General features: G+C 45.1%; 2 protein-coding genes across 2 annotated transcripts; both read left to right on the plus strand.

Moving 5' to 3' along the window:
* The first annotated feature begins 18,600 nt into the window (after positions 1 to 18,600).
* Positions 18,601 to 225,393, plus strand: OSBPL3 (oxysterol binding protein like 3). The gene is made up of 24 exons (XM_055143981.1): positions 18,601 to 18,905; positions 52,987 to 53,086; positions 114,689 to 114,924; positions 141,399 to 141,515; positions 141,721 to 141,774; positions 143,042 to 143,155; positions 147,761 to 147,928; positions 149,247 to 149,367; positions 151,515 to 151,618; positions 151,821 to 151,913; positions 153,659 to 153,815; positions 165,322 to 165,452; positions 170,029 to 170,136; positions 176,301 to 176,435; positions 177,741 to 177,834; positions 181,894 to 182,144; positions 186,131 to 186,268; positions 201,826 to 201,889; positions 206,470 to 206,548; positions 208,634 to 208,778; positions 214,979 to 215,123; positions 219,233 to 219,359; positions 220,512 to 220,634; positions 223,853 to 225,393. The coding sequence occupies exons 3-24, from the start codon at positions 114,832 to 114,834 to the stop codon at positions 223,947 to 223,949; spliced, it is 2,658 nt and encodes an 885-aa protein (XP_054999956.1). The 5' UTR covers positions 18,601 to 18,905; positions 52,987 to 53,086; positions 114,689 to 114,831; the 3' UTR covers positions 223,950 to 225,393.
* An 8,473-nt stretch (positions 225,394 to 233,866) lies between these two features.
* On the plus strand, positions 233,867 to 234,343 carry LOC101543369 (ATP synthase subunit O, mitochondrial-like). The gene has a single exon (XM_012931724.2). It carries the CDS (start codon positions 233,867 to 233,869, stop codon positions 234,341 to 234,343), a length of 477 nt encoding a protein of 158 aa, XP_012787178.2.
* Positions 234,344 to 264,032: the final 29,689 nt, after the last annotated feature.

Genomic DNA, 264,032 nt, shown 5'->3' on the forward strand with positions numbered 1-264,032 from the left:
GCTGTTAACATAGTTGCTAACATATACAATAATTGTACAACCAGTGATACAATTTGCTTTAAGTTCCATGAAGACATTTACTAATTGTTTCTGTGACCCAGTTCTCATTCCAGCAACCTGATCAGATTTGCTCCCTTGCTCTTCTCTTGTACATTTGTATGATGTATGACTCATTCATCTTTGCTGGGCTCTGGATGGGTCATTCAGAGGTCCTGCCTTTAGTTTTCCCTCTTCGTATCCACTGCCAAGAGTAGCCCCTGAACATGCTGGGTATGACTGAAAAACAGAAACAAGAGAACAAAAAACAATAATATTCTATTACTTTGCCAACTGAGTTTACATGCTCACTTTTTTTTTTTTTTTGCTTTTTGGGTCACACCCAGCAATACACAGGGGTCATTCCTGGCTCATGAACTCAGGAATTACCCCTGGCGGTGCTCAGGGGACCATATGGGATGCTGGGATTCGAACCTGGGTCGGCCTTGTGCAAGGCAAACGCCCTACCCACTGTGCTATCACTCCAGCCCCACATGCTCGCTTTTTGTGGCTGGAGAGATAGTATCACAGGTAAGGTGTTGGATCTCCACTGGCACTGCTTCTGAGCCAAATGGGCGAGGTCATCCTGTTGGTTAACATCTGGGGATTCTCCCTGAGGCGAAAGAGCTTCAGAGCCATCACCCCAGAAATGGCAAAGGGCAATACCAAAAGGGGTGTCTCCCCATAATTTATAATCATTGCTCATCTTTTATGAGCAGTTCTTCAGCGTGACTCTAGGGCTATTTATTTCTCTTTGCTAGGAGGTTATGGTTGAGTTACCTGCCACCCTTCTGCTTCCCCATTGCAGTGCCTCTGTGAAACTTGGACTCCTCAGGGATACTCACAATTCCTGTGCTTGTGTTAAACTTCTCCTTTGGGCTGCATCCCCCACCCCCCAGCACTGTTTCCCAGTCTCTCACTGTCCCCAGTTCGTAGTGGTTTCTCTTCCTTATAGTAAGTCTGTTTAATTGGGAATAAAGTTTGTTAATTATTGTCTGGTGATCTGTCCACAACCCGTTCCGCATTAATCAGCTGGAGATAGTCTCTTGGCTCTGAACACACCACAGGACCCCATCACCACGGGACAGACAGAAGGTTCTTGCCTTGCAGGATTTAACCCCCAGAACCATATATGGTTCCCTGAGCCCTGCCAGGAGTGATCCCTGAGTGCTAAGACAGTAGTAAAGCCTCAACTACCCATCCTGCAATAGCCTTGTATGTTTTGAGACTACATCTGACAGTGCTCTGGAGTATTTTTGGCTCTGTGCTCAGGAGTTGCTCCATGCCGTGCTTGGGGGATTGTGCAGTGCTGGCTTTGACTTGCTCTAGCATGCAAAGCTGGACTATTTCTCCAGCGCCTATGTTAAAGTTTTACAAATCTAAAATTTTTGTATATTTGTTTTTGGTCACACAAATGGAGGGAGGGAGTGATAGAGTGGGAAACAATGCAGGAAAGTGTAGCCCAAAGGGGAAGTTTCACACAATGTAATCAGGCTTGCACCTGGCTCAGGGACCATATATGGTGCTGGGATCAAACCCGGAGTCAACTGCATGCAAGACAAGTGCCCCCTAATGGGTATATTATCTCCCCAGCACCCCCCGTAATCTGAGGAAAATATATTTATGCATTTGTCCAATAATTAACAAACAGGATGTCTTTTATGCACAGAACAAGGGAAAGAGAACATTTGGGAAGAGAAGAAAACATGTAGCAAGGAATACAAGATGGACACCCAATTAAATGTAACAGTTTCTTAAGTCACTTAAGCTAAAAACAACACAATGCTAAGCAGTGGAGCCTTTTATACTAGCTACGAAGCTGATGTAGCTGATGTTATACGGTATATAAGTTCTTCTAAGATCCCACCCTGCCATCTTCAGGATCCCTCAGCCCATATAGTGGCAGGTGCCCACTCAACTGAAAATTGTTCCTGGTAAGGGCAGATCCCAACCCTGGAGGCCAGATGGAGTCAGGGAGCATATGGAACAGACCTTTAAAGTCAGGGGCTGCGGAGATTCTTAATGGCTAAGTGCAGCTTTGCACGTAGGAGGCCCAAGTATGAGCCCCTGCACCAAAGGCTTCCTTGAGCACCAGTGGGAGTGACCCCTGGGCACAAGTAGGAGCACAGGGTCTCTCCCAGCACTGCTGGGTGTGGCCCTCAAACTAAAATAATGAAGTTATTAATATCACTGTGTCACTGTATCATTGTCATCCCATTGTTCATCGATTTGCTCGAGTGGGCACCAGTAATGTCTTCATTGTGAGACTTGTTGTTACTGTTTTTGGCATGTCAAATACGCCATGGGTAGCTTGCCAGGCTCTGCCGTGCGGGCGGGATACTCTCGGTAGCTTGCTGGACTCTCCGAAAGGGAGGGAGGAATTGGACCTGGGTTGGCTGCATGCAAAGCAAATGCCCTACCCGCTATGCTTTTTCTCCAGTCCTTATTAAATATAAATAAAAGTAAAGAAGAGATCATTGGGGTAGGTAGCATCCCACTCAGAGAGGGATGTAAACTTCCGAACGTCCTGGTATTGGCTCCTTTAAGCCACACTTGTTTGAAGTTAAACATACTCCAGCCATAAGCAGGTGGACACGGAGCATTGGTCAGTGAAGGAGTACAGGCCCCTGCAGTACCCCGGCTTCCTAGGATTTTTCTCTTTATCTTTTTTTTTTTTATTAGTGTGTGTGTGTGTGTGTGTGTGTGTGTGTGTGTGTGTGCGTGCGCGCGCCACACCCAGTGGTGCTCAGAGGTTATACTTGGCTCTGCATTCAGGAATCACTTCTTTTTTATTTTTTTAATGCATCTTTATTTAAAAACGAATCTAGTCAAGTATTTTTCTCATTTTTATTGAGATTTTTGCTTTTTGTCCTTAATTCTAAAAATTCTTTTTTTTTTCTTGTATAGCGATATATCTTTTTTAAAAAATTAAGAACATGGCGCATATGCTGCCTGAGCCCATGTGTTGCTTGCTACTATCTGGCTGAGCACATGTGTCGCCCGCATCTCCCCTCTTGAGATGTGTATGTTCATGCATTCATGTCTAGTGCTAGGATGTATATAAGGGCTCTCTCCACCCTTGGAGAAGCCCGCATTCTCTCTTGAGCGTGTTACTCTTACTATTCTCTCTTCCACTTATCCCTTCCTCCTTCCCTCAAAAAGCCTCTAAATAAAATCTGTTTACTTAAAAAAAATTAAGAACATTTGTTTATTGGATCACTGTGTCATAGACCATTACAAAGCTACTCATGATTGCACCAGAGTATATTTCCCAGCACCAGTGTCCCCAGTTTCCCTCCCATCACTCCCCATACCCCACCCTCCAGCCGCCACTATAGCAGGTGCTTTTCTTCTTCTTCTTTTCTCTCTCTCTCTCTCTCTCTCTCTCTCTCTCTCTCTCTCTCTCTCCTTTTGGGTATTGTGGTTTACAATATAGATACTGAAAGCTATCAGGGTTATCCCTTTACCTACTTTTAACACTCAGTTCTATGATCATTCCTAGCTATTATTGTACTACTGGTCCCTTTTCTGTCTTACCTACACTCTGCCCCACACACACTTATGATTGATTCCAACCATTGACCAGTCCTACTAGCCCCTGTTTTCCCTGCTGTGGATATTAGTCATATATATGTATAATTTTAATATACATATTCTCTGTGCCTTTTCAATTTTAAATTAATTTATTATTTAATTGACTAGGAGGACTGGTCAATGGTTGGAAGCTTGTCACAAGAGTACATGGGGGTTAGGATAGGGAAGGGACCAATAGGACAATAATCATTGGAAATGAACATTTTGGACAGGAACTGTGTGTTGAAAGTAGGTAAAGGGATATACTTGATAACCTTTCAGAAGGCCCAAATGGAGAGAGAGAGAAGAGAGAGAGAGAGAGAGAGAGAGAGAGAGAGAGAGAGATGGAAAGTGCCTTCCATAGAGGCAGTGACAGGGGTAGGAGGGAAACTAGGGACACTGGTGGTGGGAAATGTACACTTGGTGAAGGGATGGATCTTGAAACATTATATGACTAAAACCCAGTCATGAACAAATTTGTTACTGTGTTTCTCACTGTGATTTTTTTTGTGTGTGTGTGTTTTTGCTTTTTGGTTCACAACTGGCGATGCACAGGGGTCACTCTTGGTTCTGCACTCAGGAATCACCCATGGCGGTGCTCAGAATTGAACCCGGGTCTGTCGGGTGCAAGGCAAATGCCCTACCCACTGTGCTATCGCTCCAGACCCTGTGGTTCAGTTTTTTAAAAAGTAATTAATTTTAAAAAAGGAATCACCTCTGGAGGGGACCTTATGGGGTGCTGGGTCAAATCTAGATGGATAGCATGCAAGGGCATGTGCCATACTAGCTGTACTATCTCTCTAGCTCCTTTCTGTTTATTCTTATTTTGAATAAAGTTGCCCAGGGACTGTCCTCACCAATGAGGAAGGGTCAGCTTACAGGATAAACAAATACGTTTTCCAATTATTTTCTGTTCAGTGTATGCTTATCACACCAATCAGTAACTTCTAAGAATTATCTATTTGCCCTAGAGATGCACATCTTGGACCAGAGTGATAGTACAGCAGAGAAGGCACTTGCTTTACACACAACCCTCCTGGGTTTGATCCCTGGCACTCCTAGGCTCCCCCAAGTCCCACCAGAGCCAGGAGTAAACCCTGAAATAGCTGGGTGTGGCTTGGAAAATAATAAAAGTAAATAATAATAGTAATAATAAGAAATGCAACTCCCTTGGGGGGCCAGGAATGTAACTCAGTAGTAGAGTACTTGACCTGCACGTATGAGACCCTGAGTTTCATTCCCAGCATGAGAGAGAGGGAGAGAGAAAGAGAGAGAGAGTGTGAGAGGGAGAGAGGGAGGGAGGAGGGAGAGGAAGAGGGAGAGAAAGCGAGAGAGAGGGAGAGAAAAGAAAAGAACAGAGACAGGAAAGGAGGCAAGAAGGGAAGGAAAGATGGGGAGGGAGGAAGGTGGCTCTTACAGGAAGCAAGTGGGTCGCTGGCGCAGGCTGTAGTGCTGCTAAGGCACCATCAGCCCATGTGGGCTTGCACAGGCGTGGCACAGCTGGGCACTGCTCAGCTCCTGCTCTCCAGGAACCTCAATCCGGATATTTCTCTAAGTAGTAACTGGCAGACTAAGGGATGCTTCATTGGGACGTGATAGAAATAGAGATCGAATTACATTTTTTTAGTGGGGAAGGGGGACTTATTAATAGGAAATTACTCCCCCAAATCTTGTAGAAATTGCTTCCTTTTCCTGGGAGCCTGTCTCAGCTGGGCATATCATCACTTTCCATCTGTATAATGAAGCAGTTATTATGAGCTTCATTCAAAAACTGAAGAAGCAAAAATTTAGAAAGGTTAACTTATTTGCCCTAGATGAAAGAACTGCTAAATGGAAAAGGTAGTATTTAAACCAGCTCTTTGTAATTCAAAATTCAATTACTTTGGTGATGGTACAGGTTTAATTGATATCACACATCATTTTCAGTCTTTAATTCACTTAATGAGTGCATAATATTATGCTAATAATTATGAAGCCGCAGTTATAAAAACATAATATTGGGTAAAAAGTGTAGTTTAAAGTTGTATTTACCCTAAAAGTTAAACAACATGAAAAAATATCACCGAGTGACATTCCTGAGTATATTAGTAGAAAAAAATTGATGAATAACAATGCACAGGTTTTTGGTTTTTGTTTTATATGGAGATTATAGACAATTGGGGGGGATCATGCTCAGTGGTGCTGAGGACTTACTCCTGGTTCTGTGCTGAGAGATCACTCCTGGCGGTATTCGAGGGACCATATGTGGTGCCAGGGATCGAATCCAGGTTGGCAGTGTGCAAGGCAAATGCCCTAATAATATACTATCTATCGTTCTGACCCCAATAAACATAACTTAATTTTATCATAAAATCATTCTGCTAGAAATAATGATGTAAAGCAAGCGCCAAAACTCATTTTCTCAAAATCCAATTTTCTTCCCATCTTGTTCTCCATTTCACAGACTCAGACCCATAGTTCCAAGCTGTCCTTATTCTGTAGGAAAACCCAGAGTCTGAATGTTAACAAGCCTGATTCTTAGTGCACCCACAGGCATGTCTATTTCCCCTTTCAGTTCTTTACTCACTTACAGTTTTATTGAGGGGAGGGTTTGTTTCTGTGCTTCTGGCTCACTCCTGGCAGTGGTGGGTGGGGGGGGGGGCCTGCCAGGGATAGATTTGGGATCAGCTGCAAGTAAGGCAAGGACCCTAACCTCTGTACAGTCTCTCCAGTACTTTAATGTTCTTTATATATGTGTGTAAACACACACACACACACACACACACACACACACACACACACACCCCTTTTCCCCCCTTTCTCCCCCTTTGCTGTTGCTGGTGTGATCGGGTGTTGGGCACACACGGTGGCAGTGTTGGCTGGGGGTTGCACTCCTGCTGCAGAGCTTGTACACTTTAGTAGCAGTGCTTGTGGCACAGTCGTGGCGGGGACAAACCTTACTGAGGCACTGGCATCACAGATGTGGGAAGTGGTGTCTGGGCAGAAATTATGCAAGGTGGACACTACCTCTGAGTTTGCAGGAGCCCGAGCAAGGAGGTTGCAGTTTCTTCCCTGAATTGCTGATTTTATCTGTGCCACTGTGGATCAATAGGGAATCACGGGCAGGTTATAAGAATCAGCCAACAGGGCACTTTCTTCTGATGAAAACCGCAGGATCCAATGACTGTGAGAAATGGAATGCTTACCCGCAAGGTGAAACCCATTTGAAGAGAAGGTGAACACACATATGCCGACGCAGGAGTCGAAGTTTTCATTTCAAGTGGGAAGTGGACCTGGGTGTGGTGAAGCAGCCAAGCCTAGCCAGCCTCTGGTATTTCTTTTTTTTTTTTTTTTAATTTTTTATTAGTGAATCACTGTGAGGTACAGTTATAAACTTACAAACTTTCAGTGTTTGCATTTCAGTCATACAATGATCATTTAGCCTCTGACATTTCTTTTGTGCTGTTTGGTAGAATTGATGTAGGCTTTTTAAGGAACAAGGAAAACTATTAAAAGTGAGGAAAAGATAAGCTAAAAATTAGTGAACCAGGGCTCAGGAGATAGTATACTCTAAGGGGCTTGCCTTGCATGTGGCAAATCCTGATTCAATCCCAGCATTGTATACAGTCCCCTGAGCACCTCCAGGAGTGATTTGTGAGCACAGAGCCAAGAGTAAGCCCTGATTACCACTGGGTGCCCCAAAGCAAAACAAACAACAACAACAACAACAACAACAACAACAACAGCAATACAGTGAACGTATGATACTGTAAAACAATAACTTTAGGGCTGTAGCTATAGAACAGCTGTTTTGCATATCATCAACCCAAATTCTCTCCTTGGTGTGATATGGTACTCTGAGCCTTGCCAAGACAAATTTCTAAGTGCAGAAACAGGTTATCCCTGAGCATGGCCAAGTGTGGCCCCCTCAAACACACACACACACACACACACACACACACACACAACCCTCCAATAATTGTTGAAGGAAATGGCATCATCTTTAAAGGGAGGTTGTCTTCTCCTAAGCAGTGTGGAGCCTGGGAATCACTCCTGGCAATTCCTGACAACTAGGCAGGCGATTCTACAAAAAGACCCAATAATGTGATGCTGCTCAGGTCCTTCAATATCAGGGGTCTCCAGGGCCACACACAACCCCCCACATCTTGGCGCTTAAAGGCTATCAGGATCACCCCCATCCAGGAGAGTGTTTAGGTTTTCTACAGTGGTGCATGGTTTGACACCAAGTTATAAGATCATCTGTATGAGCTGAGCAACAGTCGGCTAGGAACCCATGGCAGCTTTCAACATGAATGTTTCTTCTTCTCCATAAACTTTTCTTCTTCTCTGTATTCATTTAACAAATAGAAGCAGGCCCAATAGCTGCTAGGAGTTGAGATGGAGTTGGGAGGTTAAGATCCTATATGGTGGGGCTGGAGCAATAGTACAGCAGGTAGCACACTTGCCTTGCACATGGCTGACCTGGGTTTGATTCCTATCACCACAGATGGTCCCAAACACCCATTACCAGAAGTGATCCCTGACTGCAGAGCCAGGAGGAAGCCCAGAGCAAAGCTGGATATTGTCCCCAAGTCAAACCAAAGCAAACCTTTACATGGTATAGGTGCTAACACACACACACACACACACACACACACACACACACACACACACACAAAGACCATGACGCAGAGCAAGTTGACCTAGAGGTGAAAGGTGAACTCACACGAAGAATGCAGAATGAGCTGGCAGGAACAGCTAAATAGCAGGGACTCCACATTCCAGGCTGGGAGCACCATATCAGGAGGGAGCAAGGGTGAGAGGGTGGGGCCACGTGGCATGAGATCAAGCAGGACACTGAAAAGCATGTAAGCACTTTAGTCCTTATCCTGGGCAGGAAGGAAGCTATAGAGGGGCTTTATGGTCAGATTACAGTTGTTTTATGAAATTTCAAAAAAAAATCCTTAGGCTCTGTGATTTACAATACTGTTGCTGGTAGGGTTTTAATCGTACAATGTTCCAACACCTTACCCTTCATTAGAGTTACCCCCGCCCCCCGGCTCCCTACCGCCCAGCAACTGCTCCCCACCATGGGTTAGGGTTTTTAAATCACTCTAAGCTGGGCTTATTGGCTTTTTAAATTTTTTTTTGTTTATTTGTTGGGGTGGGGGTTGGGGAGGGGAGTTGGTTCTGTACTCAGCAAAGAGATCAAGGGTCTTAAAGTGTAGAAGTTGGGTTTTAGGGGCAGTAGTCTTGGTGATTGAGTTTGGCAGTGCCCAGCACATAAATGCTTAATTCTTGTGGGCTGTTCTATTACATTTAGTATTTACAGCAACTAACACCATGCAATGGCCAGTGCCACAGAGACAGAACCTAAATGAGGAGGGAATGCTCGAGGTCAGCCTCTGAGGGGGTACAAAGGAGCTTCTGAAGCATGCATTGGCGCATGGTTTACAGTCCAGATGGCGCTCCTCGTCTCCTGTTATGCTCCGCGATCAAAGCAGCCCCTACTCCTGCAGTTTAATGTGCTGAGGACCCCAAACAAGCTGGCAAACAGACTGGTTCTGTCAGATGTGTAGGAGAAAGCTAGCCTGTTAGCAGAAATGTGCACTATCTTCTTCTAGAACATCCAAGAACTTTAAAATATCTGTTGAGAAAAGGGATAATTTGGGCTTAGAGTAAACTGTGACTTAGTGCAACCACCCTAACTCAGGGAAACTGTGTCAAAGCCAGGAAGCTGGGCAAAGCTGCTGCTCCCTCTGCAAGGTGATTGCAACATGTGCTTTTTTTTTTTTAAATCAAAAAGTTTAAAATGTCGCTTTCCACTGCTGCACGAGCATGATCCCGGAGGCCAACTTAACTACTTTGGACACTAGCAGCTCGCAGAGATGCCTCTGGACTGTGAACTGAGCTGCTGCCTCATGCGGTGCCAGCGGGGAAGGGTTTCTCTCTCCAGGCTTTTCCATCTTATGAGCACCACAAAAGGGGAGTAAAAGCTTGCAGTGATGCAATTTCTGGCAGAATTTTCCCTGGACTTTATACAGAAATCCCAAACCGCGCGGCCTAATATCTCTTAATTGTCAGCAATGTGAAACGGTTCCTTTTTAGCAGGTCTGGCTTTGGGGGGAAACTCCAAACAATAACAGTTATTTTTTTGTTGAAATATTGAAGGTAATCAAAGTAGCAGTCATTTCTCTAGACTGTGAACTAAGCCATAGCCCCACGCCGGTCGAGGAGAGGAAATATCCCTCTTTCCCGGTTGTTTCCTATTTTCAGGGAGAAATGAGGCGTGGTGTCCACCATATTATGAAGTCCATTAAGCAGGTACGAACTGGGCGGCTCGGGAACGGGGAGGAAAAAAAAAGAGTTATGTACTTGGAGCAGCGGGACTTCATATCTCTTCATTCTCAGCAATGGAAAACTAATTATCAAATGCTTCCTTGGCAGTAGTGCTGTCTTTTTTGGGGGAAACTCCAACAACAGTAGTGAGTTTTGTGTTGAAATACGGAATGTAATCAAGGTAAAGAGGAAATGAAGTGAAATTCATCAGTTATGCAGGTGGGGGTGGGGGGGCGGGGGTGGGAGGTATACTGGGGTTTTTGGAGGTGGAATATGGGCACTGGTGAAGGGATGGGTGTTTGAGTATTGTATAACTGAGACATAAGCCTGAGAACTTTGTAACTTTCCACATGGTGATTCAATAAAATAAAACACAGACACATACACACAAAAAGTTTAAAATGTCAATAAAGACATGCAGGAAGTGACTCTGACATCCAAATAATTTCTTCCTTCTGAACACATTTTTGGAATCTCTCTTAGGACACTTCCCACTTTATAGCTCGTATGAAATTTATTTATGTCCATGGTTGATTGGCCCAATTTACAGGGACTGCAAAAACATTTAGGGCAGGAACCCCACCAGAGCCATCCTTGGAGCGCTCTCTCTCTCTCTCTCTCTCTCTCTCTCTCTTTCTCTCTCTCTAGCTTACTGTCTCCCAGGGCCTCACTCATGCAGTCTACTGCAGAACTTCATGCCTGTTGCCCGGCTCTTTGGAGCTCTTCCAGTGCCCACCATGAATGGCCCTGTCTAAAGGAGGCAGGTAGCCTGTGTTTATTGAAAGAAATGGGCATTCTTTTTTTTTTAATTTATTATTTTTTTATTGAATCACCATGTTGAAAGTTACAAAGCTTTCAGGCTTAAGTCTCAGTTACATAATGCTCGAACACCCATCCCTCCACCAGTGCATGTATTCCACCACCAAGAACCACAGTAAACCTCCCACCCCCCACCCGCCCCCAGTCCCCCACCCCGCCTGTGTAGTTGGTAAATTTTACTTTACTTTCTCTTTACTTTGATTACATACAAACAAAAAAACTCACTATTATTGTTTGGGGTTTCCCCCCCAGAGTCTGACCTGCTGGAAAAGAAGCATTTGATAATTTGTTTTCTATTGCTGCGAATGAGGAGATATGAGGTCGTGTGGCCACAGTAGCGGCTGTGAGGTTCTAGATTTCTGTATTTTAGTATTTTAGTGACTAAGTCCAGAGGGCTTTCTGCCAGAGGTTGCAGAGAGGTACGAGCTAGCAATGAAGAAATGGGCATTCTTGTGCAGTTCTTAGTCATGAACTCACTAATACTTTTCAGGGAATGCTTACAAGGTGTTCCTACTCAACCAAATATTTTTATTCATTTTTCAGATAAAAGTGAAGGAGAAAGAAAATTGCTAAGCATTTGGGGAGTGCATGCCTACAGCTCCCAAGTGTTTTCTTTTCTTATTTTTCCCCCCTATCATCCACAGAAGGCAGAAGTGGGGGAAAGAGTGCATTGGAGAGAGTTGACTGCTCCTTGTTCTCCATCATGGTGCAGAATAAGAATGAAAAGGACAATCACATGTGAGAACTTGGCACCTGCCATCTCTGCCTCATCACCTGTGTGGGTCAGATGGAGAAAGACTGAGCAGCTGAGTAATGAAGTGGCTCATTGCTCACTTTAAGTTCTTTAAGGTTAAATGTCAGGAGAAACAGGAAGATTGCTGTTTATTGCAGCGCATGGAGCCAAGGCTGAAGGAAGCCTAGAGAGAGCTCTGAAAGCGTAAGATGAGTTATTCTTACCCCCAAACAAATAACTTCTCAGATACTGAGCACAATTTTATGACCAAGAACACATGGGTCTAGAGGTCCGATTTGGACTAAGCATTGGACCAGGTCTACTGCTTGGTCTTCTGTGAGGAGTTGGGTAGATCAGGTTTCTGTATCACAGACAAAAATGTAGACCTGGGTCCAGGAATATGCCTCAGCCACAAAGCAAATGTCTGGCATCCAGGATGTTTGGATTTGATCTCTGCCACCCCAAATAAAACAAACAACACACAAACAAGCCAACAAACCTGTGCAAAATAGATTGTATTGGGGTCAAAAAGCATCAGCAAACAGGTCCCCATTTGCTGATTTTAACAAAAGTACAATGGGATTATCCTTCCAGGCCATTTCCCCTTTTCATCTGAAAGACCAATTCTGGGAATCTACACCAAGAATACAAAACATTAATCTGAAAAAACATATGTACACCTATGTTCATTGTAGCATTATCTACAACAGCCCAAATCTGGAAACAACTCAAGTTCCCCACAACAGATGAATGAATAAACAGAGTGTGGAATAGATACACAGCAGAATACCATTTAGCTATGGGGAAAGAGGAAATTTCTGCAGTTTTCTGCAACTAGATTGGAATTGGAGGATGTCAGCTCAGCAAAGTGAGTCATAAAGCAAAAGATAAATTAAATAGCAGAAGATCTCACTCACATAAGGAACATAAAGAAAGAAAGAAAGCAAGAAGGAAAGTAAGCAAGCAAGAAAGAAAGAAGGAAGGAAAGAAAGAAAGAGAAAGAGAGAAAGAAAGAAAGAAAGAAAGAAAGAAAGAAGGAAGGAAAGAAAGAGAGAAAGAAAGAAAGAAAGAAAGAAAGAAAGAAAGAAAGAAAGAAAGAAAGAAAGAAAGAAAGAAAGAAAGAAAGAAAGAAAGAAAGAAAGAAAGAAGCTAGACAATCCTCAGAGGAAACAAATCCTGAGGCTGAATCAATAGAACTGGGAACGGAGTGGGTGGAGATGGCGCAAAAGGTGTCTGGGATTTAGAAATACTGGTGGAAGGATCGGTGTAGTGCCCGGCAAAATAAAACATCTGTGTTAATACTATTGTAAACTAAGATATTGCACTTAAAACAAGTTATTCAGTGAAATGTTAAAACAAAAAAGAAGAGGATGTTACTCAAAGGCTGAACAGTTGGGGCTGGAGAGATATACCTGGGCTCAATTCCCAAACCCCATATGGTTCCTTGAGCCCTGCCAGGAGTAATTCCTGAGTACAGAACCAGGAGTAAGTCCTGAACACTACAAAAAAAAAAAAATCTGAACACCTCTCCAAACAAAAAACCCACCCCACCCAAACCAAAAGAAAAGCTGTACAGTTATAGTCACGATGCTAGAACTCTTGGCACCCGCTCAGAGAAGGGAGTGGTGAGGTGATAGACATTTGTCTCATAGTCATCATCCTAGAATACTGAAGCTCTAATCTTCTGATGACTCAACATCTTTTTCAAAGCACATGTTTTCATTTAGGCACTGTGATTTACAATAGTGTTAATAATAATACAATTTCAGGTCCACACCCACCATGGGCATGACTTAAGATCTTAGTCTAAAACCGACTTCAAGGTCATGATGTCCCAGCATGGTGATTCAGCATCATCTCACTGACCCTGACCTATGGGTAGCAGCTTCCCGAGGCTGAGAATTCTGAGGCCCTTAGATGGACTCAGGAGGAGAAAATGCAGTGGTGTTTAATGTCCTAGTGGTGTCTTGCTTGAGGAAGGGTGAGAAGTAACATCAAATAAGCCAAGAAATATCATCATTGATCCAGTCCAATGCCTTCACTTCGCAGGAAGGGAAGGGGAAATGCTTGCTCGTTTTGTTTGTTTATCACACGCCAGGCACATTGCTTTCATTTATTTTATTTAGTGGTGCTGGGGATTGAACCTAGTGCCTTACATGTTCAAGGCATACTCTCTACCACTAGCTATGTTAAAAGTAAGCAAATTACTTTTACATGCAAGTATTAAAAAAATTAATCCACAAGGCCAGGGAGAAGGCTCAGAGGATTGAAGCACATGGTATTTTCATGTATGAATCCCCAGTTCAATCTCTGGTGCCACATATGCTGAGTGTACCCTCCCCTGCCTTGCTAAATCATTCGGCAGTTTCTACAAATTCACGTTATTATTATTATTCCCACTTTGAGTGGGGTGACGGTGCTCAGGGCTTCCTATGTCTCTGGGCTTAGGGATCACTCCTGGCAGTGCTGCATGGAACAATCAAAGTGGAGTGGTCCCGCCATAGCCATGCTGCTGGACCCAGTGCCAGGCTGTTTCATTTGGGGCACCTTGGAGGGGAGTGGGTGAGACCCCTCCCACTCAAGAGACCCAGTCCAGGCAGCTGAAAACCTCCAGAACTCAACTGCTGCTATGCTCATGGCCGCTCTCCACACACCCACGAGTGAACATACTCCTGAACCACGCAGCCATGTCTCATACCTCACACAACTTATATTCCAAGAGTACTGCTCCACATTTGACGAGGTTTAAAGTAGAAGGCAACCGACCTTAGAGGGAAGTATATGTGTGTGTATAAGCATACACGTTCAACCTTTAACAGCATGTTAGTGGTCTCTTAAAGAAGGGCTTAATGGGCCCTGGATGAAATACAGCAATCTTCATACACTTTCCTCTAAGGAAAGTTTTTTGCAGCGTTTTCAGTGTTTTTTTCATAACAAACACCACAAAGTAAATTATTTCGGTTCTGCTTTGGGGCAGGAGTTGGAGTTCGTGGAAACATTTGAATTATGGTGGTGGGATTGGTGTTTGAATATTAAATGCAACCAAATATTGTGAATTGTCACTGTCACTGTCATCTCGTTGCTCATCGATTTGCTCGAGTGGGCACCAGTAACATCTCCATTGTGAGACTAACAGTGTTGTTACTGTTTTTGGCATATCCAATATGCCACGGGTAGCTTGCCAGGCTCTGCCGTGTGGGCTGGATACTCTCGGTAGCTTTCTGGGCTCTCCGAGAGGGACAGAGGAATCAAACCCAGGTCAGCTGCATGCGAGTTAAATGCACTACCCGCTGTGCTATGAACTACTTTATAAAAATAATATAAAAAAAACCCGGGGTGGTTCATGTGTAAGTGTTTAGCCCCATTCTCATTGCCATTTTACAGATGAGAATTAGGGAAGCAACCTTGCCTGAGGCTCCCGTTCTAGAAATCCACATCTTTAAGTACCACCTCCGAAGCCGAGGGAGGTTGCTTTGACTGGGTTAGAACCTTCCACCAGCAGCAACGTCTGAAGACTTTCTGGTGGTAGGAAGAAGAGGGTGTTTCTGATTCTTGTAAGGAGAGGCCCTGATTATGGCTTAGGGTTCCAGACAGAACCTGCATCCATGGAGGAATGGGAGCTGACCCCGCAATGACAGACCAAGTAAGAGCCGCTCCAGCTGTCCCCACTTTACACACAAGGGAAGGCATTTGTCCTGGCGCACTCCACTCTGCAACGCCCACATCCCATCTTGGGGTGTGTCTTTCCTTTCACTTGATGGGGGCTCTCTCCTCTTGCTAGAGAAGACTGCAGTCTCTCCCGAAGTTTCTTTGCACGCTGTCCTTTTAATACAATGCCCATGGGGGTCTGAAGAGACAGTACAGCGGCTAAGGCCTTTGCCTTGTGCCCTGCAGACCCTGGGTGGATACCTGGCATCCCATATGCCCAGTGCCCACCAGGAAGGATCCCTACAGAACAGAGCCAGGGGGGTAAACCCTGAGCACCGTTGGGTGTGGTCTCCAAACAAGCAACAACAAACTTTGTCTTTGAGGCCAGAGAGTACAGCAGCCTTGAATGCCACTGACCAAGATTTGAACCCTGGTACCCTACAGGGTCCCGAAAGCAACTCCAGGAGTGATCCCTGAGCACAGAGCCAGGAGTAAGACATGAGCAGAGTCTCCTGTGCCTCCCCCACCCCACCCCTATCCCCCAAAAGGTCTGCTTTTAAAGGAAACAGTGTTCTCAGAATCAGAAAGTGGCTACCACCAGACAAAAACCCAGATAAAGAGGCCAGAGAGTCCCTCCTTTCATCACCAGCTTCTTTACTATCAAAACATGCAAACTCCAGAGACACCTGCTTACCTATTTTGAGTTTCAGAAGCTAAACTCATTCAGCCTACAGACAAATTCCTATCTGCGGGTGTGTCTAAAGATAACATGCTCCCTGGATCAAAGAGAAAGGGCTCTAGAAACTTACTAGGGAATCATTGATGTTCTCAGGAGACACGCAGAGCCTTGCTTTAAAAATAAAACCGAAGAGAAAGTTAATTTTAGGACATTAACACGCTTTTTCAAGAAAAAATCTGCGTGGGTTTCATCTTAAATTTTTTTTTCCTTTTAGGAGCTGGTGAGCCTGAAATTTATTTAGAAGAGGAAATGAGACACTGAAAAGTCACAGTAGGATTTCTCTTTTTCTGAGAGGCGAGGCACAATACGAATATGAATAATTCTCTTATCCTGACCAATTAATTGTCTCAAATAGGACTGCAAAAAAAAAAATCCTAGCTAATACACATGGGTACTTGGAGGAAACTAGTGGGAAAGCTGAGGACTGGATACTAGTTTTGACAAGAAAGTCTTATGCAAGTAACTTTGAATTTAAGGTTCTTCAAGGCAGGATACACAATGGGAATGAAAAAGGGTGTGTGTGGGAGGGGAAGAGAAGAAATGGAAAAAGAGAGACGGAGGGGAAAAAAATTAAAAGGCCGGAAGGAGGAGAGGGAAGGAAACAGCAGTGGTTTCTTTGTCCCAGCAGGGAGAAGGACTGGACCCCCTGTGAACTGCTCCTGCGGGCAGCCGGGCTGAGCGCGCATGCGCTGGTTGGAATTCAGACTCACTGGTCTAAGCATCGGCGAGACTGGACCGAGCCGCCCAGCGTTAGGTGGACACTGGGGGTGGGTTGGGGTGAGCAGGTTATCAGGAGGAAGGACAGCGTGACTTAACCTCCGAGGCTTTTGATTAAAAACAGTTCTTCTTTGGGGGCTGGAGCAATAACACAGCGGGTAGGGCGTCTGCCATGCACGCGGCCGACCGGGTTCGATTCCCAGCATCGTATATGGTCCCTTGAGCACTGCCAGGGGTAATTCCTGAGTGCAGAGCCAGGAGTAATCCCTGTGCTTCGCCGGGTGTGACGCAAAAAATAAATAATAAAGTTTTCTTTCTTTTTTTTGTTTTTTGAGAAAGTTGGTGACCACACCCTGCTATGCTTAGGGATCACTCCTGTGGTATTCCCGGGGGGACTGATGGGTTCCCAGGGATAGAACTCGCGTCGGCCGCGTGCAAGACAAACGCCTCCACCGCAGTTATACAGCTCTGCCCCCTCGACTTTATTTATTTTTTCCCCCATCTAAATTCCCGACGTGCCAGATCCAAAGCAGACCGTTCTTGGCCATCCACTACGGAGATGATTCCACACAGTGGGGAGTGGTTAATGACATGAGTGGCCGAGGATTAAAACTGCAGAAACCTTAGTGGGGACTCAGCTGAGGGATTGGAAGTGAGCTGGGGGTGTCGGGGTGGGGTGGGGGTAGCCGGAATTGAATATCCCGAGCCCCTACTGGGTTGCGGAGGACGAACCCAAGAGCTGTTACTCTCTATCTAGCCTCGAGGGCTGGGTCAGCGTTAAATCCCACGCCTTTGCCATTATTTTGCAAACTCAGCGTCCTCCGCACACAGCGGGGGGCGGGGGGAGTGGCAGGTAATACAGGTATTTCTCAGGTTCCGGCACCTGCGGAAGCCACCTCAGCCGAGAGGCCCTCGGGGCCGCGCAGTTTCTCGCCGCACGCTCCCTTGGACGTTTCTGCCGAGCTCTTGCAATTCGCTGGCACTTTCCTCGTTTGTATTCGCACGTGTTATTTCATGTCTGTCTTCCCACCTGGAACCCGACGATCGTGTCACAGTCCCCGCCCGTCCCGGCGCCGGGCTCCTAGCGAGGCGCCCAGGGAAGGTTCATTCCCGAGCATTCCCGGCCCCCGCGGCACCTCACACTTTGGCAGTCTCCAAACAGCTCCGAGGGATCCGGGGGTGCTTGAGCTTTTTCACTAGGATCCAAAGGGACCGAAGGACCCCGGAGAGAGCGCCTAGGCTTTACAAGCAGGAGACCGAGGTCCCAGCACTGCCTGGTCCCCGAGCGCCTCCAGCAGCGAGCTCCGAGTACCGCAGTGTGACCCCACCCCGAAACAAAACCAAACACCCCTTCTCCAGAAAGTCAAAGGAGGAGCCACTGAACAGTCTGGCTGGGGGGTCTTCCTGTGGGGTAGGGGCTGCATTTTAATAGCTTCTTACACTTCGAGGCTTTCCTCCCTTTGTACACGAATCACACACCCCAACAACCACTTCCCTCCCTCTGCTGGGATCCCGAATGCCAGGGTCCCAGAGTCCGGCCCCGGTCCATGCCATTTGTGTCCCTTGTCATCCAGAACCAGAGATTCTCTGTCTACCACGGGTTTTTTCCTCCTCAGACCACCTGGCCTGGGTCTGACCTTCCTGCCCAGTCCCAGACACGTGCCTCCAGAAACCTCCTCGTCCAGCCCGCCCTGCCCGCTCTTCTCCCTCTGTCCAGCACGGTAACGCCGCCCCACGCACCTTCTTCGGTGCTGCCAGTTCCCCCGCCCCGCCGCACCTTTCGCCTCCCTCTCTGCCTTGCACACCTGTCGCCAACCCCAAGTCCCCACTGCCGCGGCCGCCTCTCCGCACGGCCCCGCGACTTCCCAGCACAGCACCCCGCCCCCTTCCCGGATCCGACTCCTGATTGGTGGGGGTGGGGCTCACTCTGCCGCCCCTCCCGCCCTCGCCTCGAGGCCCCGCCCCCGCGCTCGCGCCTCCCGCTCCCCGCCTCCTGCTAATCCCCGGGCCGCGCGCACCGAGAAGTTCTGGGCAAAGTACTGGGAACTGGCGGCGCGATCGGCGCGCGGGCGAGTCCTGTCCGGCCCGGAGAGCAAAGCGCGGCTGCGGGGCGCCCCTGGGTTCGGACCCGCCTGGCTGCCTGTCCGTGGCCGTCCCCGCCCCCGTCTTGTGTGGCTGGTGCGGGAACTGTCAGCTGCGTGTGCCGGTTGCGGGGTGGGGGGTGGGGGGAGACCGGAGAAGCTGGCTGGGCGTCTTTCGGGTTTGGACACGAACCTCGGAGCCAGACAGTGGGGAACGGGCGCCCGGCTGCAGAGCGCGCAGGTAAGCTCCGGGACGTCGGCCCCGACTGGTGCTGGGTGTGGTTGGGAGCCGGGGGCAGCGCGGGCTCGGGGGCGCCAAGGGGAGAGCGGGCCGGGGCGCCAGCTCCGAGCCGAGGAGGGGGGATCGTCTCTAGGGTGGAGGGCTGGAGGCCGGTGCGGTGCTTACCGCACCCTCGGGCCCGGTCCCTTGGGGGACGGTTCGGCTGGGGGTGGCGGGGCCCTGGGTGCAGCCGCCCGAGGATGCAGGGCAGCGGGGAGGCGCGGCGCCGCGGGGACAGGCACAGGAAATCTGTTTAATTGGGCCGAGCGCTAGGTTTCACCACATCCGCGGGATGGGGCGCTTCGCGGGGACCGGGGGACGCGCATCTCCTTGCAGGCGCCCCCTTTCGCCCGGCCTGCTCGGCTGCTCGGTGTCCGGGCTGCGAGCCGAGCGCACGCGCCCCTTCGGGCTTCCCAACGCTCTGGGGAGCTTGTGCAGCCCCTGGAGTCTCACTGGTCTGCACCGTCGTCTGGTTCGGCTATTTCCTCGGGCCCCGGGCGCGCCGCCCTCGTAATGCAACTTGTCGGTCACCTCATCTGTACATTTGTGTTCTCCGTTTCTCGGTCTTACAAATTACTATTCTTTGTCGGAACTCGGTACCGCGGGGCCGTGGAAACGGTTGCTTTCGTTGTGTCGGGGAATTGTACTGAGATTTTTTAACACCTCGCCCTCCCTCCCCAATGTCGCTCTGACCGTGGGAGTTTATTTGTTTGGGGATCACACCCAGTAGTGGCCAGGGCTTACTCGGGGCTCTGCGCTCAGGAATCACTCTTGGGGCCCTCGTGGGGGCCATATGGGATGCCGCGGATCGAACCTAGGTCTGTCGTGTGCAAGTCTTACTATCGCTCCGGCCCCAAGACCCTGGGGGTTTGACTATTGGGATGGAGGTATTTAGGAATATTTTAAGGTGCCGCTGTAAGAGATCCTTTCATTGACAGGTAAACATGTAGGCTTGGCATCTGGATTCCCACCATCCACTCTAAAAGCAGCGAACCGGGTGAGATGCTTTTCCGTCCCCCCTGAAGGGAGAGACCACTCAGGTGGCCTGGGCCGCTAGCATGGGATGCACCCGAGTTTAGTGGACCATCCCGTGCTAGCACACCGCCCTGGTGGGTGCTCCTCATGCCCTCATCTCTCTGAAATGGTCTCCTTGGATGGTTCACAGCTGCCTCCTGCCACTAGGGCGGAGGTTCCGGGAAAGCGCAGGCCTTGCCCGTGTTGCTCAGTCCTCTCCTCGCTACTAGAAGTATTCATGGAGTTAATGAATGGGAACCTCTCTGTAGAGTAGGAAGTAACGGGTGACGTCACGGCTAGCTTTTCATTTCGCTTGTCTTATTTCTTGCTACTGGGAAAATGAATAAATCGTAAGAACTACTGTGGATTATACATCTAGTAAGAACCAGATAATGTCCTGGGAACTGTGAGAATCACCTCAGTGAACAGTGCAGTCATTTTATTAACTGGCTATTTATAACCAGATTAACTAATTTTCCCAAGATTATCCTGGCAGAACCAGAATTTCAGCTCATTTTCTCTTTGTGGTGTTGGGCTATATCCAAGTAACTAAAGTGTTTTCATTGAACCACTTACAGCCATGGGCATTTAGCTATATCTGCAACAGAGTGATTCCTTAGCCATCAATAAAAGATTTGTTTTATAATTGAGATAGTTTCCACAGTAGCTTATAGTTATGTTGTAGGCCAGAGAGTTTCTGACTCCGTTAGCTTTATTATCTCATTTAATCTTCATCTTGGTAAGACTGGGTTTTGAGCTTTTCTCCATTTTTGAACCCGTATCACTGAAGCCTCCACTCAGAAACTTTCCAAGGGTCAATAATAAATTGTTAAGCTAGATGTTCTTATTAGTCTTTCTTACTCAGAGTAGCCACTACCATTTTAAACTATCTCCTATTCCCTTTATTAATTTTGTTTTTTGGACCTATCTGGAGGTGCTCATAGGTGACTCCTGACTTAGTGCTTGGGGGTCAGTCCTGGAGATGCTGGGGCCAAGCAGGGGACTGTGTACCTGGGGTAGAACCTAGGCCTCTTTCTGCAAAGTATGTACTTACAGTCCTTTGAGTCTTTGCTCCCTCCCCCTGCTCCCTCTATTTAAAGAGATGTTAACTGATTATGATTGAGTCTAATGATACAGCATATTAAAAGCAGCCAGGGTTGGGCTATAAGCCTTTAACTTTTTTTTTGGGGGGGGCTATACCCATCTGTGCTCAGGGCTTCAGTGTTGAGGGTCACTCCTGGCATGGTTCTGGGGGCCAGGTGAGGTGCCAGTGAACCTGGGTCGGCTGTGTGCAAAGCAGGAGGCCTACTCGCTTTCTCTCCAGCTCCAGTCTATAAACTTTCTGCTGCCAGTATGAGTGTCACACTAGTTGATATCTAGAACTGTCTGTTGAACTGGTGAGCCTCTTAGTGTCATTGATTTTTTTGTGGTTTTGTTTATGGTTTGTGGTGCTTGTAGATAGGGGACTTTTAATATAGGAGGAAGGGAAATTCTCCTTTCTCCTGCACTTACATTTGCATCTCACCTGTATCTAAAGAGAAATGCAATTCACAGTAGTCAATGAACTCTGAATACATTTAAGACTTTGTTTATGCCTCTTAAGGAAAGCCCTGGAAAGCTAGATAGTTCCTCTGTTCCCATACATTAGATGGAGAATAAGAAACCACTATGCATTAGTTAAATAACTACCTTTCAGTGCTTCCTTGTACTCTTGCATCGCAAGTATGGCCCAGGAGAAGTTGGAGAAAAGGGACAATGGGAAGGAATTAAAGATTCTTTTTTTCTCATGTTGCCATTCCAGTTTTTGGGGGGTAGCAGAATGTTCACCCCTGTCTGAGAGTCTGAATCATCTGCAGTCTTATTTATAACGTGCTTCTTGGCAATGGTATAGTTTTCAAATTGCTAATTCCACTTCAGGAGTGTTCTAGGGAGAAAGGGAAAACCCTTCAGCCAAGATGCCCTCGGCAGTGATTCGGGTGTTGCTTACCCAGAAAGGAGGAAGCTGTAGGAGAAAGTACCTTCCATGCATAATTGAGAACTGTTTGTAATTCCCTGCCTGTATATATGCTTACTTTACCCCACATGCTTTTCTTACTCATCAACGCCCTGGCACTGTCCTCTGAAAACTTTCTTCTAGACTTCTCAATTACTGCTCTTCAGACCAGGTTTATACTTATTCCAAGTTTTTGTTTATTCGTTTTTTTGGATCACACCTTTTGGTGCTCAGGGCTTACTCTTGCTCGGTGCTCAGGGAGCATTTGTGGTGGTTCTTAGAGGACCATAAAGGAGTGCTGGGGATTGGACCCGGGTCAGCTACATACAAAGCAAGCGCCCTGCCTGCTTTACTGTCTTTCCATCCCCTTCACTCCAACTCTTACTCCTCTTGCCCTTTCATATCATTCTCCTATTGCCCTAGCACCATCTTCATTCAGGGGATTTTTTCCCCCTTATTTTTCTTTAATATCATAGTTAGGAAATATGGGGCTGGAGCAATAGCACAGCGGATAGGGCGTTTGCCTTGCATGAGGCCGACCCAGGTTCGATTCCTAGCATCCCATATGGTCCCCTGAGCACCGGCAGGGGTAATTCCTGAGTGCAGAACCAGGAGTAACCCCTGTGCATCGCAAAAAAAAAAAAAAAAAAAAAGAATATCATAGTTAGGAAACAATTTCAGATTCTGCGCTCTGTTGCTACACATTTCTAGGAGGCTTTTATAGTCAAAACTATAATACTATAATTATAATACTTTAAAAATAATTATAATACTGTTAAGTAGTGATTACTGAACCATTTTGTGTCCGAGTAGAAGGATAGGCTATGTGGAAAGCTGCTGCAAGAAGCAAGTAGGGCAGCTGGAGAGATACTACAGCCCGTAAGGCACCTGCCCTGAACACAGCGGCCCTGGCTTGATTTCCTTGCACCCTCTGTGGCCCCTTAAGCACGGCCAGAAGTGACTACTGGGCATCACTGCTGTGCTCTCCCCTCCTCCCCCTCCAAAAGCTAAAGAGACCAACCCTGACAACAACACAAAAGAGAGACAAGCAGAACTGAGGCTGAGTGACACTACAGCAGGTAGAGAGGGATTTCCTTGTATGTGTCTGACCCGGATTCAATCCCCAATACCCCAGGTGGTCCCCTGAGCACTGCCAGGAATGATCTCTGAGCTCAGAGCTATGAGTAAGCTCAGAGCAGAGCCGCATGTGGCCTAAAAACAAGTAGGATTACCTCTATCTGAAGAACAAGAAGAATGTCCTGGAAGGTACCAATCCTGATAAAAAGAAGATATGGAAACCAGTGCCAGCCAGTGACTGGAGTAGGCCCAGAGAACAGAACCCTGGTCAATTTCAGTTTTTCCCTCATGAAACCCAAAATGCATGCTAACTTACATCCTTCTCAAACAAAGCGTAACGAAGTAAAGCAAAAATCCTCTGCCCCATGGGGCCAGAAAGATGGCTCAAAGGACTAAGCCCATACTGTGCATGTGAGAGCCCTGGGTTCGATTCCCAGCACTGAGGATCCTCTGAGGCTCCCAGGAGCAGCTTCTGAGTGCAGAGCTGGACATACTATACCTGAGCGCCGCTGGGCATGGACGGAGAGTCAGTTAGAGTGTTCTGTGAAAAATGTAGCTGGGGCGTGACATTTGGTTTTCTGTTTTTTCACAATACTTGAATGTTTTTGTTTGTTTGTTTGTTTCGGCCTGGAGCTATAGCGCAGAGGGTTGAGCATTTGGCTTGTGGCTGACCCGGGTTTGATTCCTCCGCCCCTTTCGGAGAGCCCTGCAAGCTACCAAGAGTATCTCACCTACACGGCAGAGCTTGGCAAGCTACCCGTGGCATATTCAATATGCCAAAAACAGTAACAACAACTCTCACAATGGAGACGTTACTGGTGCCCACTCGAGCAAATCGATGAGCAAAGGGATGACAGTGACTTGAATGTCATCATCATTTAGGATGAAATAATAGAAATCCTAATTATTTTAAATCAGAGAGTACCATTCTGGCTGTTCTCACAGTCAGAACAAGGAAATATTGCATGAGGATCTCAAATCCATATACAATGCATTGTAGAATAAATGCCTTGCATCATATGGGTATTAATTTCTCAGAGATGTGTTCATGCTGTTGTCATTAAAATATACCAAACCTGTAGGGCACTTAAACTGTTTTTAGAGGTGGTCCTCAGTGGCTTTGGGGCCCATCAGGGCTGTACCCTGTGGTGCTCAGGAGGCCACGTGGCACCTGGGTTGAACCGGGACCCAGTGCCTGCCTGGCATATGCCCAGCCTGTGAGCTGTCATCTCCCCAGCCTTAAACTAAATTTTTGTTAGTATTTTATTGACTGAGGAATCTGTCACATTAAAAAAATTTGGGGCCAGGGGAGGAGGTATGCTGGGAGCCACACCTGACTCTGAACTCAGGGTTCACCCAGTGGGGGGACCATGTGTGGTGCCAGGGATCAAACCCTGATCAGCTGTAAACACCCTATCCTCTGTACTCTCTCTCCGGCCCAGGGATATATTTGGGCTTAGTTTGCAGTGAAATGTGAACTCTACTTTGACTGAATAAACAACACTGGCATTTTAAACATAGAAACAGTACTGATAGTTCATTGGTTGCATACCAGTTTGAACTATTAAAATATTATGAGTTGGGGCCAAAACAGAACAGAGGGTGGGGTGCTTGCCCTGGCACCCTCAGACAGTCCCCCAAGCACTGCCAGGAGTGATCCCTGAGCACAGAATTAGAAATAAGCCCTAAGCACCACCAGATATGGGCTTCATTCCGCCTCCCACAAAAAAAGGAAAAACAAAGACTCAACCCAACACTGAGTTAATCAAGGACATTTGCACATGAATGAAATGCTCTGATTCTTCCACCTGCTTCAAACTAGTCCAGGTGGACAGGAAGTGCTGAGGCTGCCTGTGAGTTAATCATACCTGAAGGGATGATGAGGTCATGGCGTTGTTAAAGCTCTTTTTCCATATGGTGTCCATGTGGCAGCCGTTGTCACTCACATGTGGCCATTGAGTGGCTCTGACAGTGTGGCTAGGCTGTACTGAGATGTACTCTAAGAGTTGGATACTCACTGACTTTTATTTTTATTTATTTTTTGTTTGTTTTTGGGCTACATCCTGCTGTGCTCAGGGTTTACTTTTTGGGGGGCAGGTGGGGGTGCGTTGCACACCCGGTGATTCTCAGGGATAACTCTGGCTCTGCATTTATGAATTAACTCCCGGTGGTCATCTGGGGACTGACTTATGGGATGCTGGAGATGGAACCTGGGTCAACCAGATGCAAGACAAACACCCTTCCCACTCAGTTATTGCTGTGGCCCATCAGGATTTATTCTTGGCTCTGTGTGAATTTTTTTTTTTTTCAATTTGTTTTTTGGGCCACACACTATGGTGCTCAGGGCTTAGTTCTGGCTCAGTGTTCACCCCTGGGGACACTTTGGGGACCATATAGTATGCTGAGGATCAAATCTGGGTTGGTCACTTGCAAGGCAAGCATATTACTTGCTGGATGCACTCATTTTAAAAGTTTGAAGTAAAGTCATTTCTATTATTTTTTAGGGGGAGATGTCATACCTGACAATGCTTGGGGGTTCCTTTTGGCTCTGCGCTCAGGAATCACTTCTGGAAGGCTCGGGGGACCATAAGGGAAACTGGGGATCACACCCGGGTCAGTGACAACCAAGGCAAGCACCCTACCCACTCTACTATTTCTGGCTCCAGAAGTGTTCTCCATAAGGGATTGTGCCTATATAAAAGGGACTATATATAAGGATAAGGGACTGTGCCTATATAAACAGATATGGAAATATTGATTTGTACTAAAATGTTTGTAGAAGATTGTAGCATGTTGTCTGTGGTCTTTTGGTGTGATTCCTTGGTTTGTTTCATTCATGTGAGAGTGTTATATACAAATAAAAAGTATTATAGCATAAGGAAGTAGAAAACTGCTCTCTTATTTATCTAATTCTTTTATTTTAAAGTTGACAAACTATTTCCTTCATCTTTGAAAAATTACAGAAAGCACAGTGATTATTTTCTTTTTCTTAGTCACCTTGTTTATATTGTGAAATTGAATTTTTCTTAGACTTGCTTTGAAATTGCTTTGTTGGGGGATGGGGGGGTGGAGCGATAGTACAGCGGGTAGGGCATTTGCCTTGCACATGCCGACATGAGTTTGGTTCCCCACATTCCATATGGTCCCCCGAGCACCACCAAGAGTAGTTACTGAGTACATGAGCCAGGAGTAATCTCTGTGCATCACTGGGTGTGACCCTAAAAGCAAAAAAAATATTGCTTTGTTTATATCTATTTGGGAGTCAGAATATTATTGGTCCCAAGACCCCTGAAATATGAATGGAAAAGAATTCTTTGAGGATAGTAATATTATAGACATGGAAGGGCCTGGCAAGCTCCTCGTGACGTATTTGATATGCCAAATACAGTAACAATAGCAGGTCTCATTCCCTTGACCCTGAAAAGAGCCTCCAGTTGTTGGGAAAAATGAGTAAGGAGAGGTTGCTAAAATCTCAGGGCTGGGACGAATGGAGATGTTACTGGCGCCTGCTTGAGTAAACCGATGAACAACAGGATGGCAGTGATACAGTGATACTAATAAGTATATTTACAACAAAGAACCAAGTGACTTTTATATAAGAACTTTTTTCTCCCTCCCTCCCTCCCTCCCTCCCTCCCTCCCTGCTCAGGGGTGACTCTTGACTTCACTCAGGGATGGCTCCTGGCGATGCTTGAGGGATCATATGTGGTGCCAGAATTGAATCCTGGCTGGCCATGTGCAGTGCAAACGCCTATCTGCTGCACTATCTCTTTGACCCTATAAAATTTTCTTTACATGAAAGTTATGCTGCTGTCTTTACTCAAAAAATGAGAGCTGAAGTGATAAACTCAGTTCTCTGCAGGGCCTGGACCAGACAGTTGACCCTGGAGGATTGACTTTCTGTGATTTCTGACATTGTGTGAGATAGGACCGGAATTGAAAAATAGATTGAATGTAAGAACAGGACAGAACCATTTTTCAAGGATCTGCTCAAAAAGGGATCATCAGGGAATTATGCCTGTTAGTTTAAAATCAAATTCGTTACTTTGTTTACTCTTTAGGGTTAAAAGATTAAACTGTGTTTCTAGTGGGTCACCTATTTTTCAATGTATTTCCCTATTTATGTATGCAAACACAGTATTATTAAAGAGTACTATTAAAAATAAGTCATGCTTATTTTCTGCCTTGATGTAATATTTACAAGAAAGTTAGTTATAATTTATTATTTTATTTTATTATTTTATTAAGCTACAATTTTAGTCTTATAAAATAAACCTCTAAATCATTTGTGGTGAGCTGTGATTTTGAAATATTTAGAGATGAAATCTTTTTAATCTCCTAAGCGTATTAAACATGAAGTGCCTCCCTTGAATGAAGATTGTGTAGATTTTTGTTCATTATTTAATTAGTATAATGTAAGTGTCTCTGTGACTGTCACTGTCACTGTCATCCCGTTGCTCATCGATTTGTTCGAGTGGGCACCAGTAACGTCTCTCATTGAGGGACTTATTGTTACTGTTTTTGGCATATCGAATACACCACGGGTAGCTTGCCAGGCTCTGCCGTGCCAGCGAGATACGCTTGGTAGCTTGCTGGGCTCTCCGAGAGGGGCGGAGGAATCGAACATGGGTCATCCGCTGTGCAAACGCCCTACCGCTGTGCTATCATACATATATATATTTTTGTTTGTTTGTGGGCCACAATTGATGGTGTTCAGAGCTTACTCCTGCCTCTATTATCATGAATCACTCTTTTTTTTTTAAATTTTTAAAATTTTATTGAATCACCGTGAGATAGTTACAAGCTTTCATGTTTGGGTTACCATCTCACAATGATCAAACACCCATCCCTCCACCAGTGCACATTCCCCACCACCAATATCCCAAATATACCCCCCTTTCCCACACCCTCCCCCTGCCTCCATGGCAGATAATATTCCCCATACTCTCTCTCTACTTTTGGGCATTATAGCTTGCAACACAGACACTGAGAGGTCATTATGTTTGGTATAAATCACTCTTATAAGTGTTCAGGGAACCATATTTGGTGCTCAGGGCTTATTCCTAGCTCTGCACTCAGGGATCACTCTTGAGTGTGCTCAGGGAGACAGTATGGGATGCTGGGGATCAGGCCTGGGTTGGCTGCATGCAAGACAAGTGCCTTGCCGGCTATATTATTGCTCTGACCCCAAGGGAATCATATTTTGTGCCAGGGAGCAAAGCAAGGGTCTGCCTTGTGCAAGGCAAGTGCCCTGCCCCCTGTATCTCTCTGGTCCTTCATTAGCAATTACTGAGCTTGGGCTCTGCCACATACTAGCTGGGTATTGTAAAAGGGCTTTAGACGGTGTGATCCGACCGACCCTGCCTTCAAGTCGCTTACTGTTTAGCTAGTGATAGAGATGTTAATAGTCACTGAGAATTCATTGATCACAGTGGGAATTTGTGGCTCAAAGGGAGAGTGTCTGGATTTTAATTGGGACCCTGGAGAGATAAGTTCCATTTTCCTGCAGGCTCTGTTTCACCTGCTGATGGGCTGAAGCAGGAGGAAGAACAAGGTTGGGGAATTCAGAGAAGGAAGTGGAGGGATGCCTTGCAGGGTGGAGTAGGAGGATTTTCTGGTCTTTCTTTCTTTCTTTCTTTCTTTCTTTCTTTCTTTCTTTCTTTCTTTCTTTCTTTCTTTCTTTCTTTCTTTCTTTCTTTCTTCCTTCCTTCCTTCCTTCCTTCCTTCCTTCCTTCCTTCCTTCCTTTCTTTCTTTCTTTCTTTCTTCTAAATGGGGACCTTAGAGCTCGACTCAGTGGTGTTTGGGGGACCCCCAGGCCTGCCCTCAGCTATGCCAGGATGGAGCCCCTGGAGGAAGGGTTTTACCACATGCCCCAGCTCTGTAATTGCTTTCCATGATACTACACATCGGTTTGTATATTTGTTAAGGAATGCAATATAAAGATGAGTTTCTCCCATCTTCGTAACTGGGATTGGATGAGAACTGACAGCGTGTGCACCAGCAAAGTCACCAGCTGGGGAAAAACATTGCCACCTCCAAGTCCCTTACCAGTCCAGAAGTGTCACATCTGAGGGACCCTGTGTGAGGGCTCTTGGATGGTCTGGAAGAGAGAGGAAACCCACTGGGCTTTCCCGAATGCTCAGAGTTGCTTCAAGCCCATTGATTCCTGCTGCCTCGGAGTGGGGAAGCCCCCCTGCTCTTTCTTGGCACTGGTGCTGCAGTCTGTGTTAGTGAAGCCACAAATATGACACTGGCAGCACATCCTCTGTGCCCGGCTAAGGGACTTTCATGACTCAGCGGTTACTCCTGTCTCTGCACTCAGGAATCCCTCCTGGGGGTCTCAAGGGATCATGAGGATATCAGAGATGGAACTTGGGTCAGCTGCAAGGAAGACAGACATCCTACCCGCTGCAGTGGCTCCGGCCCCATGGGGAGCAACTTCTTGTCTTTGTATATAGTGTGCTGCTGTGCCCGCCCTGGGTGGCCCGGTCCCTGTGTGCCAGGCAGGTCAGAGGCCTCCTGATGGACTCCGAGAGGCCAAAGGTCACAGAGATGCTGTGGGTGCCCTGGGTGTGTCTGGACCAGATCATTCCTGCCCTTCCTCCCGTGACAGAGCCTGGCTGTCCATTGTGGGTTATACCCCTCCAGCCTCTCCTGGGTTCCTGGAACTGACCTTTTCTCAGTATCCAGTTCCCCTCACATTCGGTGACCTAGGAGAATGACAGAACTCGGGGCAAGGGGCACCTTCTGTCCCCACTGGCAACCCTTGAGCAGAGAACACCTCTGCTTGGAGCGGGCTATCTCGGGAATCCGAGGATTCCTTCCAGCTGCCTTTTTCCGGTGAAGATTTATGGACCCCATGAAGATGCACATCTGAAAGGCACCCAGCTCCAGGGGTGATTTTCCTCTGTGAGATTTTTGGATGTCGTTTGCCCCCACGGGTTCTAGAGACTTTCAATTCCAGGTTTGAGGTCTAGCCTCAGGCCCCGGTTTCCAGTGTGGTTCTGGAAAGAGCCAGATTAGCACATCAGCAAATTCTCAGGCCACACCCTGGGTTTATTGAATGAGTAGCTGCAAGGGCTGGTCCCTGTTTTCACACGCCCGTTTGATAATTCTGAGGTACATCAAAGCTTGAGAACCCAGGGGCCAAGGCATTTTTGCCTTTTTCAAACCACCTTATTAGGTATTAGACGTTACACAGAAACAGGAAGCTGTAAAATGTCACCAGCCCCAACTCCTGCTCAGGAGGATTCTTTCCAGTCAGGGAGAGATGATCAAAAGCAATTGGGAGGGGGCTGGATCAATAACATAGTGGGTAGGGCTTTGCCTTGCATGAGGCTGACCCAGGGTTCGGTTCCCAGCATCCTATATGGTCCCCTGAGCACCACCAGGAATAATTCCTGAGTGCAGAGCCAGGAGTAACCCCTGTGCATCTCTGGGTGTGACCCAAAAAGAAAAAAACAAAACAAAACCCCCAAAACCCCAAAAAACACAAGTGTGAGAGCTCAGGGTGTGGTGCTGGCTGTACAAGAGGGGGCGAAGGGTTCTCTGAGCCCAGCATAGCATGGAAGATGCTTTTGTTGACAGGCGTGAATTTGAGTCAAGTCTTGAAGGACACAGGCTGGAGAAAGAAGGAAGGGGATGGAGGGCAACAGAGGAAGTTCCGGGCAGGGGGCTCATGGTGAGCTATCAATTGTGATGGAATGATGGACAGTGAGTTAGGAAAAGTGATGGGGGCTGGGAATAGCAAAAAAAGATTGGGATCCCTTCCGGTGGCTCCTAAAGTTTGTAATAGAATGTTTTGCTGTTAGTTTTTGGGCCTCTGTAGTCAGGGGGCATTCCTGGCCTTTCTGCAGCGATGATAAGTCATGCTTGGGATCAACCAGCGTGACTGTGTGCAAAGCAAGTGCTTTAACCCCTGTACAATCTCTCTGGCCCTGATCAGAACCTTTTTTTTTTTTTTTTAATGCTCAGTGAACAGGGAGGTGACTAGGTGGGAGTTTGCTTACAGAGAGTGGTAAGCACCAGAGGAGGCTGGGGGTATAGGCACAATGACACGAGCCCTGATCTCGGCTGGTCACCATAGGAGAGGAAAGGAAAGACAAAACAGTATCAGCTCCTAGGAACTAGGATCTGTGGAGGGAGAAATTGCAGGATTCCCGGGGAGAAAGTACATAGCATTGGTTCTGTCAGATGAGAAGGTAAAGCCAGAACCTTAAGTCACTCTGGCCACCAAATTAATTCCACAACCAACTCAGGTTCAACCCTAGTGCCCCGTATGGCCCTCTGAGTACTCCCAGCAGTGATCCCTGAGAGCAGACAGAGTAAGCCCTGTGCACAGCCTAGTGTGGTCCCCAAACAAAGAAGCAAAGAGAATAAAACAATGAGGAGGGGTCCGGGGAGTGGCACTGAGGCAACAGACAACTAACTGCCCTGCAAGCGCGAGGCTGTCAGTTCAATCCCCCATACTGCTCCCGTGCACTGATTGCGCTCCCAGTAGCTTGCTTGTCTGGGGCCTGTGATGCCTCAACAGATGTGTGCTCGCCAGGATTCTGCCACACGTGTTCAGACTTTGTAACTGAAGCATGGGATCCTTCGCCAGCACTTCTGTGAGCATGAAGGCCAGGTGTGCAGTCCTTTGATGCATATGTGTGAGCACTGCATCACACTTCGATAAATACCTCCCCCAGCAAGTAGTGCTCAAACAGCAAGAATGGATGCATCCTGCACATAGCAGTGGGTGTGTGAGCCTGGTGGCCAGCACCATGGTAAAGCATGTTTGTGCTCTCCACCCCTGACCCCTGGCAACAGTGACAGCAGCAAGGGGAAGGGGGGAAAATAGAACAATGAGGACAAACGTAAAGCATATCGCTGTTCATGGCAATGGAAAATTCTCTCAAGATAGGCCACCAAATTAAGAAGCTTTAAAATAAAAGATTGATTCATTTGACTGCAATAATTTTTGCAAGACCAACATTTCTCCAATGATGTCAAAAGGAAATCAATCAGTTTAGAAAACCAGTTGCAATCCGTGTTATAACAATGTAATTTCATCCATATATAAAGAACGCCAATAAATCAATAACAGAAAGGCTGGGGCTAGGGAGGAAAGTCATCTTTCTTTTTTTTTTTTTCAAAATTATACATTTTATGATGAAAGTCCTGATTCAGAAAAATCGTATAATTTGTAGTAATATTTTTAAAATGTACCTGATCTTCTTTTTTTTTTATAATTTATTTATTTTTAATTAGAGAATCACTGTGAGGGTACAGTTACAGATTTATACACTTTTGTGCTTATACTTCCCTCATACAAAGTTCGGGAACCCATCCCTTCACCAGTGCCCATTCTCCACCACCAGTAAACCCAGCGTCCCTCCCACCCTCCCCAATCCCATCTCCCCCCCACCCCACCCTGCCACTGTGGCAGGGCATTCCCTTCTGTTCTCTCTCTCTAATTAGCTGTTGTGGTTTGCAATAAAGGTGTTGAGTGGCCGCTGTGCTCAGTCTCTAACCCTCATTCAGCCCGCAACTCCCTTCCCCCACATGGCCTTCGAAAAGTCATCTTTCTTTACCCTTTGATTTGATGTCCCTGTTACTGGGAAATAATGAGATTTGCAGGTGACTGATTTAAAGAGGAAAACATTTAATTTTTTGCTCGGGGAAGTGCCACTTTGAACATGAGACCCAGGGAACAACCCAGACCCAGGAATAACAATCAAAATTTCTACAAAACTTTCCAACAAGCAATAAAGCTGTGAAGAACCAATAAGGTGAAGACATTGTTGAAAGTTGTGACTTGGGGCGGAGTGATAGTACAGCAGGTAGGGTGTTTGCCTTCCATGCAGCTGACCTGGCTTCGGTCCCTGGCATCCCAAATGGTGGTCCCCCAGCACTTCCAGGAGAGTAATTCCTGAGTGCAGAGCCAGGAGTAACCCCTGAATTGCTGGGTGTGACTCCTCTGCCAAAAAACAAACAAACAGAAAACTGTGGCTTGGACAACTAGCATAGCGAGAAGATACGGGACTCTGAAAATTTTGTAGGGATACTAATTTTTTTTCTCTCCTGCCATAGAAAAGTGTTTGTCATAAAGATTAATTTCTTGCTTTCTCAGGGGGGACAGGCAGAGAAAAAGTCAGAGAAAATTTCTTCTTCTAGGACAAAAGGAGGTTTGAGGTATCATTCACTCATCAGTTGTTTAATTAAAATTAATTTGTTGCCACTTGGCTGCACCTTGATGCAGCCCGACCTGCACCCGATGCCAGATACTCCAGAGGCAGAGCATCCCGACACTGAGCTTACAGTACCGCACACAGAGGGGTCTCAGCGTGGGGAAACTTGAAGCTCACTCACAAAAAGAGAAACACAAACGAAAACTTTAGTAAGATGCTGCGCCTCACCTACCAGATTGGCATTTAATACAACATGTGAAATTCTGTTGGCAGAGACTTGTGGAGAGCCAGTGTTCATGTTTATCAGAATCGCTAATATGTGCACTCTTTGTTTTGAGGGATCCTCCCAGCAGTGCTCAAGGGGCCCTGGGGGCTACTGCACTCCACTTGGTAGTGTGGGCACAATAGTTCAGTGCTTGGGCCTGGCTAGGTGGTGCTGCTCGGATTCAGCAGTGCTGGGGCCACTAAGGGGACCATCGGCGATGTTCACAGGAGGCATATGGTACTCGGGGCTTTGGGCGTGCCAGGCATTCAAGCGCTCCAATAGTCTGAGCTATCACTATGTCTTGCTTACTCTGAAACAAGGTGAGCAATTCTATTAATTTTTATAGATAGGCAAATGCACACAATAATGTACATATTTACATTTATTTTACAATACATGTAAAACGTTTATCACTGTATCACTGTCACGGTCATCCCGTTGCTCATCGATTTGCTCGAGTGGGCACCAGTAACGTCTCCATTATGAGACTTGTTACTGTTTTTGGCATATTGAATATGCCACAGGTAGCTTGCCAGGCTCGCCGTGTGGGCAAGATACTCTCAGTAGCTTGCCGGGCTCTCAGAGAGGAGCAGAGGAATCAAACCTGGGTCGGCCACGTGCAAGGGAAATGCCCTATCTGCTGTGCTATCACTCCAACCCAGTTTAACATAATAAGAAACCATAATTTTCTATAATCATAACATTTTTACTTATACTATTCTGAACCTTACTCATTTTAAATTCTTCCCTCCAAATATATTGCTAAGTGGAAATTTAATTTTTTATTTATTGCTGTTTAAAACCATTTATTTAGGAACTGTGATTTAGAATGCTGTTCCTGATAGTGTTCTGCGCACACAGTGTCCCAACACCACACCCTCCACCAGTGTCTGCTACCCTTTGCCACTGTCTTAGGCTCCCTTCCTCAGCCGCTGCCCTCTGCAATCGGTAAGCTCAGTTCTGTAGACCAGTTTTTGGTTCTGTTGCCTTTGTTATTTGCTCTTCCCTCACTGTTTCTTTACGTTCTCACCTGAGAGAGATCATTTTGTATCTGCCCGTTCCATCTGACTGACTTCACTTAGTGTGCTGCACGCTAGTTCCATCCTTGTGGCAGCAAATCACATGACTTCATATTTTTTCTTATGGCTGAGTAGTATTCCATTGTGTATATGTTTATCTAGTCATTTGTTCTTGGGCATTTGGGTTGTTTTCAGGTTTTAGCTACTGTGAATAGTGCTGCAGTGAACATAGGAATTACTGCAATTGAAACAAATATTTTTGTTTCAATAAACAGAATATTTCAAATCTAATTGTCCATCAATAGGGCCTGCTTAGTAAATAAAGGAGCAATTCAAAATGAGGTAGCAGGGCTGGAATGATATAATACAGTGGGTCGGATGTTTGCCTTGCATGTGGCCAACCCGGGTTTGTTCCCTGGCATCCCATATGGTCCCTTGAGCCTCCCAATGAGTGATTCCTGATCACAGAGCCATGAGTCAGCACTGAGCACTGCTGGGTGTGCTCCTCCAGCCCCAAATGAAACAAGCAAAAAGCAGAAGCAGACCTAGGCATATGCTGAGAGAGAAACGTTGTTTCTCAGGAATAAATCATTGGTCGAAGGTTGTGTCAGCTCTCCATTCACCTCCCTGCCCCCTCTCCTACCATCCTCTGATCAAAGAGGCGTCTGGCCCCCAGTGTACTGACAAACCCTACACTCACACACTGAGTTCCGCCGAGTCCAGACACCCATGAAGGAGCATTCAGGCCACCAGCTCCCTTGCGTGCACACGCTGGACCCGTCTCTGATTGACCTCAGGAGGGTTGGGTGTTTGATTATTGTATGGCTGAGACTCAAACAGGAAAGCTTTGAAACTGTATCTCACGGTGATTCAATTAAAAAAGAAAAGAAAAGAAAAGAAAAAGTCCAGCTCATTTTCCCTCCCTGTTAAGGAACACATGATAAATCCTCCATGAAAACAATTCATTTTTGTAGCTGATATCCAGGCCAAGTGATGCAGCCTTGTTCTCTGGCATGGAAAGTTGGTGGGGGTGGGGTGGGGGGGCGTGGTGGCCAGAGAGGCCCTGCTGTGCCTTCCCATTCCCACGATCTGTCCTCTCCCTCAGCAGACAGAACTCTGCATCCCTCCGTGCTCATGCTTTTTCCATTCTGGCCCCAGGGGCCGGAAAGATAGCACAGGGGTTAGGGCTCTTGCCTTGCCTACCCCAGTTTGGAACACCACGGGCAACACCACAGTTACTGTCAGGCCCTCATATCCAACCCCCAGCCCAGTAGACAGAGATTCTCTGGGCATGGCTCTTGGGTTCTCTGAGCACTGCTGGGGAGACCCCAAAGACAATAATCAAATTAAAATCTTTGCCCCATGTGAAGGTCCTACTGCATTGAACTTGGTTGTCTGCATGCAAGGCGAATGCCCTGCCTGCTGTGCTATTGTTCTGGCCCTGCCTCTGCTCCTTGGATACTCCTAGAGCAGCTCATTTACCTTGTTAAGTATCTGTGTATACAGACTTGAGTGTGAAGTTTCACCCTAATTAGGTTTTCAACTGGGTCTTTCTCTAGCATTGTCTGAAGTCTGTAGTATTTGTGTTGCTAAGAGAAAGACCAATAATGAGGTGTCAAAAGTAAAAGTCGGGGCAGCCCCTGGGAGAAAGCTTAAAGGGCGGGAGGGCATATTTGGCAGCTGTGATCGCCCACACCTCCTGGTCTCGGCATGGCCTGGTGTAGCTCTGGCACTGAGCAGCTCCTGGACTGAGCAGCAACACCAGGACTGGCCCTCAGGCTCCCTGAGCACTGCCTGCGAGGCCCCAGCACCGGCAAAAAAGGAACATTCTCATCACAGTGGTTCAGAGAAAGGGCTGTGTGGACCCCTTCAGACCATCCTGTACTTCATCCCGCCAGCTGGCACTTCCTGTTTTCCCAGACAGGGATCCCAGGGGCCAACATAACATTTCAGTTTGATTGTCACTTTCAGTTCTGCATCCTTTGTTTTTCGATGAATGGACTGGAAGTCTCTTTGGTTCTCTGTCCTGGGATCTGGAGAGAGACCCCATATTTCATGAGCACATGCAGATTCGTGTTAGTTTAGGAAACCTGCCCTTTTCTCACCCACATTGTCCTCTGACAGGCGCTAGGTTGTTGGAATGTACGTGCTTGTAAAATGTGCAGTATGTGGGCCCAAGAGGAATCCTGATGTTCCTTCATTGCCAGGAGCTTCAAGGATTCCTTGGCAAAATCATCGTGTTGGAGGCAGGGAAGCCAGCCGCATGGGTCTTGCTCTGGCTGGCTCTCTCCTGCCGAGACCTGGCACTGCTTGAACTTTCCTACCACCCAGAGGCTAGTCCCGCCTGTTTTCTCTGTCCCCTTCTCTGAGTCATGGTGTGAATGCTCCAGTTAATGGGGGTTCTGGAGGAAATGAGAGCCAGGTGATTAGCTAGCCAGGCAGGCGGCCAGCTGGAGAATGTGGTCCTTGCAGATGGGATTTGGTTATCTGTCAATATCCCTGGGGCTGTGGTTGTGAAGGGCAGCTTCGGAATGATCCTGGGTGCTTGTTCAAGCACACGTTGCTGATGCCAGGGAGAGTTTGCATGCAGGAGGACCAGCACTCTATGATCTCCCCATGGGAGTGAGCCCCAATCTCACACTTGGGAGGGGCCCTTGAACACCCTTGTTGAGTGTGACCTTCCCTTCCAAAAAAAAAAAAAGTAAATAAAACACAGGTTGCTGGGCCAGCACCCCAGAGTTCTGACATAGTAGTCCTCTACTGTGAAACTTAGATTTTGTTCTATCTAGCACATTCCCAGGCGCTATTGATGCAGGGACTTCTTTAAAAATACAAGCATTGGTTGAGTAGGCAAAAGACTGAGTCACGGGGTAGAGACAGGATAGTAGGGAAAGTGCTTGTTCTGCACACAGAGGACCTCGTTTGATCCCCAGAACCCCATAGAGTTCTCTGAGCACAGAACCAGGACAAAGCCCTGACCACTGCTAGATGTGGTCCCTCCCAACACAAAAAATACTACTAATATTGGAAATAGAATAATAATCATTGTTAGTAAAATCCCGGCAAGCTACCGAGAGTATCCCACCTGCATGGCAGAGCGTGGCAAACTCCCCGTGATGTATTCGATATGCCAAAAACAGTAACAAGTCTCACAATGGAGACATTACTGGTGTTCACTCGAGCAAATCGATGAGCAACGGGACTACAGTGATACAGTGCAGTGCTACAGTTAGTAAAATAATATTGCACCTAGTGGTGTGCAAGGGCCAGGGATGGGCCAAATACAAGGCAAACGTTTTTGTTCATTTGTTTGGTTTTGGCCACACTCGGTGGTGCTCAGGAATCATCTTGGAAATGCTGGGCAGAAAGGGGGCGGGACCTGCATATTTAGTTCTGGGGGACCAAACTTGTACGCCAGCTGCCTGTGAGGCTAGTAGCTTCACTCCATACTATAGAATAATTAAAAAAAAAAGTTGATCTGTTCTACTAAATTCATTTCACCATCTACTTGAGTCATCACCCTGAGTGAAAAACACCAGTTCACTTCAGCTCTTGAAAGATGGAGTGGCTTTGCCATTGTCAAATGTCATTGTGGCAAAGCTGGGGCCAGTGCCAGATTCTTTAGACTTCTAGCTCTGTCCTTTCGTTTCATGCTGTCAGACTCTGCTGTTCAGATCCTGGGTCAACAGCTTCCTCCTCATGCCATCCTGTGAGCAGACTGTGAGATGTGAGTTCAGTGTGTATATATGTGTGTGTATGTAGGCAGGATTGTGTGTCCAGAGCTAAAGGAGGCAAAGAACTGTCCAGAAATTCCTGTGTTCATTGCCATATCACGTCTGTGTTTTCCTGTCAGAGGGAGATTTCATGTGTAGAAGTTAAAAACCCGCAGAATGGATGCGAATGCTGACGTCACCCCTTTGTACCAGTGTTTGACCACTTATCTGGCCTGTGTTTCATGGAGAAAAGGGGGCGAAAGAGAAGCTTGTAGAATACAAACACTCTTGTTTTCTGTGTTTTCCTCCTTTCCATTGTTGAGGAGAAAGGAACTATTTCAAGCAACAAAACTCAAATTTCACTTCATCCTGTAATTTCCTGGGATCCACAAAGCAGAGCTGAACAGACAGAGTTTTGGTGTTCTAAAGCCTCAGACAACCCGTATTAGAATCCGGTATAAATAATCATTTACACCAGGAAGCTTCTTTTCCTTTGTGGAAGGAAATAATGTAGTCATCAAAAGACTTAAGATTCAGGGAACAATAAAGGAGAAACTTAATTCATCTCCATCTCTCAGAATGTTCCATTTCAAAAGACTCTTTAAATTTTTTCTTAATAATTGAGAATGCTCAAGGTAAAGAGAAAAGGAAGTGAAATTATCACTCACGCACGGGGTGGGGGGTTGGGGGGTGAGGTGTGGGATGTATACTGTTTTTTTGTTTGTTTGTTTGTTTTTTGTTTGTTTTTATTGGTGGTGGAATATGGGCACTGGTGAAGGGATGGGTGTTTGAGCATTGTATAACTGAGATATAAGCCTGAGAACTTTGTAACTTTCCACTTGGTGACTCAATAAAATAAATTAAAAAAAATAATTGAGAATGCTGAAGGATAATTTCTGTAAAGGGGTTTAAAGGAATAAGGCAGTAATGATATATTTGAATATTTCATTTTCAAATAATGAAAACCCACCCAGCTTAAAAGAAAAATTATAGTTCTGTGTTGTTAAACAATTCAATATTATTCCAACTTCAGTCATCATTGCACCTAAGTGCTCAAACCATGTCGTTTGGTTGGGGTGCTGTTTCCTGTCATCGTCTATCCTGTTTTCATCAGGCTTCATTCTCAGGAGGGCTTTTCCTTATGAATTCTCTTGTTTGTGATTGTCTGTGCCTTTGGTCATCCTCTAGCCTTGCATCAGTAGCTGGGAGCCAGAGTAAGTAGGACTATTGCTGACTGGATGCTTCAAGTGTTTCCTATGAAGATAAGTTTCCACAGGAGATTGAGGTGGTAGTACCAGGATGACATTTGCTGGACAGACAAGAATAATGGATGCTTATCCATCAGTTACTGTTGAGTGAATGTGGCTAAGTGCTTGGTGAATGAGTAAATGTCCAGCTCTAAAGCTGCTGCAAACTTTGCGTAGTCAGTTCCCTCCCAGGCTACTTATATATTTTGTGGATTCATGATTTTTTAGAGAGAGATATTCTAACCATTCTTTGATTTATGTACCAACCTGTTTGCCAGAACTTGGTATGCCTTATTTTGGTTAGATCACAGTGAGTTGTTGAGCTTAGTTAACCAAGTCACTGTTAGACAAGTTTTGATTTGCTTCGTCTATATGGTCAGCATAGTTATTGTGAATAAATCTACTTTGCTACTAGGGAAAGGAGATAAATAGCCTTGATTCCACTTCTAGCTCAGCCCATTCATTAGTGGTTCATTCATTCATTCATTCATTCATTCATTCATTCATTCATTCATTCATTTTGTTTTGTTTTGGGGGCCACACCTGACAGAGCGTGAGGAAGCATGCAGTGCCAGGGGTTGAATCTGGGGCTCCTGCATGCAAAGCCTGTCCCTCCAGTCCTTTGAGCTAAGACCTCAACCCTGATGGTTAATGCTAATCCTTCCTTTTTGTAAGAGGAGAACTTTTTTCTTTAACAGCAAATGAACCAAGAATGATTTGTTAAGAGATTTAAATGTTTGATTATTCAGCTCTCTCACTTGTTTTCTGCATGGCTACCTGTTTTTGCCTCACACGAGATAAGATCAGATCAAGGGATTTCATTAACCCTGTGGCAGCAGCCCATCTTTTGTGGGGAAGCTATCTCTTTGGCAATGATTTTATGCAATATACTTTTTGTACATTGACTTAACATGAACTGTGTGGTTTTTTTTTTGGTTACTTTTGGAGTCACACCCAACAATGCTCAGGGATTACTCTTGGCTCTGCACTCAGGAATTACTCCTGGTCGTGCTCAGCGGACCATATGGGATGCCTGGGATTGAACCCGGGTCGGCCTCGTGCAAGGCAAACTACCCACTGTACTATTGCTCTGGCCCAACTGTGGTGGATTATGTGTGAATTTCACCTCATATTCTTTGTGGCATCTCCTTTTGAACAGGAAGCTAAAAACATGGCTTCAAAGTCACCGGTCTCTGGTGGTTGTCTAGACTTCAGATCATTTGCCTTCCTCTGGGGGCCCATGAAGATCAAGTTAAAAAAAATGAGTTAATGCCAAGCTTAGATGAGGACAAGTGTTCGGGTCTGTTCATTAGTTTTGGAATGTCTGTTGTTTGTGTATTTTGTAGCCACAGAGCCAAGATTTTTAAAACATCTGTCTCCATTAGTATGGATAATTGAGTTTACTATATTGATTTTATTTTCTCCCTTTCGTATGTTTTCTGCAAGCTTTGCTTGACTTGTTCAGAGTGGTCACTCCACCCACGCCTTCAATGCTAAAATACTTGCATTAGGGCTATGGTCAAGAATCACAGAAACCATTTTGATTAGATTTCCCATTCATTTTTATACTACACAAGCAGGGCATGTCTTTGTATTGTGAGAATATTTTTAGAAGACTAATGAGGTGGAAGGATTTGTGTTTCATTTCCCTTGGTTTCCCTCTATTCTGACACCTGCTTTTGCCTCTAATTACTATTCCCATGGTAGTCTCTTTCTTTGTTTGCAGTGTTTTAAAATAATATCAGGAGGGAAGATGGGTGCTGAGACAAGTATCTGCATTGGAATAAATAGTTGTTTTTTTTCCCTTAGTTCAACAGAGGCTCATTTAAGAGTAGTTGCTATTTTTGGTATTATTTTAAGAAGGTTTTTTCCCCCTTTCTTTTTCATTTTTTTTTTTTTAACCCTGCGATCTTTGTCTCTTCCCTATATCTGATTGCCTCTGGCCACCTTGGTTTTAATTTTCTTCTTAAGAAAAAAATTGTAAAAGCCATTTATGTCTCCTGCATTGTTTCTGAAATAGAAAATTGTTTTCTTTGGAAACTCTTTTTAGTAATAGGCCTTTGGGTCAAACCAGTGCAAGTCAGTTGGATTTGCAAGTGGCTGATAATCACCAGGGCATTAAAAAAAAAAAAACCCCATTTATTCATGAGAGCTTTTGTTTCATTTAGTTTGTGGTGTTTCCTTTGATAATTGAACCCAAGGTTTCACAAGTGCAAGGTAGGTACTCTACTTCTGAGCCACACCTCCACCCAATGAGAGGAATGTTATTATTTTGGTCGGGGGGTGGGGGAGGGCTGATCTTCCAAGTGTGGCTCCGAGGGCCCCTGGCATTCATTCTCCCTAGGATTCGTGGCCAACCAGAGTTGGTGGTTCAGTGCAAGGGCCTGAGAATGCAACACTGCTCAGGACCTGTAATGCCAAGGATGACCTGGGCTAGCCCAGTGGCACTATGGACACCCAGGGCTGCCCCATGGGACTCAGGAGACCATGGCTGAGGATTGAGCCCAAGTCGGCCACATGCAAGGCAGGTGCCTTAATGGAACTATCTTTCCAGCTCCATGAGAGGCATTTTTTAATTGATTTTTTAAATTAAAAACACTGTGATATACAAAGGTTGTCATTGTATAGTTGTTTCAAGCATTTAGTGCTCCAACACCACCATGAGACCTTCCCTCCACCAATATCCCCAGTTTCCCTCCTAAATGCAACCTGCCCTTCTGTCACATAACAAATATACTTTATATGGCTTATTCCAACAAAACTCTAAGAACTGGCAAATAGAATGATCAGAAAATAAATCAGTATATGATTACTATATGATTTTGACCTATGTAGCACTGTTGTCCAGTTGTTCATCGATTTGCTCGAGCAGGCACCAGTACCGTCTCCATTGTGAGACTTGTTGTTACTGTTTTTGGCATATTGAATACCTCACGAGTATCTTGCCAGGCTCTGTCATGTGGGCGGGATACTCTCAGTAGCTTGCCAGACTCTCCAAGAAGGACAAAGGAATCGAACCCGGGTCAGCCACATGGAAGGCAAACGTCCAACCCACTGTGCTATCATTCTTCTCATTTACATTCATACATTTCCAAGTCTGGAATCTAAAGTATATTACATCAACTTTTATTTTATACTTGGATCTCGGGCTCTGTGCCAGGCTGTTTTCACTCTAAGCACCCCAGAGGGGGGTGGGTGAAAACCCTCCCTGCCCCAAGGGACCCACCCCTGGCAGCCGACCTCCACTACCCAACCGGGGCCACGCTCCAGGCTGCTTTCCAGACACATTATAAGACACTTCCTACCCATTTTCCATAATTACCACACCATATTTGATGGAGTTCAGACAGTAAGCAACAAATCATAGAGTTATTTATATGTATATATATACACACATGTATATATGTGTGTATATATGTATATATGTATCTATAACATATATACATACAAATATGTTATATATGTTATATATATAACTCTTGGAGAGCCCGGAAAGCTACTGAGAGTATCCCGCCTGCAGAAGCAGAGCCTGGCAAGCTACCCGTGGTATACTCGATATGCCAAAAACAGTAATGATAGGTCTCATTCCCCTGGCCCTGAAAGAGCCTCCAATCGTTGGGAAAGACGAGTAAGGAGAGGCTGCTAAAATCTCAGGGCTGGGAGGAATAGAGATGTTACTGGTGTTTGCTGGAGTAAATCAACGAACAATGGAATGACAGTGATACAGTGATACTGGGATCTCATTATTGTAATAATCATGTCTCACTGCCATTAGTAACACTTTTAAGGTAATTCTGTACTAATATATTTTAGAGCTTTCTCGGAACAGGTAAGGCCTACCTATGTAAATTTCCCCCTCACACATTATATAAGCACTGCGGTGTACAAAGTTGTTCATGTTGATTTGTTACAGCATTCAATATTCCAACACCAATCCCACCACCACTACACCTTCCCTCTTCCACTGTCTTCAATTTTCCCACCCCCTCCTTAAGCCTGCCCCCATAGCAGGCCCTCACTAGTTTGTTTTGTATTTCTTGCTGTCCCATGAGAGACATTTCAAAAGGAGTGTTTGTCTACTGGAGGTTGGCCCATGCTTTTGTTTGGTTGTCTTTTTTGGTCTCCCTCTGAGTTGCTTGGCTTGGCGCTATTGCTGAGGGGTTGCTCCCTGTGGTGCTCAGCCCTATACAGAGCACAGTGCTCAGAGGCTACTTCTGGTGAGATGCTCAGATTGTTATTCCGGCAGTGCTGGTGGATCATTTGGTGTCAGGTTGGAAATAAGGCCGCCTCCGGCATGCCAACTAGCTCTTTGAACTATCTCCCTGGCCCTTAGGCACACATTTTTCCTTTTAAATATATATATATTTTTTTGGTGTGGGGAGAAGGTGTGCAGGGAGTAGTGGGGTGAGTCCAGAGACTGAGTAGCTCCCTGGCCCTTCCTTTTCAGAAACTCTGTATGGAAGTGTAGCATGTATGCAGAAAAGCACACAAAGCAGAAATGCAGCATCTAACACATTTTCATAAGACGAGTGCATCTGTGTGTAGATCAAGAAACAGTGTTTGCAACTTGGTAGAAATCCCCTAAAACAGCCCCTGTCCTTATACTCACCCTGGAGAGAGTCCTAATTGCAAGACTACCAGATTACCGTTTTTACTGTCTTTGCATCAGTAGGATCATGCCCACTACTTGGGTCTCTGAAATCCACCTGTACTTTGCTTATAAGTTGTAGTGTAGTCATCCTGGTTGCTGTTAGAATACCAGCGTATGGATCTACCTGAATTTATTCATTTGTTCAAGTTCTGAGTGGATAGTGTTTTGGGTAGGGTGCTTTCCTTGCATGCCGTTGATCTGGGTTTTATTCCCAGCATCCCATATACAATACTCCTAACCCCCCCAGCACCACCAGGAGTAATTCCTGAATGCAGAGTACTGCATTACCTTGTGTCCCCGCCACCCCCGATCTTGATAAGCAGGTGAATCTCTCTCTCTCTCTGGGCCACACCTGGCAATGCTTATGGACTTTTCCTGGCTCTGCACTCAGGGATTTCTTCTGGCGGTGCTTGAGGGTCATATGGGGTACCAGGGGTTAGACCTGGGTTGGCCATATGCAAGGCAAATAAATGCTCTACCTGTGGTATTATTGTTCTGCCCCCTATTTTCTCATTTTAGGGTGCTACGATCAGTGCTTTTGTCTGTGTTGCACAACCATGGCTTTTGGTGAACATTGTGTATATTTTTGTCAAGTATACACACCCGACTAGATTTTCTGGGTCATGGGGCTAGTGTATGTGTAACTTTAGTTGGTTTCCCCAGTTTTCAAGAAATGGTTTTTCCATTTTATCAAGAAGTATATGAGCACTGTAGTTGATCTACATTCATGGTTGACATTTTCTGTCTCTTTCATTTGAACCAATCTATTAGATAGTGATGTCTGAAGATTTTTAAATTACTTTCCCTAAAGAAGTAAATGTCACCTTTTGGGGGGATGTTAGTATATTGCTTGAAAAACAAACTTTGATTTTAGTTTTGTTCTTTAGCCTCGATTTCAGTGTTAGATAAAAAACAACGTAAAAATTTTAGAGGGTTGGGGCTGGAGCGATAGCACAATGGGTAGGGCGTTTGCCTTGCACGTGGTCGACCTGGGTTCGATTCCCAGCATCCCCTATGGTCCCCCGAGCACTGCCAGGAGTGATTCCTCAGTGCATGAGCCAGAAATAACCCCTGTGCAATGCTGATGTGACCCAAAAAGAAAAAAAAATTTTAGAGGGTTTCATAAGTATGTATTGTTTGGATATTAACTTGTCTGTCAGAGTTTCCCAAATTTATACCGTCTACTACCCCCATTCAGAAAAACCTAGTAACTCAAAGCAAATTTGCTATGAAGTTCCATTTAAAACTAAGGTTACTACTGTACCTCCCTTAAGCCCAAAGCCGGGAAAGGCCCTACCCCAACACATCTGAGACTAATACTGCCCCCTGATCTCTCCAGCACCCACTTCCCCAGGGGGATGGCGTTGCGCCATCTTAGGTAATAGTGTTCTAGGCTAAATAGCAAGACTTCAGAGCTTCACTTTACTTTCTTATCCTCATTATTAGATTTACAATGTTGCTTTGGCAATTACAGTTTATGTATTTGTTATATTTGGGAGTTATATATTGCACCGATGCAATTATAATTCACAGTATTTATCATTCAGTTTTCTTTGCCACATACACTAAGTGAATATGTTGGATGCTAAGATAGAAAATTTGGTGTCAAACTTTAAGAAATTCATGCAGACAGATATTATGAAGCTCTAAAAATGTGCCTGGGGCATCCTGAGGAAGGAGAAATTTAGTCCTATGAAAGAAGCACAGGAATTGCGGAGACATTGAAATGCCTTTGAACTTCACTGTCAGACATTTCTGTGATTGGAGGTGAAAGGATGAGGCATTACCTCAACTGTGGCCCATTTGGGAAATAGTAAATAGCTCTGAATGAGTAACTAGGTCACAGGATGTACAGAGTGAGATTGAGGGAAAAAAGCAAAGCAAAATATTTCTTTGTAATAACCAAAGGCCACCAATTAATAAAAGACCAGAAAACCTCATTAGAGAAAGCAAATTAGGCTGGGGTGCGCTCAGGAGTAGAATACCTGGCTTGCATGCATGTGACCCTGATCCCAGGGATGGTAAAAATAAAATAAATGGGAAGAAAAATTAAAAAGCAGATAGGAACACAAGGAGATATCACTTTTATGATTGTATTGTCTGATACATAACTGGATCAAGGGGACTGTCACACTGAGGATCAAGCCTCCCAGGGTCTCACACATACAAGGCACGTGCCCTACCTCTTTGAACTATGCAACAAGTATTTGATAAGAGATTATATTGACAAGTACGTGGAGAAGTCTCTGGCAGTGAGGAGAAAAACTTGCAGTCAACCTCCATAGAGCATTAATTTGTCGATTAATTCCCCCCCACCCCCACCCCCCGCCATTACATTTGATGCAACAATTCTCTTAGAAATGTACCTTAAAACTGTGCTTACACATTAACAATGGATATAAAAGTAAAAGGTGGAAAATAAAGCAAATGTGGGACACAATGGAATGAATATTGGTCTTTCCATTCAGTAGTTTTCCCATGCAGCCATGAAGAGTTGGGAAGGTCCCTCCCTTTCAATAGCCATATTTATCTCTGTGAAGTAATCCTAGAAGATTCAGTGTCAAATTAGAAACAAAAAAGATCAAGGCAGTGAACTGTATGGTGATGCCTATATAAAAATTAGGGAGAGGCATCAGAAACAAATTAATTAATTAATTAGTATAAAGTTGATCACATTAGTTTCTCCCTGAGTATAAATTAGGGAAAATTTTGCAACTTTTGAATGTTGAACATTGCTTATTGAGAATAAAAGAAATTACCCTCCAAAAATAAATGAAAACCCCTCAGAACAAGAAATGAAGTCCTAAAGAACTTTTGAGTTGCAGCCTAATGTTTGTCTGTCAGGTTTATAAATACTAGGTTTACAAATATATCCAAGTACATTCCCTTATTTTAATCTTCACAACCAACTGAAGAAGCAGGTTTCTGTTTTGTAAATGAGAAATCAGAAACGTAGGTATTAAAGTAATTGCGCAACATCTTTCAGAGACTTATATTACATTTGAGAGCACCAAGCATATTGTTTAAGAAATAAGTTTATTTACTGGAATTTTGTGAAAAGGACAAAAGGCAAAGCCATAGTTTATTTTTAGGCTAAATGAATGTATATCAAATAATGGTCATTAAAATAGTGTTGTGAAAAGTATTTAAGACAACTTTAATCTAGATATTTGTTTGTGTACTGTGTTAACCATTCTGACCAAGTCTTACCTTTTTAATCTTGATTAGTACTTGGTTTCAAGTTCTATCCCTGGGCAGAAAAGTCAAAATTCATTAAGAAAAAGTCAGTTGCAAGCTTGATGATTTTTTACTTAACGAAATGTGTGAATTTGCTGTCTGGATCGTTGTCTTCTGTTTTTAAAAAATCAATTAATGAAAAATTCGTCTCTCACAAGCCTTAGTTGAAGTTGGTAATTTTTGTTTTCCTTTTTGTGTCTGTCCTGCCTGTATCTCAGCAAAGAGCACATGTGTGGATTTTGTTGCTTCAGTGACATTGGACCCCCTTGTGTCTCACTATTCAGGTCCTTTTTTATCTGTCCCGAATAGAAACATGTTCAAAGCCAGTGAATGGAGCTTCCTAGATGGGTATGAGTCACAGTCCTGGCCACTTGGTCTTCTTTGCCCTTCACAGCACTGGATGAGGTCTACAGGACCCAGTTATCCAATGAGCAGGTAGAACTGGATGTGCAAGGATATGCCCACATCTCACTACTTCAGTGGATGGAATCGTCCAGGACCTGGATGCAGCAGACCACAGGGAACCTAGGAATCTAGTTTCTCTTATTCGTCTCCCTCCTCCTTCTCTTCTTCTGTACTTAGGGCCTGCTGCTGACTTGGAACTTGGGGGACCAGACGGTTCCAGGAATGGAAGTATGTTCTCCAGCCTGCTGAGGGCTCTCTCTGGTCTTGTGTCTTCACTTATTTTATTTTATTTTTGATTTTTGGGTTATACCTGCAAAGCTCGGGGGTTACTCCTGGCTCTGCACACAGGAATTACTCCTGGTGGTGCTCGGGGGACCATATGGGATACTGGGAATCGAACCCGGGTTGGCCTCGTGCAAGGCAAACGCTCTACCTGCTGTGCTATCGCTCCAGCCTCCTGTGTCTTCACTTATTAGGATGAATTCTCTTCCTCTCCCCTTTCCTTCTCTCCCTTTCCCACATCCTCATCCTTAGGTAACCTTAGTTTTATTACCACTTTTATTACCAAACAGGGCTGGGGAGACAGTTCAAGGGACTGGAGTGTGTCTTTCTGCTTTTAAAACTAATTACTCTAGTTTAGGTCTCATATTTACAATAGTGTCAACATTTATGGGTTTGACGTACACAGTTACCCACTGTAAAGCACCAAAGTGCCCAAGGCCCTCTACCACTGTCCTTAAGTCACTTCTGATCCACTTCATTATTCCACTCCATACACTCCCCACATTCCACACCTTGCTTGGAGTGTCCTATACTATCTCTCTAGCCTGACTGACTCTTTAGTTTTTTCTAAGAACAAATACATGGAATGTGCAAGGTAGGAGAGACGGTTGAGTAGAGAAGAGGGATGTGAGATTATGTCTTGATCAGACAGACTCTCATGCAAGTAGCCTGGTGCTTTGCCCTGGCACAGGGGCAGCTGTGGAAATATCTCCGAAGAACGACAAGGAATCATTAACTGGAGACCCAGTTGGCACCCGGGAGGCTGGTCCAGGATCACCCTAGAACAGGTCTTGCTGTGATACAGCCCCACAGCAGTTTGATCACAACCTTTGTGTGACGAAGTGTGTCCTGGATGGGGACTGTTAGCACTGAGTTTGCTTTCAGGAGCTGGCTGTGGTGCACTGTCTCCTTGGGAGGCGTCAGCAGGTGTCTCGACGGAGATTGGTGCAGGGTCTGGAAGAAATGGACCCGCTCCTTGTTTTCTTTGTGCTTTGGAATATGAAGTAGGAGCCATACTCAGAGTTTGCAGATGGCGTCACCAGCTGCTCCATTGAAGGTAGTTAGGAAATAGCCCGACTCACAGCAATGCAGGCTTTTCTCAGAGCCTGTAGAGTGAAAAAGATCTCTGAGGCCACAAAGACCAAGCTACACAGCAATGAGCTTCATGGCTGTTTTCAAGAATATTTATTTTCTACATATTTCCCCCCTTTTTTTGGTGTGTGTGTGTGTGTGTGTGTGTGCGCGCGCGCGCGCGCTCACTCATTTGGCTGTGCCCAGGGCTTATTTCTGGTTCTGTGCTCAAGCATTATTCCTGGCAGTGCTCAGGGGACCATATGGGGTGCCAGGGATCAAACTGGGGGAGGCAGCGTGCAAGGCAAGCGCCTTAACCCACTTACTAGCTCTTTGGATTCTGTTTTCTACATCCTCATTGAATGTTTACTAATACTCCAGGCCTCTAGTGGGTGTTGGGAATATAGCAGTGACCCGAGATCTGCCTTCATGGAATGTAATAAATAGCTAAACATATACCGGGTGGCATGACGTGGTGACTGTTAAAGCAAGGCTTAGGGGTCAGGGAGTACAAGAAACTGAGGCTTGTTACTTGCTCTCAAGTAAAATGAGCGAAGGCCTCAGTGCTAAGGTGCCATGTAAGTAGGGAGGACGGAGCAGAAGGAGAGAACATGCCATAGAGCTGGGAAAGATCGATCTTGAGAGAGGAAAAGGCAAAGGCCCAGGAGCGGCATGAGGGGGATTGAGTGTTTGAAGACGACAAGGGTGGGCATGGGCACCGCAGTGGAGGAGAGGGGCAGAGGTGATCAAAGGGTGGGGGTAAGTAATGCAGATTTTCAGTGTGTGTATCTTGCAGCGGAGAAGGAGGCCGAGGAGAGAGAGAGACTTAGGTGGGAGAAGACAGTGGCAGGGGAAACAGAATGGTCGTCAGGTAATGGGGGGAGGAAGAGCCAGAGAAGGATGGCATCTACCAGGAAGACTCTGGTCCATGTGACAGAGAGGGTACATGCCTAGGAGCATCTTTAAGCCACGGGATGGGTGGGATACCCATGGACAGTGCAGCATGGGTGCCTGAGGCAGGAGCATTTGGAGGTATGGAGAGAAGTAGGAAGTGGGGGGGAGGCGCTTGTGGAGTGCCCCCAGCTGCCCCAGATACCCCGGTAGCTGGCCTTAGGCAGAGCAGAGGGACAGCTTGTGTGCCTGCAGGCTGGTCCCCTGCAGATTAAGAAAGTCAAACACAGGTTTTGAGTCAGTACTTGCCATAGATCTGAGAATTATATGACTACAAATGCTTCTCAGAAAAACAGAATGCATAATTATATTATACAATATGAACACAGTGATAAAAAGGACATTTTTTTCAGGGAGGTGAGCAGGAAGCTTTTGGGGATAAAAAGGCACCGAAACTTATTTCTTTTTCTTTTTGGTCACAGCTGGTAACACTCAGGTGTTCTCACTCTGCACTCAGAAATTATGCCTGGCAGTGCTCCAGGGGCCCTATGGGATGCCAGGAATTGAACCCAGGTCAGCTTTGTGCAAGGCAAACGCCCTACCCATTGTATTATTGCTTTAGCTCCAAAATGCACCAAAAGTTTGCAATAGTTATGACTATTGTGAGAATTATAGGTCAGAGTCTGGAAGGCTGTACAATGGATAAGGAGCTTGCCTTGCACCCAGCTTTGAGCACAGCTTGTTGTGACCCAACAACCACAACAAAAATATAGGTCACAATGACATGTGCTTGAAAACACCTGTCTGTGTTTTCAAAAAACTTTAAACAAAATGGATATGCATTACATATGCTTATCAGGAAAAACAATCAATTTAGAGGTCAGGGAGATGGGATGCAGAACACTGGCTTTGACCTCTGGCACTGCATGGTCCCTTGGCACCACTGAGTGTGGTCCCCAAACCAAAAGCCTTTTGAGTCTGTTCTAGGGCAGCTGGATGATCCCTAGGGCTCTGGGTGATGTTTTGGCTTGAGTGATTATCTATATGAACATTGTAGCTCCTTCTTAGCTCACACAAAAACTCGAGTTCTTTTTTGGAGTCATGCCTGGCAGTGCTCAGTGTTTACTCCTGGTTTTACACTCAAAAATCACTCCTTGCAGTGCTCAGGGAGCCATATGGGATTCCAGGGATCGAACCTGGGCTAGGCAAAGGCCCTTCCTGCCTCACTATCACTCTGTCCTTGAAAATTCTAGTTCTTGGAGAAGTTTGGAGTGTGAACTGCCATGAAAGAGGAAGCAAGGTATTGGATGGAATAAAGCCTTGGGGTCTATCTGGGGCTGCCTCCTCTGGTGCTACTCAGAAGAGGCTGCTCTGATGATGCTCTGAGCTCCATCCATGGACTAAACAGGTCCTTGAGAGTATATTTCACCATTACATTGATGAGCACAAAAATGATTTCCCTCACTAGCTGTTCTAACTAACATTTTGTAGCATGGGATAGATGTGCTACCTGGGATGTCATGGAAGACATGCTGTTTTTCTACCTCATGCCATTCAGTTTTAGTAGCATGACAGAAGGCACTGACTATTTATTGAATGGAGTTAGGTCTAAAGTGATTTGAAGTTTTACGTTCATTCATTCAGTTTTTTGTTTTGCTTTATTTTGTATTGTGTTTCTATTTTTTGGGTCATACATACCCAGCAGAGCTTAGCACACCTGGCTCTGAATTCAGGAGTCATTTCTGGCAGGCTTGGGGGACCATATGGGGTGTTGGGGATCAAACCTGGTCAGCTGCATGCAAGGTCAGTGCCCTCCCCATCACCGTACTATTTTTCTGGTCTCAGAGTGTGTGTGTGTGTGTGTGTGTGTGTGTGTGGAGAGAAAGAGAGAGAGAGAGAGAGAGAGAGAGAGAGAGAGAGACTGATCTAGACCTTGAAATAGGTAGAGTACAGATCTGTACTCTCTATTTAATGCAACTTTTCCGCCTGACTCCAAACTGCTTAATCAATGAATCTGCTTTGTAATGTGCCTAATCCTATTTTTGATCATTGACTTGACTTTCATTCTGAAGATGAGAACAAGTGCTCAATTAATAAGCTCCTTTTTATGAAGAAGACTGAAAATCCGGTCATAACTCAGCAGCTTTGCAATATTGTGATAAGAGACATTTAAGCCCAAACTTTGAGCAGCTTTTCCTGCAGTGAAAGGAAATTAGAACCTGCTGGTATAATTTTTCCCTAAAAGCACCCTCAGGGAAGCGTTCTTGGTCTGGAAAGACTCAGGTGAACTCCCTGGCAGAGCTGACAATTGGCTGGATATGGAGAATTCATGGGTGAAATGTGCCTACACTGGGCCAACAATCTAATTAGAGAGATCAAGCACAACTGTTCACTTTGAGGCGGTTGTCTTTTAAGGGAGCATTAGTTTTGTTTTTTCTTTTTTCATTTGGTTATTTTCTTTCTCTCATTGAGGCCATGTTGGCGTACAAAACTATGTTTTAGCTATATAATTTCCCACCTTCAGAATATATGTTATCATACCATTCCTATCCCCAAGATACAAGCATTCTTCACCATATCCCATTGGACCTCCCTCTACCTTTGGTCAAAGACCACAGCCTTGCTTGTTTAATTTGGCTTGGCCTGTTTCCTTGCCCTATATATTTCTATGCTGCATAAGAATGCAATCATTCAGTACTTGCTCTTCTTCTTCTGACTTACTTCATTTAGACCCCCTCTATTTTCATTCATGGTGTTGTAAAGGGCAAGATTTCATCTTTTCTTATAACTGAGTAATATTCCATCCTCTCCGTTCATCTGTTGTTGGACATTTGGCATTTCTAGACCTTGGCTCTTGTGGAAAATGCTGCAGTAAACTAGAGTTACACCTATCTTTGTAATTTAGAGCTTTTGTGTTCTTGGGATGGATACCCAAGAATGGAATGGGAGGATATTATAGGTATGTGGGCAACACTTTGAGAAATCTCCCAATTGTTTTCTACAGAGGCTGGACTAAGTTACATTCCTGCCTACAGTGAACGACGGTTCCTTACACCCAACCTCCACCTGTGCTCCTATACTTTTGATGTAGATCATTTTCACAGGTAAGAGGTGACATTTTATTGTTATTTTGATTTTGCATTTCTCTGATGTTAAGTGATAATGAATATTAATCATGTGTCTGTTGACCATCTGTACCTCATTTTTTAAAAAAAAATATTTTGTTATTTATTTTGCTTTTTGGGTCATACCTGGCGATGCCCAGGGGTTACTTCTGGCTCCACACTCAGGAATTATTCCTGGTGGTGCTCAGGGTTCAATGCCAACCATAGCGAACCTGGGTTGGCTATGTGCAAGACAGATGCCTTACCCGCTGTACTGTCACTCTTGCCTCACCTCTTTTTTTAACTATTTATTTATTGATGAAGTCTGTCCAGCTCTTGTACATATTATGTTGAAAAGCCTAGCTCTTTTAGGTGGAGTGGCTGGAAGAGAATTGATGGGGGAAATGTTATGAGTCTGGGAGCTTGTTGGAACTTTGTTTATAGATTTACATATTGTTGGGGCAGTGTATCCTAGAAATTACCCAGTGATAATTTCCTTAGGACTGATTTAACACCAAGTTAGGATGGTGTAGGATTTTGCCAATGAATATACATATGCCCAGTGTAAGTTATATTGAACTAGGTAGAAATTTCAAGTAGCTTGTCTCCTGAGATATTTCATATAAAATATTCTTTACTGGTAGAACAACACCCAATATTTCATCCTATTTTATGTTTAAAGGTGTTAAAATTATTTTTTCAGACATAAAAGATAGGATCATACCTCCCATGGTTTCTGAAATTTCACTGTATTGATTGTCAGGGCAGATAACCAGGCAACAGATTAGTAGATAACTGGGCTTATGGTTGATGGTCACAAGACACTGGGCAGAACTTGGGCCTTTGGGCCTCAGTTTCCCCATCCCGAGAATAAACGTTTGAGCTACTTATGTTTTGCTTCTTAAATTTTTTTCCTTAAATCTGCTTAGATTGCTCTCCTAATCCAAATCACATATTGGTCTTAGTGAATAGAATTATGTCTCATTTCAGGGGTAGTTCAAGTGTCCCTTGATTATTGCCATCTAAAAATTGAATGTCTGAGCTCTTTTTTAAAGCATAAAAGAAGGACCAAGTGACACTCCCGCTTCTTTTCAATTATTTGCTGTGATAATCTAGTTAATAATATCTCTAAGAAGTGTTGCTATCAACAATGCAAAAGCTCTCAGAAGTTTCATTCATGCCTAAATAAAATGATTCCCCCTTTATGTTAAAAAACAAAATAAATGAAAACATCTGAGGTCTTGCTGGAAGTGTTTGTTCGTTCAAGTTCCAAGATGTGCCGTGGGTATTCTCTCTGGTTTCCGAGAACCTTTGCAGCCAGCTGTGTCTAGAGTGTTTTGTCTCTGTTTATGTGTGTTTGTTTAGACTGACATTAATAAAGAGCTTTTCTTGCAAACCAGGAGAATAATGAGTGCAGGTTTTCCACCCTGGGGTGCTTTTCGTGAGTCCTTGCATGGAAGATAAAAAGGGAAAGGCTTTTTTACTTCAGACTCACATCTTACACTTTACCATAAAATTAAGGAATTTGGGAAGAAAGAAAATGAACATTTTGGGGCCAGAGAGATAGTACAGAAGGTAGGGTACTTGCCCTGCATGTGGGCAACCAAGGGTTCAATTCTGGGCATCCCATATGGCCCCTTGAGCACTACCAGGAGTAATTCCTGAGTACAGAATCAGGAGTAACCCCTAAACATTACTGGGTATGACCCAAAAATAAAAAAGCAAAGGAAAAAAAAAGAACATTTGCATTGTATGAGAAAGAGAAATAATAAATAATAAATCATCTTAGGTCAAACCATTAATATGCCTTTTCTTGATAAGATTTCTTTCCCAGCTCTAAAAGTGCTTTATGTCTTATGTGCTCAATTGTTCTTATTGTGATCCTATTATGTATTTACTATTATTCAGGGATTTTTTTCGTTTGCATTTAGTTTTGATTTTCTCCCTTTTTTGACCAGAAAAGGTCACTGTCACTGTCATCCCGTTGCTCATCGATTTCTTCGAGCGGGCACCAGTAACGTCTCTCATTGAGAGACTTATTGTTACGGTTTTTGGCATATCCAATACGCATGGGTAGCTTGCCAGGCTCTGCCCCGAGAGCTCGGTACTCTCAGTAGCTTGCCGGGCTCTCCGAGAGGGGCAGAGGAATCGAACTTGGGTCGGACGCGTGAAAGGCGAACGCCCAACTGCTGTGCTTTATCACTCCAGCCCCAGAAAGGGTATGAAGTTAAATGTAAATCCTCTATGCACAGTTGAAGACGTAATTATTGTTTCCTTTGCATTTAGGGAGTTGCATTTGATTTGGCGGCCATACCTGGCAGTGCTCAGGGCTAACTCCTGGCTCTTTGCTCTGGGATCACTCCTGACACAAACCTTAACCCCCATACTATCTTTTTGGCCCTTCTTTTCTCTTTTTAATGGGAATGAGTGACAGTTGATGACTGTTTAAGTATTAAATAATAAGTGAACAATTATTGCACAACTTTGCATAAATCCAGTCTTTAATCTATTAATTGAAACTGTGTTTTTATTTCACTGAGCCCTATCTTTGGCCCAAGGCTCATCGTTATATAAAGATTTTTTTTGTCCCCCAACTCAGGTGTATGGTGTCATGTGATTTTGTAACTTGGCTTGTAGCTATTGGGCTTTGGCATTCAATAGTCCTTTGTGATGATTTGCGTTTCAAGTTACATAACCACTCTGTTCTAAGGAAACTTATTTTAAATGACTTCTTTCCTTTTATTCTTATGATCAGAAATTTTACACTGAACTACATTGAAGTAAATCGTTTCTATTTTCTCCTTTGAGATTCTTTATGAATTAAATATGTGGGTTGTGTGTGTGTGTGTGTGTGTGTGTGTGTGTCTGTCTGTCTGTCTGTCTTGATTTTAAGATGAGTCTAATGACTTAAGATACAGGCATACCAAGTCTTGGGAAATTCCCTTACACCTGAATGTGTGTTCTTGTATATTTGGAGTAGGTAAATATTTGTTTCTGGACTCTTGCTTCCCTTGCTAAATATTTTCATTGGTAAAGCAATGCACTGTGATTCTTATGTGTTTTTGTAGGAACTTTGGTGCTGTTGCTTAGTCCTGTTATAGAATAGTTTTATTTTATTTTTCTGCTTTCTGGGAGGTATCCTTGCAGTGTGCATGGGCTACTCCAGATGGTGCTCCAGGGGACTTGTGTGGTCCTGGGGATTAAATATGGGTCTCCTGCATGTAAATCCTGCACTGAATCCGACCTATCAGGAGCTTCTTGCCTTGGCTGAAATCAGAGGTGGGCAGAGGGAGAATGACGAAGAACACCCAGTAGAAGAAGCAAAAGTGTAGGAGCCCAAAGGGCTGGAGCATGCACTTTCCCTGCAGGAGGCCCATGTTTGAGCTGCAGCCCCACTTGGTTCCTGAGCTCCTTCCGGTTGGGATTCCCCGGGCACTGCCCAGGTGTGGGGATACTGTTCTTGAGTTTAAGTAATGTCAAGTAGCATATACCTCGAGGGCCGATTCTTTGTGTAAAGGACTGAATTATATAACTTGAAGGGCTTTATTCAGTTTCATAGGTGTCTCTTATTTTATTTATTTATTTATTTTTGCTTTTTGGGTCACACCCCGCGATGCACAGGGGTTACTCCTGGCTCTGCACTCAGGAATTACCCCTAGCGGTGCTCACTGGACCATAAGGGATGCTGGGAATCCAACATGGATTGGCTGCGTACAAGGCAAACGCCCTACCCGCTGTGCTATTGCTCCAGCCCCTCTTATTCTATTTAAATATAGCTTTAGAAGACTAATAGTGAATGGTAACATTTCACACATTTACAGAATTTTAATTTTGCTTTAAAAGAAACCTCTTTGTAAAAAATAGAATTCTATTTCTATAGACTTCTGGAAGTCTTACTTATTAAGAGATCCTGGAACCTTTAAGTTCAGCTTCCTTCTGATATTTCCATCCTTTGCAGACACTATGCACAGCCATCACTTGTGATGGGAAACGCCCTTCTTTGTTTTAAACAGCTCTGGGCCTTCCCAGCCCTCAGCAGATCACCTTCCAATGACACATGTTGTTTTCTTTATATTACTAATTCACAAGTATGAATAGGACAAAAATGATGATCATAGGTCAAACACTGGGTGCTGTGGGAAAAAAGATACTCTTTGTTTTGTCTTTTGGCCACACCCTGGGGTACACAGGGCTTGCTCCTGGCTCTGTGCTCAGCCATTCCCCTTAGCTGTGCTGTGGGACCATATGTGGTGCCAGGGATCAAACCAGGGTTGGCTTTGTGCAAGTCACTTTACCTTCTTTTCTGTCTCTCCAGCTCAAGAAGATCTTTAAGGCTAGTGATATTAATGGAGTCAGTTTCTCTTCTGCCCCTATCATTTTGGGACACTTATTTGAGTCTGTGCTGACCCGGGGTAGTGAACTAGACAAAGGAGGGAAGGAGGGACGTGTCAACGCCCCTGAAGGTAGGCCTGGTGGGCATGCAGCCTGCGCTGGAGAGAAGGGCAGGAATCCCAGCTCTGTGTTGTTGCTTAAGAATACCAAGAGTCCAAAAGCTGTTCTCTCACCCTCTGGTTAAACTAATCAATTGGTTCAGCTTAGATTAACTGACAAAGGACAATATTTGCATGGAGTAAAATAACAGAAAATATTTTCCTCATCATGACTCATCTGGAATGCAGCAGTCTACCTGACCAAGTGGTTTGTTTGTTTTGTTTTATTAGGCTTTTTGTTCGTTTTTGTTTTGGCATCACACCTGGCAGTGTTTAGGGGTTACTCCTGGCTCTGCACTCAGGAATTACTCCTAGCAGTGCTCGAGGGATTATATGGGATGCCAGGGATTGAGCCCGAGTTGGCCATATGCAGGGCAAGTGATCACATGGTTGGAATAATTGAAATCCTTTTCAAAATTGCCATCAGGGGCAGGAGCTAGGCAAATCAGAGGCTGGAGCTAGGAGCTAGCTGCAGCAGGTAGGACACTTGTCTTGCACACACAGCCGACCCTGGTTTGATTCTAGCATGCAGCTTGGTACCCTCTTGATCACCAGAGTGATTCCTGAGCACAGAGCTAGGAGAAAGTTCTGAGTACCACTGGGTATGACCTGCCTCTCCCCCCACCCACTCCCCAACAAAAAAGAAAAAAAAAGAAAAAATCGCAATCACTTTCTTTTTAAAGGACCAAGAAAAAATCCTCACTTCAATAGTTGGGGTGTGGGGTGGGGGTGGGGCGTCTGTGCACCTTCTGGGTAGGCCCCACCCTCTGCCCTTTGACAGAATGGCCCTGGGTTACTTCCAGCCTGGGTCAGAGAAGGTCTTGCAACTTTTATTTGTTTAGTTATTTATGGGGTTTTTTGTTTTGGTGGGGGGTTCACACCCAATAGCTTTCAGGGCTTATTCCTGGCTCTGTGCCCAGGGATCACTCCTGGCATGCTCAGGAGACCATGTGGGGTGCCAGGGATCAAATCCAGGTTGGCCACATGCAAGGCAATCTGCCTACTTGCTATATAGTCATTCCGGTGCAAGGTCTAGCAAGTGCCTGCTTTTTTCGCACCTCTGATGCTTGGATACTAACTCATATAGACACCTACCTGCTCTGAGATTTCCACTGGGGCTAAGCCACATGTACACACCCCTGCTATGGGCCAGCTTTGTAAGGGAACCATTTACACACCCATCCAGTGAAGCCTTCAGATGACTCCAGTTCCTGCTAACATGTGACTACACATGAGTGTCTAACTGAGCCTATCCTAAGTTCTAACTTGGGGTGTGGTCGGACACACACAGTGGTGCTTGGGGGAGGGGGGCATGTAGTGGCGGGGTGAAGCCTGGGGCTCCCACATGCAAAGCATGTTTTCCAGCTCTTTGAGGTATTCATCCCTCAGGCCCTTCCCTAAATTCCTGTCCCCCAGCATAAGTGCCAAATGTCCTAGCTGTTTAAAGCTGCTAGATGTGAGGGTAAGTGTCTTATCTACATTTTTGAACAGAATATAGTCAGAATTTGGGCTACCGTGATAGGATGGTGAGTAGGGTGCTTGCATTGCACGGGGCTGATCTGGGTTTGATCCCTGGTACCCCATCTGGTTCTCTGAGCCCTGCTATGAGTGATCCCTGAGCACAGAGCCAGAAGTCCTGAACACCAGGTATGGCCAAAAAAAAAAAAAAAGAATATAGTCATAAACTGGGCCTCTTAAAAACAATGAGCATCTTCTGTCATACGCTGTGACTAATTATTAAGAAGTTACGTCCTAGAGCTATGCAGTAAATGGCAAAGAAGCTCTAGACATGTTTTTTTCTCCCTCAATGCTTGTAATAATTTTGTCACAGCTGAGTGTGCCACTTTCAACACATGAAGCCACCTTTGTTTGTTTGTTTTATTTTTGGGTCACACCCAGCGATGCACAGGGGTTACTCCTGGCTCTGCACTCAGGAATTACTCCTGGCGGTGCTCAGGGGACCATATGGGATGCTGGGAATCGAACCTGGGTTGGCTGCGTGCAAGGCAAACGCCCTACCTGCTGTGCTATCACTCCAGCCCCTGAAGCCACCTTTGGAATCATCATCTTCAAATCCGCGTTCATTTTGTGAGCAATGTTTTAAGAAAATAGTAAGTGTTGATTTTTGTGTTGTTCTAGATGCAGGGTGGAATTCCATGCTCTGACAAGCATGACTTGTCCCCAGTTCTCACATCATTCCTCGTGCCCACAGTACCTTTGTTGGGGATTGGACATGGGAAACTGGGTAGGGTGGCCAGAGCGAGTGTCCATATGGAGCTTGTCCTAAGGGAGACGATGAGGATGGAGAATGGTGGGAGCTGTGTTGTGGGTGAATGTTTGAACGAAGCAGAGATATGTACCCCGCAAGAGGAATTCTCGAAGGAATCAGATATTGTCATATGGGAGGAAATGGTGCTGGATTTGAGATAAAGGTGACTTTCATTTGTCTCTTATTTATTCATTCTCCCAGTATTTATTTGTTTAGAATAATAATAATAAACATTATTTTCTTTATTTATTTGGGGGGGACTGGAGCGATAGCACAGCGGGTAGGGTGTTTGCCTTGCATGTGGATGACCCAGGTTCAATTCCTCCATCCCTCTTGGAGAGTCCGGCAAGCTACCGACAGTATCCCGCCCACATGGCAGAGCCTGGCAAGCTCCCCGAGGATATTCAATATGCCCAAAACAGTAACAACAAGTCTCACGATGGAGACATTACTGGTGCCCGCTTGAGTGAATCGCTGAACAACGGGATGACAGTGCTAATGTGCAGTGCAACCCCTAGAGATTTATTTGGAGGATAGGGTTTTGGGGGAACCACACCTAGCGGTGCTCAGACTCACTCCTGGCTCAGTGCTCAGGGATTACTCCTAAGGGACTTGGGATCATATGGGGTGCCGGGGCACATGGGATGCCAGGAATTGAACCTGAGTTAGCCTCATATAGGGCAAACTCCCTACCTGATATACTGTGTCTCTAGTTCTTTTTGTCTCTTTTAAAAATATTTCCTTAGTTATCAAAAGCCTTGGCAGTGGCTGCTCTGGCTTAAGCAAGTGACAGGGGGACAGGGGGCAATAGCTGGAAGGGCTGCAGTTGTGTGCTTTGTGTGAGGTCCTGGTTTCTGTCCCTAACCCCTAAAGTACCACTGGTGTGTCCCTGGTGACCCCCACATGACTGAGCCAAGTAGTGCCACATTGCCAACCTAAGCCTGCGATACTTATATCTGCAACTAGCTACTTGGTCAAATACAGGGTGGGGAAAGGCCTTCTGATTATGAAATTAATTATTCTTTATGTTTTGGAATGGGAGAGAGAGATCAGGCTGGTTGAGACATCATTTGAACACCTGGGGTTTCTTATTCCATGTCAGCCCTGTAGTTTCAGTAATTAGGTCAGAAGAGTTTATTGCAAAAAACAAAAGCAAAACAGAAACAAAAACAACTGAAAACAAATTCTTCCTCTAAGTTTCATAAGTTTTAGGAGGCAGGGCACTATCTTTTGCAATTTGAACGTCACCTTTCAGATGACACAGAATTTGGTGACCCGCACTTTAACTTATTTTTTTGTCCCATTAAATTTGGTTTCTTAATTGTTGGTGTCAGATGGATAATTTCTTTCATTTATTTTTCTCTCTTTTTTGCATATTAAAGGAAGTTGTTGACAACTTATGGTCTCTTATCTCTGCCAGGAAGACTGATTGAGTAAAGGAATTTTCATTTATCTATTATTTCCCCTTCTAGTTTGTGTTTAACCTGAAACACAAAATAAAACTTCATAAGCTGGGGGCTGGAGCGATAGCACAGCGGGGAGGGTGTTTGCCTTGCACATGGCTGACCTGGGTTGGATCCCCAGTATCCCATATGGTGCCCTGAGCACTGCCAGGAGTAATTCTTGAGTGCATGAGCCAGGAGTAACTCCTGTACATCACTGGGTGTGACCCAAAAAGCAACCCCCCCCCAAAAAAAAAACTAATAAACAAACAAAAAAAACTTCATAAGCTGATTTCCCTGAAGACAGTGACAAGCACCAAGGAAGAGTGAGACTAGTCCTGGCCAAGTCCTCATAGCGGGTGCTGTTCGCTCTGGGCCGTGGCATGTTCCCAGCTCTTCCCAATTCCATTGTGTCACTGCGAGGCCGTCACTGCAGCATTGGGGGGCCTGAAGGCTCTTCCTTGAGCCACATTTCCATTTTATTCAATTCTACTTGCCTGATTGGTTTCTGAATTGAATCTATTTCTTACCCTGGCTCCATCTTAGCTGGGTTTCCTTGGAGATATGCATAGATCAAGATTTAGTGGTAGCTCCAATCTAACGTAGCTTAATAGGGCTTCTTGGAAAACTAAGTTGTTTCTTAGGTCATTAAACTATTCCATAGGTGCAAGTATCAAAGCTATGGAGATAAGATTGGAGATGATACATTTCTTTGTGTTTTTTTTGGGGGGGGGCAGGGGGGGTGCGGGGAAGCACATATAGCTGTGCTCAGGGCTTACTCCTGGCTCTGTGCTTAGGGATCACTCTTAGTGGGGTTTGGGGGACCGTATGTATTGATGAGGATTGAAACTTAGTCTGCTGAGTGCAAGGCAAATGCCCTCTTCTCTGTGCTATCTCTCCAGCACAGAGGGAGGTGAAACATTTCCCACTGGGAATTTGGTGCTCTGTTTCAGAGGTGATGTTGGAGGTAGGACAGGAAGGTGGGGAAACACTGGCATTGTTAGTTATTGTCACAGACAGGCCTTCCCAAAAGAAGAGGCTGTGTAGATCAGAGTATTGGCTGATCCCAGGTCCAATCTCAGCAATTTAGGGTCATTCTTAGGACTGTAAAAGGGCTGGTGCATATAGCTGACATGTTCTATTTATTGGTAAGAGGGAACAAAATTCTACTTCCTTGCTTGTAAAACTTTTGAAAAAGTACCCATGGAGGCTGGGAAGGAATCGATAATATCAATTCTGAGAAAATCAACTCTGAGAAAAATAATTTTTGAAACATGTACATTGGCTTGTGTTTTCTCCTGTGAGGCCAAGTACAGGTGTGTCTTGTTATTCTAAAACCTAATCTGTAGAAATGCAAACTGACATCATAAATAATGGGACAAAATAACAAACAATTATTTTCACAGCTTGTGGCTGTTTTCTTTGGCCAGGCATTTCCACCCCTGTGTGCTCCGACCACTTTCTTTGCTCCTCTGGAATGTTGATACTCACTTTTATTTCTTTCAGGCCAGCTGTTGCCCTCTTTCCATGTTTTTTGGGGGCAAGGGTTGGACCCCACCCAGCAGTGCTTAGGGCTTACTCCTGGCTCTGCCCTCAGGGATCAGTTACTCCTGGTGGGGTTCTCGGGACTATATGTGGTACCAGGGACCCAAGCCCGGCCAGCCGTGTGTAAAGCAAGCCTCTTCTCACTGCACTGTCACACCGGTGCCTTTGTCTAACTTTATGATGAAGGGCTTGCTAGTGGCTAAACACCAGCACCCCCCACCCCGAAATGGGGGCGGGAGGTATCCTGGAATCGTCTGGAGTGGGTCTCTCTTCCCACTCTGCTTCAGAATCCTTGGTGAAGAAATCAGTGTAGAAGCTAACTGGCCTTCTGGGTTAAAAACTTGATTTCGGAATGAAGTGACCGAATTGCTTCCTAACCTATACGCCGAGATGCAGATTTTTGCCTTTGCTGGATGTGGTCCAGAGCATGGTGCAGCCGATTCTTGGGTGCTCACACACCCGTGACGCACCTTCTGGAACACTGTACGCTGCCCGTGTGCCAGCAGCCACGGAAGGAGCCTGTGTTAGTCAGCCCAGGAAAGCTGGGCAGCCCAAGGCTAACAAACCTGAGCGAAGAATTCTCGACATATCAGGCACCTCAGATCACCAACATGTTGAGGAAATTGGATGAACCGGAGCTGGGGATATCTTCAAAACTTTCTTCCAGCCCTGCACTGGGTTCATTCTGGGGCCCGGCAGCGGGTGGCTTTTGCACGTACCGCATGGCCCACTTTAGATCAGCTAGAAGCAATAATAGCAACAGTTGTTTCTCAGGCTCCAGCAGGGCCTGGTTACTTATAATTCAGTCTCTTCCCACAGTTGTGAAATCAGCAACAGATTCAGTGTGGTGTGGTTTGGGACTCATCTGACAGCAAAGTCTGGCCTGTGCTCTTGATGTTGGTCTTTATTCTGGCTAATAGCAATATTCATGTATTTTGTGGCCAGACCTTCTGAGATGCTCACCGTTCACCAACCAAGTGTACTTTTCCCGCCCCCCCCAAGTGTACTGTTGAAATGATCCTGAAATCTCTCTCTCTCTCTCTCTGGTGCATTCGTGCTGCGCCCCCTCCCCACCCCACCCTAAGCACCTCAGTCAAGTGAGTGAAAATGCAGACTTTGTAACAACAAAGGACAAGGGGAAGGATGCAATTGAAAAAGACAAAAAGTTCAGTTTAAAATATCTCTGGCCTCAGAGACTTGCTCTTAAGAGGAAGAGAGATGTTTGTCACATAGAAAGAAACATTTTTTGTCTTTGGTGTAATTTCACATTTTACTAACTCTGAATTCTCTGCTGTTGTGTGGATGAGAACTGGGGCCAGAACCGTCCTTTCTGATGCACATCAGCCTAGAATATAGTGATTCTTATGTAAAGGGTCAGTTTCTCTCCAGATTCAGATTTCTTTGTCTGTGGCTTTAAGTGCAGGGACTGTATCACTCTAACTCTGTGTTCTAGATCAGTGTTCCCTCGTGTCTGATACCCTGGGGGTGGGCACTAGAACAGTGGGTTTGTGGGGAGGGGTCAGTGGTAATCTCCAATTTTTGTTTGTGCTGTTTGCACACTCAGATAAAGTAGATTTTCAGGATAACATTGAACCTTTCTTTTTTTTTTTTAAATGGAACTGTAGGTCATAGAAACTTGAGGACCTCTGTTCTAAAGTTATATAATTTTATGTATTAGTTATCTACAGATGATTATATTAATTGTTCATAAGTATGTCTATATTTGATTGACTCCTTAGCAAATTTGTGGTAGTAAATTCCATATTGTGTGAATTTTTTTTTTTAATTTTAGTTAGACTCAGCAGTGTTCAGGAGTTATTTTAGCTCAGAATTAAGAGGTCATGCCTGGTGGTGCTCAGGGGATCATATAGAGATGCTGGGGGTGGAACCTGGGCTGTCCGCATGTAAGGCAAGTGCCCCACTTGCTGTATTATCTCTCCAGCCCCAATGAGTTTTCTGTTTTTCTCAAGCAGTCTATTATATTTTAAAATAAAGATTGAAGTGAGAACAACCCCTTGAGATTTCATTCAGGGAAGCTTCCTGGTGGGTTCGGGATCGTGAAGCAGATGATCAGAGGCCTCGTTCTTCCCTGCACTGTGCTAGGGCAAGAGATGCTAAGAGCTGCAGTCCTCTATGCTTAGAGAGTCAGGCCTGGAGACCAGTGACCCTGAGGCCAGGCCACTGGCTTTGCATCTGGACAAGTGGACTCAAGTGTGAGGGAGAAAGTTGGAAAGGAAGGTTGGGTTGGAACTGGGGAGGCCCTTCATTTACCACCCCACAATTGGACAGCATTCATTTATTTAGGCTTCAGGGCTATACTTGGTGGTGCTCAGGCTTACTACTAGCTCTGTGCTCAGGGACAACTTCTGAGGGGCTCAGGGGACCATATGTGGTGCCAGGGATAGAACCGGTAGTCAAGGCAAGTGCCCTACCCACTGTACTATCTCTTTGGTCATTTTGTATGCCATTTGTTTTTTGCTTCTTTTGCTTTTTTGGTTTTGGGACACACCTGGTGGTGTTTGGGGTTACTCTTGGCTCTGCACTCAGGAGTGATGCTGGGAGGACCATACAGGATGCTGGGATCAAATCTAGGTTGGTTATATGCAAGGCAAGGGCCCTAGTGGCTATACTATCACTGGCTCCAGATTTTGTATGTCATTTGTTCAGAGGTTTTGCTTGTAGAGTAATCCCTGTCATCCGATGGTTTATATGCTAAATAATCAAGTGTGAAATACAAACTGTACCTGTTAGTTTAAATGCCTCTTCCAAGAGATGCTAGCATGACCAAATAATGAGGGTGCCCAATTGTAGGAAGCAGGAGAAAGTGTGCCTCAAAATGGGGTGTGTGTGCTTTACATCTGCACCCTCCACCCCACCCCCTCCTGCACTATGGGAACGGATTGCAGTATTTCTTTTCATGATGGCAACATCTCAGCCCATCTCACGGGATGAGGAGCTCGGGGTTCTGCTCAGACTGCAGGGACTACTCAAGAGAGGTGCTCTAGGGCAGAGGTAGGGAATGTCCCCTTCAGCCCTATGAGGTCCATGAAGTCATGTGACCTGGCTCCAGTGCATGATGGGACAGACCCACATGCTTCTTGTGTTCCGTGTTTCCGGCCTCTCTGAATTGTGTAGCCCACACATGTTGATACAAATATCCAGGCAGCCCTGGGCAGGAAAAAGGTTCTGTGTCCTTGATCTAGAAGGTCTGTTTGGTAACAGTGTGGAATGGTCACAGTGGGGAGCTCCCAGAGGGGCGCAGACTAGAAGCTGTGACCTCGTGGAGTCAATGTTGTTCTAGAAGTTCTAGAACCTGGAGGTCATTGTGGTAGAAAAAGAAAAGAAAATGATGGAAACAGATACTTTCAGAAATATCTTAATTCTTCAAGTGGCATATCTGAATTGGTAAGCAGGAAAGACCCAATTAGAGCTCTGTTTGATTACACACTGGGTTTTCTAGCATTTCCTCGAAGCTCAGGACCACATTGAGCGTGTGTAATGGGTGTTGTATGTAATTTATACTCTTACAAATAATGTAACATATGTATGTATATGGTATAGAAGAATGTCAACCCAGGCAGTAGAATCAGGGAGATAAGCTTTTAACACAGTGAAATAGAAACTATTGTGTAGGTGATAGGGATCTTTTCAAACGCTCTAAGATTGAGCAAGTTTGGGTAAAGAAACAGTCATTCAGAATGGTGTGGGTTTGGCAGCTTTCAGCCCCTGGGCATCTCCTGGTTTTTCTCTGAGCTCTCAGTTCTGGGGGCACATTCACTGTATCTGTGCCTCATGCACTGAACCTGTATTTTATCCTCATCTCTTTCTCTTCACGAAAACCACAATTTACTTCTGTTCTCTACTTTGTAACTCTGCTGACTCCCTATGGATTTATCTTTTACAGTGAAAGTTGTTTAGCCATTGGGGCCAGAGAGATAGTACAGCAGTAGGGTATCCACCTTGCACTCAGCCGACCCGGCTTTGATCCCTGGCATCCCATATGGTCCCCTGACCCCCACCAGAAGTGATCCCTGAGTGCAGAGCCCAGAGTAAGATCAGAGCGTTGTGGGGTGTGGCCCCCAAGTAAAATAAACAGAAAAAAAGGTTTAAGCCTTGATTTCCTTGAAAATCACTTTGTTGATCCAGAGTTCACACTCTTCCCCATTTTCTGTAGCAATTCTTCCAAAGTTTTAGTATTATCTTCCACTGTACAACTTGCTCCCATAACTTTGTTCTCTACATTGAACTTGTCCTAATGTTTTCTAGAAGCATCAGTTTTTAGGAAGTCATTCTGCCAACTTTATATCCAGATCCAGAGTTCATATGTTATCCTTTCTTAGTGTTGGAAGTGCTGTTACAGTCTGTTTGTGTATTTATGAATTTAAGTTTTTGTTTTTTTGAGTCAAACCTGGTAATGCTCTGGGCTAGCACTGGCTCGGTGCTCAAAGATTGCTCCCCTGAGGGATGCCCAGGGTACCATGTGGTGCTGGGAGACCTCACATGGTGAGGTCTCCCTCATGCAAAATTTGTGTTCCAGTCCTTGGAACTCTTCTTGCCCTGCCTTTTTGTTTCCTAAGACCTCATCATGCTACCTTGGCCTGGCCATAACTTGTATCTACTGGGGTCATTTGGGCTGCAAACACAGAGAAACCCAAATCGGAGAGGCTTAAAGCAGAGGCTCCATGAAAGAAACCTGTAAAAGGTTGGGTTCCAGGGTTGATGAATTGAAGGACTGATGGTGTCACCAAGGGCCAGGCTTTAAGACTTTCCACCCTCCCGGTCACAGCAGCTCAACTTTTGATTCTCCCCAATAAGGTGTTGGCCAGATCTGTGTCACATTCCTCCCGTTGCAGGAATGGGTTACCTGGGAGAGTGATAACCGTCAAAACTTAGAATTTAGGGTTGCTCCCTGCAAACAAATGACATTCTAGGATCTGAGCAAGATTGGAGTTCAGCTGGTAGTGAAGAAGAACAGGAGGCTGGCTCTCGAGGAGACCATTCAGACCTTAGCTTCTGCAACCACTCCTTAGGGCTGAAAGACTGGGCTCCCTTAGGGTGGGACCAGAGTTTTGCTTCCTTCTCCACATGTTAGCTTTCTTCATCGACTTGGCCTGTCTTTTCCTCCTTCATTGTGGCTTTCCTGGCACCCGCACGCAGCTCACCAGCTCTTATAGATCTCCGGTGCTCTCTCTAATATTCTTACTCATGCCTGTCATCTCATTAGAGAGCGCAGTGTGGATGAGTCATGAAACTTTGTCCCTACACTCACCTCTCCAGCCCCATTTCCCTTCTATTTTTTTGTTTCCTTTCTTTTTGGAGGGCCATACTCTTAAAGTGCTCAGAACTTATTCCTGACTGCACTCAGCGACCACTCTTGGCAGGGCTTGGGGGACCATCTGGGGTGCCAGGGGTCAAACTCAGGTTGACTATGTGCCAGGCAAGCACCCTACTCACTGTACTATGGTTGTTCATCAGTTCTGTGTTCTGTACCTTGTTGGATCAAGTCTGTGTTGAAGAATGGTACTTTACCCCTTGGTTTCAGACATATCTTGAAAAGTGACATAACATGATTTTCATGCTTAACAGTAGTACGAATATTGATGTTTTAGGCATGCATTATTATAGCACCACACCAGCCACCATCATCTCGTCATGCTTCCACCACTGTTCTCGGGGCTCTTGGAAACTCCTTGCACCCCTGCTTTCCCCCCTCTAGCCCTTACCCCTCCACCCCATACCCGGGTGTGTTTTCACTGGCCATTGGCTGTTCTCTTCCTTTGTCTCTTCAAACTCCACAACCATACCTTGCACCTGCCTTTGTTACACCTAGGTATGGCTGTATGACCAAGTTTTGGCCAGTGAGTGTTAGGAGTATCACGAGGGACTTTCAGGAGGATTAACAAAAGAAATCCACTGAGTGCTGGAAAGAGAGTACAGGGAGTAAGGTGCTTGCCTTGCCCGCAGCCAACCTGGGATCAATCCCAGACATGGAGCACCTCCAGGAATGACCCCTCACTGCCCTCCCCACACCTCCCTAAGAAAACTCTTTAATTGGGAGCTATCCTCTTTATGGCCATATTTCTGCCCTTCTGGATTTTATTTGTTGGGAGCACTCCAAGCAGTGCTCAAGGATCTGTAGGGCAATGCCTTACAATACTTGAACAGCGGTGCTTGGGGAATCCGCAGTGATAAATATCAAACTCAGGGCTTTGTGCACGAAAGGCCCCTGAGCTATTTCCCTGACCCTTCTGCCCTGAAATGTGAATAATGACTAGAGTTTCACAAGTTCGTCTTGGGCCCTATGGTGATCTTGAAGAGGGAATCCAGGATGTAAGGATATCAATTCTTTGATTATAGAGTCGCTAGTCATTTTCACAATGCCTTCCTCTGGACTTAAAAATATAGAATTTATTAAGGTATATATTTTGCAGGGCTGGAGCAATAGCACAATGAGTAGGGCATTTGCCTTGCATGTGGCCAACCCAGGTTCGATTCCTCTGCCCCTCTTGGAGAGCCCAGCAAGCTACTGAGAGTATCTCACCTGTACGACAGAGCCTGGCAAGCTACCTGGCATATTTGATATGCCCAAAACAGTAACAACAAGACTCACAATGGAGACGTTACTGGAGCCTGCTCAAGCAAATGGGATGACAGTGATACAGTAATATATTTTGCAATACTATCAAAGTCATGATTTTATAGTCGCAGAGCAGTCACCCCCACCACCGTCAGCATGTCAGGATCCCTCCACCATTACCACATGGATCTTTCTCCTGCCCCTCCCCAGCTTCTTCAGTTCCGGTTCTGTTGATCCTGACTCAGGGTTTGTTTGCACTGATGATTCTCTAATCCTCTGGACTGCTCCATGGCAAGTCAGTCCTTGTCTATTTAGGCCACAATTGGGGGCGGTAGTGGTGATGTTTCTATTAACTGCTGCTAAATGTAGATCCTAACAGATATTTCAACTCTGTTACCCACACAGCATACTCCGTAGTTTTCTTCTTTATTTCTCACTACCCACATCTTAATTCAGGGTTACTCCGAAGATTTCTCCAGATCTCAAAATGTGGTATCAAACCAGGGTAAAAATATTCATTTTGCATTTACAATTTTTTTCTTTATTGAATCACCATGAATTACAGAGTTATAAAAGTTATTCAACATTAAGTTTCAGGTGTGCAGTGTTCTAATACCAATCAATACACTTGCAGTTTTGTTCCAACAAAACTTTTTTTGTGTGTGGGGAAGGGCACGTCAAATGAAAACTCATATTTTGTTGGTGTGAATATCATTTGGAACAATCACTTCGAAAGTGATTAGATTCATATTGTCCAAACCTATGTTCCCTAAACCAACGGTTCTCTTTCCAGACATATGAAAGTTTCTCTCTCTCTCTCTCTCTCTCTCTCTCTCTCTCTCTCTCTCTCTCTCTCTCTCTCTGCTTTTTTTGGGTCACATTCAGTGATGCTCAGAGTTAGTCCTTGCTTTGCATTCAGGAATTACTCCCGGTGGTACTCAGGAGACCATATGGAATGATCAACTCAGGGTCAAACCCGGGTCAGCTGCGTGCCAGGCAAACACCCTCCCTGTTGTACTACTGCTCAGGCCCCACATGTAAAAGTCTTAATACACATGTATTGGGATGTCTACATATTCTGTTTACTGCTCTATTTTTCGTTAGCACAAACATTGGAAGCAACTACAATCTATGAAATATATAGATGAATAAGCATAGTGTATACAGCCAAACTCTATAGGCTCTTTTTTTGGGGGGGTTACACCCGGCATTGCACAGGCTCATGGTTCATGCACTGAGAAATTACTCCTGGTGGTGCTCGGTGGACCATATGTGATGCTGGGAATTGAACTTGGGTCAACTGTGTGTAAGGAAAACGCCCTACCTGCTGTGCTATCACTCCAGTCCCCAAAGTCTATAGACTCTTTAAGCAGAAAGATTTAGAGGGTCAGAATGATTGAACAATGGGTAGGATACTTGCCTTGCATCTGGTCAAACCAGGTTTATTCCCTGGCACTCCCAGCTTTCATTCTAGGAGTGATTCCTGAGCATGGAGACAGGAGTAAGCCCTGAGTACCTCCTAGTGTGCCCCCTTCTCTTACCCTCCCTCCAAAAAAAAAAATTAGAACTGGGGCAGCAGAAAGAATTAGTATATTATTTTGGGTAAATCTCTGAAAAAATGTTGAGCAAAAAGTAAGATTAGTAAGATTGTGGATTACATGCAATATGTCATTTATATAGTTAAAAATAAAGATATAGGAAGAAGTTCTAACAAAGTATTATTGTAAAAATAATCTTTCCTTTAGTGTAGAGACTTAAGTGAAAAATTAATTGGATAGTACAAAAGTAATAGAATTAATTCTACTTAGAAATATATGTGTCTGTATGTAATGAGTCTGGAGATGTCAAAAGTATGAAGGTCAAAAAAATGATAGTCTACTTAAGGATGATGGAGTCAAGGGGACAATATTTAAAATTGGATTATAACTCATTCTTCATCAATACTCATGTAAAATTAAGTATTTTTGGTCACCAAAAAATTAGCTTAAAAATGTACTCCTGAGCTAATTGATGACTATGCCACATATAAATCCATGGAACACATTAAAATTTATATGCAATTATTTAATTTTTAAAAAGGTGCAAAATGATATATTTGGTCTTATTTTTTGTTGTTGTTTTTTGTTTTTGGGGGCCCATACCTGGCAGTGCTCAGGGTTTACTCCTGACTCTGCACTCAGGAATCACTTCTGGCAGGCTCAGGGGACCATATGGGACATTGGGGAGGGAACCCAGGTCAGCCATGTGCAAGGTAAGCACCCTCCCTACTGTACTATTGCTCCAGCCCCAAGGGTGTTGCTATTTTCAAAAAAATTTGGCAGAGTTTGTCCTTTCCCACTCTGTCCATTCCAACTCACTTTTGACACTGACACCAGGCAAGTCTTCTTTGAAAATTCCTTGGGTCTCCATTTGCACATAGGGTAGTGCATTTGAAATGTTAATCATGATTTTCAAGGTTGTATCTAGAATCCTTTTCTTTTTTTTTTTAATTTTAAATTTTTTATTAATGAATCACCATGGGGGTACAGATACCGGTTTACATATTCTCATGCTTGTGTTTCAGTCATATACAGCTTGCTCCACCAGTGCCCGTTCTCCACTGATGACCCCATCATCCCTCCCAACCCCTCCCATCCCATTCCCCTCCCCACCCCGCCTCTTTGGCAGAGCATTCCCCTCTGTTCCCTCTCTCCCTTTGGGCGTTGTGGATAGTAATGGAGGTCTTGGGTGGCCAATGTGTTTGATCTATAGTCTGCTCTGTGCATGCCTCTCCCATCCTGAACGGGTCCTCCCACCACATTTTTGCTTGGTATTCCCTTCTCTATCTGAGCTGCCCTTTCCCCCAGCATGTGAGGCTGGTCTCCAAGCCATGGAGCAAATCTGGTACTTATTTCTGTTATTCTTGGGTGTTAGGCCTCCATTCTGTTGTTTTATATTCCTCAGATGAGTGCAATTCTTCTATGTCTGTCCCTCTCTTTCTGATTCATTTCACTTAGCATGATACTTTCCATGTGGATCCACTTGTATGCAAAGTTCATGACTTCATCTTTTCTGACAGCTGCATAGTATTCCATTGTGTAGATGTACCAAAGTTTCTTTAGCCAGTCATCTGATCTTGGGCATTCGGGTTTTTTCCCAGATTTTGGCTATCGTAAATAGTGCTGCAATGTACATACATGTGCAGATGTCATTTTGGCTATATCTTTTTGCCTCTCCAGGGTATATTCCCAGAAGTGGTATTGCTGGGTCAAATGGGTGCTCGATTTCTAATTTTTTGAGGAGTGACCATATTGTTTTTCAGAAGGGTTGAATCAGTCGGCATTCCCACCAGCAGTGTAGGAGGGTCCCTTTCTCCCCACATCCCCTCCAACAGCGGTTGCTTTTGTTCTTTTGGATGTGTTCCAGTCTCTGTGGTGTTAGGTGGTATCTTATAGTTGTTTTGATCTGCATCTCCCTGATGATTAGTGATGATGAGCATTTTTTCATGTGCCTTTTGGCCATTCGTATTTCTTCCTTGAGAAAGTTTCTGTTTTAATCCCCTTTATCCTGTACATACCAGCAGATCTTCAAAGTTCCTGTCCCAGCAGATTGTGCCTGTTGACTCAAATGACTCTATTCTCTATACACAATTAAGGGCTTGGGGACTACTCTATTAGGCCATGTAAAGCACATTAAATAAACTTAGGGGCTGGATCGATAGCACAGCGGGGAGGGCGTTTGTCTTGCACTCGGCCAACCCGGGTTTGATCCCTAGCATCCCATATGTCCCACGAGCACCGCCAGGAGTAGTAATTCCTGACTGCAGAGCCAGGAGTAACCCCTGTGCATCACTGGGTGTGACCCAAAAAGCAAAAAATATTTAAAAAATTTTCTAAAAACTTAATTTAAATGCATAATGCTGTTGTTCCAGGCATTTAGTGTTCTAACACCAGTCCTGTCACCAGTCTGACCTCCCCCCAACATTGTCCTCAGATTCCCACTCACCCACCAAGCCTGCCCTACTGGCAGGCATAAAATTATTTTTTTGTTTGTGTTTTGGGTCACATTTGGCGGTTCTCAGAGTGCACAGCTCTGCACTCCAGAATTATTCCTGGTGGTGCTGCAGGGACCATATGGGATGCTGGGGATCAAACCCGGGTCAGCAAAATTCAAAGCAAATACCTTACCCACTGTACCATCGCTCTGACCTGGCATGAAATAATTTGTTTTATATTGCTTGTTATCACAAAATGTAAGTGCAATTATAAAAAAATAGTTCAGTTAAAGAAAATTAGTGAAAGTTGTTTCATATTGTATGTTATTATATGTCATATTTGTTATATATAACAGTTATTAATATCATTGAGGATTTACTGAGCTAATTTTTTGCTAGTTTATTCTTCTGTGTTAATGGTCTTTGTTTACTGAGCTTAGAGTTGGCTTCTGTGTATTTTCTTATCTAATTTGCCAGGCTCTTTTCTAGGTTGTATGTATCATGGAATTTGGAGGTGTCACATATGTGGCCAGAATTCAGGATCTATAGAATTAGGATGATTCTCAGCCTACCTCCTGGGGGCTCCCTGGAGTTTTCAACCCAAAGACCACTGTGCCTATGAGTTTCATCAGCCTGGGGTCTCTTCAAAGAAGCTGGTCATTTACATGGTGGGCAGTTGTGGGCTGTGAGTGTAACTGTTGGGGCATTAAGCAGTTAATGCATCTTTTAAATAAGGATTGTCTTTTATCTGGGCTTTGTAGTTATCTCCTACTTTAATTGTAAGGAAGGCATTTGTTGTTGCTGTTTGTTGGGTCACATCTTGAAACGCTTGGGGCTGTTCACAAGGATGCTTAGGAAACTGGTGTGGTGTCAGGGGTCGAACTGGCATTGATCACATGCACGGCTAGTGCCTCTGCTCTGTACAATCTCCCCGGCTCCCTGCTGGTGCTAGTTTTGGATAGTAGTTTTTCTTTAATTTGTATTCTGTTGAAGGTTTTATCTTTGATCCAAGGAACTGGGTTATTTATCACTGAAGTGTCTAACTTAATACATGAGAGGAATAGAATGAAAAGATTATTGCTTCTTAGACATCCAGCAAAGAAAATGTGTATTTGCCAATAAGATCAGTATGGAGCCTGCTGTGTTTATCTGTGTAAGACTTGAACAAAAATTTGTGGAAGTAATTGAATTGATGTTTTCCAAATGAGACCTGTATTGAAGTGGTGAGATTTAGCTTTTTACACCTAAAGAAACCTTCTCTCACATGACCTTGTTTTCCATCACTTCTAAACTTCTACTCTTGATTCCAGCTGAGAAAATTGACTTTCTCTTGGATTTCCATTTTCAAGCAATTACACGTATGGTCTGCCCTCTGTCATCTGTTCCATCACATTCTGCCCCTTCCTTCTTTTAAACTTTGCTTTTCTCATTTTATTCATGCAACTGTGTAGAGACTGTAACGTAATGCTAATGATCATTAGAATTTGTTGTTTCACCATTTCCACTTAATATATATCTTTGTATAGGTACATTGGATTGTTTTGGGTTAACTTCCAAATATTGATAGTCAAAAATAGTTATTAATTTTATGAATTACCCATCTGTTTGTTTTCTTCCCAACTATGTAAACATCGACTTCTAATAATAACTGAGAGCATATGCAACTGTTTGCTTCAGTTACAATTTAAAATGAATTCTAGAAAGGCACACTTTCTTTTGTGTAATATGCTTAAAATTTTGCTCAACTTTTAATTTTCTCCAGAAATGGAACTATAATAAGAAAACTCATTGGTAACCTAAGTAGTTCTGTATTACGGGATTAATATAGTTGGGTTTGGATTTTTAGATGGGTTACATTTTGTCCATATCTTTATAATTTGCGGGTGTTTTCTTTGTATGTTTTTCATATTATAAACCCATGTAATAATTCAATAAGTGTGAGAACTAAATCAGGGCAAGGGACAGAGAAAACACCCAGAAGGGCCTGTGTGTTTGCATCGTTGGTCTTTACCTTCACGGGTCTATTGTTTCTTCACTCTAGGATGATGCTAATAAGCCAGTGAGCTGAAATGCCTCCTATTTGCCTCCCTTTGCGGGAGCTTGCAGATACTTCTCTCGATCACCTCGTGGACATGTGCAATAATGTCTCTCTATTCTCCAGTTTAACCTTGAGCCATGAAACCCCCTCCCAGCTGGGCCCCATTCTGCAGGCGTCTGTCTGCTTGGCCTGTGATTACTCCATGAATCATTACTGGCCTTATTAAACTATTTTGGGCAGCAGCCTTTCCACTCTCCTCCTGTGAACCGTGAAGGCCAGGGTTGCTGCAAGCAGCAGAGGCCCAGTGTGGAATCAGAAGACAGGCAGGGGCTCTGGTTTGTGACATTGCCTTCTGCCTCCCGAACTCATAGGACAGTAGGTATCTGCCCGTGAGGTTGCTTTGGGGCTTGGAACTTCCTTCTGTCTCCAAGAGTAGACTCAGAAAAGTTCCTAAAGATGCTAAGTATTAGGCAGTGTTTGGTTTTTCTGCACACATTAAACACACACACACACACACATTTTGGCATATCGAATATGCCATGGGTAGCTTGCCAAATTCTGCCGTATGGGCGAGATACTGTTGGTAGCTTGCCGAGAACAGTAACAATAAGTCTCACTTGGAGACATTACTGGTGCTCACTCGAGCAAATCGATGAGCAACGGGATGACAGTGATACGGTGATGAAGGTCAGAATCTAGAGCCAAGGCTCATGGGCCTAGATCCCTTCTGCAGGCTTTTGTGGAGAATTTACGTCTTTGTTTTCTCTGGCTTTTCTGGGCTACCTGTGTTTGTTGGCTCTCAACCTCACAAAATGTCCCTTTTCCTCTCCCAGTTTGTATTAAGACATTCTCATTTCATTGCCTTCTGCTGACTTCCTGTCTCCTGATAAGGTCCTTTCAGGTTATTTTGAACTCACCAGGATAATCTCTTCTCTCCACCTCTGGTTCCAGGACATAGGATGTAGATATTTAGGGGGAAGAGCTCCTCCTCCTCCCCTTCCTCCCCCTCCCCCGTCCCTCCCTCCCCCTCCTCCCCCCTCCCCCTCCTTCTTCTCCCCTTCCTCCCCCTCCTTCTCCTCTTCCTCATATGGGGAGCCCAGGATTTAACCCAGGTCAGTCACATATAAGGCAAGTGCCCTGCCTAGTGTACTGTCTCTCTGGCCCTCCTGTCTTCATTTTTTCACCCTGTAATTCAGAATGCTTCCAAATCAAATCAAATTTATCAGTTTTCTCACTTACACTTCAGCTAGCCATTTACTTTCTTGCTTCTGTTTCATAATGAATTTCTCCTTTTAGAATGAGCCCATTCTAGAATTGGATGGGGCTGACACCACCCCCTGAGTGCCTCTTCGCTCCTGGGTTTACGCTGGTGTTGCCGAGGCAGTGGTGGGAGGGGCTGTCTGGGCGCGTTCCCGCAGCTCACTTGCTTGGCTCCCAACATGGACTTCCTGTGAGAACGTTTCGTAATTGTCAGAATTAGAAAAGTCGTCTTCTCATTTTACCATGTGTGTATTGGGGTTTGGATTTAGGAGCTGTTTGCTTTCCTCTTTGGGCTCTTGTCAGCAGAAATCTTGATAAAAAGTTCTTCATCTTAAAAACTCGGGGTCCTCCAATTCTTAAAGATGCCTGTGGAGGCCTTTGGAGAGCTGCACCTGTTAGGGCTCTGTAAAGCTAATAATGGTGATTTTTCTGGAGGTGTGGGGGTGGGGGGTGGGGGAAGAGACCATGATTTTCATTGTATTTTTGAGAGGTTAGTGACCCAGGAAATGTTAATAATCAATTGAATTGAGGGTATGTGTATGTGTGTGTAATTTTCCATTTCCTCAATCTTTTAAACCGAAAGATCCCTGGAAACAGACTGTACATTTTAAAATAAAAAAAAAAATACGAGTGGGATCTTATTTTAGCTGCAACTCAACTTCCCCCATTCATATTGAAATTGACCTCCCACTGAAGCCGTCCGCAAGAAAAGGTTTATTCTGTTTCTGTAGGCATATTTGGAGATATCTTTAGAACATGATAGGGAAACCTTTGTTATGTGTAATCCGAGTCTTGGATAGGCAATATATAATTTGTTTGTTTGGAAGGAAATTGAGAATAAAAAGTGTTGGTTTGTTTTATCCCCACTCGTCCCCAGAGCACCAGATGTTTTACTTGAGATTTTTATTTTCTTCTCATACATACTCCTTTGGAACTGAAATCTCATTTTGTCTCTTACATTTCTCCTTCATCTTGGATCAATTTTTTTTTTTTCTAGTTTACACCTGGCGATGCACAGGGGTTACTCTTGGGTCATGCACTCAGGAATTAACTCCTGGCGGTGCTCAGGGGACCATATGGGATGCTGGGAATCGAACCGGAGTTGGCTGAGTCAAGGCAAACACCCTACCCGCTGTGCTATTGCTCCAGCCCCTTGGATCACTATTTACCACTTCTTTTTTCCGTAGGTTTCCCAGGTGGTGTTAGGAAGCCTGGGGAGGAGTGTGATAGGCTGGGAGCAGGAGGGGGGAATCTCTGGAGGGGTGTGAGGATGCACTGCTGCTCCTTGAGGTGCCGTGTGCTGCAGATTATCCAGGCCACCCCAGCGGGGGCTCAGGATCTCCAGGGCTGCACTACAAGTTCCAGGGATCAAACCTGGGCGGGCCATTTGCAATCATGTATCGTAACCCCGTTATTGTCTTTCTAACCCTTTATCCTGACTTCTTACGTTTCCTCATAAAGAATGCATGTTTTCCTACCTTGGCCATTAATTTTGTTTTTTTGCCTTTCATTTCCCTTTATCTTACCTTATCGGAACCCAAAGAGACAAAAACTGATATTTGAGAATTTTTTGGTCTCCAAACATGAATCTATGAAGCTTAGCAATGGTGAAGAAATGTCTTGTGTTCATAAACACACCAGCAAATAAAATCCAAAGATTTGCTCACTGAGTCACTCCATGTGACTTAAAGCTTGGCGAGCAAAATACATATGACCACAAGTTATTATTTGTGGTTTTTGAATCAGAGGTTAAAAAAATAAAAACAAGCAGGGATAATTTAGAATTAAGCTAGATGACTCTGCAAACAGGATTTATCAAGGTTCAATGATTTGGCTAAGTAACTTGACTGTCCAGGGAGAGAGGGTGTCTTTCAGAAACCAAGGCCAGGATAAGTGGTCTTTGTAGCATCATGCAACTGTGTAGTGACCAGTTCAAGAATAGACACCTTGATCGAAGTGCTCTCTCATTATACTACAATGTGGTGTGCCACAGCAATGACTGATGTTGAAGGAAGTGGTTAGAGGAGTCCTTGTGTATCCTTGGTTAGGTCACAGTGACATGCTTAAGTACTCACCAGCAGGTCAGTCACTTGAGACTGACAGTATTGTTCATTGGTAGGCTTTGTAGCGTTGAAGCTATTAAGTGTGACTGGTTGGGTATCAAAAGGTAAAACCACTTTGGAGAGTAGTTTGACACATTTTTTTTTTTACCCACTGTGCTGGGGATCAAACATGGGGTGTCATTAAGACCAGGGTTATGCTATCACTAAGCCCTATTGCTGGTCCCCCTGGCACTTTCTAATGTTAACGACACTGTCCACATAGCAGTTCTGCTAACAGTTCTGCTCCCATGAATTTACTCCAGAGAAAATCATATATCAGAAGTTCTTGATAACAGCGGAAAAGTCTATGTTCATCAACTGGTGAACAGCGGTGTGCATTGCATAGAAACAATGGAATACTATTTACAACCCAAACAAGGCAGGGTCTGCTCTTACATGGGTAGAGTACAGAAATATTATGTTCAGAGAGAGAAGCAGACACAGAAGGGACATATTCTGCCTATCCCCATGCATTTGGAGTCCTGGATGGAACAGACAAGAGTAATGGGTAATGTTGAAATCAGACTGATAAATGTGAGAGTTGGCTGGCAAAGGGCATGAGGAAGGGACATTTTGAGTGAGAGAAATGCTGTATCTCTGTGCTTACATAGTCATCTCCATTTGTCCAAACCCGTCAAACTATACTTAAAGGGGTGTATTTCACTTTCTGTATATATATCTCAGTAAATTTGATTAAGAATAAAGAGAGGGGATAGCGATAAGCCAAGGGACTGAGCAATAAAGCAAAGTTGGTATAATACACAAAATATGTTTACCATGACAATGAATTTTCTCTGTTTCCATTCACTGTCTTAAAATTATGGTTCTCCTATTATAGTCCCATTGCCCTTTGTCTGAAAATTCAGCTATAATTACAACTGCTCTACCATTGTGAAAAAAGGATCAATCTGCCCATGCACAGTTCCATGAACAAAATTCTTCTGTGCTTGAGGATATTTTGCCAACTTTAGCAGTAATCATGGAAATTATTTAGCGCTCCAGTTACTAATTCTTCTTTACCAAAATTTTGCCAGCATAACTATATATGCAAATAAAATAATGCCCAGATAAATGCCAAGTGTCTTTCTGTTATCTAGGAGGAAGTTTAGAGGATTTGTAGACTGAGTAGGTTGAATTTATAGTCATATTCTCTGCTAAAAAATCTAAAAATAAAGATATTGGCTTCACTGTTTGTGTTCTGAGTCATATTTTAAGCCCCCTAAGCCTGTAGATTAGCAAAATGCTATTCAGAAAACTCAAAATTGCGTTTACAATATATTTTCATCTTTCCAGCTTGCCTGCCAGCTTCCTTCAGAGATTTCTTTCAGTAATGTCTAAAACTCAAATTGAAGTCTTATGACTCAATTGAAATAACTTCGATGAAATAAGTTTTTCTTGAAATAACTTCTAGATATAAGACAAAAGAAGCAGTGTTTCTAAGTGAGTCAAAGATTCATTCCCCAAAGCTTTCTCTTACGAGGTGCTAAGGATTTTTAAAGAACTCTAAGCACATTATAGAGAATCTAATTGAATAAAAATGTGAAATTGTATTTTTTCACATTTTCTTTTGTCAAACTAAAACAAAACAGAGCCTCTAATATTCTGTATTTACAATTCTGAATTATTTACTGTTTTGGCTGTGTGAGTTTCTTGTATACATATTTATTCATTCACAGAAATTTTATTGAGTATTATCATATTACTGGTATTTTGCAAAGTAGATGGGAATAAAGATAAAGTGTCATTCTCCAGGAGCTTGTTATTTGGTAAGAATATAGATTTGCAAACAAACATTTATTGTGGAAAATACAATTAGTTGCTTGGGTGAGGTATGAGCTAAGATAGTTTGCTGTGTGCCACCTGGGACTGAGTCTGTCTGGTCTAATGTGTTAAACTAGTGTCTCCTTATTGATTTTCTGTCTGTAGGATCTGTCGTCCATGAAGGTTCCCGGATATTATTTATTTCTCTCCATTTCTCTCTGTTGTTGTTAGGTCTGTTGATATTTGCATCATTATATTTAAGTGCCCCCTATGTTCGGTACATAAACACTTATACAGATGTTATAACCTCCTGTTGAATTGGTACTGTTATGTTGCATAATGACACGCTTACTCTCTTATTCCAATCTCTGTTTTAAAGTTTGTTGTGTGTGATATGAGTATACTTATCTCAGCCTTCTTTGGATTTCCAGTCGCCTGAAATAATCTTTTTCTACTCCTTCACTTTCAGTCTGTTTGTGTTCTTATTTGAAGTGAATATCTTTTAGGCAGGTTTTGTTTTTATCGATACAACCGCTGTGTCTTTGATGGGAAATCTAGTACATTTACATGTAATGGAATGATTGATAGGTATGTACTTGCTGCCAATTTTGAAAACTGCTTTCTGGCTCTTTTGTAATCCCTTTCTTTTCTTTCTCTTTTTTTGTGACTTGACGACTTCCTGTAGAAATTACTGTGCTTACAGATATACTGAGGATAGAGGTGTGCTCAGATGCTTCTCTTTTTCTTTCTGGTTTTTGGGTTACACACAGTGGTGCTCAGTGCTTACTCCTGGATCTGCACTCAGATACCATTCCTGGTGGGGCTCAGAGGAACTTGAGGATTGAACCTGATTTAGCCATGTGTAAGGCAAGTGCCCTGCTTGCTGTATTATTTCTCCAGTCCTAGATTACAATTTCTTTATCTTTTGTGTACTTGGGAATAATAAGGGGTGGGGGGGGGGAGTGACTGAGAACCAGAAACCTCTTTTGATAACCAAACGCTGTACTCTGCTCACCAGTGGAGTGTGGTTGACTGCTCCAAAGTCCAAGAGCCGATTTGTGGGAACTGCACGTGGACTAGTGTTGTTGAAAGTAAAGTGTGAGGTAGATAATTATGGAATTGAAGCGTGTGTGTAGTATAGAAAACAAAAAACTTCATAAGGTGGCAATCCTCAATCCTGTGTATTTTAATCAACTAGAAAGCTTTAGAAATGTTTATATGTAGATTCCAAGATATTGAATTTGACCTGACTTTTGTACATGGTGTTAGGTAGAGATCTGAGCCCATTTTTTTGCATGTAGCTGTCCTGTTTGGCCAGCACAATTTGTTAACGAGGCTTTCCTTGCTCCACTTCACATTTCTTGCTTCCTTATCAAAGATTAGATGATCATATATTTGGCGGGGGGTGGGGGGAGAGGGAGATTGTCAGTATATTTAACCCTATTCCATTGGTCTGTGGCACTGCCTTTGTTCCAGTACCATGCTGCAAGATATAGAATTTGAATCTGCAGAATGAGGACCTGAGCATATATGTATGGCATGAATGAGTTGTTTGACAGTCAGAACAGCTGTTCTATGCAACCTTTCTGTATCACAAGTATGGGTAAAATTCTGGCTAGGGAATTGGATGTGTCACATCAGCCAGCTCTTTGAGATACAGCATTAAAGTAAAAGGAGAAAATCTGCTTTAACCGTGCTGTTAGTAGAACCCGCCTCTGTCTTCATATCTACTCTTTATATGACCCAATGATGCTATTTGTTATAGTGATGAAGAAAGAAATCAGTGGAACATTCCAATCAGAATTGGAATTGCTGACTGCATATTAGTCCCAAGAAGCCAGACAATTCTCTAGCAGGGAAGTATTTTCTCCAGAGGAGTTAAATTGGAAGGAAACTCATTGAGATACATCAGTACTTCTCATATCACTTAGGCCTGCTAACGAGCTGCTCGGGAGGAGCAAATACATTATTAATTGAGAGGCCCAGCGTAGAGGGATGTGCAAACTATAGAGTGTATAGGTTATGTATTGTATGTCCCCATCTTCCATCTATACATGCTTCTGGGATTTAAGTTGAAAGATGTTATAGAGTGAAGTTTGTTGTTATTGTACAGTGAAAGGTTACCAGAATAACTGTGTAATAATTGTGTAATTATTCAACTGTTTTCTTTTTTCTTTCTTTCTTCTTTTTTTTTTTTTGTTGGGGGGAGGAGAGGTATTCAAAGGGGACCCAAGAGACGCTGTTAGTGATTCTTAGCCTACATGGAAGAAGTTCAATGTGAGGGCGTGATGGGTGTAGTGCTACTTGGGTCCCTTGGTGTCCAGGACCACCAGCCCTAGCATCGTTATTTTTTGGGGGGGGAGAGAGAGGAATGCAGGATGTATCTGGCAGTGTTTTGAAACCATGTGGCGCTGAGAATGGTACATGGTTCCATGCATACAAGGCATTCTGTACTATTTCTCTGGCCTGTTTGACTCTTTTTGTCAGATGCTGTGCTCATATATATGACACTTAAAACATCAAATTCTGTGATCATGCCATTCAGCAATTTTAATTATTTATTTCATTTTGGGACCATACCTGGCAGTGCTCAGGGATCATTCCTGGAAGTGCTTGGGATTGGTTATGTGCAAGGCAAGTCCCTCCTCGCTGTACTACTGCTCCAGCCCCAACATTTAAAGCTCTTATGTTCGGAAAATGTGAAGACATAGATGAAGAGGATAAATTGCTCTGTCTCCTCCTTTGTCCTCTACTCTATATGTATGCACATAAAAACATGAAAAAGTGGGCAATAATCACAGCTCTAGATGCTTGATTTGTGTTATTCCTGAAAAAGGGAAACCGGTATCCAGGCCAGGGCACATTATTGGCAGAATCTTGAACAGCACAGCTATAGATCTAAATGAACCCCAGGGCAAAGTGATCTTCACTGGATTTGGAGCAGACTTTGTAGGTGACTGTCAAGTAAGTGACGGTTCAGACAGGAATGGCGGCAGGGAGTAAGTTAGATATATCACATTATCAGTACAATGAAGAAAGGACTTATTGACTGGAGATGTGCTCAAGTGTAGAGCCCTGGGTTCGATCCCTGCCATTGCATAGCCCCCCCCCCCCCCAAAATCCTGTACCAGCCATAGGGACTAGGCGGTGACTCCACAACAACATGGGAAAAAAGGATTGCTGCTTCAGAAAATGTTGTTTCCTGCAGTTCACCTCGAACAATGGGGATTAGGAATGCTTACCTCAAGCCAAGCCCCTAACCCTGCCCAGTTGAAAAACCAAGCATAGCTTTATTCTCCAGAAACCTGATTACATAGAAGAGCCGGCTTTGGGCTGGAAACCTGACCAATAGTATAAACATAGCTTTTGTGTATATTACAGTATTCTTATAAGAAAGCGAGGTGAAGAAAAGATAATATCAGGAAGACAGAAGCAAGAGAAAGTATATTTATATGCACTGTGCTGTTTTTATCAGTTCTGTAAGTGTGCAGGAAGTTCCACATATACGTGGGCCTGTGGTGTTCAAACACACTTTGTTCAGGGATGCGCTGTAACAGGAAAGTCACCACTGGATCAGAACAAGTACAAACAACTACAGGAGAGAGGCTGTCTTACTCTTTGTCTCCCTCTTTTACTTCGAGTAAAGATACCATTTGGAGTATGTTGTCATCAGTACAATGTTGGAATAGTCAAGCTGAATTTGCTGAATTTATCCCCTTCTGTGGGGCTGTGGGCTGTCTGGACCTTTTCCCTGTCTCCAACACTGAATCTGAGGAGAGGAAGATCTGATTGGTAGTCCAGTGGGGTCACTGTCATCCCGTTGCTCATCGATTTGTTCGAGCGGGCACCAGTAACGTCTCTCATTGTGAGACTTATTGTTACTGTTTTTGGCATATCCAATATGCACGGGTAGCTTGCCAGGCTCTGCCGTGCGGGCTTGATACTCTCGGTAGCTTGCTGGGCTCTCCGAGAGGGGCGGAGGAATCGAACTCGGGTCGGCCGCATGAAAGGTGAACACCTAACCGCTGTGCTATCTATTGCTCCAGCCCCTGATTGGTAACAGTTGCTAAATAAGCTTCCAACTGTTTTTACTCATTTATACCACTCTCAGCAATCTAGTCCAAACTTGCCTGTTATAGTTCTCTTTGGGTATTGAGGAATCGAACTCGGGTCTGCCGCGTGAAAGGCGAAAGCCCAACCGCTCCAGCCCCGACAAGGTGCTTTTGAACAAATCACTCCAGTTAGTTGACTAAGATATAAGGTCAGTGATGTATGGTTGTTGCACCCACTGGCTTTAATGTGAAAAATGTCTTCAGTAATAACCTCATGCAGAATCATTAGCGCAGTGTACAGGGTCCCAGGTGCAAGGTCATCCATGCTGGAGCCTGGCTGTTGTAAGAGGGAGCAGGTGGGCGGAATCCCAGTGCCAGAAGCACACACCTGGATTTGGGGAATTGGAGCTGACATCAGATGGGGAAACTCCCTGGCCTAGTGGCTGGGAGAAGTGTGCAGAGTCCTGGACAAAAGACATTCCATGCCAGAGATGGCTGAGATAAGGGAGCCTTGGCATTTCTCTGTGTTTGCCTCGCCTTCAGTCCCTCTATCAGCCGGTCTTGCCAGTTCATTCTCTCGGCTTCTTGTTGTTTGCAGGTGGTTAAAAATAGCTCTTCCCACAACCCCATTTGTCTTCTAGGTTCAGTGATCACAGAGTCGGCCTTGACCTCTGTCTACCTTCCAGACTCTAAACAAAAACAATCTGCTATCCGGCTCTGTCAGTGCTGTGGCTGCAGTTGATTTGGCCTTGCAGGAGTGAGGAAGAGGTTAGTTCTCAGGGAAAAGTGGGGCCAGGGAGAAGGGGAGCCGAGGAGAACAGCCTGTCTCAGGGGTTCCTGCAATCAAAGACTTCCTCACGGTGAGCCCCAACCTTGCAGAGATAGATCAGCAAGTGTGTCATGATGTTTTTCGGGGGCCTGGCAAAATAAGAGGGGAGGCCCAGCTCAATGCACTGGAGCAGTTATTTTCCACGTGGAAGGATGGGGTTTGATTCCAGCACCTCATGACCCCCCAAGCACTGCCTGAGCATTGAGCTAGGAATAGCCCCTGAGTACCCCTAGGTGTGGCCCAAAAACAACAAAGAAGGAAGACATGAGATTAATGAAGACTCACCCACTTTTGCTGGGTAATCGGTCATAATTGATGGAAACTATCCTCTATGGGTTAGGTTTGCTGTCCCTCAAGTAAAAAAAGAATTTGCTTAATTGATTTTCTTTGTTATACTTTTATACCCTGCTTGCGCCCCGTCCCCCCTCCCCCACTCCTGCTATAACCCTAAGTTCATAAACTTTCTTTCATATCCCCAAATCACTCTGAGCTTTCTCTAAGGAGAATGATCCTTTGCATTTGCCCAAGAAGCGGAAGTCAGTGGGGATGTGGAGGGTAGTTGTAAGTCCTCTGGGGTGCTGTGGGGGTCAGATCCTGCTTAGACACCAATCTGTGTCTCAGAATCTGCTAATCAGGTCTGGCTGAGTGGTGGGGACACAGGCAGTGACTTAGCAGAGAGTCAGGAGAAGGAACAAGGAGCTAGAAGGTGGTGGTGGAGTCTTGGAGAATGGCCTAAACTGTTCCACTTTCTACAATGCTGGTTTCAGGGCTTATGGCAATGCCAAAGTCCTTAACGTGTTCTATTGTTTTGTTAAGTGGGCAATAAATCTGGATTTGTGAGGGGCTGGAGCAATAGCACAGCGGGTAGGGCCTTTGCCTTGCATGGGGCTGACCAGGATTTGATTCCCAGCATCCCATGTGGGATTTATGAAACCTCACTCCTTGGGCCCTCAGGGTATCCACTGAAAACTTAGTTTCCCTTATAGCCCAGCCATCTGGCCAACCAATTCCTTGCATAAGAACAGTTCCCTGGTTGAGAAAATCAAGGTAGAAAGAGGGTGTTTGCTGCAGATCTTGCTGTGGCACAGCTGGCCTGGCTGTGCATTCCCTGAGTTGGTGCCCGGGCTCTGCTCTGTGTGCTGAAACTTTGTAACACGGTCTGTATGCCGCAATGTCTGTGCACATTGAGCATTTATCAACCACCTATTTCCTGTTTCCCTTTTTGTTTCTGTTTTAGTTTTGGATGGGAAATGCTCAGAAGCTACTCCTGGCTCAGTGCTTAGGGATCATTCTTGGGTGTGTTTGAAGGACCATGCATACAGAGTCAGGGATCGAACCCGGGCCTCCTTTCTGCATGTGTGCTCAGTCCTTTGAGCTCTCTCTGATCTTATTTTCTGTTTTCTTTCTGAGGTCAGGTCAATCCAGTAAGGCCCTGTCCCAGTAAGCATGAATTATTTTTTGTATTTAAAAAAAAAAAAGACAAGGAATGGGGCTCAGTGGCAAAGTACAGGCCTTGAGTGTGGGAGGTCCTTAGTTCAACCAATAAAAAGTAAAAATAAATTGTACCCTTAATACAAAGCACAGAGATTCTACCCAGGTCTTTTGTGTTGTCTGCTGTATACAGCACGTAGGACATGACGATGATGAGAAGCAGACTCTATCCGGACGGCAGGTGACATGAAAAAGTGCTCGAAGTTACTGCTCTCCACGATCGTCCCTTTCAGCCATTTGATTTCCTGTAGGAAAGTCATGCAAAAATAACAAAAAGTTTGTCATACAAAAAAATAACAAAACGTTTTTCAAAGCTCTCAAAATGTGACCTCTTTTGCTGGCCTTTGTTTCCTGAGAATCAGGCGTTTCTGCACAGCAGAATGCTGGAGGAGTCTCCGCCCTGCCCCACCGCGGGGAGTTCTGTGAAGGCTTCGAATGGGGATTCTTGCTGGGGCTCATGGTCTGCATTTGCCCTCCATGTTATGATACCTGGGGAAGTAATGGGGCCAGAGAGTGTGTACCCAGTTCCCCGGGGCTGTGCAGTGATGCTGGCTTTGGGGGGCTTGGTATTTGCCCCCTAAGTGAAGCTATTAGGACTCTGCTGAATAGTGCTGCAAGACAGCACCCCATTCTCCACTCAGGCGGAGCCACGGCTGATGGATCACTATCTTGCTTTTTTGATAGCTGACACTGAAGTTCAGCTTTCCATGACTTTATGTTGTTCTTTGGACTCTTGCTGGGTTCGATTTATGTGAATATGTATCTGTTCTCGCCTCTAAGGTGTGATTTATGAGAATTAGAGGCATAGGTGTGTGTGTGTGTGTGTGTGTGTGTGTGTGTGTGTGTGTGTGCGCGCGCGCACGCGCGCGTGCCTGCAAGCGCGTGCCTGAGTCATTGCTCACTGCAGAGCAAACATTGATGGATCAAAGATCAGTTTTGGAGCTTGAAGGTCACTTTAACGTCACATCCAGATTTGGCTTTTAGTCATTCAGTGAGGGTTTTAATTAGTTCCCTGATTGCTTGTAAATAGGCCTCAGTATTTAAACTGGCATTGCCAACAAGAATGGAAAACAGTCTTTGAGGTCTTGAAGGACCTCGTGTTCATTTCTAGACTTGGTTCTCAACAGCCTCATGAGTGAGAAGCCTCTGTGGTCTATTTGTGGCTTTGGGGATGACTAATGAAGCCATGGGTGGATGAGCCTTGAGTCTTGTCCTAATTTGTATCTCTCTTGGTTTCCACGTGTAGAAGTTGACTTTGACCTCTGACTTTGGCCATTACATTCTTTCCTTTCTATGAGTCTACTCTGCATATAGATTCAGAAGGCTTTATGTAGACTTCCTTGAAATGATAAGTCCCCATGGAGATATTATTTTGCTCTTTGCTCATCTGATTTCAATTGAGAATGCTAACTTTAAACCCATCATGGCAGAGTTCTAAAAACTCTTGGACTTTATTAATTTCATTGAGAGCACAGATTTTTTTTTTCAAGACTATTTCCTTGTGTCTCATATCTGATTGAGCAAAGGTAGGTTCACATTAAAGCCAGTGGTGTTTGTGGGGGGAAAATGAATAACTGCATATCTTCTATTTTATTAATAAACTTTTTGGTGGGTGGAGTGATAGTCAAGTGGTTAGGGCATTTACTTTATACGTGTCTGACCCTCATTCGATCCCTGGCACTTTATATTGTCCCTTGAGCACAAAATCAAGAATATATAAGTCCTGAGTATCTCTGGTGTCACCCCAGAACCAAATATATATATGCATATGTATCTATATTTGGGGGGTTACTATTTATATAGGCACTTTATCCTCTAAGAGTCTGTAAGTCAGTGATTTATTTTTTAGTACAGTCACAAAATTATGTAACTACCACCACTAATTCCAGAATGTTTCCACCATTGCAAGAAGAATTCCCATAATTCCCCATTCCTCCCACCTCTAAGACCTGGAAAACACTAATATACTTTGTTTCTATAGCGACACATTTCATATTCACATTTCTGCACATTGTATATAAATGGAATCATACAATATGTTGCCTTTTCCCCCCTGACTTCCTTCACTTAGCATAAATGCTGTTTTTAAAGTTCACCCATGTTGAGGTATGACTCAATGTTTCTTTTTATTTTATAGCTGAATAATATCGTATAGTGTCTTAGTCTGGGTTCCTATGACAAGTTACCATAGGCAGAATGGCTTAAACAACAAACATTTATTTCTTGCAATTTTGAAGGCTGGGGAGTCCAAGAACCAAGTGCCAGCAAGCTCATTGTCTTTGGTTTGTAGGTGACTGTCTTCTTTTATCCTGAGAGCAGAGAGAGGAGCAGCTTTCTTTTCATAAGGCCACTAATCTCTTCGAGAGGACATCACCCTCATGATTTGATACCCTCCTGGCGTTCCCATCTCCAAGTACCATCGCTGAGATTAGCCTTCGGTATAGGATTTTCAAGGATGACACACATATTCAATCCTGAGTTAATAGATCATCCACTTTTCGTGGATGTATTCATCCGCTGATAGTTATTGGATTTCCTCACTTTGGGGGCTGTGATAAGTCATATTGCTGTGAACATTCCTGTGCGATTTTTTTTTTTGTGGGTGTTTATTTTCAAGTATTTTGTGTGGCTTTATACCCAAGGACGGAATTGCTGCCTTCTGTGACATTTTGACATTTTGAAGAGCTACCATACTGAAAAATAATGTATATTTTTATAAATAATGTATACAAATATACATTATTTTATCTAGCTTACTCCTGGCTCTGTGTTCAGGGATAATTCCTGGAGGAGTTCAGGGGACCAGATGTAGTATCAGAGATTGAACTTGGGTAGACCACATACAAGGCAAGTGCCTTACCTGCTGTATTATTGCTCTGGCCCCTGAAGTGTATTGTTTGTGCTTCATTTATGGCTTTATCTCTAGGATCAGGAACTGTGTCGGAAAAGTTTAATGCTCAGTATACTTTGAATGCATTTTCTTATTTACTTGAGTAAATAGAGTGCTTGGTGATGTGTGTAAGCCTGTACCTCAGTTGCAGTGGTTTTCAACTTCTGAGATATTTTCCAGAGTGTTGAGGGGAGCAGTTTGTCCTTTCAATTTAGCGTTGTATCCCTGGGCACTTTTTCCTTCTAAATGATGTCATTCTCCCCATTAGGCATTTCTCCTGCTGGATTATCTCATAGTGCAATAAAAAGGATTAAGACCGAGCAGTTAGTTTTAGGAAAACAAGGTGAAAAAGACGGGGAAGATTGGATCTGGGAGGTGAGAGGCCACCATGATATGCTAGGAAGTGACTTTTCAGGGGAGCTTGGTCATCTAGGGAAGCACACTTCCTGTCTCTGGACCTGGCTGCTTATGGTTCACTGTGATGGTCATGTTTTCTCGTGCCTCCCTGGACCTCTCTAGTCTAGACATGAAACTAGAAGCGAAGAATAGCCAAGTGTTATTACTGGCTGCGGAGAATCTGATTCATGGCCAAGAAGTGGTGCCTGCACATGTAAAGCTATTATCTCTACAGTAGATTCAAATCCCTTCGCGGGCAGTGGAATGATGGCATTTGAAATCTAGCCGGGATGCTCAGCCTTAAGGAATGTTGGTAAGTGTTAACTCAAAGACAAGCTCCTGTGACCAAAATCTTTTGGAATGAGCTCAGTAAAGTCAACAGTTGACATTTCTTGTTTGTTTGTTTGTTTTAACTGAATGGCCTTTCAGAGCCATTACTGTGCTGCTGTTTCGAGAGGGAATGTAGTGGCAGAACTCCCCAAGGTCTTTGGGAACTTACCTCACAGAGAACCCCATGGAACTGGTATTTTTTCTCTGCAGCATTTAATGTCTATAGTCCAGGTTATTATCTTTATTCTCAGACAATGTTGATTTCCTAGCCCCTTTGAGTTGCAGTTGCTGGAATGGGTCATGTGTGCTGGCACATCACAGAAAAATGAGCTTGTGTCCCTTGTCCTTTTATTAAGACAGTGGTCAAAAAAGTCAAACCATAGCACTGGGTAGATGGCTCAGAGGGCTAGGTGATATGCTTTGCATGCAGGAACCCTGGGGTGGATCTCAGGGTTTGATCTCTGACACTGCATGATTGGTTCCCTGTGTAGCTAGTCAGGACTATCCTGTATCCCAGCACCACCCCATGTGGCCTTCAAATCTTAAATCACTTTATCACTGTATCACTGTCATCCCGTTGCGCATCGATTTGCTCGAGCGGGCACCAGTAATATCTCCATGTGAGACTTGTTACTGTTTTTGGCATAGTGAATATGCCACGGGTAGCTTGCCAGGCTCAAGCATCAAATCATAAATAAATAAATTAATTAACTAAATGGGCTGGAGCGATAGTACAGCAATTGGGCGTTTCCCTTTCACGCTGCCGACCCATGTTTGATTCCTTTGCCCCTCTCGGAGAGCCCAGCAAGCTACCGAGAGTATTAAGCCCGCACGGCAGAGTCTGGAAAGCTACCTGTGCGTATTGGATATGCCAAAAACAGTAACAATAAGTCTCACAATGAGAGACGTTACTGGTGCCCACTTGAACAAATCGATGAACAATGGAGTGAAATCAAATTAACTAAACACATTTGGCTGTGCTCAATGCTTACTTCTTTCTCTAGTGCTCAGGGATCACTCCTGGTGGTGCTTGGGGAACCATATGTGGTGCCAGGGATCAGCCTACTCTTCTGGCCTTTTTGCCTTTCTGTTTTATTTATTTTATTTGTTTAGGGGCTACACTCTGTGGTGGTCAGGGTTTCCTCCTGGCTCTGTGATCAGGGACCACTCCTGCAGAGGTCAGGGGACCGTGTGTGGTGCCAGGGATGGAATTTGGATTATTAATCTTCAAGGCAAGAGCCCTACTCACTATACTGGCTCTCTGGTTCTGCCATCATGTTTGAAAAACAACTTTTATCATCAAACTGTCTATTAAACGTGTTGCATAACCTACATTCTACTAGCAGTGAGTATGCCTATCTCAAATAGGGAACATTTTTAGAACTCCTGTTTGCCTGTAATGGTAAAATTGGGCAATGGCTAAAATAAGTTCAAGTTGGTAAATCAGGTGTCAGGTTATGGAATCACTTGGATGTTGGGCAGTCAACTGCTGGGGTGATAATTTCTCACTTCCATTCAGAATGGACTTTCCTGCAGGTTACTTTGTAGGTTCTGGGCAATTTAGTGGGGCTGAATCTGGGGCTGAATTTGACTTATAAAATTCAAATTTGATAAAATTTGAGTTAACCTTCTTAATAGGGTTCTCTCCCTCCCCTCTCTTTTCTAGAAAATCACAGAAAACCCAAACTGAAGCAGCACTGTGGGACTCAGGGTGGATTTTTGTTGCCACCTGGGACTGGCCAAAAGTGCTGTTTCCCTTTGACCACGAGATGATTGATTGACCAGAATCCCCTTGTCTCTTGCCTGTATCACAGACTGTTGTTTAAAGCTTAACAGCCACCACCCACATTCCTAAGGGGCCATGCCCTCTGCCTATTGTCCTGACACAGTCCAAATGGCTGGGGATGGGAACTGTGTGTTGCAGGGTCTGATCCTTTCAGGGTTTCTGATCTCTGGACTGGCACAGACAGAATCACTGGTCAGTTGATGTTGGATGCATTTGGAAACATTCCTGCTGACCGCCCGGAGAACGCCGACTGCCCACTTCACTATTCCATTCTCGGTCTTCAGACAGTGGAGTTCGAAAGAAAAGTTCCTCGATGTGACGTCCTGCATTGACGTCCTGCATTGAAGTTTGGGTCACAGTATCTGAGGCTGACTCCTCAGTGAGGTAGCCGCTGAGTTCTCCCAAGGGGTCTGGGAGGAAGCTTCCGAGGGTGCCCGGAGGCACACCTGGAAGGCTCAGCTGGTGGAAGTGTTCCCAGGTATTCTCTCTTCATGCTGAGTGAAGGGCAGGAGGGAGCAAAGGGGTGGTTTAGAATAATGTGATCTGGGGACTGGAGCGATAGCACTGCGGGTAAGGCGTTTGCCTAGCATGCTGCTGACCTAGGTTCAATTCCCAGCATCCCATATGGTCCCCCGAGTACCACCAGGAGTAATTCCTGAGTGCTTAAGCCAGGAGTAACCCCTGTGTATTACTGGGTGTGATCCGAAAGGAAAAAAAAGAAGAATGCGATCTGAAGCTGGGCTGAGCCACGGGTCATGGCTATTACACGTCAATTCTTGGAAGATGAACAGAAGGTAAAACTCACTTTCTTCGCAGCACTGACTGCACTTCAAGTGCTTCATAGGCACACATGGGGTGAGGGTGCAGTGCCTGATGGATAGTGGATAGCTCTGGTTCCTGTTCTTGACTTCATTTTGTCACTGCCCAGGGTGCACGGCAGAGCGGAGGGTGAGGATCCAGGCTCCTTTCTCCCTTCCTCTGCTTCCCTCCTGTGCTCCACCTCCCAGACCTCACTGCTATCCTGCATGTGCTTCAAAGACCAGATCTTTGCCTTGTGGAATCTATCTGACAAATCTGGCCAAGACCCAAACTTTCCTGTTCTTATCGAAGGATTAAAAGGTACTTGGGAGTTTGGCTCTTCAGTTTGACCATCCATTGCTCTTTAGAAATACTTAAATGGGGCTGGAGCGATAGCACGGCAGGTAAGGGCATTTGCCTTGCACGCAGTCGACCCAGGTTCGATTCCCAGCATCCCATATGGTCCCCTGAGCACTGCCAGGAGTGATTCCTGAGTGCAAAGCCAGGAGTAACCCCTGAGCATTGCTGGGTGTGACCCAAAAAGCAAAACAAACAAGCAAACAAACAAACAAACAAACTGCTTAAACATTTATGCTTTGAAGTTTCACCCCAGTTCCCTTTTCCGCTTCAAGATGAGCATGTGTTCCCTGCCTCCCGAACCCATAGCAAGGGGTCTCATGCTTTAGTTTTTTGTATCATTTTTTAAAATTGTTATCATTTTTTAAAATTGTTTAAAATTGTTTAAAAATGTTTAACATTTTTAAAAATTGTTTAAAATTGTTTAAAATTGTTTTTTGTATCATTTTTTAAAATTGTTTAACTGTGTATCACCATGAGATACACAGTTACAAATTTGTTCATGATTGCGTTGCAGTTATATAATGTTTGAACACCCGTCTCTTCACCAGTGTACATTTTCCACATCAATGACTCAATGTCCCCAGTTTCCCTACTGTCACCACCTCCATCCCCCCATCCTAGCCTGTCTCTATGGCAGGCACTTTCTCTCTCTCTCTCTCTCTCTCTCTCTCTCTCTCTCTCTCTCTCTCTCTCTCTCTCTCTCTCTCTCTCTCTCTCTCTCTCTCTCTCCCTCCTCCCCACCCCTTCTGGACACAGTTTGCAATACAGGTACTGACAGATCATCATGTATATCCCTTTACCTACTCTCAAACTCAGTTCTTGTCATTTCTGACTATCATTGTCCCTTCTCTATCCTAACTGCCCCCTCTACTTGTGGCAAGCTTCCAATAATGGACCAGTCCTCCTGGCTTTTGTGCCCATGTTTCTACTGGCCTTAGGTACTAGTGTCATACTGGTTTTTCTTTCTCTTTTTTTATACCCCACAAATGAGTGCAATCACTCTATCGCATACTTTAGTAGGGTGCTTGGTGGGGGTCACACACTGTTCAGTTGCAGAGATCACACATACTTGGTTGAAGTGTTCCAGAAGTGATTGTACCACATTATGATGGTACCATCCACGACCACAAGAGTGTCATCAGGATCTTATTCAGCATGAGAAGTGGGCCCAGGGACCAGACCTGAGGCCTGCAAGGCAGGGCAGTACCACTGAGCTGTCCCTGGGCCCCTGGGTGTATGTCCTCAAAGGTGTCTGTCTTAAGTCTCTCTACTGACCGCCCCTCTGACCTTGGGAGCATCATTTCTGGAGCTCACTTCCGGCCACCATTCACATTCACATGAGGATAACTGATAGTGAAGAATTTTAAGTTCTGTTTTAAAATATATATTTAAAGATATATAAAACATTGATCTTGTCTTTGGTCAGAGACTGAGAATTCTAGTGCCTATTTGTGGTCTGTGGCTAACAGACACATACGCTTCGTGATCAGCTGGTTGATAGGTGTTCTGCTGTGTGCGTCATGAACTGATCTCCCTCCCTCCTTCCCTCCCTCCCTCCCTCCCTCCTTCCTTCCTTCCTTCCTTCCTTCCTTCCTTCCTTCCTTCCTTCCTTCCTTCCTTCCTTCCTTCCTTCCTTCCTTCCCTCCCTCCCTCCCTCCCTCCCTCCCTCCCTCCCTCCCTCCCTCCCTCCCTCCCTCCCTCCCTCCCTCCCTCCTTCCTTCCTTCCTTCCTTCCTTCCTTCCTTCCTTCCTTCCTTCCTTCCTTCCTTCCTTCCTTCCTTCCTTCCTTCCCTCCCTCCCTCCCTCCCTCCCTCTGTCCTTCCTATCATCTCAGGCCCTTGAACTTGCAAGTCACTGAGCCACATCCCCAATGCTGTACTTTTCTTTTCCTTTGTCCTTTGTGTGTGGTGCTGGGGATCAAACACAGGGCCATACACATGCCGGCATGAGTTTTACCGTTGAACCGTATCTCTGATACTCTGCTTTTTATTTCTTAGTAGGCGCCATGCCCAGAAGAGCTTGAAAAAGAGCCATGTGGTGCTGGGATCAAATATGGGTCCTTACTGACCCCTGATCTAGGTTTCCTTATTTGTGATTTCTTTTCTTTTCTTGGGGGGACGGGCATACCTGACAGTGCTCATGGGTTACTCCTGGTTCTGCACTCAGGAATCACTCCTGGTGGTGCTCAGGGGACATAGGGGATTCTGGGGATTGAACCCGGGTTGACTGTGTGCAAGGCAAACACCCTCCCTGCTGTACTATCTCTCTGGCTCCCTCTTATTTGTGATTTCTTTTACTATTTACTCTTTGATAACATTCTCATTAGAAACAAACTCCTAGATAATTTGGGTTTACATTTCCCAAAACTCTTTAGAATATGACTTATTTCTGAGACAAAAATTAGTTTGGGTGAAAATCCGGTTTCCTGGTTTCCCCACTCCCTTCTCTGTGTTGCTGTGATGTCTGTGGCTTTCACCATGGCTGGTGTCTGTGGTGCCTGATCCCGTTCTGGTCATGGTGCTCATGAGGGGGTCAGTAATGCTCACACACATGCTTGCTGGGGGCTGCTCTCCTGCCCATGATCCATGCATGTTCCTGGTTGCTCACAGGGTACCACACTTCAGTTGTGCTCACACACACCTACCTGTGAGCCAGAGATGAAACACTGTCAGGGCAGCAGGAGTCCCAGATGACAGAGCCACAGGGCACCTGTCACATGTGGGCAGCACTGGAGATCGAACTCATACCCTCACGCTTGTGAAGGTGCCATGTTTCATCATGGAGTCACTCCCTGGGGCCCAAGTGAAAGCAGGTTTATAGTATAAGGGGGAGTGTAAGTGAACAAATCAGCCTTTGCCAACTCTGGTGCCATTTGCTAGAAATGAACCCCCCCTCTTTGGCTTCCTCCCCTAAAGAAGAATAAGACACAGGCTTTAAATGGCTCCCATTTACATTCTTTTCTTTTTTGCATTTTGGGTCACACCTGACGATGCATAGGGGTTACTCCTGGCTCTGCACTCAGGACTTACTCCTGGCGGTACTCAGGGGACCATATAGGATGCTGAGAATCGAACCCAGGTTGGCCATGTGCAAGGCAAATGCCCTATCCGCTGTACTATCACTCCAGCCCCACCCATCTACATTTTTTTCCAGTGGGGGGGAGGGAATAACCATTGTGTTTGTTAGCCTCAGCAACAGGAGCACTTTGCATTTTTCTTGGCTTTTTTAGCTTTGCCTGCCAGAACAACCCAATTTTTCAACCTGTTCTCCCCAACTTCTCCCTGTTTCTCCTATACCTGTTTTCAGCCTGTGCTGCTGTGAAAGTATCCTGTATCCCCCTTCTTCCAGCAGTCCTTCTTCTGGGAACTGAGTGACATCTCCCGTCACCCCTTTTTCTTTCCCACTTTTACTCGGGAACCATCTAATGCCTTCTTTTGAGCCTCTTAGAACTCTGAGGAGATATCCCCAAATTTATGCCAGGAAATAATTTTTTTGCCTTTTGTTCTATGGGTCATACCTGGTGTGCTCAGGGCTTACTCCTGGCTCTGTGCTCAGGGGTTTCTCTTGGCAGTGCTTGGGGGACTGTATGTGCATCTCCCAAGTGGGTTGAAATTGAAGTGGGTTGACTATATATAAGGCAAGTGCCTTAGCTACTGTTGTATTATGTCTCCAGCCCCAGAAAATTAATTTTATAGAATTTACTTCTCTTCCTCTGAGGGTCACTATCTGTGGGTGGACATGAATCCATATGATACGTTCCTCACCCAGATATTTCACTTGTCATTTCAGAGTGTTCAGTTCAGTTTATTGTTAGTTTCATGTCTACATTTTGGATCGGATGATGAGTAGATTTCTTAAGGTGAGAGCAAAAGGTTTTGGAATTCACATTCACATTTCGGAGTGACTCAGCCTTTAAAGTAATGAAATGTTGTCTGTGGTTGCCAGTTGTCAAAAAACGCTACCCTATTTCCGCCAGAACTTGTTGGTGAAGGGAAGGTAATGACACCCACTGATAAAACTTAAACCCTCTGATGTTATTTTAAGTTCTTCGGTGGTGCTAACGCTCATTACCCTTTAAATTGCCAAGTCATATACTGCTTTGCATTTTAATGTCCTGTAAATTAGATGCAATAGAGGTGGATCTGATAGTCGACACTAAAATGAAATCAAAGACCAAAATAAAAAGTTCTGTGGAGTAAATTGGATTTTGGAGAAGGAGCGTTTTGTAAGGTCAGGGGATACTCCTGGTTCAGTGCTCAGGGGTTGCTCTTGGCAGTGCTTGAGGGACCCTGAGCGCTGGCATGGAACTAGGGCCTCCCCTGCACTTAGCCTGTCATGCTCTCTCTCCAGGTCCATGGAGTGACTTTTCCTCTCATTTATGGATTTTCAATTTGGGCTGTGGTTCTTTACCCTCACTCTACATCATGGTCACCTCAGGAACTTGTCAGGTGCCCTCGCCGAGGCCCCATCCCAGAGCAACCGGCTTTCATGTTTTGTAGATTCCCCCGGGCTGACTCAGCCATGCAGCCAGGCTGGAGCAGCACCGTGTGAGGTGTCCTGGGCCAGCACATTCCTTTCTACCATCTCAGCTCACACCCACGTCATGAAGCCCGGCCAACTGCCTCTTTCTAGCTTTTGTTCACAGTTCCAGCCCCATGGAGAAATTTGGTGTGAGGGCTGACAAGTCTGTCCCAGATCCTTCCATTGACATCGCTCTCGCTTTGCTGTTGCAATGGCCGGGGATTGCACACTCTTTGGAGTGGTTGCGGGGACATGGTGAGCACCCTGTGTGGTGGCATCTGGGCTCCCAAAAAGCAGATGCCCCAGGGCTCATGATACGGCCCTGTGGGCAGCACAGGGATCAGACTCATCACCCCACACGTGCAAATCACTTGCCCTCCCAGACCTTTCTGCTCTGTAGGTCTTGTTTTCTCAGAGTGGGCTACATTTTCCCCCCTCAGTTCTATCACTGAGGGGCAAATATGGCTATCAACACTTGGTAGAATATTTTCTAGACACAGACTGAGCTGAATTTTCCTCAGTAAATCTTTTTTTTTAAAATTTAATAGTTTATTTTTAATTAGTGAGTCAACGTGAGGGTACAGTTACAGACTTATACATTTTTGTGCTCATGTTTCTCCCTTACAAAGTTTGATAACCCATCCCTTCACCAGTGCCCATTCTCCACCACCAGTAAACCCAACATCCCTCCCCCCCTCCCCAGTCCTGTCTCCCCCCACCCCACACTGCCACATGGCAGGGTATTCCCTTTTGTTCTCTCTTTCTGATTAGGTGTTGTGGTTTGCAATAAAGGTGTTGAGTGGCCATTGTGTTCAGCATGGAAAGTATTATGCTAAGTGAAATGAGTCAGAAAGAGAGAGACAGACATAGGAAGATTGCACTCATCTGTGGACTATAGAATAATAGACTATAAGACTAACACCCAAGAACATCCTCAGTAAATCTTTTCTCTCTTAACCTCTAGTCTTGTAACTGCAGCTTCCTTGTGTGTGAGTTGGGCAGGATGGGGGTGGGGATAGAGTATCACACCCAGTGGTGCTGATGGACTACGGCTCTGTACTCAGGGATCACTCCTGGCAATGCTGGAGTGAACCTGACTCAGCTGCTTGCAGGGCAAACGCTCCAACTCGTGCCCTGCCTCTGCAGACCCAGTTTCTTTTATTCACCCACTTTTGCCCGTCAGTATGGGACGTGGAAGGACAGTCAGCGTCAGGGCTTACTACTGGTTCTACACTCAGGGATCACTCCTGGTGGGACTCAGGGGACCATGTGTGGTGCTGGGGGTTGAACACACATCTGCCGGGTGCCAGGCAAGTGCCCTGAACTAATGCTCCAGCCCTGAGTCACTAAACTTTGCCTTGGAGTGAGGAGGTCTGAAGGAGAGGGAAGCTCAGCTCCTCCCTGATTTCTCTAGCTGAGAGTGCGGGGGAAGGGATTGTTCTGTGACCTGGAACTCCTCCCTCTCCCATCAGAGCAGGCAGTCCTCGGCTTCTAGACAGGCTCTTAGGACTGCATGGGTGACAGATGCCATCCAGAGGGGCCTGGTGGGGGAGGGGGTTCCGCTGGAGGTGACACAATGTGAGGAATGTGTCTCTCCCAGAAAGCCTGTTGAAGAGCTTGGGATGTTTTGAGGATGATAACATACTCCTGACCTCTGTGCTTTGTCAAGCCAAGGATTTTCACTGCCAGCATCTCAAGGGCTCTTGTTTCTGGTCCAGGATACCAACCAGAGAAGAGGTCATGGGCAACTTTTGTTGAGGGGATAGATTCCTCAACCTTTGGGGAGGGGTTACAGAGCTGTGGGCTTCTGAGGACTCAGCAGGGTGAACACAGAACTTGACATTGCTGGGATCATCTGATCTGTCTCACCAAGAAGGTCAGGGTGGGCTTAGTGACTAAAATGAGACCAGAAGGGAATAATTTATGTTGTAGATCCAGGCTGGAAAGGTGTTTCATTGAGTCCAGGAGGAGCAGGAAGCCACAACGGGGGTGTTTGTAGACCAAGTGTGTTATCCTGCTCATTGCAGAAACAGCAACGCAACCACACAGGGAAGGGGAGAGGAAAAGCACTTTGCTATAGCAGGATCAATATTATAGATTGCCAGGCAGAGAGGATGAGTGTGGTTTCCTTTGCAGACCTCAACTCCAGAATGGATGTGAATTGTGTTGTTAAAACCCAGTGAAGATCTGTTACCTTCTGTTAACTCTTTCTGTTGTGTCAGGGCAGTGCGGCTGTCGGGTCACACCTGGTGAAGCTCATAGCTTACTCTTGTCGCTGTGTTTAAGGATAGCTCCAAGGGCGACCATGAGCAATGCTGAGGATCCAACTGGTATCAGCCTCATACAAACCGAGTATCTTACCCTTCTCTCTGGCTCAACTTCTGATATTGCTTGACTGGTTTTGTTAATCATTTCATTCTTAAGAAGATGGAGATGATGGTGCAAGGAATGACATCTCTAGGTTTCTGACTGACCCAGCAAAGTTACGTAAAGTGACAGAAACCAGGAAATGAAACCTCAAAACATACTTTGGTCAGCGCTATCTACTTTGGAAATATTTCAAGCAGTCCAGAGAAAAGAAAGATGTGATTTCTCTTAAGGCCAAAGTTTTCAAAATAAGGAGAACTCAAAAGGAAGGGCTCGTGGAAATGTTTTGAAGCACAGATATGGCTCCAATGATTCAGTGAAGAGGAAAGAGGAAGGTTCTTGGGTAAGAAAAATCAGTGTACTCAGAGAACTTTTCCTCCTTCACTCAGATTAGTGAAAGCTGCCTGACTTAACAAATTACTGCCACTTCACTCAGATTAGTGAAAGCTGTCTGACTTAACAAATTACTGCCACTAAGGCCAGAGAGATAGTATAGAGTTTAAGTCACTTGTCTTGCGTGTGCCCAACCCCAGTTCAGCCACCACATGTGGTCCCTTGAACATTGACTGACCCTTTAGCACTGGGTCAGGAGTAAGCCTTGAGCACATCTGTGGGTGTTTTGTTGCAAACCTGTCCACACACACACACACACACACACACACACACACACACACACACACACACAATTGCTCCTGATACTTGTAAGTTTCTTTGTCACAGAATGTAAATATGAGTAAAATGCAGTCCTTGGAGGGGACATAGATCTAACCTTTAGTGGTCAGACTATGACAAATGGAGCAAAATGCAGAAAACATGACTTCCTCTCTGAGAGAACAAAAATGTGGAGGCTTCAAAAGAGGGGCGCTACCAGAAGGCTTTAGAAAAGGTTTCACGGAGAAAGTGAGACTTGAAATGCTCTTTGGAGGTTGGAGGAACTTTCCAAGGTGGAGGCAAGAACAAAGGTGGGTGGAACCTTGACCTTTGGTTGAGATCAGTGTGGCATCATCTCACTATAATGTTGTTACCTTGAAAATTATGACAGTAGAAGCCAGTGATGCTTCGATGATTCTTTTTCACTTTAATTTGAAAAAAAAAATTTTTTTTTTTAGATTTGGGGCCACACTTGGTGGTGCTCAGGGCCTATTCCTGGCTCTGCAAGGGAGTTGCTCCAAGGGCCATGTGGTGCTGATATTAAACCCAGGCAATTTATTTGAAGCACTACACTCTCTTAGCCATTCTTTCCTCATCTTGTTCCCTTTCTTCACTAACAGGTATCTTTGAGGGGCTAGACAGACAGTATGGCGGGTAGGGTGCTTGCTTGCATGAAGCTGACCCCGGGTTCACTCTCCGGTATTTTATATGGCCCTCCAAGCACTACCAGGAGTGATCCCTCAGCCCTACTGGATGTGACCTTAATCCCCAATAAGCTAACAAAACAAAACAAAAACAAACAAAACAAAACAGTTACAGTAATTCTGCCTGTCAATAGAATAGTTCACTTATTATTTATTATTATTTTTTTTTGCTTTTTGGGTCACACCCAGCGATGAACAGGGGTTATTCCTGGCTCTGCACTCAGGAATTACCCTTGGTGGTGCTCAAGGGACCCTTTGGGATGCTGGGAATCGAACCCAGGTCCCCTGCGTGCAAGGCAAACGCCCTCCCCGCTGTGCTATCACTCCAGCCCCAAGGATAGTTCACTTATTTAGAAAATCATTCTAAGGAGCACTCAGTATTTTTAGGGAAATGCAAACTAAAACCACCATGTATTGACATCATCTCATAGCTTTGAGAATGATTGTATGGGAAATACAGGAAATAACAAGTCTCCACAAGCTTGTGGATTAAGAGGAACCCTGGGGCCTCTTGGTGCGAATGTAAGTTGATATAGCCACTGAGGAAAACATCAAAGAGTTTCTTCGAAAATTTAAAAACCGAGCTGCCACACAATCTATAAATTTTACTTCTGGGTGTGTACCCAAAGGAAATAAAACTTGAAAGATATGTGTTTCCCCATGCTTATTGCAACATTATTTACAATTACCAAGATGTGGAAGCAACCTCAGTACTCATCCAGGGATAAACAAACAAAAGAATATGTACTGTATGTGTATGTATGCATGCATGTGTGTATGGAATGTTTAGCTACTCATAAAAAGAAGGAAATTTGCTAACATGGAGGGTCTTTTAGGACCTTGAGTTAAATGAAATAAGTGAGACAAAAAAAGAAATACAGTGTGATCTCACTTATATAGAATACTTTTTAATCAAATGCATATTCATAGGTACAGATTGGTGCTTGCCAAAGGTTTGTGTGTGAAAATGGGCAAAGGTGGCACAAACTTGTGGTTATCACATGAACTATAGTATTATTACAGTATTATCTATCTGAAAGTTGTCAAGAGAATAGATCTTTAGAAATCTGCTTGAGAAGTTGAAGAAAAGCTTGCAGGTCTTTATGGCTATGGATTTCACTAGACTTCTTTTGGTGATCATTTTGCCTTTTGGACTAATATTGATTCATTCTGTGGTGCCCCTAATTCAGTTATGCCTTAACTGAGAAGGAAATCCTGGCACAGCCATGCAAGGATCAAATCTGACAGCAGCGTTAGAACAGCAAAGGATCGAAAACAGCCCCAGGGAAGGAAAATTGAACAAGGCACAGTTTGACTGTGGAACTATGTTAAAAAAATGAGCCAGTATGTATGTGTTGTGTGCAATAACTTTGAGTAAAAATAATCGTGCTGCAGAAAGAAATGTACAGTATGGTATTATTTATTTCACAAATTTCTTTTTGTTTATTAATTTTATTTTATTTTTATAAAGTTGTTCACAGTAGTTCTTTACATTTAATATTCAAACACCTTGGGGCTGGAGCCATAGTACAGCGGGTAGGGCATTTGCCTTGCACGCGGCCGACCTGGGTTCGATTCCCAGCATCCCATATGGGCCTCTGAGCACCTCCAGGGGTAATTCCTGAGTGCAGAGCCAGGAGTAACTCCTGTGTATTGCCAGGTGTGACCCAAAAAGAAAAAAAAGTAGTAAACAAGCATCAGTCCCACCACCATGCACCTTCCCACCACCATAAGAGGAAATTGTGTGAAGGTTGTTGTATTTCATCCTGGAGCCTTTTAAGCCCTTGTATAAGAGATTACAAGCATGTATGTTAAACCCAAACAAATGTGTGCTACTTTTGATACAGTGCTGGGCTAGAGCATAAGAGGTCCAGGACATTCTATGGTGCTCTCTTCCTGGAGCTTTATTTCAGAGTCTCTGGATCTTGTCTGTTGATGAGATTATATGGTGCTTGGGGCAGTTTGTGGGAGTGACTGGAAAACTAGGGAGCTGTGGGGAAGAGGCCCTGTCCCACTCTGAGCGAGCTTGGAGATCTCAGTTCTGGGTCCCGCATTCCCAGGTTTTTCTGCAGGTTCCCTCGTGGGTGAGGCTCATCTGAGTGTGTGGAGAACGGCCTTGAACATGGTGGAGGTTGGGTTCTGGATGTCTTTGGCTGCTGGGATTCTGCTTGGGTCAGGGAGGGAAACTCAACCCGCCCCCCTCCGAGTTGCCCCAGTGAAGACAGCCTGACTCAGGATCAGGATGTCTATAGCGCTCTCTTCTGGGAGCTTTATTTCAGGGTCTCTGGAACAAACATCTTTAAAAGCAAGAAAGACAGTGGCTGTGTCAGTGGTGTAAGTCAGGGTGTTGGTTTGGGATGATGGGAATATGGACTTCAGCTCTTTTTATTTTCTGCTTGAGAGAGAAAAGCAGCTTTTTGGATGTTGTACACCTACTCCGACAACTACGTTTTGCATCAGCAACAAGGGACTGCCTGCTCCCTGCCATATGCTTTTATGTGGATCAGTCCATCTAATCATGATAATGCCTCCTTCCTGGACACCCTACGGTTATTTCCACACGTTAAATGGAGTCCAGGGAATTAGAACACCTGACAGCTTGCCTTTTGAGCCATGCATTTTGTTGTCCTTTGTTCAGATACCCAGTAAGTGTTCAGAGCTTATTCTTGGTCCCATGCTCAAGGATTACTCCTGGAAGTGCTTGGGAGACCATATGCTGTGCCAGGGACCAAACTAGGGTCAGCTGCATGTAAGGCTAAACCATCTTAGCATCTATACCATCTCTCCTGCCTCTATTTGAATCAGAGGTTGTAGTCTTAATTATTATAATACTCTATAAAATTTACCAATATTAAGGAGTGGGTTGGTTGATTATTGTAGCACTGTAGCATTGTTGTACTGTTGTTCATCGATTTGCTCGAGCGGGCACCAGTAACGCCTCCGTTGTGAGACTTGTTGTTACTGTTTTTGGCATATCAAATATGCCACGGGTAGCTTGCCAGGCTCTGCCATGCGGGTGGGATACTGTCGATAGCTTGCTGGGCTCTCTGAGATGGACGGAGGAATTGAACCCGGGTTGGCTGTGTGCAAAGCAAATACCCTACCTGCTGTGCTATCGCTCCAGTCCAGTTGATTATTGTGTGTATACATTTTTTTTCTTTGTATACCTTGGACACGACTCAGAAGACAGTGCCAAAGAAAGAAGAAAATAGAGAAAAAAAATCAACCTCCATGAAGATAAGAATAATGCAGACCCACAACTCAGCCACCTGAGTTGGTCAGCTCAGACGGCCAGCTGAGCTGCTCTAGCTGCAGTGAGGGGCTTTGTACTAGGAATCATTCCTGGTGGACTTGGGGGACCATATGGGATGCGGGGATGGAACCCAGATCAGCTACATGCAAAGCAAGCACCTTACCTGCAGTACTATCTCTCCAGCCCTAATTGGGCCACATTTGGTGGTGCTCAGGGTTACTCCTGGCTCCCTGCTGGGAGATTGCTCCCAGCCATGCTGGAGATCGAACTGGCACCTGCCACAGGAAAGGCATGCGCTCAGCTCTCTCTCTCTCTCTCTCTCTCACCCAGCAGTTAGTGTCTTAGGAAATTCAGATTCCTAGTGAGGAGGGGAGAATGCTAGACTTCTGCCCACCCTCCACGTCCACGGGGACCTTAGCAGGATTGCACATGGCTGTGCAGCTCTTTCCAGTTTCTGGTCAACCGTCTGAGAACCTCTGAGAATGTTTGCCAGAAGAGGAAACAAGGGAGGAGAAAGCACATGTTGCCATCGCAGACTTCAAGGAGCAGCTAAGCAGCAAGACAGTTTTCCTTGGAAAAGACTTCAGGGTCACAGATTTTCAGTGACAGATAAGTGTATAAAGAGTTGTGGTATATACACAATGGAATACTATGCAGCTGTAAGAAAAGATGATATCAAAAAAAGGAAAAAAAAAAGGATAAAATCTTGAACTGGAGAGAAAGTGCCTTGAACACACTTGACTGGGCTTTGATCACCAGCGCAATGAACACACGGCCCCTTGAACCCTACCAGAAGTCAGCCCTGAGCACAGAGCTAGGAGTCAGTCCTGAGCACAGAGCCAGGAGTCAGCCCTGAGCAGTGCCAGATGTGTTCCCCAAGCCACCCAAAATAAAAACCTTTAAAAGTGTTCAGGAACACTTCCAATCCCCTGATTCTGAACGATCTCTCTCTCTCTCTCTCTCTCTCTCTCTCTCTCTCTCTCTCTTCTCTCTCTCTGTCTCTCTCTGTCTCTGTCTCTGTCTCTCTCTCCCTCTCTCTCTCTCTCTCTCTCTCTCTCTCTCTCTCTCTCTCTCTCTCTCTCTCTCTCAAGAGGCCTCAAAATTCTGTGCCATGGGCAAAATATTAGCCATGGTAATGGTTCTTGAACTTGTGCATCAGAATTGCCTCAAGGGGGTTTCAAGATGTGACTCAATGGCCTTGCAGCCATGAAACCTGGGTTTCATTCCCAGCACTGCAAACGATAGAAAACAAAACATCAAATGAAGTTAAAGACTTAATTTGTTTGGGGATGGAGCAGCGAGAAAGCTTAATGGATTGAGCACATGCTTTGCATGGGAGAAGCCTGGGTTTGATGCCTGGTACCTCATAGTCTCCTGATCACCACCGGGAACAAAAACCAGAGAACAGAGCTGTGAATAGCCCTGCAGCACTGCTGGGTGTGGTCCAAGCCTCCCTCCTCCTCTGACCCCCCAAAATCCTCTGAAGAACTTGTTCAAATAAGGGGCTGGAGCAATAGTATGGCAGGTAGGGTGCTTACCTTGCATGTGACCAACCCAGGTTTAACCCCAGTATCCCATGTGGTCCATCGAGCACCACCAGGGAGTGGTTTCTGAGTTAGCAGAATGACAAGGGTGGCCCCCCAACAAAACAAAACACAAGCAAATAAAGAACTTTTAAAATCAGATTTCTGGATCCCACCCTCAGTTCAGTAACTGAGGCCCCAAGTGGGCCTGTGGTAGGGCCTGAGGATTTGTATTTCTAACAAGTTCTGGTATGATGCTAAATTTGCTGGTTTGCTCTTTGAAATCTACCAGCCTCAGATAATAAAAGATTGATTCCTTTAGCTTTCTACTATCTCTGCTCATCACAGTTACACAGATAGAAGGATTGGTTGTGTGTGGGTAAGATAAGAAGGATTGGAAACGACTGATGTGGATGGCTTTTCAAACATACCTTGGGTAGGTCACCCCTGGCAGTGCTCCAGGGACCATGTAGTGCTAGGGATCAAGCCTCATTCAGGAAAGAAAGTCGAGCCAAGTCCCAGTATTTTCAAATCTGCATTTTGGGGGCCTTGGGGGTTTACCTGGCAGTGTTCCGGCTTACTCCTGGTTTGGGCTCAGGGACCACTCCTGGTGGGCTTGGAGGACCATATGTAGTGCCAGGGATGGAACCCAGGTCAGCTTTGTGCAAGGCAATTCTTTACCTTCAGTACTATCACTTCAGCCTAAATCTGCTTTCATATGAGGGCCCAGGAGACTTTGAAGAAGGTGGAATGGGTATTTAGAGGACGGGACTGACTGCACCACTCGAGGAATTCACAATGAGTTGGCAAATTTGGATCCAGAAATGCTAATTAGCAAGCAAGTGAACATCAAGCGATGGTGAAGATTTCTGGTCCTTGATGTTTTTCTCCTTAGGAAATCTCCAAGCATGATTTACTTCTGTGAAGACAGAATTCACATGTCCAGTGAACTCGGTTGGCATCAGAGAATGATGGCCAGACTCAGAAGTATCTTTTCACAGTCTGGACTCATGTGTCAAATTATTGTGAGAAGATTTAATAACAGCAACAGCAAAAGAAAATGAGAAATTTTAGAGCTGAATTCCGTTTAAAGGCATAGGAGTCCTGTTCAAAGAGAGGGAGGTCCAGCTTCGTTGGTTTTTATGGGCAGTGCTCCAGGCTTACTCCTGGCTCTGCACTCAGGGATCACTCCTGGAGGAGCTTGGGGGACCACATGTGGTGCCAGGGATTAAACCTGGGTCATCTATGGGCAAGGTAAGCTTCTTCACCGTTCCTCAATATCAGAGTCCAAGAGAACTGTTAGGGTCTGGAAAGACTGAGTGCCCCTAAAGCAAAGAGAATTGAAAAAATAGAAGCAGCGTCCCGTTTCTGTCATGGGAAGTCATAAAACTGGGGGATCTAGCCATGCTATAGAAGGGATTCTTGCTTTGGGTAAGAAGATGGGTTAGAATTCCCTCTTCAGTCTCATGATTCTTTATAGTGACTGGCTAGTATTTTGTTTTGGCTTGGCTTTTAAATTTTTGGTGGGGGGCCACACCTGGCAATGCTCAGGGCTGACTTTTGGCTCTGTGCTCAGTGATCACTACTGGTGGGGTTTGGGGGATCATATGGAGTGCTGGGAGTTGACCTCATGCAAGGCAAATGCTCTACCTGCTGTACTATTGCTCTGGCCCCATTGGCCAAAATTTTTGTTTTTCTCAGTCTGTTTCCTCAGTGGGAGGCAGCACATGGTTCAAGCACCCATTTAGAGCCTGATGCTGTTGTCATGCCTCTTTTCTTTTTCTTTTTGTGTGGTCTCATAGGAGCTGCCACATTTCAGATCTGTGCCATGAGCCTGTCATCTGTGGTTGGATTGGTCTTAGCAGTGACAGATTCTGCCCTGAATGTGGGAATTGAGAAGGGCAGTTGGATGCCTTGGCATGTGGTGTGAATCGTGCTGGGGTAGGAAAGCCTGTTCTGTGAGATGAGGCCTCTGGCTCTCTAGACTTCTTCACCCTGTCTTCCCAGAATCCAGGAAAAAGAGGCAGGGCTTGCCCCTTAGGAAGGGAGATGGGGTTGAGCATCTTTGATCCTGGCTTCAGTTCTCAGAGTCCTCGGATGAGGCCAGTGGTGTGAAAGTGAAGGAAGGCCACCAGCGTGTCACAGTGACTTTGGTCAGCTGCCCACGCACCGGGATTGCAACCCACTTTCAGAATTTTCTGGTCACCTGTGGGGACAAGAGCCAAATAACTAAAACTCTGATTTTGGCAAAGTAACATTTTGGAAATCAGGCAATTCAGAGGGTATTTATTATTACTATTATTATTATTATTATTATTTTGCTTTTTGGGTCACACCCAGTGATTCTCAGGTGTTACTTCTGACTCTGCACTCAGAAACTACTTCCGGTGGTGCTTGGGGGACCATCTGATATGCCAGGGATCGAACCCAGGTCGGCCACATGCAAGGCAAATGCCCTACCTGCTGTACTACCACTCCAGCCACCTATTTTATTTTATTTTTTAAATTTTATTTTAATGAATCACCTGAGATACATTTGCAGACTTACAAACATTCATGATTGCGTTTTAATCAAACAATGTTCAAGTACCCATCCCTCCACCAGTTCCCATTCTCCACCACCAATGTTCCCAGTATCCCCCCACCCTCACCTCTACCTGTTCCCACCTCCTGCCTCTGTGGCAGGCTCATTCCCTCTTACTCTCTCTGTCTTTTGGGGTGTTATGGTTTGCAATACAGGTAACAAGCGGCCATTGTGTTTGGTCCATAGTCTACTTTCAGCAAGCATCTACTATCCCGAGCGATCCCTCCAAACCATCGTGTACTTAATGCTCCTCTCTCCATCCCAGCTACCTTTTCCCCCAGTGCATGAGATCAGCTTCCAAGCTGTGGGGTAGTCCTCCTGACCCTCATTTCAACTGTCCCTTAGGTGTTAGTCTTAGAGGATATTTTAAAAACAATATCAAAAACGTATTCGGGACTTAACCTTTTTCTTTTCTATTTACTGGTGGTGATGGGGTTTGGGGCCACCTCTGGCGATACTCAGGGGTCCAGGATCAAACCAGGTTCGGGGCATGGAAAGCAAGCGCCTTTAACCCTGTTCCAGCTCTCCGGCTGCGTGAATACTTTTACCAAGGAATATAGAAGACCAGAAAATGGGTATTCCACTATAATTTTAATTTTGGTGTTAATTCAGGACACAGCTTTTCTTCACATTTTATTGGAAATTGGAAATGAGTTGGAACTCAATGCCCTCTGGTTTGCCTGAAACTTGTGTCCAAGGATGGAAGCAAAACCTGTTTCTCAAGCAAGACACAGCCAAGTGTGTGGGAGCAGCCCCCAGGCCGCATGGATTAATAAATAGCCGTGTTCTACGATACTGTTTCCAATCCACTAGTTAATATTAAATTGTCCTCTAAAAAAGGGGGTGGATGACTAGCCAGTGATGGTGAATAATGCGATTTTTCTCGTTTTGCCTGTGTCTTGCTCCCAAGTAAGCACAATGCTTAAAAATCTGTTCACACTGGTGTTACATATTTAGGGAAATGTTAAACGTTGAAAGACAAAAATGTTTTAAAACTCCCTAGAGTCATTTGTTTTCGGTTGCAGGAGGAGTAGAGGATCTTATCTCCTGCTGCCTATGCTGCTTTTGGGGAAGCTGGGGGAGAGGGAAAGGCGCTAACAGCTGTTGGATGTCTATTCTAGTCCAGTTCAAAACTTTGTCTTCTTTTCCTCCTTTAGTCCTCATGACCCACCATTTCTTTTGTTTGAAAAAAAAAAAGGTCCTGAAGATCAGGGTGTTCATACTTTTTTTTTTTTTTTTTTTTTTTTTTGCTTTTTAGGTCACACCCAGTGATGCTCAGGGCTTATTCCTGGCTCTGCACTCAGGAATTACTTCTGGCGGTGTTTGGGGGACCATATGGGATGCCGGGGATCAAACCCAGGTCGGCCGTGTGCAAGGCAAACGCCCTACCCATTGTGCTATTGCTCCGGCCCCTGTTCATACATTTTTAAGGGGCATAGAATGTGTATTAAGTGGTCTGGAGCGATAGTACAGTGGGTAGGGTGTTTGCCTTTGTGGTCAACCTGGGTTTGATTCCTCCGACCCTCTCAGAGAGTCCGGCAAGGTACCGAGAATATCCCGCCTGCACAGCAGAGCCTGGCAAGCTACCTGTGGCAAATTTGATATGCCAAAAACAGTAACAAGTCTCACAATGGAGACGTTACTGGTGTCCGTTCGAGCAAATCAATGAGCAACAGGATGACAGTGATACAGTGATACTTTAGGATTGTATGCTGCCAACCCAGGTTTGATCCTTGGCATCCCATTTGGTCCCCTGTACATGTCACACCAGGAGTAATGAGTAATTCCTGAGTGGTTAGTTAGGAGTAATCCCTGAGCATGGTTGGTGTGGCTCAGAAAACAAAACAAGAGAGAGAGGGAGAGAGAGAGAGAGAGAGAGAGAGAGAGAGAGAGAGAGAGAGAGAGAGAGAGAGAGAGAATGTACCATTTTATGTTGAGATCAGGAACTCATGAGATGATGCTGCGTATGGTCCCCCAGAGCAGCACCAGAAACCAGAAGTGATCCCTGAGCACTGACAGAGCCAGAAGTCAGCCCTGAGTACCACTGATGTGGCCCTCAAAACCAAACCAAACACACATACTGAGGTCCAACTCTAAGTCTACTTCATTCTGTGCATGTGTGTGTGTCTTTGCATGTTTCGACAAACTTGTATTCTTTTATAACTCAGGTTTGCTGAAATAGATCTTGTTTTGTTTTCTTTTTGGGTCACACCCGGCAATGCACAGGGGTTACTCCTGGCTCTGCACTCAGGAATTACTCCTAGCGGTGGTCAGGGGACTATATGGGATGCTGGGATTCGAACCCGGGTCGGCTGCGTGCAAGGCAAACACCCTACCTGCTGTGCTATCTCTCCAGCCCCAGCTGAAATAGATCTTAAGGCCAGCCTTCGTTGCCACCAGGGTTGGCTTTATTCTCCCCCATTCTTGACAGAACTTGCACTTCTTTTTTCCCCTGAGATGGGAATGGGTTCCTGTGTCTTGTGTTCTTTAGACTTTCAGCTGACCAATCAGTTTTTCACCTTTGCAACCCAAGTGACAGCAGACCTGGTTTATCTCAGAGGCACAAGTGGTGCATATCTGAATGGATCTGAATGCTTGTGCAGAAGCTGAGGTCTGGCTGAGAACACGGGCAGAGGGGATGTTGCTGGACCCTCAGCTTCTGCACAGGATTCGCTCCTGCCAGTCAGAGCAGTGGCGGCAGGTGCTGGAATCTTCCCTGGAGCTGCCAGTGCTAAGGTGAAATTTCATACAACTGTCTCTAGGTTTTAAGATTTGTTCATTTTATGATGTGAGGCTCTCTCTTTCTTTCTGTCTCTCTCTCGCTCTCTCTCTCTCCACTGCCCCTGGTTTTTGGGCCAAACCCCTGGTGATTGCTTAGCGGTTATGCCTAGCTATACACTCAGTGGTCGGGGACCATATGAGTTGCTAGAGATGGAACGTGGGTGGACTTCGTGCAACACCCCCTATACTACCCTTCGCTGTACTATCTCTAGCCCAGTGTGACTTCGGTTTCATAAGAAATAAGGGAGAGATACAAGGGGGAAAAAAAATGAAGGGTGAGATAATTGGATGCTGTAAGCCTTGAGCACCACCAGGTGTGGTCCAAGCTCTCCCCACACCCAGCCCCACCCAAATAAATGAAGTAACTGGAGAGCAAGGACTTGGCCCCCAGCCCTGCCCTTGGTTGCTTCCGACTGAAACTGAGCAGGATGGCCGATAAAGGAGCCCTTTCCCAGGGCCTCTGGACAAGGCTCTGAGTGTGGCAGTTTCGGAGTTCATGGGACTCTATTGTTTTCCTTTAATGTAGCTTTGTTTTTGCCTCTCCTTTCTTCACTCTTGACACTCTGCCCCTCCTACCTCCCCTTCCCCAGGATCTCAGCCTTTGACCCATTAACGTTTCTCACCATTAAATAATGCACTGTAGCTCTTAGCACTGTCGTCCTATTGTTCATCGATTCGCTCAGGCGGGGACCAGTAATGTTTCCATTGTGAGCCTTTACTCACAACAGAGTAATGAACAATAAGTAATTTATTGTTCAATAATGAACAATAAGTAATTTAATTTTCAATGTGGTAGCACTGTCGTCCTGTTACTCATCAATTTGCTCGAGCAGGCACCAGTAATGTCTCCATTGTGAGACTTGTTACTGTTTTTGGCATATCGAATTCGCCAACACACAGGGAGCTTGCCAGGCTTTGCCGTGTGGGTGGGATACCCTCGGTAGCTTGCCAGACTCTCTAAGAGGGTCAGAGGAAACGAACCTGGGTCGACTGCGTGCAAGGCAAATGCCCTACCCACTGTGCTTTCGCTCCAGTAATTTAATTTTCAACTATATAGCAGTTTTTTCTTTTCTTTTTACCAACCCAGTTCAAAAACCTGTTATACATATTTGGCAGTACAGTCTGCCCATCCAAGTGTGGCACATCCAAGTGTGAGCCACTGGGGGTCAGCACCAGGGTCAACGGTCAGGACCACTTTTGGTGCACAAACAGCCACCCTAGCTGCCATGAGACCCCCACGGCGGGGGTCCGTCATCATGCTCACAGCAACCCCTCTTCATCATCTGATGTTTCTTTTTATTTCCTCACATATAGCAACAGCCAACACGGCTGTTGAACGGTTACTATAAGAAAGACTCTTTGGTTCGGGGACCATACCCAGCAGTGCTCAGCACTAACTCCTGAGTCTGAGCTCAAGGGCCTTTCCTTGTGGAGCTCAGGGGGCACCTTACGGGGTACGGGAGATCGCCCTAGGTTGGCAGCATACAAGGCGAGTACTTGCCCACTGTACCATCTCTCCAGCCCTACGATTATTATCTTGGAATGCTGCCTGGTGTTTTGTTTGTATTGGGGCCTCACCTGACAGTGCTCAGGGCTTATTCCTGGCTCTGCACTCAGGGATCACTGCTGCAGGGCTCAGGGATGCTGTGGCATTCTGACGATGGAACTTGGGTGAGCCACATGCAAAGCAAACACTTTACCTGCTGTACTATCTCTCATACCTCTGGATCATACAATAATTTTATGCTTGACTTGACGAGAATCTGCCTAACTAAAGTGCATGAAAGAAATGACCTCCCAACCTTTCCAGCATTTGTTATATTCTGTTTATTTTGAGTTGCTGATTTCTTTGTAGCTATCCTAGGGGGAATGAAGTGGTATCTCACTGTGACTTGGGATGGGTTTTCAAGTTGTGATTATTAATGTGTATATATGAGTCTGGACCCAAAATTAATAAATCTTTCTTTTTCCTTCTTTTTTTCTTTCCCTCCCTCCCTCCCTCCCTCCCTCCCTCCCTCCCTCCCTCCCTCCTTCCTTCCTTCCTTCCTTCCTTCCTTCCTTCCTTCCTTCCTTCCTTCCTTCCTTCCTTCCTTCCTTCCTTCCTTCCTTCCTTTGTTGTTGTTTCATTTTGGGGGCCACACCTGGCTATTCTTAGGATTTAATCTTGATTCTGCACTTAGGGTTCACTCCTGGTGTTGCTCAGGGAATGGGATGGGGTGCTTGGGATCAAACCTGTGTGGGCTGTGTGCCAGGCAAGCACCCTACTTACTGTATTACCACTCTGGCCTCTGGACTCAAATTTTCTTAGTGATGTTCATGTGCCTGTCAGACTGCAGAGCTATAGGCAAACCCCCATCATTTCCAGTCAGAGAGAGGAGAAAGTGTCTTTTCCTTCATTACTTATCACTGCGGCCCTGTCATTTGTATTGTGAATAAATTATTTATTACATTTTAATTGTTGCACTGTAGCACTGTAGCACTGTCATCCCGTTGTTCATCGATTTGTTCGAGCGGCCACCAGTAACGTCTCCATTATGAGACTTCTTGTTACTGTTTATGGCATATCAAATACGCCACGGGTAACTTGCCAGGCTCTGTCATGTGGGCAGGATACACTCGGTAGTTTCAAAGTTTTTCTTGAGTTTCAGGCATACAACGTTTCCAACATCAATCTCTTCACCGGTGTCCACTACGCTCCATCAGTGCCCCCAGTCTCCCTCCTACCCCCACAGCCTGCTTCTAAGGGCAGGCATTTTTGCCTCCTTTCAGGCAGATTGTTAGAGAAGATGTCTCTGGCTTTCCTGCTAATTCTTCGTTTGTTGGTATTTAGGAATTTCCTCCAGCTCATCTAAAATGCTTTGAACGTGGATTCAATATAAGCCGAGCTCCAGCCCGTGTGGACCGTCCATATTCTGCGCTACTCCCTTCTGATGGCCTTTGACTGTGTGGAGGCCCAGTGACCACCAGCTCACGATGAGTGATGAGAAGAGCCTCGGGGTGTCCCAAAAGTTGGTCTCGCCTTCCCGGAGCACCAGCAGCTGCTCCTCGAAGCAGGGAAGTCGGCAGGTAAAGTTGTGCAAATTTCCACCCCCCCAGAATTTTGCACATTTGAAATGCATGGATCTGTGGGAGACCCTCGCGCTCGGCTTCAGAGCGTTTGCCCACCATCAGTGCAGCGTTCTGTGAGAAGAGTAAATTTCAGATGCTAGGTAATGCTGCTTGGGCACCTTACCCAAGTTGGGAAGGGTGGATTGAGCTCTCTGCATTATTTTATTCGATTCTTGCCACTCTGCTCCAACACAGATGTTAATGCCCCCGTTTTCACTGTGAGGAAGGTGAGTCAGACCCAGGGAGCTGCTTGCCCAAGGACACACAGTAGTAAGAGCAGAGTAAGAAGTCAAGAAATCAGTGCTCCGCCCGACTGCAAACCCACACCTTTCCTTGACGCCTGCTAACCGAAACAGAACAATCACGTTTCCAGTAATTATAACCCACTGCCCCCCCTCCGCCCGTCTTTTCCTTCCTTTCACCGAACGTCGATGACAGCCTTCCCTCTTAGAAATCTTACCTGCCTCTTTCCCCTAGACCATAAGGGCATAGTGAACAGAGGAACGGTCCAAGGACTGAAGCAGGAAGAAACCCAAAAAACAGGACCATCAACTCTGAAATAACTGTCAACTAATTATATGTTGCTTCATGGTTTCTTTGCTAATAAATCTGTTGGCAGAATTTGCTAGGTTTTAGATCGGTGGCAGCAAGACACAATAATTATACTTCTTCCACTTTCAGTTAAGTGGGGAGAGAGAGAGAGAGAGAGAGAGAGAGAGAGAGAGCTGTCACAGAGCCCAGGGTTTTGCAACCTGTCCAGCCTCGGAGCCCTCGAAGGCCCTGCTGGCTGTGTGGGCATTGCCCTGCCCCAGGGGTCGCCTGTGCCTGACTATTGCCCAGACTCCTTTGTTCCAAATTTGGAAGCAACAATTAAGCAACCTCCCGCCTCAGACATGTTCCCGCATTTCTGACACATCATACCGGTCTCTCCACTTAAACACAGCAGGGGCAGGAAGCTGGCCACCTCTCAGTCCTGCTTCCTGTTGCCCAGATCTGTTCTTTTTTGACAAATGATTTTTTTTTGCCACAGTCTGTTAATCGCGTTGTCGCAGTTTCCCTTTGCCAGCAAAGAGAGACGACACCGGTTGAGGGTCCTTCTGCAGCAGTTTATTGGAGATCTCCACACTTACACAAATGGGGGAGGAAGGCCCCGACCCTCAGAGCGATACCCTTTTTATAGAGAAGACCCCTCACTTCTGACGTGTTGCTCGCCAGTTGGCTGCCTTCCAATCACCCCATGGGGGGCGATGCCGGGGGCCCGCGCTCTGGAGGTTATTTATTACCTAGGGCAGCCGGAGTCGGCGCCATCTTTGCTCCACGTGCTCTGGCTCCCTACAACTCCCCCTTATCTCTTTACTAAGGAGCCGGTCTCTGCGAGAAAGGGGGCGACGGACACCACTGCCTGTAAAAATATCAGGGACTGAGGTGGCCTCAACGGGTCCCTCTTCAGGATCCCATGAGGCTCCTCCTGTCCCGCCGTCCGCTTTTCCAGGCAGGGCAAAATTTCGACGGCGGCCCTATGCAAGCGGCTCGTCGCCCTGGGTCAGGGAGGAGAGAGACCCAGTGCAGTACCATCTAGTCTGACACCCTTCCCTGAGACCATTGCCGGTGCACCCAGACTCGTGCAATGGATTCACAGATCCCGAGTGTGCAGGGGCTACACTCAGCATAAAAAAAGCACTGAGCAGCTTGATTTAAAGCAGCGATGCCTCCGGCGGGGGGACAGACCACCTAGGCTGAGCAACCATTGGGACTAAACGATCTAAAAAGACTAGGCATCATCACCTACGCCAGCTTACACTCTGCCAAGATTCAGTCAAAAACAAGGCACGGTCTTATACGCAATCAAAAAACAAGGCACGGTATTATACGCAATCAAAAACAAGGCACAGTATTATGCAGGATAGGCTATTGTACAAAATTCATGCAAACTCTTCTTCTGGATAGGCTTGTACCAGTCGGTGATAGTACACTTCCACCTTGCGTGAGGTCACGGCATTCACCTGATCTTTAATAAACTGAGTTAGGCGTTGGAATGCCCAAGGACCAAAAGAGATTCCGGGTCTTTTGTTTTCTTGAATCTGCACATCTTAAGAGCCTCCTTCCCAGAGACTCTGTTAAATCTCAATTTTCATTGCCAAGGGCCTTTTCCTATCTACCTGTCTACATCATATTCCCCCCTAGAGATTTCACCACCTTAAATCTTTAAGGGGAAAATGGTCGGTGATCCATCTTCTGAAGCTGCTTCATGCTGACAGATGGGCGCAGACTCTGCCTATGTAAGGGGTGAAACCTCATGCTACCTTAGTTTTAGTGGGCCCCAGGCAATGAACTGGTTGGGATCCTGAAGTTATCTGAAAGAAAAGATCAGATCAATTAGACTGAGGGATGGCACTTTGAAATGATTAGACCCTGGAGATGTGGAAGGTCCTTTCTGACCTAGTAAGGACAAAATAGTTTGCTGTCTTAGAAAACATAAGAGTTAAAGCAACAGAAATCAAAGCAACGTAATGCCATACCCATTTCTATTATAAATACAATGAAAAAGGAATAACTGCTTCACCCATGGTTGATAGAAAATGACTTCTCATGTCCAGATTTTTCTAGTGGCATAGAAACACCAAGCTACTTCTCAGACTGGAAAAGCTATCCATCCACTAAAGCTATCAATTGGAAGCAGTAGATGTTCGTATCTTGAATATATGAGCGTTTGATCATTTGCATGTCAATCTGCCAATCCTTTCCTCGGCAAGTTCCTTGAAGTTACAAGTGTTAGGAAAGGAGGCCCACAATTCATTAATGAAACAGAAAGCACAGTTCTGAGTTCCTTCCCATGAAAGATGGCTTTCACTTGTGTTGGAAGCTTAGTGTAACCCTTTATCAATTTCCTTTTGAAAACCTTGTTCCAATGCCTATTGTTCCTCTTTTGCAGAGTATCTTAGATGAGTATTCTCTGGATGGGGTATTAATCCCATGATGGAACGAGAATTAAGAGCTGTTAAAATTCTAGTTCTCTCCAAATGACTGTGTTCATAGAACTAAAAGTGAATACTTAGAACCAGTTTAAATGTCCACACTTGGCACTGTAGCCAATTGACAGGTTGGGGGAAAGCATTAATTCTGCACTTTGAGCTGAGGTTCCCCCCACTAAAGCTCTGGCTTCCAATACCCTGGTCAGACTAGTGACAGCATGTTCAACATTGGGTCCCAAAGACTAGGCTGCTTACTTTACAGTCAGCAAAACACATTATACCTGAATTACCCAAAAGGGATACCTTTTAGATCCAGATTAGAATACATTTACTAGATTACTCTGTAGAATTTGAATCTGATTCTTTAAAAAGCAAGTTACAGAAACATGGTTTTCTCTCCACCTTCATTTTAAAATTTGCCTGATGGCTTAACAAATCTGACTTGTTCTTTTGCATAAATACAGCAAGATTGGAGAACTCTCCATTTGGGGTACCCCATTATTTACTGAGAAGTCCTGGGGGTTGGCTAAAGACAGGAGGCATACCAATAACGGCATTAATCTTATGTGGCACGTCAGAGTTACCCAGGCCTGGCCATAAATGTCCCACGATGAACTGGATGGCTTCAGGTCTTCAGGTTGAACTGGAGGTGACCTTGAGCCTCATTTGCCATAGAGGCATCCTGGCAGAAAGGAGTCCCTCCCCTCCCTTCTTCAGGGCTGGGAGAGATCCTAGTTTCCAGGGTTTTTCTTGATGCTGAGAGTAGGCCAGGCCATGTCAGTCACATAGATTTCCGGATTCCTCATTCTCCATAGCAGTGATGATTTCCATTCTTTCCTTGAGCCGGCCTGCCTCTAGGGTCTCCCTGAGGTTTGTAGGGTACTTGAAACAGTACCTGTTAAATACATGCTCCTGTCATTTAAACCAATCCCTTGCTGTTTCCCTGGAAGAGGGTTTTGGGGCCCCATAACTGATTTTCCTGTCTGCATGAGGGGTGGACCCTATTACAGAGAGGAAAGACTTTTATCTGGATTTATGCAAACCAACATAGTGCCATGAAGCATCAAAACATACTGAAGGTACAAAAGAAGAGAAAAGCAAACATTTCACTTTACTCACAGTGAGATGCAACACACCCATTTGTTGTGGGTCCTAGTCAAAGAAGCTAAAATCTGTAGAGGAAAAGTGTACAATTTACATCATGTTTAACCCATTCAATTCCATGTTGAAAACCTTGACTTCCCATTAATAAGAGCACTGTACTGGGAGTCCAGTGTACAATTAAACATGTCTAATTCATTTAATCCCATTAAAAAAAAAACACTTGATTTTCCACAACTTTTGAAGAATTCAATAATCTAAGAGCACTGTAACAGGAGTTCCAGACAATCCATCCAATATCTTTTCCATAGATCCTACCAAAAACATACTAGAACAATTCTGCATGTGATTTAAAGAGTTTCTTAAAACAGTGATCAGTTTCTTTCCTTTTTCCAACTGATGATATCTGCATCCATTATCTTTCTGACTTAAGACATACATCTATATTCTTTATAGTCCCACAAGTCTAAACTCTTATTTTTACTGAACTTAGTACAACATGATCTTCCAAGTTTGGGCACAAATTACCAATCATTTCATTTAACATGACAAAACTACTTTCAGTGTTATTTCAAAAGCATTAGGTCAGTTCTATAGATATTCAACAAATTTAAAGATGCTCACAACTAAAGTTCTTACAACATATTCATTGGGCAAAGGTTCACTCCACATAGAAATTAACCAGGAGACATCTTAGAATTCTGATTTCTAGGAAAACACAAATATAAAGATTAAAACACTCATAGATTACCGTAAAACATTAAGGATCTCACACTTGCATACAAAGTTCTCTCGGTTCAGGATAAGGTTGGTACCGTAAAACCCAGACTAAACCCTCAGGCCAATTCGGCCTGTTCTTTCTTCCTCAGATTTCCTTGTGACTTCCAGCTGAGGTCTGTTTGAGGTGGTTTGGGGTCTTTATCAGGAAAATGAAGTTTACTCCAGATGAAGCCAAGCCATAGCAGGACCCAGAGTACATAGTAGGTGTTATCTGTTAAAATATAAGCATAGACTTTTCCTCCTACAAGGGGTTTCACACTATTTCTTTTTTTTGTGTGTTTGTCAGATTTTAATGCGAACATAAGAATCAATTGTTTTCCCAGACCCTTTCTCATTCACAAAGTTGCAAGAACCAGATACCTGGAAGAGTTAAGAAACCCGATTAGCAAGTCTTATTTGCTGGGCAAACCTGTAATTAGAATTCATTGTTGAGGGAGGGTCTGCATATCCAGTCCGACTGAGGCAGAGCCTGCTGAGCTGGAAAAGCAGGGGGATGGGTAGACCCAGGGAAAATCTTAAAAAAAAATCTCTCAAACTGACATCTAAGATTAACCCTTCATTACCCTGAGCTAAGTAGCTTTAAAAAGTTTTGTTACCGGAAATCTCAGAGATCTAATAAAACACAGGTACGATAAGTTTTTCAACCAATATTGCAACTCTAGAAAATAATATTTTAAACCTAAGCATTACTCTTTGAGCCTGTTTTCATATATCAGTTATTTCGTGGTCGCCACATTCTGATTAGAAATCTTTCTTTAAACCTGATCTAACAAGTTCCAAAGATACCTAAATCTTTTAAATTGCTGGACTACATATCACTCTGACTCCCTTGATTTTGTTTGCTCAGTTCTAAGAATTAATGACTTCAAACTAGCTCTAACACTCGAGTGTTCCACAGACAGACAGACAGACAGACGGACAGTCAGACAGACAGACAGACAATGAACTGACTAAAAAACACCACTACACATGCACACATTTGCAGTTGATCGATCGATCTGACCCTTCAAAAACGGCAGGGAGAAAAACTGATAGACAGAGAAAGGAAAGAGCAGTCCCCAGGGCAAATTGAGCCCTGTCGGCCGATTGGGAACATTGCTCCCCGTTTCTCTGTCTGACCAGCCAGTTTCCTGCTTGTTAAAAACGGGTCAAGAAAGCGCTTTTGTTGATATAAGCCGGCAAAACAATCCATGACAAAGTTGTTGAAACCTAAGTTGTCAGATGTTACAATTTTAAGATCAAGACTACTTCTGAGGTGGATAGACCACCTTAGTGACACTCTTTTTCATTCCTGATATTATTAAACACTCAACCACATGATCTTGCATTTTCCTGACTTCTCTGCTGATAATAATAAGCATAACTAAAAGAAATATAATGAAACAAATATACACACACACTAAAGGCACTCGCGCAAATCACACTCTTGCACTCATTCGGACCGGTCCTCTTTCATTTCGGTGCGCACCCAACGCAGTACATTCACACAGAAATTCTTAAACCTGCCCTACGGGAGTCCACATTACCTTTGGTCTTGTCCCCCTGACAATGGGGTTGCTACAATGTACATCCGGCTCTTTCTAATAAGAAGCTAGCAATCTAGAGGCAAAAGGGGGGGGGGGTCATCCTATCCCGGGCCAGTCTTTCAAGTAGGGAAATGGTATAATTGGCATTTGCCCCATATTTTCTGACCGCTTCTGCCAACTCTTTAATCTGATTGAATTCTACCTGAGCATGAACTCTTCCATTCCCATCTCCCTCAAAGACAGGAAAGGCTAGTCTCATCTGCCTATGTAGGTCAGCAGAAAGTAACGATGTTTGGGATGCATGGGCTCCTTCCGTTCCCCGTGCGTACGGCGGGGGCGGGGGAGCCGAGGGTACGGGGCGCGGTAAGTGCGCTCTGCTGCTTCGGTTTCGATTACAGAGGTCAGGGGGGCGATAGCGTGCCGCTTCGTAGCGGTGTGCCGCTTTGTAGCGTGCCGCTTCCTGGTCTAGAATTTGCTCTTCTTCAGAGCTCGAAAGGGAGTCTTCTGAAGAGCTCTCTTTGGGTTTCAGGCTGGCTGCAGCCATATCCCCCCAGGGATAGATTTTCCTCGGCCCACCCGGCCTAGAGCAAGTTGTGTAAACTGTGGGGGGAGGTGTGGCCTCCTCCTCTCCCGCCTCATTCTCGCCCCCTCCGGGCGGTCCTTTTTCCTTGGTTGCGAGTGGGTGAGAACTCTCCCCTCCCCCTTCCCTCGCCCTTGCCTCCATCGGGCAATCTTTTTTTTTTTTTTTTTTTTTTTTTTTTTTTTTTAATCCCGGGTACCCTTTCATGCGCGCTTAATCTTTCCGACCGCTCGGTTTCTGACAGACTTTTAGTCTGCCTCTCCGAGTCACCCCTCGGTTTCTGACAGACTTGTAGTCTGCCTCTCCGAGTCACCCCTCGGTTTCTGACAGACTTATAGTCTGCCTCTCCGAGTCACCCCTCGGTTTCTGACAGACTTGTAGTCTGCCTCTCCGAGTCACCCCTCGGTTTCTGACAGACTTATAGTCTGCCTCTCCGAGGCATCCCGTGCTGCAGTTCTGAACCCTCCCTTCTGAACGAAGGGGCCTTCCCCAAGGTGCGAATGAAACTTACCCGGCGTCCCGGGTTTCGGCACCAGTTGTTAATCGCGTTGTCGCAGTTTCCCTTTGCCAGCAAAGAGAGACGACACCGGTTGAGGGTCCTTCTGCAGCAGTTTATTGGAGATCTCCACACTTACACAAATGGGGGAGGAAGGCCCCGACCCTCAGAGCGATACCCTTTTTATAGAGAAGACCCCTCACTTCTGACGTGTTGCTCGCCAGTTGGCTGCCTTCCAATCACCCCATGGGGGGCGATGCCGGGGGCCCGCGCTCTGGAGGTTATTTATTACCTAGGGCAGCCGGAGTCGGCGCCATCTTTGCTCCACGTGCTCTGGCTCCCTACAACAGTCCTGACATTTTGAGATTGCAGGTCATCTCAAGGGGATAGGTCATGAAGGTGCACGACCCTCTCCTCCTCTTTCAGGGATTAGGATAAAAAACATCTTTCATATTGTTATGATTTAAAATAAGTAATAAAGTTATTTATTTTATTAAATTAAAATCCTCTGGGATTTAAAAATATATATCGGGCCTGAGCTATAGTGCATCGGGTAGGGTATTTGCCTTGCACTCGGCCGACCTGGATTCAGTCCCTGGCATCCCATGTGGTCTCCCCAACACCGCCAGGAGTAATTCCTGAGCACAGTGCCAGGAGTAACTCCTGAGCATCACTGGGTGTGACCCAAAAAGCAAAAATAAATAAAATTTAAAAATGTATATGACTAGGGGAAAATGACTGTGTCAAGGGTTGGGCACATGTTTTGTTTGTAGGAGCCCCGGGCTCCATCCCCAACACTGCATCGTCCCCTGAGCCCTCAACAAAAACAAAATACAGTAAGACTAAAATAAGTTCCAGTCTAATGCATTTGGCTCCCTGGGAGTTCCAGTTTATGAGGGCCGCTACGCGTACACACTGTCACCTCCCATGGGGATATTTCCCTGCTTAGGCCAAAATTCTGGCTGGGATTAGAGTGGAATGTGCTTGCCCTACACTCCTTTTCACCTAGTGTTCCTATTGCTGTGTCCACAGATTCATTCCAGTAGCATGTGTGGATCTGAGCTGCGTGAGTGCATTCTCAGACTGATTACACAGGACCTTTTTTGTGCTGTGCAATACTATTGACTTGGTTTCCACAGGCATGTTTTGTGGCTACATTGTAGGGAGATTGCGGTGAATGCTTGATGCCTCAACATTTTTTCCTGCTTCAGCTAGTGACTCCATCATATAAGGGTCGCCTTTTATATTTAGGGCCATCGTCTACTTTTTTGTGAACTTATTAGAGGCTGGAGAGATAGTACAGCAGGGAGGGTATTTGCCTTGCATGCAGCCAACCCAGATTTCATCTCCAACATCCCATATCATCCCCCGAGCACTGCGAGGAGTAATTCCTGAGTGCCGAGACAAGAGTAACCCCTGAACATCATTGAGTGTGACCTCCCCCCAAAACAAAACAAAACAAAACAAAACACACACACACACACACACACACACACACACACACACACATAAAGAACTTACTGTTGCTTTAAAACTGTGTTAGAGAGGATGGAGAGTTGAATGCATTTTCTCCCCCAATTTTAGCCAGAATTGACGTTTTACAAAACTAGTGTTAAAGTTTCAGGACATGTTTTCTTATTCTGCCTGCTTTCCCCACCATCAAAGAGAGATTTTTGGGTTTCAGATTGATGTGGCTTATCTCTCTTTTTGTTTTGGTGCTGGAGGTGGTGGTGTGAGGGGAGCTCTCAAGCAGCGCTCAGGGGGCCCTTCCTGGCAATACTTGTCCACCAGGCCTGAGATTCAGCACGAGGATCCGAGTGTACGGTGCTGCTCTGCCCTGCAGTGCCAGGCATTACCCGGCCCCCCATGGGGCTCTGGGGCTGCACCAGGGGGCCATGTGGTACTCGAGTGTGAAGTCTGTCCCAGTGCACGCAGGGCTGTGCCCCTGACCTCCTTGCCCCTGGCAGAGCTTTTCTGTCTGTGTGGTTCACCTTGGGAGTCCGTGCCTTTTCTGCCATCACAGACAGTCCCAAGATTGTGTCTTATGGCCATAGAGGAGCTGGGACCTGGGCTACTGTGGGTTCTGGTTTAGGGAAGGCAGCTCCAGCCAGGAGTCTTGGGTGCTCAATACAATGATGATGCCATGGTGCTCAGCAATCACTCTGGCAGCGCTAGAGGATAAGATGTGGTGCCAGGGATTGAACTTGGGTCAGCTGTGTACAAGCAGTGCCTTAACTCTTGCTCTGGCCATTTCATTTTAAGTGTTTTTTTCTTTTCTTTTCTTTTCTTTTCTTTTCTTTTCTTTTCTTTTCTTTTCTTTTCTTTTCTTTTCTTTTCTTTTCTTTTCTTTTCTTTTCTTTTTCTTTCTGGGTCACACTCAGTGATGTGAGGGGCTACTCCTGGCTCTGTGCTCAGGAATTACTCCTGGCAGTGCTGGGGAGACCACATGGGATGCTGGGGATTGAACTAGGGTCGGCCACGTGCAAGGCAAATGCTCTACCTGCTGTACCCGCTCTGGCCCCCGCTTTAATTTTGTAATCCATGACCAAGTTTTTCATTGTATTTACTTTTACAGTGAAGGACTTTTGTCCCACAACAGTGAAAAAGTATCCAGGACACACCCTGGTTGTGCAGTGCATGGCCCATGGCCCCATGGCGAGGCTGTGTGGGCCTCCTGCAGCCTCTCTGGGCAAGTGCATGATTAAAGGCCCCATCACTGTGACATGGGCTGGAGTGATAGCACAGCGGGTAGGACATTCACCTTGCACGTGGTCGACCCAGTTCGATTCGTCCGTCCCTCTGGGAGAGCCCAGCAAGAGAGTATCTCACCCATATGGCAGAGCCTGGCAAGCTACCCATGGTGTATTCGATATGCCAAAAACAGTAACAAGTCTCACAATGGAGACATTACTGGTGCCCACTGGAGCAAATCGATGCGCAACATCGATATATTGATACAGTGATCACTGTGACATGGTTTTCCCCCATGTGCTCTGATTTCTAATAATGGGCCTTGTTCAGGCCTCAGCATTTTGGGGTGACAGTTTCCGTCCCATTTGCTCACAGAAGCAGAACCCCTAGGTTCCTCTGTTTACCATAGGTTTGCATTTCTGTATGTGTCTGTACCATGGAGATATGTAATCTTGCTTTTATTGCGCAGACCAGACCCTCTCCACGCCCCCCCCCCAACAAAAAACAGACATATGACAGCTTTCCCAAACTCTATAGCTTCAGGGGCTGGAGAGATAGCACAGTGGGTGGGGCGTTTGCCTTGCACGCGGCCGACCCGGGTTCAAATCCCAGCATCCCATATGGTCCCCTGAGCACGGCCAGGGGTAATTCCTGAGTGCAGAGCCAGGAGTAGCCCCTGTGCATCGCCAGGTGTGACCCAAAAAAGAAAAAAAAAACCCCAAACTCTATAGCTTCATAACATTGTGTGTTTTACATGGGGCATAAGTAGTGGTAGGGAATGACCGTGAATCAACAAGCGTGGCAGAAAGACGTGGTTTCCTTTAGTAATTTTCACTTAAACACCCATCCAACATTGTGTGTGACTTGGAGAGTCTTTTGTGCTCCAGCCCCGCTGGCTCTCTTCCAATATTGAATGCTGAATTTGCCTTTGTCCCCTGTTCCTTGAACTGAACTTGAACTTGCCCTTCCTAGCCCTCACCCGACTCATGTGTAATCTCCGAGATCTGTGTGTTTGTGTGTATTTGCTCCCCTAGCTGTGGATCTATGCTAAAGGTGTTTCTTCCTTGAAGGAAAAAATAATTATGACCTGTGTAATAAGTGTGGTCTATTTTCACTTTTATATCTGACCTAAAACAGAGTTACAATGAAGGGCTGGAACACCCAGGAAGGAGGCTCTGTCCTCTTTTAACTGACGTTCTGGGGCTTTGGGGATCTTAAAACTGACCTGCCTCACCATGCCAGCTTGGAAGCAGTGTAGACCTTTATCAAGATTGTTTTGGGAAGAAGCTATGAGTAGCGATTAGAACCTGAATTCTCCAACTTTGCCTCTGGCCATTTCTTATTTCTGTGAACTTAAATTCTCAGCTCTTAGGAGTAAATACTGGGATGTTAATATATTATTTTCTCACAGGATTATTGTGAGGATTAAATGGAAAGTACTTGGGGCCAGGGAGGTGACTCAGAGAACTGGATCTCATGATTTGCAGTGGGAACCCTGGGTTAGATTCCCGGAACCCTGGATTAGAGTCTCTGACACCATGAGGTCTGCCAAGCACTGCCAGGAGTGACCCTTGAATGCCTAATAGTTTGGTCTCAAAACAAAAATAAAAAACCGAAAACTTAGGGCATCAAATCTGAGGCTAGATTTATAGTAGGCACTTAGTAAATATTAGCATTCATTTTTATTATCATGGTTTACATTAACTTGTGCTTCGGCCTTATTTGTTAAGAACTAAGTATTCCCAGTGAATAGTTCTTTGTATCCCCATTAGCTTTCTTTTTTTTTCTTTTTCTTTTTTTCTCTTTTATTTCCGTGTCTGTGTGTGTGTGTGTGTGTGTGTGTGTGTGTGTGTGTGTGTGTGTGTGTGTGTGTTTGTGTTTTGGGTCACACCTGGTATTGCTCAGGGGTTGCTTCTGTCTCTGCACTAGGAATTACTCCTGGTGGTGCTCTGGGGATTATATAGGATTCTGGGGATCAAACCCAGGTCAGCCTCATGCAAAGAAAACACCCCCCTTCCTGTCCTATCACTCCAGCCCCTCCCCATTAACTTTTGCAGGCAACCTGTCTGCCCTCCCCAGCACTTTGTTCATGTTGGGTAAAGTCTAGCAAAGTACACAATGCCTACTTGAATACATACTTTGAAATGTTTAAAAATCCCCTACTCTTTACACATTACAAAATTTTCTTAGGGAAGAATGGAAAATGAAACAGAATGCATCATAGTTGGAGGAACTCTGATATCTCCACCACTGGGCATGAGGCATAATCTGTTCCCCAAAATGTGAAACAAGTAGGCAGGCTCTTACCGTATCCTAGTCCACTGGTTCTTGGACTTGGATGAGTGAGTTGTTACCCTTTCCCCCACCCCAACCTCCTCATCTGTACCTGTGTAGGTGTGAATTTGGTCATCATTGTGTGGAGCATTGTGTTGAGAATTCTGCTCCAGGTATGAATGAGTTAAGTGAACGAGGACAAGTGCCTTATTTTTAGGTCTGGCGTGTGGGCACTAGAGCATGAGAGGCAGCTTGGGTTCCACACTCATCACCCCTTGGTGTCCATAGAAAACTGAATTCAAGAGAATCTCTGCTGCTATCTTTATGTTCTGGTATAGGAGGAACTTCACGCAGATGCAATTGGTCTCATTATTCCATCTGTGCAATTGAGACAAAACTTCATCAAGTCCTGCTTTTTTTGCAGGGATGTTGTGAGAGAACATGGAGTGTCTGCACGGGCTCAGAGATCCTAAAATCCTAAAACTGTTTGGAGAAAGGTCCTCTGGAAGCACAGGGAGAGTCAGCTCCCTTTCCTCTAGCTACTACCAGACCATAACCAGATGGCTGGTTTCAGAAGCCCTGTGCAGAGAACCAGTTTTCTCTGCAACACGTTGTTCTTCAGATGCAGGGGCTGGTTGGCCACCTTCCCCTTAGCTTAATTCTCTGAAAGGCAGACATTCCTGTTTGGTATAGCTTGATAGGTGATATTTTTGCATCTGGGCATGCTCAAAATATTCCATGAAGGTTCATGATAATAGCCTTTCTAGGTCCCCTTTTGGATAATGGCAGGATGGGGGTGGGGCAATCTTTTAGGGCATAGCAATAGTACAGTGTGTAGGGCATTTGCCTTGCATGCGGCCGACCTGGGTTTGATTCCTCTGCTCCTCTCTCAGAGCCTGGCAAGCTACCAAGAGTATCTCACCCACACGGCAGAGCCTGGCAAGCTACCCATGGCGTATTTGCTATCCGAAAAACAGTAATAACAAGTCTCATAATAGAGATGTTACTGGTGCCCGCTTGAGCAAATCGATGAACAACGGGATGACAATGCTACAGTGCTATTCTCCTTGCAGAAAATTTACAGCTAATGGTAATAAAACAGAGACTATTTGCGATGCTTAGGGGTTACTCCTGTATCTGCACTTAGTAACTGCTCCTGGTGGTGCTCGGGGAAGCATACGGGATGCCAGTGATTGAACCTGGGTTGAGCATGTATAAGGCAAGCGCTGTACCCATTGTACTATCTCACCAGCCCCTCTTTTGGCTGTCTTAAGCCTACCCCAGCATTTAAGTGCTCAAAGCCCACCTTTGTTTTATTGTGAGAACCTTCACTTAAATTTCACTAACACTTTGTAATGATTTGTAGGCGCATATGCTGTCTGAGCCCGTGTGCTGCTTGCCCACAGGTGGCCGAGCACATGTGTCGCCCGCATCTCCCCTCTTGAGATGTGAACTTTCATGTTTCCATATCTAATGCTGGGAAGTGTTAGGAGCTCTCTGCATCTCTAGAGAAGCCTGTGGATGCTCTCTCATGTTCTGTTCTTCCTTCCCCTTCCTAAAAACCTCCAAATAAAATCTGGTTTTACTTAAAAAAATATTTATATAGAAATAATATGTGAGCTGTAGAGCATTTCCAAGGCATATGCAGCAAATGACTTGCAGCCCTTTCATTTTCTTGGGTAGGGCAGCAGATGGGGGAGTTCAAGTTCATGACACTGGTTGCACAAGGTCATTGTGACATTGGGTGATGGGAATGGCAGGTGAGAGTCAGTTTATGAGGGAGGCGGAGCAGAGGAAGAGGGATCCCCAGTTTCCCACATCCCCAGACAGGGCTTGGGAGCAGCCTCCACAGATGCTCTGGGAATTGTGAGTTTGTCTGTCATCACGTGTTCCACTGCCTTCCTCTCCCTGGCACGACTAACTCTCACCTTGTGATTGGAAGGGTATATGCTCCTCTACCATGTCCTGTTCAACTAACCTTTTAGCTCTCCCGATGACTAGCAATGGGCTTTGCACATGGCTGATGCGGCCTATGGGACTGAGTTCATGAAAGCCCAGAGCAGATTTTCCTCCATCGGGACAAGCAAGTGTGTTTGCTCTGAAACACCTGGGCAGTGGGAGCTCAAAGCTTACAAATCCCTCATCTCTCTCAGATGAGGGATTTCTGAACATCTTAAGTGATAAACAAAGCCTCCCTATTGGGCATTTGTTGGAGAATGATGAAAAGTTTCAAAGACTTTCTAGACTTTGGGTTTCTGCACCTTTTGCTCTATTGGAAAATTGGGCCAGAACTAAAGACTCTCTTTGATACACCAACCCTTCCCTTCCTGTTGGGTGATCTTGCCATGTTCGTTAAAACCTCTGTGGTCTAGCTGTGAAACTTGGGTAATTATACTTCTGAGAATGAACTGAGATAATAACCATGAAGTTCTTAGGCCAGCACATGGCAATGCAACTAAGTGTAGGTTAAAGGAATGAATAAACAAGCCTGCAGTGTAAGGTAGGTAGAAAGATTTTTGTGCACAAAATTCTGGCTGTATTTGATAGGCTAAAGGATAACATCTCTTCCAAGTGGGAGAGAGAATTACTATTTCAAAACTTGGCAAGTGTAAGTAATGCATTGTCTCTTATCTTTTCCCCGCTGCCTCCTGATGTTTCTTGCCTAGGGTTTTCTTTGATGGGGGGTAGAGGAGTGTCAGGGGCTTGGGAAAGGTATCTCAGGTATGCTAGGAATTACTCCTAGTTCTCTGTTCAAGGGTTACATTGGTGGTGCTCAGGGCACCCTGTGATGCTAGGGAATCACATCTAGACACCCCACATGAAAAGCAGGGCCCTAATCTGTTGAGCTCTCTCTACATTTCAGAAGCCAAACTGAGCTAGATGCAGATAAATGGGTAGGTTTTGTCTTTATTGAAAGGGAATGGTTCTTTCTTTCTTTCTTTCTTTCTTTCTTTCTTTCTTTCTTTCTTTCTTTCTTTCTTTCTTTCTTTCTTTCTTTCTTTCTTTCTTTCTTTCTTTCTTTCTTTCTTCGTCACATCTGGCTATGCACAGGGGTTACTCCTGGCTCTGCACTCAGGAATTACTCCTGGAAGTGCTCAGGGGACCATATGGAATGCTGGGAATTGAACCCGGGTTGGCTACGTGCAAGGCAAACACCTACCTGCTGTGCTATTGCTCCATCTTGAGAATGTTTTCTGAGTTTTTTCTTCCACCAGCATATAATGAGGACATATTATTCAAAGTGTCTGGGGCAGGGATAGATATGACACTATAAAGATAGACAGAGGCATAGGGCAAAACTGTCAGCGATTTTAGAGACAGACTATGGGTTGAGAAAGAGAAAGACCTCTATGCTGTGTAGGCATGTGAGCATGCGTGAGTGTGTGTGTGTGTGTGTGTGTGTGTGTGTGTGTGTGTGTGTGTAAATATCACAATGATTTCCCTTATTCTGTTACGTCACCCAAGAGGAGAAGCCATGAACATGGACTCAGATGGCTTGGGTTTAGCTCTGTGGCCATTTCTAAGTGCGTGTGTGTGTGTGTGTGTGTGTGTGTGTGTTTATTTTGCCAGCATTTTTTCCCTGTAAAGCCGGAGCCAGAAAGTGGATGCTGCTGAAATAGCTGACAAATGCTCACCTTACAATTGTAGGGGACTGACTCGTAGGGAAGACATCTGTTGCTGGGTGGTCTTATATGCATCTGCAATTTGTTCCTGTCACCCTCCTAGGTGGCCTTGAGCTCTCCCAGGGTCACTTGATGAGAGTTCATTTGTGCAGGCTGCACTTCTGGGAGCCAGGCTGTCTGGGCCCCATGCCAGAATCCAGAACGCATGGTAGTTGAATGGGGAAGAAGTTGCCAAGAGATAAAAAGAAAATTAAAGTGTTAATACTCAGGTGTCCAGACAACCTGGTATTGAAAAATGCTTGGTCCTATTTACATCTTTTAATTCTCATGCCTTCAGAGATGTAGAGAGTTGCTGGCTGCCTTTAGTAAGTGTTGGCTACATAAACGGCCCATGAAAGATCGGTTGAGGGATCCGAAAGATAGTAAAGCAGGTCAGGCACTTGCCTTGCTCACTGCAGAACCTGGTCCCATCCCCAGCACTGTAAGTGATCCTCTGAAACCCTCTAGGATGACCCCTGAGCACAGAGTCAGGAAAGAGTCCTGAACATCTCTGGCTGTGGCACAGAAACAAAACAACCTTCCCCGCTAGACCCAAGAAAAGTGGTTCGGAGAGAAGTTTTTTACAAGATATTCACAAGTTTGTAAATATCACAATGATTTCCCTTATTCTGTTACGTCACCCAAGAGGAGAAGCCATGAACATGGACTCAGACGGCCTGGGTTTAGCTCTGTGGCCATTTCTAAATGGCTTGACTTGGGGCAAGTTTCTTAGCTCCTCTGCCATGATTTTTTCCTTTGTTTTTTTTTTAGCCTTTATTTAGTTTGTTTTAGTTTTGGGGCCATATCTGGTGATGTTCAGGGGTTACTCCTGGGTCTGCATTCAGGAATCACTCCTGGCAGGCTCAGGGGACAAAGGGGAAGCCAGGGCTAAAACCTGGGTCAGCTATACGCAAGGAAAGGGCCTTCCCTTCCCCGCCATCACCCCAGCACCTGTGCCTTGACTCTAAAGAGGTTGCAAATCCCTGCACCGAGTAAGTGCTGTGTTTCACCCATGAAGCATTCCCCTTCCAGAAGGAGCAGGTTCTTCCGAATTTCATTGTTTTGACTGCAGACTTGGTGGCACAAGCAGACGTCAGCCATCTTGGCTTCTCTCTAAGCTGCTCTGAGGGTAAGAGGCACAGGGGACATTGGAAGTTAACATCAGTCCCATAACATCTTCATAGCACGCAGCAGCCTTCCCCTTGGCCTTTGGAAGCTCAGGCACCTCCGAGCCCTGCTTTCATCTGCCTCACTGACTCAGATGCTTGGCTGGTCTGTGACTGGGAGCAGGCAGCCATCTACTGGGAAAATACAGAGATTTTTATTTTGGGGGGCCACAGCTGGCAGTGCTCAGGGGTTACTCCTGGCTCTGTGCTGAGGGATCACTCCAGGAAGAGCTCGGGGGACCATCGGGGTCCCATGCAAGGCAAGGGACCCTCAAAGGACCCACTGCTCCAGTGTTCTCTAGACATTCACTCCACTTCTAGAACCAACAGCCCTATTGAAGCCAAGACAGGGATCTCGTGGGTGAGGTAAGTAGCCTGTAGGGTCCTTCCAGTGCCTTTATCTGGAGTTAAATAGTTTTTTTTTTATTGTTGTTGTTTGGGTCACACCCAGCAATGTTCAGGGCTTACTCCTGGCTCTGCACTCAGGAATTATTCCTGGAGGTGCTGGGGGGGACCATATGGGATGCTGGGAATCAAACCTGGGTCAGCTGCGTGCAAGGCAAATACCCTTTTAGTGCTATTGCTCCAGCCCCTGGAGTTAAGTGGTTTTAATGAGTTCAAGAGAGAAAAATAATAAGCAAGCAATTTCTTCTTGTTCCAGATCCTCATTTCTTAGACCTTTTATTTCTTACTGGGTATCTTTTGGTCACACCAATAGTTGCGACATTATATACTAAAAGTAGGAAGAGCCAAGATGTAAGACTTAGTTTCCCCCTTACCCTACCCCTACTTAATTTTATTGTTGTTTAAGTAACATGGTTTGATAATAGTGTTAATGTTTATGCTTTTGGCCTATAAAGTTAACCAAAGACTTCTACTTTGGTTCAATTGGGAATTTCCTTCCTTCCTCCCTCCCATCCTCCCTCCCATCCTCCCTCCCTCCCACCCTCCCTCCCTCCCTCCCTTCTTTCCTCCCTTCCTTCCTTCCTTCCTTCCTTCCTTCCTTCCTTCCTTCCTTCCTTCCTTCCTTCCTTCCTTCCTTCCTTCCTTCCTTCCTTCCTATATTTTTATTATTATAGTTTAAGGAACATGGTTACTATAGTGTTATATTTATAGCATTGTTGTACAAAATTACTGCACCCCCACCACTGCCAAAGTGTCCCTAGATTATGTCATCCACCTCTAGTCTGCCTTTTCATATTCTATCCCCCAACTGTCTTCCCACTGCTTGATGTGCAAATTGCTGAGTCTTGTAATACAAGGTCAAGGGGTTATTATTGTTTGATAGTTTCTTTCCTTGTTTTGACAAGGCTCAGTTCTTAATATGTTTCCACTCTGAGTAAGTCTTTTTTGAAAAACAACAGCAACAACAAATCAACAAACGCTTGCTATAGGAGTGAAAAGTTCCATTCAAATGACATATTGAGTTGGCAGGGCCTCTTTGTTACTTTCCTGGTCCACAAATGATGAACTGTCAGCTCCTTTCCACAGAAGAACAGAAGGAGCTAAACTCTTCGAACACTTCTGGAAGTTGCTGAACTGTCTGTACTGTTCTATAATTCCAGAATAACGAGCATCGAGATCTGTATTTTCTTTTTTTTTTTTTGAAGTAAATAGATTTTATTTAGAGGCTTTTGAGGCTAGGAGGAAGGGCTAAGAAAGGGAGCAAGAGGGAAGAGTAACGCGCTGAAGAGAGAACGCGGGCTTCTCCAAGGGTGGAGGAAGCCCCTACACATAACCGAGCTTTAGACACAAAAGTATGAAAGCATGAAAGTACACATCTCAAGAGGGGAGATGCGGGCGACACATGTGCTCGGCCACGTGGGCGCAAGCAGCACATGGGCCTGTATTTTCTTTTTCTTTTGGTGGGTTTCAGAAATGCTGCTTGATAGTCACTTAATTCTTCTTGTCTCAATGAATTAATACCTGGTTTGACACGGCTATAGTGCAGGAAACGGAAACAGGACCAACATTTTGTTTGTTTGTTTGTTTGTTTGTTTGTTTGTTTGTTTGTTTGGGGTTCTTACCGCACCGTGCTCAGGAGTAACTACTGACTCTGTGCTCAGGAATTGCTTTTGGTGATGCTTGGAGGACCTTTGGGGATGGTGGAGATCAACCTGGGTTGATCAAGCTCAAGTGACGCACTGCACTGTCACTCTAGGTGCAACACGACATGTTTTTGTCATGAGCAGTTACTGCAATGTTCCTTAGAAGCTTTAGCTGAAAGTATGAATGGAGCCGAGTTGCTGGCTTTTTCATAGAGAAGTCAAGTCCAGCTCTACTTCGGACACAGAATAACATTAATTTCAGTCAAGAAATGGCCAAGCTGGACAAGAGCAAGTCAAGAGCCTTCTAGAGAGACCTACACACCAGGACCCTCTCAGCCAGCCCTCTGCACCTGTCACAAGCCACATCAGCACTTCTCTGTTCTCTGCCCAGTTGAGTCACGTTCCTGTCACCTCTGTCCCTGCAGTCCCTGTTCCCTTGTTTACTAGGCTGGCTGGGTCCTTTGTTCAGAAAGATACCCATCACAGAATGTCCCCATGTGTAGGAAAACGATCTTTGCAGATGTATTAATAAGATCTTGAGATGTGAAGAAGATCGTTGGCTATCCAGGGTTACAATAAATTCAGTGACCAGAAGTCCTGGAGAAGAAGGTAGTGTGACGGTGGAGGCAGAGGGAGGAGCCACATCACTGACAGGCCCAGGAAGGCCACCCAGTGACAGAAGAGGCAAGGAGCTGAATGGCAGAGTCCTCCACACTTGTAGGTGTGATGTGTTCAGAGGCAGGACTGGGGCCAGTGCTTGGGGAGGCCCGGACACGCAGGCAGCTGTCAATGGGCCCATAGTCTGGTTCTCCCCAGCAATGGAATTTCCCAGCACCCCAGTGAAGCACTTCCTGCCTCAGCCCAGGCTGTGGTCTGTTGCCCCACAGCACAAGCTAAGATCAACACTTCATCCCCGGATACCCCACAGGTCCTCTGACACCATGAAACTAGGTAGTGCTTAGGAAGGGGGAGAGGAGAGGGCGCTGACTAAGGTAGAAAGGTTTGGGTCTTAGTCTTCATTCATTTTCTTCAATTTTGGGGTCCTATGCTAATCGTTTGTAGCTAAGAGGTCTCATCTCCGATGAAAGAGTTGGGAGATGTCGCTGCATTCTCTTTCAAATGCTGAGATGGGAAAAATAAGTGTTCCGTGATGCTGTTGAAGGAAAGAAATCATTCTACTATACCCTGAAAGGAAGACCAGAGGGGCAGTTGAGTTCCTCGGGGACAGAATGACCTTGTTACCCTGAACAGCCCCTGGAATCTGAGTGGCCTCTGGTCTCTCGGCCTCTTCTTTCTAGAACCTTCACATTTAGACCACCAGGCCAGGGACTGTTCCAAGGATACAGGGGTGAAGTTAATGCTACTTGTTTTTGCTTGCGTGTTTTTAGAAGACCATACCAGCTGATATTTTATTTTGTTTTAATTATTATTGTTGGGTGAGGGTGCTTCAGGGCTACTCCCTCTCAGGGTTCAGGGGACCATGATTGGATGAGGATCAAATGTAAGCCTCGTACATGCGAAGATAGCGTCGGCCTTTTGAGCTGTCTTCCAGCACATATTCATTCACCCAGCCTAAGCGAAACTCTATATCCATTGGAAGATACTCTGATGCTCATTTATTCTGACTTCATTCTTAGTCTAGTCTTCCCGTCCCCTGCAGCTCTCCTGGTCTCTGATGGAGCCCTCCTGTGACCAGGGAACTTGGGAACTGTCTCTTTCCTCAAGAACCCCAGGGATTTCTCAGAGCTCTGATTACTAACTAGACATGCCATCATTTGTACAGCGCTGGGATCCAAAGCCTTGGAGCTCCCCCCATTAGTCCTGCCTTCACCCTCAGATCAATGCAATCAAGCCCCCAGTTCTTCAAGACAGTCTGGTCTGGACTGGTGTCTGGGCATGTGAGTCCCCAGTGGACCTCTCGGTGTAGTGGGTGCAGATGCTTGGGTCTCATCCCAGACCTTCCGAGTTGAAACCTGCATTTTCTCAAGACCGTCAGTGATCACTGTGTACAAATTTAGTTTAAGCAGCGCTGTAGTGGACCACAATATATGCCTCCCCCTATTTTTTCCCATTCTCTTTGCTCTCACTTTTAAAGCATGCACTGTGTCCCTTGAAGCTATTCCCCCAACCTTAGTTTGTTCTTTTGTTGTTTGTTTGGGGGCCACATCTGGTGGTGCTCAGAACTCTGTGCTCACAGATCACTCCTGGTAGTACCTTGGAGACCCTATGTGGTGCTGAGGATGGAACAGGGATAGGCTGTGTGCAAGGCAGGTGTTTTAACCTTTGTCCTATCTCTCCAACCCCTAGTTTGTTCTTTTAATTGCTATTGCTGTTAGATCTGCTGGTGTTCACAAAAGCTGGTTTGAGGAAGGAACTGTGACAAGGAGCAACAGCTCCAACTCTCCGTGATTGAAACATCAGCTGTTAAAACTGTCATTGTCATCACAGGAATTTTCTGGACTCAGATTTCCATGTGTTCATCATATTTCCATAAAGGATGAGATTGCTGATCTGGAGGCCATTAAAATGAACAAAACCTTTTTTGGTTTTGTGTTTTGTTTTGTTTTGTTTGGGGGGGACACACCTTGCAGTGCTCAGGGGTTCCTCCTAGCTCTGCACTCAGGAATCACTCCTGACACTTCTCAGGGAACCATATGGGAAGCCAGGTATCGAACCCAGGTCGGTCATGTGCAATGCATACAACCCACCCGCTGTACCATCTCTCTGGCCCTAATGATTAAAAACCTTTTAAATGGGGCTCCTCATGATATAATGCTGCGCCATCTTTTGTGGTTCCTTTTATTTTAACGATTTAATGCTGGGTCTTCCCTTGTGGTTCTTTTTATTTTAAACTCGACTAAATAAATCACCAGAACTTCCTAGTCACCATTGAGACAGCCACCAGACTTGCACAACACCATTCAACCGACGAGGAGGGAGGAGACTGTGGTGTATTTCTAGCCTCCCTCTAGGGCAGAGATGGAAACGCAGCCTCAGAAAGGTGCAGGGACCAGGCTGGGGCAACAGCTGTGCCAGAGAGAAATGCTTTCAATGCGTGCACTCAGCAATATGGAAATGAACTTGGCCCGTTCAATCATGAACATGAATAAATGCTTAGCTGCCTTTCCAGCCACAAAGCAGCATTCTATATTTGGCGCTTTTAGACATTCAGTGAAACAGACTGAATTTAACGCTGGATGACAGTGCCAGACTAACTTTAGTCAGACTCACCCCCAGACTGTAAAAGGCTGCTTCCCCTCGACCCTGTCACAATTTCCTCTCTCCGCTGGAGGATTCAGGTGAGCTTTGAGCCCCATAAGCCCAGAAGATCATCAGCCGGGCCGTGTGAGCCCACTCATTGTGTGTCTTGGGCATCCATACTAGATACAAGGCCACAGATCTGTTAGGTCTCAGTTGGTCCTTCCCTCAGACACCCATTGCCTCTAGCAAGAGACCTCATGCATCTTGGCCTGTTTCTGGCCCGAGGTTTAATTCTTTCCAATGCAGCACACATGGTTGAAGCCCCTCACCTTTCCAGTGCATGGGGCATGGGACAATGGGACCCTGTAAATGATGGTAGAGGCTCCTTGGTTCTTGGGGAACCAGGGTGGATGAGTGCCTGCATTAGGTTGATGATGGGGAAGGGAGAAGGGCCATAATGGATACACATTTGAAAATGAAATCAACTGGCATTACTTATAATAAAATAATAATCCCCTGTGGTTGCTCAGTGATTTCACTACACTCTGTCCTGTCTGGCATTCTTCCTTCCAGAATTTGTGCCAAGTTCAACTTAACCCTATCATGCCAGTATCCCTTTTTATAATTTTAACAGCCTGCCACTCACCTCAAGTAAAATGCATTATTAATATATTGCATAGATAACTCTGAAAATATTAATGTAGTGCTTTACTGTCATGTATTAGAAAGTGGTTAAGTGTAGGGGCCAGAGGATTCTTGCCCTGCTAGTGGCCAACCAGGGTACATAGGGGCACTGCCAGGATGAGCATGGAGCCAGGAGTAAGCCCTGAGCACCTCTGAGTATGCCCTGCCTCGTAATACCAAACAAACCTCATCACAGTGGAGATCCAAAGTTCCCCAGGATTTTGCAGCCTTAGAGGGTGCACAGGACTGCCTCCACAGAGTCTCTGGATGGGTGCTGGCCCATTCAGATATGATCCAAGGATGGTGGCAGGTGGGGAAGCTCGGGTGGGATTTGATGGTGAGCCCAGAAAAGGCCTGGATGGCCTCAAGCAAGGAGAGCCCCTACTCTCTCAAACACTTCACCTCTGTTTTGTTTTGTTTTTTTTTTTTTAACTGGGTCAGTTTCAAGTTTAAGCCCAGATATAAAATAATCAGAAAGAGGATACTTTAGAGGAGAACTACCAACTCTTTTTGACTTTTCTACCATTAGAACCAACCAGTCTACTCTCATCCTCTGCCCTCCACAGGGTCACATTAGTAAGCTTTATACAGAGCCACAGGAAGTCAGGAGGAACCTGGTTCCAAGGGGAATCCTTGAAGCATTTTTGAAATTCAGTTCTGGTTTTCCTTTAAACTATAGGTATGATCTCATTCCAACTTTTTAAAAAAGTTTTGTAAAGTATATAACAATGTCTAATCCTTCTTGGCATTTGCAGTTTGCACAATCGAATATATTGAGGAAATATGATGGATTGTCTAGTCTTTACCCTCTGTGTTTCTTGCTGCTTGGGGATCTTAAAGCAAACAAATTAAAGGGGTTTTATTAAATGCTCTTACAGTATTTTCTAGAACAATTGGAATCTTAGATTTTTATTTAACAATATTGATATACATAACGCCACTTTCACAAATATGAATGCATTGTTTAATTTGTGAGTAGTCATTTAGTCCAAAGACACCAGTAGAGCCCGCACTTTCTCAAACACTTCATTTTATTTTATTTTTTTTATTTATAGAATTTAAATTTATTTTATTTTATTTTTTAAAAATATTTTATTGAGTCACCATGTGGAAAGTTACAAAGTTTTAAGGTTTAAATCTCAGTTATACAATGCTCGAATACCCATCCCTTCACCAGTGCTCATATTCCATCAAACACTTCATTTTAAATGAATGCTGATTGGTGATCCTGCAAGATCTGTTTGCAGTCTCATTCCAAGAGCAAGTTTATCCATTTGCCAACTGGATTTACAGGAGGGAGGCACTTTGCAGAAATCAGAATTGGACACTTGGGGCTGGAGCGATAGCACAGCGGGTAGGGCGTTTGCCTTGCACGCGGCCGACCCGGGTTCGATCCCCGGCATCCCATTTGGTCCCCCAAGCACTGCCAGGAGCAATTCCTGAGTGCAAAGCCAGGAGTAACCTCTGAGCATCGCTGGGTGTGACCCAAAAAGAAAAAAAAAGATGCCACTCAGAATTGGACACTTAACACCATCAAAGAATCTGTTGCCCAATAGAGATGGACTTTCGTGTCATATATGTGTCTGAATCATTGTGAAGCTATAATGAGCTATAGGTGGAATTTCAAGGGATAAAATATTACTTTCTTCTTTTTTTCAAGTAAAGCAAATTTTAATATATATATATTTTTATTTATTTATTTTTAATTTTTTAATTTTTTATTGAGTCACCATGTGGAAAGTTACAAAGTTTTCAGGTTTAAATCTCAGTTATACAATGCTCGAATACCCATCCCTTCACCAGTGCACATATTCCACCACCAAGAATCCCAGTATAGCTCCACCCCGCACCCCCACACCCCTAACCCCCCCACACCCCTAACCCCCCCACGCCCCTAGCCCCCCCACCCTTAGCCCCCCCCCGCCTGTGTAACTAATAAATGAAATATTACTTTCCTCTGAAGATTTCCTGGAGGAGATTCATGAAAAGACTCATGAAATATTTATCAACTTGTGAGCCTTTAAGTTTTGAGGGCTGTTTTTCTGAGCTGAAAAAATATACATTTATAGAACTGTATGCAGCTTCATAATATACATTTCTGTATTTATTGTCTGCGCATAACTGCATCATTGCTAATAATTGCTATGATGAATTATCTTCAATATTGCTACCTTTCTAAAAAACCTCCTCTGACTTCAGATCCAAACCTAAGCTTGGCTTTTTCCTACCGAAGATTGCCCTTTTGTGGCTCCAACTCCCGGAGTGCCTCTGTTGGATGAAGTCTGGACTGGAGCTATCAGATAAATGTTGGTTCTGTCAGAATGGCTCACTAAAGAATTCCAAGACTTCTCATCACCAGGTGTTTTTCCTGTAGTAAATCTGAGGACACAGACCCAAGCACTCCTGGGCTTCTCATTACACATTCCTGGAATCAAATATAATTGCTTCTGCTCCTCATGGTCCAGGTTTCCAATCTGTCTTCCCACCCTACTAGCCTCTACCTGTACCCCCTGGAAATTTGAATGGGGGCAAATTGCTCAACAAAAGCCACTTTTGGCCACAAAATCTTGTTGCAAAAAGTGTCTACACCTCACTTCTCATTGAAGCCTTATGCCTGATAGCTACGATGTGGGAACAGCCTAACTGTCTTTTGGTCAGATGAAAAGATAAAAAAAAAATGTGGAAAACAGGATGAAAAAGCATCTGCAGAACTGGTTTTACTGGTTTTTACTGGTTCCAGATTTCCCATGTTCAAATGCTTAGAATGTTAGCATATTAATGCAACTGCATTTGTGATTTCAACCATGTTTACCAACTTGCATCCAGTCGGATACTTTTCCGCCAGTTCTTAAGCCAGCTCCCCCTCCCTTCCCATCCCCGACCTCCTGATGTCTGTAGCTTTTGATTAAAATTCAGAGAGAAGTCTGGTGGTGAGGGAAAAGCAGCTGCGATGATGTCCACGGGAACCAAAATAGAACCGAAAGTAAAATCTTTACCCTCGGCTGTGGTCATCAGGGTTCATGCACTGGAAGAGAAAAATATTTCTTTCTGAGAGAGCTTTAGGGGGAGAGAAATCAAATTAAATCTAGAAAGTCCAGGAACTGCACAGAAATTAAATTAAAATTTCTCCTTCCCAGCACACCCAAATAGACTCATCATTTTGGATAGATTTGTTGATGGGATAAAGTGCTTCTTAATAGAATGATTGTCTAAATGACAGCCATTTAGCTCGAACTCTCTTGCTGGAACAGGACAGCTGGGAAGTGGTGGAAGGACTGAGGGGCGAGATGAACTACACGCAGGAACCACCTGTGCAGAAAGGATTTTTGCTGAAAAAGAGGAAGTGGCCTCTGAAAGGCTGGCACAAGGTAAGATGCTGGGCTGGGCCTCAGAATCTCTATGCCCACTCTGCACATGTCCTCCCCCGCCCCCCGCCCCCTGACCCTGACCCCCTCCTCCCCTCCGTCCCATTCCCTTCCTAGGCACTTGCCTTTAATTTGAAGTTGAGCATTGAGGCCTGGGGAAGAATGTTTGGCTGGAATGTCTCCATGGATTGTGCTTTCTTCCCCACAGAGATTCTTCTACCTGGACAAAGGGATCTTGAAATATGCCAAGAGCCAAACAGATGTAAGTCTTTTTATATAATCCAGTAGGCTGCTGACAAATCCTGAAAGCCTAGGTGTTGGATGAGGTTGTGCTCACTGAGGAACTGAATTTCTCTCAACCAGGAATTCTGTGTGTGTTGGGGGGGGGGGGGGGGGCGTGGAAAGGGATGCTTCCTCCTCACTGTTCCGGCTCTGGGTAATAGATCAGCTCACATGTGAGGCCCTGGGTTTGATTCCTGACATCCTATAATCCCCTAAAGCATCATCAAGCACCACCAGGTGTAGATCGGTCACCAACACCTCCCCTACCTTTCGCCCTCAGCACCCTTGGGTCTAACTAAGCATTACTGAGTGCACCCCCTTATAATAAAAAACAATAAGATGGACTCAACTCACCTGCCAGGGAGGTGCAAAAGCTCCCCAACTGTAAAATTGGGGGTTCTCTTTAGGTTTTAGAGTTTGCTGCAGGGTAGGGGGTGCTTGTAGGTGGGATAAGTCATCTTTGCAGGAAAACCACTGAAAGAAAACATGGGGCAGGGTCGCTCTACTGCTGAGTGATTGGGGCTGGTGCTGAAGGTGACGTGAAGATCCCCAATGCAAGGCAGATGGTTCATGGGGCCTCTGAGTACTAGTTCTGCCCTAGAGGCAACCCTTTCTTCCCTGCCTCATCTCTACCTTCTTCCTCAGAGTGCTCATCTTGTAGGCTTGCAGGTAGAAAACACGACATAATTCTTGTCTCACAGGAGCCAGGCAGGGCTTTCGCATTTGCTCCTTCTTTGGAGTCACTTCCCAATGAATTTAGACAGTGGAAATGAAGTCAGCAGGAGGTGAGGTTGTGTTCTAATGGGTTCATGGCCCCAGCAAGTGGATCCACATGACTCTTTTCTCTACTCCTTCTTTCTGGCTGCATCAGCCTTCCCCACCCCCCATGCCTCTGTTTTCCCATCTGTAAAATGGAGAGAGCACACTCTCCCTCACAGATTAGATAAGACGGTGCATTGCCATACTTAACTTGGCACTGGTTCCCACCGAGTGCTATTGTGCTTTTTTGCCTATTTGCCTTGCTTGGATTCTCTGTATCCTGCGCATGAGGGAGATCATTGCTGTCGCTTTCCATCTTACTTCACCTACCATGACAGCCTCTTCTTGCCTCCATGTAATTGCCAAGTGAGGTCTCAGTTCTGTGCCTGGCTGATCAGTTTTCACTCTAGACCATATCTTCTTTACTTAAAGGATGCTACTTATTTTAGCTTGGTGGTTTGCCAGTGACCTGCTCTGTGTCTCCACAGATAGAGAGAGAGAAGCTGCATGGCTGCATTGATGTTGGCCTCTCGGTGATGTCTGTCAAGAAGTCATCGAAATGCATCGATCTAGACACTGAGGAGCATATCTACCATCTGAAGGTGAGAGGTGTCCGAGGAGCTGTCCTTGGTGGCACAGGGAGCATTTATGTTTCAAAGGGATTGTGAGTTGCTGACCTGTTGGCACTGTGGTTTGCTACATCAAGCCTTCAGTTGATGTGTGGGAGACCTTTGCCAGGAGAGTATTTGTAACGATCCTTACTAATCTTCGGATGGGATCGTTCAGCATGTGGGACTGTCACTATAGGAGTCATCTTCCTGTCCCCTTATCCTCTTGTAACCCCTTTATATGTTGCGACAACAATGTTTCCAAATATGGGCCCCCTCAGTCCTCAGACCACACCTTCTGTCATGAAGAGTAATTACCCTACATTAAAATGGGTTTCCTGAAATCCAGTATATTTAGTTTGTCTTACAACTTCAGTTTATTTTATCAAGAACTGATTAAGCTGTTCATCTTGGGGGCCAGAGCGATAATACAGCAGGTAGGGCATTTTCCTTTTACATGGCTAACCTGGGCTCAATCCCCGGGATCCCATATGATCCCCGAAACACTGCCAGGAGTGATTTCTGAGTGCAGAGCCAGGATTAACCCCTGAACATCACTGGGTGTGACCTAAAAAGGAAAAAAAAGAAAAAGTTCATCTTACAGGGACTGTCAGAAACTTTCCATCTAAAGTACAGGCAGCCAAATAATACTTCTCAAAGCTGCAAAGCTTTTGTTTTTTGGCCTTCTCTTCTGCAAGGAATGTATGGAATAGGGCTTCTTAAACTTTTCCCATTTATGACCCTCTTTGTTGTTATTTGGAGTCACGCCCTTCAGTGCTCCTCAAGCCATGTAGCATGGAATCCAACCCTCACCTTCTACATGCCAGCCAAGGGCTTCGGCCCATTGAGCTGTCTCTTAAGTTCTTGCCACCCCTCTTTGCTGCAGAAATTAATTATTATTACTGTTATTTAATGGCCTTGGGAATATACTTAGCAGTGCTCAGAGCCTGCTTCCTGGAGTTCTTAGGGGACCCTGTGGTGCTGTGGATCAAACAGGGATTGACTGCATGTAACACAAGTGCCTTAACCTTAACCCTTATCCCTTGCCGTGTCTCTCTGGCCCTGCCTGTGGCATTCTTAGCATGCTCTTAGGTAGTAGGTCTATAAAATAAGTCTACAAACCAAACACTTGCTAATATTCATTTAAAAAAATTATTTTAAAACAAGTATTTGTTTTGGAGCGACACTGGTGCTGCTCAGGGATCAGTCCTGGTGGTCCTTGGGGCACCATATGTGGTGCCAGAGATTAAACCGGCATCAGTTACATGCATGACAGGCGCCCTAATCCAGTGTTATCTCCCTGACCTCCTTGAAAGAAGTTTTAAAGATTTTTCGCTACATTCACATTCAGCTCACATATGGTGCAACTCCATATGGGATTGTACCCACAGTGTAAGAAGCTAAGGTACCCAAAGGTACCCCATAGTAAAAAGATGGATAAGATCTCTATGCTTAAAGCCTTGGAGATCTAGACATGGCTCATGTTTTGGCTTGACTACTTATTAATTGTCCCTTGGCAAATTATTTCAACTCTGAAAGCTTAATTTTCTCGATCCACCTCCTCTCCAGAAGGGAAATGATTATAGTGCTCATCGTGTAAGGCTGCTTGAAGAAAATCTGACATCATGCCCAGCCCCCAGCAAGCACAATAAGTGTAGTTATTGTACATAATTATTAGGTGGGACCTCGATGTTAGAAGTTAATTGAGAACATGTTAAGACTCTTCTCTGCCTTGGGCACATGACTTTGCATATTGAGAATGAGAGCTGAGGGTTGGAAAAGTCACACCAGAAGCTGCTGAGATGCATGTTTGAAGCCGCGAGTGTCCAGACCCTATGCGTGGTGCTTGGACCAATGCATCCCTGTGGTTAGTTGACAGGAAGAGGGGTCAACTCATCCGCTGGCTGCAGCCTAGCTTCTGTCCCTGTGTTCGTGGTTGATGTTAACTGTGTAAAGCTGGGCTACTCACCTTGGCACTAATGATAGGCTGGTCTGGAAGTTCCTGGCAGTTGGCAGCCAGGCCTGTGCATGGTAAGACAGTAACTTGCTCCAGATGTGGCACCCTATATGGATGTCTCCAGGCCATGCCAGGTATTCTCTGGGATATAAAATCACACAATGGGGAAGTAAGATGAAAACACATGTAATATTAAGAAAGAAAATAAGATTTAAGAAAGACTACCCCTCATCTCCCACCCTATTTCTCAATGTCAGTCTCCTCTCCTCTCAAATATTCTAGGTTCTCTCTCTATGTTCTTCAGTGACTCTGCTCTGTTATGGGTTTTTTTGTTTGTTTGTTTGTTTGTTTTGTTTTGTTGTTTTTTGGGGCACACCCAGGAATGCACAAGGGCTACTCCTAATTCTGCACTCAGGATTTACTCCTGGCAGTGCTCGGGGGACCATATGGGATGTTGGGAATCAAACCCGGGTTGACCACGTGCAAGGCAATTGCCTGACCCACTGTGCTATGTGCCAGCCCCTCTGCTCTGTACTTTAATGTGGTCGGGAAAGATCAGGTTCTTGTCTACCCATTAGTCACGGCAATGGTAAAGATAATCATTCTTTTTGAGGTTTTCGAGTACTAGATAGAGATCAGAGAGATTGATTTGACGGGCTGACTGTGTGCTTTGCATGCAGGACGCTTCGGCTGGACGCCCAATACCACCTGGTTCTCTGAGTACTGCTGGGGAGTAGCCCTGCGATTCCCAGACCCACATAAATAAAGAGCTAGAATGCCTTAAAGCTCAGTTTTCTATTTCTTACAGTAGTTCACTTCACGGTCTGTTTGAGGTGCAGGCTCACTCTCCTGAAATGGGCTCGGAGTAGTTCTCCTAGTAGTTCTCTTAGGGGCCTGATTAATAGCCTCAGGGTCGGGGAGTGTTTCAGTGCGAGCAATCCAATCCATTCTCTCCTTGTGTAGGTGAGGAATCTGGGCTGCCGAGAGAGAGGTTAAGGGGCTATTTACCCCTGGCCCTGTAAATACTTCAGGGACTAGAGCAGAACCCTGATCAGTTATTTTTATAAAGTATTTTTCTTCTTTACCTGTTTAACCAATAAAAACTAGGTCAAGATGAATACATTGGGCATTGATTCTCAAGGGCTCTGAGAGTAGATCAATGCAGAGAATGATAGAAGATTCCTGTAAAATCCCAGCTAACTATATCTGGGAAATGTAATGTTTCAAATCTATAATTTAGGGAAGACAAATGGATGTGCGTCTGTTTGTTTTGCTTCTTCCTGTAAGTGACACATTCACTGGCATTGGGGAAGGGTTAAAAGTCATGCGTGTGCTTCCAATCAATACATGATACATAAAAGTCGACCTAACATTTCCTGAAAGAATTATGTTGCTGACATTCATCCCCCATGTCCTCGCTCTCCCTTGTGGTATTAGTAAAGATTTTAAAAGGATTGACCTGGATTTTTCTTCTTGGTAGTGAACCTACCATGATCCCCTGAATTATTTTTAAAGTGCCACTTCATGAATCTTTGAGTTCTAAAATGTAGGTGCCCACAGTTTCATTTTGAAAATATTAATATACCCTCACACACAAATATTAACTTAGAAGAAGTACTTATGGCGTATAGTTCTAGTTCTACTTCTAGTTCTAATTATAGTCTGTTTTAACACTTCCATGAGCATTGGAAATATTTTATTATAAAAGTTATTTTAGTTATAAACATTCTCCAGGGAATTTAGGCCTAGTAGTTTACCATTTATGGAGAGAATGACTCTGGTGTGTGTGTGTGTGTGTGTGTGTGTGTGTGTGTGTGTGTGTTTGTGTGTGTGTGTATCTATGTGTCTGTGTCTGTATGAAGAGTCCTGAAATAGCCAATAACACCTTATCAGATTTTTTTCCCTATTTCTGAGAATGGCAAAAATACTCTTTTTAATAACCTTCACATTCATTAGCATATATTTCTCAGCAATGTCAGGGAAGATTAAGGTTACAAGTTTAAATATTTTGAAAAGAGTTTACTAATTCACTCATTTCAGAGAAGATTGAGCAGAAGGGTCAATCTTTTAAAAATTTGTTGAAAAACAAACGGCGCCAATATTTTCAGCAAACTATGAGAAATAAGAGAAAATTAGAAATGCTTAGAAAAATATGTTTTTGTTTATTCTTGAATGTAGCTGGTAGTTTTTTGCTTTTTTAAAAGCAGAGCAGTTTGTCTCTTTTTAGGAAAGTCTAAATATATATTTCAGAAAACTCTTTTTACTCTCTACTAACGTTTTCTCATAAAGCACATAAATGTAAACTGAGTCAAGAAGGTGATATATATGGAGCCAGAGAGATAGGATAGTGGCTAGGGTGCTTGCCTTGCAAATGGCCAACCTGGGTTGATTCTTAGTATCCTATATGGCCACCCATGCACTGCCGGGAAGATCCTTGAATGCAGACCCAGGAGTAAGGCCTGAGTATTGCTGGGTGTACCCTAAACAATCAAACACACACACACACACACACACACACACACACACACACACACACATGTATATTTCTATGTGTCCTGAAAAGTGGGGGTTCAGAAGTGGCCTCAGATTGGCAACATGTTTTCATGAGTCACCTTGTTCCCTTTCAATTAAACACCAACTAGGTAAAGTCAGAGGAAGTATTTGAGGAGTGGGTATCCAAACTCCGCCATCACAGAATGTACCGTCAGAACGAAATTGCCATGTTTCCACATGAAGTGAATCACTTTTTTCCGGGATCCACTGTCACAGATGGTGCACCTGGCGTCTTGGACTCCATCTCAAGTAGAAAGGTAACAACTTGTCAATAATGGGTCTACATACAGGGAGTGGCTTTGGAGTGGGAATCCCACATGGGAAGTTATTTACAGGGGAAACAAGGTAATCCTAAACTGGTATTTAATCAGTCCTCATCCCACTTGGTCAGAATCAGAGAAGTCTCAATGAAAGCCGGGCCATCACAGAGGAAAAGTGTGTAAGCAGGACTCCTTTTCTCTCGGCATTCCAGTTTTTTCTTGACCAGTTGGAGTTTGGTTTTTGCATTTAGATATAATAAGCAATATCTAAGCTATCATCAGAAAAATGCAAATCAAAACCAAAGATCATCTCACTGGAACACATCACAAACAACAAAACAACTTCTTTTGGCATGGCTGTAGGGAAAGGGAGCCCTTAATCTCTTCTGGTAGGAATGTCAACTGGTTCAACCTTACCAGAAAATAATATGAGCACTCCTCAAAAACTAAGCATTGAGCTTCCAGTGACCCAGTGATTCCACTTCTGTGCATTTACCCCAAGGGCCCCAAAACTCTATTCAGAAAAGATATCTGCATTCCTATGTGCATTACAGTGCTAGTCACAATAGCCAAAATCTGAAAACAATCCACATGTTCAAGAACAGATGACTGTGGTACACTGTAGAAGATTATTCAGCTATCTATTAAAAATAAAATGAATTATGCAATATGCCACTACTCGGATGGAACTGGAGGAGATCATGCTAAGAGAAGTTGGTCAGAAGGAGAGGGAGAGATAGGAATGATCTCTTCAGGATGTAGGATGTAAAGAAGCATAGAAAGGGAATAACAAATGGCCAAAGGCAACAGCACCTGAGAACTACAGAACTGAGCTTGCTACGGTGAGAAGGCAATGGGACAGGGGGAATTTCAGGACAGGGGATCCTGAGACAAAGTTGAAGAGAAGCAGGTCCCTCTGGTAGAGGGTGTGGAGTTGGAACATTGTGTGCAAGGAACCCTGTGAGTAATGGTATTGTAAATCTAATTGATTAGAATGAAATTTTAAAAGAAGAAAATTTGGGAAGTGATAGCTACAATCATGGACATACAGGATTTCGAACCATTTCCTTACATTTGCATGCCTATTTGGACATGCTTATCATTTAATGGAAGAAGCAAATAGGGACTGCCATCCGAGCCCCCTTGCGTGACATGGCCAAGTTGGGGTCTCCAGTGGGAGGACTATGCCAGAAGCTTCATTCCCTATCCAGGCACATAATTTTTACCTGCTATTAGTCTACTTTGTTAACCTTTGCACAAAGACTTCCCACTGGCCTGTTTTCACTAACACTGGTTTTTGTCTTCTGTGAAACAGCGTAGCAGTATATCAAAGCAGAGTTCCTTTCAAACAGGAAGCACTTTGTCATTTTCTTGTGGCGAGGCTCGAGTTCCATTGTGGTTGCAGTCTTCAGAGGACATGGAAAAGTGCTCAAAAGGTAAAGTGGCTTGAAATTTCTGCTCCTTGTAGTCTTGGCTTATATTGGTTCAGTACTTGCAACTCAGGTGAGTTTGTACTTTCCCCTACTGGTCTATGTCCTACACAAAAAATAGGTTTGTTCTCAGGATTAATAAAACACACTCCTTCTAGCCTTTTCTGTGTGTGTGTGTGTGTGTGTGTGTGTGTGTGTGTGTGTGTGTGTGTTATTGTAGACTCCTAAATCATAAATCCGTTTCCATGATTGGGGTCTGTACAGCTCTTTTTTTTTTTTAAGAGACAAAAATGACTATGAGACCCATCTAATATCAAAGATCTTTGTTGTGGAGGTGAGTGGGTGAGACAAATGGAGACCCCCACAAAGTAGGTATTTTCTTCCCTGACCACACACTAGAATCATGGTATTTTTTTGAGGGCTCCCCACAAGTGCTGGGAACCACCGATGTTTCAGTACTATGCCTGGCAGTGCTAAGGAGGTTGTATGGTGCAAACTTGGAACACTGTGTATGTCTGGCATGCACTCTAGCCCTTTGAGCTAACTCCCTGGCCTTAAAAGAGTTTCTAGAATGAAAGAATATCGATCTCTCCCAAGGAATCTTTTTAAATTGTTATAGAGTGGGGAAATGGGGTATGGGTTATAATTTTCTTCTGTTTGTCAAGTGGGAGCCACAGTAGACAATTCTTATTTAGTATTCTCAACCTTGATTAGCTTAAAAAATAATAATCATCCAAGGGATAGATAAGCCAAAGGTCACTGATGGAATTGAGAATGTACTGATTCAGACTGAAGTGATAGAACAGCAGGTAGGGCATTTGCCTTGCACGCAGCTGACCCGTGTTCAATTCCCAGCATCCCATATAGTCCACCGAGCACCACCAGGAGTAACCCCTGTGCATCATCAGATGTGACACAGCACTGCCCCCCCAAAAAGAGATTAGAGAATGTACTGATTTAATGATCTGAAAGGGACTTAGAATGATATTATTTAAAATAAAAACCTTCAGTTGATATTTAAAGTATAATCACCATTAAAAAATACTGTTTGAATTATGTGCATTAGCAATCATTAATAGGCACTATAAACTATAGAATTGCAATAAAAAATAAACAACTTTGATTAAAACAAATTAAAAAATATGAAGGGGGGAAACTTCTCTTATAGAAAGTGCTAGGTGATAACCTTGAAAAATGCTTTTTGTCATGTTGAGTGCAGATGTGATCTCATCTGGGGCCTTAGAAATTGTTGCCCTCTGAGTAAATATCAGTCATGACATTTACTGTGTGACATTTCGGAATAGTAGACTTGGAAGCTCTACCTTGCACCGGCATCACTGGCCTGTCCAGGGAACTTCCTGAAACAATAACTTCTTAAGCTCAGGCTGAGACACTGGTCCACATCTGGGGTTGGGGATTAGGGACAAATCCCCTTGCTCTGTGGATGAACAAATTCCCTTGATGATTCTGTTGATACCCTCATTGGAAAATCACTTCTTAAGGCCTTTGGGCCTTGACTCTACAGAAACGGCAGTTGGCTGTGAGTTGCCTGTTGAGGGCTCCTTGTAAGTTAGCAGCTGGTGTGAGGAGCTGCTGGCTCTGTCGGGTTGTCTACAGAAGATTGTCTCAGTCCTCACTCAGACCCACGATTCCCAAAGTCATCCTTAGGGGTTTATAAAACTTTCATTGACTTCATTCACATCACCTGCTTCTGTACCGAGACAGACAGCTATGGGAGAGCAGGATGGTGATAGCGATGCTGATTTAATCCATTCTTGCAATGCGCTGTGTGCTCTAGGCAGATGCACTCGATCTATCTCCCAATCCCCAGAACCACTGGATATTTAACTCACTTAACTCAAATAGCTATTTTGTAAACTGGATGTAGGATTATCCCCCGCTTTGCCAGAAGAGAGAACTGATGCACAGGGAAGATTTATGCCATTCATGGAATATATTTCAACTGATGCTTCTCCAGATCTCTGCCCTTAACCAGGATGATCTAGTGCCTTTGCTGGAAGATAAGAATATCAAACATCCTGTCCGTGCAGATGTAAAGCAAATTATAATAACAAAAACAGCTGGCACTAGCATAGTGATGCCTGGATGCAAGATAAGTTTTTATGACTTCTCCTCTGCATTGACTCGTACAGACCTTGCCCACTGCCATACCTACCTGGTGGAGATGAGCCAGCTCCTGCAAAGCATGGATGTCCTGCACCGCACCTACTCAGCCCCTGCCATCAACGCTATGCAGGTGAGCCAGGCCCTTCTTCTGCTTGCTTCCAGGCAGCCCTCTGCTTGCCTCGCTCCTCGCCAGCCTGTCACTAACAGGATGTTTTCTGGTGGTTGCTGCAGCCAAATTCCAGGGGACGGAGGTGGTGACTTTGCTATGCATTTGCGCCTACTGGTTTGGCGGACCTTACTGTCTGTGCTCTCTCTCCTGTTTTGAAACAAAGGGTGGAGCTTTTGAAAGTCCCAAAAAGGAAAAAAGATCAAACAGGAGGTGGCGGTCCAGAGCTCTTGGCAAAGATGCCAAAGGAACGCTGCAGGTAACCGTGGCTTCCCCCGATGGGCTGGTTTCTTCGTTGGTTCTGCTCTGCACGAAGCATGATGGGTGCCAAGTGGGTCCAAATAGAACAGATGAGCAGCTGTTCTATAGTTTTTCTCTAACCCAGAGAGGTTCTTGCTGATATTTTATAATGGAGGTTGGATTAAGGGGGAAATGGCCTGAGGTTGCAAAACCTGAAGCCCTTTCTGGGATTGGGATTTCAACTTCTTGTGATACTCAGCCTATCTGCCATCTTCCCTGTTCAGACGTGGACCTTGTGTTGTATATTCTGTGGTTAGTGTGCTCAGACTGGCGTCTTCTAGCCGGGCCTCATTCAACTCATCATCCCTCTGAGCCCACATGCTGGGGTCTCCGTAATGAGGCCTTTGTGAGACATGGTTGGGCTTATTGTCTCCAACCTACTAGTGCACAGTGAATCCATAGCCCAAGATTTGCCTCACAACCATTGCATATAAAATTGTGCCGTTGTGGGACTGCAGAGATAGCTCAGTGGGTTGAATGTGTGCACAAGCCTGTCCAGGTTTGATTCCCAGAACCACAGCAGGGAACAACTCCTGAGCACTGAGCTGGATATTACTTCACTGGGTGTGGTTCCCAAAATCAAATGAATCATAAACATATATAAGTTGTCTGCTATATGGTATCTCCTTTTGTTTTTCCCCCTTTGGGAGATAGGACAATGCGATGCTCAGGGAATTATTCTGAGCTCAAGGAATTCCCTCTGGCTCTGCACTCAGGAATTATTCCTGGCAGTGCTCAGGGGACCATATGAGATGCCGGGGATCAAACCCAGGTCAACCACATGCAAGGCAAGTGCCCTACCTGCTGTACTATCACTCCAGGCCTCTATATGGTATATTCTTTACTAAAGTTCTCTGGGATGAATTTTAATATTTTTATTTTATTTTTTTATTTTTATTTTTTATTTTTTTATTTTTTTGCTTTTTGGGTCACACCTGGCGATGCACAGGGGTTACTCCTTATTCTACACTCAGGAATTACTCCTGGCAGTGCTCAGGGGACCATATGGGATGCTGGGATTCGAACCCGGGTCAGCCGCATACAAGGCAAACGCCCTACCCGCTGTGCTATCGCTCTAGCCCAGTGTGTTCAAGTATTTGAGAAATTAACTGTGTGGGTTTTTTTCTCTTTGGCCCACACCCGGTGATGCTCAGATCTTATTACTTGCTCTGTGTTCAGAGATCACCTCTGGCGGTCTAGCGGGATCATACTGGGTGCTGAGGATCAAACCCTGGTCAGCCGTGAGCAGGGAAAATGCCCACCCACAATTCTATCTCTGGCCTCTGAGATGTTAACTTTGTAGAATTACCAGGTACAAGCAAAAAGGATCTATTTATGCCTCGTGACTATTAGCAACCTAGATAGGTGGTGGATGAATATTGGCAGGAGGAAGGAACTGAGTGTAAAGGAAAAAAAGCTGGCAGCTTTTTAACTGTCATTTTCAACCTATAACTTTAACACTTCTGTCGTTTTCCAGAAGTCTATGTGATTTCTCACCTACTTTTATTCTATAAGGAGTCAGTACAAGTTGCTTCAGAAAGTGTCTTCCTGAGTTGTCATTTATTTTTTGGGTGGAAGTTATCCCCCCTAGTAGAAAGATGAGCCTATAAAATGTTCCTCTTACTACTTTCCAATCTTAGAACCAAGTAACTATTTTAAGCAATTTACCTCTAATAGGAAACATCCCCTTTGATGTCACTTCAGGTCCCTAAACCTTATCCCGGCCCAGTCAGACTGCATTCCTCGAACCCTAATCTGTCCACTCTTGACTTTGGAGAAGAGAAAAATTATTCCGATGGCTCTGAAACCTCATCAGAGTTTTCCAAAATGCAAGAGGACCTGTGTCACATTGCCCATAAAGGTGAGTTTTCTAATGTTTTGGGTGAAAAATGTTAAGTGCATGCCCTTACAGAAGAGATCTTAGTTGCTTCATTTTCTGCTCCATTAAGGCTTTGAGAAACTTAATTTTCATTTTATTTCCCTGGTACTGTGGAGTACATGGGTAAAAAGTTTCTTTTCAACCTTGAGACATAGGGAGAGCTGTAGGGAGTGATAGCACAGGGGGTAGGGCATTTATTTGCCTTGCACATGGCCGACTCAGGTTCGATTCCTTCATACCTCTCGGAGAGCCCGGCAAGCTACCGAGAGTATCCTGCCCGCACGGCAGAATCTGGTAAGCTCCCCTTGGCATATTCGATATGCCAAAAACAGTGACAACAAGTCTCACAATGGAGACATTACTGGTGCCCTATCGATAAAATTGATGAACAACGGGACAACAGTGCTATATATGTATATATTATCATCATCATCATCCCATTGATCATCGAATTTCTTGAGCGGTCTCAGTAATGTCTCCATCTATCCTAACCCTGAAATTTTAGAAGATTCTCTTTACACGTCCTTTCCAATGGTGCCACATTGGAGGCTCTTTCAGGGTCAGGGGAATGAGACCCATCGTTACTGGTTTTGGCATATGAATACAACACGGGGAGTTTGCGAGGCTCTCCCACTTTTTTTATATTCACTTTATATATTATATATATATATATTTTACGGCATATAGTGACAGTGACATGCATGCATTTGTGCATGCGTACATGTGTGTATGAGTGTGTGTGTGGTGTGTTTGTGTAATGCAAGGGATGGAATCCAGGGTCTCACACATGCAAGGAAAAGTCCCATCATTAAGCCAAGCATCCCTCTTTAGGTGTGCTTTTAAAACTGGGCAGTTCATATGTTACTGGTAAACATGTAACTTGGCATTATATAAAGGTCAATATGGCATTAGGTTTTGGCTATTTTTTCAGTAAAATAACTTGTATATTTCTATCATTTATAAATTTTTAATTTAAAGGATATTTTATATCTGCCTCTCCAGCAACTCCACTTTGAAGAATTCACTCTTAGGAATCAACTTAAAATGTATTCAAATAAAGATACCTAGTATACCATTGTTCATCATGCCAAAAATTTGAAATAAATATTCCTTATCATTAGCCAGTAGGTAATTGCAGTTAAAGTTTCATGAACTAATTAAAAAAAAATGCTGACAGTACAAATACCGGTGAGGGTATGAGGAAACTGGATCTGTCCATCATTGCTGGTGGCAGTGGCTATTGGTGAACCACTTGAGAAAATTGTAGTAATCTTATATAAATTTAAGCATGCACTCACCGTGTACCCAAATTGTCTCGGGTTTATCCCAGAGAAGTAAAAAATTAAGTCCATACATGAAGCTACATGCAAATGTTCAGAGCTGGGGCCAGAGCAATAGTACAGCAGGGAAGTTGCTTGTCTTGCATGTGGTTGATCGGGATTTGATTCCCCAGCATCCCATATGGTCCTCTAAGCACTGCTAGGAGTAAGTCCTGAGTGCAGAACCAGGAGTAACCCCTGAGCATTGCTGGGTGTGGCCCCAAAAAAATGTTCAGAGCTGATTTTCTTCATGTTACCCAGACTGGAACAACCCCCAGAACTTCAGCAGGGGGATGGTTCAACACCATGAGATGCCTCCAAGTAGAATACTAATTAGCAGTAAAAAGAAACAGACCATTGATGCAGCAACATGGATGGACACCAAGCATGGTACTGATGAAAGATTATGTCATAGATACTTTTAGAATACTTTTGAAGTGATAAACATAAGAAAAGGGCAAGGATGCCAGGAGACAGAGAGGAAATGGATGTGTGTGATTCTAAAGGGGTCCCAGGAGAGATTGTGAAGTGACAAGAATTTCTGGATCCTGGTGGTGGTCTTGGTTCCGTAAACATCCACGTAATAAAATTGCACTGACTTTCCCCTCCCTTTTGCAGGTTTTATTTAATCTACAATTGATTATAGATTGCAATCATTGTAACCTATAAACTGTTGTAGATTATAATCATTTGTAGATTGAGTCATCTGTAGATTGAATTGTAGATTGGTTGTCATCTACAGGTGTATGCAAACGAGAGCATGTTAAACTGGTCATATCTGAATTAGAGTTGTACATCAATGTCAGTTTCCTGGCTTAGCTATTGTACAGTTAGCCTAGATGCTTCCACAGCAGAAAACCGGATGTTGTGTACCTGTACCTGGGAATTAGAGATAAGCTGGGGCTGGGGAGAGAGATCAGAAGGGTAGAATGCTTGCCTTACATACTTGAAGCCCCGAGTTTGATCCCAGTTTGATCCCAATCACTTCTTCCTCACTGTCTCCTCCCTGTAACAACACCAAGGGCCCTCAAGTACCACCCAGCACTAAGCTATCTCCCTAGCCCCAGGGGTCAAAACTTTTTTTTTGAGAAGGACAGTGGAAGGAAAAAAGATGTTCCCTGTATTGCCCCAATTCTGTGTTTTTCTTCCTTCATTTTATTTTTTATTATTATTATTTTTATTTTATTGAATCACCGTGAGATAGTTACAAGCTTTCATGTTTGGGTTACAATTTCACAATGATCAAACACCCATCCCTCCACCAGTGCACATTCCCCACCACCAATACCTGGGATTATCCCGGGTATAACTCCCTTTCCCACCCTCCCCCGCCTCTATGGCAGACAATATTCCCCATACTCTCTCTCTACTTTGGGGCATTGGAACGTGCAACACAGACACTGAGAGGTCATCATGTTTGGTCCGTTATCTACTTTCGGCATGCATCTCCCATCCCAACTGGTTCCTCCAGTCATCATTTTCTTAGTGATCCCTTCTCTATTCCATCTGCCTTCTCCCCTCTGCTCATGAAGTAGGCTTCCAGCTATGGGGCATTTTCCTTCATTTTATTGAGCTCTTTCTCCTTACCTGTGAATCTAAAGCATGGTGCTTACCAGGTTGCTTATGCAGCAACCATTTTATGCGCCTTAAATTCCCACCTCAAACTCTTGTCCCAGTTCACATTAGAAGTTTGTCAGTGTTTTACAGTGCTGGTGTATAATCCATCTGTAAAATGGGCAGAACTGCCCATCCCACCTCTTCAAAGCACTTCAAACAACCCCTTGTGTGTTCTCAAAGGCGTGGCAAGTTAGGTTTTGTGGGAGGAACTTCCTAATAAAACACCATCTCTTTTTAATAATATGAGCTCTTTTTATTTATTTATTTTTTGGGGGAGCCACACTTAATTGTGCTCAAGGTTTACTCCTGGCTCTGTGCTCAGGGATCATTCTTGGTGGGGTTCACAGGGACCATATGCTATGCCAGGGATTGAACCCATGCTTGCCATGTGCTAGGCCAGCGCTCTACCCCACTATACTGTTTCTCCAGCTCCAGGCTGTCTTTTTCCTTAAACATTTTTGTTTTTAAATATAAAGAACCATGATTTGCAAAGTGATTGATGGTTGAGTTTTAGGCATATAGTGTTGTATGTGATCTTTTAAAATTAAGAAAGACTCCAAATAAGAATAATTTTGTTTTCAATATTTGATATGTTTTTTTAACTTGGGAACACTCCTCGCCTTCTGCTTGGGGGGGTCACTCCCAGTGGAGCTTGTGGTACCAGAGATTAAAGCAGGGTCAGCTGAATGTAAGTCAAGTGCCTTACTTACTATCCCTATACTATCTCTCTGAGCCAGCAATAATTCTTTTAAATTTTGGATTTTTTTAAAAAAATGTTTGTTTTATTGAATCACCGTGAAAAAAGTTACAAGCTTTCAGGTTTAAGTCTCAGTCATTTAATGATCAAACTTCCATCCCTTCACCAGTGCACATGTTCCACCATCACGAACCCCACACCCACCCCCTCCACCTGAGTGGCTAATGATCTTCACTTTATTTTCTCTATACTTTGAATACAGTCAATATTTCAACAGAGAACTCACTATTATAATTTGGAATTTACCCCAATAATCAAACCTGCTGAAAAGGCATCATTTGATGATTTGTTTTCCATTCCTGAGATTGAAGATTATATGAGGTTTTGGATTTCTGATATTTTAGCTCAGTTCACAGTGTAGATGCATTTCTATAAGAAGCTGCCAGGTGCCAAAATGGGTTAGTAGACCTCCCGGATCATAGTCTTTAAGGAGCAGAGGGACCGTTTTGTGCACGGTTGCTCCGGACCTCATCTGGGCAGAGAGCATGCCGGTAACACCCTCATTCCATGATCTCCTGCTCGCCACGTCACTGCTGCAAACTCATACCTCTGGGTTGTGAGTTCTAGAAGATGGCAGATGCCACGTGGGCGCCGCTGCTACTGCCGCCATCTCCCCCATAGAAAGAAAGGGTTGAGGGAGAAAATCCTTTACCCTCCCTGGGCGGCATGGGGTTGTAGCTCAGTTCACGGTCTAGATGCATTTCTATAAGAAGCTGCTGGGTACCAAAATGGTTGGTTAGTAGACCTCCTCATAGTCTTTTTTCTGGATTTTGTTTTTGTTGCATTTACTGTGCATCCTGCTCACATGGCAGACCCTAGCAAGCTCTCTGTGGCATATTCAATATGCCACATATGGTAACAATGATGGGTCTCATTCCCCTGACCCTGAAAGAACCTCCAGTGTGACACCACTAGGAAGAACGAGTGAAGAGAGGCTGCTAAAATTTCAGGGCTAGGATGAATGGAGACATTACTGGCACTTGCTCGAGCAAATTGATGATCAACAGGATGACAGTGACAGTGACAGTGATATTATATACCAATCCTGCCACCGGCATCTGCTTCCCTCTCCCAGTGTCCCCATGTTCCCTGCCAGCCCCCTAGCCTGCCACCTTGATAGGCACCTTGTAAAGTTGGTGGATGTGGATTTTAAACACAAGATAAAATCCCGTGTTTCCAGTTGAGTCTGTGGTTTGTGTAAATAGCCCCGCCACTCCTTGACATTACCCGAGCTGTTGTTTCTAAAATGAGGGGGCTGTGCGCTGCTGCAAAGGGGAAGGGTACTGAATCTTGACTTTAAAAGCTGCTGTTCAGCAGCCTGGAGGAGCCACGCTGAGTCCGCCCACCGCTAAGTCCACCCACCAACGGCTAAGCCCACACTAGCCATTCTATCTTCGAGCTCTGTGAGAAACAGCTGGTGGTAGAGCCGCCACAGACCTCGTCTAGGTGGGTGCTGTGTTCCACCAAAGGCGCTTGGTCAGTGACAGCCTGACCCTGGCCGAGAGTTTCCCAGGGGCACAACCAGACTGTGCCTCATTCTCTGACCTGGATGCAGACTTGCAGGGACAGCAGAACCCCCTTTCACACGATCAGGCAGCTTCTTTTCCACAGAAGTTTCTGTTCAGAAGCTGGGTCCCACATTTGCCCCTGAGTCCCGGAACCTTCCTTTGCACATCCACACACATTGTCACAGGCACTGTGTCACCCTTTCTCCTGTGGATGCCCGCCTCGGTCCCTGCAGTTCCTGTTTTACTTCCTGACCTCATAAGTCTATTTATTCACTGCAATTCCTGAGCAACTGAACCCCAGCGAGAGTTCCACGGGTGGGACTTTCTGCCACGTTGTCTCCTGTTGTTCAACGCATCCTCCTTTTCTTGTTTTGTAGAGGTGACACCAATAGAGGCCCATCCTCCCGTAAGAAGTCCTTGTGAAATGCTTAGCCTCTAAGAACAAAGCAGTGGTTACTGGAAAAAGGAGGGAAATCGGAGAGTGGATTAAGTGGATTAAAGGGATCAATTCTATGGTGGGGGGGGAGATGGAAGCTAGGGTTCTAGGGGTGATCGTATTGTCACACCATTTTGTTTGTTTATTTTTGGAAGGAGGGCTTGGGATCACATCCAGCTGTGCTCAGGGCTTACTCTTGGCTCTGTGCGCCCAACCATATGTGGCCCTGGGGATCAAACCAGGGCTGGCCATGTGCAAGGCAAGCATCTTACTAGACTATCTCTTGGGCTCACATATGTTGATTTATAAAGTAGTACACCTGAGATCTAGTTAATGTTATAGTGTTAATGTTATAAACCAATGCCATTCAACAAAAAAAGGAAAGAGACAGGACCTATCAGAGCACATACTTTGCACATAGGAGGTCCAAGTTCAATATCCCGCCCTCCATCATGTCCACACCCCCCACACCCCATCACTACTGTGTACCACCAGTGGCAACCCCTAAGCTACTCAGAGCTGGGAGGAGCCCCAGAGAACCGCCTAGTGTGGCCTCAACTCCAAGTCAACTGTTTGATGCTTATGGCAGTCAAGTCTTTCAGAAGCTCTAACAGGGTCCACTCTGAGTACAGTGAGGGGTTCTCCCCAGATAGTAGAGAGACAGCCTGGGTGAGAGATGAGTAATCAGAGGCGCTCAATTGCCTTCTGATTTAGACATTGTGTCCCCTTCCACCCCACCCTCAGCGCCCTGCAATGGAAGTAGGTCTGTTTGCCAATGAGGAGACACAGAATCAAATGTCAACTAAGGATCAGGAAGGATTTTCTCCTCCCCTAGGAAGGTTTAGAGGCAGAGGAACCATGGGGGAGCAGCTAGTGGGTGCTCTGAGCAGCTGAGCAATGGAGACCACCCAGCCAGGAAGTTGGCAGTGGTGGAGCACCACTCTAGGGGACTCCAAGCATCGAGGACCTCCAGGGTGCTCTGCTTATTACTAAATATCCATGGATATAATACAACCTATTTGGATCTTTCTTTTCTTTTTCTTTTGTTTTTTGGGCTACACCCAGTGGTGTTCAGAGCTTACTCCTGCCTCTGTGCTCTGGGGTCACTCCTGGCGAAGCTTGAGGGATCATATGCAGTGTCAGGGATTCCACCCAGGTTGGCTGTGTGTAAGGCAAGTGTCTTGCCCACTGTCCTCTTGCTCTGGACCCTCATCATGTGGATCTTTCTAGTCTCATCTTTTTCTTTTTCTCTAGAGTTATATTAGGAATTAGTAACAAAACAAAACCAAAAAACAGACCTGTCACAGAGACTATTCCTGACCTCTGGGGTCGGGGGAGAAGTGGTTTCCTGTGGGGAGCTCTAATTCCTATTTTTCGTGTCCCAGATCATTAATTATGGAACATGACTGCTCTAAGGTCTGCCAAGGAGACCCAATGGTCCTGTAAGATACACAATCATGCCTGAGATCTGGTCTTCAGGGCCTCTTTGGTGACTCTGGATGTGCTTGACACCTTCAAGGGAAGCACAGAGACTAGCTCAGTTTCCTCCTGCTCATTTCGTGCTTCTTGTCATCTCTCCCTTTGGAGCCAAATAGTGCATATTCAATCTTGCTGAACTGGGTTTTATTAAATAGTTTTATGGAACGTCTCGATTTACTGCAGCCCATCCGGAAAGCCAGAAGAATTGATTTGGTAAAGTGGCAACCAGCTGAGTGCCACGTTTATTTAATTAAGAGCGATGAGCTTGGCCTTGAAGAGCTGATCCCCATGGACTGAGTCAGATGGACCCAGGTGTCCTGGATCCTGTAGACTGAGGCAGGGAAGGGGGCCGGCAGCTTTCAACTAGGATAGAAGCTGGAGAGCAATGCCCCCTGCTATAAATACAGGTTACTTTAATATTAAGAGAAGAAGGGCCAGAAAGAGAGAGGAGCCCAGCGGGCCAGAACACATACTTTGCATGCAGGAGGACCAGGCTTGATACCTAGCACTGCATGGTTCCCCCAGCACCACCAGGAATGAGCCCTGAGCACCAAGCTGGGAATAGTATCTAAGCATCAGCAGGCGTGGCCCCAAATACCAGCAGGGCCCAAAGCTTTGCTGTGGAGGCTGCTCCAGAGTTCTGTTCAACAGATCTTCGCCCGCCCCTATATCCTGCATGTGAGGATAGGCAAGCATCATCCCAGCAAGAGACATTCGCAGCCACCTAAAGCTGCTCTCGTATTTTAAGCATCTGCAGCCACCGTGCCCCTCCTCCTCCAGTGCTTTCTCCCCGTTACTGTGATTACAGCGGTGACATTTATTATTTATTATAGATCTGCTCAGGGCTGAGAGCTTCCCAGCATGATCTTATTGAATGTCCACGAATCTTCTGAAGCACGGGCCATTATTACCATATCCATTGGCAAATGAGGAATGAGGGCATCAGGCTTCAGGCAGGTCCTAAGCTTGTTCAGGCCAGGCAGTGAGTCCAGGATGGATGGAGGCGAGAAGAATCAGGGCTAGTGAGGGAATTATGCACTGGAGTCCAAAGTGACCCCATGCAGTGGGTCACTCTTCTCCTGGGGTCCCTATTTTTTGTTTTGTTCAATTGAATCTACCCCCAGAGCCTCACACTTGGATGCGACTTGATTAATACACATTGCAGCACCAACCTGTTAAATCAAAAAACAAAGCATGTTCCTAGGCATTTCAGAGATGTTTTTGTGCCTTTATTTTGTGAAGAAGATGCTCCACGGCTGTTGCTAAATGTCACAAGCTCAGCACCAGCCTATGGAAAAGCTTGATTGTCCTGATAGCTGTTAAATGGGGGATGAAAGTCAATAATGTATATTTGGTTTCTTTGGGACTAAATAGGCCACTCGTGACAATTAATACCTCTAAAATGCAACCCTAAGGAATTCAATAATGTGCCAGGTCATTTGAGGAGCAATATACCTCTGTCTCTACCTTTTTCCTGCCCTTGGAAAGATAATACTCAAACATGATTTAAATGATCAGTAATTTAGACAATTTCCTCATGTCTAGGTGACTTTGTACATAGGCTGAGTACATAAAAGAGGGACAGAAACAGAATGGATCTCTCACATATGGAATATATAGAAAAATAGTAATGAAGCAATATATGACCAAAAGCACCAGAACTGGAGCAGTGGTTAACAGAATTGAGCTTTCCTGGTTAAAGGCAGTGGGGTGATGGTTCTGGGAATATCCTTGGATCCTTGGAGTATTGGAGCCTTGATGGAGGGAAATGGGTGGTGGTGGATGCAGTGTTGGAACATTGTATGCATGAAATTATCCTTAACAGCATTGTGAATTATGGTGCCTCAAAAATAGGACAATAAATAAATCGTATACTCATATATGTGCAAACCTCTTGAATTTTCTTGTCATGTGTTTTAATGTTTACATTTCCAAAGACTGGCGATGTTTGAAAACAAAGCTAATAGGAGGTCTCAGGGAGAGTGAGTCTGGAGGGGGTGGTATTAATGCAGCAGATATTTGACAGCCCCTGAGCTAGGTGATAAATTAATCACAGTGAGAGGAGATGGACTATGTGGCCTCTGAGTGAGCTAATGTGTGTGTGTGTGTGTGTGTGTGTGTGTGTGTGTGTGTGTGTGTGTGCTTTTCAGAGGTGCAGGCCTGATGGTGCTTGAACCCAAGGATGTTCAGGAGCCAACAGAGCTACACCCACATATACTGGGGGTGTCATGGAGCACCATGGAGTGAATGCAGACATGTGCTCTACCTATTTTTTTTTTTTTTTAATTTGGAGGGTCCACATCTGGTGGTGCTCAGCATTTACTCCTGGCTCTGCACTCAGGGATCACTTCTAGTAGAGCTTGGGGGATCCCTGTGGAATGCTAGGGATTGACCAGGCTGGCTGTGTGCAGGGCAAATATCCCACCCACTATACCATTGCTCCTACCCCTCTTTTTTGTTGTTGTTTTTGGGTCACACCTAGTGTCACTTAGGACTTAACCTTAACCCTGATTCTGGCTCTATGCTCAAGGATCACTCCTGGTGAGACTTTGGAGGTCTATGTGGTGTGGTGGCGATCAAACCCCAGTCAGTTACAAGCAAGGCAAATGTCCTACCCACTGTGTGCCCTCTGCAGCCCCATGCTCTACCTCTTAGCCCGACTTCCAGGTCCTTTCCTGTTTTTAAAATTTTCTCTTAGTCAGATTCTCTGTCCTGCTGGCATACAACAAAAAATGATGTGTGTCTTTTTTAGGGTGCTACACCCAAAACACTCACAGTCCCTCTGACTTTCACTGGTGATTAATTAGGTCAGTGGTGCTTAAACTTTTTCCACTCAGACCGCTTTTCACCCAAGAAATACAATACGGGCAAGCACTTCCAAAAGCACCTAGAATTCATGACGCTGTTGATTTCAAATTTGGTTTTGGTTATTGCTTGTTTAAGAAACATTTTATTATTGCCATTTTTTTACAACCCCCACATTCACTTACATGACCCTTATGGGGTCTCCACCCACTGTTTAAGAAGGTAGGGTTTTGGTTACCTCTTTAGGGTACTGGAGTACTGTGTAGCTTCTCTGCATTATTATTATTGTTGCTACTATTATTTTGTTTGGGGGCCACACTCAGTGGTGCTTAGGATTTAATCCTGGCTCTGGGCTTGGGAATCATTTGTAATGGGGTTCAGGGGACCATGTGAGATGCCAGGGATACCCTCTGGCTTCATGCAAGGCATGCTCCTTACCCACTGTCGCCCCTCATGGCTGCATTATTAACCCCCCATTCTAGTGCCCTGTACTCACCCCAACACCCAGGAAGCTTTGTTTTCAAACATCTTCAGTATTCGGAGATGTGAACAAACCTAAGCATTTATATTGGGATTGATAACATAGTCCTTCTAAATGTCAAAACATCTTGCTCTGATAAGTGTAAAATCTTAGAAATTTACCATGATTAAGGAAGAGCCTTTGGATTGATAGATGAGTATGGATGGGTGTTTGGGGCAGAGGGTGGAGGCATTGGGCCATCCCCTGCAGTGTTCAGGGCTTACTGGGAGCTCTGGCCCCAGAGATCACTGCTGGCAATGCTTGGGGGCTGTATTCAGTGCTGGGGATTGAGTCCAGGTCAGCTTGCCTGCGGTGCTATCTCTCCAGCCTGAGGTGTGTGGTTTTATATTTTTTGATAGCACAGTTTTAGCTTGACATTGGAGTTGAGCAGAAAGTACAGGGTTTCCAATATTGCTTCCTTCCCCCACAGACAACATCCTAGTCTCAGGTATATTTGTTATCGTTAGTGAGCCCATATTGATTCATCATCAGCCAGAATCTACCATTTACCTAAGGATTCACTCAGTGTTATTAATTAAAAAAAAACAAACTTGTTTTTGTTTTTTGTTTTGGATGGTCATACCTGACTGTGCTCAGGGCTCAAGGATCACTCCTGTAGGTTCAGGGAAACATATGGGGTACCAGGGATTGAACCTGGGTTAACTGCATGCAAGGTAATGGTCCTATCCTACTGTACTATTTCTGTAGCCTTGACTTAGATTATTTTAAGACCCAAGTTAGACCAAAAAGTTTTGTGCTCAAAATATTCAGCTGTATGTGTTGTTTTGTAAGAAATGCCTCTCTCTAGAGCTTGTTTTTAGGCGCTAGAGTGTTAGTACAGCAAGAAGATCGGGTTCAGGTAGCTGATTTGGGTCGATCCCCGGCATCCCATATGGTCTCCTGAGCACCTTCCTGAGTGCAGATCCAGGAATGTTCCCTGAACATGGATGGGTGTGACCCCAAACAAACAAAAAACAAACCTAAGAAATCCTTTGTACAATGATGCCTCTTTCTTGATTCATTTTTGTAATGATTATATCTTTGTAGTTTACTTAACTTTAAGGTCAGCTTTTAATACCATAACACTGGAGCGAGAGAAGCTGAAGCAGCTGATGGAACAGGACGTCTCTGGCTCGCCTTCTGCCCAGGTCCTTGGTCTGAAGCACGCTCTCTCCTCTGTAAGTCACATGCCTGGGTCACAGACATGCAGTGCAACACGTCTGGCCTCCTGGTGTTTTTTTTATTCTCTGTCTCTGTAGTTGTGTTGATACTTTGTGAGAAAACCAAACAAATCCTCCAAATTATATTCTAACCTTTGACGTGCTTAGTCTAAACACCAACACTGAACCTATTTGGAAGTTTAGTAGCCAGGACTTTATGAGTCACTCTGAGTTTGGTTTCCTCCTATTGATGTTGATTTTTTTATTTCTGTGAAGAGTTTGTGGTGTGTTTGTGTAGATCTGAACAGAACACTTGTTCATCTTTATGAAACCTGACCATTTGAAAGTTTTAGTTCCTTTCCAGTATTTGGTTGAACATTCTAAACGATAGGCAATAAAGGGAATTTCACACACTCACCGACTCTGCTGCACATACTGGTCCTGTTTATCATTCTTTCGAAGATGTGAAAGTTGTTTGATTTGGTTTGATAGTACAAAACATTTAGCTTTTTCCTTCCCTCTCAGCTCAATGACATGAGTCATATAGAATGTCAGGTAATCATGTGCCTTCATAACAACAGAAAAGTCACTGTGGCCCCTGAAGTGTTTTTTAGTGGGTGTCTATTGTTCACTCTTTCTCTTATTTTGTTTTATTCCTTGGGCTCCATTGAATTCCCTGGAATTCCATAACTGAGGTTATATTTATCTGTTTGTCTGTCCTTATCTAATGAAACATAAGAGAACTTTTGAAATAAGAGAGTTGAAATCACATAGTATCCATTTATATCTCAGGGGGGATTGGTTTGAGGACCCCCAGAGATACCAATATTCACAGGTGCATGAGTATTGGTATAGTACCTGCATGTAATCTACACACATTCTCCTGTATCCTTATTTCTAGATGACTCATGACACCTAATACAATATAAATGCTATTTAAATTGTTGTTATACTACATTGTTTATGGAGTAGTGACTTAAAAACATCTCAACGTGTTTCACCTGGACACAACTGACCATCATAACCCTAATTACATAGTTTGCATTTTCAATTCGTGCTTGATGAAGTCTGTGGATGTGGAACCCTTAGGTAGAGAGCAGTGCTTGCTTTTAATTTTTACTGGTACTTTGGAATTCTCCCTGTGGGAAGAGAGTGTGTGTGCACGTTTGAAAATACCAACTTGGGGCTGGAGCGGAGAGGGTGTTTGCCTTGCATGCGGCTGACTCAGGTTCGATTCCCAGCATCCTATATAGTTCCCCGAGCACCACTAGGAGTAATTCCTGAGTGCAAAGCCATAAGTAACCCCTGTGCATCGCTGGGTATGACCCAAAATGCAAAAACATAAAAATAAAGAAAATACCAAATGAAGCAAAACTGAGCTTTCAATTTTGGATCAGATAAAGCAGATGAGTTTTAGGATCCTGTTTTGAGAAGCCAATTCAGACATGGAGAGAACTAAAAATTATCCAGTCAGACTATCCATGTACTGGTTATTGAGAGAGGCGCTTTCTGTATTGAGAGTGGCAAATACGCTGGCCAGTCATTAGCACTCACTATTGGTATAAAGTACTTAAGGAACGGCTGAAGAGCTAGGACAGCAGGCAGGGTGCTTGCCTTGGCTGACTGGGTTTAATTCCCAGCACCCCATATGGCCCCCTGAGCACTGCCAGGAGTGGTCCCTGAGTGCAGAGCTAGGAGTAAGCCCTGACCACTGCCAGTGTGGCCCCCAAACACAAACAACAATAACCCCCAAAAGGTACTTATGGAATAATGACTGAGTTGAGTATTCCAAGAAGTTGTCTTGGAAGGAAATGGGATTTCCTTCAGGGATTTAATCCATGGATAAAAACAGCCTGCTAGCCACTGACCCTGAAGAACTGTAGGTGCCGCCAGATCAAGGATAGATTTTCCCCCTTTGGACGGGGTAGCTCAGTGGCAGAGCACTTAACCTGGTATATGTTCAATCCCTAGCTCTGTGAAATGAAAAAGAAAAAAATAATCCCACTGGGATTGTAATGGACAACTATCTGTATACTGGACCATGGATCTAGACAAGCAAGGTGGTTCCTCTTTATGTATTCAGTTTTTCATTCGTTCCTTTTTAAATTTTTTTAGTGGTATGAAGCATTTCTGGTATTCCCAGTAGGTTGGTTTTAGTGCACTTAGAAAGTGCCTCTTGATGGGATCCCAGCCCCTTTCTCTGCGATCTTCCTTTCTCCCCCCCTTCACCTTCTTGTTCATCTGCTTGTCTGAAGGTGGCTATGGAGTGGCATTTCATTTGGCCAAGGTTCCCAGTTGCTACCTTTGCTCAGATCTCACTCCACAGCAGGATTTTGGAAATAACATAAAACTGAATGTTTCTTTTTCTCTTTGTTTATTTGTCTCTTTTGGTTTTTGTGCCACACTTGGCTGTGCTCAGGGTTTATTCCTGCCTCTACTCTTAGACATCACTCCTGGTGGTGCTCAGGGGACAGTATGAGATGCCAGGGATTGAACTTGAGTCAGCCACATGAAAAACCAGCAAGTAGCTGGCTGTACTATCTCTCTGGCCCCTCAAACAGGATGTTTCTTTATGGCTTGGACTCCTGATTCAATTCAGGAGGTTTTTTTTTTTTAAATATATGATTTTTTTTTCTTTTTGGGTTACACCCAGCAATGCTCAAATGCTCAGGGTTTATTCCTGGCTTTGCACTCAGGAATTATTCCTGGCAGTGCTGAGGGAACCATATGGGATGCCGGGGATTGAACCCAGATCTGCTGTGTGCAAGGCGCAAACGCCCGACCTGATGTGCTATCCGCTCCAGCCCCCAATATGTGATTTTTTTCAGAGTTACACCTGGCAGTCAGAATAGGTTTGTGATGTGTGTATATCAAGAATCTTGGTGTTGTTCTTTCTCCTGCCCGTGGCTTCTATAGAGAAGCTATTAAAATAAGACACTGTTTAGGCCATAGGCAGATTCTGTTTCCTTAGGCCAAGACGCCAGTGTCATATTAGCCAAAAGGGATCTGTTCAGATTTCAGATTTTTTTTTTTTTTGGCTTTTTGGGTCACACCCGGCTATACTCAGAGGTTACTCCTAGCTCTGCACTCAGGAATTACTCCTGGCGGTGCTCGGGGGACCATATGGGATGCTGGGAATCGAACCCGGGTCAACTGCGTGCAAGGCAAACGCCCTACTCGTTGTACTACTGCTCCAACCCCCTGTTCAGATTCTTACGTGTATTTGTTTGATATGAAACTTTTACTCGATGTTTCTTTAATGTACTTGGAGGACATTTCCAAATAATGCAAATCATCTACAGGTCCTAACATGTAAAGCTAAAACTTAAAAAATTCAAAATCAAAATCTAAAATATCAAAATTTTGTCGTTTGTTTGTTTTTACCACGTCTGGGATTGCTCAGGGATTTTTCCTGAGTCTGAACTCAGGAATCACTCCTGACAGGCTCAGGGGCCATCTGGGATGCTAGAAATCGAACCCAGGTCAATCACTTCAAGGCAAGCACCCTACCCACTGTACCATCTCTCTGGCCCCTGTTTTTTTTTTTTAATTTTTATTTCAGTCCCCATGAAATTACAAAGTTTTTCATGATTACAGTGTTTCAACACCAGTCCCTTCACAAGTGTCCACTTTCCTCCATCCTTTTGCCTCCTGCCCACCAAAATCTTTATTTGGGATCCAGGAAGTAGAGGATAGTGCCACATTCTTCTTTGAGCTTCCAGTGAGACCCAGTGGGCCTGGCAAGGGAGAGAAAGGCTCCAGCTTCCTTGAAAGGAGTCGGAAGACAGATGACAGGGTGGGTCTGGCGTGAGCACGTGGTTGCTGCATGTGGGCAGGTCTGAGAAGACGGTGAGATGAACTGGTCTCTTTGCAATGACAGAGCTTTGGAGGAGAGCCGTTGTGCAGCTACCGGAGCATCTTCCTTTAGCTGGCAGGGCTGGGAGGTTGAGCCCTCCCTGGGAGAAAAAAAGGAGGTAGGGGGTGAGCACACAAGTGTCCTGCACCATGTCCACCCACTCCCGGGATCTTGGTCCTTAGCCCTAATGCAGGTAAGTGAGCTCTTAAAAAATAAAAAAATAAAATACCGTAGACATGATGGATGAATGAATGAAACAATACCTACTTCGGAAAATACTAATAGTTCCTAAAGTCCTATTTCCAGTACGTTTCCTGAAAACCCAGGCAACTGCCGTGATTATAAAACAGCTCTGAAATATATCCAATTCTCAGCGCTTGCGGGGGTCCTGATGTAAAGCTGGAAGATACTTGTGGTTATTAGGGCGAGTGCTGGCCAGAGGGGCAACGAGACACTGCAAGGAGAAAGGCCAGAGAGCCCGAGCTGAGATGTTTGGGTCTCTCCCCTGCTCCCTGGGGAGCGCCTCACCCACCCTCCTTCCATCTTCGGAAACTAGAGAGGGGCCGTGATGTGGCTCCCAGAAGTGACCCCTGTCATCTCCCGGGCATCTCAGAACCGTCTCCTGTTGGATGACATTCCAGGACAGAGTGGGGGGAGTGCCCCTATGGCTCCCGGGGTGCTCTTCTAAGACCGCCATTGGATTAATGGAGCCCCACTATTTCTTTTCACGTGTTCCAGGCCCTAGCACAAAACACAGATCTTAAAGAACGCTTATGCAGAATCCATGCTGAGTCTCTGCTCCTCGAACCCCCCGCTGCCGCCAAGTTGGGTGACAGTCTGGCAGAGGTGGGTAAGGCTGTGTGTCTGCTCCTGTCTCTGCCTCCAGCCCTTGCCCCATGCTGCCTGCTGTCTCCCGGCTCCCCTGAGGGGGGCTCCCCTCTGCACCGCTGCAGAGAGGGGGCGTCTGGGTGTCCCAGACAAAACTGCTGCTAAGTGTATCTCACCGCCGCCTCCTCTCCCTGCCTTCCCTCTGTATTTCTTTTCCCCACCTGCCTTCTTCCGATAAAGTGTGCCTGCAGGGAGGGCTGCGAGGACAGTTTCTTTCTCCCATCACTTCTGCAGCTGCCTCAGTTTCTCTGACCCGAGCATCCCAGTTCCTGCCAGCCACCCACCCTGCTTGCTTAGCCTCTTTGTTCTTCCACCCTTCCCTTTTCCTTGTGGCTGTGTCCACCTCTCCTCTGTGATCTGTTTTCTCCTTTTTTTCTTCCTTTTCAAATACACAGCTCTAGGCTCCAGGTGGGGGAAAGACTATAATCAAACTGAAGCAATATTTTGGGTTTTCTTTTTTGGTTGTTGTCAGGGGGAGAGGGAGAGGGCTTGAAGACTCCTGCACGTACTTTGCATGGGGGGAGGGGCGGGATGAGACCGGACAGGCTCCAGTTTAGTCCCAGAGCACCGAGGAGTGAGTGTGGATCTGCTAAACACAACCCAGGGCCATTGAAAATGTCTTTTCTTGGGGCCAGAGTGATAGTACAGCGAGTAGGGCGTTTGCCTTGCATGCAGCCAACCCAAATTTGATCCCCGGCATCCCATATGGTTCCCCGAGCACCGCCAGAAGTAACTCCTGAGTACAGAGCCAGGAGTAACCCCTGAGCATTGCTGGGTGTGACCTCAAAGGACCAAAAAAATAAAATAAAATAAAAACAGTCTTAAGACCTGGAAAATGAGAATTTTAGGAAAAATGTAAGTGAATTATTTAGAAGACAGAAAATGAAAACAAAAGGTCAAAACTCTTATTTAGTCACCTCATGTTTCAGGTTTGCTAAGTTCTTCATTAATAAATTTATTACAGGGTTTAACTCTATTATTCATTATTGTTCATCAGAATTTATTTATTCATATGTTGGGGGGCCCTCCCAAGTACTGCTTGGGGGCTCCTGGGCCAATCCTGGCAAGACTCAGCTGCAAGGCTGGCCATCTAGTGCCCGGGCTCTGCAGTGTTGGGGCCTCTGGGCCATGCCAGGTGGTGCTTGGGAGGCCCCGAGGTGCCAGAGTTTGACCTCAGGTCCTGGTGTGCCCCTGGGTCCTAGACCGAGTGTATCTAAAGTAAATAAGTCCATGAGATGTATTTGTTTGCATGTTAAATGTTAAAGAATGTCTAGGTTGAATCTTGCCGTCTTCCCCCTTTCTCTGTCCTCCACGAAACTAAAGCCTCCCTCAGTGCCTCGCCTCTGGGGCATCCAGGGGAAACCCACCCAGGTGCCGAAAGCCCTCTTCGGAGCCCGGACTGAGGGAACCTGTCTGTCTGCTCAGGCCGCAGCCTCTCGGGATGCCTGAGGCCAAGTCAGTGTTGCCTGTGGAGCACACTTGCCGCCCCACAGCCATCCTTCCTGTACTCTGCCCGATGGACACCTCAGCGTGCCTGCTCTCAGCCCTTCCTCTAGACCGTGGGCCAAGAAGCATTTCCTGTCTGTGTCCAGGCAGCTCTTACCTCTCAAGTAACATGGCCAACAAATTACGCATTTAAGACACAGAATTTTAAAAGGTTAAATCCATATCGAACATTCAGACTTTCCTGAATTTCGGTTTAGTGTGTATGCTTGGGGCTGTTAGTATTCTGAAAGGAACTCCAAAAGCACGAGTCCAGGGACCCACACTTGGTGGGGATCAAGGCTTACTTCTGCCTCTCTGCTCAGGGATCATTCCTGGCGGGACTCGGGGCACTGTAAGGGGTGTTGGCCATCCATCAAGGCAAGTGCCCCACCCACTGCACTATCTCTCTGGTCCTGTTGCCTATTTTTTGCCTGTCAGGCCCTGAGTGACTCAGGCTAAACCTTCCCACGGAGGGCAAAGTCCATTGCCTTCAGCAAGTGAGACAGTCCGGGGAGAAGCATTCCACAGCCCTGCAATGCCAGTACCACTAGGTCAAAGGGAACTTTGCAGGCACCTCACACCCTGGGCCAGCAATGGCTGTTCCCTACTGTGAATCAGCCCAGGGCACTTTCCATCTGCTCCTTATTAACTGCACGAATCAGCCACCTTTGAAGATGGAGCTGGCTACTTGGATTCTAAAATGAAGTCAGAAATACTCCCACATCTTTTCAGATCCTCCTGTTTTTTTTTTTTTTTTTTATTATTGGATCACACCTGGCAGTGCACAGGGATTACTCCTGGCTCTGCACTCAGGAATAACCCCTGGTAGTGCTCAGGGGACCACATGGGATGCTGGAAATCGAACCTGGGTTGGCCGCGTGCAAGGCAAACGCCCTACCCACTGTGCTGTTGCTCCAGCCTCATGTTTTTGTAGGTAAACATCTAATGTGATCAAATTCTAAGTTCTTAGACTTATTTCAATTAGTTTAGATTACAAATGGAACATGAAGTGGCTTTGGAGGGGGAAAAAAATCCTTCTAGAAAATGTAAAGTTCATTTTCAGAGGGCCCACGGCGTCTTGAAAGAAAAGTCCAAGAGAGAAGGAGGGAACTTACTCTTTCACTGTTGGCTCTGTTCCTTATGCATTCGAGTGCCTACCACCCCAAATCCTAACATGATCTCTGAGGTCGGCCACGCTCGTGCAATGTAGCGACAAGAAGGAAAGTCGAAAGAGATTACAAATCTTCCTCAAAGCACCTGGGTTTAAGTCTACAGCTCTCTATCACTTGCATCTAATGTGGAAAGACATGGCCCTGGAAAATAAAACACATCCCCAGGCTCCAGTCATGAAATCCGATGGTGACAGTGTGAGAAAGGGTTTATCTCAGGCATCACCATCACCCTGTATATAAAAGAAAGATAAAAACAAGGGAGGCTCCAAAATCAATGGGAAGAATAAATTATCCAGTAAATTCAGCTGGCATAGCTCAAAGGTGATTTGGGAAGCAGCTTAAATCTTTCTGTTGCATTCTAAAGTGGATTGCTAGGAAATTAGAGTTAAATGGAAAAATCCAAGCTGAAAATACATATACATTTGAAAATGAGTTGTGGGCCAGAGATGGTACAGCTTGTGTTATCTTGATTCCTTACATCTCTTATGGTCCTCTGGGCCCTTCTATGAGTGATTGCTGAGCGCAGGCTCGGGAGTAGGCCCTGAGCACTGCCAAGTGTGGCCCACATATATCAACAGGATAATAAAGACCACATTTGGGTGCTCAGATTTTAATTGATAGTTCTTTTACTTACCCGGTACTGTATTTTCTATTTTTAATGCTTTTTAATTTTGAATAAGTGTTGATTTTGGAAATAATGATTTTGGTTTTGATGTTGTCTTGGGGGAATATATAAAGTCATTGTGTTTACAGTAATTTTAAATGAAAGCAAACCTACATGCATGAAAGGGTTTGGAGAAAAAGGCATCAGAATGTAAATAGTGACCATTTTTGTGTGCTGGCATTGCGTGTGCTCTCTCCCTCTTTTCTGCTTATCTTTTTATAGGGTACAAAAGAAACAGTCACTCATACCTTAGAAACTTGAGAGGAAATTACTGGCTGGAACGTTAAGTCAGAGTGGTCCAGGACCCCAGCTGGGTGCTGGGCCTTGCTCAGAGTTGCTCAGTGGTTTTCTCTGGAAGTGGCTGGGTCAATGGAATGGCAGAAAGGGCCAGGAACCCAGTTCTCATTTTCCATGTTGATCCGCCAAGAAATCCTTCTGACCTATCTGCCTAAGAGGAGAGTCTAGAGCACACAGGAGTGAGCGATAATAAATTAATGATTAGGGCAAGTAAATAAATCATGAGAGTTCTTAGGTGGCAGGGGCATGCCAGAGTCAAAGCATGATTCCTTTGTTCTGTGAGCAGGAAAGTGCTTACTTAGCTGCTTGGCTGTCTCCACTTTCAATGGGAGAGACCTTTGCCCTGTTGGTAACAGTTGTGATAATTATCTCTGAGTTCCAGAGTGATCTCTTTGTCAGGGGAGACTCAAAGACCACTTATAGAGAGAGGTAGGGACCTAATGATAGATAAGATCTTCCAGCAAATACTTTGACACTCTTTCTCACTTGGGTAGAATCCAAGAGGAAGGACTTCCCATTAAGTGTGTCTCTGAAATAGCTTACAGGGGGCCAGAATGATTAGTACAGCAGGTAGGGCGCTTGCCTTGCTTGTGGCCAACCTGGGTTCGATCCCCAGCATCCCATCCCACAGCCAAGATTAATTTCTGAGAATGGCTGGGTGTCACGTCAAAACAAAAAACAACAGCAAAACCCCCTTCAGTCTGAAATAGCTTACAGGGCAGAAAAGCACCATGGTCCTAACCATGGAGCTTCTCATTACAGTGTCTCTATCGTGGCTGTAATTTGTTTAGGAAACTGAGCAGTTCATTTTCATCTGGTAAAAGTTTGGAAGAGACACACAGAATTGGCTTGTTTTCTGCTGCCTGCATTATCTTGGGCCTCATTCAGAGACACACAGTGATAACAGGGGTAACTGGTGGGCAGAGCTCTTGCTTTGCAAGCATCAGACCTCCAGATCCACCCCTGACTTTGCCCTTTGTGGTTCCCTGGGCCCACCACAAACTGTTCGATCTCCAGTAATGCTGAAGCCAAGTGTGAGAGTCTTAAGGAACAACACAACCTGCAACTGTTTGAACACCACAACCAATGACAATCCCCTCACACACCCCTCATTCCTCCTCCCCCATTGCAACAAGGGGGGGAATGTCAGGGAGCAGGGTTTGTGGTTTTTTTTTTTTTTTGCTTTTTTTTGAATCATACTCAGAAATGCTCAGAGTCTACTCCTAGCTCTGCACTCAGGAATTACTCCTGCAGTGCTCGGGAGACCATATGGGATGCCGGAGATCAAACCCAGATCGCTATATCACTCCTACCTGGATTTTTTTTTAACATTTTTTTTTCTTTTTGGGTCACACCCAACAATGTTCAGGGGTTACTTCTGGCTTTGCACTCAGGAATTACTCCTGGTGGTGCTTGGGGGACCAAATGGGGTGCTGGGGATCAAACTCGGGTCGGCCACATGCAAGATAAATACATACCCGCTGTACTATCACTCCGGTCCCCAGATTTTTTTTTTTTTAATGCTATAGAAGCAGTTCCTTTCCCAGTCTTTCGGGAAATGCAAGCTATTGGGAAGTTTAGATCTCCAGTGTTTGATTCAAAGATACCAAATCTGTTTTTCCTGATTCTGTTCTCACCGCTCAAGGTCTGGTCTTGTGGGGTGGGTATGTTCTCTGGACTGGAAACCTTGCCATTTGTCACTATAACCCTCCCTGGCCACCACAAAGCAGTTGCTTAATGTGTGGTATTGGATTTTACTTGCACATTGACTAGAAACGCATTGCCAAGATATTTAGGTCCATCCCCAGGACACATTTAGATCCAGAGGAGTACATAGCAGAGGGCCTTGCCCCAGGAGAAAACCCAAATCTTCCATTGTGTGGTGAGTGCAGAGGCTTATAAAGGAGGCTGGGTATTTCCTTCCCTGACAGAGCCACTGTCAGTACAGAGACACAGCACAGCGGATTTATCTCATGCAGCGGTGAATAATGAATGATCTGCCACCAGGGGCACCTGTGGACCAAAACACACTATTTATTAGTGTAGGATACCTCCAGAGAGGCATACGGGCCTTTCTGCAAAGCGCAGGAGCAGGAGAAAACTATACGTCTCTGCACCAGCCACGCCATTGAGCATTCTGCACAGGTCAGAGGAAAGTCTAAGATGAAAAGAATCCAGAAGACAAGAAATAATAGGGTATGGTTCAGACAGCATTGGATATTTCCTCCTTAAATAGATCCAAGACAGACCCCAGCAGCCTTTTCTTGGCTTTGAGATCTGTGCCAGGATGGCGCCTGCCAGCGAGGTGCCCATTGAAGGGATCCCTTTGTCCGTTGTCTTTTGTCTGAGGCTTGCTTCTCCTCAACGTCGGAAGCTGACCTCTGCTTGGATCTGCTTGTTCGCATGGGCCTGTGACCTTAGGTGTCCTGCAAATTCCTACGTCATTCTTTCAGCTCTTGCGACTGCTGCTAAAGATAGGCACCTTTGGTTTTGTGTTTCCATAGGAAAACTCCAGAGATGACAGCCGAGTCCTGGTCCATCAGCTTTCCAACGAAAGCCGGCTCTCCATCACTGATTCCTTGTCCGAGTTTTTTGATGCCCAGGAAGTTCTTTTATCTCCAAGCTCTTCGGAAAATGAGGTTTGAGTGCTATTTTCAGTTAGGTGCCTTAAAAAAATTTCTCTCCTTGCTTTCTCTATTCAGTAAATACCCATTTTTAGAAACACAAAACTCAATGGTTCTTTTGACCATTCTATTCTGAGGATGTTTTTAGAACTCACACCCTCAAAGCACAACAGGATACATGATCAGAAGGAAAAAGTCTGCCAAAGTAGAAGGTGTTGAAGACTTACTCGGTCTGTCACTGGATTTATCCTACCTCGTTTCAATGACAGTGTCATAATTGTGACTCTTCGCTGTTGGGCAGCAGAATGTTTGTGCTATGGGACCAGAAATTAGTATCAAACGTGCTGATTTTTGTTTGTTTGGGGGCCACACCCACCGGTGCTCATGGCTTACTCCTGGTCCTATACTTAGGTATCTCTCCTGGCAGGCTCAGGGGACCACGTGTGGTGCTGGCAATTGAACCTGGGCTGGCATGTGCAAAACAAGCACCCTATCCTCTGTACTATCACTCTGGTCCCCTTACATGCTGATTTTTAATCATTGAATTTGACCTATGTAAATTTTTATTATAATATGGACATTATTACAAAAATAATTTATAACACCTAATGATAATATTTAAGTTGATGCCTCATATCATAATTTCCTAAAGTGGCAATTATTGTAGATGGCATTAGTGTGTGTATTGATAATTAAAACCCTTCAGTATAGAGCTGTTTATACTGATAATCTTGTTTGTTAATATACATGAAAGATTTCACAAATATTTCAGAGACAAATTGTAAACCATTCTACCTGAGTGCTAACTGTAGCACTGTAGCACTGTCATCCCGTTGTTCATCGATTTGCTCAAGCGGGCCCCAGTAACATCTCCTGTGCACTAACAAATTCTGAAAATGCAGTCTGAATTAATAAAACTATTTTTTAAATTTTGGGATCACACTGGGCAGTGGTCAGGGGTTACTCCTGGCTCTGTACTCAGGAATTTCTCCTGGCAGTGCTCAGGGGACCTTATGGGATGCTGGGGACTGAAAGGCAGGTGCCCTATTGGCTGTAGTATCACTCCAGCTCTAATAAGACTTTTCATAACAACGTCTTTAATTGACTTGCATTTTCTTGTGGGAATAAATCAAAAGGGATAAAGAGTTTTTATGAAGATGTTGGCTGTGAACACCGCCTAGAGGGACTGGTGTGTGGGTCTTTAGGAAGAGAGTAGTAATGTGGGATTCAAGACATTTGATCCTTTGGGGTGAAAGCTCTCTGTGAAAATTTGATTTGTTTACTCTTACTCTAATATAATTTCTCTTTTTCCCCCCATAGATTTCTGAAGATGATTCATATGTCAGTGACATAAGTGATAACCTCTCCTTAGACAATCTCAGTAATGATTTAGACAACGAGAGGCAGACTCTGGGTAAGATTTGTTTGATCTCTGAAAGTTTGAATCTTTACTAATAGAATATTAATAGGCAGAGAGAGAGAGTACTTATTGTAAGCGGAGAACTGTAGTAAATACTGCATAAGGAAATAAAGATATTTTTAAGAAGTGTTTTTTTTGTCGTTGTTTTATTTATTTATTTATTTATTTTTGCTTTTTGGGTCACACCCGGCGATGCACAGGGGTTACTCCTGATTCTACACTCAGGAATTACTCCTGGCAGAGCTCAGGGGACCATATGGGATGCTGGGATTCGAACCCAGGTCAGCCCCGTGCAAGGCAAATGCCCTACCTGCTGTGCTATCGCTCCAGCTCCAAGAAGTGTTTTGTTTTTTTGCTTTTTTGTTTTTTGAGGTCACACCCCGAGATGCACAGGGGTTACTCCTGGCAGTGCTCGGGGGATCCTATGGGATGCTGGTAATCGAACCTGGGTCGGCTACGTGCAAGGCAAATCCCCTACCCACTGTGCTATCGATCCAGCCCCCAATAAAGATATCTTTAAAAAAGAAAAGAAAGATATATTCCCCACCTTTGAGGATTTTATATAATCTAGTTGAGGACATGGGAGTCACATGTAAAAATTAGTTCATTCAAATAAAACAACTTATGCAAATTTTTGGTTTATAAAGTGAGGATATGTTAATTATTATTAATGTCCAAAATGAAAGCCACAGATATCCAGCACCTCATCAAACATTTTGCCTGCAAATATATTAGAATATAGCTTATTGATTTTAGGTAACTTGTAATGTTTATTTATTTAGAAATTTTATTTAGAAATAAATTTATTTAGGAATTCATAGAACTTAAATAATAAAAGTTTGATTTAAATGGTAATTGAGCTGCAGAGTCTTCAAGATTTTGCATTTTACAGACTTTGTCTTACTAAGGAGTCTTTAGGTCCTATAAACCTGCCAGATATGCAGGGCCCTGGGAGTCTCTGGATCTGAGTAGCTCCACATCCACAGGCTCCAGTTTTTTAACTGCTTGGCCGAGTTGGCTGAGTACCAGCTGAGTGTTACCAGAAGGCCTTGGTTCCCCTGAATACTATTTGGAAGCATCGCCCCCCCACACACACACACACAAAATAGGGGGACTTATTATAGAATACCTTAAATAACTGTTGGTCAAGTACAAGGGTGAAATGATGCCCAGAAACAGACAATTTGAAGCATGGCATGCCTGGAGTGTCTGGGTAACTGCAGACAGTGCTGATGGCAAGCAGGAGACTGAATTCTGTCTGGAAAGAGCTCCTAAAAAGAATTTGCCTGCATCCAGGGAGATGGTACAGGATGGGCCTGGTTCGTTCCTGGCAACACATATGATCCTTAAGTCCCATTGGGAGCAATCCCTGAGTACAGAGGCAGGAGTAAGTCCTGAACAACCTTGGGTGTTATCCCCCCCATAAAACATAAAAAAAGAATATAAACAGTCACATTATTTTTTCAGATCAGAGCAAAATATTAAAACAAATTGAAACATCTGTCACTGTTACTGTCACTGTCATCCCATTGCTCATTGATTTGCTCGAGCAGGCACCAGTAACGTCTCCATTGTGAGACTTGTTACTGTTTTTGGCATATCGAATATGCCACGGGGAGCTTGCCAGGCTCTACTGTGTGGGTGAGATACTTCTCGGCTGCTTGCCAGGCTCTCCGAGAGGGGCAGAGGAATCAAACCCGGGTCAGCTGCATGCAAGGCAAATGCTCTACTGCTGTGCTATCTCTCCAGACAGAAGATAAATGAACCAGCAATTTATAGCCCCTACAGAGTATACAGAATTTTGGGGTAGCATTTAAAATGGCGATTGGGGGGACTGGAGCAATAGCACAGTGGGTAGGGAGTTTGCCTTGCACGCGGCCAACCCGGGTTCGATTCCCAGCATCCCATATGGTCCCCTGAGCACCACCAGGGGTGATTCCTGAGTACAGAGCCAGGAGTAACCCCTGTGCATCGCTAGGTGTGACCCAAAAAGCAAACAACAACAACAAAAACAAAATAAAATGGCGATTGGGGAGAATTTTGAATAATATAGAAAAATACTTTTACAGTATTAGTGTGCACTAAATTTTTCCCAACTGAAAACACTATAGAATTTCTGGAATACTAGTTCTGGGTAATGGGATGACTTGCATTTCCTTTATAATTTTCCTATAATAAACATTGTTTTTATGATTTTCTTTGGTTTTGTTTGGGGGCCCATACCCTACAGGGCTCAGGGTTTCCATCTGGCTTTGTGCTCAGAGATCACTTCTAGTCAGGCTCATATGCAATGCTCCAGGTGAACCTGAGTTGGCTTACAGGGTCTTAACTCCTGTACTCTCAGGCCCCACAATTTTTATCAGAAACTAAAGTCATTCTGGGCCAAAGAGATAGTACAGCAGGTAAGGTGTTTGCTGTTAGATGGGTTAGATTTTCAGCATCCCATATGGTCCCCTGAGAACCGCCAGGAGTGATTCCTGAATGCAGAGCCAAGAGGAAGCCCTGAGCATCACTCGGTGTGCCCCCAAAACAAAACAAAAGAAAGAAATTAAGGCAATTTTAAAAAATACTTTGAAAACATCAGCAGTAATTTGCAATAGACATAGACTGTGACTTCCAGTTGTATTAGAACTTTCTAGGTCTATACAGTCTTTGAGGACCTAGCTTTGAAGTAGAAAATTGAAGATGCCCTCGAATAAAATCTAAATGTTTTGGTTCTTAATGTACCTCCTCAATGTTATTCAAAAAAAACCTTTTTATTAAATTAATGTGTTGTGTTTGGCTTTCCAGTCCTTATTATTCCCAGACTTGCATCAATCATTCCCCTCCCCTTCTCATTGTCTATTTTTGTGTTAGGGGCTTGAGCACTTCATTGTGGTATTTGCACACACCTGGTACTGGGTTGATGTGGGTGATAGGGGTGTTGAACTCCATACTCTTTTTTAATTAATTACATTCAATATTTCAACATCAATCCCACTAGCATTACACCTTCCCATCACCATTATTTCAAATTTCCCTACCACCATTCGAGTCTGCCTGCCAAAGGCAGATGTTAGATAATTATTTTCTATTGCTTATTATGAATATCATGAGAAAAGCAGCCACATGATCCTGGAATTCCAAAACTGTATATCATTGGGGTCCGGAGACATCTCTGTAGGGGGCTGATCCATTTTGAGATTCACTTGTAAGTCTCTGGATCAAGGCTGCTAACGTATTTGAATATCACCCGAAGGCAGTTTTGAGGCCTGACAGCCAGGACGCTGAAGGGGCAGAGAGATGGGAAGGGACAAACTGTCCCCACAGCCACCATGTTGCCTGAAGTCTTCAGGCCCTGCTCCTGCATACCTGGGTTTTTCTTCTAGAAGTTTATGGCCACCAGGGGTTCATCTGGAGTGGCCAAGAGGGCACACCCACTCCATCTGAGGTGCCCCGGTGAAATCAGCTCTGCATGGGGGTCTGGAGAGATCTCCCAGCGAGCTGCTGTCTTCCACGATTCACTGCTGCATACTCTTTTTGGAATCACACTGTGTGTGTGTGGGGGGGGGGGGGGGATCAGACTCACGACCTTGGGCTTGTACGAGGTGGGCGCTCTGCCACTGAGACACATCCCCAAAAATCTCAGAACTTTTTGGCTTATTTTCTGGCTACAGCACAGTGGGTAGGGCATTTGCCTTGCATGTGGCGGACCTGGGTTCGATTCCTCCATCCCTCTCAGAGAGCCCAGCAAGCTACCAAGAGTATCCTGCTTGCATGGCAGAGCCTGGCAAGCTCCCCGTGGCGAATTCGATATGCCAAAAACAGTAACAATAAGTCTCACATTGGAGACATTACTGGTGCCCACTCGAGCAAATCGATGAACAATGGGATGACAGTGCTACTGTGACAGTGCTATTTTCTGGTCGCCTGTCATATTCTGGACTGTCAGATTCTGGATAACTGAGCTTAATAGTAAGCTCGAGGGCTTGATAGGGAAAGTTTTCTTCTTGGATTTACATCATGAATCAGATGAAGAGCGGCCTAAGACCAGCAGGCTTCTTTCCCTTTCAGGACCCGTTCTTGAGAGCGGGGGAGAGTCCCGGTCTCAGAGACGAACGTGCTTGCCCGCCCCTTGCCCCAACACCAGTAACATCAGCTTGTGGAACATCCTGAGAAACAACATAGGGAAGGACCTGTCCAAGGTGGCCATGCCGGTGGAGCTGAACGAGCCCCTGAACACGCTGCAGAGACTCTGCGAGGAGCTGGAGTACAGCGAGCTGCTGGACAAGGCGGCCCAGCTGCCCGACGCCCTGCAGAGGATGGTGAGAGGGGCCCGGCCTGGGGGCCAGCGTGGGCACAGAGCAGGGGGGCACGGGGCCTGACCCCATTCAGTCCACTCTTTCTGGCGGGGCGGGGTGGGCCATGCCAGGCTGTGCTCTGGGCCGGCTTCTGGCTCTGTGCTCAGGGATCACTCCTGACAGTGCTCCGGAACCATACGGGGTGCTGGGGAATCCAACAGGCTTGGCTGGGTACAGGGCAAGTGTCCGACCCGCTGGGCTATCTCCCCAGCCCTCTGCTCACTCTTCTCTCAGCGGCAGCTCGTTCCCCCGACCCCAGGGTTCCTGTCTCCTTGTCAACATTCACCGAGCTGGTGTCTGGGGTAGTTCTGTGGTCTGGCTTCGAGCATCCTTACTCCCCAGAACCCTCCACGTGATGGGTGTGATGTGCCCACCAAGGATATATATCTTGAGGGTGGTTGGTGTGTTTATTTTTTTTGCTACCCGGGGAAGACAGAATTGAATTTTTCCAGCTAGCTGTTTTTCTCATCCAGGGTAAATTTCCCTGGAGAACGATTGTGTTTATTTTTGGAATTGTCCCACCAGTTCCTTAGATTTTCGGTGAGCTTCATTCACGGAAGCTATTTTCTTATCACAAAGATTTCTTCTTTCTTCTCTTGCTTATTCTTTAGAGGAAGTTCAAGGGGAAAAGGTCCTTGTTTCAAGTTCATGTTAGAAAATTGCCCCTCTGTGATCTATGCAGTACCCTTTCCCATGGGGTGGGGCTCCCTGGGGATTCCTCCTTCCTCTGTGTCTGGGGCTCGGCCTGGGCGGTGAGACCCAGCAACCAGGCCCTTCTCGGGGCTGCCTTTGTTCTTCAGAACAGTCTCTTCCTCTTTTTTTCTTCCTCCTGTGTTACCCACACCCCAATAAGGTCATTGTCTGGGGGTGCTGGTACATCCGTAGTTCCCCACCCACTCCCAACTGCAGAGTCTGACCTGGGCGTTTGCTCGTTGGCTGATTTGGAGTGGGCTGATGGAAGACACTGATACTGTCTACGTCCTCAGCAGTCTACGTTTTCACTTAAAACACCCGCATTTAGGTGGGGGAAATAATTGAATGGGCTCAGGTGCATGTTCTGCTATGCAGGAGGCTGAACCCCAGCACTTACATAATCCCCTGAGCACTGACAAGAGTGACCCCCTGAGTACTGAGCCAGGAGCAACCTCCAAGCCCATATGCCCCATAAAAGCAAAAAAAGTCATTGCTTCAGTGGTTTGAGGATGGGGGGTTTGGGGAGGGGAGTCTTCATCCTGGCTGAGAGTGACACGTCAGTCAGGCCACATCACCTCTGGGGACCTGCTCAGAGAAATTTTCTTGTACTAAAGAAAATAAGGAAAGAAAAACTGTTTTTTGTTTTTTTTTTTTTAATCAATTGTGTTACTTTACCCCAGAGAAAATTGGCTGAAGAAAGGGAAGCAAATGGCTTCTAAGCAAGTGTGAAAATCTACCTCTGCGGACAGCTCTTTCCTTCCAATGGAAACCCATGACTTTGGAGCTGAAAGTATTCTGATTTGTTGGTGTTTCTTTTTCTTTCCTTTTCTTTTTTTCCTTGGCTTTTTTGCTCAAAATCCCCAACGATGCTCAGGGCTTACTCCTGGCTCTTCACTCAGGAATTACTGCTGGTGGTGCTCAGTAGACCATCCTAGAAAATCAGGGTGCCGGGGATCGAAACTGAGTAGGTCTAGTGCAAGGCAAACACTCTACCCGCTGTACTGTGGCTCTGGCCCTGGAGTTTCATTTTTGTAACTGTTCAGAGGAGCCTTGGGTGTCACCTCACTGTTGTGTGAGGATGATGGAAGGGGCAGGAGGAGAGGATCCAAGCCCAGCCCAGCATTCTAGGAAGAGCCCATTCGGGAAGCACAGGAGGGGGACTCTCACAGGGAGTGTGGGGGCTGCTCTGACCCCCAGTTATGTGCCCGTTTAGATTCTCTCTGTTGCCATTCCACAGGAAGGGGGATCATTCTGGGCTCCCCCCCACCCCGGGTTCCCCGGCATTATGAACAGTACCAGGTTCTTCAATAAATTTTGTTATGATTTAGCTTGTGAAGGCAGTTGGGGATGGATCCCTCCCTCCCTGCTATAGGGAGTGTGACTGTCCTGTTGCACCGGCACAGGACAAAGGAGAGAGCAGAATCAATGTCCAAGTTTGGGGAACAAAGACTGAACTGAGCCTAGTGAATTGATTTGGATGCGCTCTTGGAGTTCGACTGTGGTGGTTTTCAGCTGCCAGTTCGCACAGCAGTGCTGGCCTGCAGAAACTTCCTTGACAAACCATAGGAGAGTGATTGTCACTTAGCGGACAGTGATTTTCAGCCATGCATTAGCAAACCCACAGTTCCAAACGTTGAGAATCCACCACACTCAAGTATTCTATGCTGGATATTATTTGCAAAAGGCTTCATGAAGCATGCAAGAGAGAGAACACAAACATTGCTAGTAGTAGAAAGGAAATTTGTAGTCATTACTTAGGTTTAGCATTTGGGGGAGGTTGTTCTTTTTGGAGATGGCAGGAGCACACACCCAGAGGTGCTCAGGGATTATTCCTGGCTCTGTGTTCAGGAATGATCCCTGACAATGCTCTGGAGACCATGTGCAGTGCCAGGGATTTGAACTGGGGCCAGCTGCATGTAAGGAAAGCACTGTAACCCCCATACTATCTCTCTGGTTCTTTCTTCTTTTTTTAGGGGGGGAGTTTTTGGGTTGCACCCGGTGATGCACAGGGGTTATTCTTGGCTTATGCACTCAGGAATTACTCCTGGCGGTGCTCAGGGGACCGTATGGGATGCTGGGAATCAAACCCGGGTCGGCCGCATGCAAGGCAAACGCCCTACCTGCTGTACTATCACTCCAGTCCCTCTCTGGCTCTTTAGATTTGATATTTAGCCCCTGCTCTCCACTTCCACCCCTCAAAAAATGAATTTAAAAATAGTGTTGTGTGCCCAGAACAGGGACAGATGAATTCTGAGTGAGGCCCTCCAAGGATTTCCCCCATTTTATGTTCGTGTATAGTTTTCCCTCCTCTTCCTCCCTGCCCCACCAGAAAAGCAGACTTTTTAACATCACTGTGCTCGGGCTTCTGTCTTCTTGCCCAAGCTCAGGAAATGATTCACGATGTTCTCTGATCAAACAAGTTTTCGGGTATGTACAGAATGACATTGTGAGTGAATTGTTTGGAGGCTTTTGAGGGAAGTTGCCTCTTTTTAGTTTCTTCCTCTCTCCAAAAGCCTTGGCATGATGTCAGGATTCTTGGCTATTGTCAGGATTAAAGAGAGCAGACTTGGACGGGAGAGAGAGTACAGGGTAAAGGCTCTCGTCATGCCTGCAGCTGGACTGGCCCTGAAGGCCACCAAAGCATCATAGGTGTGGCCCGAGTAATCCCTGGCTCTGCACATTGAACCACCTGCTCAGTTCTCCATAAGAATTGCCCAGCAGGGCCCCTTAACCTTCTGAGGATGATTGCCCACCCCTCTCCCCATAAAAAATTATAGGAGCAGTTTCAACTACTCCAACACAGTGGAAGACACCGTCTTGAAAGACTCTACCAACTGTTAGACAGCAAAACAAAGGGACAGAGACAGAGTTCAATGGCCAGAGGCGCAGGTTTGATCCCCAACACCCCACAGTCCTCCAAATTTGCCCCACCAGGAACAACCCCAAAAAAAGAGGAGGGAGGGACTAGCCCCTGAGAACCCCTGAGTGTGACCTCCAAACAAAAACAAACAAAAAACCAAATGGCTAGCTTGAAAATGTCTACTTCTTGGGGTTTGGTTTTGGTTTTCTGTCTCTCAGCCAGGATGATTGTTATAGAAATATGCATCCTTAAACCGGTGTTGGTTCCTTTGTCTTAAAACCAGAGACACATCTCCAGCCTCAGAAATAAGCCCTAAAGAGAGGAACCAGTTTGGTTTTGCTCATATCTTGGTTTGTGTAATGGTATCAAGGTGATCAACCCTTTGGCCTCTTTCTAGGTGTACGTGGCAGCCTTTGCTGTGTCAGCCTATGCGTCCAGCTACTTCCGAGCCGGGAGCAAACCCTTTAACCCTGTTCTGGGGGAGACATACGAGTGTATTCGTGAGGACAAGGGCTTCCAGTACTTTTCAGAACAGGTGAGTCTACGCTCTCTCTGTGGGCTGGGAGGAGTTGCTTATGTTTGCCATCAAAAGTGCTTTTGAAATATTTATCCTTCACCTTTATCTGGCTTCAAAGCCATGGGGCTAATTGCAGTGTTTTTCCATGTAAAGAAAGGGATGGATTTCCCTGCCACGGAAATCTCACCACTCCCTTGGGCATAAAGATACACGCAATACTGAGCACCAGGAAGTGCCCTGGATAGGAACGGTGCCCTTTCTGCTTAAAAGACCAAGGAAGAGGAATTCTCAGAGCTCGAGGCATTTGCACAGACTCTCATTTAGACCTTTAAAGTGTGCACTTGGGGGCTGGGATGTGAGGTAAGCAGCAGAGCACGTGCCCTGGGGTTGATCCCTGGCACTGCATAGACCCCCAAACACAACCAACCTTGTCAACAAATATGTAAATCACGAATGCAGCCTGAGTCACTAGCATCATCTTTCTAGCTTCCGACTACCCCCGAAGGGGGTGAACAGAGAAAAAGAGAACTATTGGTTTTGATGTAGGAGACAAAGACATTGATTCCTGTCTTTGTTCGTTTAGTCAACAAAGATTCCTCCAGCATGTGCTGGCTGTCTGGTGTCGCTCTAGGTGCCTGGGCTGGACACTGACAAGAAGGCCTGTCCTCATCTGCTACCCATGGGCAGACCCTCTTCTGTGTCCCCTCTCTCCTCCAAGGGTCCATGAAACTCTTCCCAGCCAAGAATTGGCAAAGAAACAGTCTTCACGATCAGTGTCCTGGAATCAGCCAGCCAGTATTCAAATCTCAGCTTTCGCTCTCACGGGCTCCATAACTTAGCTCAGATTCCTCAACCTCTCTGGAGTGCAGTTTGCTCTTCAATGATAGTGCTACAGACCCCGTTGGCTTTGTGAGGATCCAGTGAAATCCTCATTTCAAGGCATTTCAAGCAAGGACTGACTGCCCTGTGATGAATGAAATGAGACATGAGGATTTGCAATCCTTAGGGACATACAATAGCCTCGTTTGCAATGGTGGGAAATCCCACAGATTTCCAAGGATTGAGGATATCCCAAGTGTCTGACAAGGAGAAACTGTTTAGCTAAAGTGGGGTGCACGAATAAAATAAAAGCACTCCTCTCCCACCTGCTTAAAGCAGTGACTCAGCCGTATCCCACCTCTGTGTGCCTTATATCCCTAAATGCAACATGAGAACCCTAAATATTCTTGCTTCACTCTATTCTCCAAGTTCTTAGAAAACTGGGGAAGTGGCTGAGTCAGGTGGCTGAAATACTGGTTTTCCTTCCTCTATCTGTGTGTCTGTATAATCAGGGCCATCAGGGAAGGTGTGACTGAGACATATAAAGATGGTGCTTGTCTTTTTTGTTTTTTCTTTTTGGGTCACATCTGGCAATGCACAGGGGTCACTTCTGCCTCTGCACCCAGGAATTACCCCTGGTGGTGCTCAGGGGACCATATAGGATGCTGGGAATCAAACCCGGGTCAGCCCCAAGCAAGGCAAACATCCTACCCACTGTGCTATCACTCCAGCCCCTCATTTTTTTTGTTTGTGCTTTGCTTATTTTGGGGTCACACTTGGTGATACTCAGGGGTTACTCCTGGCTCTGCATTCAGGAATTACTCCTCAGGGCCTGGGGGGTTTTATGAGATGCAGGGGATTGAGCCTACACCAAGGCGAGCACCCTATGCACTATACTCTGTCTCTGACCCTCTTGACACTTAACTGTAAATAGTGACAGTGTTCCTTGGAACTCAAAGGAAATAAATACACAGTAATCTCAAACATGTTTTTCAGTCGTTCTCCAATTAGAAGCTGAAAATGAGAAATTAAACATGTATACTATGTGGGGAAGTGGGGTTAAATCAGTAGTTAAGGGGACTAACAATTTGATTCAGAGGCAATTGGGTTATTTAAATACTAAGCCTAAAATGGAGTGAGGATACATGAAAATAAAATTGGTTACCATGGTATTATATGCACTCATGTGAAAAATATGAAGGCCTCAAATAGCCCCAAATGATAGCATACGCTTGGGGCAAGGATGGCTGGGTACGCAGAGTGGATGTGTGAGCTCATGTAAAGGTAAGTCTCAGCCTCATGCACCCCTGACAGGGAAGAGTCAAACTCAGGATGTGCCGCTGTCTCTCCCAGGAGAGCAAACAAAGAGAAAGCAGAGCTCCGGGACACATGTGCACAAAGGTAGAAAGGGCATTACATAACTGGACTTCTTAGTTTCATGAAACATGTCCCAAGAAAATAGGCATCTGGTCATTGTTGGAGCCTAGTGTGTGAATGTTTAGTGTAATGTAGACCCACATTATTTATTTTGAGGGATTACACCAGGCAATATTCAGGGGTTACTCCTGGCTCTGCACTCAGGAATTTCTACTGGTGGTGCTTGGGGAACCATATGGGATGACGGGGATTGAATCTGGACACCAGGCGCTGCTCAAGGGTTACTCCTAGCTCTGCACTCCAGAATTACTCCTGATGGTGCTCAGGAGACCATATGGGATACCGGGGACCGAATCCTGGTTGGTTGTGTGCAAGGCAAATGCCCTATGCACTGTCCTATCTCTCTAGCATCCCTTGTAGATCCATTTTTAAAGCTGAGCCTTACTGACTATATGGCCTTGTATAAACAACTTACACTTTATGAGCCCCAGTTATTTCTTTATCTATGAAATAGGAGTGTGGTTGCTTAGCTCCACAGACGCAATGAGGCCTGAGTAAAAAAATACTCTGATACATGAATTATTTACAGTGAGCATAGTAAATGTTTAGGACCTGTTTATAACTTTCTTTTTAATAAAGAGTCTGAAGGGTAATAAGAGGAGTATTCAGATAAGATATAGTAGAGCTTCTCATTCAAGTGGTTTGAAGGCAGTCAGGAACAGAAGTCAGCCATCAGGGAGCCTTGAGGCCTCCCGCTTGCCTCCCCCTGCTAAGGCTGTCAGTCCTCATCATGACGGGCCCTTCATCTGTGTGGAAGGTGACCTCAGGCCGTCAGAGGGTTGGTTCTTTTAATACATGCAGAATACATGAGTCTTTCAAGGGGAGATTCACATCAGATAAGCTTAGATGTGGGACAACATCAAGAGAACAACGTTCATAATAGCAAAGAACTTCCCCAAGCTCAGAAAGGCTTAGACAGACATCTAGATTCAGGAGGCTCAAAGAGTTCCAAGCAAAATAAACCCAAATAGAGAACACATACAAGTTATAAATATAATTACTATTCATGTTACAATTGAAATGGTGAAAATTAAAGATAGGGAGAGAGCTCATCGGGCTGGAGCTCAGGGCTTTAACCCCAAGGGCCAAATTTTGATCCATAGTACCACATGTTCTTACCACCAACCCCTTCCCGCCCATCACCACCAATTGTGGCCAGATTGGTCCCCAACGTCACCATTGTGAACCTGGTGGTCCCTAGCGCCACTGAACACAAGCAGCACTGAGCCTCAGCACTAAACCGTCTGGTCCAGGTGGCCGAGTAGGGCTCCAACCCTCCAGAACACTACTTGAAGACCCCCTTCCCTAAATTCTCTAAAATCCTGAAAACAACAAAAGGATAGCAAAGAGTTACTTATAAGGGACCCATAAACAGTCATCAAAAACTATACAGGCTAGAAAAAAATGATAAAATGTATACATAATGTGGGATGGAAAAGACTCCTGACCAAGAATATTGTACTCAGCAAGCCTGTTACTCAGATTTGAAGAAGGAATAAAAAAGATCTTCAGAAGAGCATCTGTTAAATCACCAGTAAACCAGTCCTTCAAGAAATACTTTGGACTTTCAGAAAAAAAAAAAAAAGAAAACACACTTTGAAGTAGTTAGATTCCTAAAAAACATAAAATGTGAGAGGGAAGAGTAATAATGGAAATTCTTTCATTATTTTCAAGTTTACTCATTCTTCTCTTATTAGTTCTATTTTGTTAACTGTAGAGAATTTCAAATTTCAGGTAGTACCATTTTTAGTTCTAAAATTTATAATTGGCTCTTTAAAATAGATTTTATTAATTTGATATTTCATATATATTCATTTATTATTGGCATATTTTTCATTGTTTTTAATGTAGCTGTAATAGATATTTCACTTTTATTCCCTGATTCAATGTTCAAATCAGGATTCATCTAAATTGATTTATTTTTAGAATGGACCATCTTGTCCATTGATTAAAATATTAGTGCTAAAATAATTAATATTTTAACATTTAATAGCAACTTTATTTCTTAAAATTTTCAGGGATAATATATATTGGAAGTTATTTTGAATAAATCTAAAACTATTATCAATTTTGGCAGTTTATGAAGCTAATATCAGAAGTCTGAATCTTCAATATTTGATACAAGTTTCCTATTAAAACCTAGTTCTTTTGAATTTAATTCCTCTTTTATAATAAAAAGCACATTAGTGAGGTAATTATTATGCATAGTTCATATGTAAAGTTCGTTACAACCTTCCCACCACCCTTGCTTCCTAACTCTTTAATTACTGAATTTATAGAGTAGCATTGCACTGTAGCTCATCGTCCCGTTGCTCATCGATTTGCTCAAGCGGGCACCAGTAACATCTCCATTGTGGGACTTGTTACTGTTTTTTTCATATTGGATACACCACGGGGAGCTTGCCAGGCTCTCCCGTGCAGGCGGGATACTCTCTGTAGCTTACCGGGCTCTCCAAGAGGGACGGAGGAATTGAACCTGGGTCAGCCATGTGCAGAGCAAATGCCCTACCCACTGTGCTCTAGTACTTCCTTTAATTTATAATTGTGGTAATGGCCTCAAAATCTCCTGATTTTGCCCCCAGTTTAGTTAAATACCATGGTCTACAAAGTTGTTCATGATGATTTGTGACAGGCAGTCACTATTCCAACACCAGTCCCACCACCACTGTGACCCTCCATCTTTGTCTCCATTTTCCCAACCACCCCTCAAGCCTGTCCCACAGCAGGCCCACGATAATTTATTTTATATTGCTTGTTACCACAGCATGTCAATACTTACATAGGAGAAAATTTGTGAAAATTGTATATCTCCATGGGGACATTAAGTCCTTGTCTGAGTTAACTAAGTTGTTGCTAGTTCAGACTTCTGCATTTATGGTTTTGTTAGTCTCCGTTGGTTGGCTTCTATATTACATTCCATCCAATCTGATATGCTACTACCGAGGGGATAGAAGTATTGCAGAGTTTGGAGATGTCACTCCAGAAAACCCAGAATATTTAATTGGGCGGTCTGGCTGGAGGCGTGGGGAGGGCTTTGGGGTGTGGGAGCGGCTACTGGGGCTTTGGTAGGGCAGGAGCTAGCTTCGCCCCCTCCCAGGATCTCACTAGAAGTCTCAGCAGAAATCGGTACCCAAGAAATTTTTGTGGCTGGCTGATCTCTTTCGAGGTTTATTTATGAGTCTCTGAAGAGATGGTAGGTGACTCCCCTGATTATTGAAGACCAACATGTCACATTTCAAATGTACTCTTGCTCCTCAAAGTGCCTGAGGTGTCGCATCCTGCCTGCAGTAACTATGAAATGGAAAACCCACTCTCTATCACTTTCTCTTCTATGTCTTGAGATCCTTTCAAAACCTGGCTGAATTTTTTCACTTCTGTGACTTCAGATAGTTGTCGTTTTTGTTTCTTTTGGACCGGAGCAATAGCACAGCGGGTAGGGCATTTGCCTTGCACGTGGCCAACCTGGGTTCGATTCCTCCATCCCTCTCGGAGAGCCCCACAAGCTACTGAGAGTATCCCGCCCGCACTGCAGAGCCTGGCAAGCTAGCCATGGCGTACTCGATATGCCAAAACCGGTAACAAGTCTCACAATGGAGACGTTACTGGTGCCCGCTCAAGCAAATCGATGATAAACGGTACGACAGTGCTACAGATTATTGCCTGTGAGGAAAATTTGAACAGTTAATGCATCCTCTGATTTCTGATCATAAAAGGAGTTATTGTAATTTCTTCTTTTGGAGGCTTTAGATGAGCAATGGCTTTGTACAGATTATCATTGTCCTGTAAGAGTTCTAATGCATTATGAACTTGTTTCACATAGAAGTGGCACTCTATAAAACACAACCCCTTATGGTACTAGAAAAATCTGTCTTCTATCTCCCTCTCCTATCACATCTTCCCTCACCATTCTGCCTTTTGCTCATAACTCAATGAGTACAGGATATCAAGTGATACAATATCCTTGCGAGGATCTCCAAGTTAATATTTTAGGGTAGAATTTATCCGTATGGGGATATTTACAGGAATTACGTCAATGAGCAAAAGAACCTGAAAAGAAGCCAGGATAATTCAGTTAACTACTAAGTTTTCAAGACAACAGAAATTCCATGACTTGAAAAGCAATACCTCTCTCTTTCCTCCAAGTCTTGGCATCTTTGACTATGGGCCTGGTGAGTATCTAGGTGTTCGGGGTGGTCAGTAGCCAAGGAAGCTAGATGAAGTGATTGCTGTTTTACCAAATTTAGCTCTATCACTACCTGCAAATGCCGTTGCTGATCTAAAGCCTCCAAAATAAGAAACCACCATGACTCCTTTTGTGATCAGAAATCAGAGGAGGCATTCGCTGTTCAAATTTTCCCCACAGACAATTAAGTATTAGGATTGCAGGAAAAGCCTGATGCTTTCCGAACTTGTACAGGGTGTGACCCGACGTTCAGAACACCTGTCGTCCCTGCCTCTTGTGGCAGGTGAGATGTGAATGAATTACAGAGGGAAACTGAAGCAAAAAGCACTGGCGTTTCCACTCCTCTGCGTTCCACCCTTCCATTCAGGCGGCCTCTGCTCTCTGGCCTCTTCTGGAGTCTCTCCTGTTAGTTACTGAGCACTGCTGCAGGAGGCACTGGCTTCTGGTATAAAAATGGCCTTTTTGTGTACCCTTCATGATGATGGGTTTTTGACTGTCAGCATCACATACTTTCTTCCTTAAACCACACAGGCCTTTGTTTCGAGCCACTGTGGACCAGGGAATGACAGCTGTGAAGGAGAGACAGATCACAAACCTCCCCATCAGAGGTCCCAACTCTCAGGTGGTTCCACATCTTCAGCGGAGGAGCTTCCTCTGTGCCCAGAAATCTGATTCAGCCTTAGCTTTCTAAATCAGTCCGCAAGGGGCAAATTCAGGAAGAAAGAATTTCCTGTCTCTCCTCAGGGACGGGCCCTCCTGCCCATTAGGCCCTCGCCTGCCCGCCTCCACGCGTGGCTGACAGGCAGGGTCGAGTCTCACAGAGGCTGCCTCGATCAGAAAACTCATTTCAGTGAGATTCACTTCTTCTGTTCCTTGGGGAAAGATTTTGTGTCTCCAGGATATGTGATTAAGCTATTATCTGAAAGTGGTGTTTCCTAATTACCTGGAACCTGAGTCGTCAGAGGGCTGTTCACATCATTTTAACCACTTGCCACCCGGCCACATTCTGTGGTGATTTGTGTCAGAAAAGCCGAATGAAATTACTGAAAGTCACTAAAATGTAAGAGAGTCCATGGAAGTGTGTTTTCATTTGCTTCGCTGGCTCACGCCTTCCCCTGCTCTGTGACTCATGGAAGCTCTCCCAACGCTCTGTGTTCCTGAGCCGACTTACAACTGCCACACCCGTCCCTTTTCTGCCTAGACATATCACCTTTGAATACTCCTCTCCTCCATTAGCAGACGGAGTTCTTCCTGCTATTTAAAGACATCACTGGGGTGGAAACTCAAGCTATTGAAGTGAAGCCAGCAATTAGTCAAATATAAAACCATGAAAACATTGCTTCTCAATTTCTAGGTCAAGCCATTGCTCAGTGTGTTCCTTATTGGTTTGTTTAGCCAGAAGCCATGTGTTTTCATCCAAAAGTGATTTTCTCTGAGTGTAGGAGACGAGAGAGCCCCATCTCCTCCAAATCAGACCAGTATCCTTGGTATCGTCCTTCATAGTTCTTTCTCTCAGAATCCACTCCCTGTCAATCAACAGATCCTGGACCCTGCCTGGAGAGAGGCCTAGCCGTTCTCACTACCGCCCCCTACAGCTGCTGACCTCCACTGAGCCCAAGGTGGTGAATTGTAATAGATTCACTAACTAGTTTCCTGTTTCCATAGCTAATTCCTCCTCTGTCACCCACAGGGAGTGCTTCATGAAGAAGCATCCTCTGCTCTGAAGAGCTCCAGGGACTCTCTAAGAACCATAGAATAAAATCCCAAGTTCTCATGTGGCCCCCAGGGCCCTCCAAACTACCACCCCCCAGCTGTGCCCCTTCCCTGTCACTCATTCAGCCTAACCCTCGCCACCAGCTTTTGCCAGAGTCCTAGAGCAATGGGCACATTCACAAGTCCTGGCCAGGGGCTGGGCCGTTTGCACTCTCCCCAGCAGCAGCAGAGCTGCCTTCCTTATTTCTCGTGGTCTCTGGAGTTTCCACCATAGAACCCCGCCCTCCCACCTGCCTGGAATAGCACCTGCCATTCACCATCCCCCTAGACTTCTTCTAAATATGATGCGTCCCCCAACTTGTGCACTCAGATAGGTGTGTATCATTTCTCTCATCTGCGTCCATGGTAGGATGTAAACTCTGTGAGGTTGTGTTTTGAGGGCTGCAGAGATAGTACAGGGGTTGCAGCACTTGCCTTGCATGCAGCCCACAGTTAAGGTGCTCAACTTGCACGCAGCTGAACCTGGTTCCACTCCTGGCATCACAAGTAGGTCCCCAGAGCAAAGCATTAGTTGTCATCACTGAGCACAGAGCCAGGCGGGCGCCCTGAGCATAGCTAGCTGTGGCCCTCAAATCCAAACATACATCAGAAAAAAAAAAAAAGATCGTGTTTTGGGGATCTGGAAAGATGATATCAAGGTTGAGGCCCTTGCTTGGGATGTGGCTGCAGTTGCAACCCAGGTTCAAATCCTGGCACTGCTCTGGTCCTCTGAGCACCACCGGGCTCAGCCCCCGGAGCACCACTAGGTGTGGCTCCAAGTCAACAACAACAATAACAACAACAAAATATTGTATGTTGGGGCCAGGGAGATGGCGCCGAGGGCTAGAGTGCCTACTTTGCGCATGGAGGCATGGGTTTGATCCCTGACCCTGAATGCTCAACCCCCATTCGTCAAACCAATGTGACTCCCAGCAAAACAGAAACAACAAAAAATATTTTGCTTCATTTCTCATAGGTATCCTGGTACATAGGACAGTGCCTGAGTGCCATGGGAGGGTTGGCTGTATGGTCCCCGGCACGGCCAGTGGGTGACATTTACCTGCACCCAATCTCTCTTCCTATGCACTGCCCCCTGCAATTCAGGCAACTTGCTTATGCTTCTGGACAGCTGCAGACACGATGTAGTTAAGAGGTCATTATCTTTCACCTGGAAACAGACAAAAGACACAAACCTTGAACTTCACCCCTGTCCCATCTACTTCTCCCCTTACCATCTACCTCTTCCATTAAGTGTATTCAAAATGAACAATGCTTAGGTCAAGATGAGGAAAGGCAGGCCTCAGATCACAGTATCACTATATCACTGTCTTCCCATTGTTCATCGAGTTACTCGAGCGGTAAATCCTAATGTTTCCATTCGTCCCAGCCCTGAGATTTTAGCAGCCTCTCCTTACTCATCTTTCCCAACAATTGGAGGCTTCTTTCTTCTTTCATGGTCAGGAGAATGAGACCTTTTATTGTTACTGTTTTTGGCATATCGAATGTCACAGGGAGCTTGTCAGACTCTTCTGTAAGGCCTCAGATATATACCTCTATTACAAGAGTTCCTTCTACTAGGGAGGGCTCCTTAATTTGGGTGTGGTAGAAAGATACATAAGTACTTGCATAGTAAAAGCTACATCTACTGATTTCCTGGATGTTGGAGAATCCTTGCCAGTCAGAAACAATTTTATTTCAGGCCAGGAATATAGCTCGGTTATAGAGTGCTTTCCTTGCATACGTGAAGCTCTGGGTTCAGTTCACAGAAGAAAGGAAAGGAGGGAAAAATGAAGGAAGGCAGGGGAATAGAAATGACTTTTATTTTATTATTAATTTTTTTTTATTCTAAGGGGATGGAAAGGAGTGCCAGAAAGCACGTATGGGATTATGGACAGTATCTGCTTGGGGCTGGGTCCATTTAGACTCAAACTTGAAATCTCTTGCCTTGAAGTGTCTGTGATAAGACGTAATGAGATGAAAAGTCAGCCAAATCCCACAGCCAACACAGTCAGGTTAGATTGTGCTCATTATTCTCTGGTAGAGTTGAGAGAGAGATTGCCATCAATAAAGATTAAATGATTAGTCACTAGTTCCCTTTTCATGGACATTCAAATCATTCAAAGCCTTAGAATAATCTTTTCTGGTTGGCTGGCATCCATTGCCCCCTCTGATGTAGGATTGAAGAAGACGTAGAGAACAGATGTTAGAAATAGTACATTTAGAGCCAGAGGGATCTTCAGGCCTCCCTTCACAAAGAAATAAATGAAAATCAAAGAGTTTGCAAAGGTCAGACTCGGAAATTCTTTAAATAGCTCTGAGACAGAACCTGAATGGGGTGGGGAGAAACTAGAGTCCAACTTTGAGGTCAGCCATAGATGGGAAAGGTTACTGGGACATCTGGGAAATAATCTAAGATTGGAAGACAGGACCTCCACTTGAAGTGCTGCTTTTGTCACTTAGCTATGTGGCATTGAGTAGGTACTTGACTGGTCAGAAGCCTTGTTTCATAATTCATAAAAGGACAGTTAAAGAGACTTGTGGTTGTCACGAGCAGTAAGTGGAAATATGCTCATGAAAAAGACCTAAACTTCAGTCCTTGTCTCCTCCATATCAGCTAGGACACTGGCACTGTACCTGTATTGTCCTTTTTTAGTTGCTGTTAGTGCTGTATATCTGTAGCCCTGATTTATAGATAAGGTCATGAAGGACAAGATGATCTAGTGACCATTCAAGATCATAGAGGTGGTAATGGCATTGCGTGATAAGGGCATGTGTCTGTCTGAGATTCCAGAAGCTCTTGTTCCCTCATTCCGTGCCTCTGCACAGCACAGGGTAGCTGCGTTGGACATGTTTCATTAGAGACTGGAGCAATAGCACTGTGGGGAAGACACTTGCCTTGCACACGGCCTACCCCATTGATTGGGGGTTCAATCCCCCAAGCCCTGCCAGGAGTAACTCTTGAGCACAGAGCTAGAGTAACCCCTAAGCACCACCGATGTGGGCACCCACCCCCCAAAAAAAGAGTTTCATGAACAAAGACCTTTTTTTTTTTTTTGCTTTTTTTTTTTTGCTTTTTGGGTCACACCCAGCGATGCTCAGGGGTTACTCCTGGCTTTGCACTCAGGAACTACTCCTGGCGGTGCTTGGGGGACCATATGGGATGCCGGGGATCGAACCCAGGTCGGCCGCGTGCAAGGCAAACGCCCTACCCGCTGTGCTATCGCTCCGGCCCCCGAACAAAGACCTTTTGTTAAGAAATGTATCAAAGAAACAAATCAGTCGTTCATTTCCCCAGAAAGCTTCGTAAACCACTTTAAAACAATGTGTAGTGAATAAATCATTCTTGGTTTATGTTGGCCTTTAAAAACAGACCAAAAACTCAAGGCCTTCCTCCCCCTCCCCCCAATAACTGTTTTATTGGTATAGAACTGTTGTATTTTAGATCACACGTGTAAATTGTACAATTTGGTCTATTTTTACATATGTACACATTTATACAGCTACCATCACAGTTAAGATAGTGAACAAGAAATAAGGGCCAGGAGGATTGGTCCATGGTTGGAAGCCTGCCTCAAGGGCTGGGGGAGGAGGCAGTTGGTATAGAGAAGAGACCACTATGACAGAGATAGTTGGAAGTGATCACTCTGGGTCAGAACTGTGTGCTGAAAATAGGTAAAGGAACAAACATCTATATTGCAAACAATAATCCCCAAAAAGGTTGGGGGGGGACAGAGAGAGAGAGAGAGAGAGAGAGAGAGAGAGAAGGAAGAAAAGTTGAAAAGTTCCTGCCATGGTGCCATGGTGCCATGGGAGGTTTGGGGGACTTGGGGGATACTGGGGGCATTGGTGATGAGAAATGTACACTAGTGAAGGGATGGGTATTAGAACTGTGTATCTCATGGTGATTCAATTAAAAATATATATATAATTATCATATTCTTCACCCTCTCACCCCAAATTTTTTTAAAGTGTTCTTGTCATTCATTTTTCCCTAACCTTTTGTTCTCAGTTCCCAGACCATCAGTGCTCTGCTTTAAAAAAAAAAAACTTTATTTGAACACCATGGTTTACAAAATTGTTCATAATGCAGTTGTTTCTGGTGTTCAGTGTTCCAACACTAATCTCATTACCAGCTGATCTTTCCTCCACATTGGCCCCAGTTTCCCATTCACCCAGGCCAAATCTGCACCCTTGGCAGACACACACTAATTCACTCTAAATTGCATGTCACAACAAAATGATAAGTGGAATTATCAGTAAAGTTTGTGAAAATTGTTATCTCTCACAATGGAGTTACTAAAGTCATTGTCTGAGGATTCACTGAGCTGTTTTGTTGCAAGTTGAACCTTCTGTGTTATTGTTTTGGCTTATAGTAGGCTACTGTTCTACTTTCCCGTCCAGTTGTCTGTGCCCCTACTGGGTTGTCAGTCTTGTGGCATGTGCAGGTGTCTCGCAACCCTGTATGTGACATCACACACTCCAGGAGCTCCAAGACCTGTGTTCCTGGGAGTTTCATCCTCTTGGTGTCTCTTCAGATATTTGTCATGAAATAGTAAGGTTGGGTCATTTGTATGGTGGCAGTTGTGGGGTGTGGGTGCAGCTTCTGGGGCTACGGCAAGGTGGGGATTCAGCACCTCAGTGTTTTCAGCCAGAAGACCAGTGTGCCTGTGAGTTTCATCAGCTTGGCATCTCTTCCAAGTCTTCGTCATGAAGCTGTGAAGCCGGGCATTAACGTGCTGGTGGCTTATTGGTGGTGGTGGGATGTGAGTCTCTACAAGACCATTTTAAGCAGGGAAAAATTAAGTGGAATCATTGTTATTTAGCGACTGGAGCAATAGCACAGTGGGTGGGGCGTTTGTCTTGCACATGACTGACCCAGGTTCGATTCCTCTGCCACTCTCGGAGATCCCGGCAAGCTACGGAGAGTATCCCACCCACACGGCAGAGCCTGGCAAGCCACCCATGGTGCATTTGATATGCCAAAAACAGTAACAACAAGTCTCACAATAGAGACATTACTGGTACCCGGTCAAGCAAATTGATGAACAACAGGACGACAGTGCTAACAGTGCTATTGTTATTTGAACATTAAGATTCATCCACTTATCGAACTCCTTTGAGTCCATCTAAAGGTGGTCTGCATAGATTCATTAATTTCACACAATAAGTTTTATAAGGTAAAAGATTTTTATGAAATTTGTGTATAGTTTATAGTATAATAGGGCTTTTATAATCCATATGGACATTTTATTTATCCTTGAGTCTTTGAAATATTATGGAAGAAATTTATTATTTTTAGCTTCAGTATTTTGCTTAAATGTTTATATTTGGGTACATCAATAAAAGTGCCCAGTTTTGGACCAGAGATGTAGTACAGGAGGTAAAGCACTTGCCTCGCCTGCAGCCAATGCTCATTTGATCCCTGGCACTATGTATGGTCTCCCTGACAACCACCGGGCATGATCCCTGGCATAGAGCCACGAATAGCTCCTGAGCACTTGGTGGTTTTATTTTGGGTTTGTTTTGTTTTGTTTGCGGGAGAGGCAGGTTACACCTGATAGTGGTCAAGGGCTAACCCTGGCTCTGTGCTCAGGAGTGACCTTGGTGGTGCTCAAGAGGTCGTATGTATGTTGGGGGTGGAGCGATAGTACAGTGGGTAGGGCATTATTTACCTTACTTATCTCCAGAACATTGCTACATTGTTGGGTATGACCCCCTCCCCCACCTCAGAGTGAGAGAGAGAGAGAGAGAGAGAGAGAGAGAGAGAGAGAGAGAGAGAGAGAGAGAGAGAGAGAGAGAGAGAATGAGATTCTATGTGGTGCTACCGGAGATTTGAACCAGAGCCCCCGAGCACTGTTTGAAGCCAGAGCGAGCCTCAGATCTCCTTTTATAAAGGAATAGGTGAAACTCAAAGAGGCTGCAAAGGCCTGAGTGACCCAGCCCTATCCCCATCCCACCCTTCAGACAAGAATAAATTAAACGGAAGCAAGGAAAAGTGTCCAATTCATTATCAAGCCCGAGCCACCGCCCTTGTCTCTCTGGGATACAGTTGTTCTGGCCAATAATTACCTCCTTTGCAATATGCTCCAGTCTGGGGACAGGGATGGCCCTGCCTCCTCTCCCTCTGCACTGGGGGAGGCTCAGAGGGTGCCGATGAGCTGCGGGGACCACGGTTCACAGGTGCTGGGGTTTACGAGCCCCTGCCACCAGTGCTTGCTTTACTGGTTAAAGGCATGACTCGAACCTTCCTCATGCCCATCTCTTGCTACTGGAGGGCTGGGGGTTCGATGCTCGGACCTTCCCCAGGAGCAGCTAGGGCGGGAAAGTCTCTGGGAGCACCACTGCCCTCCTGACGGCAGTCTCACCCGATGACAGTAAGGAACCCACAGCCCCTAGCCGGCCTGGGCTGTCGCTAGGACAATGAGGAAATCTCACCGCTGCGGAGCGTTTTCTCTTTCTCTTTCATTAGTGATAACGCAGGAGAATGACCCCGTGGGGAAAGGCAGAGACGGCTGTTGCTGGGTTCTGGTACACCAGAGTTTCTCTTTTTCCAGGACACAGCGATAAGTGTTCAGATCATTTTTTTCCTTGAACAAAAACTGCATGATTTTTGTTCTTAGCAATTAATAATTTTTCTTCAGTAATTAATTTAGATCTTATAGAAAAATTATTGTTTTCTTTAAACTAAAACCTAAAAACCCTTAGATTTGTTCTTTTTTTTTTTTAATTTCTTTATTGGGTTGGGGGGGAGAATTTGGGCAACACCCACCTGGCAGTGCTCAGAAGCTATTCCTGGCTCTGTGCCCAAGGGTCACTTCTGGTGGTGCTGGAGGGCCACTGGCATTGTCAGGGTCCAGGGCGGACAAGGCCAAGTGCCTTAACCCCTGTATTATGTCTCCAATCCCTGGGTTAATCTTCTTAAAGGTAATTCAAAAAGAGGGTAGACTTTGTGATACCATTTTCAAGAGTTAAATCTGCTGAATCAATGAGCATTTTTGTATTGTTGAGAAGTTGAGTTTAAAAATATTTTTGGTTCGACATCTTAAGAGAAACATTTGCAGGTACTTTCAGGGCTGCTAATGGAGTTTGACTGGAATGTGTGCAGGCAGCCCTCCAGGGACCTGTTGCATCTTCTTATTTCAGAGCTTGGCCCTGCCCTCCCACCCCACTGAACTCTCCTCTTGGTTCTCCCCCTGACAAGCTTGGCCCAGGCAGAGCTGACCACATCAGGAGCACTTGTCAAAGACCGAGCTGTCGAATTCCTCCAGTTTTCATTCAGCTAACCATTTTGTGCATAGTGTGACATCTGGATGCAAGAGAGCAGGAATAGATGCCGTGAAAGTTAATTATTTTTGTTTGATGTTTTGCTTTTTGCTTCCGTCAGGTCAGCCACCACCCACCTATCTCTGCTTGTCACGCCGAGTCTGGAAATTTTGTTTTCTGGCAAGGTAATGTGCTAATGAATGTATTTGAACTCCATCATGTTGGGGGAATGTTACAGATATATGCTCATGAGTTATTGTAAATGTTTATTAAAATCGAAAGAGGGGGCTGGAGAGATAGTTCAGTGGGCTTGCCTTGTAAGTGGCGCTTGCCTTACATGCAGTTTTATCGCCTGTAAGTACTCCATATGGTATCCTAAGCACTGCTAGGAGTAATAGTGAATGCAGAGCCAAGAGTAAGCCCTGAGCACTGCTGGGCGTGGCCCTAAAACCTAAATAAATAAATAAAATAAATTTTAAAAGGGCCTTGAATTTGGGCACTATTAGAAGCACCTGTAACACTGATACTCTTGTCTCTCTTTTCTAATCAATAATTGGTATTTATATATTTCATAAAGATTTAAGAATATATTTAATCACTCCTTTAAAAATAAAACACCACAATATTTATGTGGCACCACCATTTATTCCTGCAACTTTTTCTCTATCTTATTCTACAAATACTTGAAATGCCTCTTAAACTTAAAGGAACACCAAATATTCACAGTTATTTATCCTAAAATGAGTGACAGAGGAATTTCCTTGTTTAAAATTTAAATTTTACTTTCAGAATAACATTTTACATTACTGATCTTGGTTTTGAGTTTTGGGTTTTTTTTTTTTTTTGCTTTGTTTTGTTTTGTTAGTTTTGGGTTTTTGGGTCACACCCAGCAATGCTCATGGGTTACTCCTGTGTATTCAGGAATTACTGCATTCAGGAATTACTCCTGACAGTGCTCAGAGGACTATATGGGATGCTGGGAATTGAACCCGGTTCACCGCATGCAAGGCAAACACCCTATCTGCTCTGCTATTGCTCCAGCCCCTGGCCTTTTTTTATTAACTTGGGGATTATTGTTCTAGATTTAGTCTTGTGCATGAGAAAAGAAGGATTGTTTTGAACAAATGAGGCTGCACATATTTTCTAAATGGATTTATTTATCTTGCTAGCTTATTCATGTATTAATAAATTGAATGTAGTATAGGGGAAAATGTTGAGCATCCTGGGATTCAAAGCAATGGGTTTTAAATACGTGTTCCTGCTAACAGGGGTGCCACCTAATTGTTCACATGGCCGTATGTTAAAAAAGAAAGTAAAAGTTAAACAACACGGAAGGGTATATTGTTTAAAAACAAAACAAAATACCTCCCTCTTTACCCACCTTCAGTCCCCAGCCCTGAGCCAGTCAGCAGTTTGTATATTATAGGTGTAGAGTGACGACACAGGCCCAGGGAGATGGTCCAAAGGGCTGGGGCGTGTGCTTTGTGTGGAAGCTCCAGTTTCACTCTCCCCCAGGCTCCATCAGGAACCAGTCGGGGACCACATGGAATGTGGGCCTGGGACCCAGGGGTGCAGCCTCGAGACCCAGCGGTGATGTTGCAAGTGCCCAGCTGGAGATGCAGCCCAGTGGGGAAGCTCTAGCCTGGCCTACGTGAAGCCCAGTTTGGCTCCCTAACACTGCAAAAGCAGGACAGACAGACAGACAGAGATATTAAGTTCACAAGGACCGTGGCTTCTTTTTGAATCTTGACAACTAAAGTTTAAGTTTGGGGCTTCAAAATTGAAGTTAAAGTTTAAAACTGAAATCTTCCAGAATTAATTTTCAGAATACCTCTAGATGTTCGGATCGCTAAGAGTCATCGTCCTCTAAATATTTTTTGGTTGCTTTCCTGCTGTGTTTTGTGACGTGGGAAGGGGTGCTCAGAGCCCCTGACATTACCGTTTTCTTCTTGATGCCCTTTGCCTTTGCCTCTTCTACTTCTCCCCCTATCGTCTCACTTGTTCCCAGAGGCCCAACGCCCAAATCTTGCCTTTTAGAAAAATCCAATCTGACAGGCCTTTTAATTAGGTCCTGGGTGGTTAGTTCTGCTGGTTAGAGTGTGGTGCTAATAAAACTGGCCTCATTTTTTTCCCATTTGTTTTTATCTTTTTGGGGAGGCATGGGGGCACACTCACAGATGGTCAGGGGTTATTCCTGACTCTGCACTCAGGAGTTACTCTTGGTGGTGCTTGGGGGACCATATGGGATGCTGGGAGCAAACCTAGGTCAGCCGCATACAAGGCAGATGCCTTACTTGCTGTACCATTGCTCTGCCCCCTCCTGTTGGTTCCATCTGTTCTTTTCTTCCCTTTTCCTTTTTCCTGTCTCTTGCCTCAGTTGAGCTGTGTATAATTCTATAGTAAAGGTGTTGGTTGACTTATTAACTGTACATTTTGGTTTCATTTTTCAGTTGTTAGTCTAAGATTCACATGATCTATCTTGAACTGATTAATAGAAAATTGCCTTCAAATAGAAAATATAGCATTTTAAAAAATAATCATAATCTTACCAGTGTTGGGTCAAAAAGATAGTTTAAATTGCGGAGTGCAGACTTTGCATACAGGAGGCCCATGTTCAATCCCCAACACTGCATGATCCCCTGAGCACTTGACAGGAGCAACCAAGCACAGAGTCAGGAGTAGCCTCTGAGCACGAAATATCCCCCCGCACCCCGACTTCTGCCAAGATAAAGAATTTTATAGAAGTATATTTCCATTTCCTCTCTCCTAATCACTATTATGGACACTGTACATTTTACTTATGTATTTTATAAGTCCTGCAATGTATTGTTATCAGTATTTGCTTTGAACTGTCAATTATTTTTTATAACAATTGAGCTATACTTTATGTACTATGAGTACAATCCACTGTAAGGTGCAATTCCGTGGCCGTCAGTATATTTGCAGAGGCTACAGTCATCACCATAATTAATTTTAGCACCTTGTACTCACTCTAGAGAGACCCTGTGAGCCACACAGCTCCACCACGTCACAACTTCCTTCAACCTCGTTTACCCCCAGGCCATCTCCCTCATCTTGCTGCCCCCCACTCAGATGTGTCCGGTTTGCATATTGCATATAAACGAGGCCATGCAGAATGTGGCCAAGGGATTCCTAGTTCCAGTCCTTCTCTCCCCTAAACCCTGGCCTCTGGCCTCCACTGGCCCCCTACGCAACCAGAAGGGTCATCTCTGCACTGTAGCACTGTCGTCCTGTTCATCGATTTGCTTGAGCGGGCACCAGTAACGTCTCCATTGTGAGACTTGTTGCTACTGTTTTTGGCATATCGAATATGCCACGGGGAGCTTGCCAGACTCTGTTCTGCGGGTGGGATACTCTTGGTAGCTTGCTGGGCTCTCTGAGAGGGACGGAGGAATCGAACCTGGGTTGTCCGCGCGCAAGGCAAACGCCCTACATGCTGTACTATCGTTCCTTTGAAGGCATCTCTGCATATTTCCTACAAATGGGGCTGTGGACATATGCCATTCCCTGTTTTTTCTATTAGTACCACTGTTCATACCACTTAGAAAATCATGAAACCATCCAACAAATATTTCCCCTTTTTTAATAATCTGCAGCTAATTTTTCACCTAGTTCTATTTTTTTTTGTATTGGTCTTTTTTTCTTTTTTGGCAAGGAGGGGAGACTCCTAAGCTCTGTGCTCAGTGATCACTCCTGGTGGGCTCAGGGGACCGGATGAGGTGCTGGGGATTGAACCGGGTCGCCTGCGTGCAAGGCAAACACTCTACCCACTCCCGGTCCCACAGCTCCTTAATGGTTCTGGGGCCATCCCCTTCCTCCCGTTCCCATCACTACTGACACTTCACCTGGTCCGCACTTGTCCCTGGGCAGCTCCTGTAGCATCCTGTCCCCTGGGTTTCCCTGTGCGACGCTCCACAGTGCTCCCTCTCTGCAGAGTCTGCATCTTACCCTGCCATTTCTCTGTCTCACGAACTTTCTTCTCTCCTGCCCCTGACCATCCTGCCTTTCTCTCTAAACAGCCCGAGCCCAGATCAAGCATTGTTCCTTTCAAACTGCCTCCAACGGAATAAATGATGTCTTGGTTTCTTTTTGTTTTCTCCGAATGGAGCCCCCTGCCTACAGAGCGCATGCGCCAGCTGGTGGGGCTCTCTTTCAGCCTAATGCATTGCTTTTATTTTTTGTTTTTGTTTTTGGACTGGTTCTGCACTCAGGAATTTCTCCTTGGCAGTGCTCGGGAACCATGCGGGATGCAGGGTGAACCGCTCGGCTCACCATCATGCAAAGCAAGCACCCGACATGCTGCACTACCACTCCAGCCCCAAGTTGCTTTTATTTTTTGTCTACTGTGTAATTGTACTCACTCTTCAAAGCCCAGTTTCAGTGGCCCCTTCAGTCGGCCTTTCCTCATGCCTGCCACACACCCCTCTCGATCCTCCCTCCTGCCTATCCCACGTGCCTTTCAGCACAATCCCTGCCTCCCTCTGCACATCCCTTTTGCTTCCAAGTCCATCCATCCCTCCAAGCCAGTCCGAGAGGAACTTCATCTTATAATTTTAATTTCCGTCATTCGCTTCCAGGGACTCAGTTGTACTTAGGTTGAATGAAAAGTTAACCTAAACCGTAGCTAATCTTATTATGAAGACTTATTTCTAATAAGTGATAGATCATTTATCCAGCCCAAGAGCTCTTTGAACCACCTACTGCCGCTCCTACTAAAGACGTAATATTGGCTGTTTTGTTTCAGATGTGAGATGGAAAAACAAATTCTGGGGCAAATCCATGGAAATTGTTCCCATCGGTACAACCCACGTCACTCTGCCTGTGTAAGTGCTTCTGCGGCCTGGAGCTTGGTATCGTTTGGTCTGCTGCTCACTCCCTCGGGGAATGTTTGCTTTCAGTGTCTCGGACACTCGGTTCCAGTGTCCTTCATTTCGGCAGCATCTCATGTTCTTCCTCTCTAATGGAAATGCTTCCCGGATACCAGATTCTGGCAGTGTAAACCCCATTTCCACTCACCAACAAAATGAAGAATGGTTGTTGTTTTTTTCTCCCAGGGCTAACCTGCTCCTTTTCGACCACTATGGCCTTGATCTGGGCTGGGGGTTGTGAGAGGAATTTACTGATACTCATTTATAAAGCAGTGTATTTCTGAATGTGGGCTTGGGGGCTACGAAGACTGATTAGCTCACTCTTGCCACTTACAAATGGTGAGTACTGGGGTTGGAGAGATAGTACATCAGGGAAAGCGATGGGCTTGCAGGTAGTTGACCCAGATTCAATCCTCAACACCCCATATGGTTCCTTGAGCCTTGCCCTGAGCACAGAGCTAGGAGTAAGCCCTGAGCAACGCAGGGTATGGCCCCCAGAGAAATTGTAAAAGCCCCCACCTCAAAAAAAAAAAATCTTGGGACTAGAGAGTTAGTACAGCAGGTAAGGCATATGCCTTGCATGTAGCCCACCTGGGCTTGATCCCTAGCACCCCATATGGTGCCCCAAGCTCCACCAGGAGTGATCCCTGAGCACGGAGCCAAGAGTAAACCCTGAGTATAGCCCACAGAAAAGCAGGGGGTGGATGGAGAAAAAAAAAGAAGATTGCAAGTACTCGGGCCAGCTGCTGATCAGCAGTTCTCACATGCGTAAAAGAGAGATGCAGAACCATCATTTCATAGATTGTGAAGATGAAATGGATTTTATTTCTAGGTAGAGCACTTAAAGTAGTAGTTGGCAAAGAGAACAGGCCATGTAAGCCTTTGCTCTCACTCACATTTTCCCCGTAATTACTATTTAATTCTGTAGGTACTACCTGACTCCTTTCTCACTATAAAACATCTAAGGCATACGGACCTCGGGGTTTATAGGCCCATAAATACACGCTCATCATTTGGGGGCGTGTTGGCCCCTGTGCACACATGCCTGGGTGCGGGAAGAGAGCGAGCACATGGTGAGGTGGAAGGACGCAGCTTCCCCACCTCCGTGGTCCTTTCTTAGCTTGGCACCTTTAGGTCACCCCCAGCACAGGGACGCCTAGAACGGGGCTTGATTCGGGAGTTCGCGAGCTTCGAGCGCCCCCCGCTGGCGGCTTCCGTAGCGCGCTGCCCCGTGGGTGCGGGTGACAGCGACGGTCCATGTGCTCCCCTTGGCCCCAGCTGTGCTGCTTCCCGCTGGCAGGAACCAGAGGTTCATTCGTGCTGGAAGCGACCCCTGCTGGATGCGGTGGTCGGACACCCCTTCCCTGCAGTCCACCAGGGCAAGCAGGAACCCTGAGACCGCTTCTTAGCCTGCCGTACACCCCCATCACACAGCAGAGCTCTTTCTCCCATCTCACACAGTCTCGTCCCCAGCTCGCCCTCGTGCTCAGCTGCGCCCCGGTAACCCCCTGTATTCAGCATGGCCACGGAGGGTCCGCATCTGTCCACTTCGGGGCTTCTCTTAAGACACACAGCTGCTGTGACCAGGCGTGGACTTGTAAATTGCGCGCTGCTGAATTCAGAGTCCACAGGGCTTATTAAAGTGATTTAATTCTTGTTGGAGTTTATCCCCCCAAAATCGGCCCTATTGACTAGGAAACATTTGATAATTAGTTTTCCACTGATGAGAATGAAGATATAAAGTCTAGGTTTAGGATTTCTGTATTTTAGTAATTAAGTCCAGGGAGATTTAAGTTGGAAGTTGCATCATTTCCCTTCCTGGGGCAGTGTGGAGCATGGAGCAAAAGCTTAGTTCACAGTCTGGAGACATCAGCCCTGGAAGTTTTTTTAAGTCACAAATCAGATGTGATTTTCTTCCTAAGAACATTCCCTAACACATACACACATGCACACACACAGCACACACACTTTATCTCTACTTCTAGATGGATGCATGTTTGTGTTTGCTGTTCATCGGGTGTCACTTCCCCTGTGTTGCAGGTTTGGGGATCACTTTGAGTGGAACAAAGTGACCTCTTGCATCCATAACATACTAAGCGGGCAGCGGTGGATCGAGCACTATGGCGAGATCGTCATCAAGAATCTGAGCGACGACTCCTGCCACTGCAAAGTGAACTTCATAAAGGTAACTGGGTGGCCTGTGCACGCTGACCGCTGACCCGGGCTCAGGACACAGGGTCCTGGGGGAATCTTTCACCTTCATTTGCATCTCGAAGACAGGCAGTGTTGAGGTCCCTGTCCCAGCGCCCCCTCCTGCCCCACTTCCCTCCACTCTCGTTTCCCTAAGGCCCTCACCAGGTGCAGTTCTCCGTGCTCCCACCTGGTAAGTCTGAAGCCACTGTGCCTAGCAGGACAGCCCCCTCTCCTGTGTCCCATCCCCCCCTCACACACACACTGGCTGCTTCTGTTTGAGGGACCCATGGCTGTGACAGGCACAGAGACAAAGACTGAGCTGGTGGTCCAGGAGCTGGTGGGGAGGGCGGAAGGCAGAGCTGTCCCTTAATGGACACAGACCTCCCATTCACGGACGTGAGAGAGCTCCTGGCGTGTGTGAAGCGGCACGCGCTCTTCGTGTCCTCAGTGGCCCCGAAGCCAGTTCGGAATACTGTGTAAAAAACTAAAGCTCGCCGAGGGGCGAGTGCACTCGAGGGCTCTCCGGGCGGCTCTGTCTCACCACCCGCGTTCGGTGCTCTGGAACCGCAGTGTGTGGACTGGATCGGGACGGCCGGTGGTCAAGGACAGGCGAAGAAAGAACGAGGACCAAGCTGGTTGCTGATTAGTTACCGTTTATTCAATCTTCAAACTTTCTCATCTCCCGCACTCCCAGCTCCGGCCTCTCTCTGGATCTACTGCTCAACTGCTGCCTCTCTCTGGCTTCTCTCTCTCCTCCTCCTTGTCTCTCCCACCTTGCCCTCTAGGCTACAACCAGCCAGGTAGCCAAATCAACATAAGAAAGCCCTTCCTGAGGGCAGGCCACTCCAAAGCCCTTCCTCACTCTTAAGGTTTTTTTCTTTTCCTTAGTCCAGGAACTCATTAACATCTTAATACTAGTTATTTTTGTAAGGACATAGCAAGGGATACATTGAGGCTTGCAAGGCAGCTCTCCTGGCAACATCTTGCCACAGGCTCAGATCACAGCACTCAGGCCAGATTAATCATTCCTCACCCTAGCAGGGTCCAAATCTAGTATCACTGTTTGGATCATGACAGCATTTGTCCATGATCAAGCTCTTAACTTATAGTTAAGCATTAGGCACTTTGGCCAGGCCCATCTCGATGCCAGGGTAGCACACAACTCACCGCTTGCCCTTGGTCCTTCTTGTCCCACGTCGGGACCGTGCTTTGGGGGTGCTAGGAAGTAAGGGCAGCTGAGGCTTAGGTCAAGAGAACAGATGCCCTGGAGGAAAATATCATGTAGAGTCAAATGACTCCCAGGTTACAAAGGCATAACATTTGTTAAGTCTTCCTGTGTCCATACAAAAAGGACTTGCTCTGAATAAACTATGCAAAGGACTCAAGGAGAAGAGAAAAACATTATTTACAAGTCAACAGAACACTAAGAAAGAAGCTACAAATAAACAAAGAGGAATAGGAGCACTGTAACGGGAGTAACCCAATAAACCTAAACTACTGAGGCTATGTTATCCTACAATACTGAAAGTAGAGAGATTTATGATACATATGTGTGACCACCACTGGATAAACACCAAATCAGACCACATTTCGGTGGGCGGGGTCACACCTGGCTCTGGGCTCGGGGTTGCTCCCAGCAGTGCTCAAAGGATCTTGTGGTGAAGGCTTAACTAGCAACAACAGCTTAGCAAACCCTCAGACAAGGACTTAAGGTCCCCAGGGTGAGATTCAAGAATTTTCACAAATTTTCTTCTACGGAAATATTATTTTTATCATTCCATTAGCCATGGTAACAAGAACCACAAAATAAATTAATGTGGGCAGACTTGAGGGGTGATTGGGAAAATGGAGGCAATGGTAGAGGGAAGATGACAGTGGTGGTGGGATTGGGGTTGGAATATTGAAGGCCTGTAAAAAAATCATCATGAACAGTTTTGTAAACCACAGTGTTTAAATGATGTTGGGCGGGCTGGAGCGATAGTATAGCGGGTAGAGTATTTGCCTTGCACATCAACCCGGGTTCAATCCCCAGCATCCCATATGGTCCCCTAGGCACCACTAGGAGTAATTCCTGAGTGCAGAGCCAGAAGTAACCCCTGAGCATCGCCGGGTGTGACCCAAAAAGCAAATAAATAAAGTTGGGGGCAGAAATTAAGCCAGGGATCAAGCCCAGTCTCCTTGCATGTTCTGCAGGCGTTTATGCTTCTTGAGCTCTCCCGCAGGCCTCTCAGTGTGATTGAGCCGAATCCTTGGACTGCTTCTGTGTTTCTCTAGGGGAAAGCTAGCGCCCGTCCATTCAACACCCACAAAGTTCTGCCCAGCTCTGGGGGAGAGAGCTCAAAGCCCAGAGTTCATGTCAGGCACGCACAAGACCTGAGTTTGGTCCCTAGCACCCTATGGCTTCCCAAGCACTGTCAGTGTCACCCAGGTGGCCCCGAGCACTGCTGAGGAACCCGCTCCGGTCCAAAACAGTTGTGCTTAGTCTGCTCCTCACACCCAGCTCTCCTCACACTCACACACACACTCTCACAGACAGACACACACACACACACACACACACTCACTCACTCACTCACTCACTCACTCACTCACTCACTCACTCACTCACTCACTCACTCACCCTCTCCAGCCTCACCCCTCCCAGCCTCTTGTTCTCCGTCCTGTCTAGCCGCATGGACCCGGTTCCTCTGCTCCATTTCCTCGGCTCCAGCCCTCTCCCCAGATCCTTCCATTCCCCGCCCGGTCTGGTCAGCCACAAGCCGAGCTGGTCTTCCGGCTCCACTCCGCCCGTGGGCCCACTCGCTCATCTCCTCCCACCCCTCCCTGCTGGCCTCTGCGCCCTGCCGGGGCCTGAAGCCTGGAACGGGGCTGCGGGGGCGGCTCACGCGCGTCGCAGCGTCCACGAGGTTGGTCTGATGCGCAGCCTGGCCGGTCCGTTTCCCTGCCCAGCTGCCTCCCCCCGCCCCTCTCTGCTTCCTCTTCCTCCGTAAAGGCGCCCTGGCCCTGGAAACCTCACGCACCTTCAGTGATCCTTGACCGTTGCCCCCCTCAAGGAACCATTGCCATCGATGACGATCAGGAGCGAATGGCGGCTGAGGAGTTGATTGGGGGTTCCCTGCGGCCTCTCCCTGCGCCACCCCTGGCTGGGAAACACAGAGGGGTGGACTTCCTGTCTCCTGAGTCCAGCAGAGCCAGAGACTGACCAAGCCGACAATGGGTTGGGGTAAAATCAAAATCTCACCCAGCTGAGAGCTTTGTCTGAGCTCTCTGACAAGAGGCACGAGGCAGCAGGCGCCCGGAGCAGGCCCCCGTGCTTGGGCGCTTGTCTGACCTTCGCACTGCCTGCTCCCCACCCCAGCGTCGCCCAGGGTGGCCACGGCGACCCCTCACACGCAAGGAGTAGCCCCTCTAAAGAGACAACAGGGGAGCAGAGGGGAGCCTGGAACAAAGGCCTGACGTGTGAAACACCTGGTTGGTTCCGTTTAGGCTCCACTCAAAAGCAGATCCACGGGGGCAGCCCCACGACCATCCGTACTCACTCCACAATGGTCTGGATCTGAGACCGACTCACTAGCTCAGTTGTACGTGGGTTTTGTTTGTTTGTTTATGGTGCCGAGGGCTGGACCCAGAGGCTCACGTGTGCAAGGCACGTGCTCTGCCACCACATCTCTGGCTCTTTGACCTCAAGGGTTTCTTGGGGGATTTTTGTTTGTTTTTTGGGGGCATCTTCAGCAGTGATCACAGGACTGTTCCCTAGGGGTGCTCAGGGCACCATATATGGTGCAGGAGGTCAAACCAAGGTAGACCAGCACCTTCCCCCGCTGCACTACCCACGCCTCACCTGTCTGCCTGTATGTCTTTGCTGCTCCCTTTCCCACGAGAACCACCTAGTCATTTTTTCCAAGGAAGATTGGAGACATCAGCTCTGATCTCCCACCCCCGGCCCTCATCCACATGTGGCCAGAGGCTCTGCAGCTGGGAGAGATGAAATGGGAATGGAAACACTGGTGATGCCTCTGGGGTTGAGGGTCCCGGGGCTGTGGGGACAGCGCTGTCCTCCGATTCTCTCTAGATTTGCTGGCAAATCGCACCAAGTGGAAATCCAACTCTGGCAGTGCTGTTACTGGTTCACCCATGTGTGTATGGTGTGAACACTCAGTTTTAAATCACTTGTTTCGCTCAGAGACTCTGCATACTAACACACACACACACACACACATACCCCCACCACCACCACCACCAACAACAACAACTGGTCCTGCCCAGAGACTCTTCTGTACTTGCCCCACCCCCACTGGCTGGTCACGCTCAGAGACACAGAGATACTTACCCTTCCCCCCACAATTTTACCTCCCACCGCCCAATAGCCCCTGAAAAGACCACTGTGCTCTATTGGCTTCCAGATATGGATTCTGTTTTTACTGAGGATATTCCTGGGATTTTTTGATGGATGGAGTAATGCTCAGTGTTATTTCTTAGAGGAATTTAAAAATACATATATATTTTTTTGTTTAGTCACCATGAGATACAGTTACAAAGTTGTTCATGATTAGGTATCAGTTATACAGTGTTTCAACACCCATCCCTTCACGAGTGTCAGGAGTGTACCTTTCTCACCACCAATGTCCCCAGTTTCTCAGCCCCCACCCTCACTCCCTCACCCCTTTTCCTTCTCCTCCCTCTCTCTTCTTTCTCTTTTGCTTTCTCTGTCTCTGAGTCTCTGTGTCTCTGTGTCTCTGCTCTCTCTCTCTCTCTCTCTCTCTCTCTCTCTCTCTCTCTCTCTCTCTCTCCCCCACCCCCCTCCTCCCTCTCCTTTCAAGGATTTTGGTTTGTAATTGAAGGTACTGAAAGGTTATAATTTATATCCCATTACCTCCTTCAGCACTCAGTTTTTGTCCAGAGAGACCATTTCCAACTGTCATTGTTCTGGTGGTCTCTTTGGAGACTGTTTTCAAAGGCAGCTAATTAATTGGGAGATTTGTGGGTAGAGATTTGGGAACCTACGTTAGGGAGTAGGAGCTCCCTCTGGTGGCCGCAGGGTAGTACTGCTCAGACCCATAAACTGCACTGATCCCAGAGCCAGGTCAAACCAATTTGATTATGAGACCTGTCAGGTAGAGGTCTCATAATACCAGAGAAACTAAAAATTAATTGGTTTGTGAAGCAAACTTCTCTAGAGGAATAAAATTGAGTCCAATTTCTTCTAAATGTATCAAAAATATACATTTTGGTGACTCACAGGACTGGAGGCACTGCTTTGCCTGTGGGAACCCTGAGTCTTATCCCAGGCACTGCAAGGTCCCTTGAGACGACCGGGAGTAACCCCAAGCTCCTAGCTGCACATTGGGAGTAAACCAGAGACAAACCAAACCACCACCATCTTAGAGCAACAATGGCAGAAGCTGTTCCAGGAGAAAGATCTTCAGGGCCACCCGCACTCTGGCCCCGGTGTGAGAACTGAGCCTTTTCTTTCTGCAGTGCACTGGCAGCCCTCAAAGAGAAAACACGAATATTTTTATTTTTTTATGTTTTCATTTAATCACTGTGATATAGAGCATTAGAAAGTTGTTCATGATTGATTTCAGTCATGCAACGTTCCAAAACCCATCCCTTCACCAGCACCAGTGTCCCTAGCTTCCCTCCCACCCCTTTAAGCCATCACCCATCTCTTCTCTCTCTCTCTCTCTCTCTCTCTCTATCTATCTATCTATCTATCTATCTATCTATCTATCTATCTATCTTTCTCTCCTCGCTCTCATTTTAGGCATTATGGTTTGTGACACAGATGCTAAAAGGTTCTCCTGTATATCCCTTTACCTGCTTTCAGCACTCAGTTTTTGTCCAGAGTGATCATTTCCAACTGAAAATGTCACAATGGACCCTCCTCTATCTTAACTACCCTCCATCTCCCACACCATTGACCAACCATTGATCCTTCTGGCCCAGAAAACACGAATCTTCCACAAATGCTGGTGTTGTGTTCCGGGGTGCAAACCGAGGTTCAGTGTTTCGGTTTTGCAGCCCCCTTTGCAGTCTAAGGTCTCCCGGAAGCAGCAGAGCCCAGAGCTGGACAGGCATCCTGCGTGCAACGTCGAGTTACTGGCACTTCTCTTCCCTTTTCTCCCTCCTGGAATCGGCTGTGACAAATGGGCCCCACACGTAGTGAACAGAGACCTGTCACTTGACTCCTAGGCGAAGTACTGGAGCACCAACGCCCGCGAGATCGAAGGCACCGTGTACGACAAGAGCGGGAAAGCAGTGCACCGGCTCTTCGGGAAGTGGCACGAGAGCATCTACTGCGGCAGCTCCTCGTCGGCCGCCTGCATCTGGAGAGCCAGTGAGTACCGGGCGCTGGGGCTGGGCCTCCTTGGCTTCCTTGCTCCCGTCTGTGCTTGCATCCACTCCAGGCCCGGTGTGGGCCCTGCTTCCATTCTCCCAAACGCCCCCTCCTGCAGAGCAGCAAAACTCAGAGCCTGGCTTGTTTTGTCACGTGTTTTGATCTGGTGACTCTGTGCCTAAGAGTTCTTGGTTTTCCTCCCTCCTGTTCTCATTGCTGGTGACGGGACTCCTTACAGACTGCACCTTACTCGCCGTGGGGCACACAGGGATCCCGGATTGCAGAGCTGCAGGGGCAGGGCATGTGAGCTGTGTTGGGGACCTGACTCTGCCTCCTGCTTGCAAAGTGCTTTTGCTGCCCAATCCGTCTTCCAGCCTCTGGCCTGGACTCACGGCCCTAAAACAAAACCATTACTGATGCACAGCACGTCTACAGGGGCTTTTTCAGAGCAACAGGAAATCACCAGGGCCAAGAGAATCAGCAAGTAGGGCACTTGCCTTGCTGGTGACCAACCTGGGTTTGATATCCAACTTGCCTATGGTCCCCCCAAGGGAACAGGAATGATCCCTGGGCACAGTTGAGTTTGGACCAAAACCAAAAACAAACAATAAAGAAGCAGAAGCCAGACAGAGTTAGTTTTATTATCGGTCCCATAAGAGGAGGACTTGAAAGATTAACTGCAGGGGGGGAAAAAAATCAAAGAAATAAGAATCACATTTTTTGTTTCATGTATCTTGCTTAAGCTTTTGTTCATTAATTTGTATCCCTCCAACTACCATAAATAAAGCAAATCCAGAAAGATGAAACACTACCAGCGACCCCGGCGGTACTAGGATACGGTGCAAAGGATTGGAGCCAGGCCCGACCTTGATCCCTGACACCCTTGTCCCCCTGAACACAGCCCTGCTGACCATCAGAACTGGACCTGAGCTGGGCCCACACACCTGGGCACCAGGTCTGGGGCTGCTGGGTGGAGTGGAGAGGCCCAGAGGTTCATGAGCACTTTTTTTTTTTTTTTCAAAAAAGAATATCAGTGGAGCGCAAAGTGTCATTCTGGCAGGGGTAGAGAGGAGTATTGTAAGCAAGCAGTGGCAGGGGGTTCTGCGTGAGTTAAGGACCCTGTAGGTTCAACAGGAACCACGCTGACACTCCTATGCCTGTGAGCCCCAGAAACAGCCTCGGAGAGAAGGATCAGGCCGCACCTTCATCACAGAACTCCCACACAGCCCATCTTTTGTCTGATTTGATAAGTATGTGTCTGAGTCATGGTCATAGAATCCCAGGGCTCAGGCATGTCATCATCTTAGGATGCTTTAGACGGAAGAAAACTCTGCTCATGGGGCCAGAGCAATAGTACAGAGTGGAGGGCGGTTGCCTGGCACACAGCCAACCCAGGTTTGATCCCCAGCATCCTATACAGTCCCTGAGCACCACCAGGAGAGATTCCTGACTGCAGAGCCAGGAGTAACCCCCCAAAGGGCCTCCCCTCCACTCCTCCCTGCCTTCCTTCCGGTTTACTCCCAGCTCTGTGCTCAGGGTGCAGGGATCCATCTGGGTTGCAAGGTATGTGCAAAGCTTGTGCCCTACCCACTGTACTGTACTGTCTCTCCAGCCCCTGAACTTTTTTTCATATGCCTCCTGGCCATCCTTCTGTGCTCTTTAGGGAAGTTCATCTCCTCTCCTCATTTTTGAGGTATGTGTTTTGGTAACCACCTAAAGCCAAAGTAATAAGTGGGTTTTGTGAATCTACATTCACTTGACCTAATACATACATTCTAGCTGGACTTCAAGTTAGGGCAGAATTCTTACATTAGTCTTCCTTGGCTGCCTAGTTGCAGAAACACAGATGTTAGCTTTGCTACGGTTCTGGAAGCCAGGAACAGCAAGGTCCAGATGCTGGCATTCAGGTTCTGGTGAGCCTCAGGCCTGCTCCCGGCTTGCTGAGAGGTGCCTGGTCAAAGCCCCACTCTCTTCTCCTATGACCATGGTGTCCTCCCCAGAGGGCCCATCTCCCAATAGTTGGAGAGAAATTTGGGGGAGGACACGACTGAGGAATCTGGGGAGCAAACAGATCCCTATTCCCTAATGTTCTGCTCCTGGCTCCCCGAGTCATCTCCTGCAAAACACTTTCACTTGCTGGCAGCAGCCCCAGGTCTGAATCCCTTCCAGCACCCCCTCTCCGGTGCGGAGTCTCTTCTGAGTGTCATCGCGCTCGGCGTGGGCCACCCTCCCTAGCTGTGCGGGTCTGAAGCCAGCGCGTTTCCAAGGGACAGTTCAGGGACAGCGGGCAGAGGCTGGACACTCCTGCTCCATAAGGCAGAAGTCAAAAAGAAGGAACGGGAGTAGGAGCCCAGTATGAGGGGCCCAGGCAAGTCTGGAGCCGAGCAAGGAAAATGTCAGGAGATTGGAAGGTGAGAGATGGGTGCCGTGACCTGCCTTCTGGGTCCTAGGCCCGTCACCCTGTAGCCCTGCCTGCGAGCCCCAGGCTCTGGGTGGAGGCAAATTGACATGTTGAAACTGCAGCAGGGAAGGGCCTTTCCTGGGTGGAGGCAGCCTCATCCCTGTACCTGTGGGCCAGCAGCCTGACCTCAGATCACCTTCCGCCTCTTCCTTCCCTTTTGTTTTTGCTTGTGAGCACCCAGAGGTGCTCAGAACTTACTTCTGGCTCTATGCTCAGGGATCACTTCGAGGCATGCTCAGGGAACCATGTGGGGTGCCAGGGATCAAACCTGAGTCAGCTGCGTGCAAGGCCAGCACCCTCCCTGCTGTGCTATGGCTCTGGCCCCGGTGCCCTTTTCTTGCAGGGTGAATCCTGCAGTCCCTTCCTGTAGTAGCCCAGCAGCCTTCCCTCATCCCCAGTTCCCCTGTTCCTGCCCGTCCGGCTGGCGCTCTTTCCGCTGGTGTAGTCCCATCTCTGCTCCTTGGTTCTCTTGTGGTTTGATGTTGGTTTGGGGTTGGGTTTGGGCTTGGGCTTGGGGGCCTATTTCTGTCAGCGCTTAGCAGCCACTTCTGACTCAGTGCTTGGGAATCACCCACTGTGGTGCTCAGGAGGCCATCTAGTGGCCGGGATCCAACCTGGGCCTCCTGCGTGCAGAGCATGGGCCCAGCCTGTGAGCCATCTCCCCAGCCCTCCCTGCTGTCATATTTGTTTTTTTCTTTCCGGTGTTTGGGCCCCACTCGGTGGTGCTCAGGGGTTGCTCTTGGTCCTGCACTCTGAGTGGCGATGCTCAGGGTGCTGAGGACAGAACCCAGGTGGGCTTCGTGCCAGACAAGTGCCCTACCCGCTATCCTATTGCTTCAGCACCTGTTGTGATGGTTTAAAATGGAAACTGTAAGACTTGGGGAGGGCCCAGGACTGTGACTCAAGTGGTAGTAACATGTCTTGCTTTGCACAACCGAGCGCCACATCCCTCTCTCGCCAGCACTGCCGGGAGTGGGGACAGGTTTGGAAAGACAAAAGTTGAAAAGAATAATAACATTTATTTTTGACTTGCTGTAAGTTTCAGCACTCATCTAGGTATATTACACAGTACTGAGAGAACCTAGCTCTTAAATGAAAAACAAATTCTTTAGAACTAGAGTCTTGTAGTCAGAAACTATGGGTCCAGAGCTCTTTTTTTAAAACAAACAAGAATATTTCTCTTATTAATAAGTTATGCTTCTCATGTAAGTAGGAACTTCACAGCATTTTAACATTGGTTCTGCGGGCTGGAGTGATAGCACAGCGGGGAGGGCATTTGCCTTGCACGCGGCTGACCCAGGCTCTATCCCCAGCACAGCCAAGGGTAATTCCTGAGTGAAGAGCCAGGAGTAACCCCTGAACATCGCTGGGTGGGACCCAAAAAGAAAAAAAAAGTTTATAAACATTGGCTCCAAGACCACATGAAGGACGCCATATCCATGAAGGAAGAAGAAAATGTGCAGAGAAGAAAATTCACGACATTGTGGAGTCAGCAGCTATTTGTCTGCTAGGATATCTTAATAGAAATGGCAGTTTAGAGCTGAGAGAGAAAAAACTGTGGCCGGTCTAAGATGAAAAAGGCGGAGGGATTAAATTGTAATATAAGTGAAATGCTCGAGCTAGAGCCAATGAATTCTTTTTCTTTTAGATCCGATGCCAAAAGGCTATGAGCAATATTATGGCTTCACGCAGTTTGCACTTGAATTAAATGAAATGGATCCTTTGTCAAAGTCTTTATTACCACCGACTGACACTCGATTTCGGCCAGACCAAAGGTAAGGAATTTTCAAAGATTCTTCTCTCCAGAGAATATAAAACTCTTTACAACCAAAAAAAAAAAAAAAAAGTATTAGCAATTCTCAAGCAAACAGAGGCAAGGATAATGCCCCTGGGGCCAGAGAGGTTCTTTCAGGAGCTGGTAGCTGTCATGTCGGACTCACTTTGAGCTCCGTGTGGAATGACTTATTCATCAGTAGAGCCCTGCTTCTTTCTATCTTTCCCCCTTTCTTTGTTGTTGTCGCTGTCATCTCTAGGAATCATTGTGGGCCCAGCTGTGCTGGGGTTGTGTCCACGGGGTGGAGCCCAGCCTTGCCGCCTGCATGCAAAGCAGCGCTCTGAGCTGCCTCCCTGGGCTCAGAGTATCCCGTTGCTACTGAATTTCAGAAAAGCAGGTATTGATGGGTGAAAGCATCCAGCTCCTTTGCTCCTCAATTTAAAAAAAAACAACTGGTAGGGCAAGGAATGTAAAATCATGACTGGGGAAATAGCTCAACAGGCTGAGCATATGTTTTGAGTCTGGGGGTGTGGGGGTCCCTCCCCAGTACTGAATAGTCCTGCAAGCACCCACAGGAGTGATCCCTGAGCACAGTCAGGACTAGATCTCCAGCACCACCAGATGGGACACCACCAACCAAACAATAACAATGACACATTTTGAAAGATATTTTGGTGCAGAACATCAAAGCTGAGGGTGTGGCTCGTGAATGAGTGAATGCAGGACTTACCCAGCTGAGGTCTCCAGGCCCACAAGAAACAAAACAAAATGCTATTTTTGGTTTTTTATTTTTTGGATATTTAGGCCACACCCAGCAGTGCTCAGGGCTTACTCCTGGCCTTGCACCAGGAATCACTCCTGGAAGGCCCTGGGAGACCATAGGGGGAGCCACGGGAACTAACCTGGGTTGGCTGCATGCAAAGCTAGTGCCCTACCCACTGTACTATCTCTCTGGCCCCAGATAGAATTTTTCATCCATGTAAATAGCATCACCCATTCAAAGAAGCATATTCTCGAACTTCCTCAAAATATTGTTTCAAAGACAGGAGAGGGATCTTCGTCTAGGAAAGCCTTCTAAATATCCCATCATTCATCGCAGACTTATGCAAGCCCAGGGGTCATTGCCTCTTTGCTTTTGCCCTCAATGTATCAGGTTCCTGGAGGAGGGGAACTTAGAAGAAGCGGAAGTGCAGAAGCAGAGAATTGAGCAGCTGCAGCGGGAACGGCGGCGGATCCTGGAGGAAAATAACGTGGAGCACAAGCCCAGGTTTTTCAGGTTGGTCTGTGGGGGCCAAAATGCGGGGTCTAGCCCGGGGGTGACGGGGACGCCCATGCCTCTGCTGTGACGAGAGTGAGCAGATGGGAGCCTTCTCCACAACTTCCTGCTGCTGGTTTTTTTTTTTTTTTTAAAGAACTGTTAATTACAAAGTTATTGATTGAGTTGATTTAGGCATGGGCTGGAGCGATAGCACAGCGGGTAGGACGTTTGCCTTGCACGCGGCTGGTTTGGATTCGATTCCTCTGCCCCTCTCAGAGAGCCCGGCAAGTTACCAAGAGTATCTCGCCCACATGGCAGAGCCTGGCAAGCTACCCGTGGCATATTCGATATGCCAAAAACAGTAACAACAAGTCTCACAAAGGAGACATTACTGGTGCCTGCTCAAGCAAATCGATGAGCAACAGGATGACAGTGACAGTGACAGTGATTTAGGCATATAATATTTCCACACCAATGCCACCACCAGTGTCTACTTTCCTCCACCAGTGTTCCTAGATTCCCTCCCCACATCAATCCCCACCTATCTCCACCTTGACCGACACATTACAAAGTTTCAGTGGCTTCAGCTTAGTTCTCATGTTTTCCTTGTTGTTGAGTCTGTGTTTTGGCTATAAGCCTACACTGCTCTCTCACGTCACGTCCCCAGGATAACTGAAGCCCTGATGCCTGCTCACCCATGACTGTCTGTTTCTCTCTCCTCCCCCCGGCCCTGACTTCTTTTCCTCCCTCTCCTTCTCTCTAAACACTGGAGTCAAGGGTGATCTCGGCATCCCTCTCTTTACTACAATAGATTTTCTTGGTATCACAAGTGACTGCCGTAGAGCACGTGTCTTGCACATGTTGCCCTGGGTTCAGTCTCCTGGACCAACAAAGAGAGAATGAGGCAAGGAAATCCCTCAACTCCCATCTACTGTGCAGACATCAAGAACAATGTCATAGTGTAGGGAGCGCTACAGGCTCACATTCAAAGGAAAATTTACCGTAGTCTTCACGTTGTCATTGCTGCCATGTTATGCCAGGTTACATCAGGAATGAAGAGGTACTGAACGCAGCTACAGCAGGTGGCTGTGCCTTTATTATTATTTTTTTTCATTCCTAACATAAAATGATCAGAATTAGTAGATGAGGCAAAAAAAAAAAAAAAAAGGAGAAAATGGTGGTAGAGATCCTGGCAAAGACTAACAGAAAGGGCTGGGGAAGCTCAGGTGTTTCCATTCATAAAAGGAACAACATAATTCTCCAGGAATTGCCATCGGAACTGCATCTCAAGCGAAATCAGGCCTCTTTGTTTCAAAGTATCCGGTATGCAAATTGGCTCCCTTAAAAAAAAAAAAGCATAGCCTTTTATCAGACAGAGAAAAACAAGAGTACTGGGGGTTGGAGGGTTGGTACAGGAGGTAAGGTGCTTGTCTTATGTCCCTTTGAAGCCCTGGTTCAAGTCCCCGTGGCTGCACATCACAGAGCACAGAGCAGGAACAGCCCCTCAGCATTGCTGGGTGTGGCCCAGACCCTCTCCTCAAAAGAGAAAAAAGGAAAAAAAACAAGTGTGAACAGAATCTCTGTTCCCAGGTAGGCGGTGAATGGCCCAAGTGGCAGAACACAGAACCCCCAAACTCCGCCAGGTACATCCTGGTGTCCCCGAGCCCCAGATCCTGGGCCAAGTCTCCTGCCTCCCCAGACACTCTTCAGTGTAACTTTTAAAAAGATGTTCTGGGAAGAACTGCAAACAGGTGCTCTGCATTTTTTTTTCTTCTAAAATAAGACTAAGGATGTGTGATTTGGCACTTTCCTTACACAGATAAGGCCTTGGGTTCAATTTTTGGCCACGCCAAGATAAAGCATAAGACTTATGCCACTAGCCAACTATATCCCAGGACAGATGCCCTTTGCTCAAATCCAATTGGTAGGAATATGCTTTGCTTTCTCTGCTTTGTTTGAATAGCCAGAGATGGAGCTGAAGCACTTCCTAACTATGTGGGTAGGGTACCTGTGGAGTAAGTAAGGGTCAGTACTTTACAATGGAATGTTTGGCTGCTCTTTGTGGGTTTGTGTGTTTTTTGTTTTTGTTTTTGTTTTTTGCTTCTTGGGTCACACCCAGCAATGCACAGGGGTCACTCCTGGCTCATGCACTCAGGAATCACTCTTAGCGGTGCTCAGGGGACCATATGGGTGCTGGGAATCGAACCCGGGTTGGTTGAGTGGAAGGCAAACACTCTACCCGTTGTACTATTGCTCCAGCCCCTGTGGGTTTGTGTTTTATTTGTTATCTTTTTGGTCTTTTTGTTTGTTTGTCTTTTGTTTGGTTTGGGGGCCACACCTAGCTGTGCTCAGGGCTTATTTCTGGCTCTGTGATCAGGGACTACACCTAGCAGGGCTCAGGGAACCATAGCTGATGCCAGGGATCGAATCTGGGTCAGCTGCCCATAAGGCAAGTGCCCTACCCATTGTGTTATCTCAGGCTCCTCATTCTGCTCTTCGAAAGGTGAAAGCACAGTAAGGAATTTTACTGCCAGAGTCCCTGGACCTTTCCTGTCAGCGAGTGTCTTTAGCTCTGTGGGCTGTGGGGTCACAGCAGGGGGGGTCTCGGGCACTGTGCGGCGTGCATTAGACAGGATGGCAGAGATGGGTAGAAGGCCGGTGTGGGCCCGGGAGCTGTAGTTTGCTGATCTTCTTGTGCTAATGGGAAATGACCCTTGATATATTTTGTCAAAAACTCAAGGTAAATGGGGCCAGTGACATAGTACAGTGGGTAGGGAACTTGCGTTGCACGCAGCCGGCCCAAGTTTGATCCTCATCATCTCACATGGTCGCTTGAGCACTGCCTGGAGTGATCCCTGAGTGCAGAGTCTTGAGTAACTCTGAGCACCACTGAGTATTGGCTCCCAAAACAAAACAAAACAAAAACTCAAGGAGTAGAAGAGCAGACAGTACTGTGGGAGAGAGGTGGAGTGGATGAATGTACATTTGAGAGACAGACTCTTCCCTCTGTGCTGTTTCTCTCAAAGGCCCATTGTCACACCCTCAGGTGGGAGACAGCAAAGCCAGAAGTGTGTCTCTGCAACCAGACTCCCAATCCCCTGGCATTTAATGCACAGTCTGGGACTGACCTAGTGAGACAAGGATGACCCACAGAGTGGGTGGAGTGAAGGAAGGAAAGGGAGAAAGAATGTGAAAATATTTCCAGAGCCTTCAGGAAATTCTTTCCTCTTTCCTAGGAAATCCAGCGATGATGCTTGGGTGAGCAATGGAACCTACTTGGAACTTAGGAAGGATCTTGGTTTTTCCACACTGGATCATCCTGTCTTGTGGTGAAGAAAGGAAGACAAGGAAGGGTCCTCTTGCTTCTCCCGTGTTTGCGCTCTGTAGCCACAAACCTGTGTCTCTATTTAAAAGATAGTCTCTAGAATGATCACTTGTGCTTAGCTTAGCATTGTAAGTATTTAAGTATATATTTTCTTCAGTAGGTTTCTTTACAATTCTAAACATTATCACAATTATTTATATGAATGTAGAGCGAGCATCTCTTGCTATTTCTTTTTATATATAAACTATTTAAAAATGAAAGATTGAATGTTAACATGTGGGTTTAAAAAAAAAAGCTTTAACACTAATTTTCCAAACATAGGAAAATTCAAATTAAATTTATGCCTTATAAAATTTGTTGGAGAAAAAAATTCCTCCCCCAGGTGTAGTGAGAAATAAGATACCCAGTATTACGATCCATAAGTAAGGTACCTGAGTTTAATTTGGTAGCTCAGATATCTTTTTGCCTCAGACAGCTCTCGAGTTGTTCATATTAGACAGTTCTGCGGGTGCTGGAGTACAAGGAATATTTGCAACTGTATAGCTGAGAGATACCAGAGGACCCCTGGCATATGCAGTTTAAACAAGGATGGATCTGGTTCTTCCTGAAGCAGCAGCAGTGGAATTGTCCCTCCTTGCAGTTAGCTCCATAGCCTTTTGCACAGAATGGTCCTCCTTTACTCTGAGAAATTATTAATAGGAGAAAATTCCCTTTCATTAAATGGCATCCGGAAAGGTAGTGGGCAGTTTCTCTTTCGTGAGAGCTGAACCCTTGGGAAACTGAGAAATGGTTTTGTTTTCCATGCCTCCGGCTTCCCTTCCCATCCCTCCCCACCCTGTGGATGGCCAGTATGCCAGCGGAGTGTCAAACACAGAGCATTCCGTGTAGTTGGACTTTCTAAAAGTTTAGTATAATGACTGTTTAAAAAAAAAAAAAGCAACATGTTTTTCTTAAATACTGTTTTGGTATTTTCTACCTCTAAATAAACACCATATTTTAGATCTTATAAAAGTTTTGACCATCTGCCTTATAGACAAATGTGGAGAATTGATGTTCTTAGTTTGTGTTCTGTTCTGATAAATCTTTAAATGTCCTAGCCCTTTCCTACACGTTCTTCTTACGCATACCATTCTTTTTGTGAGTTTTGCAGCAGTCTTGAATAGTATAGATTATAACCACCCAAATGGAAAAACTTTTCTTCAATGTATTACTTCAAATTATGGTAATAGAATTTGTGCTAGAGTTGAGTTGTATTACCGAACAATTCCAACTTCTGCCTAAATTACATTAAAACCAAAGCGTAATTTTTAAGCCTTTTACTCTAATGTCTATAAAAATTCTATGGAATATTAAGTATAATAATACTGTGGCAAAAGATTTCTCCAGAAAACATTTTTTTTAATATTTAGATGATTTTAGCACATATAGAACACTACGATGAAAAATAGAATAAATATCCTTGATTTTTCATCACATCAAATAATCTATTGGAAAATATTGCATTTTCACAATGGAGTTATTAAAAGTGCATCAGAGCCTTTTGGGCCCTGTAAGTGACTAGACTATAGACCATAAACAGCTCATTAGGTGTTGTGTTAATCCACTCCATTTTATAGAAATGTCAAGATGGGCACAATGTGTACTTTATCTCCAGGTAGTTCAGTAACTCCACCAAATTTATGATATGTTCCTTGCTCTTTTCATTTCTACCATGTGTCCAAATTCTCGAACACAGGTTCTAGATTTGAAGATTCTCCAGGGGAGAGCAAATCTGATTTTCACAATATGCAGGTAAATGTGGAACTTTGGTAGCACTGATTTTTAAATAAGCCCGCTCCAGTGAATGGCACAAAAATTTGAAACACAATGAGAAAGACAGAACAGGCTGCCTGAACAGATGTTGCTTTAGTGAACAGTGTTTGGAGATATTTATTGCTCCAGTGCTATGATTTCAGTTGCTCTTATGCTTTATTTTTTAATTAAGAGGATACATGGACCCTAGTCACCTGACTTGAAGTGGGAATGGAATGAAGTAAAGCACAATAAAAAACTGCTTGCAGACTTAAAAATCCACGTGTCAGCAGCAGCATCTACAAGGGATTTTCTTGGTGATGCACCCATATACTATAATCTTAAAGCTACCTTGAGGAAGTAAATGGCTCTTTTTACCTTCAGACTCTGTTCTCAAAAAATACGTAATTTAATCCCTGAGCACAGAGCCAGGAGTAAGCCCTGAGCACTACCAGGCATGATCCCCCAACCTTCAAAAAAAGTACCTAATTTGAAGTTCAGGATTTTCATACTTTAAGATAAAAATTGATACCTGGTATTCTTTAGGAAAATCAATGTAGATTTTCTTTTTCTTGGCTTTGAAATTCATAATTCAGTAATACCAGGGCCCAGAGAGATAGCTCAAAGGGCTGAGCTTTGCATACAGGAGGTCCAGATTTCATCCCTGGTACCACATGGTCCCCTGAATACCACCAGGATCACCCCTGAAACTGGGAAATAGCCTTTGGGCACCACTGAGTGTGACTCCACACCCCACCCCCAAATTAAAAATAATGATACCAATCACTGCACCATGAGAGAGCTACTTTATCATCATTTTTTTTTCTTTTTCTGCTTTTTTGGGTCACACCCAGTGATGCTCAGAGGTTTCTCCTGCCTCTGCACTCAGGAATTACTCCTGGTGGTGCTTGGGGGACCATATGGGATGCCGGGGATTGAACTCGGGTTGGCAAATCAAATGCTCTACCCACTGTTCTACTGTTCTATCACTCCGGCATATCTTTTTTTTTTTTCAAAAGAGAAAAATCAAGAAGGAGTTTATTAATAACATGTGTCCCTCCTGTCCATTTGGGATGACCCGTAAAAAACTGAGTAGCTCTTTCAGACACTCACTGAAGACACAAACCCCACAGGGAACAGTGAATGGTTATTACCAAGGTTATTGGATTAACCTTCATTCTGTACCCTATTATCCATATCACACTCCTTGGAAATGGACCTTGGTGCCACTGCCGGCGTTGCTGCCACATCACCCTTGTCCCGCTCTGCAGGAGAGCCGATGGGGAAAGAGATGTCCCCCTCCCTGGTTGTTACCCCCCAGACTCAGGGCAGCTTCTCCTGGCGGTTCACCTGACCAAAGTCAGGCAGTGTCTAGTAATGTTAGACAAGCACACATTGGGACCCCCAGCCCTTCTTCTCTCACGGCCCCAGAAAGCCTGCCCAGCCCCAACGGTCGTGAGGGGATCCTGGGGGACCCTGGGAAAGAGAATCATACGGACTGATTTTCCATCTTTATGATTATTTCCCCTGGGCCGCTGCTTTTCCCATAGTTTACCTTTAATTACTCCCAGTAAAGTCATTTGCTCGGGCGTCAAGGCTGCCCTTCATGGGAAGTTTCCAAATCTATGCTGACAGGTTCTGTCCCTCTATTGACAAGGTCAAAATTGAAAGAAAAATTGAAATGGTATTTGGCTGTTGGAATCACACTGTAAGGTGACTACTGGGGCCTCAAGTCCTCCCTGCTAGCTATCAAAACTCCCCCAGACTTTTCAGTTATCAGTCGGAGCAGTAAGTTATTCTTATGATTTTAGGGATAAGTAGTCCAGTGTACTGGTGTAATTTATTTGACTGTCTTTCATTTTGATATCAATATCAGCACAACTCTATTTTTGCTACAGATGATAGCTATTTTCATGTGCTCAATTTTCTTCTGCATTGTATTAATCTGTTATTCCACGGTAGTCTTTCCTTTCCTCTGTTGAAATATGTATTCATACATAGCTACAAATCATGATATTCTAACATGTAAACCATTTTCTGAGACTCGGGTTTTGGGGAATGCAATGATCAAACGTTGTTAATTTATTTTTGTTTGTGATGATTTCTATCTTCCTTGGTGACCCACAGGAGAGATTATGTTTTTTAATGGGTATTTGTAAATCTTTCTTCTAACCATTTATAATATTTTTTTTTCTGTTGAAATCCCACTCCATCTATACCTCTGAAGCCTCCGCCACTCCCAAAAAAGACCTCCTACTAATTTGTTTCTCTTGTATAGCTAGTTAACTGTGAATAAATAACATGGAAAAAGCCATGATATTTGTCTTTTTTTTACTAGGAGGGTGGGTCTATGTGACTGCTAAAAGGCAAGAAAGGACTTGTTTATTATCGCACCCATCTCCCTTAAGCTTCTCAGAGGAAGAATCACGCCAGATTTATCTAAAGTGAAAGAAAATAGAAATAAAAATATTTGTAGAGGGGCTGGAGTGATAGTACAGTGCATAGGGCTTTTGCCTTGCATGCGACCAACCTGGGTTCAATCCCCAGCATCCCATATGGTTCCTGAGCACCACCAGGAGTAATTCCTTAGTGCAGAGCCAGGAGTAAGCCCTCAGCATTGCCAGGTATGACTCAAAAAACAAAATAAAACAGAATGTTGGTTGAATCCATAGTCTCCGAAATGTTCTACAAGCCACGCCTTAGGACAGGGGTCTGGAGCTAACCCTGGCCTGATCCCCAGCGCCACAGAGGTGCCCACAGCTGAGCCCCACAACAATGCTCTCTTAGATCTCCCCAAGGTGCCAGGGAAATTGCATGAGTTTCCATGTGTCTCAACATGAAAGTGGAAAGTGCTTGTGTCAATTTAATGACTGACTCATGCAGCTAAGTTGTGTATTTGCAATTCTAAGGACACTTTGAGCTTTCCCTTAAGTTTTGTGTGATGCTGTTGATGTCTTTGTGATGTTGTACTGGGCCCTGGGCCTAAGTTAAGCACCTCACTTTTCTGAATCCCTAAGAACATTGAGGAGACAATCTAATTCAGCCCATCATGCTTGATGGAATCCGGGCTCTGAAAGGAGCACAAGCTAGAAAAAGACATTTGGAGGACAAGTAGTGAAATTTGCGTGTCATGAAATCATTGTTAAGTTTTATATATGTGTTGTGAGAGTCTGACAAGCTACCGAGAGTATCCCGCCTGCATGGCAGAGCTTGGCAAACTACCCGTGGCGTATTTGATATGCCAAAAACAGTAACAAGTCTCACAATGAAGACGTTACTGGTGCCCACTCAAGCAAATCAATGAACAATGGGACGGCAGTGCTACAGTGTTGTGATGTTGCCTGTTGATCTGATTCAGAATTCATCATTTGCAGAGGAATATTTTCCAGCGTGTACTCGAAAGAATGATAAGCGCTGTGCACTAGAGGACTCTGAAATGGCAAACACAGTATGGTTAGCCTGTTAACCACCAGCATCGTAAGGTGTCCGCTCTAAGGAGGCAATCAAGCGCGGTGGTACAAGTTCCAGGCCATTAGCTGATAACCGTAGTTACATTATATTCTCATCATACCAGTGCAATCTCAGCATTATTGTCATTAGCCTCCATGAGTTGCCAGCAAATCAGCATCTTGTGTCCTAGTAGACCCCAGCCAAGGGTTTCTTAGGATGGAGCTTCGGGACGGAGTCCCTGCAATAAACAGGGACTGCTGTTTATTCAAATGAGCCTCTGCTCATTCAAGAGACTCCAGTGAAGGGGCTACTTGCAATGCCCTGCAGTTTTATGCAGCTCTTGCAACTCTGCCTGGCAAGGGTGGGGCATTCCCAAGCTGCCTTGGACGGACATTGTGCCTCTGCCAGAGAATCCCAACCAGAGTAAAGAAGACTCACAGCCTTTGTCTCCTCTGCGTCCATTCTCCGCTGTGCGTACTTGGAAGTCCTAGTTGCTCTTCTCTGAACTCAGCCCCTAGAGCCATAGAAAGGCCTCAGTAAACAAGACCAGCATCTGGATCTTATATTCATGGCCCTAGTTCACATCTGAGTCTTCAGAGTGATGTCCAGTCACTAAATTGATTAAGTGCTTCCTTCCTTTCTTTTTTTGAAAGATTTTTGTGGGTTGGGTTGGGTTTAGTTTGGTTTGGGGCCACACCCAGCAGTGCCCAGGGACTGCTCCCAGTGGTGTGCTCAGATAACCAGGTGGTACAGGGGATGGAATTCAGGGTTCCCACATGCAAAGCATGTGCTCCAAGCCCTTTGGACCGTTCTCTGACTCCAGAGGCGGTAAATTGGAGGGGGCACACGTAGTGGTACTCTGGGCTCACCCCTGTTTCTGTGAAGAGATCACTCCTGGCGGTGCATGGGGGACCCTCTGTAGTGCTGGGGATCAAACCATGCTTAACCACATGCAAGGAAGGTAGGTGCCTTAGCTTCTATATTATCTCTCTGGCCTGAGAAGATCTATTTCTGTTTGCTCTGCCACTCAGACATTTTACCAAGGATAAGCTATTGCAGATCGAGATTGTACCTAAGAAGTCTCAAACACTCTTGTTTGCTGAGTTGAAGAGCCTTTATTAACCGGTGGGGGCTGCAGAGCCTGAGAACTATGTCTCGGCACAGGACACAGCCTTGAACCTCAGCCTAGGCAGAGTTTTAAACATCCCTTATCATATTCTGCTTGGCAACATCGATCAACCTTCTTCTAATTCGGCAAGCATAGTACAGAAGCTGGACACTTGCGGTTAGCCTTGAACCATTAAAAATTTCTACTTGGCAGCTAGATAGAGCAATGTGTGATAGCTATTTAGTCTAAACTCAGGTTATTCTTGGACCTCCTGTCCCTGCGTCCTTGAGGTGTCTCGTCCTGCTTCTCTGCTAACTTCAGGTCACCTTGTGATGAAACTTTAATTTATCTGTCCTTAAAAAAAAACCCAAAAATAGAAACTTTTTGCTTTTCATAATCTTTAATGAGCTTAGGGCAGGCTTTCTTCTTTTTCAAAATACCGTAACTTTAAAAGATGAGAGGAGGAGATCTGTCAGTCCACACAGAGGTCCTCAAGTCTGGCTAATGTTCGGGGGATAATCACACACACACACACACAGTTCATACCCAGTCTTGTTGAACATCACTTAACATTTAATTTAGTGCCGTAATAACCAGGTTGAATTCAGTGTTTGCTCACCACAGAGCTGGGACATCTCCTTCTAATTCCATAATCATCCCAGGACTGTGAAAGGGTCATGCTGAGAACAGCCACGTGCTTCATTTCACTAAGTTTTTATGTTGCTTCTGTACTGTCTTTGGTTTTGTTGTTTTTTGGGCCACACCTAGCCGTGCTTAAGCTACCAAGAGTATCCCAACCGCACGGCAGAGCCTGGCATGCTACCTGTGGCATACTCCATATGCCAAAAAACAGTAACGACATTCCTCATTCCCCTGATCCTGAAAGAGTGCCCAGTATGCCATCGGGCTACACTAGCATATGACAGGGACGAATGGAAGTGTTACTGGTGCCCACTCGAGCCAATCGATGAACAACAGGATGACAGTGATGACAGTAATACAGTGATACCTAGCCACGCTCAGGGCGTACTCCTGAGTGGACTCTGCTCAGAGATCACTCCTGGTGGGTCCAGGGGACCATATGGAGCACCGGAGATCAAACCTGAGTTGGCTACATGCGAGGCAAGTGCCCCACCCACTGTCCTATGGCTCGAGTCCCCAGCAGGCACCACCGTGGGCTCTCTGAGGCACAGTGACTGAGTAGGGAGGGGGAATGTCCAACCTCCTTCCATGGCGAGAGGCTTCCTGTCTGGTAGGAAGCCAGTGGGTCCATCAGAAAGCACCATGTGATGAGAGTCCTCACAGGGGATCCCCTGGCCTGCTTCATAAGGGCCGGAGAGGGCAGGAACCCAGTCAGCGAGGAGAATGCGGGAGCTTGGCAAGTGGAGAAGGCTGGGGTGGAACATGAGTCACCTATGACTAATGGTTCTTTCCATGCCAGTTAAACCACCAAGCAGCTGCCCAGCTAGCAAGACAAGGACTATGTCACAATATCTGGTTTCCCTAGCTCTGAGCCATGAGAACAGCAGTGTGGAGTAGAGACAGGCAGTGCCGGCGGGGGAGGGGGGATGGGGAGATGGGGGGTGGGCACAGGGAGTGGGCAGGGTGCTGCAGATAAACCAAGTACCCCAGGCTTCTCTCTTAAACTTAATCACATAAGCCCTTCACCTCTTCTGTTTTTAAATTACTCTCCCTTCACACACACACACACACACACACACACACACACACATCTTATATCTCAACAAAATTTTCATGCAGGAAAGGGGGTCCCTGAGAAAATTATTTCTTCATCTCTTCAGAAACTCCCTTATTAGACTAGACTTAGTTCTCTTTTTTTCCATTTGTTTCTTTGGGCCAAACCTGGTGGTGCTCAGGGGTTATGCCTGCCTTTGCACTCAGGAATTACTTCTGGAAGTGCTTGGGGAACCATAAGGAATGCCGGGGATTGAACCTGCAGGGGGATTATTTTCATATGCACATGACAGTGGCCTGACTCAGCTCATGTTCTGGGAAGAATCATCACTGTCCATCAGCAGATCTTTTTATTATCCTGTCCTAAAATCTTCCACCCATCCACATTTAAGTTTTAATCAAACAGTGAAAGAACCACTGCGACTCTATTTTGGAAAGCCAGACTCCAGTTTGTGCCTCAGGGTCATGAGTTTACAACTTAGTAAGAAAAATCATACCAGACCCCCAAAGCATGGCATCTGAACACAGATAACAAGGATGATTGAAGTTAATGTAACAAGATGTGTTAACCGTTCTGTACTTCTGTTTTGCTTCTGTACCTCTGATTTTGCTTGCTCAAGGCCATGAGGATGCACCTGGCAGGAGCACCTAAACATGCAGGTTTGCACCCAGACATGTAGGCAGGAGAGCATAGGGCTTAAAAATCTCTCCTGGAGAGCTGGAGCATTAGTACAGCAGATCAGGCATTTTTCTTGCACATGATTGACCCTGGTTCGATTCTTGGCATCCCATATGGTCCCTTGAGCACCACTAAGGGGTAATTCCTGAATGCAGAGCCAGGAGTGACTCTTGAACATCACCAGGTGTAACCCAAAAAGGGGAGACGGGGAAGAAAAAGAAGAAAAAGAAAAAAGTTTTCCTGGAAGGCAATCAAGGTTCCAAGTCACTTAAGCTTTTGAGCTCTCAGTTCTGAGTCCCTTGTATGAGTATGTTTTTGTGTGTGAATAAAACTTTGAAAAATCTGTCCTGTCTCTGTGTGTCTCTTGGTCGGTGGCTGAACTCAGGCTTATAACCACTTAATGCCAGGACCTTAAGTTAATTTTTTTCTTGCTAGTCAGTGGATAAAAGCAAGTTCATGGAGAAGTCCAGATCAAATACTGATGATCAAGTCCAGTACAATTATAAGATGAAAGCATCATGTTTTTCTCACTTGGGAAAAAACATCATGTTTTACTCACAGTGTGAGGTATGGTTATGCAACCCAGTATTCAAGGCCTCCTTTAGACAATCCTCATTTAACAGAATTCACTTCATGATCACAATCACAAAATCCCGTTAATCATCAATTTCTCGAGCGGGCTCAGTAACCTCTCCATTCGTCCTTTCCTGAGATTGTAGAAGTCTCTCTCGACTCGGCCCTTCCAATGATGTCGCACTGGAGGCTCTTTCAGGGTCAGGGGAATGGGATCCAGCTTGTTACTGGATTTAGCATATGGATACACCATGGGAAGCTTGCAAGGCTGTCCCATGTGGGCAGGAAACTCTTAGAAGCTTGCCAGTTTTTCTCAGAGAGAGAAGTAGGCTACAAGATATCCTACAAAGTGGCCGCGCGCTTCTGGGAGCTCGCTTTTAAGTCTCTGGTGTTGGCCATTGATGGGATTACACATACCTGGGTTCCTCTGCCGGTATCTTCATGCGTGAGGCCCATCCGAACCTGTGGAGAGGGGCCTCAAGGCATGGCTGTAGCTAGGTTCCGGTGGTCTTCAGCCGCCGGGAGCTCTGCTCGGGGTGGGAAGAGAAGCTGGAGCCCATCCCCTCTGAGGGGCCCCAGGGAAGACAGCCAGGCATGCGGGCAAGAGATTTTCTGCCGCCCGGGAGAAGATGGCCTCGAGGGCAGTGTCCGGGCTATCCCAGCAGGTGCGATCCTTCAGTACCTCTGTGGCCAGGCCCTTCGCCAAGCTCGTGAGGATCTACGATGTCGAAGGTCACTATGCCACGGCTCTGTACTCTGCCGCGTCCAAACAGATCAAGCTGAAACAAGTCGAGAAGGAGCTGCTAAGAGTGGTGCAACTGCTGAAGGAGCCCAAGCTAGCGTCCTCCATCCTGAACCCACACGTGAAGCACACCATCAAGGTGAAGAGCATCGGCAACCTGACAGCCCGGGAGAAGCTGTCCCCAATCACCACCAACCTCATCAATCTGCTTGCTGAAAATGGGTGTTTGAACAACACCCCCGAGATCATTTCAGCCTTTTCCACCATGATGAGCGTCCACTGTAGCGAAGTTCCCTGCACAGTGACCACAGCTTCTGCCCTGAACGAGGCCACGCTGTCTGAGCTCAAAACAGAATTCACTTAGGACAAGAAATTAAGCAACTTGACCAAATTCTCACAACATGCTAATAGCAGTACCGGGATATGAACAAAGGTCTAACTCGTTTCCAAACCCAGGATCTTATGCTACAGAATGAAATGCAGACAGTAGGATCTCAACACCCTTGTCTCTTCCATGTTTAAATACCTGATATTTAATCTTAGTTCTAGTGTTTTACTCGGGGCTGCAGAGTTGGATCAATGGGCTGGAGTTCATGATGTGCAGGCAAGAAGCCTGGGTTCAGTCCTCAGGACCAGTCCTGAGAATGGCACAAAAAAATAAAGTCCAAAGGTTTCCTCAGGCCTGTAGAGAAATTTTTGTCATGGGCATCTCAATGGGTAGGAAAGTACCTTGGGCTGGGACTTGGGGAACTTAATTCCAGGTGGGGGGTAAGATTTAGATAGGCCACTTAGCTTCTGCAAAACTTATTTAGCAACACCAAGAAATGAACATATTGTTAAGTATCTCTCTTTGCTGTCACTTCATGATCTCAGGATCAGGTGGGAGATGACGGTGGTAGTTGGAAATGACCACTCTGGATAAGGACTAAGTGCTGACAGAGGGAAAGGGATATGCATGATAACCTTCCAGTAGTATTTCAAACTCTAATGCTCATGATGAGAGGATGACAGAGACTGTGAGAATGAGAGAGGGGCCAGAGAAGAAAAGGGTCTGCCATCATGCATGCTTGTGGGTTGGCAGGGGGTAAACCTGGAGCATTGCTGGTGGGAAATGTACACTGGTGAAGGGATGGGTGTTGGAACATTTCATGACTGGAACCCAACCATGAACAACTCTAACTGTATCTCATGGTGATTTGGAAGAATAACAAACAGGTGGGAATGTTTGAATGTTCTGTAGTCCATCATCAATACACATTGAGTATCAAATGTGTTTGATGTGATGAGGAAAAGCAGAACCTTGTGAATAGGAGCTAATAAAATGAGAATAGAGAGGTTCTTGGGGGGTCTAAGGACTTTCATTTTACACTCTGAGTAAGATTAAAAGTCAACAAATGAGCAGAGATGGTGAAAGTGGTACGGAATATACACATGTAGGGATGTGGGGCTAAACCTCTGAGGTCCCATCATGTGTCAAATAGTGGTGAGACACTGTCACTGTCATTTCTATCATCTGGTAATTCATCGATTTACTTGAGTGGGCACCAGTAATGTCTCCATTCATCCCAGCCCTGAGATTTTAGCAGCCTCTCCTTACTCGTTTTTCCCAATGATTGGAGGCTCTTTTCAGGGTCAGAGGAATGGGACCTGTTATTATTACTGTATCTGGCATATCGAATATGCCATGGGGAGCTTTCCAGGTTCTTCTGTGCAGGCGGGATGCTCTCAGTAGCTTGCCGGGCTCTCCGAGAGGTAATATATTCACTCATGCGTGAGGCTCGGCCCAAGTGTGTGGAAAGTGGCCTGGAGTGTGGCGGTGATGGGTAGTGGAGGTCAGTTTCCAGGGCTGGGTCTGTTGGGGCAAGGAGAGCTCTCACGGTAAGTCAATGGAAACTTAAGTCAATAAATGATTTTGAACAGAAACTTGCTATGATTGATTTAGGTCCTGATTCAGGCTCTGGTCATCACATGCAAAGCCAGGGAGCTCAGCTCGGAGGCTGTCAGATGAGACCAGGCCAGTATGGGGTTGGCTGAACCAGGGTGCAACAGTCAGAGAAGTAGAATGAGACTGGAAGAAGATTGAGGGGTAAATGGGCAAAACTGGCTGGTGAGTGAGATCTGGCATGTGGAAGGAGGAGAGAGGCCAAGGATGGCTCTAGATGATGCCTCCAGACCACATCAGGCTGAGTCTCATCTGGGGCACTCCGGAGGGGGCGGGTGAGTTCCTCCACTTACCTCAACAGAGCCCCCATAACCCAATTGCTGCCATGCTCACAGCTGATCTCCACCGACTCAGGACGAGGCTCATCCCTGAGAATGAATCTGCTGAAAAACTCAGGTATGCAGGTATTGTGAGCAGGCTCCAGACTCTCACAGAGTCAGGGATGGGCTGCCTTGCCCCATCTCCCTGGTCTTCCAGGAGCCTGCAGTCATGCCTCTGATGCCATATAAGCTCATTAACAGCCATGATCCAGAGACTGACAAATCTCAGAAGAGTGAAAAGAAAAAAGAAAAGAAAGTATGGCTCTAGGTCTGTGGCATGAGTACTAGAAGGAAGAAGTTGCCATGAGCTGAGACAAACTAAAAAATGTAGACTATAGTCAGAGCAGATGGAGGGAAAAGGACAGCTAGTTATTCGGTGCTTATTTTTTAAAAAGGAGATATTCTCCTCTCCACTCCTCCACCCCCATGATTATTAGGCAGCCTGATTTATAAAATATTAATAACAGAGTTTATGATCTAGAAAGATAGTATAGGGGTTAAAACACTTGCCTTGCATGTGACCAAGCCAATTTCAACCCCCAACATCACACATGGTTCCCCAAGGGTCCCCAGGTGTGATCCCTGAACACTACTGGGTATGGTCCTCAAACTAATAATAAAGTTTCAGACATAGAATATTTCAACCTCAAAGCTATCACCAGAATGTCACTGTCCCTCAACCAAAGTCTCATGGTCCTCTACCAAGGTCAGTCCTCTAGGCCTACTCAAAATAGATTTTCCCCCTCTATTTTGGGGCCATACCTGGATGTGCTCAGGATTTACCCTGGACTCTGCATTAGGGACCAATCCTGGTGGGTCCTGAGGACCATATGGGTGCTGGGGATTGAACCAAGGTAGGTTGTATGCAAGACAAGTGCCTCTATCTAATATCTGTACTATCTCTCCGCCTCTCATGAGAAACTAAAGGCACGGGAGAGGTGGCAAAGGGCTAGAGCACAGGTTTTGTATGCAAGAGACCTGGTTCAATTCCTAGCACTTCACAGTTTCCCAAGGATTCCCAGGAAGGACCCACACTGTGTTTATATAACTATGTTTATATAGTCTTCGACCAGAGATATAGTACAGCAGGAAGGGTGCTTGCCTTGCTTGTGGCCAATTTAGGTTTGATCCTTGACACATATGGTCTCCTGAGCCCCCCCCCCCCACTGGAGTGATCCCCGAGTGCAGACATAGGGAGGTTTCCAGAGTTTTTGATAAGTGCCATTCTCCCAGGCATGAGGTGATATCTCAATGTTATTTTGATTTGCATTTCCCTAATCATGGGTGACAATGAGCACTTTTTTATATGCCTGTTGATCAAATATATGTCTTTTTTGGAGAAGTGTCTGTTCAGCTTCTTCCCCCAATTAGGAGAAAGTATTATTAATAATATTATAAACCACAGAATCTCAATTTTTTTAAAACTGTAAAAGCAAAAAATAAAGCCTCAAATGAGCAAAGAAAGAGAAAGAAGAGAGAGAGAAAGAAGGAATGAAGGAAGGAAGGAGGGAAGAAGGGAAAGAGGGAGGCAGGGAGGGAAGAAAGGAAGGAGGGAAGGAAAGAGGGAGGAAGAGAGGGAGGGAAGGAAGGGAGGGAAGAAAGGAGGGAGGAAGGAAGGAAGGAAGGAAGGAAGGAAGGAAGGAAGGAAGGAAGGAAGGAAGGAAGGAAGGAAGGAAGGAAGGAAGGAAGGAAGGAAGGAAGGAAGGAAGGGAGGGAGGGAGGGAGGGAGGGAGGGAGGGAGGGAGGAAGGAAGGAAGGAAGGAAGGAAGGAAGGAAGGAAGGAAGGAAGGAAGGAAGGAAGGAAGAGAGGGAGGGAGGGAGGAAGGAAGGGAGGGAGGAAGGGAGGGGGAGGGAGGGAGGGGAGGGAGGGGGAGGGAGAGGGAGGGAGGGAGAAAGAGGGAAATAGAATCCTTGTTCTAAAGAGTGACCAGTTTCCTGAGTCCTGGTAGCTGATCTAGCAAATTTCTGGAACCTGATCAGTGTGTCCTGGCACCTGTGATGTGTGGGTGTGGGGAAGCACAGGTGAGAACACAGGTTTGCCGCAGTCTCCTGGAGGAAGCTGGTCTTGGATGACCGAGCCCACTATTTGTGGCATCTGTTGCTGTCTCCAGAAAGGTGGGGTCAGGTTTGAGCACAACTGAGTTGAGTTTTTGAACCCCTGCTAGTGTCCGAGAATTGCTTGCTGGGATGGGGAATCCACATGCCCATGTGGGGCTGGTCTCAAGCCCACCAAGGCATAGCCTCCGAGCAGCAGTTCTCTGCTGTGGAATGGACTCACCAGGGCTAGGTAAGGCCTCAAGAAATATCCCATAATATGAAGACACTTTTGCCTTTTTCACCTTCATTCTCTTAAAAGTTTCCCGGAAGTTTATGACAGGTGAATACAGAAACAGATAGGAGAGTCTGAGGTTTTCTCTTAGGCCATGCATGAGCAATATTTGAAAAATACAAAGCAATATTACTCTTCCGTATATTTTTTTTGTTTTGGTTGGATTGTGGGGTTCGGGTACATCTGGGGCTGCTTCAACATGCAAAGCATGTGCAATAATTCTTTGAGCTATGTCTTTGGTCCCTTCCTTCTAATTGGTTTTTTTGGGGGAGGGTGGAGTTGGCAACTATAGTTATATCTCATTACAAGTATTTTTATGTTGACATATAGAGTGTATCATTAATATTTTAAATGAATTATTTTTTAAAGGTAGTTTGAGAAACACCAACAGATACAATCTACACAAACAGAACACCCTGGGAGCCTTGAACTTCAAGAGCATTTAGTTTTTAAGAGCATTTTGGCTTTGAGACCAAAGAGTTAGGGAAGCACAACACAAAACTGTACATAATATATGTAAATTACTCATCATAGTGGAAAATGAGGCTTCGGTAAGTGGTAATTTTACTATTTTATAAGGCATTATAAATGAATAATAAATGCACTGTTGGCCTGTGAGTCCCCCGAGCCTCACTTCTCGTCACCAGAGCACGTACTCATCCTTCCTGTCATACCCAGGCACTTTCCCACCCCAAGTCCTGCTCTCGCAGTTCTGCCTGAGCAATCCGTGTTGCCGCATCTGCCTGACTCTGCCCCACGCAGGGCTCCCGCATCTGCACCTTTAGACTGGTGCGAGTTAGTATTGCTCTCCCCACCTGCCCAGCAGTGCTCAGTGATCCAGATGGACTCAGGCCAGATGTCGTGGAGATGTTGTTGGCTTCTCTGGAGAGGACTAGAAAGGATGGGTTATTCCTCTGCAGCACACTCGTGAAAGAGGCTTCCAGTACACAGACACTTCCCCAGAGCCAGACACTGCGTGCCAGAATGACCCTGGGGGAAGCCACTATTTCCCATACTGGCCTGGACCTCTGCCCCAGTGACTGAGGGGTATATCCACACACAGATTTCTGCTCCCATCCACAGCCTACTGGCTCACACTTCCAGAAGAAGGACTGATAATAAGGTTAATTAGGGGCTGAAGTGATAATACAGTGGGTAGGGCACTTGCCTTCCATACAGCTAATTTAAGTTCAATCTCTGGCACCCCACTTGGTCCCCCGATCCCTCCAAGAGTGATCCCTAGGAGCAGAGCTAGGAGTAAGCCCTGAGCATTGCTCAGTGTGACCCCCCAACAAAGCAAAAAATTATTTATTGTTTTAAAATGTTTTCATTTACTTAGGTTTTGTGGTGACACTCAGTGGTGGTTGGGGAGCCATGCAGTGGTGCCAGGAATCAAACTTGGGGGTCCTGCCTGCAAAGCACGTCCTGCAGCCCTTTCAGTTATCTCCCCAACCCAAGAATATATTTTTGTCTCATTATTTATTTTTGTGCTTGTGAGCCGCATCAGTGCCCAAAGCCCACAGGCAAGGACTAAGCAATGGTTGGCGCCACAGTGTGCTTGGGCATGGGGCACTATAGGAATAACTGTCATTCTCACTGTCATCCCGTTGCTCATCGATTTGTTTGAGCGGGCACCAATAACGTCTCTCATTGTGAGACTTATTGTTACTGTTTTTGGCATATCGAATACGCCACGGGGAGCTTGCCAGGTTCTGCCATGTGTGTGGGATACTCTCGGTAGCTTTCTGAGCTTTCCGAGAGGGGCAGAGGAATCAAACACGGGTCGGCTGCGTGAAAGGCGAATGCCCCACCTCTGTGCTATCCCATCAGCCCCATAGGAATAACATTTAAAAAAATATATTGTGTGTGTTGATTTGGTGATTCTGAATCACATAATAAGTCTTCGGTAAGGCTTTGGTTCTGGAGCTGGAGAGATTGCTCTGTAGGTTAAGTGTGTACTCTCTAGGCTGGAGGCCTGGGTTTGATCTCTGGTGCCACTTGATCCCCTGAACACCGCCAGGAGTAACCCCTGAGCACCATCAGGTGTGTTTCCAAAATAAAATGAAACAAGAAGTTTTGATCTTTATCAAAGTCTGATAGGATGTCCTAGGTGCCAGAAAAACATGTGCCATCCAATGAGGAGACAAAGATGACTAATTATACCCACAAGAGGAAAGAACCTGCAATGAAGATTTACCAGGTTAAAAAAAAACTTAGCTAAGAGATGAGTTGGCCCTGCTGGGAGTGGTGGAGTCAGGGACAATTTTACCGAGGATGTGAGTCCTGAATTTATCTCAAAAGTCATTTTTAGGCAAAGAAGGACAAAGATATGCCAGGAATGGAAAAGTAGATGTGTAATAGAAAAGAAGCAATTTATTCTCAAATCCTATGTCTAAATCCCAGGCTTTTTGTTTTGCTTTTTGGGTCATGCCCAGCACTGCACAGGGGTTACTCCTGGCTCTGCACTCAGGAATTACCCCTGGCAGTGCTCAGGGGACCATATGGGATGCTGGGAATCGAACCTGGGTTGACCGCGTGCAAGGCAAATGCCCTACCCGCTGAGCTATTGCTCCAGCCCCCTAAATTCCAGTTTTTGAATCAGTGAAAATGAGATAGTAACCATGACTTCATGCCACAGAATTAAAAAAATATATTAATAAAATACAAAATATGTTTCATTATGATTTAACAGCATGTCTGACATAGAGCAAATAGTCCTCTCCACCTGGAATTATTAAAAATATGAGAAAAAATATTTTTCCTCCTGGGGGCTGGAATGACAGCACAGCGGGTAGGGCATTTGCTTGCACTTGGCCGACCCGGGTTCGATTCCCAGCATCTCACATGGTCCCCTGGGCACCGCCAGGAGTAACTCCTGAGTGCAGAGCCAGGAGTAACCCCTGTGCATTGCCAGGTGTGACCCCAAAAAGCAAAAAAATAAAAATCTTTTCCCTCCTCAATTCACAACATACTGAGAAATGTACCATATCTTTATGTTTTTATAAGGAAAGAAGAAAAAAATTTCTCTTAAGCATAGGATGAAAAAGAAACAGCAGGGCCAGAGAGATAACACAGTAGGTAAGGCACTTGTGTTGTACGTGGCAGACCCGGGTCTGATTTTTGGCACCCCATACGGTCCCCAGGAGTTCCTGAGTGCAGACAGGAATTAGCCCTGATCACCATTGGGTATGGCCCCCAAACCAAGAAAAAAATATGTATATAAAAGGGACAACAAATGGTCAAAGTCATAGGAGCTGAAAAGTGTAACTAGATATAAAGTGAGTTTACACGGGGAGGGGGAAATTGAGGGGCTCCTTGGAAAATGAAGGGAAAAATATTGGGCTCTCTGATGATGGGTCTGGTGCTGTAATGATGTAGCTTGGAAAGCCTGGTTAACCGGATTGTAAATCTTAATACCTCAACAAAAATGATGGGAGGTGGGGAGGGAAATAAGGGAGGAAAGAATCTAGGAACTCACATGAACTAAGAAAAAACTCTATAAATTCAAAATATTTTCTAACCCTTTTCCCTCCAAAACCCCAGACCCAATCTGTATTTAAAAAAAATAAAAGGTAACATCAGACAAATAAATAAATAAATAAGTAAGCCCCTGGGCACAAGTAGGTGTGGCAAAGTTTTAAAAAATAACAAGTGATAGTCATTTAGAGCCTTTTGAGTGGACAAAGAAAGTTAGTTCAGGAGCTGGAGCAATAGTACAGCGGGTAGGGCATTTGCCTTGCATGTTGCGGATCCGGGTTTGATTCCCAGCATCCCATATGGTCCCCTGAGTACAGCTAGGAGTAATTCCTGAGTGCAGAGCCAGGAGTAACCTCTGTGCACTGCCGGGTGTGACAAAAAGAAAAATAAATAAATAAAAACAATGGCCAATTAAAAAAAAAGAACGCTATTTCATAAAAAACAAATAAATTAAAAGAATTATTTCAACTCAGAAGGAGACTACAAGATCCTAGGAAGACATTTGCCCAAGCCATGTTTCTCTCTGTTTCTCTGTCTCTGTCTCTGTCTCTCTCTCTCTCTCTCTCTCCCCCCCCCCCCCCCCCCCGTCCCTCCGCCCCATGCCCAGTCTGCAAAGCATGAGTGATGGTTCTGCCAGCACTATTTTAGGAGACTCGGAAGGGCTCTTAAAAGAGGGGTGGGAGGGTAGGGATGGGAAGAGGCAGCTCTACAGAGAAATTGCAACACGGCTGTGATTGTTAATTAGTCTTTAAAAATCTGTAATCTGCATAACATATCTGAAGCTGAGCGTCCTCATGAAGCACGTGAAAATAAGGCCCAATTACAAATCAGTAAATGGAAGAATAATATAAATTGCATCAAGTATGAAGATGGTTAAAATGAATTAGTCATAAACTATAAAAATGAAGGCCACATATCTGTGGATTTATGATTTGCACTAAAATGTGAAAGACTAATAATGGCATTTTATCTTAAGCTATCAAAGTTAATTTTTTTCAGTGTGCTTCAGGTACTGACTATGTCTAAATCATAAAACAGAATTATAGCTCCAATGATTTAAACAGTGATATCAGACTAAACACTGAGTTCATTTATACCCAAGAGCTTATCAGTGCCTGGACAGAATTGAGTTTATGAAAAGAATAAGATGAACAAAATTTTTATTGTTATTGATGAGTTTCTGGGAGACTTAAGACAGATTCTCAGAAATGAAAATTGGACAAAGTAAAGAATATTCTATTGCAAGTCTGTCTTGTACAGCCTCTCTCTCTCTCTCTCTCTCTCTCTCTCTCTCTCTCTCTCTCTCTCTCTCTCTGCAGCTCCTAGGGCATGGGTTAAGAGCAATATGATTCTCACAATCTAACCAGCACCTACCTGTTAACCCTTGAATTCTATTAGGTGCTTTATTATTTCAAATCACTCAAGTACTTGGGAGTTAGATTTTCTTTCTTTTAAAATCTCACTGGGCTGGAGCAATAGCACAGCAAATAGGGCATTTGCCTTGCACACTGCAGACCTGGGTTCGATTCCCAGCATCCCATATGGATCCCCGAGCACTGCCAGGAGTAATTCCTGAGTGCAGAGTCAAGAGTAACCCTTGTGCATTGCTGGGTGTGACTCAAAAATAAAAAACAATAAAATAAAATCTCACTGACTCTTTTGTAAATAAAAATCAGAAGTGTATCTGGCATTTGCATATAGCCTACATGAGGCAACCAGGCAGGAAGAAAAAACCCCACCTTTTCTAAGTTTGAATGGCCCATATTTCTGAAAAATTATGGGATTACTTGTCATTCCTAATAACCCAACCGCTTTTGCAAAGGTTATAAAAACTACTAGTAACTGATGAGAATTATGTCTATGAAATTAGCAGTCATCACTTATTAGGCACCAAGTAGATGCCAGGAAGGGTGCCAGTTGTTTAACCTGGACTTTTGTCTAATCGACAGTCACTCTTGATTGTTTATTCATTCATTAACATTCAACAAATATTTGCAGAGTGCTTGCTCAGTGCTATTTTGAGAGACAAGAGGATGCAACAGTGCACAAAGATGGGGACCGCTTCCCCCACTTACAGAGCTTGAATCCTGGCAGGAAAAGCATTGCTAAATAGTTACACAAGCCATCCACTACAATTAATAAGATGATTATGAGCAAGAAGAGAGGAACAACGGAAATGTTCAACGTGTGGGCTGAGATATGCTGCCTGAAAGGAAGTGAAGCTTAAGGTGAGACCTGAAGATCAGCAAGAAGCAGCATCATAGGGAGCAGGTGCCAGCGGGGTCTCTGCTCTCTCAGGCCCATAGGTAGGAAGGAGCTCAGCACTTTGGGATGGGGCAGGGGGCAGGGCTGAATGGTGCAGGGAGCTTCAAGGATGCCCTTGGGAAGGAGGGGAGGACATTGCAGGGTTTCCCTGATGTCGGCTCTTCCTGGAGGACCTCCTCAGGGGCTATGGTCACTATGGAGAAGGTACCAGCTGCCAGCGCTCAGGCAGAACCCTAGCTTGGTCAAGCTTGGATAGAATGTAGGTTTGTGGTTTTGGTTTTGGATTTCTGGTTTTGGACTCACACCGGGCTATGCTCAGGGATTACTCTTGACTCTGTCTTCAGGGATCACTCCTGGTGTGGCCAAGGGGACCATATGTGGTGCTGGGGACTGAATCTGAGTAAGCTGTGCACAAGGCAAGCACTTTGCACTCAGAGATGATTCCTAGTGTGGCTTGGAAGCCAGATGTAGAGCCAGGGATCAAACCAGAGGTCAACTGAATGCAAGTTAAGCATTTTATGAACCATCTCTCAAGTATCAACATAAATGTCTTTTCTCCTTGGGGGTGCTATAATAAAATATCACAAACAGAGCCCATTGCAACCATAATTTATTTCTCACAGTTCGGTAGGTGGATGTCCAAGATAAAGAATTTATCTGGTGAGAAGCGATTTCCTGATTCAGAACACTGTTCATCCATTTTTCTGCATCCTCCTATGTCAGACAAAAGGAAGACTTTTGGGTCCTCTTTGTATAATTTCAACCAATGAATTGATTAATCAAAAAATGCTAAGACCATATGCATGAAAATCAAGTGCTTTACCACTGAGTTTATTCCCAAACTTGATTGGCTTTTCTATGTGGTGCTCAGGAGACCATGCAATGCTAAGGAACAAACCCAGGCCTTTGGCATGCAAGGCACGAACTCAGTTTATTGAACTATTTCTCTAGCCCTACATTCCCTGCCTAAAATTCAATTTATAAGAGCTCTAATTCTATTACTGAGGACTCTGACCTTATGACCTAATCACCTCCAAGGATTGGATGTCAATTTTATTTATTTATTATTTAAAATATAATTCGTTATTATTGAGGGTTAAATTTCAACATATAAACTAGAGACAGGGGGCACAAAAATATTTACTTAATAACAGTAACATGTTTTAATATAAATGCTGTTAATGTTTAAACTGCTGATGAAAAACGTTTGTAAAACAAATTATCTAGCTCTATTAATTTAGGATAGTGAACTAATCTTTGTCAAATTATAACACAAATGGGAAAGAAAAGTAATAAAATCATTATCCTCTGTCATCTGGAGGACTGAAGCTCCAATTTCCAAGTCTGATATGCTGCGCCATTTGGGAAAGTGCTTTAAGGGCAATTTTTAGCCCAGCAAAGAAACCCATCTGCTTGGCCAGGCCTGTTTTAATGCTTCCCAAGGACTAAAGAGAGTTAAGGCCAGGAGAGGGAAATAATATAAAGCAAAGATCTGACAATTCCCCATTGTCAAGGAACATCCCTCCCAGACTACTCTCTCTTTCTGTCGTTCTGTCTCTCTGTCTGTCTCTGTCTCTCTCTTTCCTTCCATATGTCTGTCTGCCTTCTTAGTCTTCTTTCCTGACTTCTGCCCCAAACTCTACTGAATGCTCTACTCAGTTGTGTATGCGGTTTCCTCCCAGGCCCTCCCTAACACTTACCAGTTCTTTGACCACTGAGTCCCTGCCTCTGTGGGAAAGCATCAAGCTCTCACACAAAATCTCTCTCCTGGGAGCTGGAGAGATAACACAGTGGGTAGGGGCTTGCGTGGGACCAATGCTTGTTCAATCCCAAGTATCCCATATGGTCCATTGAGAACCACCAAGAGTGATTCCTGAGTGTAGAGTCAAAAATAAGCCCTGAGTAAGGCCTAGTATAGCTCCACAGGGAAAGAAGTCTGACCCCTGTCACAGGGTTTGGAGCCACGGCACCTCCTTTTTGAGCTTCTGACACAGAAGCAAACTCCCAATCCAACCTTGCTTTTTCAAGTGAAGCACATGAACATGAAGATGTGGAAAGGCCCTACTGACTACAAGACCAACTGGGACCAGCTGGGGGCATCCTTGGGACATGTCACTTGCTCTTCCCACTACTCAATTTAATCTCTCCTTTGCTAATAATGACACTTGATAATTTATTGATGAGTAAGAACCAACTCATTGGAAAGTCTATATGATCTGTAGCAACAGCCAGATGGTCCTTAATAAAACATTAATAAAGCCGAAGCAGATGGCATTTAATAAAGTATTACACAAACATGCCTGAGAGCCATCAAAAGCATTTATTTTCTCTAGGACTCTCTAATAATGGAAAAATTTCAGACAAGACATAAAAGAGGAAATTGCATTCTAAGTTGTGATCTGTCTTAGGTGTTTCTGGATATTTAGAAATAATAAGAAATCTTAAGTGTAATTTCAGCCCAGATTTCTTACCCATAAAATGACCGTATTTTATGGCAATTTTAAATAAATGACACTAATATTATTGGAAACAAAAAGAAGTTCCTACAATTTCCTCTTCCCTTGAAAAGTCAGCAAAAGCCAGTCTATTCAACTTTCTCACTCCAGAAGAAATAAAAAAATAACACAGGACCCTCTGCTCCTAAAGACTATGATCCAAGAGGTCTGCTAACCGCGCGATCTCATAGAGTGTTCATTCTCAGCAATGAAAAGAAATTATTAAATGATGCCTTTTCAGCAGGCCTGATTGTTGGGGGGAAATTCCAAACAACAATAGTGAGTTCTCTATTGAAATATTGAATGTGTTCAGAGTATAGAGAGAATAAAGTGAAGATCATTAACTACTTAGGTGGGGGGTGGGAGGGGGGTATATTTGGGTTCTTGGTGGTGGAACATGTGCACTGGTGAAGGGATGGGGGGTTAATCATTATATGACTGAGACTTAAACCTGAAAGCTTTGTATTTTTTTCATGGTGATTCAATAAAATAAAAAAATTAAAAAAAAATAATACATCTTAATGCCAGGGCACCACTGAAATCATGTGGTTGGGAGAGGTACCATGAGTTCAAAAGCGGTGATTGTCACTGTTTTTTCAGAGAACAGCTAGTTGGAGGTTGAGGCAGGACAAGGTATTTGAGTCCACTCGAGAGAAGCAATCAAGTGTTAGTAAGCTTCCAGCTCTGACAATAATCAGATCCTTGTGTTTGTATTAGTCAAGTTTCTTCAGAAAGAACCAATAAGATCTATTCATACAAATTTTTCTATGTAGGCAGACAAATGACCACCTTTTGGGACAATTTAAAGTTTTCAAATTCTTGGGATGGGTGTTTTTGGGCACATCTGATAGATATGGGGATACATGCTATTCCCCTCTTTGATTTTCTACTAGATGTAGAGAAGAGCTCTATACATGAGGTTCTATATCACAATTGTCTCCCATGATTATTGAAGTTGAAGGTCTCTCAATCTGTCAGGGATGTTCTGGAGTACTTGGAAAGTCAGTGATGTGGCGAGTCTGAGTTTGAAGCTTAGAGAACTGTCAACATGGAGTCTCAGATGGGCAAGAGACAGTGAATTCCCCACTTCTACCAAGAGGAGAAACTTGTCCCTCCTCCAGCGTTTTGTTGAGTCAAGTTGACATCTAAAATGAACTCTCACACAACTGATGCTTCTATTATTGGGTTTTGGTGACAGAGATGAAACCCAGGGCTGTATGCATGTGCTCTTCCACTGAACTACATCCCCCACTCTCCTCCCTTTTAACCACAAGAACATTAACAGAGGAACGTGGATTTACTTGCAGAAAGCAAGCTACTTCATACTTTATTTTTGTTTGGGGTCACACTCAGTGGTGTTTAGGGATCATCCCTTCTTGGTGCTCCTGGAAGTGCATGGTGATCAATGTAGTGCTGGGGATTGAAACTAGGCCTCTTGCATGCAAAATATATGCTCCAGTTCTTTGACCTATGTTCCCCATTATAAACATAGATTCGATATAAGCTCATGAACAGCCATGATTCAGAGACTCACAAATAAATCTCAGAAGAGATCTACAAGTGGCAGAGATGCCTCTAGACCTCAAAGTCACCTCCAGTTCTATCACCCAATTTAAAATTTTAGAATTCCTGGAATACACGGCTGCATTTATGACCATGTGACATTTTATACTCTGCTCCACTGATGTACCAAGAGTAGCACACCACATTTGATGGGGTATAAGGTAGACGACAACTAATCTTGATAAAAAAAAATTATGTATTAGCACATAAGTCTCAACCTTCAACTACATGTTAGTAATCTCTTATACAAGGGCTTAATGGCTTCAGGGTGAGATACAACAATCTTTACACACTTCCCTCTAAGGAAACTTTTTGGAATAATTTTTAACAGATTACTCATAACAAGCAACACAAAATAAATTATTTAGGGCCTGTCTTGGGGGAAGGCTTAGGTGGTGGTAGTAGAATTCAAAATAATAGTGGTGGGAAGGTTTAATAATATAGTAGGGGGGCTGGAGTGATAGCACAGAGGGTAGGGCATTTGCCTTGCACGTGGCCTACCCGGGTTCGATTCCCAGCATCCCATGTGGTCCCCTGAGCACTGTGAGGAGTAATTTCTGAGTACCGAGACAGGAGTAACCCCTGTACATCACCAGGTGTGGTCCCCCAAAAATAATGTGGTAGAATTGGTCTTGGAATATTGAATGCAATTACTTATTGTGAATAAAAACTTTATAAAAATAAAATAAAATCTAAAAACTATATGCAAACAGATTTCTTTTGTATGAGACATAAGGAGGGGCTCCCAATGGTGCTCATGAGACCTGTGGTCCCATATCAGTCATTCTCAGCTTTGGTAGAGGTTCTTGGGACTTCCAGGACTATACCCAGTGATGCTCAGGGGACCATACGGAGTTGGAGGGTGTCAAAATGGGGTCAGCTGCATGCAAGACATACACCCTAACCCATGTGCTCTCTGGTTCCCTACTTGAATTTTTATGTGCCTGTAAATTTGTTTTCTAATGGATGGCTACACTATTCAGAGAAGCCCAGCCTTGCAGAGATGACAGGTACAGATCTTGGGGTATTTGGGAAGAGGGTGGATGGGTGGGGAATGAAGTTTGAAGATTCACAGTATACTATTATATCAAAGTTTACAATGTACTGGCAATAAGTATACTGTACAATCCTATTTCAAAATATTCTGTTACACAGTTGACATAGTTTCTGTTACCAAGAGTAAGAAACAGTAGAATTTTTCAGGGTGTGGAAGGTTCCTAGGGGTTACAGGGACTCAACTTTGGGAACTGTTTAATTTCTTATGGTTAAACAAATTTATTACCCTGGTGCTGTTAGCAATCAGTCAAGATGGAATCAGATGCCTTGAAAAATTTTCTAACTCAAATTGCTTTTTCTGCTGCAATTAGCCCTTTTAAGGACCTTACCAAACAAGTATGCATATAATTCTCACTCTTCTGCTCCAATTAAAGCTCAGCTAAGAAGCTTTATCAGTAATTATTGTTAAAGATGGGGAAAAAAAGTAATCCACACACTCTGTGACCAGTTTCTCCACGTGTGTGTGTGTGTGTGTGTGTATGTGTGTGTGAAGCAAAATAGTTGTTACTGAATGAAATTTACTTAGGTGTGAGGGAAGAGAAAGAAAGAAAGTATATGGTCAAGAGAGCACATGGGCTTCTCCAGAGAGGACAAAGCTGCAAATCAAGAGACATTGAGACAAGCAAGAGAGATACAGGTTCAAGGGAGAACACAGCCTTGAGGAGCAAGCCTATTTTCTGAGCAATCCTTTACACAGGTGTAGGATTAAAGTTTTATTTTTTCACAGTATGTATCAGGAGTGATTCCTGAGCACCTCCAGGTGTGGTCCCTAAACAAAATATCCTTCATGCCTACATTTGACTTTTACTTTGATTTTAATGTTTTACTTTAATTTTAATATCCATTAACTTATTCTAGTGATGCGTCTGAAACAGTGTTCCCTGAAGTGGGCAGTACTGCCTTGTGCAGGCTGCTGGCACAGTCCAGGGAGGAAGATAGTGGCTTCGGGTTGAATTGGGAGGCCAAGAAAATTTGGGAATCTTTGATTTAGAGCTATCATTTGCCATGTAAATCCCATATTAATCCAAATAATTCCTGCGGTTTTCTTTTTTTAATACCGCCATAGATACTATTATGTTTGTTGATAAATCACTGTATTTCAGTGCTGTCATTTGCCACTGAGAATAGATACCTTGCAGCATTTCTGCCGATTGTCTACCTCCTCTTCTTTTAGTTCAGAGAATTTCAAACTTAAGATTGCAAACATATGGGCCAGAAAGATAGCACAGTGGGGTAAGGCTTTTGCCTGGGCCCAGAGCAGGAGTAAGACCTGAGGACACCTCAATGTGCTCCCCCAACCCCCAGCCACCACCCCACCCCCCACACACAAAAGATTACAGATAGCACAGTGAGCACCCTCTTGCTTTTGCTTTTCCTTTCTTTCTTTCTTTCTCTCTTTCTTTCTCTCTTTCTTTCTCTCTTTCTTTCTTTCTTTCTTTCTTTCTTTCTTTCTTTCTTTCTTTCTTTCTTTCTTTCTTTCTTTCTCTCTCTCTCTCTCTCTCTCTCTTTCTTTCTTTCTTTCTTTCTTTCTTTCTTTCTTTCTTTCTTTCTTTCTTTCTTTCTTTCTTTCTTTCTTTCTTTCTTTCTTTCTTTTTGCTGTTTGGATCGCACCTGGCGATGCACAGGGATTACTCCTGGCTGTGCACTTAGGAACCACCCATGGCGGTGCTCAGGGGACCATATGGGATGCTGAGATTCAAACCCGGGTCGGCCGCGTGCAAGGCAAACGCCCTACCCGCTGTGCTATCACTCCAGCCCTCCCTCTTGCTTTTTCTATCTATCTATCTATCTATCTATCTATCTATCTATCTATCTATCTATCTATCTATCTATCTATCTATCTATCTATCTATCCTCTCCATAACATTTGACAGTTGTTCACTAACATTATGTTAACAAGTATTTAAGTATTTCACAATTAATTGCAAGTATAAACTAGGTCCTTTTTATCTCATGTCTAAAATAAGAGCACTTCTCTACATAATTATACAATAACAGCAATTGCCATTTTCTAGTAAGGATGTAGTAAATATTTCAGGGTTTCCTATAATGTCTTTCATCATTATTTAGATTCCAGGCGCTTGCGTTTCATTGTCATATTTATTTTTCTAGTTTATTTCAAACTAGAAAGGTTCTCACCAGCCATGCTGTCTTTCATGACTTTGACATTGTTCAACAGGATTGAGTCCTGCGTGATTTTTTTTCCTGCTCTAGTAGCTCAAGCTAAAGTTTCAGAGTTGTGACAAAGGAATTGAAACATAGCAGAAACTTTTCTTATCTTCTCTAGGTTTTGAGAGTCAACATGATTGTAGTCAGTTTTATAAATATTATGGCATTGGGAATATATTATCAATAGTTGTTTGCTTACAAATCGAGAATTTAAAACTTTCCACGGAAATACTATAGAAAGTTTGTCTTTTTGTTTTATGTTATCAATTTATTTATTTTTGTGGGTTTTAAAGAAACTTTTTTAATTGAGGGGGATCACCTTTCTAGAAGAGCATGGGGCCCAGAGGCTACCCCTGGTGATACTTGATTGAGCTGTGCAGACCCAGTGGGTGCAGCCTGGTGTTGCCTCTTCTTGTTGCTGTGGCCACACCCTGCCGTGGTGCCAGGGCCCTGCGCAGGCGAGAGTGTGCTCCCACTCTTCGCTCTGTCTTCTCATTCAGCCTCCCTGGCATTTTTTTAATTTATTTTTTTATCTTCAAATTCAAGAGCCTGGCAAGCTCCCCGTGGCGTATTCAATATGCCAAAATCAGTAACAATAACAGTCTCATTCCCCTGGCCCCAAAAAGAGCCTCCAATCATTGGGAAAGATGAGTAAGGAGAGGCTGCTAAAATCTCAGGTCTGGGACAACTGGAGATGTTACTGGTGCCCGCTCGAGTAAATTGATGAACAACAGGGATGACAGTGATACAGTATGTGTTATATAGTTTGAAAATAAATTATTTAAACTAAAGCAGCTCAACATTCTGGGTCTCCCTAGTTGGGTTTCTTTTGTGATTTTTACTACCATTATTACATTTGGGCAGCCATAACCAGCAGTGCTCAGAGCTACACCTGGCTCTGTGTCAAGGATTGCTCCTGACAGTGATGAGTGATTTTCTGAGGTGCCGGGCCTTCCTTATGCAGAACCTTCCTCAAATCTTTGGCCCCTTATAGGGCTCCTTGGGTTGAAGAATATACCAGCTGTGCTCAGGGCTTACTCCTGGCTCTGTGCTCAGGGATAATTCCTGATGGTGCTCAGGAGCCATGTGTGACGCTGGGGATCAAATCTGGGTTGACCAGGTGCAAGGCGAGCGCTCTACCTGCTGTGCTGTACTATTGTGCTGGTCCTTGCCGGGGCTCTTTTGAAAAGTTCTCTCTGAGCTTGGCTAACACATATTTTGTGCTCTAAAAGTGCTTTGAAGCTGAGCTTGCTCCTGCTCTCCGAACTGCTTTCTCTTTTCCTCTTGAGCACAAAGACCACATTTCCCTTATAATTAGGGGGACCATGTCACTGGTTTCTAGACAAAACAGGGTACAAGGCCAATGCAAATCCCCCCTAAGGGCACACCCATTCTTCCCTAGGCTTGTGGGAGTTGTCACGTCCCATCGGTCTTGGCAGGATGCAGCAAATAGAATACCAACTGATGATCTTTAAGAATAATGGAGCTACGGGGCTACTACAGAGATTATGACCCTTATCTTGCATGTGGCTGATCCTGGTTCAAACCCCAGCACCATTTATGGTTCCCCACGTGCCACAAAGAGTGATCCCTGAGCTCGAGGAAACCCTGAGCACCGCCAGGTGTGGCCTTTAATGAGAACAGTCTGAGAAAGGCTTGTACAAGTTATTATGTTTCACTAGTTATTTCTGTCAATTTGATATCCAGTGAATGAGTAGTGGACTTCATTTAAAATCTCCTTAATGTTGAAATGATACATGTTTCTACATGTACAAAAAGACAGGAGTTTATGCTAACTTTATTTAATGTTGTCCTCATCCATAAATCATGCACATGAGATGGAAAATGTTTTTTATTTATTGGTGAATCACCGTGAGGTACAATTACAGGCTTACAAACTTTCATGCTTGCATTTCAGTCATACAATGATCGAGTGCCCATCCCTCCACCAGTGCCCATTTTCCACCACCAATGGTCCCAGCATCCCTCCCACCACCCCCACCCCATCCCCTCCACTCCACCCTGCCTCTGTGGCAGGGCATTCCTTTTTGGTCTCTCTCTCTTTTGGGGTGTTGTGGTTTGCAATAGAGGTATTAAGTGGCCATCGTTCTTGGTCTATTGTCTACTTTCAGCACACATCTCCCATCCCGAGCGGGCCCTCCTAGCACCCTTTACTTGGTGGTCCCTTCTCTATCTGAGCTGCCTTTCCCCCAAGCATGTGAGGCTGGCTTCTAAGCTGTGGAGTGATCCTTCTGGTACTTATCTCTACTATTCTTGGGTGTTAGCTTCCCATTCTGTCACTTTGTATTCCACAATTGAGTGCAATCTTTCTATGTCTGTCCCTCTCTTTCTGACTCATTTCACTTAATATGATACTCTCCATGTTGATCCACCTATGTGAAAATTTCATGACTTCATCTTTTCTAACAGCTGCATAGTATTCTATCATGTAGATGTACCAAAGTTTCTTTAACCAGTCATCTGTTCTCAGACACTCGGGTTTTATCCAGATTTTGGCTATTGTAAACAGTGCAGCAATGAACATATAAGTGCAGATGTCATTTTTACTATACTTTTTGCATCTCTGGGATATATTCCCAGAACTGGTATTGCTGAGTCAAATTGGAGCTCAATTTCTAATTTTTTGAGAAGTGTCCATACTGTTTTCCAAAAGGGCTGAATAAACCATTCAGCATTCCCACCAGCAGTAAAGGAGAGAGTCCCTTTCTCCCCATATCCGCGCCAACACTGGTTGCTTTTGTTCTTTTGGATGTGGGCCAATCTTTGTGGTATGAGATGATATCTCATTGTTGTTTTGATCTGTATCTCCCAAATGATTTGTGATAAAGAGCATTGTTTTCATGTGCGTTTTGGCCATTCGGATTTCATCTTTCAGAAAATATCTGTTCATTTCATCGCCCCATTTTCTGATGGGGTTGGATGTTTTCTTCCTGTGGAGCTCAACCAGTGCCTTGTAAATCCTTGATATCAACCCCTTATCAGATGGGTATTGGATGAATATCCTTTCCCATTCTGTAGACTGTCTTTGTATTCTGGTCACTGTATCTTTTGAGGTGCAGAAGCTTCTTAGTTTAAGGTAGTCCCATTTGTTTATCTGTGTTTCCACTTGCTTGACCAATGGTGTGTCACCTTTAAAGATATCTTTAACTTCAGGGGCTGGAGCAATAGCACAGGGGGTAGGGCGTTTGCCTTGCATTAGACCAGGGTTCTAATCCCAGCATCCCATATGGTCGGTCCCCTGAGCACCGCCAGGGGTAATTCCTGAGTGAAGAGCCAGGAGTAACCCCTGTGCATCGCCAGGTGTGACCCCCCCCCAAAAAAAAAAAACACAAAGATATCTTTAACTTCAATGTCATCAAGAGTTTTGCCGATCTTGTCTTCAATGTACCTGATGCATTCTGGTCTGATGTTGAGGTCTTTAATCCATTTTGATCTGACTTTTGCGCATGGTGTTAGGTAGAGTTTTGAGCCCTTTTTTTTTTTTGCATGTAGCTGTCCAGTTTTAACAGCACTATTTGTTAAAGAGGCTTTCCTTGCTCCACTTCACATCTCTTGCTCCCTTATCAAAGATTAGATGATCATATATTTGAGGGAGTGTGTCAGAATATTCAACCCTGCTCCATTGGTCTGTGGCTCTGCCTTTGTTCCAGTACTATGCTATTTTAATTATTACCACTTTGTAGTAGTGGTTGAGGTTGGAGAAGGTGATGCCTCCCATCTTATTTTTCCCAAGTACTGCTTTAGCTATTCGTGGGGGCTTATTGTTCCAAATGAATTTCAGGAGTGTTTGCTCCAATTATTTGAAAAATGTTATGGGTATCCTTATAGGGATCGCATTGAATTTGTACAGTGCTTTTGGGAGTATTTCCATTTTGACAATGTTAATTCTCCCAATCCATGAGCAGGGAATATCTTTCTATTTTTTTGTGTCCTCTTTTATTTCAAGAGATGGAAAATGTTTGGATAGCTTTGCTGTTTCTCCGGTGAAAGGAAAGTGTGAGTCTGCCCTCTCTGAATTTGAGGGTCCTTCAGAAATACAATGTTGGACTGGGGAAGTCGCTCAAAGGGCTGGAGTGCATGATTTACATGCTGGAGCCTTAGGTTTGATCCCTGCAATATAGGATTCCCTAACACCTTCAGCAGTAAGGCTAGAGCACTGAAAGAGGAGCAGCTGCCAGGCACCATGGGTGTGGTCCCTAAATCAAAACAATAAACAACATAAAATATAGACTATATAGAAGTTATATTCTGGGTCTTCAGGCTGAAATCAGACTATTACAGAGGCAGGTTCATCAGACTGAAAGCTGCTCCCCTGTTTCGTAGAATACTTGCTTTCAGACTCCTGAGCCCCATAGAAGACACCCGAATTTTTTGAGCTTTCACATAAGAGTCTCATGGCCACAGTAGAGACCACATGTTGCAGGGGTCTGGTCAATAATTCTGCCAAGCACCGTGTCCTAATCATCCTGTCAAGGAGCCAAACACATGGTGAGGCCATGTTGAGCCCTCTTCACAGGGCCGTTCACTCATTGAATTCTACTGAGTTAGCCCACTTCATCTCCAGGAACTTCGAAGTCACAAGATGCAATATAATGGCTGTTGCGCCAAGAGCCATTTTAGGGGCATTCATCATGCGAAACCAACAAGTCATTTCATTTCTGTATTTGCCCCAAGGTATTTCTGTGGAGAATTGTCATTTGGACAATTTTGGTTAACTATTTGCTGACTACTGAATGAATTTTGGGTCTTCTCCTATCTCTCAGTCAGTAGTAGATAGGTCCAGATGTCACCCCTTTAGTGGAAATCTGGAAGGAAGCAGGTCCAGGAAAATACCGGCCCAAACCAGCCTCCTTGTTCTCTGCCTAAGCATCCAGGGAGCACCCTGGGACCGGCTCCAGAAGCTTCTGACTGCTCGTACAGGACAACCTCTGGCATGCATTGACATGGTGGATCCTGTCCTCAGGCCCAACACTGCCTTGCAAGTGGCGTTTTCTCTGGGGAACACCCAACATGGATTCACACCCTGATGTGGGTGACATTCTTCATTAGCATGTGAAATCTCCACTGATAGACATGACTTTTAGTATGAAAATGATGAAAAATCACAATAAAAGGTCAGCCCTTAGGTCCATCTTGGCATAAGCTGGTTTGGTAACCACCCTCCAAGCCCCCTCCCCCCCCCCCCCCGCCCCCGCCAGGCCTGTCCCAACCCACGGAACCGGATAACAGGGTTCACGAAGAGAGGGTGTGAGAGTAATAGGGAGAGAGGAGACAAACACATACAGAGAAGGGTGAGCAAAAGCTATTTATTGTAACTCCGCAGCGCTTATGTATGCTTAGGCTTCAATCTACTTGTGTCATGGCCTCAAGGTAAAACTAGAAGTAACTAATGGCACCCAGGGCAACTAGGGGAGATAGCAATAGATATCCAGAAGACTGATCTATCTGTTCCTGTTGGCTAACCATCCCGCTCTTGTAAAAAATGTCCCAGTCCTCCGGTTCTTGTAAAATGGCTTTCTCAACCTGCTTATGCGATTGTTTGACTGCAAGCTACATGCTGGAGGCCCGCTCACCACACCCTGCACAGGGAGCAAGACTGGCCCCTTATGAGGTGAGAATCAACCACCCAGTTGCCTTTGCTTCTGTTTCACTCCATGAAGTAGCTGGCTTTGGGTCACGGACTGCCCTCCATGCCAGCGGCTTTAGTTGGGACATTGTCAAAAACAGGCTCTCCATTCTGGGCCTTATTGAATCTGCAAAAATCTTTTTTTATTTTAAAGTATAGTAGCCATTTTTTAAAAAAGAGTTTCCAGTATTAAAAAAAAATCATTGAGTTGGTGGGGAGGGGATTCAGGGAGGAAATAAAATATATTTAAAAGTATGTCTCAAAGCATGCCAGATTTTTATTAATTTATGTTAGTAGTTTCGTTCTTCAACAAGCAAATCAATGTGGTAAAAGAAAAAATTAAACACATGCAAAAAGTCTGTAGCTCTCCCTCCCTGAGCTTCCTTGCCCGTGCGCCCAGGACCAATCTCCAGCCAGAGATGACTCCGCCCGTCACCGCAGCTCAGCCTGCCTCTCCTGCTTCCTCATCCAGGTGCGCCTCTCTCCCTCCCTGAGCTAGCTGCCTTGCAGTAGGTGCCCGCTGTGCGCCCTGCGGGGACTGATCTCCAGCCAATGGCCATTGGCCAAAGGGGCGTGGCCTTTTGCTAGTGGGCGTGCCCCGCGTCAGTGGGCGTGGTCGCCAGGAGTGGCAGCCGCCTACCCAACCTCAGTTATTTTCCCCTTTACTAGTATACTTGACACACCAGGCAATCCCCATTAACTAACTCTGTGGAGATCTCCCCAGTTACCTCAAACACAAAAGACTAAATTAACCACTAACCTACTCCAATTGCACCAAAATATCGAAAACTCAGGAAAAGAGAGATTAGCTTTAGTGAACTGGAAGGTCCCACTTCCATACAACCGTGACAGGATGAAGAAACAGCGCAAATCCCCACAGCAAGGAGAGGACGAAGAAAAGAGTCCAGAAACCTCTCCAGGAGTTTCCCACAAATGTGATCTCTCTGGTAAAGAATTCAGAGAAGAAATTCTGAGAATGTTCATCGAACTTAAACAGTGGAGCGGTCAGTGAAGAAATTATGGGAAGAAATGAGAGCAGAAATAGGAAAGCTACACTCAGAAATGTCACAAATAAAAGACACTGTAGACGAAATAAAAAACACAGTTGGAGCCCTCAACAATAGAATGGCTACAGCTGAAGAGAGAATTAGTGAGCTTGAAGATGAGCAACAGAAAGCCCAAAGGCTACAACAAACAATGGAAAAGATCTTAAAATAGCTCTAGGGAGAATCAGAGACCTAGGGGATGATGCCAAGAGGAATAACATAAGAATCATTGGAGTTCCAGAAGGACAGCGAGGCAACCCTAATGAAAAAGCCACAGTTAAAGAAATCATTGCTGAAAAGTTCCCAGAGCTGGATAAGGCAGATGTTCAGATCCTAGGAGCCAGAAGGGTGCCAGCTAGAAGGGACCCTAATAAAAAGACTCCAAGACATATCATAGTCAGAATGATGGATGCCATGGATAGGGATACAATACTGTAAGCAGCAAGGTCAAAAAAAGAAATCACATACAAAGGAGCACCCCTTAGATTCACAGCAGACTTATCAGAGGAAACCCTCCAAGCCAGAAGACAATGGTGCGATATAGTGAAAAAACTCAATGAAATGAACGCCTCACCAAGAATACTTTATCCGGTTAAGCTCTCACTCAAACTCGAAGGAACCATACACAATTTCATGAATAAACAACAACTAAGGAACTTGATAGGCTCAAAACCAAGCTTAAAAGAAGGACTAAAGGAAAAACCCTACAAGAACAACAAACCCCAGAGAAAGATGACACAAAATCCCATGACAATGATCTCTCTCAATGTCAATTGCCTAAATGTACCAATTAAAAGACACAGAGTGGCAAAATGGATTCAGAAACAAAACCCAACATTCTGCTGCCTACAAGAAACACACCTGAACAGTCAGAGCAAACACAGACTCAAAGTCAAAGGATGGAAAACAATCCTGCAAGCAAACAATTCCCTCAAAAAAGCTGGGGTGGCCATACTAGTATCCGACAACATAGATTTCAGGTTGAAAAAGATTAGAAGGGACAGTGATGGTCACTTCCTATTTATCAAGGGATATGTACAACAGGAAGAAATAACACTCTTAAACGTATACGCACCTAATGAGCGACCGTCTAAATACTTAAAACAAGTCCTAACAGACTTTAAGGAGGACATTGCTAGCAACACAATAGTAGTCGGAGACTTCAACACCGCCTTATCACCTCTGGATAATCTACAAGAATAAAACTCACCAAGGAAATACTGACACTGAAGGAAAAAATAGAAGAGAGAGGCCTAATAGACATATGCAGGGCTTTACACCCCAAAAAGAAAGAATACATATTCTTTTCCAGTGCACATGGAACATTTTCCAAAATAGACCATGTACTGGGCCACAAAACATACCTCAATAGAATCGGAAAAATAGAAATTGTATCAACTACCTTCTCAGACCACCAAGATAGAAGCTAACCACACACAGACTCAGAGAATCAAAGCAAACACCTGGAAATTAAACAGCTCAGTGTTGAACAGTGAGTGGGTCAGGAAGGAAATCAAGGAAGAAATCAAGAGATACCTCGAAACAAATGAAAATAAAGACACGAGCTATGGGATGCAGCTAAAACCTCGAAACAAATGAAAATAAAGACACGACCTATGGTGGCAGCTAAAGCTGTGTTAAGGGGAAAATTTATAGCTCTGCAGCATTCCTTAGGAAGGAAGGAAGGGCCTACACAGATAGCTTGACTTCACAGCTCAAGGCCTTAGAAAAGGACCAGAAAAAGGAACCCAAACCAGACCGAAGGAAAGAAATAATAAAAATTAGAGCAGAAATTAATGACATGGAAACCCAGAAAATAACCCGAAAGATCAATGAAACCAAGAGCTGGTTCTTTGAGAAAATAAACAAGATTGATAAACCACTAGCAAGACTTAAACAAAGAAAAAGAGAGAAAGAACCCTAATAAACAGAATCAGGAATGAAAAGGGGGACATCACAACAGAAACCAATGAAATTCAAAAGATTATCAGAGACTACTTTGAAAGTGTATGCCACGAAACAAGAGAACCTAAAATAAATGGATGAATTCCTTGACTCCTACAATCTCCCAAGACTGAACCAAGAAGACTTGGAATTTCTGAATAGACCCATTAATATGAAGGAAATTGAAACTGTAATCAAAAGTCTCCCAAAAACAAAAGCCCAGGTCCAGATGGATTCACTGGCGAATTCTTCCAAACATTTAAAGAAGACTTGTTGCCAATTCTCCTCAAGCTTTTCCAGGAAATTGAAAAAACAGGAACTCTCCCAAATAGTTTCTATGAAGCACATATCTCCCTAATTCCAAAAAGCAAACAAAGACACCACTAAGAAAGAAAATTATAGACCAATATCCCTGATGAACACTGATGCGAAGATCCTCAACAAAATATTAACAAATAGGATCCAACAACTCATCAAAAAGATCATACACCATGACCAAGTGGGATTCATCCCGGGGATGCAAGGATGGTTTAACATTCAGAAATCAATCAACATAATCCATCATATCAACAAAAATAAAGATAAAAACCATATGATCATATCAATTGATGCAGAAAAAGCATTTGACAAGATCCAACATCCGTTCATGATGAAAACCCTCACCAAAATGGGTTTTGGAGGAACTTTCTTCAAGATAGTCGAAGCCATCTGCCACAAGCCTACGGCAAGCATTATCCTCAATGGGGAAAAACTAAGGGCCTTTCCTCTAAAACCAGGGACAAGACAAGGATGCCCACTCTCACCACTTCTGTTCAATATAGTCCTGGAAGTACTTGCGATAGCTATTAGACAAGAAAAGGATGTCAAGGGCATCCAGATAGGAAAGAAAGAAATCAAACTCTCACTATTTGCAGACGATATGATACTATATCTAGAGAAGCCTAAATCCTCTACTAAGAAACTCTTAGAAACAATAGACTTGTACAGTAAAGTTGTAGGCTATAAAATCAATACCCAAAAATCCATGGCCTTCCTATATGCAAACAATGAGACAGAGGAAAGGAACATGAAAAAAGCAATCGCATTCACAATTGTGTCCCAGAAAATCAAGTACCTAGGAATCAGCTTAACTAAGGAAGTAAAAGACCTCTACAAAGAAAACTACAAGATGCTACTCCATGAAATAAAAGAGGACATGAGGAAATGGAAACATATCCCCTGCTCATGGTTAGGGAGAATCAACATGGTCAAAATGGCAATACTCCCAAAAGCATTGTACAGATTCAACGCAATCCCTATAAGGATACCCATGACATTCTTCAAAGAAATGGATCAAGCAATCCTGAAATTCATATGGAACAACAAACGCCCACGGATTGCTAAAACAATTCTTGGGAAAAAGATGGTGGGAGGCATCACCCTCCCCAACCTCAAACTTTACTATAAAGCGGTAATAATCAAAGCAGCATGGTACTGGAACAAAGCCAGAGCCTCAGACCAATGGAACAGGGTGGAATATCCCTACACACAATCCCAAATGTATGACCATCTAATCTTTGACAAGGGAGTAAGAAATGTGAAATGGAGAAGGAAAGCCTCTTTAGCAAATGGTGCTGGCACAACTGGACAACCACATGCAAAAGAATGGGCTTAGACTTGACCTGACACCATGCACAAAAATCAGATCAAAATGGATTAAGGACCTCAACATCAGACCACAAACCATAAGGTACATTGAAGACAAGGTCGGCAAAACCCTCCACGATATTGAAGCTAACGGTTTCTTCAAAGATGACGCGCACCTGACCAACCAAGAGGAAACAGAGATAAACAAATGGGACTACATTAAATTAAGAAGCTTCTGCGCCGCAAAAGATACAGTGACCAGAATATAAAGACAGTCTACAGAATGGGAAAGGATATTCACCCAATACCCATCCGATAAGGGGTTTAGATCAAGTGTATACAAGGCACTGGTTGAACTCTACAAGAAGAAAACATCCCCCCAAAAATGCCTCCAAACTGTGTGATCGGAGCTACTGGCCCATGGGCCTCCTTCAGGGCACGGTCTTTTCTCTCTCAACTCTCTCTTATTGAACGCAGCGAGGCGATTGCTGGTTTTTAGAGTATGCAGGTACCCACAGAAGTCCGAGAAAGCCGAGGGGGCGGGATTTCCGGATCCGCCCTGCGCTGATTATTTAAGCACAGTGCCATGTGGGTACGTTCTTTTCTGCCGCCGTGCGAGCTCGACCCTGGAGGCAGCTGAACTCCTTTGGACACAAGCAGCGCCCCCAAAATGCCTCCAAACTGTGTGATCGGAGCTACTGGCCCATGGGCCTCCAGCGGGGCACGGTTCTTCTCTCCAGGCTTCTCCATCATATGAGCACCACAAAAGGGAAGTAAAAGATTGCAGTGATGCAATTACCAAAAGAATTTTCCCTGTACTTCACATAGAAATCCCAGACCTAATATCTCCTGATTGTCAGGAACGTGAAAAGGTTCCTTTTTAGCAGGTCTTACTGGGGGGGGAAACTCCAAATAATAGTACCAAGTTTTTTGTTGAAATATTGAAGGTAATCAAAGTAGCAGCTATTTCTTTAGACTGTGAAGTAAGCCAAAGCCCCACACCAGCCGAGGTGAGGAAATATCCTTCTTTCTCGGTTCTTTTCCCTTTTCTGGGAGAAACGCAGTGTGGTGTCCACCATATTATGAAGTCTATTAAGCAGGCACGAACTTAGAGGCGCGGGAATGGGAGGGGAAAAAAAAACTATACACTTGGAGCACTGTGTTGCTTGGGAAGTCTCGGGCAGTTACCAGCGCATGCTCCACCAAGACTCGACCCGGGTGGCCACACTTTTGAGTGGCCGAGATGTTGCTGATCAACCAGAATCCGGAGCCTAACTAGACTAATTCCGGTTCCAGAAACTACTTGCAACCATGTCTCTAGACTGAACTAAGCCATAGCCCCATGCCAGCCGAGGACTGGAAATATCCTTTTTTCTTGTCGGGCGGCGTGGTGTCAGCCATAATATGAGGACTATTCATTAAGCAGGCACGAACTTGGTGGCGCGGGAAGGAGGGGGAAAAACTATGTACTTGAAACAACGGGACTTTATATCTCTCCAGTTTCAGCAATGGAAAACTAATTATCAAATGCTGCATTGGCAGTAGGGCTGTCTTTCTTGGGGGAAAACTCCAACAATAGTGAATGTTGTGTTGAAATATGGAATGTAATCAAGGTAAAGTGAAAATGAAGTGAAAATTATCAACTAAGCAGGCAGGGATGGGGGGTGGGGGGTGGGGGGTGGGAGCTATACTGGGGTCTTTGGTGGTGGAATATGGGCACAGGTGAAGGGATGGGTGTTTGAGCATTGTATAACTGAGACATAAACCTGAGAACTTTGTAACTTTCCACATGGTGATTCAATAAAAAATAAATAAAATTTAAAAAAAATTTCAAAAAAAAAAGAAGAAAACATCCAACCCAATCAGAGAATGGGGCGAAGAAATGAACAGAAACTTTCCCAAGGAAGAGATACGAATGGCCAAAAGGCACATGAAAAAGTGCTCTACATCACTAATCATCAGGGAGATGCAGATCAAAACAACCATGAGATACCACCTCACACCACAGAGACTGGCACACATCTAAAAGAACAAAAGCAACCGTTGTTGGAGAGGATGTGGGGAGAAAGGGACCCTTCTACACTGCTGGTGGGAATGCCGATTGGTTCAGCCCTTTTGGAAAACAATATGGACGCTTCTCAGAAAATTAGAAATTGAGTTCCCATTTGACCCAG

This window comes from Sorex araneus, chromosome 1 (assembly GCF_027595985.1).
Source record: "Sorex araneus isolate mSorAra2 chromosome 1, mSorAra2.pri, whole genome shotgun sequence".
NCBI lineage: Eukaryota > Metazoa > Chordata > Mammalia > Eulipotyphla > Soricidae > Sorex > Sorex araneus.

Coding starts and splice junctions, on each gene's coding strand:
- OSBPL3 (XM_055143981.1), top strand. CDS start 114,832: ATGAGTGATGAGAAGAGCCTCGGGGTGTCCCAAAAGTTGGTCTCGCCT. Junction 143,156..147,760: donor AGCATATCTACCATCTGAAG/GTGAGAGGTGTC, acceptor AACACCAACTAG/GTAAAGTCAGAGGAAGTATT. Junction 176,436..177,740: donor CAAGCTCTTCGGAAAATGAG/GTTTGAGTGCTA, acceptor TTCCCCCCATAG/ATTTCTGAAGATGATTCATA.
- LOC101543369 (XM_012931724.2), top strand. CDS start 233,867: ATGGCCTCGAGGGCAGTGTCCGGGCTATCCCAGCAGGTGCGATCCTTC.